Source organism: Podarcis vaucheri, assembly GCF_965113315.1.
Source record: "Podarcis vaucheri genome assembly, chromosome: 6".
Classification (NCBI taxonomy): Eukaryota; Metazoa; Chordata; class Lepidosauria; order Squamata; family Lacertidae; genus Podarcis; species Podarcis vaucheri.
Genome location: NC_138764.1, coordinates 24600228 through 24859840, shown reverse-complemented (window position 1 = coordinate 24859840; position 259613 = coordinate 24600228). Strand labels below are relative to the sequence as shown.

The 259613-nt window shown below is 43.8% G+C and overlaps 3 protein-coding genes and 2 long non-coding RNA genes across 23 annotated transcripts; 2 read left to right on the top strand and 3 right to left on the bottom strand.

Moving 5' to 3' along the window:
- Positions 1-43066: 43066 nt before the first annotated feature.
- Positions 43067-127261, bottom strand: NEK7 (NIMA related kinase 7). Of its 6 annotated transcripts, none has more exons than XM_082225565.1 (11): positions 127113-127253; positions 113585-113652; positions 103279-103364; positions 98247-98387; positions 87050-87112; positions 83894-84004; positions 70096-70204; positions 66928-67035; positions 64007-64101; positions 58374-58487; positions 43067-47399 (listed from the first exon to the last, which is right to left on the bottom strand). In XM_082225565.1, the coding sequence occupies exons 3-11, from the start codon at positions 103333-103335 to the stop codon at positions 47289-47291; spliced, it is 909 nt and encodes a 302-aa protein (XP_082081691.1). In that variant the 5' UTR covers positions 103336-103364; positions 113585-113652; positions 127113-127253; the 3' UTR covers positions 43067-47288. The 6 variants fall into 6 exon arrangements, with proteins under 6 accessions (XP_082081691.1, XP_082081692.1, XP_082081690.1 ...); XM_082225566.1 differs by having other exon boundaries at positions 103279-103366; positions 113588-113652; XM_082225564.1 differs by lacking the exon at positions 113585-113652 and having other exon boundaries at positions 127113-127260.
- Positions 127262-127424: 163 nt separating this feature from the next.
- LOC309533908 lies at positions 127425-182316 on the top strand. 11 transcript variants are annotated; one of them, XR_014220502.1, is made up of 6 exons: positions 137952-139069; positions 142415-142527; positions 158320-160687; positions 162755-162805; positions 166258-166329; positions 181957-182316. It is a non-coding gene; the product is annotated as an uncharacterized lncRNA (long non-coding RNA). The 11 variants fall into 11 exon arrangements; XR_014220507.1 differs by lacking the exons at positions 166258-166329; positions 181957-182316 and adding an exon at positions 127498-127527 and having other exon boundaries at positions 138821-139069; positions 162755-163420; XR_014220505.1 differs by lacking the exon at positions 181957-182316 and having other exon boundaries at positions 166258-166576.
- A 1862-nt stretch (positions 182317-184178) lies between these two features.
- LOC309533911 lies at positions 184179-233206 on the top strand. 2 transcript variants are annotated; one of them, XR_014220522.1, is made up of 4 exons: positions 184179-185338; positions 194789-194867; positions 229778-229883; positions 231906-233206. It is a non-coding gene; the product is annotated as an uncharacterized lncRNA (long non-coding RNA). The 2 variants fall into 2 exon arrangements; XR_014220523.1 differs by lacking the exon at positions 229778-229883 and having other exon boundaries at positions 184502-185338.
- LHX9 (LIM homeobox 9) lies at positions 186655-233380 on the bottom strand. 3 transcript variants are annotated; one of them, XM_082225534.1, is made up of 6 exons: positions 233218-233380; positions 224185-224586; positions 221146-221348; positions 217090-217460; positions 196533-196735; positions 192034-193989 (listed from the first exon to the last, which is right to left on the bottom strand). In XM_082225534.1, exons 2-6 carry the CDS (start codon positions 224356-224358, stop codon positions 193732-193734), a joined length of 1209 nt encoding a protein of 402 aa, XP_082081660.1. In that variant the 5' UTR covers positions 224359-224586; positions 233218-233380; the 3' UTR covers positions 192034-193731. The 3 variants fall into 3 exon arrangements, with proteins under 3 accessions (XP_082081659.1, XP_082081660.1, XP_082081658.1); XM_082225533.1 differs by lacking the exons at positions 192034-193989; positions 233218-233380 and adding an exon at positions 186655-187784 and having other exon boundaries at positions 224185-225086; XM_082225532.1 differs by lacking the exon at positions 233218-233380 and having other exon boundaries at positions 217090-217457; positions 224185-225090.
- An 11775-nt stretch (positions 233381-245155) lies between these two features.
- Positions 245156-250446, bottom strand: LOC309533893 (uncharacterized protein C1orf53). Its single transcript, XM_082225602.1, has 3 exons — positions 249783-250446; positions 248746-248847; positions 245156-245432 (listed from the first exon to the last, which is right to left on the bottom strand). The coding sequence occupies exons 1-3, from the start codon at positions 250023-250025 to the stop codon at positions 245361-245363; spliced, it is 417 nt and encodes a 138-aa protein (XP_082081728.1). The 5' UTR covers positions 250026-250446; the 3' UTR covers positions 245156-245360.
- Between the last annotated feature and the right edge of the window lie 9167 nt (positions 250447-259613).

Sequence of the window (259613 nt, the reverse complement as noted above, 5' to 3'; positions counted from 1 at the left end):
TGACCCAGAAAGTTGTCTGTGGACAAACGCCGGCTCCCTCGGCCTGAAAGCAGAGATGAGCCCCGCATCCCATAACCACCTTTGACTAGACTTAAACATCCAGGGGTTCTTTACCTTTACCATTACCTGTGGTTGTACCATAGATTTGTATTATTTATTCATTTAAATATTAAATCTGGGGGGTTTTGATTAAAAATCTTATCAATTAATTTTTCACACAAAAAAATTACATATTTCAACATAAACCATAAGTTACTTTATTAATTGACTTCCTCCCATTCCATGGTTTCCATATTTACCCTTAAATGCTGCATATTCAATACATCCAAGTTAACCTATTTATCTTAATAATTCACTCTGTTCACATCTTACAAATCCTACTTGCCTTTTCATCTCGCTAGAGCAGTTCTTTCAATACTCAATGACAAGTTTCCAGTCCTCAGTGAATTTTCTGTCGTTTTGGTATCTGACCTTTGCTGTTAATCTTGCCAGTTCCATACTCCATCTTTTTCAAAAGCCAGTCTTCCTTTGTTGAAACTTCACCTTCTTTCTGTCTTTGGGCATACAGTGGGACCTCTGGTTATGAACGTAATCCATTCCGGAGGTCCGTTTGTAACCCAAAACCGCTCATAACATGAGGTGCGCTTTCGCTAATGGCTCCTCCCGCTGCTGTGCTGCCGGCGCACGACTTCTGCTCGTATCCTGGGGCAAAGTTCCCAACAAGGGGCATTTACTTCCGGGTTAGTGGATCTCGTAACCCGCAGCGTTCACAAGGAGGACGGTTCATAACACAAGGTTCCACTGTACAATATTCATGCTGCTGTCGTTGTATAAATATATAAGTTAAGCAGCTCTTTTGGAACATTGTTAGCTAAATTCCTAAAAGAAAAGCTCCAGTTTCTTGGGAATCATCAACTTACCGTATTTTTTGCCCTATAGGACGCACTTTTTCCCCTCCAAAAATGAAGGGGAAATCTGGGTGCGTCCTATGGGGTGAATGCAGGCTTTTGCTGAAGCTTGGAGAGCGAGAGGGGTCGGTGCGCACCGACCCCTCTCGCTCTCCAGGCTTCAGGAACACATCCGCAGCCTAGGCAGCCCTACGGGAGGTCCGGCAGGGATGTCTAGGCTGCGGATAGCAGCCTGCCGCCCGGCGGGCGGGGCGCCCTGAAGCAGAGCGCCCCCCGCGCCAGGCAGACATCCGCAGCATCTTTTTAATCTCATTATATATTGTTTCCCAACAGCCTTTAGCTTTTTTGCAAGCCCACCATATTTTACACTTCCAACACATACTTGACTTAGTTTCATACATTTTGGCTAACCTATTTGGTGTTAAATACCATCTATAAATCATCTTCGTATAGCTTCCTTTCAAAGTACAACAAGCTGTAAATCTTAGATTACTCTTCCACAACTTCTCCCATGAAGACAGTTCTATATTATATCCCACATCTCTTGCCCAGTGGATCATTGTCGCTTTCATTCAATTATATATTAAATTTGTAGGTCTCAGGGTGGTTCACGACACAAGGAATGGCATTAGGGCATAGGAGGAAGTGTAATGTAATTAATAAAAAAATATATATTTTCAGTTCCTTCCTAATGACCTCTAGCATGGAATTCACCTTTTTCACAGCTGATGCATATCACATCAGCAACTTAATTGTGTTCATAGTGCCTATCCCAAGGACAGTATAGAACTGAAGGGTGATATTGGCTCAGTCAATAGAATCGCACTCTTAATCTTAGGGTTGTGGGTTTGAGCCCCGTGCTGGGCAAAAGATTTCTGCAATTCAGGGAGTTGGACTAGATGAGCCTCGTGGTCACTTCCAACTTTACAATTCTATGATTGTATCTTTGCTGCTTCCCATGTAGGTAACTGTATGTGAGAGATCCGTCAACATCAGGCTTGCTGTCTGTTGAGGGAATAGTCAGTCTGTGAGAAGTCAACTACAATATTTTTCGCTCTATAAGACGCACCAGACCACAAGACGCACCTAGTTTTTGGAGGAGGAAAACAAGAAAAAAAATATTCTGAATCTCAGAAGCCAGAACAGCAAGAGGGATCACTGTGCAGTGAAAGCAGCAATCCCTCTTGCTGTTCTGGCTTCTGGGATAGCTGCGCAGCCTGCATTCGCTCCATAAGACGCACACACATTTCCCCTTACTTTTTAGGAGGGGAAAAATGACTCTTATAGAGCAAAAAATACGGTACTGAATCAGTCTTCACTCACAATACTTGAGAATCCCTTCAGTGTGAAAACACGGTGATGCAATTTTTCTGTTGAGTTTTGTTATTTTGTCGGTCAGCCTCTGCTTGGGTCAAGGAAGGCAAACAAGTCGCTTACAGATTGTGCTAGCAATGTCCCAGACATGGCGAATGTTGATCGTAAATGTGAATTTTGTGCATGCTTGAAAACAGATAAATGTTTCCAGACTTTTCATAAATACACTTATGAAACATGGCAGTCCCATTTGGAAGACCGTCAAAATTTAACAGGGCCTCTTTAAAGTTTGGGTATTTTGGTATAGTTTACCTGGGATTGCTATCCTCCTAAATTAGATGTCAACATTCATTTAAATTGCTGATTACCAGGAAAAGTTGGGCCAAGTTTTCATTAAGAAATCTACCCGTCTAGCTGCTTAGACTGGCTCTCTTTCGCATTCAGACAGAGGCCCGGTTTTTAAGGGGATCTCATCTGGATCACAAAGACATTCATGTACTGTGAAATACACAAAATCGTGCTTTGATTCTGTCCTGTCTTGTCCCTGTCTGGGTAAGTTTTCTGAAGCTGACAGAGCCTTTACAATTTAATTGGTGTTGACACCTTTTGAAGCAATGCCTCCAGGCACTAGGAGTCATTGTCTACTTGTTCCTGTTTGTCTCTGGCTACCTTCAGTTGGCTACTTCGCAGCCTGTGATGCTGCGTTGGCCCCTGCACTTTTCATTCATGTACGTACTTGTTCTGGGCCCTCTTACAAGAACCCTTGTTAAATGCCCAGCAGGCAGTATTGAATAGAGATTTTCATTATCTGAGATTTTCAAGGCCTCTAGCAACAACAGAAAATGCACTGGAAAATACAAGAAAATGCGGAGGGGGGGGGTGAGACATCCTAGCTGCAGTCATTGTTGAGGCAGCCTAGGATATACACTAGAGCCCATTGCGTTTGTTACGGCTGCTAAAGTACAATTTGGTTCTTCTAATTTAGGAATGGATGAATCAACCTGTTTCTCCTCTGTGCGGCTTGTGTTCACTCCTAAGTCTGCTGCACCACAGTTTCACGTTAATCTGCAGATACAAAATTAGCATGACAAGGTGAAGTATTAACCTTCCTCTTTGTAGGGATGTGTATAGATGTTAGGAGAGGATATATTTCTTAGATAGTAGCCTTCCTTCCTCATGTTTGTGAGTTCAGCATAGTGCATCCCTTTGCAAGCTTAAAAGGGAAGCTTAGATAACCCAGGCCCTCTAAGTGTCCCTATCTTCCAGGGACGACCCAGTTTCTGATTTGATCCTGGAATGTCCCTCTTTTCCTTGTTTTCATTGGAGAAATATTGGAAGGTATGGAGTTCTCTAAAACATTTTTTAATGTTTTGCTATGTTTTTGTATATGTTGGAAGCTGCTCAGAGTGGCTGGGGCAACCCAGTAAGATGTAATAATAATAATAATAATAATAATAATAATAATAATAATTATTATTATTATTATTATTATTATTTTATTGTTTATATCCTGCCCATTTTCCCCAGCCACTCTGAGTGGCTCACAGCATATATCAGAATGTACTAAAACATCAAACATTAAAAACTTCACAATACAGGGCTGCCTTCAGACGTCTTCTAAAAGTCAGATAGTTGATTGTTTCCTTGATATCTGAAGGGAGGGCATTCCACAGGGAGGGCGCCACTACCGAGAAGGCCCTCTACCTGATTCCCTGTAACCTCACTTCTCGCAGTGAGGGGACCAGCAGTAGACCCTCAGAGCTGGACCTCAGTGTCCAGGCTGAACAATGGGGGTGGAGACGCTCCTTCAGGTATACTGGGCTGAGGTTGTTTAGGGCTTTAAAGGTCAACACCGACACTTTGAACAATCACACAAACAACCTTGTAAAAAGTAAAAAAAAAAAACATTTGCTCACTCAGAACACTTGTTGAGGAGTAGCAGATAACAGCAGCTTTATTCAGGCAGGCTTAAAATGGCAACGCAGCTACAAAGACATGCTTAAGGTTCGCTTAAGGTGGTGTCTGAGCAATGGAGCTCAAGCATGCAGATGTTCTTACATTTCTGGCTTGGTGCTGAGATGAAGAATGAAGAGAGGAAAGAGAAGTGCTGGGCCAGGTGAGGAGATTATATATGGCTATGCCCTCCCCCTGTCGGTGCACAGCGCACAGTTTGGGGAAGCAGGCTGTATGCTGAAGACCCTTCTAAACTGGTAAGTAATCAGCAAATGTTTCAGAATGCATTGACTATCCAGGTATTTACTGAGGAGAATTTGGGGGGGGGCATGGTCAGCTGTCCACCACACATAGAAAGGCGGTCTCTGCTCACACAGGCAACCTGCAATATTGTTTCAGCTCCTTTTGTACTATGGATGGGATTCACTTAATGAGTCCCACCAATGGAGGCTCATGTAAGGATTTCCACTAACGCAGGCTTCCTCAGCCTTGGCCCTCCAGATGTTTTTGGCCTACAACTCCCATGATGCCTAGCTAGCAGGACCAGTGGTCAGGGATGATGGGAATTGTAGTCTCAAAACATCTGGAGGGCCAAGGTTGAGGAAGCCTGCACTAACGCAATGCGGCTTCCCTCCCTCTCCTTCTAACTGCCTCAGGGGTGGGGGTGGTAGAGAACAGGAGAACCCCAAAAAGCATGTGAGGGAAAGGAAGGCACTGCCAAGCAGAAATGCTTGCACTGATGAAATGATGACCATAACACTATGTTGAATTCTGGGGTGTTGGGAAGGTGTAGTAACTCTCGTGGGGGGACATGTTATGCTCCTTCTGGGGTGGTTTGTCCACCTTTGGTCCCCACCCTGCACCCAGTTCTCACATGTGGCTCCTACAAGCTTTCAGCATGTGACAGCGGCCGCACCCCTGGAATGGCTTTGACTGGCCAGCTAAACCAGGTGAGGGTAGTCGATGGGTCTCAACCCCTCAGTGAGTTAGGGACTTTGCCTGCATGTGAAGACAGGCTCTGGTGGGTTGAGCAGACGGGTCTAATGGTGGGATCCAATGGTCAAGAAGGCGGTTTCTGCACAAGCTGTGGAGGAAAGTGAGGAGCAGGTGAGGCTCATCAATCTGGGAAGGCAGCCCTTCTAGGAGAAGGAAAACTCTGGTCCTAAACCTCCACTGCTTTGCAGGACATCTTCAGGAGAAGAAAAGGCTAAGGCTACACAAAACTGGAGTGGAATCCCTAAGACAGTTGGATAGTGGCTTGTACGCCTCCTTCTGGAAACTCCTGCAGTTACGCTGGTGCCAATATATTGCTCTGCCTTCCTTTGAACCACATCAGTGAGGCCATGAACCAGGTCTCAGCTCAGGACCTCCATACACGCTGCCCAGGCTTGCATTGCGGAGAGGTCACTTCATTGCTGCTAACTCAGTGGTTTGACTTCACCCTTCACCCTCAGAGGAGCACTCCATTGTCTCTTGAGACAGACAGATGCCAACAACATTTAATTCTTCCCCTGTGAAAATAAGTACCGTATTTTTCGCTCCATAGGGCGCACCGGACCATAGGGCGCACCTAGTTTTTAGGGGGGGAATCAAGAAAAAAATCTTATCCCCCCCCAGCACCAAAGAGCAGCGTACAGGCTGCGCAACATCTCCCTTCAGGAGGGGCTGCGCGGGGCTATGGCACAAGCCAAGGCAGCGAGCGGGATGGATCCCTCTCACTGTTTTGGCTTCCTCTTTAGCCCTGTGCAGCCTCTCCCTGCCGGAGGGGCTGTGCACGGCTATCCCTGAAGCCTGGAGAGTGAGAGGGGTCGGTGCGCACCGACGCCTCTCGCTTTCCAGGCTTCAGCGAAAGCAACTCGAAGCCTCCGGAGCACGGAAGGGAGCGCTCCCTCTGCGCTTTGGAGGCTTAGCGTTGCTATCGCTGAAGCCAAGGAGCCTGCACTCGCTCCATAGGACGCACACACATTTCCCCTTAATTTTTGGAGGGCAAAAGGTGCGTCCTATAGAGCGAAAAATACAGTATGTAAAAAGGCTTCCAGGCCCATCACTATACTTAAAAAATAAATAAATAGTTAGCTGGCTAGCTAGCTACGGCAGTGAGTAGGCCTGTGGTGGTGTCTGTGAAGTGACTTGTTTCCTTGGATCGATTACCGGCATTGACGCTGCATTGTTTTGAAGCCAGTCTCCTTTGATGAATGGTACCTCAGCAGTGCTAGACAGAGCAAATGGTAGATAGAGCTGAACAGCGCAGAGGTGGCTGCATGCGTGTCTCGCTAGTTGCTTGATAAATCAGCTGGCCCCAGAGAGAGACTCCAGAGTGTGGAAAGCAGGGAGGGGGGAGTTGGAATGTTTTCATCTTTCTCTTTTACGGCGTTCCTTGCTCCATTTATATTTGTCATTTTAGAGACTGAGCTTTATTACAAACTATTAGCCCAAGGCAAAGGACCAGGAAACTGAGACTTCACAGTGTGACTGAAGCGAGAACGCGCGAAACAACAAGCGTCATTGTGGCTTGTTGTCGAAGGAGTTGCAGTTTGGCTTTTGGTTCAGGGGGACGGTGGTCTTGATGTCGCTAAGAGAGACCATCAGCTCCAAATGTGTCTGCAGAGAAGTCACAGAACTGAACGCAACACAGAAATGTTATTTTACTTTTGTGGGATGGAGGGGGCAGGATGGAAAGAAGCCACCACCACCACCTTTACAAGTACTGATTTTTATATTGCAGTGGCTATTTAAACTTGACCCTGGTGGATAGTGCTCAAATAGCATCCTTTCTCCCAATCTGTCCAGCGGAATAGAACCCAGTGGCGTAGCGTGGGTTGTCAGCACCCGGGGCAAGGCAAGTAATTTGCGCCCCCTAACCTGCTGCGGCTGCCAGCTTCTTCTTGCTGCTGCCTGGGCTGGTCTGGTGTGGTTCTCTCCCGCGCTCAGCGCTGCGCTGGGCGGCCGCTGCACTGTCCCTCCCCCAGATAGTCCCTCGCTCTCTCTCCGCACCGCACGCCTGGCACACACACACCCCTCCACAGTGGGCGGCGACCCGGCGGCTCGGATCGGATTCGCACAGCCAGCACTGCAGTGAGAGAGAGTGAGTGAGCCAGGTAGGGGCAGAGAGCTGAGAGTGCGAGCGCCCCCCCCCAGATGTTGCGCCCGGTGCGGCTGGCCCCCCCTGCACCCCCCACGCTACGCCACTGATAGAACCCCCTTGCACCCTTTGCCATCTTGTGCGGCTCCAATCAGCGCCTGCTAACACAGTCATGGCTTTGGTTGCCCACACCGTTGTCCTATCAGTGTTTTTCTTTACAGTGGTACCTCGGGTTACATACGCTTCAGGTTACATACGCTTCAGGTTACAGACTCCGCTAACCCAGAAATAGTACCTCAGGTTAAGAACTTTGCTTCAGGATGAGAACAGAAATCGTGCTCCGGCTGCACGGCGGCAGCAGGAGGCCCCATTACCTAAAGTGGTGCTTCAGGTTAAGAACAAGTTTCAGGTTAAGAACGGACCTCCAGAACGAATTATGTACTTAACCCAAGGTACCACTGTAGATAAATAGGTACTTCTGTGGCGTAAGCCACGGTAAATGGTGTAAGCTGCTCTGGTTCGTCAGAAGTGGCTTAGTCATGCTGACCACATGACCCGGAAGCTGTATGCTGGCTCCCTCGGCTAGTAAAGCGAGATGAGCGCCACAACCCCAGAGTTGTCCGCGACTGGACCTAACAGTCAGGGGTCCCTTTACCTTTTTATACTGCTTGATGCCAAGACAGGCTTCAGTTTGCTACAATGCACTCTAGACAGGGCCACCATGGAAAAGTCTTAAGGAGCTTCAGTTGGACCAGAATGAGACTGCAAAGATGTTAGATCCATGGCTCCATATTACACCAGTGGCTTCTGGGTACAATTTAAATCCCTAAATGACCTGGGTAAAGCATACCTAATGGACCTGCCTACTTGCTCCCTAAGACTAAAGAGGAGGCTCTTCTCCGTTTCTGATCAAAGAGGAAGGCACAGTTCCTGGTGTGGAGAGATGTGGCCTTCATGGTGGTTGTACTAATATTGGGGAATGTTTTGCCTTGCGATGCTTTAGATACCATCCACTGATTAGTGTTGTTGTTGTTTAGTCATTTAGTCGTGTCCAACTCTTCGTGACCCCATGGACCAGAGCATGCAAGGCACTCCTGTCTTCCACTGCCTCCCGCAGTTTGGTCAAACTCATGCTGGTAGCTTCAAGAACACTCTCCAACCATCTCGCCCTCTGTTGTCCTCTTCTCCTTGTGCCCTCCATCTTTCCCAACATCAGGGTCTTTTCCAGGGAGTCTTCTCTTTGTTGGAAAACTTGCCCCCTCTGGAGAGGTTGGCCCCTCTCCCAGGCACCCGGGGCTTGTTTGCCGGTGATCTACTCTGGCTGGCTTCCCCGCAGTCCAGGGAGATCTTGACAGGCAACATCTCCCTGCATGGAAGATGCACACCCCCTTCCCCCTATCATACCAGCAGGAGAAAGAAGAAAGTCAGAAAGTCTACATCTCTAGTTTATTTCTGTCTGTACATCTGTACAAAAACATGTCCGTTCAGTTCAGTCTCCTCCAAGCAACTGACTGAGACTTCCTTCACAAAAGCAACAGGAAGGTCTCAGATTACACAAAGAACAAATCCCTGTGAATCGCCCTGTGAACTCCCTGGAACATCCTGTCCCACGGTCAGGGCCATCATGTGATGTAAACACCGAGCTGCCAGTTTGCAGCTGCGTAGTACTCATATCCCAACACTCTTCTCATGAGGTGGCCAAAGTACTGGAGCCTCAGCTTCAGGATCTGTCCTTCCAGTGAGCACTCAGGCCTGATTTCCTTCAGAAAGGATAGTTTTGATCTTCTTGCAGTCCATGGGACTCTCAAGAGTCTCCTCCAGCACCATAATTCAAAAGCATCAATTCTTCGGCGATCAGCCTTCTTTATGGTCCAGCTCTCAGTGAAGACATTTTTATTTAGCAGGTTGTTTTTCAGCTGGAACTTATTGGAACTCAGTTCCAGTGCCTGGGTGCCATTGCCATTGCCATTCATGGTGGGTTCCAGCACCTCTTTTTCTAGAAAAATAGTACTGGCTCCATATGAAGTGTGATGTAACTCACCCATATTAAAGGATGCTAGGTAGTGAACCATGAGGAGAATACAGGGAGAAGGGAAGGTTCTCCCTTTCTAGAGCTTAGCATTAAAGTCTGAAGGACCTCTCAAGGGATGCTTAACAACCCAACCACTTTGCAGAGATCCCAGTCACTCCTTTCCATTGCCTCTTATGTTCTTCTCCTGCCCTGCTCAGTCTGTAACCAATGGGCATTTTTAATCCTCATTGGGCTGGGGTTTGTTTGTTTGTTTGGTCCACCCATCCACGGTCTTGCCCCCTAAATATTGTGTGCACTTTTGCAAACCTTGGGCTTCGAAGCCTGCTGGTACCTCTTTCTTCAGGGTGGGTGCTTCTGTTTTGGCCACATGAGCATCAACAATGAAAACAGAGGGGGTGACAATATGGAATATTAAGAAGCTTTCTCATGCCATGTAAGCTACAGGAAACCAGGCAGAGGGCCTTCTTGGTAGTGGCGCCTGCCCTGTGGAATGCCCTCCCATCAGATGTCAAAGCGATAAATAACTACCTGACATTCAGAAGACATCTTAAGGCAGCCCTGTTTAGGGAAGTTTTTAATGTGTGATATTTTAGTGTATTTTGGGTTTCTATGGAAGCCGCCCAGAGTGGCTGGGGAAACCCAGCCAGATGGGTGGGGTACAAATAATAAATTATTATTATTATTATTATTATTATTATTATTATTATTATTATTATTGCTTTCCACCCTCTGGGTTACAATTCTAATTTACCATTTCAGACTCTTTTTTTTAGCACTCATGAATTGCCCAGTTTTTAAAGCAATGTCTCGTCATTATCTTTCCCAGTGGCTAAGAGCAGTATTTTTAATTGACATTATTGCCTGGAAAACCTTCGTCAAAACTTCCCCAGTCATGTGGCAAAGAACATTTCCAGCAAACTAGATTTACCAGAGGGATTTCTTTCCATTCTGTGCACAGTCTTGGGAAAGATGGACTAAAATACACACTCGATATATTGGTCACTCACACTACAAATCTATTTCCTGAGCATCTCGGGGAGAGTTCACAAGTTACCCTTATCATATGATAATTTGATTGCCCCAAGGTGTGAAGCTTTTCTTATCACCTCAGAGAAGTGTTGGGAGGCATGCTAGGAAGTGATGTGTTTGCTATAACTTGAGATAATTGTGTGAGATGACTTAATTTAAAGTTGCTAGGCAAGTGGCTAGGCCTCATGTCTGAAAACTTGCAGGCACTTTCTGAAAAGGAAGAATAAGACCTGGGCCACTTCCTTCTCTTCCTTGGCCTCTAACATTGTTCACCTGCATTTTCTTTCAGGGCTATAACTTATCTTTGGTTGGAACAATGCAGTCATTATTAATAGTAATAATTCAAACCCCCCAAGTGTCCCTATTTTCCTAGGGCAGTCACGGATTTACAGAAGCCACCCCAGCTCCTGATTTGATCATGAAATGTTCCACTTTTCCATAGGACATCCCTATTTTCATTGGAGAAATGTGGGAAGGTATGGGATTGATAATTTACTGATACTGCAGACCAACAGCAGAGTTAAGCAGTTTAGCCTTTTCTACAAGGCCATAAGAACTCCCCCTGCTGGATAAAACTACAGTCATACCTCGGGTTGAAGTAGCTTCAGGTTAAGTATTTTCAGGTTGCGCTCCGTGGCGACCTGGAAGTAATGGAGCTCATTACTTCCGGGTTTTGCCGCTCGCGCATGCGCAGACGCTCAAAATGACATCACACGCATGCGCGGAAGCGGCGAATTGCGACCAGCGCACACACAGATGCGCAGTTGCGGGTTACACTCTACTCAGGATGCGAACCAAGCTCCGGAACGGATCCCGTTCGCATCCAGAGGTACCACTGTATAGGATTGCGAGACTGCACCATGTTTGGGAAAAGACTCCTCAACGAGAGTGAGGAAAAATGATAGACTAAAGATATAGACTAAAAATATAAGTAGGGAGTCCCATTAATGATCTACACAATGCTTTTTTCCGGGGGGAGGGGACGTAGGGGTACGCATACCCCTAAACATTTTGTGAATAAGTTTGGCCTCATTGAGGGGCAGTATTTCAATATGAGTAGGAAAATGAGAGTACCTGTAGAATTTTTTTTAAAGAAAAAAAGCACTGGGTCTACATAAATTCTCTGCACTGTGTTACCATATAATTTTACAAATTGCTAAGGAAGACATGGGGGACGCGGGTGGCGCTGTGGGTTAAACGACAGAGCCTAGGACTTGCCAATCAGAAGTTCAGCAGTTCAAATCCCCACGACGGGGCGAGCTCCCGTTGCTCAGTCCCTGCTCCTGCCAACCTAGCAGTTCGAAAGCACGTCAAAGTGCAAGTAGATAAATAGGTACCGCTCTGGTGGGAAGGTAAACAGCGTTTCCGTATGCTGCTCTGGTTCGCCAGAAGCAGCTTAGTCATGCTGGCCACATGACCCGGAAGATGAGCAAGATGAGCACCGCAACCCCAGAGTCGGCCATGACTGGACCTAATGGTCAGGGGTCCCTTTACCTTTACCTTTAAGGAATATATACGTGCCCTTACCAAGCCAAAACAATCAAAAGAGTCTCAGCAGGCTTCAGCAGTCACAATTAAGGGGTGCTAACTTTCTCCAAATATTTTTTTCTGGATCCCACCCCCCTTTTTTTTTAGGTTGGATACAACTGTGCCCCCATGTTATTAAGGGTGAGTCAACTGAAGGGCACCCTGCCATTATAATGGAAAAAAAGTGGGAGGGGAGGTAGGTTTAATGGCTTGTAGTCTGAAAATGATTCAGTGGACTGATTTGAAACTTGGCTGTGTTGGAGAGGTAAGTTTGAGGATGATCCATGCCAAATTTGGGGAAGAAATTACTTATTTCCAAGGAGGTAAATGCATGATGAGTGACTCTCAGAAAATGACAAGTGGTGTGTTTTTCTTCTTCCACAGACTTTGCTGGGCCGATTTGTGGTTTCGTTCTATTCTGTTTGTACTGTGCCTTTGGGGAAATTCCTTTGTGTGTTAGGTCAAGACGAACATTGAGTATGTGCCGTTTACCTGCAAATTGTATAGATTTTATTTTTAAAAAGGCATTTTTGTGGTCAGCGTTAATCAAGGAAAGTTCATAAGGGTGTCCCTCACACATGAATCTGTTGCAAGAGAAAGTTATATTCGTGGGAAAGGGATAAATTGGATATTGAGTGAGCAACAGGCAGAGGGAGCCAGTTGGACTATGACAGAGTGAACAGACGTCTGGAATTTAGCTCCTGTCCTTGCCATCCAGATCCAAGGTAGTGATGAACTTGGAACTAACCATAGGATAGCATCCCATATCAATACTGCCTAAATAACACATCTGCTAAGGGCATGGTCCTTAGAGCTACAATTCCCTGCCATTTTGGAGTTTGAGTAAACATGGCTGAACCCAGAACCAACTAGGTAACCGCCAAAGGTGCAGACCTCTAAGGGGCGCAGTACCGACCTTTGAGGAGCACAGTTTTATACAGATTAGTTTTTCTTATATCTTTTAAGTTTCTGGTGATATTTTACTTGCATTTTATATTTCAAATGTAATTTCTCAAAGCTCAAACTTATAAAAACTCGCTTAAAAGTGTTGCCAAAGAGTCTAGTTGGCTTGGCAATACTATCAGATGAACACGCCCAAGTATCCTCTGACCTGGAGGAATTTGGGACAAAATTTGCAAAGGGAAAGGCACATAAAACGGGATTTTGATATGCCTGAAATGGTAACTTTTAAGAGATTTGAAAGTTCACGAGATTATTCGAAATTATTTGTGTGCTAAAAAATGTCCTTTTTGTATTTGAGAAAGACAATCAAAGATGGTTGTATTGCCTATTCTTGCCATTTGAAATAAATTTAGCAGTTTCAAGTTTCGTTGCTTACCATTTTTTTGACAAGACATCTGTCTTTGAAAATTGAAATTAGTAGTTTGGGGCTAGGATCAAGTAGTTAGCCTTGCCTCGGGTGCAATATAGCCTGAACACAACATGTTAAACTGAAAGGCTTCTTTAAAAAATTGAGTTCGTCTTTCTAACATGCGTCAATAAAGCAGAAGCTGTGGCAGAATCAGGCCCGTTCTTACCGTTAGGCACAATGAGGAAGCTGCTTCAGTTACAGATGACAAGATGTCGGAGGACTGAACGATCTGTGTCCCTATGGCCTTATGCACTCATGGAGTCTTGACCAAGAACTGACTGACCCAGAACAAGACTTTGGGTCCTAGTGGATCGCGCGATCATGGGTACCTAAACAGAAGAAGTTTTTCGTTTACTTTTCATGGCGTCAAAGAAGCTATCTCCATCATCTTTATATCTATATCTGTCTCGATATAGACATATACAAACACTTCCTTTGAGGGAGGGAAAGGACAATTAATACCCTTCAGCTTCCGACAATTGATTTTTATAAAGCAATTTACAGGCTTCTGGGGTCACAATTATCCAGCCCTCTGGGTGACAAAAAGGAAGCAGGTTTTCAGAAGGAAGAAACACATGCTTATTTGCCCATCAGCATGGTTAGGATTTACAGATTTCTGCCAAGATTATCATCCTCCTCCCTCCCCACCTCACACCCCCCCTTTCCCACCCCTCTCTTTCTCTCTCTGGGATTTTAGCTTTGCTGTCAATTGTCCAGCTTGGAATTAACCCATTAGCTCCCGACTGCAGAGGAGAAGTGCACCTCGCCTGTCAAATCCCTCTTTCTTGCTCGCAGAGACCAAGCTGGATGCTCAGCTGAGAATATACCCCGTGTCAGGAAATCAGCAACGGCTCGTATATCACATTGGTCATTAGCGGGAGATCATTCTGGACCTTTGCCCATAGCACCTTGCTGTGGCAGGAGAAGGGCTATAAAACCCTAGGCCCTGTCAGCCATTGTCATTTAGGTGAGAATTTATCTGGTCTCGCGATGCCCTCTGACTGGATGATTATGAATAATGAATGAGGCTTTATGCCACGCCGACAGATTAATAAGGCTGGGGAAAGTCCCTTATAACAAGGAGATGGCAAATTTCCTCACTAGCAAATTCGCCAGTGAGGGTACAGTGTTCCCCCAGATTCAGCGAGAGAAGTGAGGCCCGCATTCTCTCTTCTTTTAAACTGAATAGGATTTATACTGCTTTTGAACCCCAGCAGAAGCTAGTTGCTACCATATTACTGTATGCAACAGGCAGTGGCGTAGAGTGGGGGGTGCAGGGGGGGCCAGCCGCACCGGGCGCAACATCTGGGGGTTAGGGTTAGGGTGCGCAAATCCACGGGTTAGGGGGCGCAAATTACTTGCCTTGCCCCGGGTGCTGACAACCCACGCTACGCCACTGGCAACAGGGACTAACGTATCTGTTTTGCAGCCATAAACAAAATGATGTCTGACTGTCCGTTCTCTCACACTGTTTTCCTCCGTTTACACAAGCAGCATAACGTTGGTGTTCACCATGGCTCTCCTCCTATACCCTCCAACATTTCTCAGATGAAAACAGGGACATCCTACCATACTCTCCAACATTTTTTTCCAATGAAAATAAAAGGCGTCCTAAGGAAAAGCAGGACATTCCAGGATCAAATCAGAAACTGGGATGGCCTCTGTAAATCTGGGACTTTCCAGGGACACTTGCAGGGTCTGCAGTAGGTGGGACCAAATCCAGTGGTGGGTGAGACTAGAAACAAAATTGATCTCCAGGGAATGTTTACCAGCATTCGCTGGATCACAAGCAGAACCTGTCTAAGGGACAGTGAACCTCCACTACCCAAGCTTGTGCCCCAGGAAGGTCACTTTGGTGCTGCTAACATAGCAGTTTTGACTTCACGCCCTGGAGGCGTGCTCCATTGTCTCTTGAAACAGCCATGGCAACAACAACAACAAACAGCAGTGGATGGATACAATTTTGGGAACTATAGTTATGTACAAACTTACTCAGCAAGTGCAGCAAATAAAGGAATCCCAATATTTAACAAAATATAATAGCACCATAGTGTCCATGTAGTTCCTTTGTGGATACCCAATTTCTGCCCAGATTCTGGTCAAGTACAGATGCTTACATATTTTTTCTGGCCTTGAGGCATATGTCACATTTAGCTTATAGTCAATTTCTATGTATGCTATTCTGCTCTAGTTGATCCATAAGTATGATAAATACTAAGTATTGTAAATGAGGGCAGTTTCTGAGTTTCTTTAGTGGACTTCTCATATTTTATATGTGTTCATTGTAGCTATGGTTGCCCTTGCCAGCACTTTGGATTGGCTGCTTTATAAACATAACTTTCCCGTTTTTATAGATTGAGGTCCCAGCAATGAATGCCTTTTAAGTATTTCTTTCTTTCAGTTTGTTTATTTAATGAATGGGTGTGAGGGGGCAGATCAGCTCGTGGCAAGGGCCACCACGTAGAGAGATTTTAAGAGTTTACAAAAAGTCCAGCCATGAGTAATATGAACTCTAATGCATATGAAGCCAGCCTACATTCTCATAGAATCATAGAAAATTGTAGAGTTGGAAGGGACCCTGAGAATCATCTAAGGCCAGCCCCCTTCAGTGCAGGAATATGCAGCTGTTCCATACGGGGAAAGAACCTGCAACCTTGACATTATCAGACCACACTCTAACCCACTGAGCTATCGTGGCCTTGGCATTGTGACTAGCAGGGAGAGCCTGGCACTGCATTGTTAGAAACCCAAACACATTGTGATTTTTTAAATGGACACTGCAATTCATTAGTTTGGATCCATCTTGCAAAAAATAATAATGAGTGATGTCACACCAAAGTTGTGTTTCATTCCACCTTCAGAAAGGTACCCAGTGTTCAGACACCTCCATCTCGAGAACCCTCATGCTGAGTTTGGCAAGGATATCTCACGAGGGCAAAGTCATGCCAATGTCATGTTTTGATGTCCGCCATCTTGAATCAGAATGGCACCCAGCATCCAAATGTCGACAAAGATTGCCACCCCACCTCGGGAACCCTCATACTGATTTTGGCAATGATGTCTCAAGAGGCATCCGAAAGCATAGAGAGTGAACCGAAAAACCATTTCCCAAAATATAGATATAATAATAATAATAATAATAATAATAATAATAATTTTAAATTTATATCCCGCCCTCCCCAGCCAAAGCCGGGCTCAGGGTGGCTAACAACAATAAAATAATACAACATTCTAAAATCATTTCATTATAAAATTAATTCAAATCAAATTAATGGCAACCATTGGGCTAGAATTCTGTGAAGATTGCCAAAGGAGGGAGTCAGGCTGTGCCCTGGCCAAAGGCCTGGTGGAACAGCTCTGTCTTGCAGGCACTGCGGAAAGATGTCAAGTCCCACAGGGCCCTAGTCTCTTGTGACAGAGCGTTTCACCAGATGGAAGCCACAGCCGAAAAAACCCTGGCTCTAGTTGAGGCCAGCCTAACCTCTCTGTGGCCTGGGACCTCCAAGATGTTTTTGTTTGAAGACTGTAAGTTCCTCTGTGGGACATACCAGGAGAAGCGGTCCCGTAGGTACGAGGGTCCTAGGCCGTATAGGACTTTAAAGGTTAAAACCAGCATCTTAAACCTGATCCTGTACTCCACGGGGAGTCAGTGCAGCTGGTATAGCACTGGGTGAATGTGATCCCGCAGTGAGGACCCCGTAAGGAGTCTCGCCGCAGCATTCTGCACCCGCTGGAGTTTCTGGGTCAGTCTCAAGGGCTGATATATGGTAGGTATATATGATATATGTAACATGATATATGTATCTTTACAATTACACACATATATGCACACAAAAACATACCTATGATAATATTTCACAGGTTGATTTCAGAAACAGGTGGTTGCTGGCTGACATAGACAAAGTTGGTTACCCATTATTGGGTAAATGTACTAGCAGCTAGACAGTTACAGGCAACTTTTCTGACCCCAAATAGGGTGAGCTGCCAAGGGGATTTTTGTCTAGTCTGTTTCTATTCTAATAGCCATTGATGGAAACAATGGAAAATCTGGCTAGTGCACAGATTTATTTTTGATGGTGGATACCTAGGAGGTCTTTGGGGTGGCTCTTTTCTATACCTGTATCATGGGATGAAAACATATGCCTACAATGATTGTAACAAAAATAGCTGCACTGTAGGAGTTTTAGTATAAGGGCTACAATCTATTATTTCTTTTCAAATGCCCTAGTTTTATCCCCTGGGAGTTGGGAGAGCATATTTCCTGGCCAGTCATAAATGGTGTTCAACATCATTATCACTTTCGTCTAGAATCTCTACAGTATTTTTTCATGTGTAATTTTTTTTAAGCAAAATTTGTCTCAAAAGCAAATTGTCAGAAAGTTTTCACTTAGTTTTGACCTTACCCCTTTGTCCCCAAATATCTGAAAGCTCAAAGTTTTTGTTAAAAAAAATGTTTTTTCCCCCAACCATTCAGAACTAACCATTTTTATTTCCAATCATCAAAGCAGGTTTTTTAAGGTGTAGGTAGGTATTTATGAACAGGTTTTCTTCCACTGGAAAATTCCAGCTGCTTCTCTGAGGAACTTGTGTATACCTGTATTTGGATAGAGCTATACCCTGTGGTGGATCCGTGCGCTGCTCTGGTTTCGCCAGAAGCGGCTTAGTCACGCTGGCCACGTGACCGGAAAAACTGTCTGTGGACAAACGTCGGCTCCCTCGGTCAGTAAAGCGAGATGAGCACCGCAACCCCAGAGTCGTTCACAACTGGACTTAACTGGTCAGACGTCCTTTACCTTTATGCCCTATGGGAGACATGGAACTGCCATTAAAAAGGTCATTCCTCTGTTGAGGTTTTCCCCTTCGGAACACCTGGTGTCTTGAGGTTTTGCTCTGCCTTTCTCCTGATTCACGTCGTTGGTTGTCATTGGGTGGTGCAGGAAAATGCAAAAAATCATGGGCAGAATCCAACTACAGTGGTACCTCTGGTTACGTACTTAATTCGTTCCAGAGGTCTGTTCTTAACCTGAAATTGTTCTTAACCTGAAGCACCACTTTAGCGAATGGGGCCTTCCACTGCTGCCTCGCCGCCGCCGCACAATTTCTGTTCTCATCCTGAAGCGAAGTTCTTAACCCGAGGTAATATTTCTGGGTTAGTGGAGTCTGTAACCTGAAGCGTATGTAACCTGAAGCATATGTAACCCGAGGTACCACTGTAATGCTTCCCATCAGTGCAAGGACTTCCACTTACTCAATCGACCTCCCCCTGCTCACTAAATTGTTCTAGGGCTTCCTCCGCAAAATTATGGAGCAGATTGGGGGGGCACATGGAGGGAGGAGAGGACGTTCAGTTGTGCAAGGGGGAATCCTTGCCCTGATGGGACATCTTAGTTAGATACCACTCCCTTGATGGTTTAGTGGTATTACACATTATAGAGGGGGAAGAATGACAGAGGGGTGTCATTTTTGGCTGTATCTCCCATAGCATCTCTTTATACCCTCGCTGTGCAATAGTTAAATTGGCAAAATATTGATCAAACGTTCCTTCGAGATGCCTTTAGGTTGATGAAACTCTTCTAGCGACAAAACCAGGGTTGATTTCTGTCACCATTCTTTGCCTTTATTGTGCTGAAATGTTCCTGAAATGGCAAATGTGTTCTTAAAAAACTGATTAGCTTCAACTGTATTTGTTTGTTACTGCTCCTGGGTATATGTGTGTGCATGTATGTGTTTTAATATGTCCCATGAAAAATGATCACACTTCTAAATTCCATAGTCCCAGCCCTGAGACCCCCGGGGTATAGGGCAGAATAATAATAATAATAATAATAATAATAATAATAATAATAATAATAATGTGTAAAAAGCTTGAGTCACCTTTACTTAAGCTTAACCGAGGCACTTTCTCTGTTGTTCACTTTTGAATTTATGTTTAATTTGGCTGTATAAGATAATCCAACCCTCACCCCCCCCACTTTGGCCTTTGTTAGCTTCTCTGCAAGACGAGAAACCAAAAGGTTTCCCCAAAAATGACAGAAGCATCTGCTCAACAGGGAATTGGAAAAGTACCAAAGTGATGGCAGCCATAGATTTGTTGTGAACCGTAGTTTGCGTCGGTGACCCCGTTCGGTGTGTTCAGACCTCATTTGGTTGGAGTCACTTGATCAAAGAAAAGTTATGCGTGAGAGACCATGCATATCACTATCCCTGTGATTTATAATATATGATCTCTTGCTTGAAGGGCTGTAAATAAATAAATGCAATATGAAGTGGGAGGCAAAAGAGAGGGGGGAAACAGGTTGTCATGGAGCAGTGCATATGTAAGATCAAGTGCAAACAGCATATAACCCCCTCCGACTGAAATCTCCAGTTTCAAAACAAGTGTAAACAGCAAACAACCATCTCCAATTAAAAGCTCTAGTTTCAAAAACATACACAAATGCAAGCCAGTTGATACCTTTTATTTCGCTCATCATACAGGTTAGGGTGGATAAATTTTGGCTCAATGTTATTTCTGGGATGTTTATTCATCTCAGTAGATAACATCCGGCAACTACTGTAATATATATATATATATATGAATTGAAACATTTGTTCCCATCACCTATGATCTGAAACGGTACAGATAACAACAAGAAATACATATCATTTGTTTTCACTCTAACGTTACTGGAGTAGTTTGTTTATTTGCTGCATTTCTAAATCCCTCTTCTGAAGGTGGCCAGGATGAAGCACAGTAAAATAGAAGCACAAGGTACAATTGCAAATAAGATACAATGCTAACCAACATACTTTAAAATATCTAAGGAACTCAGAACCATTTTAAAACACAGGGAAAGTTACACGTGAAAGCAGTTCCTTTATAATGATTTAATGTATTGTCATGGTGAGTTTAGAATATAACATATTCTATTTTATTTTATTCTATTCTATTATGATTTTTCCACCCTGGTCTAGGTCAGGAGCTTGAACTGATTCGAGGGGTAACTTGTCTGGGCTGCAGTTGTACACAGTCCACTCCTGTTTATTCATCTTATTTATAATCTGCTGTTTACCATCTGGTTCTAGGGCAGAGATACATCACCACCTCAAAAATATTATAAAATGCCAACAAATTAAACATAGCATCAATAACCTATTAAGGCAATAAAAACATAACCAAACTTTTTTTTAAAAAAAAAATAACCCTACTGCAAGACCATCAAATCTTGCACAGTCTAGGGGATGTTGGTATAATGTGAACAATGAGTTGAACTACACAGTACTTGGGCTCATGTCTCGAGGAGCACATCCCCCATGCCTGGATACTTGAAAAAAGGGTGCCAGGTGTACTGGGTTACCATAGCAACACCAGTGAGGTCGAGTGTGTGCTTTGTTGAGTCATTGACCCTCCCATTGGTTCAGGAAATATGCCTATGTGTAGAGATGGGTACAATAGTCTCTAGGTCATTGCTTTCATTGTGGTTGTGTCCTAGTCTGTCCTGTCTTGTCTGTTATGTCCTGATGCTGTACTGTTTGTGTGTCAGGGTCTGACTCTGAATGTGTGAGAGTCAGGGGAAGAGGCTGTGGGTTTTGCACAGCAGTGTTTGCTAGCAGGGTGATAGTGTTAGTGGATCTCTCTATACCTATGTATCTTTACTTCGAAGACGAGAAGAACAGCAGATACTACTGTTTAGCTTTGCCTTGTGTTTGGAGACAATAAACACTTTGCTTGTTTTTTAACTCTGTGGAAGAGGAGTTTTCCCCTTTACTGGGGACTCTGAAAGAAGCTATTCTGCTTGGAGCAAGAAATCTCTAAAAACTCTGCTGAGGCTCTACATCTTCTACATCACCCTGGTTGAGGAGTGGTGAACAACCAACTTGCACCAACAGGGGATGTGTACAACGAAATTGTCCCATTAGAATAAGGTCTTCTACTTCTGCAATGGAACTTCCCCTTCTGTTCTGGAGCAGATTTGGTGGAGACACAGGGAAAGGGGAAGGTGTGGAAGTTCTGTTGTACAAGCAGAGGTCCTTGTGTGAATTGGACAATTCTGTTGGATACAACTGTATGTGGCGATTAAGATAATAGGCTACATCCAATTGGTGTCCCTACACTGTCAGAAGACTCAACTGATCTAAAGGAGCCCTCCTTCATTGGAACAGGGAAGGAGATTATCTTTGGTGATTTCCCCTCATCTAACAGCCCCACCATCCATACTCTTCTGGAGGGTCCACAACAATCCAGAATAGATTTCTGGGGCGCATGGGGACTGCAATAAAAGGAGTAATTGCTGAAAATCCCTGTTCTGCTGGCAGAAGGTACTACCAACGGATCAAAGAACCTTCTTCCATCAGAGGAATTGCACTAGTTGGGTGCAACCCAAAATACTTCCCCTTTCCTAGCCCTCATTATGGCTCAAACCAAACGTTCCTCAGAATTCACATGCATTAAAAAGTTTAACATTTCCTAATATGTGGATTTGCGGGTTCCAGTGGGGCTAGACAGAGGACGAGGGAAACAAAGTAGTTTGCATGTTCTAATTCTTTTCTAAGGAATTTTTTTGCCCCCTAAAAAAAAACACCCACCCCAAAACCACCAGGATTTATTTCCAGCTACTTTTGTTTTCCTTGAGGGACTTTTGAAACACTATATTGCTACTTTTCATGTTTTTTATTTGCCCTTTGGAACAATAAAAGCTCAAAGGTTCATAAATATGCATTCTGTAAATGTATTATGCTGACAAAGTGTTGCTCAGATAGCTGCTTTTGCCTTCGGGGGACGAATAAGTTTACAGCATGCTTAAACAACGGAGGGAAGGGGAAGAGAGCTGCGTCAGCGCATGGGCTGGAGGTGGAACAAAAAGATCTCTCGCATGCACACAAGGAGGACCAAAAATAAAGTTTGGATGTTGATGTGTCAAGGTGCAGTAATGAGAAAGGGTGGGGAGTGTGATGCGCTAATGGTCTGGTGTTGGTGGGGTTGTTATTTTTGTTGAGCTACAAATTGGTCTCCTTCAAAGGCCTAGCTCAGTTGAGCTATGACCACACACACACACAAAATCCCTAACTTAAAATCTCTAATTTTCTCAGCAAGATTTCAGGAGAACAGTTTTTATTCCAGCGCAGGAGAAGCTTTCTGGCAGGGTCCAGCCCTCATTAGTTTCAAATCCCCACAGACCATGATCTAGTTCTGCTCAGCTCCCTTTCGTCTCTTTGGGTAGCTGATGATCAATGTTGGAGTTGTTTGAATGGGTTGGAGGGAAATACTTCCTCTCCCGTCCTCTCCTCCCAACCCAGGAATGGAAAAGACAATAGACACACACACCCCTGAAAAACCCGTAGTGCGCCTTGGTTAAGAAATGCTGGAGGGGTGATATATTTAAACAGCCGGATTCCTAACAGCCAGGCTTTTATAATGTATCACCACGCTGGAATTTATTACAACAGCATGACTTAGCAAGAGCATGATGCAGGCAGACCAGAACGTCATTCCTCAGAAAAGCTGTAAGAGTGAGAAATAAACATTCGATTATGATCAGCATTCATCTGGTGTGCATCGGCGAAAAAAAGCAGAAATGCATCGCCGACGAAAAGATGGTAAAAAGAGGGAGGCTTGTGTGAAATTTGCATATGCTGATTTCAGACAGGGAAGTAGATTTAAAAATAGGTAAGGGGAAAAGGTAAAGGTAAAGGGGACCCCTGACCATTAGGTCCAGTCGTGACCGACTCTGGGGTTGCGGCGCTCATCTCGCTTTATTGGTCAAGGGAGCCGGCGTTTGTCCACAGACAGCTTCCGGGTCATGTGGCCAGCATGACTAAGCCGCTTCTGGCGAACCAGAGCAGCACACGGAAACGCCGTTTACCTTCCCGTTGAAATGGTACCTATTTATCCACTTGCACTTTGTGCTTTCGAACTGCTAGGTTGGCAGGAGCAGGGACCGAGCAATGGGAGCTCAACCCGTCGTGGGGATTCAAACCGCCGACCTTCTGATCGGCAAGCCCTAGGCTCTGTGGTTTAACCCACAGTGCCACCCGCGTCCCTAAATTTAAAAATAATTATCATTAAATAGAAACCCAGTTCATCTCACCTTAGTGGGGAAGGCTGCGTGGCCTCGTGTTCTGTGTACCTGCTCTCTCACTACCAACCTCACATCTGCACCAACCTTGATGCCATCGTTGATGCAGATCTTGGGCAGTGTCAGGGACTGGCTGGATGAGGAGCTGCCCACCCAAGAGCTCCCAGGGAAGGCAAAGAAGATGGCGACTTAGATCCCGGATCCTGCCTTGGTCAGACCACACTTGGAATGCTGTGTCCAGTTCTGGGCAACACAATTTAAGGTGGATATTGGCAAGCTGGAACGTGGCAGAGGAAGGCAACCAAGATGATCATGGGTCTGGAAGCCAAGCCTTATGGGGAACGGTTGAGGGAATTGGATATGTTTAGCCTGGTTAAAGAGGAGACGGAGAGGATATATGAGAGCCACCTTTAAATATCTAAAGGGCCTCCTGCTCTGGAGGACAGACCTGAACCAATGAATTCAACTTACAAGACAGGGGATTCTGACTAACCCGCAGGAAGAACTTTCTGATGGGAAGAGCTGCTTGACAGTGGAACGATCTCCCTCAGGAGGTGGTGGACTCTTGGAGGTTTTTAAGCACAGGTTGGATGGCCACCTGTTATGTATAATGTAGTTGAGATTCCTGTATTGCAGGGAGTTGGACTAGGTGACTCTACAATTTTATGGGTCTATGAACATGCAGAGCAAGGTTTCTGGGGCTGCAGTGTACACATTTGGCTGAGACTAGTTCCATTGAATCAACTGGGCTGACTTCTGAGTAGGTATGCATGGGGTTGTGTTAACGGTTGCTGACATGTTGGTGATTTCAGATTTGTATTCTCGACCATAGTTCAGCTGCTAAGATAGCAAGGGAATATTTTCAGTCTTTCGGTTTATTTATTTTTAAGGCATTTCCTTCAGTCAAGCTGCAACTTTTTATAAAGCGGAATGGAGAAATGAAAGGATTTGTTCCTCATTCCCAGGCTCTGCTTGTCACTGGATTGCAGGCTGAATGTGCAAACTTGCATACTTTAAAACATGGTGCTTGAGTTGATATGAGGGCTCTCCCTGAGGTGATGGCCCATTCATAAGTATCAGTCCATCCTGGCTTTTGCTGCAGTTGCCAAGCAGTGAAACTGCATATTTCAACCTGCCTGGAATGACTCCCAGCTGTGTAATAAACCATCCTTAAGAATATTAGCAATCACTGAGACTTAAGAAGAAAACAAAGTAGGACATCCATTTGTCTCGGTTTGCCAGCTGCTCAGTGATAGAGCACCTTCTTCCTGTGCAGAGGGTCTCAGATTCAATCCCTGGCATTTCCATCTGAAAGCCTAGAGAGCAGCTGCCATTCAGTGTAGGTGATACTGAGGTAGATGGACTTGATATAAGGAAGGTTTCTGTGTTCCTAAAGTTGTGGTTGGCATCTGTCTTTCTCAAGAGACAATAGAGTGTCCCTCCAGGGGTGAAGTCAAACTGCCATTTTAGCAGCACCGAAGTAACCTCACCGGGGTACAAGCCCGGGCAGTGTGTATATAGGTCCTGGACTGCCCAGAGGACAAGACTCCCCTCTTGGTCTCGCTGATGTGGTCCTAAGGAAAGCAGAGCAATACATTTGGCACCAACAAATGGGATGTGGGTGGCAATGGGACGCGGGTGGTGCTGCAGCCAATCAGAAGCCGCGGAGGCTGCACTGGATGTTCGGCTTCCGAAAATCGTTCAAAAACCTAAACACTCACTTCTGGGTTTCGATCGTTCAGGAGCTGATTTGTTCGAGATCCAAGGTACAACTGTACATTTCTGTTACTACTTTTGCTTCTACCACGTTACACTAAAAGCCTCTTTCAGATTCCCATTCACATTTTGAATACACAACCCCGTACAGTGGCCAAGCAAATCCCATTTCTGACCTGTTTGCAATTTAAGAGAAGTGAACTTTGCTGCACATTTACAAGCACCCTGCAGATTTGGAAAAGCACAGGGTGCTGTTCCCATGAAACCTCCAGCTACAGTAACTGTAAACTGTCACTTGGAGCTTATTAACAACAAATTTAATTTGCAAAAAAACAAAAACAGCACACACATCCAGGAAACACATAGAGCAAGAATAGAGGCACAGGTCTTTGGCAGAAATCTTTGCCTTGAATTGAATTCAAAAACATTGATCAAAACTCAGAGTGAGAGGAGTCAATAAACACCAATGAATAGGCAACTGAACCAAAATTAAATCCATCAAAAAATATGGAGTTTTGCCTGTCTTCATTGCAAGGTGACTACAGAGAGATGTGCAAAGAGAAGCCAAAAGTTACTGGTGGCAATAGTTACATTTTACATTAAATTGTTAATTATGTACTTATTTTACATACATTTAAGGAATCCAAGCATGTACTGGAGCACAACTAAAGGGCTCTGTTACCCTAGTGCAACAAGTCCACTTTTCAACAAGACACTGACTTTCTGCAGCTTGGAAAGTGATGGAGAAATGCAACAAAAAGTGTGTTCTCAACCTTTGGTGTGGAGTTAGGGGAAAAGCACAATCACCCTCCAAAAAACAGCAGCATGTGACTGGTGGTGTGGATAGTGCTGCATTTTTGCTTCAAAAAAGTATTGGGGGGAAAACCCCAGCACCTACAACACTATGAGCAGTACTACTGGAAGGGTTCCAACTGCCTTTGCAAAACACAAGGAAAAAGTAAGGGACAAATCACACCTTGCTTTAATCATGTGATTTGCCCTAAGCTTGTGGACCTTAACTCCCAACAAACAGCAAGACTTTGAACTCAGCTTATACAGCTGCAAATAAAACGTTTGTGTGTCTTTAAAGTGCATTATACAAATGTGACAGTAGATGGCGATGGTGAGCTGTGGCAAATTCAATATATTTTTCAAAACGTTTTTGAAAAAAGCATTTTCACAACATTTTTTTATATGTGTCTAGATTCCACCAGCGTTCCTCAAGCAGATCAGGATCCTATGTGAGGATTGCAGGGGTTACCCTTTGCCCCTTGCTGTAGTCTTGATCTTGGCTCCTGCATCTGCTGTTTTAATAGTTTTTTTGGGGGGAGGGGCGCTCAAAAATGTTTCCATTCATGATCAACTGCCCTGGATGAGATATAGATATAGATATATAATTTCTGACAGGCAGAAATAAAGTACCCTGTTCCTTTACGTCGATCTTGTCTTGCAAAGCACAATTGACAATCATTTTCTGCTCTTTTTATCCATTGTTAGGAGTTTTTTCAACTGCATAAGTGTTTCTTAATCAAAAGAATGGGTTCCACACTGTCCTTGACATCAAAAGAGAGCTTCTTTCTCTTTTTTCTTTTTTCCCCCTTTAAAAAAGCGATTACAGTATCAAAGACTTGTTCTGTGCGGAATCTGAGGTGAATCTCCGGAACAGTCCTTCTGGGATACAGATGAAAAATGCGGCCTACGTGTTGGGAAGAAGAATCCAAGGCAATCAATTGGGGAGGAGCGGGGTGTGTGTGTGTGTGTGTGTGGAGAAATAAAAACCGCTAGCCCAGGAGCTCCCAACTCCCATTCTCTGCTTTTAGTCTTCTGTCGGACCTACTGGACTACCCAGCCCCTCAAATAGCATCCTTTGCCAAAAGCGCCAGAGCTGATTAGCAAGGCATGGGAGGAAACAGGCTCCTGTGTGCCAGGAATTCCGATCCTAGGAGCCGAGCCGAAACCATGTAAGAGCTCGAAAGGAGTGTCAACGTAAAATAACAGTGGTGTAGGAGCAGCGACCAGGATGAGGTTGCCTGATAAGGGCACTCAGAAAGGTTTGCTATTAGCAGAAGCTCAATATGTCAAAGCCAGTTATTGGAGACTTTTCTCCTGACTCCTCGGGACGTGTTTGTCATCACTAAGTATGGGTAAGAACGGATCTCCGTCTCCCCGACCCCCTGACGTCTGTAAGCCATTGGGGCCCTTTCTTAATTAGCCAGAATCAGTGAGATTTGCAGATTCCCATCCCAGAAGCCTGTTCTATCCCCTGCTTTGAAGGAGTGCAGAGGACAGGGGTTTGTTTTGTTTTGTTTTGCATTCAATTGGGAGGTGAATGAATTTGAATGGAGACATGCAGGAGGGAGGAGGCAGTGACTCAAAACAGCCATCTATCCTGGTCTGGAGGTTGTTAACATGCTGCTGGAGCTGGGCAGCGGCTATTTTGCATGTGTGATTTTTGGTTTGTTTGCCAAGTTAGGAACAAAGGAAACTGCCTTATATCGAGTCAGACCATTGCTTGATCTAGCTCAGTATCGACTAAACCAGACCCTCCAAGTGTCCTTATTTTCCAGAGACAGTCGCCGATTTACAGTAGCCATCCTGGTTTCTGATTTGATCCTGGAATGTCCCGCTTCTCCTTAAGATGTCCCTATTTACATCAGGGGACGCGGGTGGCGCTGTGGGTTAAACCACAGAGCCTAGGACTTGCCGATCAGAAGGTCGGCGGTTCGAATCCCCGCAACGGGGTGAGCTCCCGTTGCTCAGTCCCTGCTTCTGCCCACCTAGCAGTTTGAAAGCACATCAAAGTGCAAGTATATAAATAGGTACCGCTCCGGCAGGAGGGTAAACAGCGTTTCCGTGCACTGCTCTGGTTCACCAGAAGGGGCTTAGCCATGCTGGCCACATGACCTGGAAGCTGTATGCCGGCTCCCTCGGCCTATAGAGAGAGATGAGCGCCGCAACTCCAGAGTCGGTCACGACTGGACCTAATGGTCAGGGGTCCCTTTACCTTTACCTATTTACATCAGAGAAATGTTGGAGGGTATAGAGTTATCCGACTCCTGAGCCATCTGAAGGCAGCCCTGTATAGGGAAGTGTTTTTTTAATGTTTAATGTTTTAATATGTTTTTATATATGTTGGAAGCCTCCCAGAGTGGCTGGGGCAACCAGTCAGATGGGTGGGGTATAATTGGGTGGTGATGATGGAAGAATACGCCCCTATTTTCATCAGAGAAATGTTGGAAGGTATGGCCGAAACTCACTGACAGCGACTTTCTTGGGTTTCAGGCAGGATTCTACCTCCTGGCCTTAGCTGGGATTTTTTTTATATGGTGGTACCTTGGGTTACGTACGCTTCAGGTTACATATGCTTCTGGTTACAGACCCTGGTAACCCAGAAATATTGCTTCAGGTTAAGAACTTTGCTTCAGGATGAGAACAGAAATTGTGCTCCGGCAGCACGGCAGCAGCAGGAGGCCCCATTAGCTAAAGTGGTGCTTCAGGTTAAGAACAGTTTCAGGTTAAGTACAGACCTCTGGAATGAATTAAGTACTTAACCCGAGGTACCACTGTACTATAAATTGCCCTATGATCTTTGGATGAAGGCCAGTATATGAATTTAATAAATAAACAGTCAACAAAGATTGAAGCTGGAACCTGGCAGAGAATCTGTGTGCAAAATAGATACACCACTGAGCTAAAGTCCTTTTAAAAGGCTAGATTGCTCACTGGTGCAAGACAGTTTGAGCATATTACACCGATCCTGGTCCGACTGCACTTGGCTACCAATTAGTTTCCGGGCTCAATTCAAAGTGTTGGTTCTGACCTATAAAGCCTTAAATGGCTCAGGACCACAATACCTCAAGGACCACCTCTTTCCCTATGAACCTACCCATACCGTGATATCATCTTCTGAGGACCTCCTTCATGTGCCCCTCCTCCTTGAGAGGGCTGGAGGGTGGCAACACGAGAACGGGCCTTCTCTGCAGTGGCTCCCTGTCTGTGGAATGCTCTCCCAGGGAAGTTCGCCTGGCACCTTCATTATACGCCGTTAGGTGCCAGGCAAAAATGTTCCTTTTTAAAATAAGAAGCCGCAATAAGGTGGAGGGAAGTCACTTGTGAAGAAGTATTGATTTATTTTGGTTTATATTTATGTATAAGTTAATTTATTTTGAAGAAAGAATGGCAAATGTATATAATTAATCAATGCAAACTCAATAAAGATTTTTTTTTTTTAAAAAAAGTTCCTTTATAGCCAGGCCTTTGGTTGATCTGTTTGACATCCTATGCACTTTTAAAATGTGGCTCTTTCCTTGGTGTCTGTGTGAGTGTTATTGTGTTGTTGTTTTTATTCTGATTACCGTATTTTTCGCTCCATAAGATTACCTCCTAAAAAGTAAGGGGAAATGTCTGTGCGTCTTATGGAGCGAATGAGTGGTCCTTGGAGCCGAATTGCCCAGGGGCAAAAAGCAGATCATGCTCTTTTTTTTTGAAAGAGGGAAGTGGGTGTTGAAACAAAGCCACTGATTGGCAAGCAATCGGGACGGAGATAGGGGACGCGATAAAGGAGGCTGCCTGGGAGGGGGGAGGTAAAGACAGCGAACTTGCAAGGAGAGGAGAGGAGACAGGAATACTAAAGCAATGAGGAGAGAAATTAGAAGAAAAGAAGGAGCAAAAAACTACTCCAGCTAAGGAAAAGACTCTAAGGCAAACAAGAGGGAAGGGGGTGTTGAAAGGAAGCAGCTGATCGGCAAGTGATCGGGAGGGAGATAAGGGACAAAATAAAGGAGGCTGCCTGGGAGGGGGGAGCTAAAAGCCCATGGATCCTCGGGAATTTTGCATTGGGTCACCCCAAATTCACCATCAGATCACATAGCATGTCCATGGCTACACCCTGCACCCAAAAAACCACACACCCACTGTTGCGTGGGGCCACAATGGTGCAAAAATATGGTTACAAAGCACGGATCCACATGGATCCTCAGGATTTTTTCATTGGGCTACCCCAAACTCACCGCCAAATCATGTCTGTGGCCACAGCATGAACCACAAAAACCATACATCCACTGTTTCGTTCAGAATATTTGTTTTCTTGTTTTCCTTCTCTAAAAACTAGGTGCGTCTTATGGTCAGGTGCGTCCTATGGAGCGAAAAATGCGGTATATAGGTTATCTTTTCCGTGAACCGCCCTGAGATCTCTGGGTATAGGGTGGTATAGAAACAACAACAAATTGCTGTGGTTAACAGAGGGAATTGAGACTTCCATCTGTACAAAAGGCCCATAGAAGCAGTCTTTAAGGATACTAGAAGGCTGTGTTCAGTAGAGCAACCTTGTCTGTCTTTGCTCCACCCTCTTCATACCTCTCCCGGTTCTGGGAGACCAGGTGGGAAGGGAGCTGGCCACCGCAGGAGGGGGAGACTCCCTGGATTCTTCTGTAACCTGCCTCATCTCCATCTCCTGACCCTGTTCCTCTCCTGCCTCTGAGTCTGGACTACTCTCTGCCACAGCTTCTTCCTGCTCACTAAGCCCTGTTACCTCTTCAGCCTCTGACACCTTCTCCAAGTCTGCTCCTTCTTCTCCTTCTGACCACTCGTTGCCGTCCCACCACCAGTCTCCTGGCTCTGAGCCTTCTTCCGCTGGGGATTCCCTCCCACCATTTCTCTGCATCCAGCCAATCAGTGACAGTATGTGATTTCAATTTCCTGAGTATATTTTGGGTGGGTGTGTTTTTATGGGGTTCAACTCACAGTTCTGCAGCTTCTTTAGGAAAGGGAGCCATTTCTACAGTTTCCAGACATGTATTCTAATCAGCCAGTCACATGTCGCTGGGGAAACGAACAGCCTCCATCTGCAGAACATTCAACAATGGAGGCCTGGGCAAGGGGGCGGGGCCAGAAAGGGAGCCAGTGATCAACCACACATTCACTCCATAAGACGCACAGACATTTTCCCTTACTTTTTAGGAGGAAAAAAGTGCTTCTTATAGAGCGAAAAATACGGTACGTTGCACAAGATGAAGTCATTCCGCTCGCACAAAGACTTCACTGCATTGGACCCAATGAAAATGATAACAAAACAGAGAGTATTTCTGGCTCAGCTCTAGCTTATATGAACCCAGAAGCTGAGCAAATTCTTTGAGCACATAAGGTTCCAATTACAATCCTTGGCATCTCCAGGTAAAGGGCTTCCACACAAGACCTTAGAGAAGCACTGTCGTGCCGGAAGGTCTTGGCTGAGTGAAATAATAGTCCAATTCACTGTTGGGCAGTTTTGTAAGTTAAGGGGACCTGCTTCTTTCCTGATCCCTTACCCACCCACCCCCGCAAAAAAAAACCAATGTCAGCAGCCTTAATTTAGGCTATTGTCCTAAGTCCACATACTGGGAATTGAGCTCCCTGACCTTTGTAGGAATAGGCATGGGCTCTGGATGGCTCTAGGGAGCAAGGAAGCCGATGCTTTTGATCAGTGCAGTAAACTATATATCCTGAGCTTAGGCAACTTCGTAATGTTATATGCTCTAAAGAAGTAGAGTCATTAGATCAAAGTTGGATCTTGCAGATTCATTAAGGACCTACTCGAGTTAATTCTCACCTCTTAAAGCTGTCTGGACTTGGGACTACTGCTGTCTAAATTAGATCTGTAATCCATTTAGTTTTACTGCTGCAGCCATTAAAAAGAAAAAGAAAAAAAAACCCATACAAACACAAAACAAAGACCTTCCTAAATAGAAACAAGACTGGGGAAATCAAAAGTTCACTTCAGTCTGGCAAGGCAACTCAAACCTGGGAGTCGGCTGCCACAGGAAATAAGTGTGTGCTAAGGGAGTCTTTACTAGACCTGGCCATGTAGGGGATTCCTTAATCCTGTATACTTAAAGTTATAATTAGGAAAAGGACAATCTGAACAGATGGTGTTGTTTAATATACTCATTAATGATGTGGAAACAGAGGGTGAACAATTTGCAAGTGACATAATTATTTAGGATAGATATAATTAGAGGAAAATGGGCCTTAAAAGCCAAATGAGTGGTTCGATAGCATAATGGCCAATTGGGCGGTGTGTGTCTGACGGGGGGCGGGGGGAATCCATATTGATCCATTCAAAGTGGTGTACATAAAAATAATAATTTGAACCACTTGCATCCTGTGCCGAGGCTCAATTTGCTTGTACCCAAATCAAAGCAGAGATGCTGACATGATCGTGCCACTTAACTTGGCAAGCTGGAGAGCTGGTTTAAATGTGAATAAAGACCTAGGCAAGGGTTCCAATGCTTTGGCTGGTTTATGCTGCATTCATAGGTGCCAGTAAGGGTATTCACACAGGGAGATGCATGGGTTTGTTTTGTTAATAACAACAACAATAAAAAACACCTAGTGAACACATTTAAACCAGAACTTAGGCTCTGTGCATTGTGGAGTAAATGGATGCAGAATCTGTGGTCCTTCAGATGTCATACTACAACTCCCATCATTCCTTGTCACTGGCTGTGCTGGCTGGGGCTGATGGTAAATGGAGTCCAATGGCTGCTGGAGGAGCCGCTGGATGTTTAAGCCACAAGCTTAAATGGGTGTAAGTCGATTCCTCACCTCGGTGAAGATTTCGAAGCAGCTGTTTGGGAATCAGATGTTCCACAACCTCACTGGATCACCGTTCCTGTGATTCTTGGAGCTGGGTGACAGTGAAAATTGGTCTGAGAACAATATAAATCTGTTGTGAGTGGATGTATTCTAGAGATGGATCTGCACATCTGGTGATCTACGAAGATATCACAATTCAGGGATGTTGAACCCCCTCTTTGGGGGCCTGATCCAGCCCTCTAGCACAATGTTCTCTGGCCCTTGCAATACACCATTAATTTGGGTGGTAGCAGCAGAAGCAGGGATAAAGTCAACACAGGACTGGGGTGGGCAGTGCCCAATGTCTTTATGTGAATGCAAATCACCACCACCCTGGTCATCAGACTCATGAGTGGAAAGCACAGAGGTGCCCACACCTGCTGCCAGCATGCAGGCCCCCAGAGGACTGGCCAAAGCTGAATGCGACTGTTGAGCCAAGAAAGCTTAGCCACCCATTCTATAAATGAAATTCCACCGACCTGGGGAAAGTAACACACACCCCTTTGCAGCCACTCAGAAGATAATATGGGAAAGTGCTGCTCAACTTCTGTGTTCACCAAAAAAACAAAAAAACAAACCTCATGTAAGGCCCCATATACCAGTGGGGGACTTTGGTAATGTGGCACCCTCACTGAGGACAAAATTTGCCACCACCACCCCAAAATATTTATTTTCACAATAATCATTTTTGGGTACATATCGTGTTCTCCCTAAAAGGGGGCACGTGTTGCGGTGAGACCTAGAGACTGATCTCTTGGTTGTGGGTGGGTCCATTGGATAGTCACAACATCCGATTGGTAGGTCCCTCGATGCTGGGTTTCAATCTGGCCAATGGGGCTGCAATCTTAACAGATTGAGGGACCTATATAAACCCATGCACATGACCAAAAGCTTCCTCTTTCAGCTCGTGCATCGGAACACCCGCCCACCTCTCCCTAATTTTAGGGCCTTTTGCAATTGACCTTGCTATGCTGTCATTGGGACAGGGGCACGGCAGGAATTTTCCCACTTGGCTGATTGGCTGTTGCCATTTGGGTTTCGCCTGCCACGTAGCAATTTGTCACAACTTGTAAGGTTGCGGATAGGCACTGGTTCAGGTGATAGGGATGGGAGAACGGTCTCGCCATCCATATGTGAAGGGTATTCCGTTAAAGGAATCCAGGGATTCAACTTGGTTTGGCCAGACCCGAAAAGGGGTTGTGCCCGTGCCTGAGTCCAGGGAAGCAACTGGGGGAGTGAATAGAGTCTGTTCCCAGTCTTTTCATCTTCCTCAGGTGTTCACCCTTGGCTGACCTATGATAGAGCTCTGAGTCAGTGCTACCTGCAAGGGTGCAGGGAGCTAATCGAAGCAGAGCCTGTGCAACCACTCACTTTTCTGTAATCAACAAAGTTGTGGCCTAAATTCTGCCAAAAACCAGAACTAAAATTTGAGTCAAATGTGTTTTACAGTGGTGCCTAGCAAGACGAAAAGAATCCGTTCCGCGATTCTCGTCGTCTAGCGATTTTTTCGTCTTGCGAAGCAAGCCCATTGATTAGCGCTACAGCGGTCTAGCAGCTTTCCGTGATCAGCTGTTAAGCGGGTTTTTCAGCGGAACAGCTGATAGGCGGCTTAGGAAAAGGGGGGGAGCGAAAAAAACCCGCGGGGACGCGCAAGATTTTTTCGTCTTGCGAAGCAACCCCATAGGGCAATTCGTTTTGCGAAGCGCCTCCAAAACGGAAAACCCTTTCGTCTAGCGGGTTTTCCGTCTTGCGAGGCGTTCGTCTTGCGGGGCACCACTGTATTTAGGAGGGAGGTCTCTGGGTCTGAACATGCAATTGCTTTTTTTATTTTCTAGATCTTCTCAGTAGGTTATTGGTATCCATCTGCTTCGGGAGACAATGGAAGAGTGGAAATTCAGAGGTAAAGTTACAGTGCCTGCTGTGGTTGAAGAAACCAATATAGGAGAGACATGTTTTATTCTCAGTAGGTACCCGTATAAATATAGGTTTTAGCACTATCGTTATTATTTTGCACCCTCTTGGTTTGGCGCCGTGTGTGGGAGAATCACTCGCACTGCCCTAAATCCAGCACTGCGTATATATAAAGGTGGTATCACACCACTTTAAATAGTTATAAAGAGACATGGCTTTCCCCCAAAGAATTCTGGGAACTGTAGTTCGTTAAGGGTTCTGAGAGTGGTTTAACAATCAGTCTTTCTTCCCAGGGGATTCTGGCAATTGTAGCTCTGTGAAGGTAAAGGGCGTCCCCCATTGATCCTCAGCACCCATAATAATCTACGGTTCCCACAACTTGTTTCAAATGTTCAGTACAAATGGGGCATACACGGAGTTAGTAACAATCTTTCTGGAAAGGCTTTCATGCCCTTCCTTTACAAAGAAGGTGAAGCGTCATCTGGTATGGATTCTGGAGGCTATTTTGTTCCTTATGATGGAGAATAAAGAAGCCTTTTTTCCAAAAACCCGAAAAACAAAAACAAAGGGGAGTTGGCTGCTTATGAAAATGATCAGATTTCCTTCAGCAGCTCAAAAATATCCTGAGGGCAAAGAAGGAGGGCAGAGTTGTTGCTGTAAAATGTTTTTTTAAAAAAAATTGGCAGGAGGTGTGAGAATACTTGGCATTTAGCAGCTTTATTTATTAATTAAAATGTTTATATCCCACCTTTCAGCCCCAAAGGATCCCCTAAGGCGGCTCACAAAATGTTAGTCAAGAACCGCAATGAAAAAGGAACACGAACAAACCTAGTTGTTGTTGTTTAGTCGTTTAGTCGTGTCCGACTCTTCGTGACCCCATGGACCAGGGCACGCCAGGCACTTCTGTCTTCCACTGCCTCCCGCAGTTTGGTCAAATTCATGCTGGTAGCTTCGAGAACACTGTCCAACCATCTCGTCCTCTGTCGTCCCCTTCTCCTTGTGAACAAACCTAGACAAACCTCCAAACTAACAGCACAGGCCTGTGCATATTTACTCAGAAGTAAATTGCTATGGCTTACACCCTTGTGAGTGTATTTGGGCTTGCTGCAAGGGAAATCGGGATTACTCCCATGCTGCAGATGGGAAGACTGAGACTTTCTGGGAGAAGCCCTCTAGTATCCTTAAAACAGTTGAGATTCTTTGGGGGAAGCCATAGAATGCATAGAGCAGACAGGGCCAAACTCTCTTCTTTCTCTCCCTGCCATTCTTCTAAGGACTTAAGGGCACTTTAAAAGAAGACACAGTTGTGTATTTCCTCTTTATGTCCTGTAGCAGAGCAAAAGGAGAAAGTCCCCACTATTCTTTCTACAAGGGACAGCCATCCTGGCATTCACATAAATTACTTTAAAGGAATAATAGATCTCCAAGGACTCTCTCATGGATTAAGTGCCGGGAATGAAATATTGTATTGTGGCTTCGGTAGGACATTAAATAACAGTGAATATAAAAGACAATAATCACGACCTCTGGAAAATGGAATTAATTTATTGCCCTCTTCAACAGCCTAAGCATTTTAAACTGATTACATTTCTATGGTGTGGGGCATTAAGGATTTAAGCACATACCACTGGAATTATTTTAAATCAGTGGTCGAATTGCACTTTAAGGGTATCAAGGAGGCAGTTAAATTAGGCCAGAGATGGGGAACATGTGGCGCTCCAGATATTTGTGGATCACAACTCCAATCATCTCTGACCTCAAGCCCTCCTGACTGGAGACGATGCAAGCTAGAGGGATTCCAGACAGGCCTTAATTGTGGGAAGGACCCCACCCCACCCCAGTCCTTGCACATGCAATGTCCACCCAACATTCCTGGCATCAAAATGCTAGCCCATGCCCCATACCTCACTTTAGGTAAAGGGTAAAGGGACCCCTGATCATTAGGTCCAGTCATGACCGACTCTGGGGTTGCGGTGCTCATCTCGCTTTATTGGCTAAGGGAGCCAGCGTACAGCTTCCGGGTCATGTGGCCAGCATGACTAAGCTGCTTCTGGCGAACCAGAGCAGTGCACGGAAACGACGTTTACCTTCCCGCTGGAGTGGTACCTATTTATCTACTTGCACTTTTTTTGTGCTTTCGAACTGCTAGGTTGGCAGGAGCAGGGACTGAGCAACGGGAGCTCACCCCATCGCAGGGATTCAAACCACCGACCTTCTGATCGGCAAGCCCTAGGCTCAGTGGTTTAACCCTCAGCGCCACCCACGCTTTATTCCTTTATTTATTTCATCCATCTCTCACCTTTCCTCAAAGCAGCTTAAGGTGGAGTAAGTACAGTACACAGATCTGCCTACCTGCCCCTCTCATTCTGCAGGCCGAGAGACTGCAGCTGGCCCAAGGTTACCCCGTGAACTTCTTTGCTGCACGGGGATTCGAATTCTGGTCTCCCAATTCCTAGTCTTACACTTTGACCACTATACTACATTACATTCATTCATTCATTTGGAATTTCCATTTTTGGGGGGCGGGGAATCTGATGATGATGATGGTAATAATAACAACCACAACTCGGTTGCCCGTTTGTGATATCTGAGCAACCTACTTTCAAATTAAGCCATCTTCTAGAAACACGCTTAGGGTTCAGCAACACCTGGTGGGTCACAGTTTCCCCCCACCCTGCATTAAATAGACCATATATTGATCAGAGCAAAGAAGCATGATTGGGGAAGAGATGTAGAAATCTGCCAACCTGAGTGCAGGAAAGAACTCAAAGAGCATGCATTTTTATGTATGCATGTATCAGATTTTTGTTCCTAGCCCATAGGATTAATGAAAATATGTTTTAATGTAGGCAATGTCTGGTGAAACATCCCAAAACCAGTATTTTGAGGGACAGAGCTTCAGTCCCCTACGTAGTTCTCAACTCCTCCATGTGTACCAAAGCCAGAATAAATTCTGTAAATATGTTGGGAGGGGGTGGGGATATAAAGTAAATTTGTGTGAGCCATGCAGGTTACAGAACTGATGCAGAAACTGAATTCTCTGGGTACAGAGAATGGCTTCTAGCAGGAAATGATGATCAAAAAATATCAGGCTCTCGGCAAGCCTGACTCTGCAAGGAAGCTCCCCTTCTGTCTATATTTCCCATCCCATGGGAAGGGTAAATTGACGGCAGGGGGATGAGCAGAGAGGCTGGGGCAAGGCAACTCGAGTGCCTGTGGTTTGAAATGGGGAATGGATTTCTCCATTCCAAATCTGAATTTGCACCATTTCTATTTCTTACATTCAGTACCTACCAGAGAGGAAGGACATTCTGCATGGAACAGCATCTGAACCAGCCTTACATAGCTTTCAGAAAAGGGCTTGGGGAAAACTAAAAAAAAAAGGGGGGATCTATCAATAGCTATTGATACCTAAACAGAACCCCTATTTGCATTCTGAGGACAAACAGGGAATGTCAAACACCTGGACATAAGCTTGTGAGCTTTGTAGGCCATTGGCTGGCTGGAGATGGAAAATGGATGCTGCAGAATATACCCATTTACTGAGTAGTAAACCCCTATCAGGCTCAATGGGGCTTACTTCTGAGTAGGTTTGTATCAGACTGTGCTGTAAAGAAGACTTTAGTATTGTCCATCAAGGCAGATGTGTAAAAATAATAGATGCTTTTCTTTAAAAAAAAATAACCACTTTTCTTTAAAATCAAAGTGCATGCATTTCTAAATTTCGATTAGTAATGTTTATTTTTTAGATTTAAAAAGCCACCTTAATTTTTAAAGGAAAAAGCCCCTATCCAATTTATCCCTTCATTCTGGGGGTAGAATTGGACCCTTTCTTATTCCTATGGCGAGGAGGTGGCACCAGATAGGACATTAACAGGCACACAGAGGCCTGAAAGACGAATCCCATTAATTAGATCCGTCTTAGGATTTAGGCATATGTAACAAAGAGCTGAAAACGCCGCAACCCTCCCATGCTCGGGACTTGATTTACAGGGTTAGCGGTCAGACTGACAATTGAAATCAAACTGCACGTCGGTTTCTCGACACTCCAGGCAAGTGGGTCAATTCTTCCGATTGGTTATCCCAAGAGAGGAGTAAAGGGTGGGCGGGAGGAGAACATATTGTGGCGTAGTACACCTGTGCTAGCTGTCGGATCAATAGCCTCTATCAGCAGGGCTCTATTTAATGAAGCCTGAACTGGTGTCATAGGCCTGCTAACAGCTGCAACTTAACACCGATACCAATAGAAACAGCCTGCAAGCCCAAATAATTGCTTCATTCTCCCCCCCGCCCCCCACCAAAGAGATTTATGAACATATTGTATTGTGTGCCTAAGACGGCCGGCTGTCAAGCCCTTGAAAGTTTAGGGAGAAATTCTCAGGTCATAAGGAGGACAATGAAATACAGCACCAAGATAGGAGGCTGTGCAGAGAGCAGTGGCTTGCTTCCTTTCTCTCTCCATACAGATACAAGCTAATGTTGGTTTTATTTATGTAGCTCTTCTAGAACACAGCTCCATGGCCCACATATGAAAGGGGCAATCCGTATAGTTAAAGCTATGGTTTTCCCAGCAGTGATGTATGGAAGTGAGAGCTGGACCATAAAGAAGGCTGACTGCCGAATAATTGATGCTTTTGAATTATGGTGCTGGAGGAGATTCTTGCGAGTCCCATGGACTGCAAGAAGATCAAACCTGCCCATTCTTAAGGAAATCAGCCCTGAGTGCTCACTGGAAGGACAGATCGTAAAGCTGAGGCTCCAATATTTGGCCCCCTCATGAGAAGAGAAGACTCCCTGGAAAAGACCCTGATGTTGGGAAATATGGAGGGCACAAGGAGAAGGGGACAACAGAGGACAAGATGGTTGGACAGTGTTCTCGAAGCTACCAGCATGAGTTTGACCAAACTGCGGGAGGCAGTGGAAGACAGGAGTGCCTGGCGTGCTCTGGTCCATTGGGTCACGAAGAGTCGGACACAACTAAACGACTAAACAACAACAACAAATCCTTTGGGTGAAGAGCTCAGTGCTGGATCATCGGTTTTGCTTGCAGAAGTGGTCCTGGATGAATCCTCAGCTTCTCTGTTGAGCTAGACTGTATGAGGTAGCTTCCTATGTATGAAAGGAAATTCTCAGAGATCTCTGATGGTTACACAGGGCTGTGCCCTCTGCATGAAGGGAAAAGGATACAGGGCTGGTGAGTTCTCGTTGTTGGCATCCATCTCTCTCGAGACAGTGGAGTGTGCTTCCGGGGGTGAAGTCTAACTGCCGCATGAGCAGCACGAAAGTGGTCTCTCTGGGACGCAAGCCTGGGCGGAGTGCTTGGAGGTCCTGGGCTGTCCTGACGACAAGACTCCCCTCTTGGCCTCACTGATGTGGTCCAAATGAAAGCTGAGTAATACGTTTGGCACAAGCTTGGCTGCAGGAGTTGCCAGAAGGAGGCGTACAAGTCGCCACCCAACTATCTTAAGTGCATGGTCTCCCATCTTTCAGTCTATGATGCTGGGCAGATCAGGATGGTTCTTAAAAGATCAACCAGTTATCCTCTTCGTCTTAAAGGTACCGAAAATGTCATGCTGCATGCATTCTTGGAATATATATAGAAATAAAGAAAATGAAAGGAAAAGAGGCAAGAGGAAGGAAACTACTAAAAGTAATATCAACATGATGCTGGAATGGAAGGGTGGTGGAGATAAACAAAACAAAGAAACGAAAAACTTGTTTTTCTCTAGAAGAGCAAAGAATGAAAGACCATGCCAGGACTACAGTTCCTCAAAGGAAGAAAAAGATAGCATGTTGTCAAAGGGTGACAAGACTGCGAATGGGAAGAGGATGGATCGGTTGTGTTCACCAAGACAGTCATCCAAGGGAAACTGGCAGCTGTGCTGAAAGATGGGAAATAGTGGGATGCCAGGGAAAAAAGTGCACACGGAGCTGTGAACACAAAAACAAAAAAATAGCTGAGAAAGAAAAAATGCACTTTCCTTGGAAAACAAAAAAAGATATGGTCTTTTTGGGGTTGTGTTTTTTTTTTTTTTTTTTTTTTTTGCAGCTGTCAAGGTAGCACCCTTGTGGAGCCATTGTGTCAACTATAATAGGGCCACAGTTAACACATTTTCAAATAGACACTCAGCTTCAGCACCACTTTCATGGGCGGATATTTCTATTTTGCTCTGCTCATGACCTTCCCTGACATATCTGGTTGGTCATTGCTGGAGGCAGAGTACTGAGATAGGTGGATCTCCAATCTAATTTGTCAGAGGGTAGTGCTACGTTCTCGTTCTGATCCCATCACGTACTACAAAATATCATGGCAAGGAAACTGGTGGTCTGAATCACTCCCATCCTCACCTTTTGGGCTTTGAGTAGGTAGATGACCATGACAGCACAGTAGCATCTCACGGAGTGGAGTTTTATTAGCCGAATTCAATACAGTGCCTTTTCTGAAGGAGACAATGAATTGCGGTCGTGGATGTGTTTGTGTATCTATTTGGAACAGTGTAATTTATAAAAAAGGACGTGGGTGGCGCTGTGGGTTAAACCACAGAGCCTAGGACTTGCCAATCAGAAGGTCGACAGTTTGAATCCCCGTAACGGGGTGAGCTCCCGTTGCTCGGTCCCTGCTCCTGCCAACCTATCAGTTCAAAAGCACGTCCAAGTGCAAGTAGATAAATAGGTACCACTCTGGTGGGAAGGTAAACGGTGTTTCCGTGCGCTGCTCTGGTTCGCCAGAAGCGGCTTAGTTATGCTGGCCACATGACCCGGAAGCTGAATGCCGGCTCCCTCGGCCAATAAAGCAAGATGAGCGCCGCAACCCCAGAGTCAGCCACGACTGGACCTAATGGTCAGGGGTCCCTTTACCTTTAATTCATAAAAGACATGTCTCCTTGTAACTTGAGACCTGGCTATTTACAAATGGAACGTTGATGCAAAACACAGGATCACTTTTGGCCCAGTTTTTTCAGATGTAACTTAAAAAACACAACTATGAAGGATTACCTCAGACTACACTCCCACCTTAGGCCAAGAGGACACAAGTGCACACAAGTCCTCTTCTACAATGCAATTAGCTTGCAGGGTGAATGGAGCAGGAGGCAATCAGCCTCACTGGCATCTCATCAGTATGTGATGAGAAAGGTATACCCAAAGCACTACATTGTAACATAGAACAAGCTACACACACAAAAATACGAAGAGCATTTGCAGCTAACTGTCCCAGGCCAGCAACTAATCAGTGGCAGCAAACACAATTTGTACATGAAAACACTTGGTCCAGTTACACACTCTATTCAAGACAGAGAATAGATTCAGAGTTATACCTCTCTACTCAAGATAGGGTACAGAAGGAGAAAAATGGGATTTCTAGAGGGCCAAGACATCAGTGGACATTACAGGTATATATTCCTCTCCATGCAGGATAATTTATACAAAGGAAGCTGATCTGTTTGCCTATTATGTTTATCCACCAGGTGCTCAAGGTGACACTGAGTAAAACAACCATAAAACCAAGCTTGCAATTAAAAGCCCTAACAATCAATTTAAAATGATATTAAAAAAGAAGCAGCAATTAAAAATAATCACTAATGGACAACCCAATCAAAATCTAAGTGGGAAACAAGAAGGTTCTCACTCACTAGTGGGGAATCTGCACAATTTATAGATTGAATAACTCAGCATTCTTGGCACAGATTTTTTTTTTTAACAAACAAACAAATGGAATATAAAGATCAAGCTGTACATAGCTCTGGCCTTGGTTTAGGGTGCTGGGAAGGACATGGTTCAATATTCCCAGAGTTTAATTATGCAGGTGGTGGTGAGGAACTTGTCCAGAAGCCACGTTGCAAATGGCAGAGGAGTTACTGTGGCCTCTATAGATGCTGTTATGCAATCCCTGCACCCACAGTGGTACCTCGGGTTACATACGTTCCAGGTTACAGACTCCGCTAACCCAGAAATAGTGCTTCAGGTTAAGAACTTTGCTTCAGGATGAGAACAGAAATCGTGCTCTGGCAGCGCGGCAGCATCAGGAGGCCCCATTAGCTAAAGTGGTGCTTCAGGTTAAGAACAATTTCAGGTTAAGAACGGACCTCTGGAACGAATTAAGTACTTAACCCGAGGTACCACTGTAGTTTTTTTTCAAACACATGTTCAGTATTCACAGGCTTCAGTGGAAGGCTGTACCCCTGCTGTACGTATGTTTTGCTGCACATCTGCAATGTGCAAAGACATTGTTCCATTGGGAAACTTGCAAAGATGTCTGACAGACTGCACTGGAGGGAAAGCTGGGTGGGACGGACCTATGAACATCCTACTTGGCAAGCATCCTTTGAGCCCACGGAGCACTTACCTGTCTGCAAATGTTTGAAAAGAACTGTTGTTTTTGGAATTAGCGGTCATTTTAAGGGGGTTACAGAAGATGGTTCCGAGTACTCAAATATTTATGTTGCTTGGATCTGCCATCTTAAGTCAAATTCAGTTCCCAATAACATTTTCAGTAAACACATCACCTTGCACATTCTTGTAAATAAACCTTGAAGGGCAAAAAAAAGGACATCAAAGTTGTTTCACTTTCCAATTTATTTAATTTGTGTAGCCTTTTTATATTAAGATATTGTACAACATAGATTTCCAAACAAAGAGTACAATTCCTTGTGCAGAGAGTGGGTGCAGAAAGCACAACAAATATTATTTGGAATATTACAGTACAACTGAGTATAAGGCAGCAGAAAATTATACATGTTTTGGTTACTGATTAATACATTCATTTCAAAAGAGTCATCTACAGAAATGTCTATTTTCCATGAGTGCTGAAGATAAAGTTAAGGCATTTATTAACTCGTTATATATAAGTATACACTGTCAGAAAGATTAGCCCTAGGTGAAACTGAGTAAGTTCTATTTTACTCTTATCAGGAAGCGTAGACTGGCCTTTGATTAGAATTGAGCTTGGATAGAATGAAGTTCCAGTGAAAATAATTCCACCTCTGCTGCACCTGAACCAATACTGTCTGCGGCTAGCTTTCTTTCTACTCTTTTCCTCAACCCTTCCACTTTCTGATACCTGGCAAGGAACCAGGCAAACAGGGTAAGATGATTCGGCAGACTGCCAAGCCATCCATCCACCCTGCCACTATCTTCTACACACATTATCAAGCACCAGGTTTTGTAGAAGCGAAGTCACGTAACTTTATCTCCTTTCCACTATCAACTATGAAGGGAGCTAATGAGAGCGAGATGAGATATTGCACAGATGGAGGGAAAACCAAAGTGTGAACTGTAGCTTGTTCATCAGTTTTGACTGCTCCAGTAGCATTGAAAGGAAGACATGCCTCTGCTTGTGGCTGGCGATACCAACATGGGAAGTTTCCACCTTGCCAACCTGAAACATATAATGTCATCCTCCCAGTGTTACCAGAACAGTGCAAGAGAAGGCATGCCGCTTCTAGGGACTTAGGAATAGGCCTTTTTCTTCCCTAGCTTTTACTGCAACTTGTTAAGCGGGATTCTCATATTTACCCTTTGGTTGCTTCCAAGTCCTAGAAGCCCTGGCAAGCAGAGGAGATTATGAACAGGCTGCTCAAGTGATCTATTGGCAGAGCTATCTTCATTACATTGAATTTGTGCGGCGTAGCAAATCGTTTTGCCATTGTAGAGTGCCTGAATGGCATCGGTGCCCGGCCTGACCTTCTTAATATGACGTAAGCTTACCAAGCATCTCATCAGAAACGTTCTTTTTGCTGGCTTCTGAAATCAACTTAATTGGTCCTTCGACAGAATGCATCTTACATTATCAACACTGGAAGTATTTCTTTTATTGTTATTATTTTTTAAACACCTTTATTCTGTAGGCATATTAGCTTAGCAAGCTTCATAATTATCGCCAACACTATTTTCTTCTAGAAAATCAGGTTTTGGCTTCCCAAAAGCATGCATTTTGTAATAAAGGTACACATGTGAAATTTACAAAGCTGCAATTTGTGCCACTTACTTGGGAGTAAGACCTACAGAATTCAGTGCGACATCCGACTAAACATGCAAAACACCTGATGAAAATCATATTACTATGTTAAACGTAGCAGTCCTTCTCCATTGGACCTGTAAAATGACCTAAAAGTAGGTGGAGGGAGATGGGGTGAAACAGACTTAATGAAAGGCTGGAATACTTTTGCATAGTAGCACTTGGCAACGAGGATCGAGAGATTACTATCTTGTCCTATGCTCTTTTTAGCAAAACTATTTTTAGCCTCATTCAGGGTGAAAAAAGAAAAGTATTACGGATCATCCTAACGGAAGTGTTCATATTGCATTCACCTTCTGAATTTTGTAGGTTAAGGCAGCAGGACATCATTTCAACTAGCTTAATCATGGCTCCATGCAAACCCGTGTTGTGCTAGGACCCCAATCTAGGAGACTGGGTGCACAGTGGATCCCACTATTGCTGTGGACATTCAACTGAACATGAACAATTAAAAAAACTCTGAATTAGGCCTGCCTAAATGGTGTCCACCAAGCCAAATGCACCCCACCAACTGTGCACAGGAACCCATGAAGGGACTTAGTAAAGCTTTCCGTTTTGCTTCGTGGTCAGGAGTAGGGAGATCTGGCCATGCCGTGGCGTAGCTGCTTGCTGCTGTTGCCACTTACTCACTGCACCCATGTCTCCCCACAGACGCATCTTGCCCAGTGGTGGAAGGCAGCAGTTTTGATTACCGAAGCCAAACCTGCCTTTGGCTCTGCTCCATGGCAGGCGACTGCCACGTATCGGATTCTCCAAAATGCCATGCCTGGCTTCACTGTTAGGCATTGCCTCCTGAAGAGTGCAGGTTGCACTTACATTTTTCTTTGTTATACATGGTTTTCTGCTGATGAGCCTAACTGCACATGGCTGCATGGTGAATTAGTAAAATTTGTTGGTTTAATGTGCAGAAAAAAATACTGTACGGCTTCTTGTTTGTTCTCAGAGATAAATGTGTCACAGTGGGATTAAAATTCTACCTGTCAGCTCCTGTAACTGTTAAGCAACCCACTTTGACACGTCATAGATTTGCAGGCTGTCCGGTCAGGATTTTAAAGGACTATGTAAAACAACACTTGTAGCTACAACATAATGCTTCCGCACTCCACAACAAATACCCCGTTCAGGGCCATGAATGTTTATTCCATTAATTATGAATTTCGCTTTGGAATATAAGCTAATGCAAAAAGAAAGAAAGAAAGAAAGAAAGAAAGAAAGAAAGAAAGAAAGAAAGAAAGAAAGAAAAGAAGAAAACTCTCTTTTTAAAAATCTCAAGTGAACGTTTTCGGGGAACAAAATACCCTTCTAAGACACATAAATTATTTAGGAAGCAGATGTCTGCATTGTAACGGACAATTCATATCAATGACTGGCTGCCACATAGATTGCCTATTCCTTTGAAGCTTTGACTCTAGGCAGCCAAAACCCATTCCTGTTGCTGGTTTGCCGTGGTGTAAAAAGGAAAAGAAAAAGAGTCCTCTGATTTACCCTGGGAGAATCAGCACAAGGAGAAGATGCCATACTTAGGACATTCCAAGCATTTGGCCATTTTCTATAATGTGTACCTTATACTGAATGCTGCTGGGTGTAAACTAACCCAGCCCTCCCCTGCATATTTTGGACTACACCTTTCATCTGTCTCAGCCTGGATTACCTTGTTGGCTGATGGGACTTGTCCTCCAAAACATTAGGCGGGCACCAGCCTGGGGAAGGCTGAACTAGCCTTTAAAACTAAGTCAATATATAGCATGAAAGATTATCTGGATAAATTCAGCCCAGATTAGGCACTTTGTCATTGATATGACGTGCTTAGCAATCCACCACTGAATGAAAAGGAGTTTGCAAATGCTTAATTTTGTGGAGCGCCATCTTGAGACCTACAGATTGTGGCAGTGATGCTTTCAGAATCCTAGGCCCTGTACAAATTACACCACTCTTTTCTGTTCGCCCAGAGGCTTGGAGCAGCAAGGCGCAGCATAATACAAATACATGATATCAAGTTTTAGGAGCTGGGGTTAAGGTACTGTACAAGGATTTTAAAAACAACAACAGCTGACCAGATTTATTCTTTTTTCAGTGTTGGACAATCTCTGAGGAAAAATAAAATAAAACCAATTCTTTTTCACATTCAGCGGCTGCATCAAAGCTCAACAGCAAATAAAATGGTTTCTATCGACATTTATCTTGATGAGGAAAACCGTAAACTGCAAAATTCCTTTTTTAAAAAATAAAATAAAATCCTATTCATTAATTAATTGCCTCTAGGGAAAAGGAACAATATATTCACTAATGAACAATAAATTCACCAATTTGTGCTGATTCATCACTTCCACACATTACTGAAAACAACTGAGGAGCAGTTTCAACAGTATTCCTTTAAGGAGTCCACTGTTGTGTTCATATGCAAAACCGCAACTCTGATATGTAGAACAAAATATTATTTCCATGTAAAATCATTGCTCTTTATGTAGAAATATGTGTGAAATTGCAGCTTTCAGAAGTCAGAAAGGATTGCCGATTTTCTTATTCTGTCATGTTTAGAACTGTTCCATGTTTTCCATTAAAACATTTTTTTTTAAAAAAAATACTTCGTTTTAGGTTATTAACTCTGTGACAAAACTGCTAAACATTCTCATTGCATGTAACTAAACTTTAGGTGATGCAGACAAATGGGAGAAAAGGTGGAAGAGGTTTTGCACAACAATACTTGAATGATTCCGGTGGGTTTGTTGTTTTTTCCTTTCTCTTCATAAGCTGCCAAGTCTCTTAGCTGGTGGCGGTATGTGCATGCATACGTTTTGCTACATCATAAACATAGGTGATGTCTGGTCGCTTCTCTGGATCTGGGTTGATGCACATATTAACTAATTGTCGCAGCTAGGGGGAAAGAAAAGAAAAAAAGCACTGTGTGACAAAGTTATTAGGGCCATCCTTCTCTCCCTCCTCCAAACTTCAATTAGGAGTACTGGAAAACTACAATAGTGTGGCACTAATGCATACGCAGGGGTGTAGGGGAAGGGTAGTACCACTGGCCATGCTCCTTCTGGGGTAGTTTGTCCACCTTTGCACTCAGTTCTAACATGTGGCTCCTATAAGCTGTCAGCATGTGACAAGTAGCCACACCCTGGGAAACAGCTTTGATTGGCCAGGTAAACCAGGTGAGGGTAGCTGTTGCGTCTCAAACCCTCAGAGTTAGGGACTTTCCCCTACATGTGAATACAAGCTCTGGTGGTGAGCAGATGAGACCAATAGTGAGTCCAATGGTCAAGGCAGCGGTTTCTACACGTGCTACAGAGGGAAGTGAGAGGTAGAGGTGGGGCTCATTAACCTGAGAAGGTGGCCCATCTAGGAAAAGGAAAAACTCTGATCCTAAACCTCTGCCACCCTGTGGGACATCTTTGGGAGAAGAACAGGCTAAGGAGTAAAGCCTAACAAATCTGGAAGGGAGTCCCTAAGACGGCTGCATGGTGCCTTGTGCACTTCTTTCCAGCCAAGCTGGTGCCAAATGCATTTTTCTTTTGGACCACATTGGCAAGGCTGAGAGGGGTGTCTTGTTGTCTGGGCAGCCCAATGTTGAATGGTCTCTTTAAATTTGAAGGTTCATTATTGTTCCACAAGATGTGTATGTCTTAAAGGGCCAGAGCAAATAATGTGACCCAGTTTTACAGCTGTGAAACAGTATAGCAGGTGCTGCTAAGTTGTGTTGTTTAAGCTGTGTCAACAATTGGGTATAGTATATAAAGAGCAGCACCTAGCTCTCTCAGTACCCTGGGGGAATGGGTTGGTGGTTGGGTCATGCTTGTTGATATGTTTAGTGTAAAATGAGTTTTTGTTTTTTGTTATTAAAACCTTGTTAAAGTTATTTTTGAATTCCTTGTAATGCGTGGTCTCCCCAGCAAGCTTTCTGCAGCGCAACTAAACTGCAAATAGCCAACACCCAGAACCTCCAAGCACACTGCCCAAGCTTCAGTGTTGCTAACACAATGGTTTGACTTCACTCCTATACTCCATTGTCTCTTGAGACAGACAGATGCCAACAAAATGCATACAACAGGGGTGGCTACCCTGTGACCCTCCAGATATTGATGGACAACAACTCCCAGCAGTCCCAGCCCACATAGCCAATGACTAGAAACCATGGAAGCTGTAGTCTAATTACACTGAAGGGCCACAGGTTAGCCTCCCTGGCAACCCAGTTTAAAGTATACATTACTATAATCATTGGTATTCATTGAGTTATAGGTGTCAGAGCCACTCATTTACTCTAACTTGTTGCCTTAGAATAAACAAGTTGGAAAAGACCCTTCAAAGGCCTTGAAGCTTTGTGGCCCTTTGTGGTTATGAGCTGAATATCCCCTTCAGTTCATCTGGCAAGATTCATTTGTAACCTGGTCATGTCATGTGAAGGACTCAGCGAGGGATTCCTTTATGAGCAACATATACTGAACAACCAATACAGTCCCACACAGATAAATCTGATTCCACTACCTGCATGGGGATGAACTGCGCCCATGGTTTTTAATATACTATACATGGTTACTGGCTTACTCCCAGGTAAGTTGGTACAGAGTTGCCGACTAAGACGTACTAAACACAAGGCACTGCTGCAAGGTCAATGTGTGTAGGATACTTCAAATTCACTTCTACATTAATCTCACCATGGAAGTCATTGAAAAGGAAGCTGCAATCCTACGCACACTTACCTTCAAGTAAGTCTCACTGAACTCAATGCATGAATAGGATTGCATTCTTAGTCTCTTTTTTTTTTTTTTTACCTTGTGCCTAGCATGGGGGAAACTTTAATTTCAGATATATTAAAATGGGACTCCAGACTTCTATGAAATCAATCCCCCCCCCCACTGCCCCACTTTCCATTTTCGATGTAGAGTTGCAAAATAAAGGAATAGTCCTATGGGGATGCATGTTCTTTGTTATTAAGAGTGCGCGTTCAGTTTAAGTGAGGCTTAACTTCAAAGTTCACAAATCCAGAAGGAGATGACCCAAGATGCAATAGGAAAGCTACATGATCTGCCACAGGAAGATGCAAGGGGTTGATGATATATTGCAGCCGACAAGAGCAGTGTATTAGTACGCTTAGCCAAGAGGCAGTCAATGGCTGAACGCTTTGCAGACTGCTTATATGGCAGGCAGGCAAGAGATTTCTGAGAAACGAAGGTTTCAGCTCCGCAAAGAGAACCCTTTTGGGCAGATCCTGAAAGAACTTTGTAGTATTTCACGCCTGCCACAGGTATTTTATCTACTGATGGGCTGCTGCTTGTAGGCTGCTATGCAGAAGAGGAAATATATATGTGTAAAATTAATGTTGTAGGACAAATTGAAAAGTGTCAGGAGTTCCTTTTTTTAAAAAAAGGTAAAGTGTAAAATTATTTATTCATAATTATTAAATATTAATGCATATCAGGAAGGAATGTTTCCTATAATCTAGATATCCTAAGTCTGCAAGGGGAAGCTGTATGTATGTATGTATGTATGTATGTATGTATGTATGTATGTATATGAATGTATTTATTTCCTGCTGATCAAGATGGCTATTTTATGCTGAAGAAGCATGGAAAGGGAAAAAAATAAGCCGCTGCTTACTCCTATTTTGAATATCTTAAACACGGACTTGGGCTGGGGATGAAGCTCCAAACCTGGCATCTAAACTGCAGAAGAAACTGAGACTTTGGGTAGATGCCATGAGCTCTACAGGAGAGAAAGTGATTGAGGCAGACTCCCCTTAAATCTTTCTAAGTATGAACTCTGAAGTATTTGTCAAAGCTGAAAAAAACGGCTCCCATCCTATTGCCCGAATGCACATTACTTCCATGAAACATCTTCCCTAAAAGCACAAAACACAGAATGTTCTTTTCTAAGGTGTGTGGAAAGACAATGACTTCTTGCTGAATACGGGATTGCAATGCCTTTGCCTATTGTCAGGAATATCCATTTCCATAAAGTCGGGAAGGTTCCCTATTTAATATGGAGCTAGTAGCATCCATTGCATTCAGCTGACCTGGGGGATGCTAATGTGAATTAGGCTGAGCCGAGATGTCAGGACAGCAATATATTCTAGTCTGGTATGGGATGAGCAGCATGCTCTACAAAAGGCAGACTGGGACATTACCTAAGACTGGGAAGGCTCCTGTTGCATCTCTGAGCAGCAGTCTCCTTCGGCTCGGCTTATTCTCCTTAACCTCCTCTGTGAACTTAGCACAATGACAGTATTTTGCCTGGAGCTTAGCCTGGTAGTGGGGAGCAGCGGGACACATTTCTTTTTACTTTAACAGGTTTGTCAGACTCCAAGGGTGGGGGGGGGACTCAGTGTCCCTCAAGTCATAAAAAGGGACCAAAAAAAAAAAAAAAAGGCTGACACAGGCAAGCCAGTGTTTGGAAACGCCTGCGATGGCGGAGAACTTGGATTTAAAGCAGAAAGAAACATTGCTTATTCCTAAGCAGAAGGTATTCACCTAACGTATTACTCCTTAAAAAGATGCTACTAAGGGTCTGTTTTCACCTTCCCCCTGTCAGGCAGCAGAGGAACCAACCCCCACAGTGGGTTGCCAGAAACGGATAAGAAAAGTCCTTACCACCTGCTTTTTATTCAATATTTACAGAGAGAGGCATGGGAATGCAACCTTTTGGAATAATGGTGTTGTCCCGAGTAAATCTCCATGTCCCTTCTCTCCCACTTCCTCTTTCGTCAACAGCACCACCCCCTTGATGGTTGCCACTTAGGGCCATCTGTCTTCAAGCTCTTTGCTCTCCTACTTTTAAGGCTCGCCAGGTTCTGGGAGATGGCGGGTCTGGAATGCTTTCTAGTGGTAACATGGCAGCCAGCTGCTCTGGCTCTGTCTCCTCCTCCTCTCCCATTATTTCCCAACATTTCCCCTCATCTTCCTCTGAGCTGTGACCTCCCTCAAACCCCTGTTGTAATGTCTTCTTCTCAGGAAGGGTCAGATTGGGGAGGCGGTCTCCATAGTTCCTCCTCTGCCCAGTCCCCGACACCCCCGCACACAACTTTTAAGCATACTAATATATGAAGCTGCCTCATGTCAGGTTAGACAATTGGCCATCTAGCCCCAAACTTTCTATTCCAAGTGACAGTGGCCCTCTCGGGTCTAAGACTGAAGACACTGCCATTCATGACAGAATGGAACCTACAGGGCATTCTGCATGTAACACATGTTTTCTATCACTAAGATGTGCTACACACACACACAAACACACACACACACACAGAGAGAGAGAGAGAGAGAGAAAACATCCAGGGGGGAAACATCATGCATCTTCATTAGAAGCCCATTGAACTTTGAACCAATACAAAAACAGAATATTGCTGGGCATAAGAAGAAAGTTTGCCTACTGATATTCTCACCAGTACAAGTGTAAGATAAACGTCTTGATCTGAAGCTAACAGGTGTTTGGCTACATACTTCATAAGGGAAAAAATGTTTTGAATTGAAGACTGAGCCAATAGTCACGTACTTATAAGGGTCAACGTCAAAAATGCAAATTCAATGCCAGAAGTAATTGAGAAAGCACATGGGAAACTACCAGTAGTGCAATAGCCCAATGCAAATCTGTGGAACGGCCATACTTCTGCTGCACAATAGTGTGCACAGTTCTGGTTGCCACATCTCTAAAAGTGACACTGTAGAGCTGGAAAAGGTCTAGAGATGCTTAACCAATAACATCAGTGGGCTGAAGCATCTTCCCTTCAAGGAAATGGTACAATGTCTGGGCCTTTTTAGGTTAGGGAAAAAAGGAAAGTAATGGGCAAGGCATGACAGAAGTGTCTAAATTTATGCATGGTTTAGGAAACATACATAGAGATAAAAGTTTTTTTCTCCCTTTCTCTTATAATATTAAAACTCTGTGCCATCTAATGAAATTGAATGGCGGGAAGTTCAGAAGCGGTGAAAGGAAGTGCTTCCTTAAAGAGCAAATGATTTATGGAACGCATTACCACAAAATGTGCTGATAGCCAGTATGGTACCAGTTCTTGGTCTGCAATATCTGGAAAGAGATGTTGCTTGTGGACTTCCATCTTAATGTTGCTTCCATCTTAATGTTGGTATTTGGTTGGGGGGGGGGAGTGATGTTGGGGATATCTCTCTCTCTTACGAGCTCCATTATGCCCTCAAGACCTTTTATGGATGATTTCTGCTGGTTTTATGCTGATGTGTTTTATTGTGTTTGAGGAGCTGATATATTACATTAACTGTATTTATTGTAGCTTTAAAGGTTTTCTGCAAGTCTCTCCTTGAAAGGATTTGTATCCACCATAAATAAGCTGGTTGGCCACTATGGAAAACAGGAATCTGGACTAGATAAACCTTTAGTCTGATTTAACAGGGTTTTGTGTGCTCAAGCAAGATCACCTCCCGCCCCTTGCAGTTTCTCCAATATGCAGCTAAACCTCACCTGATTAGAGTGGGATGCCCAATCACACAAATGCCTGCTCTGGATGTTCCTTCTCCTTTATGGAAGGGGAGGGGAGGCTGAACATACTGAGTACTTTTGTTAAGCACACAGGTGTCTCTTGGCTTTTGAGAACTAGCAATGCTTGTTCCACACAGTGGTGAAGGAAAATGTAGGTCTGTTTCATTTTGGGACCCCGCTCTAGGGACACACATGTATAATGTTTTCCATCTCCTAAAGAGCATCATTAGCAATTGACTGGTTGGCAGGTAAATTACTAGATTTGCCATCTGTCATTTGATTGCGCAACACTTAGCTGAACATGTGAAAGGTCTCCAATGAAACGTATAAACGAATGAAACAAAAGACCACTGCGAGGCAGTTAATCTGCGATTGCTCATTCACACGTACAGGTCATCACTTGTCATCAATGCATGTATGAGAGAACCAGCTTTTATCTTCTGTGCATTAACAACCAAGTGCTCTGTTTTGAACAACTCCAACGATGTCCTAAGGCAATGCTTCCCAATTAGGGGTCTGGCAACCCCTGGGCGTCCGCAGATGCACTCAGGGGGTCCGCAGCCCCATCCTTTCCCTCCCTCCAAGCTAATCTTTTGTCATTTTTGCATGGTAATATCAAAGGTTTTATGGTCTGTTTTAGCACTGTGTGGTTTTTCAATATATTGGCCAAAATTGGTTTTGAAATCCAATCAGAAGGTTGGCGGTTTGAATCCCCACGACGGGGTGAGCTCCCGTTGCTCGGTCCCAGCTCCTGCCAACCTAGCAGTTCAAAAGCACAACAGTGCAAGTAGATAAATAGGTACTGCTCCAGCAGAAAGGTAAACGGTGTTTCCGTGCATTGCTCTGGTTCGCCAGAAGCAACTTGGTCATGCTGGCCACATGACCTGGAAGCTGTCTGTGGACAAAACACCGGCTCCCTCGGCCAGTAAAGCGAGAAGAGTGCCGCAATCCCCAAGTCATCCGCGACTGGACCTAACAGTCAGGGGTCCCTTTACCTTTCTCAATCAATATATTGCTCCTCACGCGAGGGAGAGCAATTTCAAGGCACTGCCGATATCAAATGATGGTCTAAGCTGCCTTCCTTCATGCTGAGGGAAAACAGGGCAGCTGATTGTCCTCATTTCAAGACACCGGGCACTACCTTCTCCTGGCACTGAGGCAGAGCAGATTTTCTCAGTCAGCAAGAAAGCCGCAACAGCCACAATGGACTTGCATCTTCACTGGCTACCCTGCTGACGGCGGCTTGATGCACCCCCTCCCACTCAAACCATGGGGTGGAGATGACTCCCCTTCCTCTCTTCCCCCCCAAACACCTGATCTCCGTGACTGCTCCTTCCCTCATCCCCAGTCTCCAATTTCAGACACTGTGATATATCGGAATATCATGATGTTCAGCTGCCCATATATCACAATGTTGAAAACCAGATATCGCTCAACCCAAGTCTGTTTTTTAGAATACCTAAAATCTTTTGCTACTAGGGGCTACCCCACATTTTGTTCCAAAAATTGCTTTGCAGAGGTATTATTATTTTATTATGAATTAATCAAATTTATATACCATCTCAGGGCGGTTCACAGAATAAACTACTGTAACTAACATAGTTATCAATTTTTTTTCAAAAGTAGGGGGTTCATGGCTTGGCTTTTGAAAAATAGGGGTTCTCAGTAATTAGCTAATAGGGAACCACTGTCTGAAGGAACTTCAATGCACCTGCCAAGCCACTGCGAAAGCCACGTGGTCAATGTAAAGGATAAAATAAGAACAGCACAACATAAAAGAGAACTGTAAACTTTGGGTAAAACAATCTCACTGCCATCAAATTCTTCCACATCATCATTGATAGAGAAAATAAAAAGGAAAGGGTCCCAAAGGCAACCCTGGCAGACTCTTCTGCAAGTGGAATTCTCATTAGTATCTAGGGTAGGGTTTTTTCATTGTATCTATATATTTATTTGTTGCAGTCAAAGCTAGCTTTGGAATATGTCTTACTAGGATTGTAGAAAAGGGATGTTTCAAATTAGTACTCAGAACACATTGATTTGTAAGAAAAGACTGCCCCCCCCTAATATGTCCCCCCCAATAAATTCAATGAAAGCAAAGAACGAACAAAATCAAAAAGCAATTTGCAGATTTTGAAACCTTTGTGGCGATTAGATAAGCTTCAATATCCTGAAATGAGACCTCTCCATCCTTTTGATTCAGCAGCTGTGGTGTTATGGAAGGCCTAGGAACATTCCAACTACTCAAAAATAAAATAAAATAAAAAGTAGTTGTCAGCATGATGGGTTTAAGGAACCAGCCGAACTTTTGGCAGGAAGGAGTTCAGAGAAGGAAGGAGGAAGCATTGCCACAACTGAGTATGCAAACAGTGTGCACTGTCATGGCATGTGAAGAAGGGTGCTAGTAGACCAAATGGGTTTGTATTAACACAAGCACACACATCAGATTCAAAACCCAGAAAAAACAAAAGCAGCTGATGATTTCACTGCCAAAAAGAAAGAAAAAAGTATATCTGTTTTAGAAACTGATCTTAAGAGTACTGTTTTGTGGTTAAAAGGTTTATTTCTTTTTTAAATGTTCTTCTGTGAAAGCAGACAGAAGCTGATGCAAAGTAATTTTATTCCTTCATAAAATTTATTCGCATAAAAAATTCAAGCAGATTTCGTTGTTCAGTGATCCCTGAACTCAGCAGCTCAACCAAGTGCACTTTTCAACCTGGATAACGGGTTTGAAGTCTAAATTTTAGAGAAGTCTTTAGGATGCTGCTGCAGTCTGGCAGACACACTTTAGCCTATTTCCTCCTCTGCAGTTCTATACAAGACTTTCACAATTAAAACTATATTACTAGAAGCAGAGAGAAAAATCTTAAAATGTATTTCATAAAAAAATGTTTTATACCACATGTGATTTTTAAGGGACAACGGGTTCAAAGCAACACCTTCTGCTCTGACGGCCACTTCTTTCCTTAAGAAATTATTTATTAATGGAACAGTACAATTTGCTCTCTTTAGTGCTGTCGGGTGGACAAATGATTTTTTTTTTAAAGGGTGTTAATGTAAATCTCCCTGTTTGTGCATGGGGAAAATATACAACATGGTTGTTGTTGTTGTTGTTGTTGTTGTGTGTGTGTGTGTGTGTGTGTGTGTGTGTGTGTGATTCCACCCACCCCTTCCTAAGCTGGAACTATGCAAACTAAGTTAATAAAAAAGAAGGTGGAATCTTATTTCTCTTTCCCAGTACCAAGACCTTCTATCAGAGCCGGACTTTGATATTTGCCCCTTGGCTGAGAATCCATATATCCAACTTCACACTTAGCTGCAGTGAAGTAGCCCTCCAGGCAGGCCGACTTCAACGAACCACTAGTGGCATCATCATTAAAATCCTGCTGAAGGTCACCATGGCAACCGCCTGCTGAGGCTTCACTGCTGCACTCGGCATCTCCTAATCAGCTACCATGTGAAATGCAAATTCAGACAGTCTGAAAATTAGTCAAGAAGAATAGAGGATGAGGATGCAGATACGTGAAATATTCATGCGCTTCGTGGAAAAAGGAAGACAGCATGAATGACACAACAAAGAACGGCCCCTGACATTCTTGCTATCATTTTGCATTATTGTTCACACCCTACTGTATTTCTAGGCCTCCGGTTCTGAAGTTGCCTATATGAAGTGCCATATTTATATTCCACAAAAACGTAATAATTAAAAATGGCCACTGGAAAAAAAGAGTTAATTGGGAAGGCTACATTAAGGAAAGGTTTCGCAAATTAATGGGTGGTAAATCTCCACCTCAAAAAGTAATTCTAATCATCTTTCTAAAAACACAACAAAAAACCCGCACTGTGTTCCAATTGTCACTATAATAAAAATACAAATTGTCATACTATATATGACAAAGAATGTTTAAAAGACCAAAAATTCCTGGACTGCAATCTTTTATTAATAATCAAAATCTTGAAAGCAAGAGGATTCAAGGTTTTGAATTACAAGTTACTCCCCATTCTGTAAGCAGCGCAAAGCTTTAATACTTACAAAACATATTTCAGAGAGGACATTTATGTGCATTTCAACATAATCTTTAATTCATGTACATTGAACTAGAATAAGTTACTGTAGCCTCTTTGTTGGCTTGCAGCTTACCTAGTTCAAACTTTGAGAATATTTCATTACAAGATAAAAGAATTACGCACACACAAGCATACACAGACTTTTTCATATACTGAAGAAACGTATGTTCTTCCTGTGTCTTCTTGCATTAGTTAGCCAGAATGTGTTTTACATATGCTTTTGCTGCTAATCAGTATTTTGCAACCCTCACCATCTAAATCTAAATGAATTATCAGTAGCACAAGTTCACCACTATGGGAACAGCAATACGGCCTTAATCCTTGACTCTCAGTGCATGGTCCTCTCCTGCGAATGCAGAGAAGCCTCTGTACCACAGACTGGAACCCTGTGTTTTCTACAGGTATACAAAGATGTGTACACATAGAGAATGGAAGGAATTTACAGGGTTCCCATTCCATGCCCAGCACCTTCTCTTGGTAAAGGGACCTGAGTCTGAGCTTAAGCTCCTTGACTTTCCTTGACAGGAAAGTTTTGGTCAGGAATGGGAAACTCACATTATGCCTTATGGTAATCTAGATGGCTTTAGGGTGATCCATGCATGGGGACTAAGCCTGTGCAGGTATTATTCCTACAATAATGAATACATGCATCCTTTATGGGGTTCAGGGGAAACATGGCTATGACATGAGAATGCCTAATTACCTTTGGACCACATCTATGTTGGCAGGTGAACTGGTGAGGAACCTCATTCCTCCATGAAGTTATCAGAAGGGCGGTTAGTTCTCATGAGAACACCAAAGGAAGATGAATTCAGAAGGCACTTGCTAGCACAAGATAATACCAATACAGGTGAATAAAAGAAAATCCTGCTGTTCATTTGTAGCCAACCGAAGCAGATGGTATTAAGGGTTTGGGTTTTCTGCATCCACTGTGAGTGGTTTCTCCTACACAGCATCATTCAAATTTTAATCTCTTGTATTAGAAGGAGGAGACAGGACTGCTCTAAAGTATTATGTATTGCCTTACAGCCATCTCCTTCGACTCTTCTGCATGTGAAAAGTTCAGCTTCAAACCTGCCACAGTGTTGAAAGCACACCATTCTCTTGAGGAAGCATATTCAGGGATCAAGGAAAAAACCTGGCACACTGTTGAGCCCACAATACAAACAAGAAGGTCATGAAGACGTTCTCATGCATAAGCTATGCTTGTGCAAGAACATACCCAGATCCCAGTACAAACTGGAAACTTTTTTTTTTTAAAAAAAAGGCACTATTCAATATTCATCAAGTACTCATACCTCTACCTTCAAATATACTACAGAGAGTGGTGCTACTTACCTCTTCTGAGTAGTGATCCGATGGAAGAGGTGGATAGTCACATTGTTCAATCTTTTTACATAAGGAATACAGGTTCATTTTGTCACCATAGAATGGACTCTGCAGTGCAGCCATCTGTGTGGAATTAAAACAAAATAAAATGTATCTTGGATTTTTTTGTGTGATTTTTAATTTTTAATTTGTGTGTGTGGTTAGGAGGAATAAGTATATTTTCAAGGAACTACTTTTTGTTTCGAAAGGCCCAGTTTAATTTTTAAATGGAAAACATGCTACGTCAACTTCTTGTGATCTTCACTGTCCTTAACTTCATTATATTTGTTTCTCAATCGTTTTTTTGAAGGGTGTGTGCCTAATGCAAGTGAAGCTGGTTTCTGTAATGTTACAGTCTGTTTATATATTTCACTGACATGTCTTTCTGTAACCAGATTATTATTCACCAATACTGACTTTGTGGGACTCACCATACAAATAAAGATCTAATTTTAAAATGAGAATTCTGATCAGAATCTAAAAGAACGGTACAACAAGTTCTGCTCTAGGCTTGCGTTTTTCAAATAGCACACTGCCCTCCCTACCCACCCACCACCACCACCACCATGGAAAATGGAAAACTAATTCAGAAACAGATAGGGTTCTCAAAACCAATTTGTGATATGGCATGATGGCTGAAAAATGTTTAGAATCCCACTGGGGGAATCCCACTGTAACCCCCATGAGTACAGCTAAATTGTTCTTTGGATCCTGACCATATTCCTCCTAGATGATCCCCTATGCTTTAAAGAATGAAATATTGCTGCGTAGTCTGCAAAGCCATAAAGTACTTTTGTAAACTATTTATTTCCGTTTGGAGCCCACCTTCTTTTTGGGAACTTTGTGCAAGTTCCAGTTTACAGAGGACACCACCATGGGTGAGTAAGACCACACTGAAATAAGTTGAGTCATCCATGTTTTGCTTGAACTCCCAATTGCTTTTGTAGACCCTGGACAACTCATCAATCTGGGAAGGATGCTGCCTTATACTACATCAGGCTGCTGGTCTATCTAACTGAATGTTGTCTGCACTGACAGGTAGCAGCCCTTCAGAAAACAGACTTTCCCATCCCTACCTGGTTATTCTAAGGGCTTAATCTGAGACCATTTGAATGCAAAGTAGATGCCTTACTACTGAACTATGGCCATTACCCAAAGGATACAGTCTCTGGCGATTGTGAGGATAATGCTAAAATCTATCCTGAGTCTTTTGGCTGGTTTCATAAACTTTAACCCTTTTGCTTTTTATGCATATACTACTCTCTTTGTTACCATTTCATAGAATCATAGAATTGGAAGAGACCACAAGGGCCATCGAGTCCAACCCCCTGCCAAGCAGGAAACATTTGGCTTTTTTGAGTTAGCCATTTCACTATCTGCTTAGTTCTTTAAAATGTAATTTCTAAATTTAAGGTAAGAAAGCAATTTTTATTCAAAACTGGTGTCAGCAGAATGAAATTTGGTGCAGAACTGCAGCTTCTGTCTTCTGTGCATACCAAACCCCAAACACATATGCTGGAAGCAGAAATGCAAGTTGATACATGCATCAACACTTGATTTAATATAAATACAAATCCTCACAAGCATGCTATGTTACAGGCATAATTCTGGTTTCATGTACACTTAAGAAATTTACCATTATCTTTTGGCAAGGAACCTTTAAAGTAAGAACTTTAAAATATCATTAGTGCACCTAATGTTTATTTGAAGATAGCCCGACTTTACAAAGGCAAACAAACACTGTGGTGCTAACTTTACAGGGATTTTTTTTTATTAAATAAAAATGTTCGTACTGCCTTCCAAACGCTTTAAATCTCTGAACCGCAGCGGTGTGAGCACTGCTTGGAGTGCGATGCTGCCCCAAAGTCAGTCACCCTTTTCTACATGTGCTAATAAGTTTGATTTTGGAAGGACAATGTGTACATTCCCCAGACAGGCAGAGTGTGTGTGAAACACGCTAGTCCATGCTGTGCTACTCAGTGAGCTTCAGCAGGGACAGGACAAGCTGAAAATGGCTCTCATCTGTCTTGTGGTCTTCCAGATAGAACATTTAACTCCTTCGCAACCAAAAGAAAGCTGCAAAATATTAGCCGCGGCATTATTGATAAAGGAGACTTTGGGAAGGAATCTTCCAAAATGGACATGAAGGCAAGGATTTTACAGCAAGGATCTCAAAATCCATTACAGCTGTGCGGGCACTAATTGGATACCATAAATATTGCATTCTCTTTTTAAAACCCCAAAGAGCAAAGGGATTAAGGCTCTCAAGAAAAGCGGTTTGCAAACTGTACCGGCCCCATAATATTAAATCTTGAAACAAGGTAATTCATGCAGCGTTTTTTGCCCCCTTTATGTGCAACAAAAAAAAAACAACACAAAGCCAGGAATTCCAGCAACAGAACCTGCACGAAATGCAGGAAATTCAAAATAAATGCAGAGATCCTGTGTGTTGGTACGCTAGGTGTTCATTAAAAAGTACTCTTGTTTGAATGCTGGAGAGTGTTAAAAAAGGGGGGGGGAAGAAAGAAAGAAAAGCTGAATGTCCCCTAAGGAGTTAAAACAGGAATACTATATTTTCATGCATCTCCTGCTTTGACAGATGAAAAATGTCAACTGTCCTGTTTTTATTTTCAAGCTTTTGCACTATTCATCTGGTTCATTAGTGCATCTCGCTGCTGCCCCTGACAGCTGCTCGCCCTCTCCTCCCAGCAGCTGAATTTTTCAGGCTAATTTGATCCTCCACACTGAGACGATCGCTAGAATGATTGACTTGCTCCCTGACCTCCAGGGTCTGACTTTCCTGATTAGTATTCTGGGGGTGTCTGAGGGACGAAAGCCCACTGTCTGTCTTCAGGGCTGGTGGCAACGTGAGCTCTCTCTCTCTCTCCCACTCTTTTTTTTGGGGGGAGCTGTAAGCCACCAACCTACGACCCTGTAAGGATGCAATTGCTGCACTGAACAATAAAGGAAATGTGTAAAACCTACTTTTCCATGTAAAGGTCCATGTAGCAAAAGCATGGCATCTTGATTTTAATTAGTAAAGTCTACTTTGTTGCATATCAATTAAAACCGCAGTGATTAGAGTGTGTTTTGGGGTGGTTATTTAATTATTATTATTTTTTATATCTCAGGCATATTTCAAAGTATAATTTTCCTGTTGTAAAATGAACCTTGGAAGAAAAAATCTTCATAATAAGGAAAGTCAGTAATTGTTATTAAACTGTAAGTGATCTGCCATACAGCGGCCAGAAACAGAAAATAAACCAAACATTAGGTTTAGCTGAAAATCCAATCAACTGCCACAAATTAAGTAGTGAAACACAGTCACTTGGACCTTTATGGAGATTTCATGAACAGTTTCCCTATCTTTAATCTGAAGATAAACATGAACAAATGCACCAAACATGGAAGTAATTAAAACATTTTAAAGGGCATTTTATGTTAGACAGGTAAAAAAAAAAATCAATTTCAGAGAATTGTTGAACTGAAATACTCATACTTTATCAGTCCCACTGATGGTAATAGACGTAAACTGGCTAAAATTAAACTGCTCTCAATTAACTGTTTTGTGGGTTAGCCATTCTTATTACAAATAATTATTACAAATAGGATCCTTATTACAAATAATTGGAAGCACTGGATTATTCCATTCAACGAGATCAACAGCTGAATGAATTTCAAGTGAGTAAAATCTGTTGATAGCCAAATAAAATTGGACTGTGGATTAATTTTTAAGAGAAGAAGGAACAGATCTTATAATCATGGATCTTAACATTTGCACCTGTTTGTATACCAGCACAACATTTGTATTTACTCTCCTACGTAGCAAGGATCCTCTTGCTAAATCAGTAAATCTGAGGAGTGATTTCACTAAAACCTGAAGCTTATTATCAACCTATTGTCATCCTTCATAACATGACCTCACCAATTATATCCTAACTATCTGCAGTAATACAAAACAAAACAATCAACACACTGCAATGATAAATGAAAAAAGCAATGAAAGTACTGTCAATACAAAATGCAGCTGTTAATTTCATTAAAGGTCACAATTTTATAACAGGAAGCATAAGAGAAAACAGGGGTTCACAAAATCCCTATCCTGATCCACATAAATGTCTAAAGGAATTCTTCCATGAGGCTTTTATTTGTTTAGAATACATTATTCTGATAAATATTTTAAAATCTACATTAAATTCCAGTCTACACAGCCAAAAAAGACTTTTGAATTCCAAACCAAATCATACAGCTTTCCATTTCAAAAATTGAGGCACATTCTGGATCAGAAATTAAAATAAAAAATATGTGAGTGCACAATATGTTTTCTTAACATTTTTTTCTACTAAAAGAATCACACCAGAGTAAGCTGCCAGTAAGTCGCACAGAGGATGCCATTTCTTTGAGCACCCACTAGGTTCTCTATGGGTGCTGCTGAATCAGTATTCAGTGGTTCCCCATGAAGAGCAGGGGCCTAATACTGTCTGTTTGTTTTTTAATGTGAAAACACCCAAGCCCCAGTATGAAAAATTCAAATCTCAAAAGGTACTTGAGGTAGCCATTGTTTATATGGTTAGAAGGGGCACTGAGTTGGTTACAAAGAAAACAATAATGTTTGCCATGGATATAAAGAGACAATTCACAAAATCCCAATTCTGCATTAGCAGGTGTTTATCCTGATGGATAGCTTTAGTGAGTTCTGCTGAATCATGGAAGCAGGTGGTTTGTTCCTTCACCTGGATGCTTTGGAGCTGGGAGGGCCTCTCTGGAGAGCATTTGGGTAGAAGTTGTAAAGCACAGTGGGAGAACCTTAGGAGCAGCTGTGCATGTCCTGAAGGATTTGGTTCAACTTGGTTATCTTGTTGATTCCTGTATAATTAGTATTAAGCCACAGGACAGGTTGGCACCGTAATTATCATGTGCATGAGTGAGTGAATGACTGAATGAATACCTGCTCATAGTGCTATTTTCCTGCTTATCTTTTAGAAGGTAAGATTACCAGATATATCAATTAATCTGACAGTAATTTTGTGCCTTTAATAACTGCAAACATTTTGACAGCTCCTTATGCAACTCTTAAACAGTACAGGAACCCCTGTTCCACACTGCACCCACCAATCTTAACTAGAAATGATCAGCAACTTTTGAGAATGCAGTATTTTAATGGTTCAGTTTTTAGAAGAGTTTTTTACACTGATTTAAAAAGGTAGGCTGGCATAAGCAGTGTTAGTTCTACTACAACCTTAGTGTGTTCACTGGGTGTGGTGGACACGTTTCTGTTCACAGCTAGCTATGCTATGGAATGTGTGCAAGTCTAAGGATGCAGTGCCAAGAACAGATCATTTCTAATTCAGGGGGTGATCCATTCTTAGCTGAAATTTATGGCAAAATTCTGCAACAGATTCATTCAGGATTGAGGAATGTATGTAAATTTGATCATGCTCAGCAGTAAAAGGTTAAGTTTCTACACGTTCGCTTAATACTACTTTATCACCAAGTGGTTAATAGATGTAAAAATGAATAACGGGATCTTAAGACAGATACAGAAAGACTTTTGAAAACATCACTCACCAATAAGTAACGTGTACAAGTTTTAAAAGTATTACCTCATACAAGAGACATCCTAGAGACCAAATGTCTGATTTGAAGTTGTACCCATTTTCATGGATTCTCTCTGGAGACATGTAATAAGGTGTTCCCACTGCAACCAATATGGAAATATAATTTTAAAAAATGAACACTTAAAACTTCATCACAATGCTTTCAAGCAATATACATTCCAATATTTTGGTTAAAAAATAATAATAATTGCACAATTATTAACAAATATGCAAAGAGACAATACAGAGGGATATTGTAAATGAACTTAATCTCATTTCAGGCAACCTTAGCCCTATTTTATAGAGTCGACTTCTATGATAAGCTGTTTTTAAAAATGAAGATAAAACTTGCAGAATTATCAGGAAGTGATTTAGCAATTCAGACCTTTATATAAATCAGTATTAATGTTATGAATTTCCAATCTCTTGTAATATTTTTCAGTATCCTATCCCTGCTGGAACAACAGAAGTATTTTTCAATTCATCTGCTTTCTATCATTCAAGTATGGGGCATTTTAATAATAATAATAATAATAGGGGCTGCAATCAAACACATTTACAAGGGAGTATGCCCCACTGAACACAGTGGATCCTACTTCTGAGTAGACACACATAGGATTGCACTATAAGAGTAACTGAAGTATTGACAGGAATGGTAAGGGAAAGGAGTGACAACTGGATTTTCCAAGGGAAAGTGGCAAGACATGTGCCTAGAAAGAACAGGACAGTCAGAAAACCACTTTCTAGGCATGGGACAAGCAGAAGTGTGGATGAGCCTTAAGACAAGAGTAGAACAGCACAGCTCAAAAGTGGGTTAGAAATTCAAAGGTTTCATAGGTTATGGATAAATGTTCTAAAACGCTAAGAATAACTAACTAATGAAGTCATGGTTCTTGGCCCCTTAAAAGTTTGTTTACATACTTCCTAAAAATGTATGAACAGTACCATTCTATGCATGCCCTCTCAAAAGTAAGTCACATTAAGTTCAATGGGGTTTACTCCCCAGTAAGCATATATAGGACTGTATCCTAAAACAATATTGGCACGTAGGGCTAGTTTACATTTCAGGGCATGGGTGTAGATCTCCTTTTAAGCCACCCTGAATTTCCACATGGCAAGCTGCTCATATGCGGAAACTCCTCACTTGTGTTCCAGGGCTGCTTGTCCCAAAACGCTAAAAGAATTTAGCAGGATGATCTGGTGTGATGAAAAAAAAAACAGCTTTATCTGTTTGCTGATCCAAACACTTCACAAAGTGGCAAGAGCTGCCACGCGCAGCAGTGTAAAAAGACTGTAATGTGTAGACAGGCCCCTGGGCCATTTTATGGGCTTTCATATTCCAGGAGGTTCTGATGCTGTGTCAAAAAGAAACTGAGAAATTTAAATGACACTGCAATTTAGCATGATAAAACTGCAGCATTCTTAAAATTAACTTTCTTGATAGTGATTTGAGCTGGAAAAGACTACCCAACACTGATCTGCTGATAAAGTCACAGTTGTTGCTGTGTTTATGGTACAACCTCCAATGACACGATTTGCTTCACAATAACAATACTAATAGCAGATCTGGCTTGTAACAGGCTACATATCTGCTGCTTACAGGGTGAGGAATTGGTGGAGAAAGAATTTGCAGACTCTACAGGGGGCAGCTGCAAGCACTAAGGCTTGGAGGTTTGTAGTTTACCAAAAGCAAAAGTTCCTTTAACCAGTAGTTCTCAGAAACCTGCTGTTACATTAGGGGGTTGAGATGAGTGTGAAAGATTGATGACAGGGGGAAAGAAGAACAAATGCTTGAATTCTGCAGAGTTTAGCCTATTCTAACACTTTAACTATAATACAAACTGAAGCATTTAAATAAGAACCTTCTGACTTCACACAATAAATGGGGTGGGAGCGGGGAAGAGCTGATACGTCCTACTGAGGCACGTTTAACAAAAAAGACAACTTAGGTTTTTTCAAATGTGCTTTCTGTCACTCTTCTTTGAATACCAGAGGGTGTGGGAAGGCCATATACCAAACCCGGGTGATGCCATGGTAAAAGTAAAAGCAAACCTTTCTCCATCCACTGCATAATTAACCATGGAGTTCATTGCCACAAGAATGGATCTTGTGAAGGCTACTAGCATAAACTCCCTTTAAAAGGGTACCCTTTAAAGGCAAGTTATGTTAGCTCTTCAAAACATCCAATGGGGAAAGGTCTATCAATAGTTGTTAACTAGAAATATTTGCCTCTGGAGGAGAATATGCTTCTGATTACCAGGTATGGGCAATTAAGTAGTGGGGAGAGTTTTCATTATTTAGCTCTGCTTGTGAGCTTTTTCAAGAGCATTTGCTGTTCTAGTCGGATCTTGAACATAGCTCTGAATGCCCATTCTTATTATCTTTTTCTGCTGGACTTTTGCAATGCGCCAATGCCAATTAGAGGTAAATTGTGAAATGTATCCGACATAAACTCTCTGCTCTATGATCAAGAGGAATCCACCGCAGGTCTGTCACCCCCAGAAGTCCACCACTCTAAAGGGAAGGAAAAGAGGGAACGCTGTACAAAATGAAGGTTCTTACTTGCATTTTCAAATTTAGATTGCTACTATGCAACCTAAAATAAAATAAGAGAGTCCCTCTTGGGGTCCACCCGAGTCCTCAATGCAAAAGTTGTAGGGTGCTATGAGCCACCTCTTCCATATGGGAACTGTTCACACAGTGGCTGCAAGAAACCTCAAAAACCACCACATCATCATCAACTACTATGATTCCATGGGAATGCCTCACTTGACTGACAAGGTCCAGGATTTCAGTCCCTGAAATGAGTGTCATCCTTTGCAGGGCCACTTCCTCTTGCTGACCCTTCCAGTAATTAATGTGGGGCGGGGAGGGCCATTTACTGGTGTGAACATACATCATTTTACAATCAAGGAAATCTCTCTGACCTAAAGAATGAGCAGCCGTGGTTTTAGAGCTGAAAAACCTTCCCAATCCAAGATCACCAAGTTTTACTACTCCCGTAGCTGTAATGAATACATTTGCTGGCTTGATATCTGTAGAAAGAAAAATATTTCAACAGGTGACAGTAGAATATCCATGACTTGCATGTGAGTACTCATCTAATTTTGCTTAAAGTTAAACATATATGTATTGCTTTAAAATATTTAAAAATACCAATTATGCATACTCAACCCCCATAGGCTAAATTTTATTTTTTATTGTTAACTATTTTTTATTATTTCATAATAATTTATTAAATTTCTATACCATCATTTATCCAAGGCTCACAGGCAGCTTACAACATAAAAACACAAAAAATACATAATGTCGTAACATTACCCCACCTCCACAGTTTAAAAGCCATAGATGGTTTAATCATCCATTTAAAAGAGCAGCATCAACCTCAACATACTTGAGATCAAAATGTAAATGTTTTAATAATAATAATAATTAATAATAATAATAATAATAATAATAATAATAATAATAATAATTTATTATTTATACCCTGCCCATCTGGCTGAGTTTCCCCAGCCACTCTGGGCGGCTCCCAATCAAGTGTTAAAAACAGTACAGCGTTACATATTAAAAACTTCCCTGAACAGGGCTGCCTTAAGAAAACTTACTTAAACGTAAGTTTTAAACAGGAGCTTTAAATTTAAGCCTCACTGATTTCAAGAGGAAGTAACATAGAAAAACCTGCTCTTAGGACTCAGGAACTGTCATGCAAAATTTGGTTACATTATCTTAAGAGGTATCAAAATGTACAGGAAACAATTTCTCACAACTAACGATGATCCTCTGATTTCCTTGAATGCATGAGATTTCAATAAGCACTAATAATCATAGTGCTATACGTCAGTCTCTCAAATGCTCTCCCATGTCTCTGAAGGTTGATACAGACAAGGAGAAAAGTAGTTTCCCAGTTGTTTTTTGGCAGGAAAATAGTCATACCTCCCCCTTGGAGTTTTGTGGTAGGCCAGTCTCCTATACCAGTGTTTCCCAACCGGTGTTCCGCGGCACACTAGTGTGCCGCGAGACGTTGCCTGGTGTGCCGTGGGAGGGAGGCGGGCGAGTCGGGAGGCGAGAGGCGGGGCGGCGGCGGCGAGGAGAGGCCGCCCAGTGCGGGGCTCTCGCCGTCTGCCTGCCTGCATGACGCTGACGTCACGGGGCTGTAACGTGCCCCACATAGGCACACGCGGGGCGGCGAGCGAGCTCCCTCCCACATCCCATCGCCGCTCGCTTCGGCCGGCCTACTGGGCTGTCGCAGGCGGAAGGCCTGCGCATGCGCAAGGTTTTCGCGCCTTCGGGATTCCCTTCACGCCTTCCTCCTCCCGGGTCCTTGAGAGCGCGGGAAGCGGTAGCGCGAGGCCGGCGTTGAGCCTGGTAGGTATTGCGCTTGCCAAGGCAGTCATTTGGGAAATGAAAACTTGCAAAGCAAGCAACCAGTTCAATCTGAAGTACGTGTATGCTTAATATCCTGTATCTGAAACCTGTTCTGCCCCCTCCCCCACACTTGGTGCCATTTTCATCTACACATGCAGCAGAGTAAGTTGACCCAGAATAGTACCAATTCAGATGGCAGATGGGAGAATGACAGTGCTGAATGCTTTCCCATGTAGAACAGTCCCTGCAAATAAAAACCTAGCATATTTGGAAGAGGGATGCTAGCCTAACCATTACCTTCTATGCTGTTACTATTTTTTTATTTTTTTTTACATAAGTAAAAAGTGACCTTTCCCCATCTGGCATGGTGGTGTGCCTCGAGATTTTTTTCATGAAACAAGTGTGCCTTTGCCCAAAAAAGGTTGGGAAACACTGTCCTATACTTAAAGGAAAGTTGTGTGTGTGTTTTTAGCTCCCCCAAGTTAACCACATCTTTTAAGCACATCTTATTAAAAGTACATGGGTGCTAGGCCATGTTATTCATACTCAGCGTAGAACCACTGAAATCAACAGGAGCTGCATTTACTGATTTCAGTTGTGTATATTCTGGATATACCGCATTTTTTGCACCATAACACTCACTTTTTTCCTCCTAGAAAGTAAGGGGAAATGTCTGTGCGTGTTATGGAGCGAATGCCTGCGGGTGGCGGGGGGGGGATCTGCTGCAGTCGTGAGCAGAGGATCCATGGTTCCCCTTCCTTCCCTCCTCCGTGGTTACAAAGCATGGATCCACATGGATCCTCAGGATTTTTGCATTGGGCTACTCCAAATTCACTGTCAGATCACATGTCTGTGGCCACAGCATGAACCACAAAAATCATATATCCACTATTTCGTTTAGAATGTTTTTTTCCCCTTGTTTTCCTCTAAAAACTACGTGCGTGTTATGGTCTGGTGCGTGTTATAGAGAGAAAAATACGGTAACTAGTTATGGACATCGTCCTGTGTATCTAAGAAGTTTGACAAACCTAGAGACTGTTGTCCTGGAACCAGAGAGCAGAAGGAAAGCACACTCTGTTTTTGCCACCTCCCAGGGCACTAAGTAGCCCTGACCAGTTGCACTTCCTGCCTCCCAGTCTGCGGCAGTCTGCTCCCATCCATCAGCCAGACAAGGAAGCAGCTGCAGAGAGCATACTACCCCTTCCCTGCCAGGAAAACACTCTGCTCCCTACTGCCAATTACCCTCCAACCGCAGAGCCAAAGGGAAGCGCACACTGACCCTATCCATCAGCCAGAGGGATAAGGGCTGCTAGTGCGTGTGTGTGTGTTTGGTTTTTATTATTATTGCCTGAATTATTTTGAGAGGCGCATAATCCAAAGATGCAGAATAAGTCTTCAAAAATAAATGATTTTTAAGAATCTACAGCATATACATAGCGTGCATATGAATTGTAAGTTGTTCATTTTAACCCATAATATAGTCATCACTCCAATGTACCAGCACAAATATGTTTTAATGTGTTCTCGCTAAAGGCGGGACCCAAGATTATTACTCTCTGCACTGAGCAATATTTATCAAGTTACCTATCCTGAAGAGGAAAAGCAATTTGTAAAAAGGCATTGCAGTAATATGCACACTCACACAAAATCACATACACTGGAAATATATTTTTCTTTCAACCTCTACACTGAAATGACATTAGCTTGATTAAATGCAATTAAGTTACCTCGATGCATGACGCGCCGTGAATGCATGTGCTCCAAGGCACTGCAGAGCTGAACAAAGTACTTCCAAACTGTCCTTTCAGGAATCAGTCTCTTCTGCTTCTTGAAATGCTTAAAAAAATAAGAACAATAAAATTAACTACTGCCAAAGCGGATTTGTGAGTAGCCCAACGTCGCAAAGCAATAATTTGGTTAAAAATTATTAAAAGGATAGGATTTTGAACAAAATATTGCTACCCACCAAAGGGTCGTGTTTAACCGATGAAACAAAAATCCCCACTGGACACACCCCCACACACTTCACATAAGTAGATACGAATAATCCCAGCTTGCACCCTAAGGAAAGTTTGGCAGGTCAGGGTCTGATTGAGACCCCCCCCCCTCGAATTTGAATTTAACCTACAGCTTCAGGGCTGGAAGGTAGAGTTTTTGATGATAATGGTTGCCCCCTATCCCTTTTAGAATATGATTTTGCATTAGACCAGTTTTGGCAGCACAGTAAACCATGGTTTATCACGAGCGGAATAAGCTGTAGAGAGCCACTGTACGCTCCACCTCCAGCATGGCATTGAAGGAGACCCTGAGGCATACTGCAGTTCATTCCTATCATGGTGCCTGAACCAGCTCATTGGAACACATTTCAGACTACAATGCTATACCACAGAAATACTGCTTCCCAATGAATTTATTGCAGTATTTTCTATTGTTTGTTTAAAACTTTCTCTTACCTCCAAGGAGCATGCAGGGTTTCTAGGTCTGTCTAGAAACAGTTATTTGACCAAATAAAATGGCAGGTGTGTGTGTGTGATTTATTTCGGTAACTGTAATGCCAGGACTGCAAAACAACTGCATGTTTTTCTTCTTTTATTGTTGGCTAAGGATACTATTACACTGCCAACTCTATAAAGACCTGCAAGCGTGGCAGGTGTAAGGCGGCTGTCAGAGCTATGTTCAAGCTGAGAAGAAAACTGCCACCCATAAGTCTGCCACTGATCTATCCTATTTATATGATATCTTCCTCTTCCTTGACAGGACAAGGTTAAGTGGGATAAACAAAATGGCTTTAAAAGAAAATTAACAGCTGTGTGCTAACTGAGTCAACCAATATTTGAAACAAATGTAATTCAAACCACAATGGCAACATATGTCCTTTAGGTAACGAAACCTTGTTGCCAAGGTATTGAAGCTGCACCCCCCTCCATTGCCCCCAAATCAGTTAAACATGCACTCACTGAATCTGCAGTGTGTGGCACTCTGAGCCTAAACACATTTACCTGACTGTGGTATTGATTTATTTGGAACCGTGAACAAGTTGAAACATTTAAAAAAAAAAAAAACAGCACAAGGTACTGATATTTTAGCATTAAGTGCAAGGTTATATTTTCAAATGTTTCCCTGTGTAAAAAAAAAAAAATGTTGCAAAACACAAGATGTGTAGTATTAGGATAGCACTGATGCTCTAGCCTTTTACCTGCAGTCTTAACATTTTATCACCACATTCATTCTGAAGCGCTAAAGTTCACGGGGGGGGGGGAGAGAGAGAGACCATATAATTTCCCTTAATATTTTAATCAGCTCTCAATTCCAGATAATGTTTCACGCAAAGGTGAAGAAGCCATATAGTCGTCATTTATTTAAAATCCAGAAATCACAAATTCATTCAGAAATATGCTGCTGTTTAGAGGCTACTAGTGCAGTTCATTCAATTCGCTGGCCCCATTTTATTATTTATTACGTTACATACCACTTTTATGCCAAAATGGCTTCTAAGGAAGTTTAGAGCTATACAATCAATAACATCAATCCATAATTAAAACATATCACAGCATTAAAACATCCGTAATTAACACATACAATTAAACAAACAATTAAAGACATGGCAATTAAAACAGTTTCCCCCCCCTTAAAGTTAAAATAATAAAATCAGAAGTTCAGTTCAGGGGAGGGCTTGCCTAAACAGGTGTGCCTTCAGGAGCTAGCAGAATGCCAACCCTGAGACAGTCTCTCATATTTCACCAGCACAGTGAGGAAAGCTGCTTCCGTGTTATCACAAGCCAATACACATCAGGCCATGCTGAAACTGATTAGCTGATTATAGTCCCCTTCCTGGACAAGTGAAGGAAGAGGTATTTCAGGTAACCTGATCCAGGGTTATTTAGGGCTTTGTATGTAAGTAACGGGACGCGGGTGGCGCTGTGGGTTAAACCACAGAGCCTAGGACTTGCCAATCAGAAGGTCAGTGGTTCGAATCCCCGCGACAGGTGAGCTCCCGTTGCTCGGTCCCTGCTCCTGCCCACTGAGCAGTTCGAAAGCATGTCAAAGTGCAAGTAGATAAATAGGTACCGCTCCGGCGGGAAGGTAAACGGCGTTTCTGTGCGCTGCTCTGGTTCGCCAGAAGCGGCTTAGTCATGCTGGCCACATGACCTGGAAGCTGTACGCCGGCTCCCTCGGCCAATAAAGCGAGATGAGCGCCGCAACCCCAGAGTCGGTCACAACTGGACCTAATGGTCAGGGTTCCCTTTACCTTTAAACCTTGTTGGAAACAGTGGGGCTGACTTTTGAGAATTCATTGTTAGTTAAAGCAGTGACATCCTGAACCTAAAAAGGACCCAAAACCTGGGTCACAAAGGCTGCAGCCCTAACTGCACTTACCTGAGAGTAAGTGCTGCTGAATCTAATAGGGCCTTACTTCTGAGTAGACAGTAGGACTGCAGCAAGAAACACAGTTGGGAATTAGGGCTTTCTGTTTCAAGTCTCAACCAGAGAAAAATGTAATACTGGTGATTAGGGAGAAAGGAATATGAATAGATTGGGGGGAGGGGGCTGACAAGAGACCAAAAACCACAGGTAGCAAGACAAGGCACGCACATAGTTGCTTGGGGTGAGGACTGCAGAGGGACCGTAGTTGGGTTGTGCGTGTGTGTTTTTCTGAAAAACATAGAATTGGAAGGGACCCTGTGGGTCATCTAGCCCAACCCCCTGCAATGCTTTTTAACTTGCATTGATCTCAAAAACCTTCAGTGCCTTTTGGTTGTTGTTGGATAAGAAATTAACAGGCTTGTTTCACAAATAAGGAAGAAGGAGGTTTGCTGGCCTGGTTTGGTTTGCCTTTGTTCTAGTTTTTAGCATGTGCTTAGCACTGTAGTTTCAGGCTGTGAGCCGCCCTGATATGGGTGGAGGGCAGTCCTACTACTACTACTACTACTAATAATAATAATAATAATAATAATGGTGATGATATTTTTTGCAGGGCTTGAAGTGGATGACGGACAGCTGCTGGAATGAATGGGGTGGGTGCTAAATGGTCTGGCTTGCTTTACAACTCCATGGGACCTTGTTGGTGGGGGGGGGCAGAGAAGGAGCCCACCCCAGAAGAAGAAGAGGAGGAGGAGGAGGAGGAGTGAAGGAAGGAGGCTTTCCTTCCCCAGGATAGAGTTGCCCGTAACATTAAACACAGGGCACGATTCCAGGGGGAGAGAGAAACCAAGGCAACAGTTTCTGAGCATGCGCGAGCGCTGAAACCCAGAAGTAACCCATTCCGGTACATCCAGGTTCGGCGCGGTACGCAACCTGAAGCCTCTCTAACCCGAGGTATGACTGTATGCTGAGACACACACACACTTTTAATTTCCTCAAAATATTTTCAAAAACTGAAATGATGCAATGTTTGAATGCAAGCTCTTTAAATGCTGCTTTCCTCAGACCTGGACTGAATCCAAAACAAACTCTGTATCTACTCTCCCCATAGCTGGGATTTGCATATCAGAGGACTGTTTGATGTCAACAAGATAGATAGATAGATACCGGGTTTCTTTTCATTTAGAAACAAATACACAACTTCAAGTATATGCATAGAAAGCACATTTTATTGTTTTTAAAATGAACCCTGAAAAGACTTTTAGCAATGTATTTTTAGGCAAACTTCTAACAAAAACTCATTGTACAACGCCAGCTGTTCCTATATATTCTACACCTTACTTGTCCCAAAACGTTCTCAAAAGTGTTATGTGCACTAATGAAATCAATTTTTTTTTTGAGATTTGGTGTGGTATGCTAACACTGGGATTTACCGTAATTTTTTTGCCCCAATGCAGAACCAAGTAGAGAAATGTATCTGCTTCAGAGCTTACCTGGAAGCTTGGTCCTTCCAAAGACCGGATGTCTGAAGGTACATGGTGAAGATACTTGACTGGAAGAAGGTAGGTGTTCAGAGTTTCAAGGACTTTCTCAGTCCTACCAAAGGAATGTCAGGGCCTCGATCCAGGACCTTTTGAATGCATAGCTCTAGTGCTGAGCAGCCCTTCTGCTATGGCATGGAACTATATGGTATACAGTCGTACCTCGGAAGTCAAACGGAATCTGTTCTGGAAGCCCGTTCGACTTCTAAAACGTTCGGAAACCAAGGCGCAGCTTCTGATTGGCTCCAGAGAGCTCCTGCAGCCAACCGGAAGCCGCGGAAGTCGCAACGGGCATTCGGGTTCCAAAGAACGTTCGCAAACCAGAACAATCACTTCCAGGTTTGTGGCGTTCGGGAGCCAAAACGTTAGTCTCGCAAGGCGTTCGAGTTCCAAGGTACGAGTATATAATGAAATGTTTAGTCCTCTATTACACTACAACCTACGGTTTTCTTTGTAGCATTCCTTGGAATTCTTTATCTAAGGGTGTCTGCCTGCTTGTCTTTTTACAAAGGCACAGAAGCACAAAAACATAGGATGATGCCTTATACAGGATCAGATCACTGGCACATCTAACATACAGTTCTCTACACTGACTGGTAGCATCTCTCAAGTGTTTTTTTTTCTTTCCCAAAATAGAAACACACATTATTTCATGGAGCTTAGTTAGCTAGTTGTGTAAATGGTTTTCTGTTCTTTCGCTGTGTGATTTTGTAGTTTTTTGTTTATATTGGCTTAACTGATTAATTTGTTTTGTTTTAAAGTGCTTTCATTGATTGCAAGCCACTTTCAATATTGGGGGGTTAAAACATCAAAGCTACTCCTTTCCAGAATAAATTCAAAATAAATCTGGGGGAGCCTGCTTTAACAAGTTCCAAATCTGCTTGGAATAGCCCAGTTTGTCTTGAGATTTGCAAAAGCTAATGGGTCATAAAAAGTACTACACAAAACTTTGTGCAAACTGAATAACTTATCTTGATTTGGGGGTTACTTTTCTTATGGAAGCAGGCCTTCTTTGGTAGAAGATGCTTTCTGCTAGCAGGGCATTTTTGGATCAAATTTGTAACAAGAACTTGTCTTAATTATAGTGAGATTTTTAACAACAACAATAATTTATTCCCCAGCCACTCTGGGTGGCTTCCAACAAAATATTAAAAATACAATAAAACATCAGACATTAAAAACTTCCCTAAACGGGGAATTAACTAGCTAACTAGTTAGCTATCTATCTTGATGTATCCCTAGCATTGCTGCAAAATACAATATACCACGAGTAGATCAACCATGTATTTGGAATTCACTTGCCTCTCATGAAACCTACATGGGCATATAAGGAAAGTTATAGGGAGGGATTAAAGAGTCTTGAGAGTCTAATAAAGGCTAAAACAACAAGGCAAGCTTACCTTCCCCAGAAAAAAATATGTAAGTAAGGTTATGATGATTTCCAAAACATTTAAATAAGTTTTTATGGAAAAAGAAAACAACAGAGAGTTTTGGGGTATCCTAAAGGCAGCAGTTTAGTATGAGCTTTTGTAGGCTAGAACCTTCATCAGATTAGAAAAGAGGGGTTCAAAGGCTAGCAAACAAATGGAACAGTTACATTTAAGTCTTGTAGCAGAACTAAAAGATAAAAATGCAAGAGACTGCAGTTTGTGTCCCAACCACATTTGAGAGGGCAGAGTAATGCAGAGCATGGATGCATTCATGATCCAGATCAGATTTAGATGTGTTCCACTTTTGCCAGAGGACACAGACTGTATCCCATTTATCAAGAAACAGAGCAGTTCAGGGTAGGCATTAGCAAAGACTGAACTTTCCAAGCATCCCTAGGTGGGGACAAAGGTATTACATTATCTGGCAACCAGCAACACTGCTACAGCAAGTGAAAACAACTGAAGCAGTTTTCCGGACAGGAGTGCTTGCAGGGTTGCAGTTCCTGTCCAACTGCTGTCATGACAGCTCCAACCTGCTACTGCAGCAGTGCCGCTGGTTCTTAGAAACTGGAAAAAAATAATGAGTTACAAAAAGCACATGCCCCTAATATATATATAAAAAATGCTCATAGATATTAGTAGGGCTTGTCAGCACTTGGTGTCAGAGAGTTTGCATCAAGAATGATAGAATATATCTATATATATATTCTACGTATGTATATAAGAATGAAAGGGGGGAACCACCTGAAATTACAAAGAGTAAAAAAATGACACAAAATAGGTACCACAGGTAGCTTCAAAACTTTTAACAGCAAACATAGGTATAGTCAGTTCAAAGCACTGCTTTATATTTCCTTTAGGAAGATGCTTAATAAAAAATATATTAACTCGAGACTTTGTTCTATAATTAATCTAGCTAGTGTTGCCTGGTGTACTGTTGAAAAATACTGGGTTTTTTGTGTGTGTGTTTTTAAAAAAACAGCCTTTAAAAACTAATAAGAAAAGCTCAGAGGAGAAAGGTGACATAATGGCATCTGTAATGTACCATCTCAATGTTTGGATAATCAGTATATGGTACATATCAAAAGCATTTTTCAGTTCACAGTAGTAGCAAATGTCTTTACTCTAGCATATGCGGAAGTCTCAAAGAAAAATTAAAATTTTAAAGAAAGTTTTTAAAAATAAACTTTAGTGTTTAACAATAAAAAAATGTTGAAAGTGTAGATTTGGCTGGCTGCTCTCATACCGTCGTACCTTTGTTGCCGAACTTAATCCTTTCCGGGAGCCCGTTTGACTCCTGAAACGGTTCAGAAACCAAGGCGCAGCTTCCAATTGGCTGCAGGAGCTTCCTGCACTCAACTGGAAGCCGCAGAAGCCGCGTTGGAACGTTCGGCTTCTGAAAAACGTTCACAAACCAGAACACACACTTCTGGGTTTGCGCCATTTGGGAGCCAAAACGTCCAAGTACCAAAGCATTCGACAACCAAGGTACAACTGTATTTAAGAAGAGGCAAGGGAAAGAGAGCCATTTCTTTCCTTTTGTTTCACTAATGCATTAACTAACCTTCAGGGAACCTAAGAAAAGGTATGTGAATGTGGAAACAGACTGCCCTCTAGTCTAATCCAATTCTCAGTGTTCACCACACACTTCCCCAGCAAACATCTGAATGGAACCAGATTGGGAAGGCTGCCTTAAAGACCACAATTGAGGCTGTCTAGTTGTCCTGGTGTCCCCACCAGCTGAGGAAAGGTGGTTGGTGTCTAGAGAGAGTCTTCTCAGCTATGACACACTCTTATGGAATTACTTCCTCATTGAAGTTAAGCTTGTGCTAATCCTAGTACCTTTTTTGCACCAGGAATTGTTAAATTTTCCATTATTTTCTTTGTATTACTATTTAAACCATCAATTATATTTTGCTTTTGTATTTATCTTGTTTTTGCAGATCACCCTGAAAGTATTGCTGGAGGACGGTATATAAATCATTTAAATAAACAGAACAGAATAAAACGGACTCTCACCTTGACAATGTAGCCATAATACAATGTAGCAGGATTACTTTTCAAGTTATTAGTCAAGACTCTCACCCCAGTACAGTGCCATTCACACAGTACCATGAATTTATATGAACAAGTTAGGGTATAAATCACATCCCTGTTCTTCTTAGTTTTCACACCAGGCTCAAACATTATCATGCCTTCTGTAGCTTCAATCCTGCCTAGTCCTCACTCTAGAGAGAAAAGAGTTATTTTTCTTTACATGCTATAATTATGGTCTCAAAGTTTTGAAGTGGTTTGCAAATGTCCACAGTGGGCACTTGAGCATTCTCCAATATAACCTAGAGATCCATCTAAAGGACTCCTTTAGCCACTCAAAATTGCTCCTCCAGCCAGTATTGTGCGGATACGGTGATGCTAGGAAAGCATTCCTTCTTAGCTGCTGTTACCGCCACAATATAAACTATAAAGTGAGCTCTAAACTGTGTTTGGTCACACTTGATTCAGCTTTCCCTCCACATACATCTGGCGATCATCCCAGCCAATTCATCATCTCCAAGTACTTGATGTACAAAAGAGCCAAGACAGTTCTATACAGTGGTACAGAGTGCTTAAAAATCATCGTGTCTACATAACAGGTAATTTCTGAATTCTAGAATGTGATTGAACAGGAATGAGAAGCATGCTAACAGAAAGGACTCTCAGGAATCTAGTAGCAATCATCCTTTCTGGTCGAGAAATTATACAACCTGCTGCACTTGTTGAGTTAGGAGCATTTTGGAATGACTGCAGCAAAAATCCTGGCCCATAAAAGATATGGCAGTCTAAGCATGTGTGTTGAAGTCTCCCCAAACCACTGTTCTGTGGCTCCTCAAAACCAAAAAACAAGACCGATCCCAGCAAGGAGACTGTTAGGAAGCAGGATGATATATGCAATAATGGAATTTCAAACTAAGTGCCTAATATCAAGTGCAAACACTCGAAACTGAATTTGATCAGACAGGAAGCTGAAGAGGGAGATGGGACAACACAGTGACCACCTCCTTCCTAACCATCAAGTCTGGGTCAGCATTGCAACAAGAACCCAAGCAGACAAGCTTGGAAAATCCAAGTCATTCACCCATCATTCACCCAGAAGAGCAACGTCCAGCCACTTTTGATTGATGGGGTCTGTGTGGAGAGGGTAACAACGTTCAGATTTTTGGGCATTGAATTACAAGAGGATCTGTCCTGGAGTGTCAACACAAGGGGGCTTGTGAAGAAGGCGCAGCAGAGACTGTACTTTTTGAGAATACTAAGGAAAAACCATCTTCCGCAGAAACTGCTGCTTGCCTTCTATTACTGTGCCATTGAGAGCGTGCTCACTTCTGGCTTATGTGTGTGGTACGGAAGCTGTACTACCCAGGACAGGATGGGGTTGTGCAGGGTTGTTAAGGCAGCAGAGAGCACTGTTGGCTGCCCACTCTCCACCTTAGAGCAGATTTATGCCACAAGGTGCCATAGGAAGGCGCTGGACATAGTAAAAGATCCATCGCATCCTGGTCACTGTCTCTTCAAGCTCTTGCCGTCGGGACGGAGATACAGGACGATGAAGACAAGAACGAGCCGTCTTAAGAACAGCTTCTTCTCCAGAGCGATCTCAGCCCTGAATGGGAAGCCCGGACTTTGAAAGTCATCTAATCTCCCTTGCTGTATTATACTGTATTGTTTAATTAGTGTTTTTATGAAGCAGTCCATGACAATATGGGGGCAATGACAAGAAAGATATTATTATTATTATTATTATTATTATTATTATTATTATTATTATTATTATCTCATTGATGCAGGTCAACAGCACAATTTGGGATTAAATCCTGGATGACAGCAGGAGCATCTCATCCAGTAGAATGGAGCTGCAGCCATGGCTTTCCAGCTGCAGCACCGCTGCTGCTTACCAGAACAGTGAGGGGAGAAGCATGGTGTCAGCAAAGTCAGGACTGTGCAGTCTGTCAGTTGCGCTCTAGAACACTTCTTGTTTTATTTGGGGTGATGGTCATTTATACTCAACAGGCCTGGTGGACGGTCCTAGTGAACTGAATGTGCATTCTCAAACGTAGAAGCTTATATCCACTGCAATGCCTAGGTAGTTCGTTCACACACAAATGTATAGGAAGATGGAATATAAAATGAGATACTAAATACATTTTAAATGATGTGGAAAGGGGTCTCTGAGAGTAGGAAGTTGGGAAACCACCAACCTGCATGAATGACCTTATTCATAGGACTGTCAATATGGTGGCACCATCATAATGAGTTACCCATTTAAACTTTTAGACATCAGATTCTTTTTTGCTCATTAGGGTAAAGCACTCAATAGCACAACACTGTGCTGAAGATTCATCTGTATTGTCTAATGAAAAGAGAGTCAGTAGCCACTATTATCCTTATTGGATTCCAAGATCTTGCGCCTGACTCCTAATTACTGTGTTTCTCACTGCTCGTATAAAAAACAGCACGCACACACATACACAGTGAGAGAAATGTTCTTATTTTTCTATTGTGTTCTCATTTAAAAAAGAGAGAGGCTGGGGATGCATTCATTGTACTTCCCTCCTTCCCTCAATCTTTATATACCTAAAATAAACTCATGCTGATCCCACTACAAGAACTATGAAAATATGAGTATAGTGTGACACCTTATACATATTTAATCATAGCCTGATAGGCTGTCATTAACTTCAAACAGCAATCCGAGTTCACTACATTAAACATGATGCCTACGTTAAGAGGACATCATAAACTACTCTCAAGAAAAAGATAGGTAAGAAATAGCCACACAGCCAAATTGCATTGCAGGCAATTTTGGACATCTCTAAGGTAAAATCAGAAGAAAATGCATAAAATGGATTCACAAGTAGATTAAATTATAACTTCAATAATCACAGATTTAAAATTGTGGTTTCTTTAATAACAAAAAACGAATTATAAACCAGAACTGGTCTCTCTGAGTAAATACTGGGTTAATGCCACGGTTGTAAGCTATGCCTGGCCTTCCATGAATCTGTGTGTGTATAAAATGGTTTTCAGTGCTAAAAAGGATATATTTGTATTTCTGTTAAAGGGAAAATGCTGCCTTGACTAAATATCCGCCAAATGTATCACCGAATTTCAGATGCTAGAATGAAAGGAGTTAAATGGACAGGTTTGACAGTCCTAGGTAAAATAAAGGCATCAATAGGCCATAATGAAGTCTGTCACAGAAAGGGAAAAGAAAGAGAGGGCTCATATTAAATGTTATGTCAAATTGGAATATACAGAAGAGAAAACAAAACCATCATATTGTAGCAAGTGTAAACCTACAGAATTATTAATTCATAAGCAAAATATATACAATTTGGTTATAAATATTAACAGGACATTGTCAATCTTTGTAGCACCACATTTTTCACCCTCTTGGCTTAAAAATGTCATCTTGGCAAGGAATATTCTTCAAAGCACAAAGATGCAGTTTCAACTCTATGCTGTAAAGCAAAGTTAATATTCCTTCTAAGAGTCACAAAAATAGTATTTTGAAGGCAGAGGGTGAGGACTAATTAAAAAGCACACTTTTTGTATCCAATAAACCTGAGACACTTACAATGCAGTGAAAAACAACAATAATCTAGTCTGGAGAACAAAGGACTTGTATTGGGGAGGGAACTGATTATTTGACAAGAAATGAATATATAAAAATAGAATGGAATGATCTACCCAAGCTTAAGTATCTTAAATGCAGCTCTTAGAGTAATTCATTTAGCTGAGTGCAAGTTAAGAAACAAGCAAAAAACCTTCAACTATGATGAAGTTGTTTTGGCTTTTTAGCTTTGTTGTTTTAAATGCTGCCTATATAAATTAATAATAAATAAAGACATAAGATTAGCTAGCTTCACACTTTCCCCCATACATAATATAATACAATTAACCCAACTGTGAACTTGCATACATTTGATCTAAGAACTAATCTCAAAATTTTGAACAGCTGGCTGTTGAAATCTTTCCAGTGTGTTACTCCAATTGGCAAACTTACTAGTTTTTAGTGTGCTAAAATTATAATTGGGCTTGTTGGAAAGTCTATTAACAGTAATGGAAAATGGCAATCAATTGGTCTTCCTAACTTCCTTCCCAGCCTAAAATGCTCATGGTCTTGTTCAAAGTTCAGTGCACAGAACAGTCATGTTCACTCCAGCACAGCCAAATAGTTCCCATTCCTTTCCCTAAACATTACAGGAAGAAGAAGGGTGGCAAAACTGGGTTGGGGTTTGTTTTGCTACAAAGCCAAATAGGTGGTAGCAAGCAGACCTCTGGTACCACCTGAGACCTTTATTTCTCTTCCACTGGAATAGGTTAAACATGATTTTGTGCCTCATTAGGATATCAGAATATGACTCAGCGTTCCAAAAATCTCTCAGAAAACCCTTATTGCTTTATGGTGAACGAAGAAATGAATAAAAAAAAATCCTTCCAGTAGCACCTTAAAGTCCAACTAAGCTAGTTCTTGGTATGAGCTTTCGTGTGCATGCACACTTCTGTGTATCTGAAGAAGTGTGCATGCACACGAAAGCTCATACCAAGAACTAACTTAGTTGGTCTTTAAGGTGCTACTGGAAGTAGAAGAAAGGAATGTAGCTTGTGGAAACAGCCTGGAATTCCATAGAAATATGCCAAGAGTGTTCACTGTTTCTACATTCGTAAAAAGCACTTTGACAAAGGGTCACACATGGGCCTGTGCAGGCTTTCCTTCGGAGTCCCTTCCCACTGTCTGAAAGAAGCATTCTGTTGTGGCCAATAGAATAGGTTGTAGTGCGAGCTTGGTTCTGGGTGGGTGTGTGTACATATACACAGTTTCGCTGATTTGCAAATATGTTCAACAAGTCCCAACAGGTTGACTGTTCCTGTATTTTATTAATCTGTGCAAATATACAATAATTAGGTCCATTTAAAAAATGACTCATAACTTTTCCCCAGGGATTTCCTAGGGTCAGGTTAGGGAACAAAGCCCTGGAAACTAACATGGGTGCAGAGTCCTCATCCCCTAAACAGGAGAAGTGGAACAAGCCGAAGCCCTCCTGGCTGTGCCATGGTTATTTAGTTTAGTGTGTACAAATGGTGATTTGTAGTTTAGTTTCTATTTGGTTTATTTTCTATTCATTTAGCTTCTACAAAAACTAAGGCTTTTAGTACAGGGGCACCAATATTTTGGAACACTGCTCCCACTGAAATCACACAGGCACTCACAATTCTATCATTTCACTGCCTGTTGAAAACATTTCTGTTTAGCCAAGCATTTCAGTGTTGTTTTTTATGATTTTGTAATTTTATGGGGTTTTTTAAAAAAAAATGGAGGCCATATTTTTTTAATAAGTTGGTGGTTTAGAAATACTCGGATAAATGAATGGCTGGATGAATGAATGGACAGAACATCTCAAATGGTGCATTGTGGAGGGACTGCTGCAAATATCTTCACAAGCTTTTTATTTCTATCATAGCACTTTCAGTTTGGTGCCAAATCACCCAGCCAGCATTGCAACTAAGAGCATAGCAGCCTACTGTCTGATTTTTGAGAGGTCACTGGTGTGAGCTCTTTCCATATTATCACTGCAATGACTTGTGGGTTCATTCCTGCTGGCAAAAATCAAGTGTTATGGAAGCAGCCTTCATAGGCTCCAAGGGCTTTTGATTGTTTTGCTTTGTTTTCACAACTTCAGAAAGAAACATGTTCCTCCATGTTTGGATGGTCAGTACCAACATTTTAAACATACAATCTGGTTTTACAGCTGAATTATTATGGTAAAAATCTCAAAGGGGAGAATTTATAAACAGAAATGCCAACATTAAATATTATGGCTGGCACAATGCCAGATTTGGAGTATAATGATGATCTCCTCCTCATCTATGTTTCCCTGCACTCATGCATAGCATTTTAAGATTAGCAGCAAACTTTGATAGTGAGATATAAATATGGACACTTTGATAGCTTGGAAAGGATTTACAGAATTGAAACCTGGAGTAGGATTTGCGGCAAACACCTATAATTTAGGGTACCTGAGAATCCAGAAATAAAACCAGAGTGATGAGAATCAAAACAAAATATGAAAAATAACATATGATTTCTATTTATTTCAAACAATGAATATATTTAAAAAGAAAGAAAACTCTCTGTTAGGAAAAACACCTACCTTGATCATTCTAGATAGGTCTCCAGCATCTGCTAATTCCAGTACAATATTTAGTTCATTGTCTTCAATAAATGATGCATAGTATTTGATTACATTTGGATGATTCAATTGCTAGAAAAAGAAACAGATACTTCAGTCTACAGTACGTATAGCCTCAACTATTGGTTTCCGCCATTTAATCCTATATACACAGGGGCAGGGGAGAACACCCATTTCTGTACTAAAAGAAAACAACATTCATTTGTTCATTATTTGCATGCATTATTTTTAGATAACAAAAAACCGTGAACCAAGTCTAAAAATCAAACTTAACGAAGAGGATACCAGTCCCTTGAACTAAGTCAGGAAATAATACAGTAGCTACTACAGCATGTCTGGTTTTTTGGGGGGGGGAGAAAGCCCCTTAATTAGTTAGGAATGGGGCACACAAAGCTATCGGATGACTTATGCAAGAAAGCCAAAGAACACGCCATTTAAAAAAGAAGAAAAAACACCTCTTCAACTTTCAATTGTCCGTGATAAAACAAAAAAAAACTTCATTAGCTTCTCAACCAATGACCATTGTAAAACAAAACTAAAGTAGAATTTGGAACCAGAAGAGGTTTTGCATTCTACACTCCACTCACAGGATTAATAAAGGTACCACTAATTTCCAAATGCATCCATTGGATTATTCTAAAATGGATATACAGTATTTGCAATATTTTGCTCTTTCTCAGAAAATTATTGAGGTTTTTAAAGCTGAATGCCTCCAGACAGACAAGAAAAACTCAGCAAAGCAAACTTTTGGCAGGCTTATGGCCAGGTCAAGAACAGTGTTGACGAAAAGTTATAATAACAATCCACATAGAGTACACGTTGAGGAATGTAAAAAACTTATCACACTGTCTTAAATTTTGCCTCAAAAGTTTAAAAAAATCTATTTTGTATTCAAAGCATATAGCTACATATCTCTTGATATGCATAACAATCATGAAACTGAACTGAAAAGCTATTTCAAGGCATGATTATCAATAGGTGAAGAAATGAATGCAATGCAGCTATGAGCTTTTTCTAGTCCCTACTCTCTTACAGCAAAGCTTCCTATTATGTTTTTTGTTCCTGCCGGGCAGAATCACATGGGGCTCAGTCTGCCCACACAGGTGGCCTAGGCTACTACTTCCTAGGTGCACATCTGACCAAGGGTGGTTTCTGTAATCAAATCCATCATCTGCTCAACCACAGAGCAGACATCACAGAGACCCTCTCCAATACCATATCTTCCATAGACATAGCAAGGTCCTCCACAAAGTTGTCAGTAAGGTGCATGGAATTTTCTATATGTGCAATGAGGCATCTCCTACCAAAAATACCCATGTTCTATCTAACAAGGCAATCCTAAAAATATAAAGGAACAGTTGCTAGTACAGCACAAAGAGCTACGGCTGGGGCAGAGGCAGGGTGGGAAGTTAGGTGCAGACACCTAAATAACCTTTAAAATCACAGGTAAGGTTTGTTGTATTTTTAAAGCAGAGAGTAAGCACAATAACAGTCGTCAAGAAACAACATGTGTCACCTTCTGCAATCACAAAGACCAGAAACTTTCTTTTTAAAGCCCCAAAAACCTAAAACCTGGGAATTTTGTCAGAGCATCTTTCTGGTTGGCAACAACAAACAGGAAAAGAAGAGCCACATTCACTCGAAAGGAAAGCCCCCTCCTGTAAACTGTAACTCACCTTATTTTTATGTCTCTTTGCATCATTCATAATCAGTATTCAGTAAGGCACTTTAGAGGGACAAAAAAGTTTGTGTGTGCACAGACAAGGCTTTTGTCCTTGTTTTACAAAGTGCATCTTCTCTGGATCACACTGCAGTCTGCTTTCGAGAACTAAGGATTCCTGTATGGCAAGTCTTCACCCCCACCTACATAACAAACCTCATTCAAAAACAGCTGTTTCTGATATAACTTGGTAAGGTGACGGAAGGTGGGGAGTGGAGGCCAGCAGTTCAAAGGGAAAATCCTACAAGGATAAGCTCTCGGTAACAACTAGGGCAGCTCTTGGTTCCCACTTTAAACTTTAAAAAGGCAGCTTACAATGCAATGCGATGTGGATGGGAGACTGACATGCATAAAAGGAATACAAAAGCACTGTATCTTTGTGTGCATGTGTGTGCACATTATGTGTTCTATACATATATTGTAGGGGAGGGGTAGTAGCTCAGTGGCTGAGAAAAAACTTTACATATAGCAGGTCCAACCTAAAAGGATTGCCAGGGGGAAGTCTTAGAAAAGCCCTCTTTCTGCCCAAGGCCATGGAGTGACAGTCAGAATGAACAGTACTGAGCTAGATGGTCAAATAGTCTGGGCAGCATCCTAAATTCTTATGCAAAAGGCATAAATACAGTATATGCTGGAGAGCCTTTTTTTCCAAGTAAACAATCGCGAAGATCAGCGGACAAATTCTGCTCCCAAGTTCCATCTTTGACTGAAGTGAGGGCAGCTGGGATGAACTGAAGGATATATTTTCGGTAATGGGATGCTCATTACGGAACTCCTGAGAAATTCATTAGGCCAGTTCTATTTTTAACTTGTTCCTTAGGTCCTTTTCTACTTTCAGAAGATATTTGAGATTATGGTGCAATTTATTTTTAAAAAAAACAGCAGTTGACCTGCCACCTGTTTCATGAAACAGTAATCTTATATATTTTGTAGCAGGGTTTTTTTTTTGTTTTTTTTTTGAGGGGGGGCGGGAATTAATGAGGCTAAAGCTAGAATAGGTTCCTATCATTTTAGCTTTCATTTGTTATTTATTATGAACCTTGCTGCTGTTGTTGCTGTTGTCTGTAAGCTGCCCTGAAGGGCAGTGAGATACAAATCACAATGACACACACAGAGAAGTAAATAAACATATCAAGTAAGTTCTGCTCTGGTTATTAGCTATTTAGAGTCGAAATGCAACTCTATTGCCTCAAAAACCAGCTGAGGATATGCAAGTTTTGTTGCAGCTGCATTTAAAATACATGCATGGCCCTGTATCATCCTAAATCCATAGTGAAGACATTTTAGGTACGCCTTCTCCCAAATCTTTAGACTTGGGAATAATAAAAATCTGAACAAATATATGCTAAAGTTCACCTTCATTCAAGTAAAAAAAGAAAGTCATTGTACATATTTACCTTAAGAAGATCTATTTCTTTGATGCAATCAGCACGGGCTTTGGCATCCATTAAATCAAATATCTGGTTTAAAAAAAGGGAAAAAGGAAAAAACAGGATATATGTCATCAATGTTTGCTTTAATTTCGTGCCCTAAAAGTAATGTTGCATAAGTGAGAAATCCCCAAACTATGTGACATGAAATATGCATTAAATTAAATAATTAATACCTGCTGTGAGTCGTACCCATTCACAAGAGTACAGTGGTACCTCGGGTTAAGAACTTAGTCCATTCTGGAGGTCCGTTCTTAACCTGAAACTGTTCTCTCTCTCTCTCTCTCTCTATATATATATATATACATATATGTTGAAATTGTTAATAAAAAAAATTATTAAAAAAAGAGAAACTGTTCTTAACCTGAGGTACCACTTTAGCTAATCTGTTCTCATCCTGAAGCAAAGTTCTTAACCGAGGTACTATATCTGGGTTAGCAGAGTCTGTAACCTGAAGCGTCTGTAACCTGAAGCACCACTGTACATAAACACGGAAGAGGCCCCCTGCTGCATCTCTGAATGCTACGCTGCTCTAGCTTTGCCTCTTCTAAGCCGCCTACACTGGGGGAGTGGATCTCCATGGTGGGTGTGTGATTGCATCATTCAACCACTGTTCATGTAGAGAAGCAGCAGCAGAATGACACATTCTCAGAGGAGGCTTTCTGTTGTGCTTCTGCACAAGCCAATTGCTCTAAACTCGTCTCCTTCCAATCACATGGCACGCCCAGATCAGCGACTCAAACAGAAACTAGGCTGCACCATGGGTGGATACTTTTTTAATATAATTTACACACGCTAAATGTAAACCTTTGGGAATACAAGAAGTGTGCCTTGAATTTTAATTCAGAGAAAAAGCGTGTTTCAGCTATCTGACATTTCAGAAACATTGGCATAAAATGAACTGTGACATTCATTTTTTAAGCGCATCTGGCGTGATGATGATAATCAAGATAGTTATACAAGTCTAGATCTGGAGCTGCATTTCTGTACATGCTATCTTATTTAAGAGGACCCCTAATCTCTATGTGACGACAGCTGCTTTCCAGGGAGTCAGGACCTAGAGAGAAACCCCTAAAGGTCAGCACCACAAGAGAGTTGCATATGCCCCCTGGAATTCTGCTCTTAGGCAACATCTTCATGTTCAGTGGGTCTTCCTGGCAAACAAAGCAGTGTTTATTCTGCCTGGTTTTCCAGTGTTGCTGATGGGTGTCGTCAGATACATGGTGATATGTGGATGTCTGATGGGACTGAAAATTGCAGGTGTGCTTTTTTGCTGTAACTTGAAGTGTGCACATATTGTGAAAGCAAATAAACAAGAGCACCAATAAGCTTTGCAACTCCCAACCAGCAATGCACTTTTTCATCATCACTTAGAAGCCCTCACTAGAATTAAGGTAGCAAGGACAGTGGTCCTGTCAATCATTTTCCCATTATGACTTTCTTCCAAAATCTGTGCTTGTTTGGGGAAGTTCTCCTACAGAAGCAAGGTAATTTTAGTTGTCCCCATTTTTGTCGTCCAAAAAAAAATGCCCTAACTATGTTGAATACACACGGCACACGGCCAGGGAAAGCAAAAACAAACAGCTTTGGCAACAGATGTTAACCAAGGAATCAGGATGCTGCATAAATCTCACAGGACAAATATATTTTAACCAGCCAAATTGCTAAGAGAAGCGGAAAGACGAACTTTAGCAGGAACACACCCCAGGATTCTCACACCTCTGTGCATTGCAAATGCTGAGATGATAGAAAGCAAACTCTCTGTGCTGCAAGTTATGATTCAGGAAGGAGACTGAGTGGCAAAGCAGAACGATAGCAAGATAAGTCACATGAATGGAATGTTATGACGAAAAAAAAATAGCATCTGACTAATAGAGTGGGGAAGGAAGGTCTAGCACTGTATAGTCAGTTTTGACTAAATATTGAAAAGCAAGCTGGTGTTGATGGAAAACACAGAAGCAAAAGTTTACGACTTGGGGTTTAGAACATGCCTGGCAAAAGAGAAATGTTGCAGCCCTCAGCTGCTATAAGTCTCAGAGCCAGAATGAAAAACACACTCTCTTGCTTAGATCACCTTGGCATTAAAATCCCAAGACTTGGCGCGTGTGATTAGCTTCCAAGAATCTGATTGCCTTTGGGAAAACACAGCAGGCATGTTCATGTTTTTTTTTAAACTTACCAGACAAAAACCTCAACCCACCAGGTACTTCAGTTTCCTATTTGCCCTGTCCCCACCACTCATCGTGGTGAGACACCAACATCTGATCCCTGCTGTATCACACTGAAGGGGACAAGTTACGTTCTTGTAGACCCTTCCCTTCCTGGACACTGTGGTCAGTTTGAGTGGTAAGCAATAACGTCTAAATGTCCCCAATGTTAAACTCAGAAACAGAAGCATCTATCTGCGGAAAACAGCACCCATGAGGGATTTTTATTTTTTTGCAGGAAAATGGCATGGGTTACCTCAACCCTGCACCATGATCCCAAATGGCACCTCCAATTGCTTTTTGTTAAAAAGAGACATGCCAGATCTCAATTATTCTAATAAAAAAAACCCTGAAGTGAAATGTATAGTTTGATCCCAAACCCAGAAATAAATTAGGAAGAAAGGTCCTATATAAGGGAGAAAAGCAATGTCTAGGAGTACAGCCTAAAAAATTAAGCAAGTTGACTAAGTAAAACCGGACAGCTATGGAAATTTACCTTAAAATGTGCAGCGTTAATATACAATATTTTACAATATTTCAGAAATACTGACTCACCGATTGTCATCTTACAGTTCTTTGTTTTAACACCTAGATCTTATGTTGCGCATATTGCATCCTAGATTTTATGAAAGACTGACAGCAAAGTATTCTTTGTATCAACATTTGTAACTTAAGTCTCCCACCTCAAAAGCTATGGCAATGGCTTCTGATGTTCATAAGAGCCTTGTTGGAGAAACAACAGAAATTATTTGGACGACACATATAATGATTTGTCCAGCTGCAAGTATTTAAGCAGCCGAGCGCTTGTTTTACTAGGTTATTGGCTAATTCACAAGATTACTGAGGAGGTCATTATTGGGTTAGAAGCTTGCATTGCACTAATGGATACTGCACTCTTGTGATAAAATAGCTCTGCACACAACTGCTGGTTGGTAACAGAGAGCCGCACTTTGCACAAGCATGCTACCATATTATGAAATAGTTTTATGCATTACTCTAGTTGCCTAGGGTGATGGAAAGGAGGTGTGCTGAAGGCATTTCTGTCAACCCAATGCAGTTGTTCCTCGAACTACAAGGGTTTTATGCTCTGAGATCTTCACATGAAGGGTGGTATACAAATTTAATTAACAACCACTACCACCACATCAACAATTATTGTCAGGAGCTGCTGGATCTGTGTGACACGCATCTATGTGGTAAACCACTAAATTACACACGGTAGAATGACTCCAGCCTCCGAGGTAGGCCATTGGATCTTTCTGGGCAGGAACGAACAAACAGGATTTCCTGTTCCTGCTGAGCCTTGATTGAGCAACATGGTCTTCCTTAGCTCTGGCATGTTCCTGTATGCTTGCTCTTCATTTGTGCTCTTCTAGACTTGCTCTTCAGTCCTGACTTTTAACTTGTCCAACAGCTTCTGGGTTCTGTCTCAGACTGCTACTCATGGCTAGCACTCGCAGGGTCCTCTCCTCTCTCCTCTCAAGTTACATAATATACCAGTAGTTCATTTTAAGTTCGCCAGAAGCAGCTTAGTCATGCTGGCCACATGACCCGGAAAAACTGTCTGTGGACAAACATCGGCTCCCTCAGCCAGTAAAGCGAGATGAGCGCCGCAACCCCAGAGTCATTCACGACTGGACTTAATGGTCAGGGGTCCCTATAAGTTCATAGGGGATTCAAAAGAAGTTTTCAATACAGAGGAGTGGAGTTGCTGTTTCAGGGGGGAAAGTGAAAATCCCCCCCCTCTCTGTGTGTAGACAAGCTGTACTACACAAATAAAAGCTTCACTGAACTGTAACTACACTATGCCAAATTTAATGTTTTGAACAACACACCATTAGCAAAGTGAGCAACTATGTTCCCACAGGGTACATAAAACAATTTGATATCTAAAATGGGGGGGGGGGGTTGCTACTATAAAGCAGAAAACTGAAAATTATCCCAAAACAGAGTCATCAAGGGATGCTGTTTACCACAGCTTACATACATTTTTTCAAGAGAATCTGAAATTATGTCCCTGTGGCCTATGTGCGACTGATCCATATCAAAGTCAAGTCCATGCTTCTCTTGAGATCATTTTTTCTTGTTACATTTAAGTTTTGTGGTGGACATGATCTTTGCCAAATCTTTCCCCAGTAAGAAATGGTTATATAGTCTTAAGTGCAGGAGAAGGAACAGTACTAAAATGATCACATAGTGGGAGGGGGGGTGGAATAAGAAGTTATTTTATAAAGGACATTCTTTCAAGTTTGTCCAAGCAACACACAGCACCTGGTACTGATTAAATTGATTGCCTTAGGGAGAATTCCAGAAGCCCAGAGTACTATTTAAGAGTTGGTCTTTGTTTGTGTTTTACTATGGAAGAGCCCATTAACACAGTATTAATAAGGTCGGGTTCCCCATTTCCCCTGAACAATCCCCAACTATCGCAGCCTAGCAAATTTATGACGAATACATCCATTCTGGTTGGCTAATCAACAACTAGAAGCAAAGAAACTTCCATGCTAATGGAAGATATTCGTTGTTTATTTATACAGAACAATTTATTTTTTCCCTCAAAGGAAGACAATAATATTGGTGGGGTGGTGACATTAAATAGCCTTAAACTGGGTGTTGTACTATTCAATACCTGATTTTTTCTTCCACAAGAGGTTTTGTAATCATTAGTACCCTTAAAACAAACTTGTACAGTGGTACCTCGGTTTAAGAACTTAATTCGTTCTTGAGGTCTGTTCTTAACCTGAAACTGTTCTTAACCTGAAGCACCACTTTAGCTAATAGGGGCCTCTCGCTGCCGCTGCACCACCGCTGCACAACTTCTGTTCTCATCCTGAAGCAAAGTTCTTAGCCCGAGGTAATATTTCTGGGTTAGCGGAGTCTGTAACCTGAAGTGCCTGTAACCTGAAGCGTATGTATTCCGAGGTACCACTGTATATTCCACTTAGCATGCACACTTAATGTTTCCCCAAAGCTGCAGACATACATATCATGACTTAATAAGATAACATATGAACAAACCTCTTTGCAGTCCACCTGCAGCCACATCACTCCTTCTTTCACATGAATAAAACAAGGCAGGAAATATTCGGTTACAGTGGTGCCTCGCAAGATGAAAAGAATCCGTTCTGTGATTCTCTTCGTCTAGCGGTTTTTTCGTCTTGCGAAGCAAGCCCATTGACGAATTAGCGGATTAGCGCTATTAGCGGCTTTTAGCGGCTTATCTGCTGATCGGATCAGCTGATAAGCGGCTTAGCGGCTTAGAAAAAGGGGGGGGAGGAAAAAAAACCAGCAGGAACTCGCAAGACATTGTCGTCTTGCGAAGCAAGCCCATAGGAAATTTGTTTTGCGAAGCACCTCCAAAACGGAAAACTCTTTCGTCTAGCGAGTTTTCTGTCTTGCGAGGCATTCGTCTTGCGGGGCACCACTGTACCTACAATTTCCCATTGCATCCAAATTGGGAAACCATGGTTAATGGCTTTGGAACAATCCCAGGATATCGGCCAGATTCAAACCATGGTTTCATATCCTGACATGTTCCAAATTCATTTTCTATTATAGACAATTTGGGAAAGTAAGGTTAACAATAGTTAACGGAATATTTCCTGGCTTGTTTGCTTACTCACCCAAAGGAAGAAGCCAAAAGGCTATGTGCAGGGTACAAGGCTTGTTCATATCTCAGTTGATTAAGCTGATATATAGTCATCCAGACATGACCAAATAGCCATGTACTAACAACAAGGATGTTTTACATTTTACATTTCTCAAGACGTGTTACCAATCTATGAACGCTGATGAATTACAAGTTTAACATTTCTTTTGGTACCTGTACATTGCAGGGGGAAAACTGCAAATATAATAGCTTCTGCATCCAACAAAACTCTAAGACTAAATCATTTCAAGGGCATTTGTAATGACTAAGCTAATACCCAATCTTTGTCATTTTAATAGCTGAAAACAACTGTTAAATGATTTGAAAGCACCTAACAAAAAATCAAGGCAATCTTACTGTTCTGTTCAGAAGTCCATGTACTTGCATATACTACACAATGCTTAAAGCTTACCGACAAATACTTCTAAAAGAACCTTGAAATCAATTTCCCACTCTAACTACAAAGTGTTAGAATCCCAAAAGGTTCATTTAAAAAAAACTTGGAGTGAAAGGGTTTCAGAAATCTTCCACAGCTACATGGGACTTTTTAAAAAGTGTGTTTCATTTATTTTCATTTTTTAAAAAAATATGATTTAGGGAGGGAAATCTAGTATTTTTCCTGGATAGAAAAACAGACAAAGACTTTCCTCACAAAAGAGGAAGGCTTATAACCAGGCTCCCTCAACCTTGACTCTCCAGATATTTTGAGACTACAATTCCCATCATCCCTGACCACTGGTCCTGCTAGCTAGGAACCATGGGAGTTGTAGGCCAAAAACATCTGGAGGGCTGAGGTTGAGGAAGCCTAGCTTATACAGAGGAATGAATTAATTTGCACAAAAGAAGTATTTTCAGTGTGAGACCAGGGTAAAGCCTGAGGAACGGGGACATGTTGTTAGACTGGAAAAGGGTTGGTATCCATTTAGGTAAGAGGCATGGAGGAGATTACGTATTAGTTTGCAGAATGTAGGGAATCTGAATTACAAGTGCTGTTTTCTGGATTGGAATATTTAAATCTTTTGTAGACTGCAAAGCTAAACATGGTCTAAACTTTGTAAAATGTTTAAAAAGCTAAAAATCCTGCTCTTCATTCAGCACCAAAATGACATCAACACTGGCACCAAACAAGCCTCTTGGGAGCTACAGCCCAATGCGAAGAAGGCTTTCAGAGCTTCCCAAATCCTCCCCACATACCCCGCTGCTACACATAGAACTTATAAAAAGAGAAACAAAAGATCTTTCTTAAACCAGGAACATGTTTGCCAGTCATTACTGGTCATGTTCTCTGGGGCTGAAGGGAGCTGTAATCCAGAAACATCTGGAGGGCCACAGGTTTCCCAGCCATGCTCTAGTCTAGCACATCCAAGGAACCCAGACACATCTTCAAATTTTGGGACTTGCTCATTACACAGCCAGCCATCAAGTCAGACCTAATCCATTGAATTCATGTGCATCTATCTACTGCACCAGCAGTTCATTGGCAAACGCAGCACAGCTTTCTATCTGGAAAATGTGAAGAAATTGTGGCAATAGGCTAAAGATAGAAGAGATATATTAAAGGAGGTCAGGTGGCGGTTTACATGTTGCAGGTGGGGCGATGATCCTTAGAGGTGGTGCTAAAGCTGGGAGCAGTAATGGGATTAAGATGAAGAACCAAGCAGAAAGATGGACTAGCCCTCTTAAAAAAGTCTCCCCACATTAAATTCTCATTTCTGAATTTATTCGGCATTTATTTCTCTCAGTCCAACAACTAGACTTTTGAAGTCTATAAAATAAGTCAGTTAATTCAAAAGGATGCTTCTTTTGAAACACTCCAGCTACAAGCTTTTTTCCCTGCAAAATGTAATACTGCTCTTAAGACCATTGGTGTTTGATCTCAGAGAGCAAATAGACTTTTTTATTCAGAATGTATGAACAGCACTCCGATCTTTGAAAAAGTAGTCTCTTTTGAATCATAGAACTAAATGTTTTCAATATAGCGTATTTAAGAAACTACAACCTGCAGAACCATAAAGAGCTTTGGCAAAACAAACAAATAGAATTCCCTACAAATGCAAAAGCAATAAAATGATTACCAACCAGGAAAGTAAAACGGCCATAGTTTTTTTATAGCATAAAATAGAACTTTCTTCCTTAAGATTAATTAGTTCTAATTTAATCCTGAAGAAGCAATTCGCTGACAACGCACAATGAATAATTAATCCATGTGCCAGATAAAAAGAATCCTTTTATGATCTTCTAACACAAGGTATTAAGAGTTGAAATGAAAGGGGAAATTCATGGAACTACTTAGGGCACAAAATGCAATGGAGCTTCTGGAAAGAATTCTAGCAAAACATTTCACCCTAACTCCCATGTAGACCAGGCTAGCCAGAAGTTCCATAATTGCATGCATTCTTAAAATAACAACAACAACAAAATAGTTACTGTTGCTGGGCAATTCAAAAACCTATTAAATTCTCAAGTTTAAAAATAGTACAGTAACAAACACACACACAAACTACAGTCTTCATTTAGATACACTTCTTTTGACATTTATGCTGCAATTTAACACTATCCTGCTTCCTTCTCTGCTGACCCTCGCACCCTCTGGCATTTCCATATAATAAAAGAGCTTATATTCTGCTAGGTAACTTTTTTAAAGATGGACGCTTTGAAACATTAACATGGCCAAAAAAAGTTTAGGAATCCGAATTACTTTAATGCCCCACAGACTTCCAGGCAGAAAGCATGCTAGCAAGTAATATAATGTAAATTTTGAAATGTCGTTGTTAAATAAAAGACAGCATTTAATCCTAATCATAATTGGCCCTGTAAAGTATTTAGGATGGGGTGCAAGAGCCACTCCACCCAAATTTCATTAAGATACACGACAGTGTGGGAGCGAGCATCACAAGCTAGCCCTGGGTGCCTTATAACAGGGTGGATTTGCACAGGACAGCAGAAGGGCTAGGAAATGACTCACTAATAGATACGAGTCGGGACTTTCCACTGTTGTGAAGGCACTTTTCAAAAGTTACTCATTGTAACACAGTGCATAGGACTTGGAGAGAGAAATAACCCGCAGAAAAAATGAAGCAATACTTGCAACACTTTAACATCAAGAAAAACAATCCAATCTAACAAGGAAAACCTTGCAAGGAGACCTTGCAGCAACAACACAGACAAGAGAGAACCCCTTCATTGCTGCACTCACAGGAAGTCTGGAGAGTGCAGGAAGGGGCTTGCTAGACCTTCTTATGCTCACATAAGGTCAATGTCTTCCATTCAAGTGAAGAAACTAGTGTCTTATTGCCCTAGAACAGCCTTGCCCTAAACTTCAGGTGTCCTGCATTACAACTTACAACTTACATCAACCACAGCTAGCATGGCCAACAGTGGGGATTGCAGTTCTAACCATCTGGGGGGAATCAGACCGGCGAAATCTGTTCAAGAGGGTCCCATACTGTAGACTGTGCATAGATAATACTCTGCAAAGAAGAGCCTGTTATTTTATAATGGCCTTGGAACATTTGGCACAGTAGGGTTTCTGACTAGAGTCAATGGACTGGCTTTACTTTTAAAAAAATGTTGAACATCTCTTTTGAATGCATCTCTTTAACATTTGTACTTCTTTTTAATGCATTTCGCTAATACAAGCTAGCAGTTCAAAATCTTCTGCTCTGGAATGAAGCTCATTCTTTTAAAAACGGCACACAGAGATTGCAGTTAGAGGCAGTGAACACATGCACAGCCCTTAAAACCTGGCACCTTAAACTTACGGCTTCACAATGCTACATGAAGAAGACAGAGGTGGTGCTATTGTATTCAGGGTTAGAAAAGCATTCAGAAATCCTTAGGTGGCAGTGGCAGAAGCAGTACAGCCAGCCTTGTCATCCTATTTTTTTAAGGCTCAAATCTGAAACATTTTTTGATGTCTAAAGTTCGTTGCACAATAATCAGAGAGCCAAAATATTTTGAATCCTATGTCTATTGCAAAAATGTTAGATCTTTCTTCCATTTACCCATTGCATAGCATCATAGCCTCCTACACTGCAGGTTTCGAAGGATATCTTTGAAGGATATCTGGTGAAGACAGCAGCCGCAGTGCAGCAATCCATGCTAGGCGGCCTAGAGTCACCATTTATATTTCCCACAATGCCCTGGAGTGACCCCGGGGCCATTGTGGATAATTTAAATAGTGCCTCAGCAGCCTCAGGAAAGGTGTCAGTGCAGCTATAAGCCCTGAAAGAATCCTGATACCACAAGTGCCTGCAGGTGCCACATGCTGATGCTAGGCTTCTTCAAGGCAAAAACTGCCACAAAAGTTGTGGCTGATGAATGGGAGGTACAGGTACCATCAGCCAAAGGCAGCACTTGGGAGCAAGCGAAGGCTGCTAGGCCCTGGTTCAGGAGGGACAGGTTGATGCTGTTGGGGTAAAAAATACATGTGACTCCTGATTTGCTGACATCATAAATGCTGTGGCTTTGATTGTCCAAGAAGAGCACATGAGAAAACGGAAGCCCACTCTGCTGAGACAACCTCTGGAATTGAGAGACTTTGCTGCCTGGGTAGATCTCTAAAAGTCCTGTGTGAACTGGTCCCTGCTCTCAGTTTGGACCACCTTCACCTGGCCTGAGAGCACAGGATGCAGAATGACTCCAGCTATGAAAGTTGCTGCTACCTAGAGAGCATCCGAGTGGGGGTTGTTGTTGCTGTTGCTGGGGGTCAAAATTTAGTTTTGCAGGTGCGTAAGTTATGTTCTTGTATTTTTATTGCTAGATCTTATTAAGAGTTGTTATCAGTGGATTGTACAATTTTATTGTACTTTTATTAATATGAGAGTAGCCAATTTCTTATGTGATTATTTATATTTTGTTATGACTTGTGAATTATGTAATCGTTTTGATGTTGTGATCTGCTTTGACCATAGTTTACTATGGAAAAGTAGTATATAAATAAACAATTGTGATTATTTGTTTCATAAAACGGTATTTCAGCAATTTAGAATTTATCAAAGGTTCTAAAACAATGCTAACTCCAATTGTTTTAGAATCAGCAGTGGACTTAGTGATAAGAGGCAGAATGAAAATGAAAACATAAGGATTCACAAAAGGGGGGCAGAGAAGTCAAAGGGGATATGATGTCTGTATTTTGTTTTTTGTTGTTGTTACGGTTTGTGAAATGGAAAATGCAAAAATAAAGTAACCCCCCCCCCACAAAGGTTCTAAAATAATGGTCACCTATTGACATATATAAAACAACATTAAGCAGCCTTACCAAAAGCAGTAGCTAAGTTTCTCATTGCATTGCTCAAGACATCCTTACCTGCACTTTTTTTAAAGCTACTGGCACACCGTCCAACAAACATGTGGCTCTGTAAACTTCACTAAACTGTCCACGGCCAATCTTCTTTTCTATTCGGAAGTTTGCTAAAGTATTGTAGCCCATGTCAGGTCGTAAGGCTTTCTGCAGTCAAAGATACAAGAAAACATAAGGTATACTTTACATACTGGAGGAGTATGTGCAATCATACTTTCCCCCCTCCCAACAGCCAGTTGCTTATACCATTAGCTTTAAGAACATGAATGTGAGATTGGCTGCACCAAGTATAGAGGCTTTAAAAAGGCAAGTATGTGTGCACTGGCAGAAATAAGCAGTACTCAGCCACAGTGTTCGAAAAACTATATGGGTGTATTTGTTCTGAGTTTCCTAATGTTTGCTTTGGAACTGCCTAGGTTCCTAACCCTGGAAAGTCAGTATGCATCCAGTCTGGAATGGATTCTAAGTTACTGGTTTTAAAAAACGAGAACTAACCCTTTCCTAGCTACACCACATCACCAAGTGTCTGTGTGTCAATACTGCACTGTAACTGGTTGGCAGTTTTCTTCTAGACTCAACCCAAGGTCCTGACTTTGAACTTCAAACCCTTGAATGGTTTTAGGTTCCAATCCTCCCAAAATGTTCCTAACCAATACCTTCAAGATTAGGTAGGTGCACCAGATAGGTACTCAGAAGAAGGCTTTTTCAGCTCTGGTACCTAGAATTTGTTATAGTCTGTCAAGAGAGATTGATACTGTTCCCACACAGTCTGTTTTCAGGTGAGGACTGAGGACAGTTTTATTTGTGGGGCTTTTAAAATCACGGTTTTATCTGCCTTCATATTAAACTGTTGTTTCTATTGTTTACTTTCTGGGTCACGTTCTAATTAGGTTTTATGTAAAGGTACCTTGTGTACTTTTTGTAAAAAGGAATATAAATGAATATTAATATTTACACACAAATGCAATTGACAAAAATAAATGAAAATTACATCCAACCTTATACATGCTTACTTAGATATACATCCCAGTGAGTTCAGTGGGGCCTATCTCCAGGTAAGTGGGCATAGGATTGCAGACAAGAGTTCCTGTCAGTGGCACTTACACCTACAGTCCTCCCCCTACTGTAGACATGTCCTCTGACAAGTCAGACTAGGGTGATCAGTTGTGATCAATAACACTGTTTCTTCCCATTTCACCTGATATCGTAAGTATTCCTTTTAAGGATTCAGGTCTGGTCCTCATATTGTTAAAATATACATGTATAGTTGTGGATTTTCAAGAGAAACATGATCATGTATTGGCTTCTGAGTGTCAGCCAATTTAACATTGTCTACATAGTTCCTAGGCGTAAGTGGATATTCTATCCAAGAGGTATGAGAAAACTTCCTAGATCCAGTACAGATAAGGAGATAATAATAATAATAATAATAATAATAATAATAATAATAATAATAATATAATTTATTATTTGCACCCCGCCCATCTGGCTAGGCCTCCCCAGCCACTCTGGGCGGCTTCCATAGAAACCAAAAATACAGTAAAATATCACAGATTAAAAACTTCCCTGAACAGGGCTGCCTTAAGATGTCTTCTAAATGTCAGGTAGTTGTTTATCTCTTTGACATCTGATAGGAGGGCATTCCACAGGGCGGGCGCCACTACCGAGAAGGCCCTCTGCCTGGTTCCCTGTAGCTTTGCTTCTCGCAATGAGGGAACCGCCAGAAGGCCCTCGGCGCTGGACCTCAGCGTCCGGGCAGAACGATGGGGGTGGAGACGCTCCTTCAGGTATACTGGGCCGAGGCCGAAAAGGATGGGAAACCCAGGCCAAATTACTTCTGAAAATTGTCGCTGAAGAAGATGGATTAGTACTGGCCTGGAATCAGAGCAAGTTCTGTCTGCATTGAAGGCATGCACAAATGCATCCTGCAATGTTATCTGTGACCAACGCTTTATCTACTACTGAGAGATGGAAACTGAGCAACCGTTAATAGATTGCTTTAGAGATCTGGAAATTGATGCAGAAATGCAGAGTTCTAAGATCCACAGTTCTTGATTATATTTAACTGTTTGTATTCTGAAGCTGGATATGCTCCATTTGATGTAGAATATATACTTGTAACTGGCTTCTCCTGTTTTTGGAGGAGACAGCAAAGATTATAAGAGAGAAAACTGAGAGTCAGTGATACTCCAGGTTGTTCTCTGTTCTGTATCCCGAGCATTTTATATTTCAAAGTTTTGCATACCCTTATGACATGCAGCATCCAAACAAAAACAGTAACAAAATGAAGGACGGCGACAATTTTGTCATTTTGTGCCCTTGCATTTCAATTTAAAAGCAAAAACAGCAGCAATTCTAAATGCTGTAAGTACTCAATTAGTCTTCTTTGAACTGCAGCGGGTGTTAGAAATGATTCTAGGGCTTTTGCCTCCCTGGTGCTCAGTTACACAATCAAAAATAAATTATTGTTCCTTAGAAGCACCTACATCCAAATACGTTGTTGCTTCGATAGTGATGGTATTGCAGCAATTCAGCTATGTATATTCAAAGTGAAGCCTATGCAGATTTAATGAGGTTATCTGCAGCATTTAGAGTAAAAACAGAGAAACTTGGTGGAGTTCTCTCTTATTATTCAAATGTTCACGTTGCAGAGAACCAGGAAGTGGCTTCATTAAGCTACGGGGTTTTGTGGTTGTTTAACCAGCTTATATTTCAAAATTTGAATTGGGAATTGCATCCTCTGTCTGCACAGTAACTTGACAAACATTAGCGTGAACTACTAAGGCAGTGTGACAACCGCATGCTGAGAGCAAAGTCTCACTAATGTGTTTTGGCATGCAGGTTTGTAATCACACATTTACATATGCAATGACCTACATTTGCATGTCAGATCACACACTGTCTGGCTTTATTAAGACTGGGCACCTCCCTGTGTTTGGCGGCCAGAGTGGCGAGAGCGGGCCAGAGGGCGGTGTTTTTTTGGCAGTTGAGGGATGAACTGCCACCGAGGATTAGACTGATATGGCCTGAGCATTAGACACTTCATTAGAGGTAATCTGTTTAACAGTGGGCAGTGTATGTAAACTTCACAGCCCATTTGCAGCACCTCCCCCCCTGCCTCCCCAGCCCCAATGGCCTTTCTTCAAAGGGCAGTGTGGCTGACTGACAGCTTGTCTCATCTGCTCCCTTGTCTTGTCATACAATTTAGACGTGGAGACCTGACATGAGAAGGAACATAGCTGCACATCTCCCAACTATCACCCGGGCCTCCCTCCCAGCCACTATGCAATTTGGGAAAGCAATAAACTCATGCATAATGGGAGCATCAGTTGGTCAGAGAACATATTACATACATTTTGGTAAAGATCACACTGCATCTTAGACCAGCACATTAAAAAGAAAAGGAGTGGCAACAACTTCTATATCTCAGCTGGGGTGTTGCTTTTGGCATAACATAATCCATCTATTGAGCTAGATTATCAAGGCCCTAACCATTCTCTCCCATGTTCTGGGCAGACCCAGTGCTGGCTCTCTGCAAACCATAGTTTGCAGATCAGAAGGCAGTCACAGGAACATGCTTTGGATTATTTATTTTATTTTGTTGTTTATAAAACATATATCCCTCACCTTCCATCAAAGGAGCCCAGGGCAGCAACATGTCAATGCAAAAATAATGCAATTAAAACTTCTAAAACAGTTCAAAACTAAAATCACCTACTCACAAAGCTATTAATTTCAGTGTTCAAATTATTTCAGGATTGGACACCTACACCAATGTGAATTATGGTTAATGCTAGCCTGGGTGGGTTCCCTTGTAACCAGACCAAGAAACAAGGGTGTTTAGAAATCCTGGTTAAGACAGTACCTTCAACTGGTATTTTGGTATCCTCAAAGTGAAGATGTGCACATACAAACACAGTGTGTGGACGTACATCAGACAGTCATGACTGGCCAAAAATAAGGGCACATCATCTTTGAACACATACATCTCCCCATCACACTTTTTAGTGTATGGGCGACAAACCACTGGTATATAGCAGCTGAACATGACTACCACCTGAGGTGTAAATAGGCTCAAATTCCAAAGCAACAGCTGTGCTGAAATCTGTGAATGTTAACAACTTCCCCACTCCCCGTTTGTAACTTAAAACTTGTTATGTATCAGAAAAACATTTCATTCTTTTAATTAGACTGTTTTTGCTGCTGTCCCGACACTCCGCTGAAAAACAGGGTTACACAAACTCATTCTTGGTATGCTTTTCGAAATCCAAGAAGAAACTTTGTTCTGCTACTGTTTCTTCGTTTACTTCTGAATACATAATTTGCACTGACACAATTATGATTTAGCAAACTGCATTCTCTCTCAGGTCACTATTTGATATTAGCATTCCCATGGAGATACACAAAAAGATTATATGATACAGAAATTTGAGTTGTACTGGCACATCTGCGCTTCAAATTTTAAGGGACGTTCTTACAGAGCTGTCCACCAACTAACTCCTAAAGCTCCTACTGGTGGCCTCTCTACCAATCTCAGTCACCGCCAAAGGGTTACCCAAGAACCATATTGCCCTGAGGGGACAAGATAGAGCATCACAGAGAGGAGTTCTAGCTTCATGACTTCTGTCTGAGATAAATTGGTCCTCCCTCAACAACTGCCACCACAGGGTTTTTCAAAATCCAGCTTACCTTCAGGGTAAAGAAGAGAAATGTAGTTCTGAAAAAGGTTTTTTGTATTGTTGTTGAAGCTAGCCAATGCTTATTGCGTTACTGTTTCTATAAGAACTGATTCGTGATTCACCTAAAACGTAGTATACAGTTACAAACAAAAAACAAACAAACTGGAGTCCAAGTTGCAACAGTAAAAAAAAATGGAAAGGAAAAAAATCCATAGCACCATTCTAGGGCTACAGTATGTAATGGAAATGAATAGAATAACATTGGCAAAATGTAAGTCAGAGTAAGTTCTCTGGGCTTTTAAATTCTGCATTAATGTACCCCTTCCTACCTAGTCTGAGCAACTAATGCAATGTCCTACCTGTGGCTGAAATTGAGGAACAGGAGGGCCTGGCATGCCTTGAGATTGCTCATCCATTGTTTCAAATCACAACACTTTCAAGTGACCTGTACAAAAATATGAATGACCTTTATAAAAATACGATACAATTAAATATTTTTGAATATAACCTTCCTCTTTGGTTTTATTTCTATAGCATCATTAGCTTACACAGGATTTTACAAAGCAGGACAAAGGACTTTACCATCTATTTATTTGGCTGGTATGTTTTGTTGTTGTTTTTCCACTGATGTTATGTTTTTTGAAATATTAACGTATTATATGAATCCTCCCCCTTTCTCCTCTGTTATTATATATTGTATATTTTTCTTTGCTGTAAGTTGCTTGGAAATCTTTGGGTGACAAGCGACTAAAAAGTTGTTGTTGTTACAGTGTCAGACCACAGAAATGTGTAAGCAGGGGGAAAATGTGTGACCCTGAAGTTACATTTGCATGGTTCATGTAGGAAAAGATGAGGATTAAGGGGTTAAACTAAGGGGTGGCCTATTATGTCCTCATACATTCAAGTCCATTATGTGACATGAAAATACTCTTTAAGTCAGAGCTTTACAAACTTTTCATGTTGGTGACACACTTTTTAGACATGCACACTGTAATTCAGTTTTGAATCATTTCGCAACACAGTAATTCAGGTTTACTAGCAAACCAGAGGTTAAAACTAACCCCTTTCTAGCCCCAGGAGGAGCGTGGGGAGCGTTTGTGCGATACACACCGACACATTGCAGCCGACACTCTAACATGTCGCGACACACAGTTTGGAAAGCTCTGCTTTAAGTGGTCAACCCTCTGAGGGCAAGTTCACACATGAATGCTCATGAATCAATGAAATCAACACTTGCCTGACAAGTGATTTTCAATCTTTTCAGACCCACAACCCACCTTTAGCCCTAACATTGATTTGGGGGCCCATTTCTTTCCTTTCTTTCTTTTTTAAAACCATATAACTGTATATAACATACAACTGTATAGTGACCCACTTAGGTGGGGCTGCACCCCAACTCACCAGCTGTAAACCAATGGAAAAGACAGTCACAGATAAAATAATTCCCCCCCTCTCTATATTACTCATTTGCTATCTTTTAAAAAAATAAAAATAAAAAACCAAAATTCCCTTTAAAAAACCTTTTCGTCAAATGCACATTTCCCAGGAGCAGAATGTAAGAGAAGATTAGGACTCATTTAAAAGAAAGAAAATTGACTACATTTTGTAGCCTCTCATTTTCTCTCAACATCGCTGCTTCTATTCATATAGGTCTGAGATCAGAATCAAATGTGAAAGCATTCTGATCGATATAAAAAACCAGCTAGGTACAAAGAACAAAAAAGCTTCTCTACAGATCCTTATTAAAACAAAACCAAAAATGCAAATATCTTTAACCTAGAAACGCTGAAGGAGTCTATCCAATTGGGAAACAGCATCAAAAGGAAAACACTTTTTAACAGACAAGTTACTTAAAAAAAAAATTTAAAATTGTTTCCTAACCCAAAGTTTTGGACATAGTGTAAATCATCTTACTTCTTTAAATGTCAGTTTTATGCTTTTTCTCTTTCCAGGAGTTTTTAAGCTGTGGAAATCGTTCAGAATAAGGGAAACATCAATATTTTGCCCTTTTAACTCTTAAACCAGAAGCAAAGCTTTTCTACAGAACTGTTCTTATTGGTCTTTGCCCTTTGTTGAATAGTGGCAATAAAACTGCTCCATAGCAAATGCTTTTCCCATCTACTTTGCATCTCAAAAACAAATGTTGCTAGCATTTTTACAATGAATTGAATAGCACACATCTTTAAGATAATAGCTGGTACAGAAGCTGAATTTACCATCCATACAATCCAGCTTCGTTATGCATTATTTTTGTCTTGGCTGTCATGTAACAGTTTTTAATTCAACTAACAAAAGCTCCTCTTTAAATATTTCCCTCCTCTTAAAAAAATAATAATCAACTTGCAGACTAGTTTTCAAACTGCGTGCTGAGAAACCCCACAGGTTCTCTGGAAACTTATCAGACGATCATTCAATTAGAACATCGTGACAGAGTAACTTTTTTAAAAGTCACTGCGCATGCAAAGCACTATCAGATAGGTTTTTGAACACATGGTTTACCCTGTCAGTCATGTAGGTCAATGGTGAGTCCAACAAGCCTGGCTAAAATCCCACATTTACCGGGAGACCACACCTTAGAAGTGACCCTAGAACTTCCTGCAATCTAAACAGGTTCTGTTACAGATACAGAGGGCATTCAAGGAGTGGGAGGCAAGGAATCAAAATGGAAAGTGTTCTTGAAGGTCAAGCTATAGTTTCCAATGCTCTTATTTCAGACTTTTTGGAAATTAGTGCATCACATTCATACATAGTGCTTCACTTCCTCAGTGTCTGCTAAATAAGAAGGAATAGGTAAGGGCGGCAAACATTGGCTTTAGACTTGGCACAACCAACACTTTTAAAAATAATTCTGCCCACTTATTCAAAAGTCTAGAAGTCACAATCTTTCAAAGGACATCCTGTGTATACTCTCTGATTACTTTATAAATGGGGAGGGTTTTACCAAGAATCTCTTAAACATTATTGTACCCTTTAATTCCTAACTGACAGGAACACCAAAGATTTAGTAGAACACCTAAAACACAGAAAAAACTGAAAGTGGCGATAAGACCAAAATATTGCTGGCAGCGACATTTTTTCCCACAACGCTTGGCAAACACACTGTTATTTAGGATGCATGATGAGGTCAATGTTGGCAGCTCCTTGCAAGATCCCAACAAGTTTTTGAACGTAAGGCTCAAAAATACAAAGAAGTCTTAGTGCAGTAATACTACATTGGAAAAATTAGATCTCTGTCTAGGCAAGCCTGGAAAAAAACCAGAATTTAAATGCCCAAGCAGTCTGCAGAGGAATTTAAGGCCACAAGTGTCTTAAACTAGGATGTGGATATCACTAATTGGATCTGATATCTTATTATGTAAGCTTGCAATAATAATCTCACATTTCTCTTTTAAAAAATCTTAATCAGGAAAGAATGACACCAGTGTAGCATAGCAGAACAAGTGCTGGACATTGGGGGCACCTGGGTTCAAATCTTTGCTTAGCGATGATGATACCTGGGAGTCCTCCAGCAAATTTCTCTTGGCCTGACCTACCACACAATATTACTGCTAGCATGAAATAAGATAACCCCATGTGAACTCCAACATGAATCTTGCAATAGTATATGCCTGCCACTAATAACATAGCTGAAGACTATAGTGAGTTTGGACAATTCATCTCAATTTAAGCTGAAACATGTATGCACTTGTTGCTTGCATGTACACCAAGTGTTGAAGTTTGCTTACTAGCTCAGCTTATTCCAAAGCTGTTAACCATACTTTCCCAGATGAAACTGGAAGATATGAAAGACTTCCTGGTTGGTTGGTTGGTTTGCTTCCTTGCTTGTTCATGTGAAAGGAGGAGCAAAAGTCCATGCTCAGCAAGAAGGCCCATTAATATCTCAGCTAATTACACGGTTACAGATACAGTTCTTTTAAATTTCTGGTTTAGATACAATATAAAATAGAAAGAAAGAACTTGTATAGGCACAGAAGGCAACAAAATCAGTTCTCACCATTTAGCTGTATTCTTAGCATTTAATAGATGGAGTTGATTTCAATTTTCAGTTATAAAGAGGTAGACCGATATTTGAACTAAACAACTATCTGTTAACTCCTCTACTTTCCCATTATCATACATATTAAAGTAACACCTGTGCAAAGCAGCTATGCTTTGTAGTATGGCAGACTTACATTTTAGCAAAATAAATACAACAAATAAGGCGTGCGTGTTGTTAATTCCTTCATTGTTTTTGCAGGTGTGAGGACGATGCTTTGCATTTACAACTTGCCACTAGCAAATCACAGCACACATTTTATTACTTCTGTTTTACATTTGTTTTAGGTAACCTGTTGGTTTTCAGGCTTTCTTCAGCCAGAAAACCCTTTTAATTTTTGACTCATTAAGATGGAGCAACTTGTTACACCGTACCGCCAGCCACTGACACAAGGATCACACTTGACGTGACACTGGAAACATACAAATGCATATCTCGATCTTTCTCTTTTTCCTCCCCCCCCCCCAAAAAAAAACCACCACCTTACAGGTAGCAACCACTAGACGACGCAGCAGATCCAGATCAAGACCCCATATTGGGGAGAGAGAAGTTCAGGATTCTGGTGAAAACTGCACCCCTAGAGGCCGTTTGCCCAGATACTACAGACTTACAGGCACAAAGGCTATTATGCCATGTGTTGCACCCAATCTTAGTTCTGCTCAGTGTACATTACCAACTTAGGTCCATCAATTTCTTTGTAGAACTCAGATATAACCCTATGTATTTTCAATTGTAATAACTAGTATTGCAACACAGAACACATCTAACACCCTTCTGTAGCTGCACACTGCAGGAAAAGATCAGTGGTGAGAGAACCAGTATCTTTCAGGGCGTCTTGCAAGTTTTACTGATCTTACCACTGAGGAACCCATGTCCAGGTTTCACTTGGGGAAGTTGGGGGATTCCCAGAATGCAATGCCACCTATCTAATCCACATATTCTCAACCTGCGGGTTGCAGGTCAAAGCTAGAGCATCAGAACAAGGGAACAAACCATATGCAACCAAGGCTAGCCCCCGAAAGGCCCCCAACTACTGATTTTAATCCATTTGTTAGGTTATAAATTCTTTGGAGTGGGGTGTCATTTCCTTTAAAGCTGCACAGTGCAAACCATGCAGAGAACTTGAAGAGTCTGGAGGCATTAGCCCAACCTAAAACATTAAGCAGGACTCTTAAAAAGAGACTTCAGGGTTTTTTTAAACATATTTGCATGCAACCAAAATTAAGGCTGCACAATTACTGTGCTTACACTGGAGAATGGGTTCTCAAAATGAACCCTCAAAGTGACTTGAATGTCTCAGCATAATTTGGGACAAGCAGAATTGTATTTGTTTCCAAACCTCATTCTTACCCCAGGAAAATTATAGGAAATTTAAAAAGCACTGGGGATAAATGTGTTACAGACTGCCTACTATTTAGTATCAGTTCAATGCTTGTGTTCTCCTCCTTTGGGCCCACGGAGCCAGCAAACACTTATTTATCATATAATACACATACTAATAGTGATCTCAATGTTCAGAGAGTCATTCTTTATGCAGTGAAAACAACACCATCTATGCATAAGAGGGAGGCGTTACCAGGCTTGGGGGAGCTCATATATTTGTGTAAGTACAAAGCAACTTTGGGAAAGAACCCAAAGGGGGACACACACCCCAACCCCCCAAAAAGCTTAATGGGCATTGAATATGCCTCATTGTTATAAAAGACTGGATCACTGTTGTGGATGGTGGGGGACTCGGAAAACTTGGTGGAAAGGAAAACAGAAAATCCTGAACCTAAGCGGGCCACGCTGCAACATTTTGTTGCAGGTACCACTCATTTCTTTTGTAGCATATCTTTGTTAAATGATGTAATTCAAATCAGCACGCATGAAGCACTCGGGTGGTCTCCTATCCAGGGAGTGACCAGACCCAGACCTTCTTAGGTATCACTTTTAATAAATCCCATTAGAAAAAACACCTAGCAGCTTTCTGCCCATCTTCTGCTATAAATGTATCTATGTACCATTCTCAATAGCAATAGTAAGACAAAACTGGGTGCTGCAAGAGGGAAGGCCTCAAAGAAACAGAGGTGCTTCCTCTTCCTTGAATTTAGAGCTACCGTGTGAAACAGTGAGCAGTTCTGATTCAGAGGCCCAATCAGCTACATCTGGAAGCATTTTGAGAAGCTCAGATGTCAAACAAGGAAAGAAACCCGCCTATCTACACAGCCTGCTTGGGGGCAGGGGTGGATTCAACACTGACATAACAAGACTACTCATTCAAATACATGTCTGGAATTTTATTCCAGATATGTACAAGGTAAGTGGCTTTTTTTTAAAAAAAAAGTCTCTATTATTCAAAAAAGCACTACAAAGTTAAACACAGGTGGCAATTTAGCAGTGTCACAACAAAGAGGTCATCTCTTGATGTATACTACAAATTGTTATTAAATAGCTTCTGTAAGACTAAAGAGATTATAACTCCCTCTTCTAAAAAATTTTCAAAATCATGCTAAGTATATTTATTTTACATTATTTATTGAATTTATATACTGTACTGCCCTATACACACAGGTCTCAGGGTGGTTCACAGGATAAAATCAGAATATAAATCACAAAATACATAATAAAAAACCGCAATAACCCCTAATACCATTATCCTGATGAATAAGTTTAGTGTCACTGATGAAAGTATCTTACGTTACAACAAAAAAGTCACACTGGGCACAATCCAGCAAACAATGGTGCATAAATGGGGGGTGGATTGACATGAAGAGGGATTCGGTCCACCTGAGCTCTTTGGTTTGAGCAATGTAGACTTTTAAGGTTCTACAAATGTCCAGGGAATGCCAACTCTTTTCTCCTCTCTCAAGTTCTTGCTTCAAGTGGAAGATAGAAGCGACTTTAGGAAGGAAGGCTGGGTCAGTACAGATGCCAACCCCCTCTTTGTGAAAGGTTCAAGAGTGCTCTCGGAGTGCAATTCTGAAAATCTGCAAGCTGAAGTAATGGCCGCTAATGAGGCAAGCTTGAAGAATGGCAGTTTGAGGGAGACCTTCCTCAGTGGTTTGAAGGGAAGCTTCTCTAAAACACCTTGTGGAGGTCCTAGAATGGGAATATGTGGCTGGTCAGGGGACACTTTAGAGTTGCCCCTCTAAGGAATCGTTTTCAAGAGCAAATGGGAAGAGAGACAGGCAGCGGATGGTCATGACAGGATGGAGGAAAGGATGGTGGAAACTTCTGGTTTCTTTTTGAAGTGGCTTGTGGACACACACAAGAGTCAAAAAGGTATATAGGTGGATTGATATAAGCAGGGGGTGGAAGGCCTCCTGGAGTGTAGAAGCGTATCAACGACATCTGCAAGTAAGTCTAGCTTGGTTAGGCATTGCTGTTCAAACTCTAAACAGTCACTTGAGAGCTGGATGAAGAATCAGGCTCTGAAAGAGGAGCTCTGTTCTGTAAAGTGTCACGGAGGGGAGAACGCCAGGTGGAGTATTTTTAGGGAACCAAGGGTGCTGAAGCCAGAATGAGTGCAAAGAAGTGTAATGAGGAGAACTCTTGCTTTCTCTTCTCTGATTTTCTGGAGGACCCTGAGAATGATGGAGAGAGAAGAAGACCTGGTTGCCATGTGGAGAGCAGGGCAATCCATGCCTCCACTGATGACTGGAGCTGATGATTCCAGTCTGAGGCAAAGAGGTCCACTTGGCATTGGCCAAACTTTGACAGCAGCTGTTGAAAAACGGATGTATGCACTTGGTCCAATTTCCTGTAGCTCAGCCAGTCTGCTTGCATGTTCAGGAGACCAAAGATGTGCTCAGCTGTGATTGACTGGATGTTGTGTTTTGCCCAGCTAAGGAGGAGGGATGCTTCTGCTTGAAGCTCCCAAGATTGGGTGTTTCCTTGTCTGTTGATGTTGGATTTCACTGTGGTTGATTCCATGCAGATTAGGACATTCCTGAGTTGGAGAAGAGGAGCAAAGTGTTGTAGGGCTAGGTGAGCTGCTCTCAAAGCTCTAGCCAATCGATGCTCATTGACACTTCCACAGCAGACCATAGGTCTTCAATGTTTAGATCTTCACAGTGAGCTCCCCACCCTGTGAGGTTGGTAGCAAGAAGAGCAGTGGCAGAGATCTGTCCTGTCCTTCCTACTGTCCATTGCCATGGTGATGACCACTTGTTCAGAACCAAGTTAATAACTCCACTGAAAGGTTGTTTAGTCAGAAAAATACCATCAGTGCATTTTGAAGAAGGATATGATTATTTGGACCAAATCGTTAGCTGCAGTGATAATTTTTATATTTTCTTTCATGTACTTAAAAAATTGAAAGGTGCCCCTACTGTGCATCTGTTTCTTCCTGTACCACTGCAGGCTACAAGACACAAGCTTAGCTTCTCAATTGACCTTTTGTACAAATATAAGTGTCACCCTGGTCAGCAGCCCAAGACACCAAAAATGCTTGGACAGGATATGACGGTCCCCCAGATCTGATGTCAGAGCAAGTATCCAACCCAGCCACTGTAACCTGGGGAAAATGTTGTTCTGATCTCAAAATACAGTAATAAGTTGCGTACATGAAATAAAGTCCACATATCCAATCTTCCTAATATTTTCTTAGCCCTTGAGTCGCACAAATTAAAACATCCTGTTTCTACTTGTGGTAGACAGCCAGTGGGAAACAAATATTTATTGAAGGAAATTACAGCAAATCGAGACTAGCCGAGCCCCTGAGCAGTTTTCAAACCACGTCCCAGGCAGCTGCATTTTCAAGCATTAGGCCTACAACGACTTCATCATTTTTCTCATCTATCCATGGCGTTGTTGTGGGGTGGGGGGAGGGGACTCAGAAAAACAGCCCCCATCACCACAGCCAGTGGAGAGAAACAGATGATGAGAGTAAACAATAGCAGAAAATCAGTGGCAACAATGTCTGCCTTTTTGTAAAAAGAAAAACAAAGTTTCATTTCGTTCACATAAGCATAATACTTGTCAGGCCTGATAGGCACCTCACGGAATACAGAAGCATTGGAGCTATGGCACTATTATCCCCACCCCCAAAATTGCTGGACCAGATATGACTGGGTCATCTTAAGCCTACTGAAGTCTCTCTCACCTTGATCTACCCCACAGGGCTGTTGTGAGGATAAGAAGGACAGGGGAAGAACAATACATGCTGTCTTGAGCTGCTTGGAAGAAAGGAAGGTTATAAATGCAAGTAATAATAATACCAAGTGGTGTAGCACCATTCACTTCAATGGAAGTAATTGGTATTAAGGGAGAGTATATTTTCAGTTCTCAAAACTTTTATTTTAAGGGGAGTGTTTTTTGATTTAATCTCAAGATTCAACCATTTCTCCTACATGCATTTCATGTTCTGCCCTTTCCTGTCAGGTACATTTCAAGAAATAAACATTGTTCGGTTCACAAGCCAAAAGCAAGCAAACAAAACAATGATTTTATGTCATTCAGAGGTGTCAAAGCTATGAAATGCACACTTCTGGAAGTATGGTCTCCTTTCTAAACGGATAGAGCCTGTAGGGGGGTTTTTTGTCTGGGCGGGGAAGATGCAAAATACCAAGTAGCCAACTATCATTATACCAGTGATATTAAAATATTATGCCACACATATATGCAAGCTATTTAACATACGTTAAAGCACATTTTTGGTCACATAGAGATTTAAATCAAATACACAGTGAAGAATTATTCACAGTGCTAGGGCTTCATTATTATTTTTTCTGCAATAGTGTTCCACTGCTGAAGAGAAAAGTATGGTTTAAAGACTGGCTTCTCTCTTCAGGGGTTGGACTAGATGACTCTTGTGGTTCCTTCCAACTCTACAATTCTATGATTCTGCAGTGGAAGCAACTGAAGTAGTTAATGATGCTCTACAAGTGGTTCTCATTGATATATGCCTACAACCTTTCCCCCTCAGGTAGAATGATTTGTCTCAGTGTTGAACAGCACATGCACGGTTGCACACTGACACAAGTTTCATTTTACATTAGATTCCAGGTGTAGGCCATGATCTAAAGCTGTGTGCATGTAAAATATCTGCTACACGTATCTAGATTTCACTGAGGTTTTCCCTCTCCACATTTTTTTTTAAATTAAAAATGGAATTTTTCTATGAGCTATTTCCACACCAACTCTTCCACCATTCCCAAACTTTTTAAGCACATTAGACACTCAGTACAATTCAGTATATTCTACTCATAGACTAGAGCAGAGATCATAGAATCATAGAGTTGGAAGGGACCCAAGGATCGTCTAGTCCTGCAATGCAGGGATCTCAGCTAAGGTATTGAGCTCAATGAGGTACAGTAAGTGTAGATAGGATTTCTGCCTAAGTACAAAACATACGTGTCTCTAGTCTGTATCCAAAACCTAAAAAATAATAATAATAAAATTCAATCTAGAGCCTTTAAAACTAATCGAAGTCAAATCCCCGCATTCAGTAGCATAAAACTTGTAACCAACATAAATGTGCATTAGCTTAAATCCCACTTAAAACCAAAGAAAGTGCAATGGTATGCAACCGAGTGCTGAGTCTAGGCTGAGTTTTCTAGCCCTCATGAACGCAGGAATAATTTTTAAAAAACAGAATTACAAATAGTGTTGGAGGCAAGTAACATAAGGGGATAAGATTTTTTTACCTTTTTTCAACTCAGCTGATTTTCCAAACCATATAACAAGGTAATCTCAAGGACTGGCTCAAGGACATCTACGTGTAGAAAAATAAAATGTATGTTGTCTACTAATTGTAGTTTGGCACGCACATGAAATCAGTTATGCAAATCACATTAATTATCTGCAAATAAGATATGCAAATTAGCTGCAGCCGCCTTTTGATTCATGATATATTTACGATGTGGCCCTCAGCACAGAGGTATTTGGCTGCCTTTTCTGATACGGTGATACAAAGGGATGTTTTTCCACTCCTTCCAAGTTCCCCACTGTGGAGTTGGGCAACTCCTCTTGTACCCAAGGGCTGCAATCAAACATCACTATAAAACCAGATCCCTACAGCTAATATGTACATGTAATTAAGTCCAGATACCCACAACTAGTACGTACTTAAAAGTAGCATAAGATGCAAGATTACGATCCTTGCTTTAATTTGGAGAATGCCAGGCTGCAAATCGTGAATGCAGTCTGCTTATTCCATAATAATATTCGCTTGGAATTTGAGAAGGGGGGAAATCTCAAGTCAACTTCTCAAAGAGATTCTCTATATTTATCCTACATCTGAGCTTACACTGTGAACATGTTTTTCAAGTTGAGCTCTGCTACAAAATATTGCTTAAACATTCTGATTTTCTAATATGGAGCTAGGAACAGGGGCTTATCCTCCTGAATGTTTTATTTCTGAGCTCGGGTTCCTTCCTTGCTGCTCCATTTCACTTAATCAAAATAGCCAGGGGGGCTGGCTTGCTGCACATGTAGCTTGGGGATTTTCCTAGGGAGGCTGTTACCTCTTCCTTCCCTAAAGCAGAAGTCGTTCCTCCTTTCCTCAAAAGCTCCTCACTTTAGTGCCTCAGGCCAGTGACCACTGCCTTCCCCTCCACACCTCATAAGCAATCCCAACATTGCATTTAATTGCTAATGGCAACATCAAGTAGAAACACTTTTCGGTATTAATGGCTCCTCCCTCAAAACATATGACTTTTCTGCTTCTGATTAACGTCCATTCTCCCTCTCTCACATGCAAGGAGAAATTCATGGAGTTATTCACAGAGCTATCAATGGCTATATAGTATTGGAGCAATATGCCTCTGGATACAAGTTGTTGGGGACCATGAGTAACAATACTATTGCACTCAGTGTCCTGGCTAGTCACTGTGAGATTGAAATGTTGTAGTGAACCAAAAGGGCATCTCGTAGGGTTCTTCCAAGCTTCCTATTACTTTGAAGAGAAGCAGAGAAAGCCAACTCCATGTTATATGTGTGGGTTTTAACTTTAATTTTTTAAAAAAACTAAAAATGGAGAAAAGTAGGATATATATGTGTGTGTGTTTAAATTTGTATTAATGAAACACTGTTACATGTAACTGTATTTTTGTAACATTTTGTTTAAATTGTCTGCTGTTACTTCAGATTTCTATACACAGCTTATATTTTTAATAATTATTATTATTATTTTATTATTTATACCCCGCTCAACTAGCTAGGTTTTAATATGTTAAGCGGTATAGAAATTAAATAATCAATTCATAAAGGTCATTTGGCTATGGAACAGATCTGCTCATCTGTAGTTATCGTATTTTTCCGTGTATTGGATGCCAATTTTTGGGGACTCCAAATTAAGAAATGGGGGGAGATTGACCTGAATTGTTGACGCGCCGGACCAACACTGACAGCCACGCGCCTCAAACAAGCCGCCTATCAGCTGTTCCCTTGCAGGCAGAGCCAGACAATTTTTGAGCTTTTTTGGGGGGGAGCCCCAGAGTTGTTGAGTTTTTTGGGGGGAGTTGCCATTACTCAGGAGGGGTGAAAGGCGCAAGGTTTCTATGACGGGAAAGGCGCAGAGGGGTGATATTACTTTGATCACCACAGCCAACTGGAGCGGCAGCGCCGATCGCGTGGACTCCGCGCAGCACAAATGGACCGCCTTCAGCCTCCCTCCCAGCTGGAGGGCGGGCTGAGTGGGAGGAGGCAAGCAGACTACGGAGACCCCACAGCTCGCCACTGTGAGGAGCTGCAACTGTCAGAGCATGTATAGTGGCAAGTACCATATGTATTTATATATTTAATTGCTATATTCCATGTATAAGACAACCCACGTTTTCAAACTTTAAAAATTGGGGGGCGCACGCCTCATCTTATACATGGAAGAGTATAGTATTTAGTGCCACTCTACACTACAGTGGTACCTCAGGTTACATATGCTTCAGGTTACAGACTCCGCTAACCCAGAAATAGTGCTTCGGGTTAAGAACTTTGCTTCAGGATGAGAACAGAAATCGTGCTCCGGTGGCACAGCAGCAGCAGGAGGCCCCATTAGCTAAAGTGGTGCTTCAGGCTAAGAACAGTTTCAGGTTAAGAACGGACCTCCGGAACGAATTAAGTACGAAACCCGAGGTACCACTGTAGTTTCATTTACCAATTTTAATGTATGTCCTCAGTTTTCAAAATCAACAAGAAAATCTGTAGCACATGTTCCAACTGCATTGGCTAATAGTTTTCAGGCCCAATTCAAAGCATTGCTTTATACCTATAAAGCCTTAGGTGGCTCAGGACCCCAATACCTCAAGGGCTGCCGCTCACCACATGAATTGACCCAGACCCTGCAATTGTCATCTGAGGCACTTCTCAATGCACCTCCTCTACAGGAGATCTGGAAAGTAGCAACCCAAGAACAGTTTTTTCAGTGGTGGCTCTTCACTTGTGGGATGGTCATCCCAGGGAGGCTTACCTGGCACCATCACTACATATTGTTCCTTTTTTGCAGGCCTTTGGCTTTTAATTACCTGTGGTCTCATTCAGTGCATGAGCTGTCTGAATTTTGTCTTTTACAAATAGGGTTGCCTTTTGGATTTTTCTTTGTATTGTTTTATGCTTATTTTAATGTGTGTGTGTATTTATTTACTATAAGTCACTTTAATTTACTTTTATAAAAACAATTAACAGGTTACAATAAATAATAATAAAAGGTTTGAAATGTTCTGCATTATGTGCCTTGACTCACTTGTGCCTTTTAGAACTATGTGATCCTATTCTTCCAGCACCCAAGTGATTAATTCCTTCTCTCTGTTCCCTACTGACAGGAGATTAGACTGAACATCTTACTGGCCATCAGTTTCCTCCTCCAATATTGCGCTAACATAAAATTCTATAAGTCAGTTCACACAACACAGTAAGCCAAACTATGGTTTAGTGAGACCACACAAATGTGCAGGCTCCCAGAGAAGAGTTTGTAGCCACTTTTCTACTCCTCAATCCTATTTACTGCCATGCCATGCTAAATTAAGCCAAGGTTTGGCTTAGCATGTTGTTCAGTCTAAACCAGGACCCCTGGTTAACCTCTCTCAGTACTAACTACAAGCCATAACCAAGAAGGAACTATGGCTTAGTGCAATGCAGTAAAAAGACCAGAGAAGAACTAAAAGCCCACACAATCTCACTGACTAAGCTGTAGTTTAGCTTACTGTATAGTGTGAACAAGATCTATGATTGCTTTGCATCAGCTTTATTAATTAATTTTAGTACAAAGCTGCAGGAGTGTAGGGTAGTAAACGAATTTAAACACTCAGTTATAGTGGGAACCTAGCGTTTTCAGCACCAGTATTCATGTCCCAGAACTTATGAACTAATAAGTTTTTAAAAAGAATACCTTTGAACATGTGGTTTATAGGATTTAATTGGGTCAGTTTTCACTGCCAGACCCAAACCTCAGAACATGTGATGTGATAGAAGAAATAAGAATATTGCGAGCATGTTAAACAGCGTTTCCCCCACATCCATTTAAGTATCTTGAAGAATATGTCCTTGTGAACATAGAATGCATGGGCACAAGCAAAGTTATCTTGGCTTTTTTTAAAAAAAACACACACACTAAAGTCTTTAGCTTATAATTTAGATAACTGTGATTTGAACACCTACATTATTCTGTTAGACAGCCTTGAACAACTTCAATGTCGCCAGTCTTTCAGATTTTGTACAATTCAATATATGGCTTCAGACAAAAGAAATTAATGGCTAACCAGGAATTTAGGATATTAGTAATATGTGAAGCTGACATATAGCAGGATCTGCTCTTTCATGCAACCACAATGTGATACTTCTTTTAATTAGATTATTGTAACACTCTAAAAAAAAATTGATGTCAACGTAATTTATTTTAAAAAACACCTTTGGCTAAGCTAAATTTAAGGCTCCAAAAGTGAGGTGGTTTATTGCAGATTTCGATTTAGTTTCTAAGCCATAACTCAAAACAATCATTTATTTACTCTTACATCATTGTGGGTCAAGACTTCCTTGTGCAGAACACAGTTGCATTTTACATTAGTGGCAAGACTGGAAAAAATGAATTAATGTAAACACCATCTCAACAATTTTTTAAAACTTTTCCAAGCACTTTCACTGTTACAGAGTGAACTTAGGGGACTCAACCTACGTTTTTTACTCACTGTTAGTGCCAATGGAAGTTTCCCTCTTAAGGCAAACAATAATTGCAGGAGGGAGTTCATCAAGATGATTTTTACCAGCTTCCTTGCACATAGTCTCAATCCTGAATCACAACCATCCCTCCCCAGCAGCAGCTACTTACTCCTCCTTGTTTAATTATCTAGATTGCTAAGTGCTGGTGTACAGTAGTAGCTAAGAGACTATGCTATGAATCAAGAAAACCCCACTTTGAATCTTATCTCTGCCATGAGTTTCCACGGTAGCTTTAGACAAGCTACACACACATGCAGCCTCAATCTCTCATTTTCAATATGGGAATATCAATACTGTCTTAACTTACAAAGCTGTTGGAAGAATTACAACAAGAAATTGTAAATGTAGTGCTTTGAACAGTCTTATCACATTATATAAATGCTAAATATTATGACTAAAGGCACCCCCAGGTTAAAAAGAGCCATGGACCTTTTGGAGAAAGGTAATGATGAGCACTGATACTTCAAAAGACTGTCTGAAGCAAAACATACCGTAATTTATTTATTGGGGGGGGGGAATCTTACAAGCCCAAATCAGTGGGTGTTTACTCAGAGGAAAACCCCACTGTATTCAGGGGGGCCTGTTCTCAAGCTCAGCTTGATTTTGGAAACCTGGAAGGTTTTCAAATCTACATCTCAGGATATTAAAGCAGCTAGCATATGAAACAGGAGGTCCATTAACAAAAATTATAGATAAATAAATTATGTGCAAGGGGAGATGCTGATGACTTACAAATAACAAATCTACAATCCTATACAGTATTTAAGGAAGGGAACAAGAGAGCAATACATGGCTCAGCAGATCTGTTAGTTTGACCTGAGCCCTAGGACAAATGTTAAAATAAATATTCAATTGAAGACTTGCAAGAATACGAAGGCTTGCCTCTCTCCCTATGCTCCTATTCATATATTATGACCCATTTATTAACTGGATGGTCTTCTGCAAGTGCCACCACCATCCGAGATGAGGCCGATGGCTACCAGAGTCACAATTGTGGAACACCCTCTCCAAAGATGTTCATCTGATACCTACAGTTTTGCCAAGCTTTTTGGATACAGTTTTATTCCTGCAGTTATAATCTACTTCTAGGATTTTGCAGCATTTGGCTTATTGTTATTTTTGTATTTATACCAAGCAGAACTTAGTTGGGTACAGTAGATGCACTGAAATTTATAGACTTAAGTTAGCCATGCCCATTGAATTCAGTGAGTCTTCTTTAAGGATAACTAACGTTGGACCCAACCCATTTTACTTGTTTTACTTTTGTTAAACCACACTGTTAATATAGCTTAAAGAAGTATATGAGGTGAAGAGCTGCCCCACTGCCTGTCTACCCCTAGTCTTGTGATATATGCTGTTCTCTATAATCCAAATGAAAGCACACTGTAGAGGGTCCATCTTAGTTCTTAAACTGTCAGACTTAAATGTTTAATTTAAGGGCATGTGCCTTTTTATACATTAGCAACACAGCATTGAATTCAACTTCTTAGTTGGCCCCAATCTACAGAGAAAGAGGTCTGGGACGGGGGGGGGGGACAAATGGAAAGTTTCGGTGTATAAAAGCCAAGTTGTCAACAAACACAAGACTGTAGAATGTCTTTACTGATTATGAAACATAGAAGTTAAGACAGGCAGCTTAACACAATTTCCATGCCTTTTGTTGCACAAGTGAATTTGGAAGCCCCTTATCTCCTGGCTTAAGCTAAAGGGGTTTTAATCAATAGTATATATGCCTATAGAAACAGAAATTACACAACTAGTTCATAGTCATACCTTCAAGTTTCAGTCTCTGAGAAACTTGTCTCTGTCAAGTAACCTTCCTATGGTGAAAGTGTGCTTGTAAATTCAGCATTACAGGAATACTTAGCAAAAAATTAGTCTCTACCCTAAAACATATTGGCTTCAAGTAAAAAAGTAATCCAAAAGGACTGCTGCAAGGTACTGAACTCTTATTTCCCAGTTGCTAAAAAAAAAAAGGAAGACAGCAGAGGTGGGTGGGATAATATCTGTACAGTGGTACGTCGCAAGACGAATGCCTTGCAAGACAAAAAAACTCGCTAGACGAAAGGGTTTTTTGTTTTTTGAGCTGCTTCACAAGACGATTTTCCCTATGGGCTTGCTTTGCAAGGCAGAAACGTCTTGCAAGTTTGTTTCCTTTTTCTTAACACCGTCAATACAGTTGCGACTTGACTTCGAGGAGCAACTCATAGAACGCGGTGTGGTAGCCTTTTTTGAGGTTTTTAAAGACTTTGGTGATTTTTGAAGCTTTTCCAAAACTTTCCCGACACCGTGCTTCGCAAGACGAAAAAAATCGCAAGACGACAAAACTCGCGGAACGAATTAATTTCGTCTTACAAGGCACCACTGTAGTTAAAACAGGGACAGAAATGCCAAAACTGCATTACATTAGTGAAGTCTATTTATTCCACCTCTAGAACTGTTGCATTTTATGGTTAGGACTATGTCAGATACCTTCCAGTCTTCTAAAATCTAACTTACTGTTGATTTAGCAGTCAACCGTTTCAAATGAGTACACAGCAGTATTTTATATTTGAGTGTATTTCAAACTCTGCAGCCCTAGAGACTTTTTCATTCAGGCACAAACAATGTGGCAACAAAGCTAAATGCTACCCACCTGCCATATGTGGTGCCCCACCGGGGGCTTGATAAACCCATTTTTGCTGTCTGTCTGAGACTACAAAATAGGGGGCTGGCAGGCATCTGGCAGTCCGCAATGCACGAGTAGTGTGCCGTGTTCAGGTCTGAGGGCAGGGTCACAAGTTGCCCAGCCTATTTAAATCTATTTGTTCCCCAACATCTTATGTGCTAATACAAACAGTAAACATTAGGGTCCTTCAGCTATTGTTTATTTTCTAACTTCTACAGGAAATAAAACTTTCAGTCTGCTTTAGTTACTGAGGGTTATAATGTAATAGAAAGTTTAATGCAAAGAAAACCTATTCATTTCCTCACCAACAGTACAGATATTATGGGGAATAAATGACCTTGGGGTGGAAAAGAAACAACACAAGTAGCAGTAGGTAGGAAACTCATTAGCTGAACTAAAAGAACACTGAACAGTACTCCTGCCATGCATCAAAACTTTCTGGAGCATCCAACTGGAACATACAAGAAACCTGGGGGTGGGAGGGAGCCTTGGAAGACTGGGGAAAATAATTTAAATCTTCAGCATCTAAATGGCAATCAATCTAAAGTGTCTTGGAGCACTGGTAAGATACTATTAATATAGGCACTGTGATAATGTTACGACTATAAACAAAAGGCTACCAATTCTAAGAGTTCCAAAATTTCAAAGACCTTAAGGCATCCTGAAAATTATCAAATACACTTGTTCACTGGAAACCTAATTCCCATTAGTACCAAATAAATGAAGTAAGTGTCGCATTCATAGTCGATGTTCCACTATTCACACTAAGACAACTAGAGACTCAACATAGTATTATCATCATAGTGAGGAAAATACTTTTCATTTCTGAAAAGGCAATAAATGATGGGTTGATTAAAGATGATTAATGGACTTGGGCTTCAATATTTTCCTTTGTTTCTTTGAAAGAGAGACACAATGAAATATATTTATCATGTCAAAAAAAGTCTGTGGTATAAGAATTTTATAATTGGATGAAAAACAGCACTATTGTCACACAAAGAAAGCTGGCAACACATAAATCATTATAAGGAATTTAACATTTTAAGGATATTGGAGAAACCCTTAGGACTACACGGCAATTTTTAGTGTTCCATTATTCTGTTACTTTGAAAGGTTTTCCCCTTTTTGGTTGTAAATTCAAATAAACCAAGCTATAATTGAAGATAACATCTATAAGAATGCACACATGATTGCATCCAATATGGCACAATCTGTATCCCTGGTACAATTAAGGCTGTAACCCAATGCAGAATTAGGTGTGCCAAAACCTCTTGATTTAAAAGAGTGACAATCCTAATCATGTCTACTGAGAACTAAGCTCCACTGTATTCAATGAGACTTGCCCCTAGGTAAGTATGCACAGGATTGCAGCCTTAGGCATGGCTAACTCTGCATGTTTTGTTATAACATCTCTGCTGGAACACAGGCCTCTAATATTGTTGTACAATGATCCTAAATATCTTTGGGTGGTAGCCAGCCAAGTTATACTCAGAATAGACCCACTGAAATTAATGAACATGCATAAGTTTGATCTATTAATTTCAATGGGTCCACCTTAAATAAAACATAAAGTAAAGGGTAAAAGGACCTCATGACCGACTCTGGGGTTGCGGGGCTCATCTCACTTTACTGGCCAAGGGAGCCGGCGTACAGCTTCCGGGTCATGTGGCCAGCATGATTAAGCCACTTCTGGCGAACCAGAGTAGCGCACAGAAACGTCGTTTACCTTCCCGCTGAAGCGGTACCTATTTATCTACTTGCACTTTGACGTGCTTTTGAACTGCTAGGCTGGCAGGAGCAGGGGTCGAGCAACGGGAGCTCACCCCGTCGTGGGGATTCAAACTGCCAACCTTCTGATCAGCAAGTCCTAGGCTCTGTGGTTTAACCACCCGCACCACCCACGTCCTGGTAAATAAAACATAGTTGAACACAATTTGTAGTAAATTAAATAAACTATTAATTACTTTTCAGTATTTACCTAGTGAACAATTCAACTCTGTGTATGCTTACATAAAAACCCCACTGAGTGCAAGATTACAATCCTATGCAATTTACTCAAGCCTCGCTGAGCTTAGTAGTAGCATAGCTTCAAGCTGTAAGTTTTTTCAGTACCAGTTATAAATCCTTAGTTTTTGTTTTTTTTATTCCTGAGTTCCCACACTTACATCATAACACATTGTTGATATTTCTGGTTTTCCTCTCTGCCTTCTTCAGCTAAATGGGAACTTCTGGAAGGCTCATCTCTCACCAGAAAATGAGAGATGTGCTGTCACTGGAACATCTATTCACCAGGAACAGAATCCAAAAAAATGAAGAAAGTAAGAGCCAATTGTTTTTAAATACACTACCTTTAAAAGTGGTAGTAAGGGAATGGAAAGAAAGGGAATGGTGAGGAAAGAGGTGTAAGAAATCTCACCTTGTACCTCAACTGTTAGTGAAGTTAACAGACAACCATCTTTCTTAAAATGCTGCGGAGTCCAGGCCCTTTAGTATCCTGCACAGTCAAGAGTGTTCAGCCACCAAAGATGATCTTGCTTAAAGAAGCAAAGATGCTTGCTTAAAATGAATTTAAGGGTCTGCCTACACAACCACTTATAGTGTCGCAATTTCCTGTCTTCAACTTTCCATTAATTTACATCATGTTTGTTATGCGCTAAAATTGACTGCAGCCAATTCGCTGTCTGTAACCACCAGCAGTTCAACAAGCCACCTGAGACTGAAAACGTGATTGATGGACTGTTTACAGCTTTGGTGAGTTACAATGTACATGATGAAAAAGCTACTCTAAATAAACTAGAGTAAACACAATTAACAAGTCATTTCCATGAGATCTTGAACCGAGGTACCAAGGTCATGAAAGAACTTCATCGTGTGTACTTGACTTCCATGGAAGCATCTCTGAGATGACTCACCCTTCCGTACTAAGCAACAGGCAATCTACTTTATAAGCACGCATCTCAGAGGGCTTTTGCCTTATACTGGCAGAAAGCTACCGCCACAAAAGACTGTAGAAAACACTTGGAATTACTTCTTTGTTTGCTTTGGTATTGGGGAAATAGACACATCTGTATTTAAATACCACAGGTCTGTATAATTTTCAACATCTTATGCAGCTCTGGCTCCTCGACATTTCAGAACGTCAATACCTTGTTTATAAATGGCAAAGTTATTCAACTGATGCCAAAACAAGAAAACTGGTGTTTTGTGCAACGAGATATAGAGTTGGAAGCTATGCATCCAGTAATAGGGCAAATTCAGTTCTTTATCAGTAACTGAAACATAGCAATAACTTGCAAACAGGAAGATGAGAAGTATGATTTTCCTCCAGATAAGTAATTCACTGCTTTATACGTGCACAAACAACACAGGATGGGTATATTTAAGGCTGTACTTTACAACATAGTCTAAGCTTACTGAATGTTGTAATCCTAACCTCACTTAACTGGAATTATAACCCCACTGAATTCAACTGGGCTTACTTCAGAACAGGCAGTTAGGGCTAAACTGTAAGATCAGTAAAGTCTCTTGCTACAGTGTAACTGCTAACCAGCGTAACATTGCTGGAGGTTTACATTAGCAAAGGCACAATGCCAGCACCAATACTTATACAGAGCAGTACATGTGAAAAGGATCTAGGAGTCTTGGTTGACCACAAACTTGACATGAGCCAACAGTGTGATGCGGCAGCTAAAAAAGCCAATGCAATTCTGAGCTGCATCAATAGGAGTATAGCATCTAGATCAAGGGAAGTAATAGTGCCACTGTATTCTGCTCTGGTCAGACCTCACCTGGAGTACTGTGTCCAGTTCTGGGCACCACAATTCAAGAAGGACACTGACAAACTGGAACGTGTCCAGAGGAGGGCAACCAAAATGGTCAAAGGCCTGGAAACGATGCCTTATGAGGAACGGCTAAGGGAGCTGGGCATGTTTAGCCTGGAGAAGAGGAGGTTAAGGGGTGATATGATAGCCATGTTCAAATATATAAAAGGATGTCACATAGAGGAGGGAGAAAGGTTGTTTTCTGCTGCTCCAGAGAAGCGGACACAGAGCAATGGATCCAAACTACAAGAAAGAAGACTCCACCTAAACATTAGGAAGAACTTCCTGACAGTAAGAGCTGTTCGACAGTGGAATTTGCTGCCAAGGAGTGTGGTGGAGTCTCCTACTTTGGAGGTCTTTAAGCAGAGGCTTGACAACCATATGTCAGGAGTGCTCTGATGGTGTTTCCTGCTGGCAGGGGGTTGGACTCGATGGCCCTTGTGGTCTATTCCAACTCTCTGATTCTATGATTAAAAGGGTTTTAAATACTACCACAGACATTTAGCAATGGCACAATGCCAGCACCAATACTTATACCCTCAAGCCCAGCTGGGAAACTGAAGGGAAGGGTGGAGATATTATAATCAAAGAACTGTAGAATTGGAAGGGACCACAAGGGTCATCTAGTCCAACCCCCCTCAACGCAAGAATGCTTTGCACGTGGGGCTCGAACCCACAATCCTGAGATTAAGAATCCCATGCTCTACCAGCTGAGCTATCCCAGTGTACATCCAGTGTATAATGAAGTACAAGCCCGTACGTCAGCGCACCCCAATTTGGATTACAGGGCTACCTGGGAGGCAGAGGGGAGAAATTGCTTCCTTATGCATCTTAAAAAGCAGAGCCATCGCCTTGCCAACAAAGGTCCGTATAGTTAAAGCCGTGGTTTTCCCAGTAGTGATGTATGGAAGTGAGAGCAGGACCATAAAAAGGCTGATCGCCGAAGAATTGATGCTTTTGAATTATGGTGCTGGAGGAGACTCTTGAGAGTCCCATGGACTACATCAAACCTCTCCATTCTTAATGAAATCAGCCCTGAGTGCTCACTGGAAGGACAGATCCTGAAGCTGGGGCTCCAATACTTTGGCCACCTCATGAGAAGAGAAGGGTCCCGGGAAAAGATCCTGATGTTGGGAAAGATGGAGGGCACAAGGAGAAGGGGACGACAGAGGACGAGATGGTTGGACAGTGATCTCGAAGCTACCAGCATGAGTTTGACCAAACTACGGGAGGCAGTGGAAGACAGAAGTGCCTGGCATTCTCTGGTCCATGGGGTCACAAAGAGTCGGACACGACTAAACGACTAAACAACATGCCGATGCACTTTTGAGTCACGCAAAAAATAAATAAATATGAATTCTCACAAAAGAAAAAGATATGACAGCATGGAAAGGACTGCTGTTGTCTTTTGCGAACCACGCTACGGGGCCCTCACCCCAACCCTGCCTTCTGGACTACAAGCATCACCACCAGCATCAGAAGTCCTTAGGTTGCCTGAGGAAGAAAGCATGGGTCTTGAACCTCGCTCGGTGCTTCATTGTGGGGGCGCCTCCACATGCCACACTTGGAAGTGTGCTGTTGTCCCACCCAGTGGCGTAGCGTGGGTTGTCAGCACCCGGAGCAAGGCAAGTAATTTGCGCCCCCTAACCCATGGATTTGCACCCCCTAACCCTAACCCCCAGATGTTGCGCCCGGTGCGGCCGGCCCCCCCTGCACCCCCCACGCTACGCCACTGGTCCCACCAATCCCTTGGCGCTGCTAGCAACCCCCAGCCTGCCACTATAGTGCAAACAGACGGAACCCCCCACCGGCAAAAATAGTTTTGGCGCGAGTTCTTATGCAACTTCAGTGCAGATGGCCTTCTACCAAGGTTTCAATACGCGCCTATTTACTTATGCAAGGGCCAAAGACGTAGCGGGGTGGGGGGAGGTGCGGAGGTGACTATGGTTGACAACTGACAACTCCCCCCCCCTAAAAAAAAGGAGGGGAGCCCCTATGAAGGAAGGGCATTGGGACAGAAGCCAGCTCAGAAGAAGACCGCCTTCTCTTTTCCAGAGAACTCTTTTCTCCAAAGCGCGCAGGCGCAGTCGCTTCCTCCTCCCCCCCCCACATCTCTACACCAACGCACCCTCGTCTTACTTACAACCAGCGCGTGAAGCGGTGGGGGGGGGGAGGGAGGGAAGGAAACGGCACTGACGGCGACCAATGAGAGGCGGGGACGCCGTGCGAAGCAGCCAATGGAGACGGCCCGGTGGGAGGGCCGCGCTCACGAGCAGGTCCCGGGCGAAGTATCTCTGTGGCGGGGCGAGCGCGCGGGCGCCGAGGCCAAAAAAAGAAAAAGAAAAGAGGGTTGACGGGGTTCTTTTTGAGAGAGGGGGGGCCGTTTACCGAGCGGGGCCTGCCAACTTCTCCTCAGCCGTTTCCTCGCGCGGCGTCATTTCTCCCTCAGCAGTAGCAGCAGGCTCCTCCACCCACCAAGCGCGCGCGCGCGCGCCCCTCCGTCACCCCCCCCCTCAACTCGGTACTTTCGGTTACCTCAGAAGGCTGGGCAGGCGTCGGTTTCAGTTATTTTTTAAATCTCCCTCAGGCGGGGACGCGGCAATACGTGGGAGGGGAGGGTTTTGTGTGGAGAAGGAGCGCAGCCCTCAGCCTCCCTCTTTTTTTTTTTCCCCTCCTCCTCCTCCTCCTCGCTCGCTCGCTCGCTCTCTCGCTCTTCCGTCTCCTGGTGCCGCCGCTGTCAAGGCTGTAAACATCCCGGCATCCCCGAGGACAAGAAGGCGGGGCCGGGCGCACCGCCTACCGGCCCTGCCTCCTTCCCAGCCGCCGGCCGGCCCGTCGCCCGGCAGGCTGGCTGACTAGCTGGCCGTCGCCGGCTCCCCGCGCGCGCGGTTATTACTACACACGCGCGGAGAGCCCGTCCTGGCCGCCGCCAGAAAAAGGAGGCAAAAAGGTAACCGCGACTTCGCCTTACAAAAAAGTTGGGGGCGCGAGGAAGGAAGGGAAATAGCGCGGGAAAACGGCTCCACGACGTTTCTTTTCTCTGTCGCAGGCACACGCATACACACGTTATGGGCTTCACGCGTCATCCTGCCTCAGTAAGGACTCCCGACTCCTGATAGACTGGTTCGGTTCATGACCTAGGAACCGACTCTTAGGGGCCGAGGGGGAGGGTCTAGAGCCACCCCAATAGCGTATTCCCCCAAAAAAAGTTGCCATTCCAGTGGTGTGCATGAACCACGTCATATGATCGATTATGCTGGGAAGGGCTCCCCCCCCCCATTATTTTATTCAAGTTGGCATCCCTGGATCATGACATTGAGAGCAGGCAGCTTGCTTCTCCTTAACCAACACCCCTACCCCAGTCAATACACACGTGATTGTCCCTCTTTGAATGTGTGCACTTTGCAAAGGATGCTTCCCCCCCCCCGCTAGAAATACAGTGGTACCTCTGCTTACATATGCTTCAGGTTACATACGCTTCAGGTTACAGACTCCACTAACCCAGAAATAGTACCTCGGGTTAAGAACTTTGCTTCAGGGTGAGAACAGAAATCGTGCTCCAGCAGTGTGGCAGCAGCAGAAACCCCATTAGCTAAAGTGGTGCTTCAGGTTAAGAACAGTTTCAGGTTAAGAACGGACCTCCGGAACGAATTAAGTACTTAACCCGAGGTACCACTGTATCCCCAAATGCCCCATCTCCGCAGCAGTGGGTTCTGTCTCCCCAGTTTCCTGGCTTCAGAGGCAGATTGCACCTTACAGCAAGGTTTCCCAAACTTGGGTCTCCAGCTGTTTTTGGACTACAATTCCCACCATCCCTAGCTAAGCAGGATGAGCAATTGGGGATCATGGGAGTTGTAGTGCAAAAACAGCTGGAGACCCAAGTTTGGGAAACCTTGCCCCACAGTGTTTCTCAAACTTGGGTCCTCATCTGTTGTTCCCACAGGTCCTGATAGCTAGGGACGATGGGAGTTGTAGTCCAACAACAGCTGGGGACCCAAGTTTTGGGCAGTTGGAGGATTGAAAAAGTTCAGCCAACTCTTATTTCAGATCTGGGGTGTATTCAGTTTTACAGTTTCCCTTCATTGGACTAGTTCTGCACATCCTTCCCAGCAGTTTAAACTGCAGATACATTTGCTTTGGCTGTGCCGCTGGTGATTCCTGTAGCAGCACAGCTGGGTTTTTAAAAGTGCAGTCAGCAGAGAGCCAGCTGAATGCAGCACAGTATACAGTGGTACCCCGCAAGACGAACGCCTCGCGAGACGAAAAACTCGCAAAACGAAAGGTTTTTTCGTTTTCGAGTTGCCTCGCAAGACGAATTTCCCTATGGGCTTGCTTCGCTAAACGAAGCTTGCCCCGGGGACAGCGGGTCTTCTCTTTTGCAGCAAGGGGCTGCGGGGAGATCGCTATCTCCCTGCAGCCCCTTGCTGCAAAAGACGTCCGGGGGCAGCGGGGAAGAAGCGCTTCGCTTCCCGCTGCCCCCGGACCTCTTTTGAAGCAAGGGGCTGCGGGGAGATCGCTTCTCCCGGTGCTCCGAAGCCGGGCAGGGGGCAGGGGACACCTCCCGCCGCCGCGGGGACACCTTTTGAAGGCAGGCGGGGGGGAGCAAAGACTTTCGCCCCCCGCCCGCCTTCAGAAGAGGTCCAGGACCTCTTCTGAAGGCGGGCGGGGGGCAAAAGTTTTTGTCCCCCCTGCCTGCCTTCCCAGGGGCTTTTAAATCGCCCCGGACAGCGGAGAAGTCCTCCGCTGTCTGGGGCGATTTTAAAATGCCGCCCGCCAGCATTTTAAGATCGCCCGGACAGCGGAGAAGTCCTCCACTGTCCTGGGGTTTTTTAAAATGCTGGGGGTGGGAAGAAAAGCCCTTGTCGTCCCCCCCCAGCCTTCAGAAGAGGTCCGGGGACAGACTGTCCCCAGACCTGGTCTGAAGGCGGTTTCCCTAGGAACACATTAATTGATTTTCAATGCATTCCTATGGGAAACCGTGCATTGCAAGACGAAAAAACCGCAAGACGAAGAGACTTGCGGAACGAATTAATTTCGTCTTGCGAGGCACCACTGTACAAATATTTAGACAAGCAGGTCTGTCTCTCACATACTGCAAGAAAGACCGGTCTTACGTTATTGTGCCCTCAATAATAAAGTGGAGCTGCCTTCACATAGTTTTATAAGTCCATATATAAGTTTGTGTCTAAACCTATTGAAATCACTAGGCTTAAATTAGTCTAATTATACATAGGATTGAAGTCATAATAGATTGAGAGTGTGCAACTACACAACTATAATATATGAAGTGAATATATGCCTGTTAAGGTTTTTGTATGTGGCAGTGAGTCAAAGTCTCAATCACATGTATAAAATGGAACAGACAAATACAGTTCCTTCAACTCTGTTGCACCATTTTTTTCAGCCTTCGGTTCTTAAATGTTGTTGAACAACAACTATCAGGCTCAGTCATTTGGTCAATGGCCAGAGATGATAGGAATTGTAGTCCCAACAACGTCTGGGGACCTATGCTTTCAATGTATATACCATACCTATACCATATGGTGTGAAATGACCTTGTGACATAATGAACACAAAATAAATATGCTGAAATGCAGCTTCCAAGTTAACACAAAAGCAAGAATGTACAAATGTATACAGTGGATAAGCATACCCACCTGTAAAACATGTCTACCTGGTGGTAACATTATTTATTTATTTGTTTGTTTGTTTGTTATATTTTTATCCCCGCTTTCCTCCAGAGAGCTCAAGACGGCATACATGGTTCATTCCCTTCCCATTTTGTCCATATAACAACACTCAGGTTAAGCTGAGCAGCCATGACTGGCCCAAGGTCACCCAGTGAACTAGATAGCTGAGTGGGAATTTGAACCCTGTTCTCCCAGGTCCTAGTCCACATTCAAACCACTACAGTTTATTGTACCTCTGCATATCTACGAAGCAGTTAACTTACCAGTCGAAGGCATGTGATTGAAGGCCATATCTGGAGAAAACTTGTCACAGCTTGCTTATGGAAGAATGGGCCTCAGAAGCAAATTGTCCAACAACCAACTTTTAATTCATAATGAAACATTAATTCCATTGACAAGTAATGCACATTTCTCTTTCTTAAATCCGACTACAGGAGCTAATGAATAAAAGGAAGTAGTACTATGAAAATGAGAACTGTTTCTACTGCATTTTCTATTTAGCAAGCAAAAATAATAATATTTCAGTTCAGTAAGAGAAATATATTCCCCACAACAAAGCATCTTACAGATCTGGGAAGCATCAGTGCAATTTTATTTAAGCAAGTTTGTAGAGAGATGAATGAATACCTTTCAGTATTTAAATGAGGTTTATTTCTTCACTTTCTCTCATGAAAATATCCCTTCTTGCCCCCTCGGCAACCTCTTTCATTTTTAGATCAGCTATTTATGCAGTATAAGCAATGATATTTCTAACAAAGGCCCTGAGGAAATTAGTAAGTCAGTTGGTCTCTCTTCTCTAGAGTTACCAGAATCATCAATAATTCAGCAAACATTCTGTTTAATATAGCATTTAGGTAATTGGGTACAGTTGGCCAAAAGAAATGGACTTGAACATGTTGAAAAGCACTATGGTTCTGGCTTTAGAATGAGGTTCCACAGCAATATTTTAGAGAGCTTCTTCCTCAACTAAATCACAAAATTAAAGTGTACTTTAAAATCTGAATGCCACTGGTACAAAGAATGATAGACCCACATGTAGAGTCTCATCATGCTTCCACTACAGTTTATAAAGATCCCACAACAGCTGATCAGCTACCAAGAATCATGAAAAATGGGCCACCATTGGTTCATCAATGTGGACAGCAATCTTAAAAACACTGAAAAAGGAGTAAGCTCTATTGAACACAGTAGGATTTACTTCGAAGTAAATATGCTAAGGTTTGTGCGGTTAGTTTCATTTGGAAATAACCAAAGAAGGGAGATAAAAAGTTTGAAGAATATTCTTTGGGTTTTTCCTTCATATATTTGAGTAGCAAGGGGAATGGGTGGCACTGTGGTCTAAACCACCTAGCCTCTTTGGGCTTGCGAATCAGAAGGTCAGCAGTTCCAAGACCTAGCAGTTTACCAGCGCGAGTAGATAAATAGGTACAGCTGCAGTATTTAAAAGATATTGTTTTGGAAATACAATAATTATATAGGTCTTGTGGAGGGCAGTTAAGTAAACCATCAATAAATGTAGAAGTAGCTATACAAACTACAGGCAGTAATTACTGGAAGACGACCAGAATATCGGTTCGCCAGCTAGTGCTCCTAAACCTCTAAGCTAATTGATTTCAATAGGACTTAGGTGCATCTAATGTTTCTCTGGACTGGGAACAGAAAATATTGGAACTAGTAAGTAAGTCAGCGTGATATTAAATTGATTTCAAAGGGTTTGTTCCAAGTAGGACTTAGTTCGATATCACCCTCAACCTGCAGTGGGTCAAATCGTTTAAACGAAGCAGCATTGACAAGACATGCATTTGTCATAATTTTGTAGTGATGAGGTCTTGAACAAGGCATTCTTCTCAGATAATGGCAGTTACTTAGAACTCTGTGCCCATTGTAGTGGACAGTGATGGAATAATGACAGTAGTGGAAATTTATGAAACCTAAGGGAAAGGAATTTCCTCATAAATTTGTTTTGGTTTCTCAATGCCTGCGCTTGCTAGAACTTATTATGACATTACATTCAAAGTCTTGGATGCAAAGAGTTTAATCCCTAAGGACTCAATACCAGTTTTGCTCTGCTGAATAGATGGCAGGCATGCTGGAGGAGCAGTGCAGTCAGTGCATATTCCCTCCACATGGCTAACCATGTAACTTCCATGATGTGACTAGCAATGTGAAACCTTGACCCTGTTCTTAAATGTGAATCTTTCTGTTTTGGAGGGGCAACGCATTAGGATAATAACAAATAGCACCTTACGTTTCAATATGATATGCCATCACCATTAGGAAGTGGGCTAGGAAATAATTTAGAGGCATATATGGTGGAATTCTACTACTACTGCTGTGTTAAGTATGTCCTGCAAGATGCCTAGATAAGAGACCATTCAAGTCTTTGAGTATAAAAAATAAGAGCAAGGTATACATTTATGGCAGCATAAGCTGTGTACTGGAATGCAGAGGATTTCTGCTTAGCAGAGGATGAGATTATCTAAAATGCAGGGAAGGAGTGGCAGATTGAATCTACTTATCCATAATTAATTTTCTGCAATGGGACTGCATGGCTAGAATTAAACCCTATTGGGAGAATAATGGCTAAAGAGAATCAGTTTCAGGGGGAAAAACATTGAAAGGGTTCTGCACCCCATACCACTAGTCCATGCTGCATTGTATAGGAATTTGACGTGGGTTAAACCACTGTGCTGCTTGGGCTTGCCGATTGAAAGGTCAGCGGTTCGAATCCCCGCGACGGGGTGCGCTCTCGTTGTTCAGTCCCAGCTTCTGCCAACCTAGCATTTCAAAAGCACGCAGTGCAAGTAGATAAATAGGTACTGCTCCAGCGGGAAGGTAAACGGCATTTCTGTGCACTGCTCTGATTTCGCCAGAAGTGGCTTAGTCATGCTGGCCACATGACCCAGAAAAACTGTCTGTGGAAGCGGACAAATGCCGGCTCCCACGGCCTGTAAAGCAAGATGAGTGCTGCAACCCCGGAGTCGTTCGTGACTGGACTTAATTGTCGGGTCCCTTTACCGTTACCTATATTCTCAGTACTAGATCCTGATTTTGGGTGTCCTTCAGTGAGATGCACTAGCTGCCCCCTGGTAGCCCATCCCCTGCCACCAGGTCAGCTCACTGCCTTCAAATTCCTCTGTCAGTAACACCTCAGAGCTGCATGGCTCAGACCAAGCAGTATCTCTGCTGCCAGGCACCTGAGTTTGAGCCCACTGCTGACTTTTGCCTCTGCTTGATGTGGAAATCAATGTGGGTGTCTTACCTTACAATTTCCACGCTTTTGTGTATGCCAGTTTTTGAGTGCCTTATTTTTTCGTTTAAATTGAAAGGGTGGTGGTTGGGTTTTTTATGTTATCGTCGCTTTCATATAAATTATAATTAACCAGTAGACATAGATATGGAATCTTACTTTTTCCTACCTTTCATATGCAGATCCAGATACACAGAAAATACATTTTAAAAAGACACTTTAGTAAAGATTTGCATACGCCCTTGATCTTGAAATTATAAAATTTGACATAAGGTTCACACTTCTAAGTACAATATTTAATGAGATGCAGAATTTTGAAAATGGCAGTGTTCACTAAAACTTCTATGTATTGTGGGATTTGTAAGGATGTCTACTCACTGAGGACAATTTATCTGTCAAAGATCATCAATCAGCAGGAATTTTCACATTAAATCATTATATTTGGTTGGTTATAAGTGATCATCACCTTGAGATAAGACAATCAGTTCAGCACAATCTTACATGATAGAAAAACCTCCAGGGTAACCCAGTGGTCTAAGATAGCCTTGGAGTGTGGTTGCCAAAAGACTAGGTAGAGATAGCTCCTGTGCTTTTAACAGCTGCATGACAGATAGAAATATAGATGAACCTCTTCCCATTACATTTATTATAGCAGCTATGATTCCAATTGCCTAACATTACGGAATCTTTTTAAGATTCTTATGGTGAATCTTTTGCCATTTAATAATAATAATAAATATCCAAAACTTAAGATGAGTTTATATATTGGTTAAATTGACCCGTTTCCCCAGACTTTGACTGCATTTCTCAATTATTATTTAAAATCACAAACACAAAAAGTGAACTTTAATAGCAGACTTTATTCACCCTTTTAAAAATATGCCTCTTTTGCATCTTTCTGAAAGCGAGATAATCGTGTCATGTTCTGAACTGCACAATGATTGATAGTCTCAGTCCTTGGCTTGCAAACAATTACCTGCTTGAAAGGAAACGGAACAAAACCAGTGTACATTGACATTTAACTTATCTCTATGGTTACAATTTAGTTTTTTAAAATAAATGCACCAGTTTCTGTATCTGACAGTGCCCATTTAAACATACAATCCCATCTTAGAAAATCAGGAACTGTAAGATGTTTCCATATCAAAGGGGCTTTTAACAAAGGTAGAACTGAGGTTTTAAATGTCACAACTTAACTATCCAAGGCCTGGCATGTTTCTCTGACTAAGGTATTTGCATTTTATGAGGAAACACAGCAGTAGAAAGCTTATCCAAATCCACAACAACATGTACGGTACTTGCCTATGACATTAAACAAAACTATATACTTTATTCACTTAACAAGGCTGCTTCTGAAGTAAATGTTGCTTTATTTACAGTTGGGCTGGTAAGTCACATGAGAAACCATTTAACAATGCCATATTTATGTATAATATGCCTCCATTAATCCTTTTCTCCAGTGGGTTAAATCCAAATTATATTTCCATACAGAAACCTAATTTATAGAATATAGTATAGCAAAACAGCCCAATAATGGAACTGATGAGCCCCACCTTGTGTCATAGAACCACAGAAGTGTAGAGTTGGAAGGGATCATGAGTCATCATTTTCCTGCTTGGCAGGGGGTTGGACTCGATGGCCCTTGTGGTCTATTCCAACTCTATGATTCTATGATCTAGTCCAACCCCCTGCAATGCAAGAATCTTTTGCCCAACATGGGACTCCAGCTCATCATCTTGAGATTAAGAGTCACATGCTCTACCAATTCACTATCCCTCTTCAGAACATTCAGCTCATTATTAACTGCTATATAGCATGAAAAGCTCAGCTTTTTACCAAGGACAAATTAGACATTAAATGCAGATACACATAAAATTACAACAACATCCAGGGCTGTGGTGCCTGTGGCCCTCCAGATGTTGGACTCCAAAGCAGCCCCAGCCAACATCATCAGTTATCAGACTGTAGTTTGTTAAGGCTACCGGGAATTCTAGTTCCGTGAAGCATCTCAACAACTCTCAGCACCCTTAACAAATGAATTCTCCAAGAATTCTCCAATCAGAAGGTCTGTGGTTCAAATCCCCACGATGGAGTGAGCTCCCATTGCTCGGTCCCTGCTCCTGCCAACCTAGCAGTTCGAAAGCACATCAAAATGCGAGTAGATAAATAGGTACCACTCTGGTGGGAAGGTAAACAGCATTTCTGTGTGCTGCTCTGGTTTGCCATAAGCGGCTTAGTCATGCTGGCCACATGACCTGGAAGCTGTACGCCGGCTCCCTCGGCCAGTAAAGTTAGATGAGTGCCGCAATCCCAGAGTCATCCATGACTGGACCTAACGGTCAGGGGTCCCTTTACCTTTACCTTTTAAGAGCACTTTAAATATATGGTGTGGATATGTTCTGCAGCCTTCACAAAAATGTTATTTTTATCGAGTGGTAAGCCACTCTGGGAGCTTTTACAGCTGAAGATATAAATGCTTTGAAAAAGTTACAAATAAAATCACCAAACTGTAGAGTTGGAAGGGACCCTGAGGGTTGTCTAGTTCAGCCCCCTGCAGTGCAGGAATCTCAACTAAAGCATCTATGACAGATGGCCATTAAACCTCTGCTTAAACATCTCCAGTGAAGGAGAGTCCACTGCCTTCCAAGGGAGTCTGTCCGACTGTGAAACAGCTCTTACCATCAGAATGTTCCTGATGTTTAGTGGGAATCTCCTTTCCTGTAACTTGAATCCATTGGTTCAGATACTAACCTCCTCCAAAGCAAGAGAAAACAAGCTTGCTCCATCTTCCATGTAACAACCCCTAGATATCAAAAGATACCTTCTCCTCTTTTCCAGGCTAAACATACCAAACTCACCTAGATCTTTTTCACATGTACTACTGGCAAGCCAGGTTTTCCCCATCTTATATTTGTGCAGCTGGCTCTTTCTGCCTATGTGTAGATCCTTCCATTTGTTCCTACTGAAATTCATTTTGTTAGTTTGGGCCCACTTTTCCAATCTGCTAAGATCACATTGAATCATGAGTCTGTCTTCTGCGGCATTAACTACCCCTCCCACTTTGGTGTCATCTGCAAATTTGATGAGCATCCCCTAAATTCCTGCATCCAAGTCGTTTATAAACAATGGGCCAAGGACAGAACCCCACTTCCCACTTTTTTCCAGGATGACAAGGAACCATTAGTGAGCACTCTTTGGCTTTGGTCAGTCATCCAACTACAACCCACCTAACAGTTACTTCATCCAGCTCACAGCTTTTCTGCAAGAATTTAATGGGGGAATTTGTCAAAAGCCTTGCTGAAATCAAGATACACTTTGTCTACAGCATTCCCCTGACCCACCAAGCTTGTAACATGAAAAAAAAGAAAAAGAAATGAGATTTGACCGGCATGTCTTATTTTTGAGAAACCCATGTCGGGTCTTAGAGCATCATTTTCTAAGTGCTCGTAGTTTAATTATTGTGTGAAAGCTACCATATTTTGCATAGTGTAGCAAGAGGTTGGGGAACACACCAGGAGACAGGCTGAAAACAGTGCCTTCTGTACAATCTAGAAGTTTTATTTGAGTGAACCTCAAAGTTCCTCCAAAGTTCATGATCTCAATTTGTTTTTGTATACACTTATTGTTACACAACAAACATGAAATAAAAAAACCAGTACAAACAGTAACCAGAGTAAATGGAGAGTGGAGTCTTTCAGCTCAGCTGATGTACACGGTGGTTGCTTTGACCACATGGCTTCACAACTACTTTTAAGACCTTTCAAGCCCTCATACATGGCAGAAGGGAGAATTCTCTACTATAAGGACAACACTCCTTTCTCTATCTGCAAGGTTTCCAAAATCTCCAGTGATATATTCATGATCTCAGTTACAGATAGGTAGCCGTGTTGGTCTGCCATAGTCAAAAAAAAAAAAAAATCCTTACAGTAGCACCTTAAAGACCAACTAAGTTAGTTCTTGGTATGAGCTTTCGTGTGCATGCACACTTCTTTAGATACACTGAAGAAGTATCTGAAGAAGTGTGCATGCACACAAAAGCTCATACCAAGAACTAACTTAGTTGGTCTTTAAGGTGCAACTGTAAGGAATATTCATGATCTGTGCACCTTTTAAGTAAAGGATAGAATTTGGATGTTCAGTGCTGGATTAAGCACACAACTATTATATGGAATGCCAGTTTGTATAAATGCCTTCAACCCAGCTACTGAAAGACTCAAGCTTTCCTTTGGCGGGGGCGGGGGGGGGGAATGGTGTACCAAATTGTGTCGCCTATGCTGCCCTATATCTAGAAAGAAACCAAAGACTTTTCGTAACAAAAGCATGGCTGCAAACATTTAAGTTTTGGTTGTAGCTTCATTATAGATCAGAACCTAATAGTCTTGCTGTGGCCATGTTAGCTGAATACAGTGGTACCTCTGGCTGCAAACAGGATCCTTTCCCGAGCCCCGTTTGCAACATGAAAGGAATGCAACCTGCGTCTGCGCATGCATGGGTCGCGATTTGCTGCTTCTGCGCATGATGTCATTTTGCACGTCTGTGCATGCACGAGCAGCGAAACCCAGAAGTAACCCTTTCCGGTACTTCTAGGTCGCCACGGGACGCAACCTGAAAATGCACAACCTGAAGCAAACGTAACATGAGGTATGGCTGTATCAATAATCAGGATGGCTAAGAAGGATTGAGAACAAAATTAAACAGATAGGTATCTCACTAAACTCCTTGTACTGCTTATCAGGAAAACCTGCATTTGAGATAATTAAATGCAGATTGTTAGACAATGAATTTCAATAACTTCGTAGCCAAATCAAAAATAGCTAGGGTTCCCCCCGATGCCATTTTTACACCTGAAAACCAGGACCTGTCAGGACCTGACATATGGTGAGTCTAGAAATAGCATCTGTGCAAGTCTGGGGATGGTGCAATGTGGACAGCCAATGGCAACTTATCTTTCCCATTTGACCAACCCAAATCAGCACAGGTTGTACATGCTCGCAAGGCTGAATGTGCTACCTTCGGCAATGCTACAGGGGAGATTCCAGAAAATACCACTTGCAGAGAGACTATGCACCTGTAGACAGAGTCATATAGAATCAGTCATGCATGTTCTTTTGCACTGCCCCTTGTATCAGACGATTTGATCTAACTTCATTAATCAGTTGGTTGTTAACAGGAAGTGGCATTCAGATGAATGTAAGGTAGCCTTCCTTATTCTTACTCAGGATGGGGATAAGATGGAGATAGTAACCAGGTTTCTGCAACAAAATGAGGATTAATGAATGTTATACCATTATTTTAATCACTAGATGCAGATTTTGCCGAGTGATTTTATTGTACTGAACTTTACTGGAATATTGTCTAGATGAAAATAAAGGTTTGAGAACTGGGATAGAATTGAAAGCACTGCAGCCACAAGACTTACATCCCCTGCAATAGCACTGTGGGTTTTCTATTTGTATCAAGAAGGAGAAATACAGAAGTGTCAGAGCTGACGACTGCTGCATTTACCGGTATCTAGGATCGGATGCCATTTTACCAGGACTGATACAATCCAGGTGATTTATGCCATAATAGCTGGAGTAATCCCATAGGACATGGCTACCAAGGCTTTTCTTGGTGATTCCTCTTTCTTTGTGATTCTGCTTCCCTTTAAACACAGGTTCAGTTCTCTGCAAGTTCTCTGTTCTCTCAGTGAGCAGATCACAATTTCCAGGGATCAGGTAAATATTTTTTCCCAACCAAAATTGTCACCCATACATTATTTCAGTCAGCAGAGTACTCACAAATGTTTCCCTGTTCATATTGCTTTGAGCATTTGAGACATGCCACTTGTTTTGTTCATAATTCCTTTCTTTAAAATTCCTGTGGCTGAGTCGCTAATGAGTTGAGTTCTTGACATTGCCGTTCTTTGAACGTGTAAATCACTATGAAAATATCATTAGAGTCTGTAAAAGGAGTGGAAAGAGAGAAAGCAAAAGCCAGGTATGACTTATTAATTAAGTCAATGTTAAGGATAAAATTGATAACATTGCCAAAAGTTTAGCAGCACTGGAGAAGAAAGAAACAAGTGGTGTAGTTGGAACATGCATCCCTGTCCTTCTAAAATCCTGCCTGTCAGAGAAATAATTATTATATGAAAGAAGATGTTCACCTACTGAACTGATTGAACCATTGGTTTTTAGGACCTTTAGCAGTTTGAAAGCACGTCAAAGTGCAAGTAGATAAATAGGTACCGCTCCAGCGGGAAGGTAAACGGCATTTTCCGTGTGCTGCTCTGGTTCACCAGAAGCGGCTTAGTCATGCTGGCCACATGACCCGGAAGCTGTATGCCGGCTCCCTCGGCCAATAAAGCGAGATGAGTGCCACAACCCTAGAGTCATCCGCGACTGGACCTAACGGTCAGGGGTCCCTTTACCTTTACCTTTAGGACCTTGGAGCTTGGAAAGCCCCTTCTATGGTGGCTCACCTCAGAATATGGTGGCTGTTTTACCCCTTCACATGGCAGATAAAAAGCTATACAGACTCCCTCCTTGTTGTCTTCAATGCAGTTCTTACCACATTTACTTAGAGGTAGATCTTGCCAATTTCAGTTGGATGTCAACCTTCATGCTACAGCACCGGGGTGAACCATCTGGTTAGTCCTCTCCTCTCGTTACTTTCCTACTTCTTGGCCTGCCTTTTATTCGCTACTATTCCCCCCCCCCTCCTTCATGCCTGCTTTTCGTGAATGGTAGAAGCAGATGCATAAAGGTGTGTGGAGGAACAAATCTGCCAATTTCAGCTCTCTCCATTCCCCGTTTGAACTTGGGACCTGTTGCATTCAAAGCACACACTCTCCCAATCATACACAACCCTTCCCAATGTTGAAATTAGAAATACAGATGTGAAGATCATGTTTTGCCCATGAGATTAGAGATGGTATAGTGTCATGACAAAAAAAATGGCTTTCCACATTTGATCTGTTATACCCCCATAACAGTAATAATTTTGAATTCTCACAGCAGTTGTACCCTCAATTCACTTCTATGACCAAAATTGATAAGACTTCTGAGTCCAGCACTGGGTATGCAAAGCCACATCCAAATTATTAGATGTCATAGTTTGTAGGTGGACATGAGTATAAACTATTCCCACATTAGCATTTTCACCTACCTTGCTTTGCAGGTAGATTGCCCTGGAGAGGAATCGTGGGGAATGCCCTGCCCTCCTAGCCGCCATGGATAGGCTGAATTTGAATTCTGGGTTTGGCGGGAACCCAGAAGCCATTGCAATGGCCAAGAGGCCAAGAAGGAAGGGGCATGGCTGCGGTAGGATGGGGAGCCCCATGCCGGGCCACAAACATTGCCCACCATTGGATTGGTGAGCGGCCATTGAGGGAAATACTAGCACTCTTATTTCCTAATTAAACACAAAAGTGTGAATGTAACCAGATATGTTCACAGTATTTCCTGGGATCTCGTGAGGTTAATCAAAGAAAAGGGTTATACAAATTAATTTTTTAATACATTATTTTATTGTCCCGTGTGCACAATAACTCTCTGGATTTTCCATTGACCCCCTTTTAAAAATCTTCAAGGAGAATATTTAACTCTGGGGTTGTTTCTTTACCTCCACTGAAGCTTTTTTTAAGAGACTGCTGAAGGTTTGTAATGATGAAGCAAGATTATAAAGAAAAACAGTCATTACTCTTGCAGCCCTTTTTTCTTCAATTAGTATTTCTAATCACATTAGACATGTTTCCAGTATCCAGAGAGGATGCCTGATCCCTACAGCTATCGTGAACCATTAACTTTAATTAAAATTTACAAGTCTAATGTTGTTACATCTGCTAAAAGCATTAACTGCCATGTTAATTACCAAAATGTTAATGTTGCGTTAAAATATGAATGTTCCCTTTTGACAGATCCTCTCTGGTCCCACACTCCACACCCCCACCTTGCTGGAACGTGTCCTAAAAACTGCAAAATCTTAAGGAAAAGCATGAGCAGGAACTGAAATAATAAACAATACCAGTAAAATCTTTATCTGAAGATAAAGCTTCCTGGCCAAAAATCTGGCAAAGATCAGTGTCTAAAATAAATACGTAATGATTATTTCATGTCTGACATACTATGTTAGAATTGCAAAACTTTACTTAAAAATTACTCCATAAGGTTGGGATAAATTGCTCCATAGAGGAACTAGATACGTATACTGCATATTCACACAATGTGGATTTTTTTGTTTTATTTTGCAGGTTAATGTAATACATAAGACTTAATTCTCAACTCCTTACAACTTTTAGGGTATTTAAGTTCAGGAGGGAGAAAGAGGAAATAAACCCTCCTTTCATTTATATTACTTTGGGAGTGGGTCTCAGAATTCATATTTGCATGAATTAAATTATATCCCTTGTCTGGGATATAAAGAAAAGTGTATATTTACGGAATGCATATTCAGATATTGGCCCTCAAGTGCAGGTCTGTTCACACAAAGTTGCAATTTCACAAACAGATTTCCTATAGAAAAGTTACAAAGGAGACTAACCTGGATCATTAGCAAGAGATGCAGACATATCACCAGTTGGCACAGTTCCCACAAAGTGTTTGCACAGAAACGAACCTGTAACATATCACATATAAAAATAAATAATCATTATTGTATAAGCATGAAGTATATGCAATGTGCAAGAAAATTCCCTTTCGGTGTGGTGGATCAATTTTCATGCCAGATAAAGTAATGTGGGTAGCAGCCCATACTTTTCACCTACATTCATGTCTGAAGCTATATGAAAACCTAGGATCTGAGCTCTAAGATTGAATTCTTTTCTTTGCCATTTTGGTCTACTGCAGAGCAAAGATATACACATGGAAGCTCAGGAAACCAAAACCCTGATATTCTAATTCCTTCTGATTTTACAGGGTCATATGCATCACTTGATATCTAGTTACTCCACAATTGATGGATTGCCACTGAATTGTTCACAGTCCATTGAAAGGCATTATGTTGAAGTAAGCAGAGGAGATAAAGTGAGGTAAGGTGATACAGCTGTTAGTGTCTGTTCTGCAATGGCTTCCACCAAAATGGAGAAGACCTTACAGGTGCATAGGAACCAAGCATAGGAAACACGGGCCTCGGTTTATTCCTGTACACTTTGAAGCTATCCTCTAACAATGGTTTCCTTCTATGTCTTGACTTGTTCCTACATACTAGTTTCACTTGATGCCAAACCATTAAATTATAAACAATAAATATGCATATATAAAACAGTCCTTAGATCAGGGATATGACGAATTGGATCCTCTTGTGTTGTTGGACCAGCTCCCATCATCACTGATCATTGACCATGCTGGCTAGGGCTGATGGAAGCTGGATTCTAAGAACATCTGGACAGGCAAAGGTTCCCCATCCCTGCCTTCCCTTATACACTTTGGTGTAACTGCAGTCTTAGATGTCACTTCTCTAAATGCATTCCTATCTTTCAAAAAGTAACACACAAAGTGATTGCGAGAGAAAAGTGCATTCTGGCTGAGGCCCAATGTGGACTTTAAGAAGTAGTAAGGGCAAAAGAAGCAAATTTTTCAGAAGGAAAAAGAAAACCATTTCTCAGTCTAATACAGGCGTTGCCAGAGATGGTGTGAGATGTTGGGAAAGTACTGCTGGTGTTGTTGGGTCTATGGTGGCTCCTTCACACATTCAACCCATCACCTAATGCTGTGGTCACCATGTGATAAACATTCAGGTTTATCACCAGTTGTTAAATAAATGGTTGGAAATAAAAGTTGATATCCTCCTTAAAAATCAGCAAAAAAAGTCCATCAATTTCAATGTGATTATGTTGTATGTTTTCAGAAGGATTTCTTTAAAAAAAGAGAAAAGATTATCTGTGGTGCATAATAAGCCAACTCAAATCATGAGCCAAATGTGTGATTATTTTATTCCCTGTAAAGAACAATGAGACTGTCATAATGTAGCTGTTAAAATTAAGCAATCAAGAGAACAGGACGCTGAAGTGTACACTTCTGACAAGCAGCATAGAAGATCTACAGGCAAAATTAAGATTCACACCCGTAAATTTAAAATATAGGATATGGCATGGAGTTTAACAGCACTTATTTGCAATCATACTGAGAAATTAGGTGGCATACTGTTAACTTCAGTCATTAAAATAATTATTCAACTTAGAAGAGATGTAACACAATTATATGCTAATTATGAAATTTGCCACTATCTTTAGAAGTTCAAAGATTGAACACCTTCAAAAACTATAATACATAGACTCTAACAAATCTGTATACTAGGCCAAATGTTGTATTAGTTGCAAAATGTAACTTCTTTCTAATAATTATTTCTGGGTTCCATATTTCTTGCATATTCAAAATACAGGAAATAAATGGCTTGGGATGGATGGGAATCTCCTATAACTTCTGGTTTTGAGGAAGCAAAATCAAGTTATGTTCTGAGGAGGAAATATTTTTTGAGGCTATTTTCTCAAAGCTGTCCTAGCATGGTATGATTGGGTTTTAGCACAGTTCAGTGGAGGCTGGTCCATTAGGGCAAAGTGCTCTGCTAACTTCATTCTGTCCTCAGCGATCCTCCACCTCCTTACCTCCTTACTTACAAGCCCAGGAGGTTACCCTGGCTGTCAGCTTCTTCCTTAGTGCCTCAATGTTGCCCTTGTAGAGCTCTGCAGGGAGATGGATGGGGGCAGAGCTAAAATTACTTGACTCCGCCTCTCATTGGCTCTGGCTTCACTTACTGTTACTCTCACTGCCTTCTCCCTATCAGCAACAATGGGCACTAGCCACCACTGGCACAGATGCTGTGTTGGGGAAAGGACTTGTGCAAACCACTCAACCTAAAAACTGGTACCTGGAACAGGGATGAGCTAACTTCTGTCCTGTTTGGCCTCCTTTCTTCCCTGCACTCCCTCTACTCAACTGCTGTATGTTGTATTTACAACAGAATACATAACCAGGATGTTTAAACAGTTAAGGCATAATTAATCTGTGTTGAGTGATTCTAAATAGGCATGCAAGAAGTGGTGCCTTCTAGATGAATTAGGTTATTATCCACCATTCCAGGGTTCTTTGCAAGAATTCAGCTAGCAGCAAATCAGCTTGGCCCTCGTCATTTGTCTTTCACCTATGAAAACCAGATTTCTCGTTCTGTGCTGAAATCCTAATTGCCTAGCAGCAAACAATTATATGCCCACAACCCATGGAACAAAATGACCTACAACTTTGACTGTTTCTCAAGTCTTGTCTGCAGACTCTTTATCCCTCTGGGAAAAAAATGGCTTGCCAAATTCTCATTTTCAAATGGCTAGCAAATACCAGTGGTGACATGCTGGCAGAAGTTCCTCTTGCCCTGAAGAAGTGCAAGTAGAACATAAAGTGCCTTCTCCAATATTAAATCATCTGCTGCCTTCTGCCCTTTACGATCAGTGATACAGATCTTGTTCCATGTTCCATCTGGGCTAGGGAGTTCCATCTTAGCGCCCTTTCTGTACTGGCACCTCAAGTCGTACTGGAAATCAAGTCGAGTTCTGATTTCCACTGCCAATCATATAAAAGACACATCTAAAACACTGTTTACAGGCATGGATTGGTGGATACATTTTTAATGGATGCAGCTTGATTTGTGTTGAGCTGTTTCTAAGAAATACGGCATTGTGTTAATATTCTGTTTTGCCATGATAGAAATAGAAATCCATAATTTGATGGATATATTGTCCAAGGTTGCTGCCAGATGACCTGCCTGTTGAGGGTCCATTCTGATTTGTTTGGACAAATTTCATAGGCAGTTTATATGACATTGGCTGTTCATTGAGCATCCGTCCTGATTTGTTGGTGAGGAGGTTATGCAATGTCATGTCAAGCAGTTGTCATCCCATACTTTATTGTACGCTTCCCTATCACTTTTCTTAACTGCAAAACATCCAATTTTTTTTGGATGTTTGATACACAGGTGTTTGATACAGCAGGTTTGATACACAGGTGTTCCATATCCACTTCAGTTGTGCAACCTGAATTAGCATTGAAACCCACCTGCAAAACAGCAACAGTCTGGAAGCACCCCAAGACACACAAGGGAGAAAACGATGGCCTGAGGGAGTTCCATTCCCTCTTCACACACTTCAGTCCTGGGATTCATAGAGAAGCGATTTAAAGCACCAACAAACAAACTTTCATTTAATCCTGGCATAGGCAAACTCGGACCTTCAGATGTTTTGGGACTACAGCTCCCATCATCTCTGACCACTGGTCCTGTTAGCTAGGAATGATGGGAGTTGTAGTCCCAAAACACCTGGAGGGCCAAGTTTCCCTATGCCTGATTCAATCCCAAAATGCCACAGGCACATTCAACTTCCCCCCTCGTCTACTGTAACAACCCGCCTGGCTGGGGAAGAAAAGACTTGCAGGACAAAAAAAGAAGAAGGCGGCTGCTTGAGCAAGGCAAGCTGTATTTACTAGTTTTTTAGGGTTTTTTTTAAGAGGCCTTCACAGAGAGGGGATCAAGAGAGCTCAAACTTGCCCTACTACGAGATGCAGTCACCCCTTTGCAGCTTCAGCTTCTGCTACTTCTAAGCATAAATCAGTTCCCTGAAAGCACCTTTTATTTATTCTGCTCGACTGGAATAATTCAATGGATGATTCACTTCAGCGAAGTTACTTTGCATGTAGCCAGCCCAAACCCAAAGGCAATCTTCTCATGGGCTTCGCGCAACACATTTCCCACTGAAAATGGTAACAACAATAGTGATTACCCTTTTTTTCCTTTTTAAAAAATGAAATGGGTGTCTGAAAATGTTTCCTAATTTCATGCCAGAAGGCAACTCACTTCTGTGGGCTTTGATTAGCTTGTGTGCTGTTCACAGCCTGGAGCAATTTCTGTAAAATTAAGTTGGGGTTGGGCAGAGGAAAGTGGCCTCTCTCAAGACAAGTGCCAAGAGATGGCTTTTTGCTAGACCTCACCTCTAAACTTCATTTTGTAACTTGGGTACCAAAGATTTAGAAAAATAGTGGGCTAAAGCAGAAAGAGCACATTTGCTACAAAATAAGCTCCATTCTGTTCCGTGAAGTTACTTTGTTCTCAGTGGGAATTTATTTTTAATTCCATTTAAGTCCCATTTTCCTCCAAGGAGCTCCAGTTGGCATACATATGGTTGTCCGCCTCCTCATTTAATTCTCACAACAACCATTTGAGATAGGTTATGCTGAGAGGCAGTGACTGGCCCAAGTCACCCAATGAACTTCATGGCAAAAATAGGATTTGAGCCCTGGTCTCCCATGTCCTAGTCTGACAGTCTAACCAGTAGAGGCAAACCCCCTCCTCCCACTTATGTGAGGGTTACGTTCCACGTCATCATATGAGTACACCTGTCCCGTTCTGTCCTCTTCCAGTGCCAGTTATGGCATTTGTGTATGCAGTCACACATGCATTGAATGTAAACAAAATGGGAGTTGCCTGTATTCCACATTGGCTGGAATCAGTTGGAATCATTCCTTTGAAATGGGTGGCATGAGTGCAGTTTAAAATAGACTTTTTGGATACAAGCACTACCAAAATCTATGTAACTTACTTTTAAGTAGGTGTGCTTAGTTAGGGCTGCAATCCTGTATCCGGTTACCTGGGAGCAAGCCACATTGAGTTAAATGTATAGGATTGCACTGTAAGATCAGGGCATTTTTAAAAAAAATTATTGTCTTGGCTTTCAATTGCCTCACAACTGTTAAGCACTGCTGAAGGTTTTATTCTTCCCATGTTGTGCTGTATGAATTTCATGTGCAATAAAGTGTCCTCCAGCAAATGTCTTTTCATATAGATCAGTATTAGACAACCTGAGGTCCTCAGATGTTGTTGAACTATGACCCACATATCCCCAAGTCAGCATGACCAATGGTCAAGGATAATGAGAGCTGTAGTCTAACAAAAACTCAGGATGAAAAGTTGGAGGAGGTTGGTTTGGGTTTATTAAATGTCTTGCTTCCCACTGCAAAATGTCCCGAAGTGATTCACAAACAGAGCACAAAAACAATAATTAAAAAATTACACATTGGCTTGTTAAAAACATACAAACATCCAATTATTGGTGAAGCTCAAATGCCTCTCATCAAAACAACTACAGAGTTGGTGCCCATCAATGGATGCACATGAAAGCTAAGTCACAATGCAGAGTGCAAGTTGCTGTTTCTAGAGACCCTGGGAAATGACACCTCAGGCGACGCACATTAACAAATGTTTAACAAGCCATTCTCAAAGCACAAAGTAAGGACTGTGATTAGCCAGGGGTAGGCGCTAGAAAATAACTATCCTGATAAACAGGGGCAGTGTGAGCATATGCTGTCAGGACAATGGACCCTTTGCTGATCTTGAAGCCTAACGTTGCTGATCTTGAAGCCTAACTTTACCACCTTCTGAAGCCATTTCTGGAGGTGGAAGCAAAGGACTGCCTGGTATTCACTGTAAAGGTAAAGATAAAGGGACCCCTGACCATTAGGTCCAGTCGTGGCTGACTCTGGGGTTGTGGCGCTCATCTCGCTTTATTGGCCGAGGGAGCCAGCGTACAGCTTCCGGGTCATGTGGCCAGCATGACTAAGCCGCTTCTGGCAAACCAGAGCAGTGCACGGAAACGCCGTTTACCTTCCCACTGGAGCGGTACCTATTCATCTACTTGTACAGTACTTTGACGTGCTTTCGAACTGCTAGGTGGGCAGGAGCTGGGACCGAGCAAAGGGAGCTCACCCCGTTGCAGGGATTTGAACCACCGACCTTCTGATCAGCAAGTCCCAGGCTCTGTGGTTTAATCCACAGCGCCACCCACATCCCATGGTATTCACTATACTTGCTGCTTATATTGTCTCCCTCCCTCCCTCTCTCCCCCCACCCTATTCCAGTGCAGTCCTGCTTCAACAAGCAACAGCTGGAAATTACCACTGACGCTCCGAATTGCAGTGAGGGATCCCCAGCCGCTAGCAACTGAGCTGATGCTCTCCAAAAAGCAGGCAACTTAGGACATGTTTCCATGCTTTCCTCATTATAAGGCTGTGTGTTGGTGAAAAGGCAACTTCCTTTTTACAGGAACAAATTAAGCCTTACAAGCCTCATAATTTCTAATTGCAAACATTTGTCTCGCTTTGTTTCCTTTGGGCACCCATCTCTTCCCCCGCTCCCCCAGTCTTCATTTTGGCACACAGACTGACTTTGAAAAGCAAACTAGAAGCACCTTTTGCTTTCAGCAGTTGGTGGGATGGGGCAGGAGAGAGACTGGTTGTCAGAATGCCGTCTAGTAGTATAATGCACTGGAGAGGCATGTTACTGCCTTGTAAAACAGTGAAGCCTTCCTATTACTGGTTAATTAAAAGGCCAAAGTAAGGACACACTTTTATTACCTCTTTTAAAGATATGTTCACAATGCATGTTATCAGGGAAAACTTCAAAGGTGCATAGTGCTTCACCCCCACCCCCCCGCCACCTCCCACAGTATAAGCTTTTACTTGAAAACATGCTCAGAATCAATGGCAGGCTGTTGGCACCGAGCCTTCCTGAACTTGGGAATTAACCAAACTATTTTAATAAACATATGAAAAGTCGTGTTGCTTCTAAATAAAACCGAGCCTTTAAAATGCTACTAGGGTACTTAGAAATGTCCCAGTGAGTTCACTGAGACTTACTTCCAGTTAACTTGGTATAGTAGGGTGTGTGGAAGCTCCGGTCTGTGGGCCAAATATGGTCCTCCAGGCCCCTCTTCTTGGACCGCATAACTCTCCCCAGTCCACACTGTTAGAGTTGTTGCAAATCTGGACCATGTGCAGAATAGAAATGAATTTGCTCTCCACCACAGGAATGAGTTACAAAACATTGCAGAACAGTCTTAAAATAGTTACAAATGAACATTGCAAGATACAAGGTAGCAAATTGCTCTTAACCAAGCAAGCAATGTTGTCCCATCTTTTTTAAGTCCTTAAAACAGTTCAATAACTTCCCTCTCTCTGATCCCAGAGAGCTCCTATACAAGTATCTGGCTTGATCATCAACAAGCTTAGCTTCTTCTACTACTGCTACTGCTGGCTTTATCACTGAGAAAACAATTTGTTCTCAGGTTTCACGTTCCTGAAGAGAAATTGCGGCTTGGGTATCCAGCTATGAATCATCAATTAGCCTGAAGACTGAAATGGAAAATCTTCAACCTTTTCTGCTGCATTTGCCAGAGTGAAACCTCCTGCTTAATACAAACTTCTCTGCTTTACAAATGCAAACCTTTACATAAGTTAGTCAACTTCAGTGTCTATAAACATTACATTTTATGCATATTAAATATTATATATTTAATACACAAACCCTCACTGGCCCCACTATGCTTCCTGAGTATTTTTTCTTAGAGTCTGATAATACTTGTTTGTTTGTTTCCTTGGATGGGTAGGGGATAGAGAGTGTGTGGAAACTAGTCTGTGATACAGATGCAATATTTACATCCCTTGTTCCAACCCTTTTTGCCTCTGGCTCCACTACCCTCTCCCGAAAGGGCTGCTTTTTGTTCTGATCAGAAAGCTTCCCTACTTTGTAATATTTTCAAGCACAAAGAGAGGGTCATTTTATGTTTTGTATAGGGAGGTGTGTAAATGCTTTGGATTCCTTAAAAGTTACACTGTTTTAATCTAGTGACTTTGGTTGGTTTGCAAACACTATTTCTGCAAAACTATGAGTGCCATAGCAGGCACGGGATGTTTATTTATTTATTGTTTTCATGGGTGGATCACTGCAACATTCCCATATAACCCTCGGTGGCCAGTGGACCTGATTGCTTTGTGTGACTTAAAACATGGATGGGGAACCTTTTGTAAGCCAAGTGTCATATTTCCATCTAGGGAAACTGGGGGGGGGGGGCTATGCCAGCAGCAAAAGTGGGTGGAGCAATGAATGTAACTTTTTACACAGTAGGCTAATTTCGCCACACACACATCCCTCTCTATCCTCCATCCAGACAAGCAAGAAGCATTATTAGAGCACAAGGATTCATTCTAACTAGGCAAAACCACTCATGGAGGATGCAGTGCAGAGCCAGTAAGTGCTGTGGCTGTCATGGGCGTAGCCAGGATTTTTGTGGGGGGGGCAGGCTTTTGTTACCGGAGCAGAACCTCCGATTTGTATTGATTTTTACTGATTTAGGGTCTGATGGGCAGGCCTGGAGAAACATATCTGGCTCCCAGGCCTTAAGTTCCTCACCTTTGCCAGAGAGAGAGAGAGACCCTGCAACACACACCCTTTTTGTCTTCCTTTGAGGAATCTGATCATCCCTGATACAAGAGACTTAACTTCTTCCAGAACCTCCTGCCTTGTATATGGGAAGCCTTGTATTATTAACAGAGTGAATTGAGACAGGTCTGGCTCGAACTTCCCAAATACAGTTGTTTGCTCCCGGTGACATCATTTCTATATAAGGCCAAGAGCTTAACCCTTTCACCTACAAGCCTCAGCACCACACACGTCTTGTGCAATTTCAGTTGCCTGTCCTGCATCTGTTTCCAGAAGAATGCGATCCAAACAAGAACTGGAGAAAGATCATTCAGAACCAAACATTTGTACGTGTCTGCCTAAACAAAAATTAACATTCCCTCAAAGCTTGTTCTTCTTCTGACAGCTAATACTGATTATTAATGAGGCTGACATTTGCATTTCACAATGAAATTCTCTGCTGCAGAATTGACTGGATAATTAGTGTGATTTGGAGCTGCTCCAATGCTATGGAGGTCCTGCATGGGAGGAACATGAAAACCGCGTACAGAGAGAGACATGCAGGGCCAGTCCCAGAGCTTTTGCTGCCTGAGGTCAAGTACGAGATGTTGTCCCTCTCCCACATTCCATGTTCAGAGGCCAACCAGACCAGAAGCTGAATCAACACTGTGGATGGGATAGCATCCTCTGCTGCACATGAAGTCAGCATGCTAGTTTAGAGGATGCGCCTTGGCTGGGGGTGAATTAGGAATGGCTAGAGGACCTCAGTTGGTGTGAAGCTGGTTAGAGATACAATGCATGAAACAGTAGTATCGTATAACAACGTACAGGATACATATGCATTTTGGATAACATTGTGTGAACAAAGATTAAAAACTCAGCACTATAAACCCAGTGAGTTTACCATAAGTCGGAGTGTGAACATAGCCGTGTAGTCCAATGCTACATTGTTGTCCAGAGTGCAAAACATTGCAGTGCTAAATCTTACTAACTACTTTGCAATACAACTGATTGATTTTCAGATTTCATCAGGGTTGGCAGCCACTCATTGATTGTGAATTGGATGCAGGAAAGAAAAGAGAAAAAATAAGAATGCACTGTCAGGGCTTTTACTGTGCAACGTCTGGATGTTTTTAATGATTTTTTAATGTTCTGTTGACAGGCATACGAAAAGCAGTGCAAAATGCAGAGATGATAAGACATCCCTGCAGGATTTACATAAGGGGGGGAGAGAGATCATTTTCTATAGCACAGAACACAATGTAAGCACAACAGCAAAATTCAGCAGAATTATTTTTGCAAAACACAGGCGTGTTTCTTGTGTTTGGTTTCTAAGATGTTGTCGTAAATCAAAGTTCAGGAGAAGCTTTTCTTTTTAATTCAGGCACAAATGTGAAGGAAGGTGTTGCCTTCGCAAGCGTGTGGGTTTCCAAAAGAACTGGATTCCTGTTTGCCTAGCCCAGGAATCCCACAGTTTGTCTGTGTGCAGCTGGTTCAGCACTCCTTGTGGCTTGAACAAATAGAGCACTGCTGCTGTGAAGGAACACAGAGCACATTCAGACACAGGACTTCCCTGAGGAAAAGACTACAGCTTAGTGGTAGAGGAACTGCTTTGCATGCAAAAGGTCCCAGGTTCAATCCTCAAGCAGGGCTAGGAGCTGCCCCATCCTAGAAACTCCTGCTAGTAAGTGTAGACAATACTAAACTAGACTGAGCAATGGTCTTGTGGGCAGCAGTGGCCCAGGAGCAGAATTCTGAGGGGGCGCAACCTGGTGCCTCCGCAACAGGCTCCCTTGCCGAGGCTGTGTGGCTGCCACCTTTTGGAGCTGTGTGGAGGTGATCTGCACCCAGACGAGGCTTTTGGGACTGCAGTGGCACCTCCTTCTCACAGCTGGTGAAAGGACGCCTGTCCCTGCACAAAACTCCTGCCAACCAGAGCGTGGACTTTTCCGGTCCTTTCCCAGCACCTCCCTACCAGCATGTGTCCATGTTGTGGCTCTGGCACTGCTGGGATGCTGTCAAGCCTGCCAATGTGCGCCACCTGCCGCTCCCACTGGGAGCTCACTGAGCTGAGAGGGTGAACACGGCAACCAGCAGGCAAACTCTAGTGGCTGCCACACAGGCACAGCAAAGTCCGCCTGTTGCCTCCCATGTGATGCCCACATGGAGGTTAGGGAGCAAAATCCTTTCCTTGACCTGGGCACTGCCGACACTGCTACGCCACTGGTGGGCAAGGGTGGCAAGGGGAGGTGAAAGTGTATGAATGCAACTTCACTTCTCCAACAGCAGGTGACAGCACCTTGTCAGAAGTTGTGACCATAAACCTTTGACCAGCATTTGCTATTGCAGCCAGAATACTGAATACCTTGTGTCCTATTGCAAGTAAAATTCCCCATTCAAAGCATCTTCTGGATTTTGCAGGGACAGCAGCCAATTGCCATTTTTCATTTGCTGCTCAAGCTACCCTGGTGTGCAGCATACATGCAATATATTGGGGGATATCTTTGAAGAAAGGCCATAGCTTAGTGGCCCTTCCAGCTTTGATTTCCCAGCATCTCCTGGTAGGGAGAAAGCCTCCTGTCTGAAACCCCAGAGAACTGCTGCCAGAGTGTGGGCTCTCCATTTCCATGGGTGATGTGCATCAGCATGGGACATTCTAAAACTCATTGTGATTATAGCAAACTGTTCACCGGTCTCAATTGCGCCAGTCTGGGTTGAAACGTCAAGGTGGTCCTAGTACTTTCTTGTACACCTCAGTTTTCTGCTTTGGCTGTCTTCCTTATCTGTTTACCTCCTCCCTCCTCTTCATTCAACCTGCTGCCCTTGATTCCTGAAGGGGCATTGCTAATTATACAGTAACATTCAATTAGAAATATGATTGCCATGTTCAATTAGGCATGCTGGTTTACCAGCTATTGCTTGCATTTTTTTAAAAAGCACATGAAGGAACATTGCCTTGGTTTAACAGTGTCACAGAGTGAATTTATTAATTGACGGCCACTTGAAATGCCATCTTGATTGTTGGTTAGACCGCTACTCGGTTTTCCTCCAATAACTCCAGCCTCTCGCGGTCTTTGGACTATTAAACCATGTGGCCATTGCTATCACAACACAACATGGCAATAGGGGGTGGAAGGGAAACCAATTGTGGGAGAAACTTTCTGTAGATGGCAGCAGCACTTAAGAACAACACTTTCTACGCTCCTTCAGCCATATTAGATTGGCTCCAATGCCACATCATCAAAGACAATAATTATCATTGCAGTCACAGCCTGCTAGAGCCTAATGTTAAAGAAGGCTACAGTGAAGCATTTTTATTCTCATGTACTATATTCTATTTTATTTTATTTTGAGCTGTCTAGGGAACTTCCAGTTGAAAAGGCAATATAGAAAACTGTCTATCCTCACCAGGGGCCGCTGATTTCAATGGATCTACTTGGAATATGGTTTATACCACCGCTGTTGCTATTCTTAAAGGGGGAAATGGTCCCGTACATTTAATGCATAGCATACTTTCTCCCTGAGAAGTTAAGCGTAAGGATTTGTGGCAACCGCGGTCTTTGAGGATTCTAACACAGACAGCCCATTTGAAATAATTTATGCAGAAGCTAGTTTTATTGATTTCAAGCCTCCATGTATAGACACTTAGAAATGTAGCCAGGATGGAAACATTCTTTCAAATGTCTGTCACATCAGAACCTCTTTAACGCTTGCTCTTTCCACACTGTAATGTTGTTAAAGAAATTGCCTGGAAAAACTGGATCATTAAAACCAAATCCAACAAACGATGCTGTATATAAAAACGCAACAAGGAGTTTTTTAAACTTTTCGAGTGGCAGAAGTAACTGTTGGATCTCACTCTGGAGCACTGACGTGATGCAAGTTTTAAATCCTCCAGTTGAAAGATGGTCAGGATTAAAAACCACTAAGTTTATTTGCAGCATCCATCTCTGCTTCTGTAATGTTAACTTTAGTCTTTTCAAGCATTCAGGTTGTGAGGAATAACTGGAACAATGTGTGTGTTGGTGAGGGTGAAGTATGAAAATTTATTTTGCCCCCTTCACTCTTAATCATGTTCAGAGGTGAGTGAGCGTTGTTGCTTATATAGGTGAAACAGCAAATCTCACACATGGGAGGGAAGTATCAACAGGGTTGTGGAAACCCCAAAGTTTGGAAAAGTTTGGGTTTTTTAATATTTGAAAGAGGGAGGAATCCCCAAACAGCCCAATGGGGACTGAGCAGTCAAGGAATTCTAGCTGACTGTTGCAGAACAGGGTCAGAATATGCAAGAAAGGCATGGCTGAAGAAGAGCACTCCAGACTGGAACATTTTCCTATAGGTTCTACTTGTAGAATTAGCTTATTAGCAGGAAAATGAAATCCTAGTTGCTCAGCTAGCAAGTTGAGGTTGTGTTCAGGTACTTACTATGAACTAATATTAGACAGGTGCCATATCTTTTGCCTTCTCGGCACTTACTGAAACCTTCTCTTCCAGTAGAGCTGTCTCCCAGGCTGCATCTGTACTGGAACTTTCCCTTAATTATTTTATCCAGTGCTTTCCTTCTAGGGAAAAATGGTGCTGGCGCTCACCATGAGGTTGTTACGGTAAGTGCCACACTTTTAACCAGTGCTTTTCTTCTAGAACCGCCTCTCCCCATCATGTTAAACTGTCCCTTCATCATCTGAAGCCCTTCTTCGTGTGCCTCTTCCACGTGAGGTCCAGAGGGTGGCAACATGAGACAGGGCCTTTTCTGTAATGGCTCCCTGTTTGTAGGATGCTTTCCTCATGGAGGTTCACCTGACACCTTCATTACATATTTTCAGGTGCCGAGTGAAAACAGTCTTCTTCAACCAGGCCTTTGGCTGATTAATATCCTACAGCCTTTTAAATGTATCAGTGGGAAGGCGGGTTATTGTTTTGGTTTAATTATTTTCTTGTTCTTTATCTTGGATTTTATTCTGTGAACTGCCCTTAGATCTTGGGATGAAGGGTGGTACATAAATTTAATAAATAAAATAAATAAAATTGGGGGGGGAAAGGTGCCAGTACTGCATACCCTTGAGAACCCCCCCCCAAAAAAAAACCACTGTTTTAATCTGTCATTTGTGGAAAGGTGGGGTATAAATTTTAACAACAGCAACATTAACTAGATGACATAGTATTGCTATATTACCCACATTTTATTTATGTTCCACCTTTCTGTTATAGCTTAGGGCAGCATACATGGTTATCTCCCCCATTACCTTCATTTTATACTCACAACAAGTCTGTGAGGTAGGTTAGACTGGGAGATAGCAGTAGCATAACTGGAGAGGGCAGCAATAAAAATACAATGAAAACCAGCAATACAATTAATAATAATAATAATAATAATAATAATAATAATAATAATAATTTATTTGTACCCCGCCCATCTGGCTGGGTTTCCCCAGCCACTCTGGGCGGCTTCCATAGAAACCAAAAATACACTAAAATATCACAGATTAAAAACTTCCCTGAACAGGGCTGCGTTAAGATGTCTTCTGAATGTCAGGTAGTTATTTATTGCTTTGACATCTGATGGGAGGACGGGATACAATCAAAAATACAATCAAAAATCACACTGTGTCTAGCAGAGCAGATTTACACTGGTTACAATGGGCAGAAAAATAATTACATGGTCCCTCAAGACCCTCAGCAGTGTTCATGTGGTTCATGGGTGGGGGAAATGTTGGGACCCACTGGGCTATAGTGACCGGCAGTGACTCTCCAGGGCATGGGTAGCCAAACTAAGGCCCGGGAGCCAGATCTGGCCCAATCGCCTTCTCAATCCGGCCCACGGACGGTCCAGGAATCAGCGTGTTTTTACATGAGTAGAATGTGTATTTTTATTTACAATGCATCTCTGGGTTATTTGTGGGGCATAGGAATTTGTTCATTCCCCCCCCAAAAAAAAAATATAGTCTGGCCCCCCTCAAGGTCTGAGGGAAAGTGGACCGTCCCCCTGCTGAAAAAGTTTGTTGACCCCTGCTCCAGGGTTTCAGACAGGGAATCTTCCCCAGCCCTGCCTGGAGATGCCAGGGACAGAACTTGAGAGCTTTTGCGTGGAAAGCAGATGCGCTGCCACTGAGCCATGGGCTCTCTCCCTTCTTTAATTTGCAAAACACCTAGTTGTAGGTGCTATATAAATAGAAAGAGCAGAGCAGCAGATGTGGCTAAGAGAGAACGCACTCATTTTGCAACTGACAAAATGCCTTGCCACCTCATAGACAGCAGAGATAAGTTACTTTCTCCATCGACTTAGCCAAGACCTGACGAAGAAAATGACCGCGGTTTGACACTGCCAGTTTTTGTAAGTGGCTCCTTAGGAATTGTGTCTTCTACGAGCTTCTCTTAGCTTTCGTTTCTTGAAATGAGTCAGGAAACATTAAGCTTGGAGATACATCTCTCCAACTTAAAAAATAAACGTATAATCTCTTTTCAAACTCCATTGTGGCCACTTTCAAACGGGGGGGGGGGGGAATATCATTAAACCACTATCCTTTCATCCCTGTTGCCGCAATTAACTGTGAGCTGTCAGTAGGCAAAGCACTTTTCCTGTGGCTAAGAGAGGATTCAAATTTCATATTTAAAAATCTCCTCTAATGAAGGAAGCAGAACAGTAAGAGGATTATCTCTTTCAGATCTAATACAGAAAGGCTGGAGGGCACTTGATTTGTTTTTCCAAAGGCCGTCAACCTCCAATGCCTCGATGCATTATTTTGACCTATTATTTATGGCGGCACTTTTAGCCCAAGACTGGATTCTGTACACATTTAATGAACTGGGGTCAGAGAGGGAGGGACACTTTCCTCATAACCCCTACTCTCTACCCTTCAAGAGCAGATCTTCTGGAATATTTTGATTCTAAGAACTAATTTGCTGCACATTCCAAAGAAGAATGTTAGGAATTCTGAGTGGGAGAATGCTTTTACACTCAGGCCATACTTTTGGGTTTCCCACAGGCACCTAGTCAGTCACTGTGGGTACAGGATGCTGAACTAGATGAGTCATTGACCGGATCCAGCAGGGCTCTTCATTTCTTCTTAAGAGTTAAGAGAAGAGGCATGGCTAACTTTATATGTCCATCTCTTCCCACAGTTCCAAAGACAAGTGATGTAAATGCAGGGAGCAGTGCTGTCCTGAGACATTTTGTTGCCTTAAGCAAAGAACAAGATGGTACACACACACACACACACAATCATACACAGAAGCTCAACAGAATCTTCCACTGTACCTGTAGGCAACAGACTAGCTTATGGGGCACAGGGCAGGCCACAGTGACCTCCAATATCTAGTCAACACTCTTCCGCTCAGCATGATCTGCCGCCTAAGGCCTCTCTCTATGTTTCAAGGTAGGGTTGGCACCTGCAAGGAGATATGTGCAGTTTGTATCTGCCATGCAGGAGCCACCCATCTCGCCCTTGGGATGAGATCTGGATTGAAGAACAGAGAGCCCTATATGGTTGTCCTCTTGAGTCATGGTGTTCTTCAGTGAAGCTAGCCCAAGCAGATGAGAGAAAACACCCTTCCTTAACCACTCACTCAACAATCTTTGTTTCCTTTCCAGATCTTGATGCACTTCAACATCAGGAATGCTGCATGAGCACTGAAGGACTTGGCCAAGGTGTGCCTTGGGGTGGAGGAGTTATAGCTAGACTTCTCACTGTGGACAGTCATGAGGGAAACAGGTGGCCAAGGATGGGCAGTCCAAGATTAGTTCAGCCTATGCCAGGCTAACAGGTTGTTCACCCTGAAGAGCCACACCGGAGTCAGCGGCATTACAGAACCAGGGCATGGAGGCTGTGAGCTGCCCAGATGACAAGACCCCACACCCAGCCTCACAGACATGGTCTAAAGGAAAGCAGAGTGATACGTTTGACACCATCTTGGCTGCCAGAGTTGCCAAAAGGATGCAAATAAGGTGCATCCAACCATCTTAGGGACTCTCACTCTGTAGGACTACTTAAATACAAAGCTTCTGGAGTTTTCTATTGGCGGGGTCTTTAACCCTTTGTAAACACAATGTTATCTTTATAGGAGCAGCATGGACATGATACTGCAAGAAATGAAGTTGGCTGTCGTTTCCTTGACAAACGATGCAAGAAAATGAATAAACAACACTGATGCATCTTGGTTCAATCCAGTGTTGACAGCCGACATGCATAACCAGTTGCAATGACATGCACAGTGTCAAGTTATTGTTGCTGAGTTTCTAGGGCAGTTCACAGTTCCAAGAGGACATCCTGCCCTTCTTTATTTGGTTGCTGAACAAGACGAAGGATGACAATTCTGGAAACTCAAAGCGAAGATTTTCGCAGGGAACTGCTGTTTCCTTAATGGTCTGGGTAATTATTATTCAACCTTCTCTCTCAAGGTATCTGGAGAGATCAGAGCTGCTGATGCCAGAGGCAGCTAAGGATAATACTTCTCAGCGCTGGCCCTTCCGCAAGGATATGTCTATGGAAATAATCCACCTTCCCTTCAGTGGGATTGTTTGCCATTAAATATACATGCAAGGCCTTGCCTCCTCCTTGATTAGACAAGGCAATTTAACATTATGTTTTTCATTGCAGAGACGCAAGCATCAGCATCTCATCTGGCCCCGCAGTGCGATCAAACAACTGATGTAAAAATAAAAAATAAAAATCAAGGACCTTGTCCAGGTATTTGAGCCGTACCTCTCTTCTGTAGAGTTTTCATTTGCTCTTTGAAAAGAGCACCCTGACATCTCTCTCGTTTGAAAAGCCACATGAAATATTCCCTCTTTCTCCCCCACCCCCTCCCCACACATTCTGCTTACATTGGATCAGCAAGAGTTGCAAGCACAGAGTGCCACACCAGCATTTGCAAGGATTTGCTGCAGGCTTCTCATCCGTTTCCAGTGACTTAAGCATTTCTTCACTTCTAGGGTGGTGAGCCCATCGTTTTTAAAATGGCAGATCTCAGGAAGTTAGCCGGAAACCAGAACAATGCTGATTGCTAGAATCATCGCTAAATGAACATAGAGGAAAGCAGGATGAAACCCACAAGGTCAGCGAGGTTTAGGGGTACAGTGGTATCTTGGGTTAAGAACTTAATTCATTCTGGAGGTCTGTTCTTAACCTGAAACTGTTCTTAACCTGAAACACCACTTTAGCTAATGGGGCCTCTTGCTGCTGCTGCTGCGCCGCCGCTCCACAATTTCTGTTCTCATCCTGATGCAAAGTTATTAACCCGAGGTACTATTTCTGGGTTAGCGGAGTCTGTAACCTGAAGCATCTGTAACCTGAAGCATATGTAACCCGAGGTACCACTGTATATGCCAAAAGCAAAGTATAGGCCGAAGACAGTGAAATTTTCAAACTGCAAAGGACAACTGAGCAAGATGCCCTTTGGCATCACCACCCCCAATTCTTGGCATCACTGTCACCCTTCCAGCGTTGCTCCACTGGAGCAGCCGTACATATGAAAGGGATCTAGGGGGTCTTTGTAGACCACCAGCTTAACACGGGTCAACAGTGTGCTGCAGTAGCAAAAAAAGAAGAAGAAGCTAGTGCTATTCTTGGCTGCATCAACAGAAGTATAGTGTCCCTACCAAGGGAAGTAATAGTACCATTCTATTCTGTCTTGGTCAGACCATACCTAGAATACTGTGTCCAGTTTGGGGCACCACAATTTAAGAAGGATATTGACAAGTTGGAACATGTGAAGAGGAGGGCAACCAAGATGATCAAGCGAACCAAGCCTTAAAAGGAATGGTTGAGGGAGATGTATGCTTAGCCTGGAAAAGAGGAGATGAGGAGGAGATATAATAGCCAGCAGGACCTGTTGAATTGCTTTTGGCTTTCATCTCCATGACATACTGGCTTCTGAAATTTATCTGCTGTCACCTTTTTTAAGTTTTAAAGTTTTAATCATATAAAAAAAGGTGTTATGAGCATTATTTTAATGGAAAGGTAAGTTATAAATATTTTTTATCATCTAACATTTGATAACTGGATTTTGAAAGTTTCATTTTATGAGCAGCAGCACAACTGCCTTGGAATCAGAAAGTTTCAGTTTTACCATAGCTATGTTCAGGGTCTCCAACAATGAGCTGCAAAATCTGAATTAAAAAAACAGTGAGAGAGAGAGAGAGAGAGAGAGAGAGAGAGAGAGAGAGAGAGAGAGAGAGAACATGTTGTAGCTGGTGTTAGCTAATGGGGAACTAGACCCTTGATATGCAGTGATAAATGCCATTGTGGTTCTGAAAACTATCTGTCAGACTTGAGCTCCTTCCCTTAAGAAAAGCATTTATGCTCCTTAGGTTTCAGCAAGTGCCCTCTGCTGTTTTAGATTGGTGCTATCAGCATGTTACTCTTTATTCGGCAGTAGTGCATCTGTGGCAAGGGTGTCATAGCAGAGGATACCCTTCAAAGTGATCTCATCCTAAGCTCCAAAGGTGCTTGGTGCAAATTTCTGCCTCAATGAATGCAAGGGATCCAAGCCACATTCTGCAAAGTGGAGAGACATGCTGCTCTTCGCATGCAAATTGGATTGGATTGGATGGGAACTTCTGGGCTGGCAGAAGAATTTTTTTTTTAAGGCCAGCATTGCCAAGAAGTGCATTTGTAGGGGAGCAGCTGGGTAAGCATTGTGGTAGTACACAGTGAAGGGGGGGAATGTTGCTTCAGTGATAGAGGTTATGCTTTACATACAGGTTCAAACTACAGCATGTCTGGCTTAAAAGATCAGGTAGCATATGATGGGAAAGGTATCTTTCTGAGACCCCTGGAGAAATGCTACCAACGATCCTATGCTAATCTGCTAATCTGGCATGAGGCTGCTTCCTGTAATCCTATGACAGGAGTGGGGAACCTTTGTCACTGAACTACAACTTCCAAGGACGATGGGTGCTGTGGTTCAGCAATCTCTGGAGACCAAAGGTCCTATGGAGTACCTGGCCCCTGAAGACACTGGTGGTGGGAGAGGACAAATTAATTTAAACTTGCTAGTGTTGGGTGCAGAAAGTTGGGTGTTTCATCACTCGTCGTGATGAAAAGGCTGCTAGCCAGCCGTGGCCCGTCTCAGCCACAAAGTTGACATAGTACAACCAACAAGAAAAGAATCTCAGCTATAAAAAGTTGTGGAAAGCATTTGGGGAAATGCAATATATTCCTCCACCAGTATTGCTCCCCTGTGAAAAGACACCTAGATCCTGCATGATTAGCCACTGCATCTATTGATTGATTTCTGTACACTGAGCATGTGGAAATACACATTTTGCCAACTGCGGCCTCGCTTACAGGAGTCATGTGGCCCTAGCAAGGGTGGGCGGAGATCCGTGGGGGCATTGCCCAATGGGAAACCACCACCCAAAGCGGCAGTCCTATTCAGGCATTTATACATAAGAGTAAAAGCAACATGGAACCAAGGAAAGGAGCCATGCTGAGTAGTCCATTCACTGAGTAGATCCCTGCCCCCCGTGTCTGCATGTATAGCAGAAATGTCTGCATGAAGGACACATATATTGAAATGCCCTCTTCCTACAGACACTTGCCCTGTACGCATAGAGAGCAGAAGGCATTCCTCGTTTGGGAGGCGGGGCTACTTGGCAGAGCCCGTAACGTGTTGTTTCACTCATAAACCCAATACCTGAATAGGACTAGTGCAATATTAGACATATGTACTCAGAAGCAAGCCCTTCTGACTTCAGCAGGCCTTACTCCCAAGCATGCTTATGCAGGATTTCAGCCTAAGAGTGGCTTCATATGGCCTTAGGATGGTTAAGAAAAGTGGGTATTTTGCATCCTGAACGCGATCAAAACCATATTATAAACGAGACAGGGATATGTATAGGCTACGGTAAATTATACAGGGGTAAATTATACAGGGGCATGGGGAAATGTTAATTTTTTAAAAAACAACAGCACACATGTAAAATGAGCTTGTCATTTCCTGCAGGGAACGAGGGTGGAGGGGACCAGACAAAAATAAGTGAAGTTTGATCTGTTTTGCTGTACTGTTTCATCTGAAAAACACAGACTGAAATCTTGCTGACAGATTCAGGGCACACCTTCCAGCAGTTAAAAGTGGTGAGTACTCCACAATGATGCTTCCCATTTTCTTCCATGCAGTTAACGACTTGCATGACCTCTCTGTCTACACCTCCTGAAAAAGGATTCCAGGACACCTTGCAAACCAAACCAACGTGCCCTTTTCCCAGTCCCACCTCTGCTGAGCGGCACGGCAACTCAAACTTTCCTCAATCTCTTTTTTATTGCCTCTTAATTTGTTTCCCAGCCTCTAATCCTGCTTTACCTGTTTTCCCTCTGTTAAAAAAATAAAATAATGCTACCCTGCCTGCGACACAGCAACAACTATTTGCTTTGCCTTTTTCACTCTTTCAATCCTGCAAATAAGTGAGACGGAAACCTTCATTAAAATGCAAGTGTACACCTGATAATGACTCCAGTCGCCAGCTAATTTAACCCTGTAACCTTAGAAGAGCAGGTGGAAGCAATCTGGACAATGACAAAGATGGTGGCTTATAGGTTATACCCAGTGCTATTTTTCTGGAAGAAAAGGTGCCGGAACTCGCCATGCAAGCCTCTCTTGTTCTCTTGTAATGGCAATGGTGCCCACCTGAGAGATGCTGGAACTGAGTTCCGACTGGAAAAAGAATCCCTGGTTATACCTCCCTATCCTACAGTAGTACATGTGAAAAGGATCTAGGAGTCTTGGTTGACCACAAACTTGACATGAGCCAACAGTGTGACGCGGCAGCTAAAAAAGCCAATGCAACTCTGGGCTGCATTAATAGGAGTATAGCATCTAGATCAAGGGAAGTAATAGTGCCACTGTATTCTGCTCTGGTCAGACCACACCTGGAGTACTGTGTCCAGTTCTGGGCACCACAGTTCAAGAAGGACACTGACAAACTGGAACGTGTCCAGAGGAGGGCAACCAAAATGGTCAAAGGCCTGGAAATGATGCCTTATGAGGAACGGCTAAGGGAGCTGGGCATGTTTAGCCTGGAGAAGAGGAGGTTAAGGGGTGGTATGATAGCCATGTTCAAATATATAAAAGGATGTCACATAGAGGAGGGAGAAAGGTTGTTTTCTGCTGCTCCAGAGAAGCGGACACGGAGCAATGGATCCAAACTACAAGAAAGAAGATTCCACCTAAACATTAGGAAGAACTTCCTGACAGTAAGAGCTGTTCGACAGTGGAATTTGCTGCCAAGGAGTGTGGTGGAGTCTCCTACTTTGGAGGTCTTTAAGCAGAGGCTTGACAACCATATGTCAGGAGTGCTCTGATGGTGTTTCCTGCTTGGCAGGGGGTTGGACTCGACGGCCCTTGTGGTCTCTTCCAACTGTTCATGTGCTTCGAGAAATGTGTTCGCTAAATCATTGCCTATCAAAGCAAGTGTGGTGCAGTGGTTAGCAGAGGAAGCAAATGGGGCCCTGGCCCACCAACCTCAGCCTGTGCTCATCAAGCCCCCACCTGCCTGCCTTCTTCCTTACAAACACTTGGAGATGTGTGTGGCTGCCCTTACTGCTGGTCTTCCTGCCTTCCGCCAGTCCTAATGGGCATCAGCCACCACTGGAGCTTAGAACAAGAATGAAGAATCTCCAGGCTTCTCCATCCAGCCCTTGGTATTCTCCCTGGGCAATATCCACTCTTCCTTGGCCCTGGTCTGAACCCTCCTCAAGTGCTGGAATTGTCCTTTTGCTCTTTTTACTGCCTGGATAGTTCAGGTGGTTAGAGCATGGTGCTGATAGCACCAAGGTTGCAGGTTCGATCCCCTCATGGAACAGCTGTATATCTCTGCATCACAGGCGGTTGGACTAGATGATCAACTCTTTGCGTAACAACAAAAATCCTTGCCTATAATGCTAGTGGTTGGAAATATGACAGGGAATCTTGCTGTCGGCCAGCTAAATCTGTGGAAAGAGCCCAACACTTTCCACTCTCATTCCCTTTACAAAGACCTAAACTTGGGGGGGTTGATATTCTACAAAGCAGATGAGGAGTCAAATCATATGAGGAAATCTTGAGGCACTGGGTATGTCTGTCCTATGGAACAGATGATTAAAGGGGGATATATGTTGACCATTTTCAGAGACTTAATAAGGTAACAGTAGAGGAGGGGAAATAATTGTTCTCTCTGTACAGCAATAATTTTTTTAAAAGCGTTTTAACTGACTGAAAAGTTAACACAGGGATCCACTTCTGTGTTCTGGGAGTGTTGGAAATAACAGGCTTTATGCTTAAAGAGGCCCACCCAGACTGGAAAGTTTAATGTCTTGGACACATTGCATTCATCCAGCCAAACTGTTCAGTACTTCATGGAATGGATCTGCCAGAGGGCTGATTTAGACACTTACCCAGTCCAATAATATTCTCAACATTGTGGACGGATACAGTTGTGGCATCAGCACTTGAGATCCTTGGGCAGAATCAGATCCACTACCCTGACAGGGCCCACAGCCAATGCCTTCCCTAGCTTTTTTAGTGCCAGGCAGCTGGCTCCAGCCACCATTTTGATTTCCACAACCAGCACTGAACCACTGATATATTGTTATTGTTTAGTCGTTTAGTCGTGCCCGACTCTTTGTGACCCCATGGACCAGAGCATGCCAGGCACTCCTGTCCTCCACTGCCTCCCGCAGTTTGGTCAAACTCATGCTGGTAGCTTCGAGAACACTGTCCAACCATCTCGTCCTCCTTTGTTCTCTCATAAGGGCAATGGTGCCCACCTGAGAGGTGCCGGCACTGGGTTCCAGTGAGTTCTGGCTGGGGGAAAGTCCTGACAGCACTCCCCAGGAGGCAGCACTTGATTTGCTGCTAATGGCAGCCATCTTCTGCTGCCACTATAGCACTTTTTAGCAATGTTTGGGTACCTCATATTTCACCAAGAAAAGCCACTGTGCATAACATAGCATAACATAACATAACATAACATAACACAACACAACATGCTGGGACAGCTCAATCAGTAGAGCACGAGACTCTTAATCTCAAGGTTGTATTGGACTAAATGACCCTTGTGGTCCCTTCCCATTCTACAGTTTTATTATTCTATAACATATGGCACAGGCCCGGTTGACATGATGCTTTCCCCTCAGACAGTTGTTCAGACAGTACTGATACTATCTGAAAGAATATCCATCTATACATAGCATCTGAAAGACTATCCATCTATACATTGTGACCAATACTCCAAACAATGTCTCTCTTACAAACAAGAGGCCACTTTTATGCAACCTCCATGTGGAGCAGAGGCAGGATGCACCTTCACTATACAATGAGAATCATTGGGCTGGGTGAGTAGGTAAACAAGCCCATGGATACTATAAAATGGGGGAAGGAGGTCAAACGTTGTTCAGTGTAAGGGCCACATCCCCTTCTGGCCAACCTTCCAGGAGTGATCTCCTAGTGATGGGCAGGGCCACAGGCAAAACTGGCCAGAGCCATGTATGTAAATTTTACCTTTATACCATAGGCTAGTTCCTTCGCACACCCCTCTTTATCTTTCATCCAGGCAAGCAAGAGGCATTTTCAGAGGACATTCCAGCCAGGCGAAACCAACACATCAAGATGCAAAGCAGAGCTGGTAAGCTGCGGCATGGCCTGGGAAGAGCAGGGTGTGACTGGGGAGGGGATTTGGCCTGGGGAAGAGTCTCAAGGGCCAGAGAGAAAGACCTGGGGGGCCTGTGTCTCAAGTAGGGATGGGAGACTGGCAATTTCGGTATCTCTCTTGACTGGAGACATTGCATTCAGAGAAGAGCAGATTTTGAAGGAAAGCCGTGTTTCATTTCTTAGCATGAAATTTGGAAATTGCAATTGGGTAAAAGGTAAAGGGCCCCAACCATTAGGTCCAGTCACAACTCTGGGGTTGCGGCGTTCATCTTGCTTCATTGGCCGAGGGAGCCGGTGTACAGCTTCCGGGTCATGTGGCCAGCATGACTAAGCCGCTTCTGGCGAACCAGAGCAGCGCACGGAAACGCTGTTTACCTTCCTACCGGAGCGGTACCTATTTATCTACTTGCACTTTGACGTGCTTTTGAACTGCTAGGTTGGCAGGAGCAGGGACCGAGCAATGGGAGCTCACCCCATCACGGGGATTTGAACCGCCGACCTTCTGATCTGCAAGTCCTAGGCTCTGCGGTTTAACCTACAGCACCCTTGCAATTGGGTAGATTTGCCTTTAAATGCAAGCTGAGCTGAATTTATCCCCCATGCCTAGTCCCATCTCCCTTAAGTACCTAGCAATGCCCCTGCGTTTGGGTTATATTAAATGGCCATCTGCAGCTAGGTTTTTGCATATAGCCTGTCACCTAATGGGCTGTTAAGTCTGAATTACTGTTTTTGATTGCACAAGGCTACTCCAAGCTACTGGAATATGTGCCTAGGTAGAAGCAGAGGATGTTGTTTTTGCAGTATGACACTGGGAGAGAGTAATGAAAATAACCTTTGAGTTGAGAGTTGACTGGGAAGGTCACTAGGAGGTTTCTGGCTGGCAAGAATTGGCCTTTGTGTGTGCAAGTGCTTTTCAGGGACTGGTGCTGACTTGTACTAGAACTACCTATGCACATTTGCTTCTTATCCACTCATGAGGCACGTTTGTAAAATCTATAGACATTTTTAAAGCCCCACAAATCTCTGTTCACATGGGAACTGACCTTTTAAAAGGCGACTCCGGAAATAAAATAAATAATGAGATGGCAAAACTTCTATGTAAGATAACAATATCTTTTGCTTCAGAGTGAATGACAATGAGTTTGGGCTAACTAACCCAGCAGCATATCAAATCCTCAGGACAGAGACTGTGTCTTCTTGTATTGAGTCTTCTGCGCCAAATGAAAATAGAATGTATCATTTGTTAGATAAGCTCTAACGGTGCCTAATAACAGAAAACAATGAGATCAGATTTGCAAATCTGACTTAGGCTGTGTATCACTTTTAACCACTAATCACTCACAGGATGAAATATTATTATAATTATTATAATTATAATTATAATTATAATTATTATTATTATTATTATTATTATTATTATTATTATTATTATTATTTGTAAAGGTAAAGAACCCCTAGATGGTTAAGTCCAGTCAAAAGCTCATCTCACTTCAGGCCGAGGGAGCTGGTGTTTGTTCACAGACAGCTTTCCGGGTCATGTGGCCAGTGGGACTAAACCGCTTCTGGCACAACGGGACACCAGGACAGAAGCCAGACTTAACTGTCTGGGGGTCCTTTTACTGTTACTGTGACTGGCAGCCGAGGTTTCAGGAAGAGGTCCTTCCTACTTACTGGGCAACCCCACATTCTAGTATTATGGCATTTCAGGCTTCGTCCTAAAACCAGGGAGGGACGGAGCTCCTACAATGAAACACTCCCATATCTTACCTGCATTGTCCAAGGTAAGCAGAACAGCTCAGGTGGCTGCAAGCTGAAACCGCTGCTGTGGGAAGAGAATTCACCAGCTCTGCCTGCACCAGGTTCCTCTCCCTCCCTGAAACTTTCCTTACCAAACGCATTGAACTTACATACCCAAGGGGACCCACAGCAGCGTAGCTAGCTGCTTGGGTGCCCGGGGCGGCATGTGTGCCCTACTCCTGGGGGTAAGCCGGGGCAAGAGCTGCTTGGTTTTAAGCAATGAACACCATCAGAGCTGACCTTTCTTCAGCCTTAGAAAAAAAGCCCACAAAGGTTACTTGCCTGCAGAGCAAACAAACAAAATTACTAGCTGCTAAGAGGGGAGTATCAATCAAATCTTTATAACGGTTCAGCATAAATAGGGTGAGGTACAATCATTTAAAATCTATAAAACATTTTGGAAATCTAATGTTATTAAAACAGAAGGTATATGTAAAAGACTATAAGAAACTAAAAGAAGCTAAAATAATCTAAAAGAAGGGTTAGGAGCATTAAACGAATAAGGAAGAGCATAAAAGGTTAGTATATAAAAGGTTATGACTATCAATTTACAAAGAAATTTACAAAGCACTCTGATATGAGTATTCATTAAATCTAGTTTGTGGTGCAGGTCATCAACCGATGAATTTTGAAGGCTGCTATGCAGAACCTGTCAACATTGTATGTTGTAGCATGTTTGATATGACTGTACCTCCCTGCTACTTTTATATACCTCAGGTTACAGACGCTTCAAGTTGTGCAATTTCAAGTTGCGCACCGCACTGAACCCAGAAGTACCGGAACAGAAGCGCCAAATCACGACCCACGCATGCACAGACGTGATGCTGCGGGGTTGCAGACACTGCAGGTTGAGAACAAGCTTCCCGCATGGATCACATTCACAACCCGAGCGTCCACTGTATAGAATTGTCCTGTGCGTCCTGGGTACTTATGGAGTAGTGGGGAGATGAGGCTAATACGGATGTCTCTATAATATAGGCGCTGGAGAAGCACATGCTCTGTATTTTCTATTTGAAGAGGGGAGTAACTTCTGTTTTCCAGGGAAGCCCATAGAGATGAGGAAACCTGCTACTTTACAGGCAGGATACAAATGCAGGCTAGTAGACCCTGAGAAGGCTAGTTAAAAAAAACACACCACAGCCTTTGACCAAACAGTTGGGTATAGTTACTGAGTTAGGATGCCTCCTGAGTTTTCCCAGCACTAATGGACTACCTCTCCCCATATGAACTGACCCAGACCCTGTGATCATCCTCTAAGGCCACTCTTCATGTGCCCACTGCACAGGAGGCCCAGAGGGTGGCAACACGAGAATGGGCCTTTTCTGCAGTGGCTCCCCCTTTGTGGAATGTTCTTCCTAGGGAGGCTTGGCAGAAGTCCTTGTTACATATCTTTAGGCAACAGACAAAAAACTTCTTTAGCCAGGCCTTTGGCTGACTGGACATTCTATGGCTTTTGTGGGTGATGAGTTATTGGTGTGTTTTGTACTTGTTTTATTATATATTTTGTGTTCTCATGTGGTGTCTTTATGTTGCGAATTGCTCTGTGATCATCAGGTGAAGTATACAGTTTCAATAAATACAAATTTGTATACAATTTTTTAAAATAACAATGAATAAATAAAATAATAATAATTCTGAAGATTTGCCTAGCTGAGCCCTTAATTATAGGAAGATTGTATAGTTACTTATCTCCTTGGCTCGGGGGTCACATAACTCCATACTGCCTGTTATGTACTAAGCTTGGATCCTAGAACAATAGGCAGGTAGGATCCTAGAATGCAACAACTGATTGGCTTGCAGGAGAAGACCAATCAGGCTCCAGGAGGGAAGCAGAATCAGCCAATCAGACGGGACTCATTGTGTAAATAATGTAAAGGAAACCTGAGGTTTGGGGAAAAATTTAATCACTGTTTTACAAGCTGCAATAAAGAGCATGAAATCACTGCAGGACTCCGAGTATATTTCACTCCCCAACAATTCTCTGATTAAATTAGGGACATCCTAAAAAAAAGTGGGACGTTCCAGGATCAAATCAGAAACTGGGACAGCTTCTGTACATAAATCTGGGACTGTCCCTGGAAAATAGGGACACTTGGGGAGTCTGCTTCTTTGCTGGCCATTTGTACAATAACAAAAAAACAAAAAAAAACCCAACTATTCTGCAGTTAAAGCTACGTGTAGTATGGTCCTGGGAGACCTGCCCCCACCAAAGCAAAGGGGCACAAAAGCAAACTTACCAGCTTTCTGCTCATCTTCCTTTTCAAGATGTTGCTTGAGATCGACTCAGCTTTCCAGCACAGCACGTACCTTTCATAATCAAAACACCCAGAAAGCTCTCCTTTGGATAGAAAAAGAACAAAGGAGGAACCTGCCCACCAGCGGAGGCATTTGGGGTGTGTGTCTTTCTTAACCTTTTTTATGGACTCCTGCACTGCTCAGGAGCCAGCTTTACCCGGGCTGACATCTCTCTCCATAGAAACATGAGTGGGAATGGCAGCTAGCAGGAGACCAGTTAGATCTCTTGCTTACTTCAGATGTGGCTGTCAGGAGAAAGATGAAAGTGCCATTTATGGCCCCAAACACCACCCCTGGATAATGAGCAAGCAGAAGCTACAACACAAAAGTTTCTCCATTTTTTGTCTAAGGAGGAGGAGGAGGAGGAATGGACGCTTTAAGGAGAGGCTAAGCATCATTTGTATTCCCGTTCTAAAAGATAACTGAATGGTGGCGACGTCACGGGAAAGAACATCTCCAATTCAGCATCCGCCCAACACAACATGCGACAGAATGGCCAACCTTCAGAATAAATTATTTGTTTTTAAGGCTGTGCATGTCACTTGGCACTAACATCTAACCGGCAGCTAAGAAGTGTCTTAAGAAATAAGAAGGGACAGCAGAGGAAACAGAAGCTCAAAGACAGGCAAAGAGGGGAAGAGAGACAGGCAAGGCATGTCGACAGCAAAGTTTTGATTCTATCAAATTTATTAGATGACAGGATAGAAGCTTGCCTACATGAGACTAGTCATCAAAAGCATACCTTGGCCCTATACGACATTACTGCTAATTATATTTGAAAGGATTCTTTAAAAGGCAATGTTTTTAATTGTTAGTATAGAATCCTTATATTAATCCCCACAACAGCCCTATGAACTAAATAATGAATATCCACATTTGGCTGTTAAGATTTTGGTGTAAAAATGAAGTAACATTGTCAGTTTTCAGAAGCTTCTTCTTAAGAACCAGCAGTGAATTTTTTTAAAAGGGTAATTGGAGATTTGACCTGTTATTTTGACAAGCAACATATTTCCTACATCTAATTATTATTAGCAATAATTGTTGTTTCAGTTTAGTTTAGTCTTTTAAAAAAATAAATCCAGAGAGGCAGTTAATGTCTTGACTGATCCCTCTTCTTGGTTATTTTTGCTCAGTGCAAAGAGTCACTTGTTATTTCAGTAGGAGATAATATGAAAATTGAGAGCAGCGTACCCTCACAGAAATGGTTCAGAAATCACCCTTATGCTTAGGATGAAGCTGTAACAATGTGAAATGTAGTTATTTATAGAAGGCTTCTTATACAAAGTCAGACCGTTGGTCCATCTAAAGCAGTTTTGTCTGGACCACTGGATGTGGTCCTCAAGGGATGTGGTCCTCAAGCAAACCTTCCAGGAGAGGGTAAGGGGTGAACCTGGGACCTCCTGCATGGGCTCAAACCCTGAGCTTTGGTGCTTCATAAATACATCAGACCCCTTAGGAATACAGTAAAGTCTCAAGGTAAGAGAGATTTAAATGGAGAATGCAATATAAAAAAAATTAAAATGCTAATAATAGTTTGATGTACCATTACCACCCCACCCCAACCTCCCCCTCTTCCCCCCTCTTTTATTCCCAACCTAATACTGTATGCAACACTAATGTCTTACAACAAATGAAACTGATCTGTAGAAAACACAACTTGGAAAAAGAGACAGTGCACCTATTTTTGTAAACTAAGAAATCTTTAATATTTTTAACAACAACAACAATAGTTTGGTGTGGGAAGTACGGTATGTTGCTTGTTAAAAAACAGGTCAAATGTCCAATTATTTTTATTTTAAATTTCCCTGCTTTTTCTCCAGAAGAAAAGACTTCAGGAAACTGACAGCATTACTTCATTTTTACACCAAAATGTTAGCAGTCAAGTCTGAATATTTGTGATTTACTTCATGGCGCTGTTATGATTAACACAAGGATTTTATTTTTTAAAAAATACAGATCTTATCAACCTGAATTCCCAGACCCTTTGTATTAAAGCTACATTTTCAAAGATCCCTTATACTGAACAATTTTTATTGATTATTTCTGCACACACCACAATCTCCAAGCAGAAAGATTTCAGGGGTGCCAGTGCGTGCCTCAGGTTTGGCTTCCTTGGAATGGAGGTTGCTGGAGACAGTGTGGTCTTTGATATAAGACATAGAGAGAGGCAAAGCATAACATGGAAAGACTCATAGCATCAGCACTCCCCCATTAGGTGTTTGGATTCGGCACAGAGAGTAAACCAAGCCTTTCTCAGTCCTAGCTCAAAATATGAGACTGCCCCAGGTATTTTGTTACCTTGCACAATTGGTTCTGGTTTTCGTAGCAAGGAAGGGGAGAAAGAGCTATACATTTTACTGAGGCCACATGGATAACCTCTTGACATACACGCCACCAGCTTTTGAGATTTCAGCTGGGGATCTTTCAAGCCTATTTTTTCCAGCCAATAAGGGATAGAGGCTTGCTGTTATTCAAATGAGACTTTCTGAAGGCTGGATTCTGGAGTCCATTCTGCACTCCTTGTAGAAAGGCTTTGTATTTTCCATAGCACAATGCAATACACTTTGTGTGCTCCAAGAACGTGACACTCCCGGAAGCGACATATCTTGTAGGTAGATCATGGATCCCAGCCGTGCAGTTTTCTGGGCATGGGAGCTGGGAGGCACAATCCCACAGAAAAGCCTTTGCAGACAAGGAAAGATGCTTTGGGTCAGGAGGGGTCAGGAGGTGGGGCTTGTGTTGTGATCATGTGGGGAGACGTGACAAAATGTTAATGGGATCCGAAAAGATAAGGTATCTGTGAACAAGACTATTATTGGCCTTACAGGGTTTGGTTTTGTCTTTAACTGCTCCCCCAGGAACCACTTTCCTATTAGTCAGAGACAGAACAGTAGCTGTTCCTCTGACATATGTCAGCTCTGAGGTTGAACAGGAGAGCAACGATGCGGCTACTGGCATGTGTACCAACAGAGGCATTATTCTAACCACATTTTATATCCAGAATGAGCTGACAATCACCACACAGCAGATATTTTACACCCTAGTCTAGGTGCTATCCTACAGAGGGGGCGTGTAAGAAACAGGGATAGTTTGTCCTTCGAAATGTTATTGTCATTCATTCCCATGAATAGATGGTACCTACCACATTGCTCCCCTCAAGAAATGCTACTGGTCTCTTCTTGTCTGTAGACACAGGGGCAGATGGGCCTAGGCTTAAATATTTAACTTCACCAGCTTTTCCCATTCATGGCTCAGTGGGAATGGTGAGCTTCTGACAGACGGGCTTACCAGTTAGCCATTCTGGTCTGGTCAGTCTGGTCACTCGGGCCAGTTACCAGTATGGGAGCATAGGAGTCAATTCCCAGGGGCCAAGGAGTCTTTGCCCCTCTCAATAAAACATTTAACTGTGTTATGTGATTCATTATGCTGGGAGGGCCTTACCTGCCCCCCCCCCATATTTTATTCAAGTTGGCACCCCTGTAAGTAAACCTCAGAACTCACTTGACAAAGAGGGTTTTTTGTTGTTGTTGTTCATCCCAGCCTGAGATCCGAGGAGGAGGAGGAGGAGGAGGAAGAGGAAGAAGAAGAAGAAGAGGAGGAGGAGGAGGAGGAGGAGGAGGAGGAGGCAGCAGCAGCAGCAGCTTGGCCAAGGTGGGATTTCTGTTCCACAGAGTACTCCACCAAATTATGCCAACTGCAGAAATCATGACCTAGGAAATATTTATACCCTTGTGAACTCATGAGCCAGGGATGGTGGAAACTACTTCAGAAACATATGGAGGGCACCACACTCACTACCATTGGTGTAAACCATTCCTCTTGAAGGCTCAAATCATAGAATGATCTCTTGCTCTTTGACTCTTGGCATTTCCCTTCTGGTCATGTTACCTATACATTTCTTAGCAATAGCTGTTGCAGTGTTGTCATCGACCTTGTGGTGACGGACACGTGTTAGGCAGCACCTGTTAAGATGCATATAACATTCCTGCTTACTTTACAAATTTGATGTATGAAAAAAATTACTGGTACAACGTCTGAAGAACAGAACAAACCATCACGTTTTACTGTCTCCAGAGCAGATATTCTGGCGTAATTTCTTATTCATACCACAACTATAAAGCTGACTCAGCTATATAGCTCCTGGCTACGCATATTGTGATATCGCTCATTTGTGTCATTTCCAGGGATGCTCCCTTTCTCCTTTTAACCACCATGACAGTCCCATTTCTTTTTAAAAGCTTCTAACATATTCTTGCACACCACCACAATTTCAGAGTGGTGCAAGATTCCAGGGGTTCCAGGCACTTAACCAGGGTTTGGTTTCCTCGGAATGAAACTGTGGTGTCTTTGTGATGTATGTTATACTTACACATATCTACAACCTGAGCCTATGATGGAGGGGCTCACAGCATAAGGACTTGCTTCTCCCATGCAGTGGCGTAGCGTGGGTTGTCAGCACCCGGGGCAAGGCAAGTAATTTGCGCCCCCTAACCCGTGGATTTTAGCACTCGAGTCTCTTCCACTAGATTAGCGCGCACCCCCCTCAGATGTTGCGGCCGGGCCCCCCTGCACCCCCCACGCTACGCCACTGCTCCCATGGCCTCAGCCTTGGATTCAAGCAGAAATCAAGCATGTCTCTCCCTCTCAGGCTTCTCCCTGCAGCTTGCTTCTAACCCAGCTCCTTCTAAGTACCAGTCAGTTGAGGGAGGGAGGCCCACGCATTGCCCCCTAGCGCAGAGCCATTTCCTTTGTCATGCTAACAACCCATACTTAGGGGGCCATTACCAAGAAGCTGGCCTGGCTATTCCAACAAATGAATCCTTGCTAGATACAGGAATTAGAAGGGACTCAGGCGTACAGCTTAACACACACACACCCCAGCAACTCAGTACAATATTGTGAGGCTCAGCTATCTTATGGGCTGGCTTGACATTTAGAAAACAACATGTCATTTGTCTTTGAGAGAAAACATGCTTTGAGCAGGCAACAAAGAAAATGTTAGCATAGCAAAGAATGCTATAAGCAACAAACACATCAAAGGCTTTCCTGAATGGGTGTGTGGGGAGGGAGGGAGAGATTATTCTGGGAGGAGTGGAGCACCCAGGTAACTTTTATGATAGAATTAAAGCTGGTTTACTTTGGAGAAAGAACCATAGCTTTGCATTCAGAAGTAGCAGGTTCAATCCCCAGTATCACCAGATGGGACTGGGAATGCCTCCTCCCTGAAAACTTGGAGAGTCACCACCAGTCAGTGGTGAGAGCCAGTGTGGTGTAGTGGTTAAGAGCGGTAGTCTCATAATCTGGGGAACCAGGTTTGCGTCTCCGCTCCTCCACATGCAGCTGCTGGGTGACCTTGGGCCAGTCACACTTCTGTGAAGTCTCTCAGCCCCACTCACCTCACAGAGTGTTTGTTGTGGGGGAGGAAGGGAAAGGAGAATGTTAGCCGCTTTGAGACTCCTTAAAGGGAGTGAAAGGTGGGATATCAAATCCAAACTCTTCTTCTTCTTCTTCAGTCAGTGTGGACAACTCTGAGCTATACTAGTTTGACTAAGTATAAAGCAGCTTCCTATACGAGCCCACCTGTCAAAGAGCGATCCAGCAGTAAATCACACGTTCAGAGCTGGAGTTAGCTATTAGCAAAAGCACATATTCGCAGAACTTGGCTGAGTGTCAGGCCTAATGAGCACAGTGGCTCATCTCCAATAGGTCCCCATGAAACACCCTCCTCCTGACAGCTGTCGATAAGTTTCCTTCTCACCAGGGCTTTCCCCAAGCAATCAGATACTGCGTCTGCATGCAGCCTATCTGTGCTGGTCCCAAAGGTTAACCATGCGGCGAGGTCCGAGTCCAGTCCAAGGTCGAGGGTGCGGTATAGAGGCTGTCCGTCAAAGCTGAAGCTGAGTCTAAGGCGGGGAGTCGGGTGAGGTCAGGAGTTCTGGCAGAAGAGCAGGACAGGGTGCAGGCAGGAACAGGCTACCCACAATGTTGCTCCCACAACCTGGGACTGGGGCTGGCTGGCTTTTATCTGCCCTGAGGCATAGGGCGGCCCCGGTCCACAGGTGACTCGCCTCTCCTGGCCTGGAGGTGAGCACTCCTTCTGCGGGAACTTAGTTCCCTCCGCCTCTCTGCCCTGAGCCTCTGCATCTCAGGAGAGGCTGGAGGGTTACTGGACCCAGAGGCAACCTCAGCTTCCTCTGACGGGCTGAGAGTGGAGCACCTGCAGGCAATGGGTCCTCCATCACCTCAGGGGCCAAAGCAGACTCAGCTGGTGCCTGCACCTGAGGATCCAGCACAGGTGAGGACCCTTCAGGCTCAGGCCCCAGCCCCGGCTCAGCTGGTTCTGGAGGCGGGGACTCCTGTGCAGGCTGGGATTCCTCAGGTTCAGCCTCCGAGTCCAAATCCCAGGCCATCACACTATCACTGCTCCGCCCTTTTCATGCCTCTTCTGGTTCTGGGAGACAAGGGGGAGAGGGGAGTTTGTCGCAGCAGCAGGGGGAGACACCAATGACTCTTCACCAGCCTGGCTCATCTCTGCCTCTTGGCCTCCCTCCCTGTTTACTCAGGAATCAAAAGTTTTGTGTCTCTTTTGTCAGAATTATATGCTTTTTGTGCATTCTGCAGAACTGGCTTGTGCCTCTGATTCTGGACTTCTCTCTGCCACAGACTCTCCCAGCTCACTAAACCCTGTTAGCTCTTCGGTTTTTGACACATCTTCCCAGTCTTCTCTCTCTTCTCCCTCTGATCATCATCCTACCACCACTCCCTGGGCTCTGAGCCTTCTTCCCTTGGTGATCCCCCCCACAATTCCTCTGCATCCACCACGTAAAGAATTCAACCTAACCAGGTAATAGTAAAAAAATATCCACACCAACCACACTTTGGGTATGCTGGCTCCACCACACACTTCCAGACTTCAGGGTCATGAGAGGAGGGCTGCTAAACACAGGAATGTTGTCAGAAGTCCTCAGGTGCAAACCCTTGGCCTCCTGCACACCTATGCATGGTCAGGCGACGCACCCAAAGAGGACTGCTCTGTTTCTCTTTAAGCTTGATTGTGTGAAAGTTTCATTCAAAGCTGTTATGCTGAAGGAGAGGACCCTTAAACTGCCGAGTTTGATATAGTGATCACAAAGTTCCTGATCTAAAGATGGTGTCTGGTCGTGCTTGTTTTTCCTTCTTGAACCCAGCACTTTGGCACTGGAAGATGCACCATCCTCCTCCTACAGACTTTGCCAACTCAAGGGCCATATTCCCTTTCTCGGCAACCTTCTGAGGGCCACACGCCTGTGGTGGGCAGAAGCAAAAGTGGGCGAATTTCTACACAGACTCTCTCACACACCCCTCTCTATCCTCTGTGCAGGCGTTATCAGAGTTCAAGGCAAAAATAATCAAAGAGGGTGTGGCCCAGGGTGTGTGGGGGTGTGGCCTGGAGAGAGGGGGAGTGGCCTGGGAGGACTTTCAAGAGCCAGAGAGAGGGCTGCAAGGACACATATAGCCTCCCAGGCCCGAGTTTCCCCAGGAATATATATTCAATGTCTAGGAACCCTGAGCTCCTGTGCTTGAATTAAAAGAGGACAAGGGGTGTGAACTGCCCCATTTTTTTGTGATGACTCCCTGAGGTGCAGTGTTTAGAAGGCTATGAGAGAGCCATGGTCTGGCTAAAACGGCTTGGGAAGCAGGCGTAGATGCATGTTGTTTTCTTACCTGAGGTGAAGCAGCAAATAGTGCCCTCCCATCCTGGAGCACAGTACCCAAGCCTCAGCTTCTGGAGACTGCATTGAGCTAGCTGTGTCTGCAGATACGTAAGGAAATATTGGAGGTGATCGTGTTCTGTCTATATCTTTTAGAAACTTGACTGTTAATGAGAAAGACACTTGAGGGTTTTCCTTCCTAAAATTGTCCAGCTGAAACAAACAAGAAAAAAATAGGGGAGGGGGTGCTTAGTTGGCACCACCAAACAACCAGAGGAGAACGGGCATGTGATTGTTGTGGATGGCAGGAAGGTCTCCCCTACCCTTTGTCCTGTAACTTCAGCACTGCTTTGCTCTGTTCCTTCCTGTCACTACAGCAACTGGACTTACCTGGTGGCTTCCTGGAAGTCACATTGGGTTCGATGTTGAATTTTACCCAAATCTGACACCCAAGAAGGAGTAATCCCCAAATCTGATAGCAGCCCTGTGCTCGTTTCATCTTTCTCTGTGACTTGTTCATCTGGGATACATCATAGGCACATCTTTTGGTGCCATGCTCTGGTACAAGTCAGCTGGTCTCGTATAAGTCACTGCAAGCACCAGCTTGGGATCCAATCAGAAGCCAGGATTGCTTCTGTAAGTCTGGGATGTCCTGGGAAAATCAGGACACTTGAGGAGTATGCTGAAGGATGCAGTCACATGTGCCAGTGCAGCCCAGCGTGAACTCACTAAAGAAGGATAGCTATGTTTTGGTTCCTGTATTGATTTGGGAAGGGTGGATTACATATGTTTGCATTAAAACACAAAGCAAATAAAGTCCCCCTTCCCTGCCCATAACTCAAAGTCCAACTTCGCCTTCCAGCATGTTTGCCAGTACGCAGGAAGGCACAAGAATGGCTGGCAAATAAGCAAAGCAGCACTGCCAAAAAATGGGCATATGGAGTAATTCGGGAAAGACTGTCCTCCTGAATGCACCTTAACTCTGCTTTTTCAAGAGTTGAGTGGTCATTTTAACCAGTGCTGACAATTGCTCCCTTGCCAACATAAGAATGAGTTCAAGGGCCCGCGATAGGTGTGGTGCATCAGACATGAAATAAAGAAAAAGCAGCAGACAAATATTTCCGGCATGCATACTTTCTATTCTGTTGTAAAAAAGAAAAAAAGAAAAAATGTAACCCTATACAAATGCAAGTGTTCTTGTTCAAAACATCTAAGCTTTTTAGCACTGCTTTCCTGTAAAGCAAAAAGGAAATGTCTAACGTTAAAATTACAACTTCTATTACACTGTGTATGGAGGTTTTATTTCCGTTTGAATGACTTCAATTAGAATGAGTGTGTTCTGAGTATCTGATGGCAAGCCTGGGAAATATGTATATAAGGTTATGTGTTTGGAGAAGGCTGCGTCAAGCGAAAAGCCTATAATTGCTCATCAATGCTCTATAGCTGAGTAAGTTATCTGGCACGGGAGCTGTACCAGGAAATAGCAATCATATGATTCCTGCTCTGTATGTGGAGCTGGAAGATTTCCGAAGTCAGTTTTAACGTTCGTGAACGATGCGAGCTCAGCGGTTCGGAGGGAGGACATCTTACTCACAATTTTGCCATTTTGGATGTGCCAGCATGTCCCGCTTGTCAAAATCAGGCTGAGGCTGTGGGTGTCTGTACTGGAAGTCAATGATTTGGTAGGCTATGGGAGCAAAAATGCTGATGGGTACAGGGAGAGTTAAGGGCTGGATGCTTGCTGAAGTGCAGCATGCGGAACCAGGCAAGGACACAAGGCTAGACTCCTGTGTATCATGTCTGACCAAGCTAGAGGCTTCAACATTGCTAACCAATCATATTGGCCAATTTTGGACTGTGCTATTCCATTTTCTGCCTGTAGGCTGGGTGGCCTAAGCTAAGTTCATAATACTAGTTCAGGGGTCTCCAAGCTTTCCTTGCCTTGGGCTGGTGTCTCCAGCGACGATTGTGCGGCGGACAGGGGACCGCGCCCCTGTACGCGCACACATATGCTATTTCTGGTGCACATCCGGGTAGGAGGAGGCCTGTGCGCATGCACACAAGCTATTTCCGGTGCTCCTCCAACCTGGAAGTGGGTCCCCGTGCCACGCCGGTAAGAGCAGGTGGCGGGGGTCGCCATGGGTCCAATAAACAAGTCCCCTGGGCTATAGGTTGGTGACCCATGTACTAGTTCATCCCTTGACTCCAGGGAATCCTTAGACTTCCTGTATGGAAACAATGGCTTGTTTGGGAACAGTGGCAAAGATTTCTCAGCACAAATTCTTTGGTGGGGAAACAACGCATTTAAACTGCTGTAAATCCACTATATGTTCATAATGTAAATAAGTTATTCACTGAGTTCTTAGGAAATCATGTTGATAATTATAATTGTTGTTTTCAGATTATCATTATTTACTGACTGTGGTCCAGAAAAAAACTTATTTATTGCAAATTAATAAACCCTCCCCCCTTTTTTTACCTGTCTTGCTCCACGTGTATGAATAGAAAGTGAAGGTTTTTGATTTTTTAAAAAATCCACCTCTTTTTTGAAACATAAATTACATATGTAGAAGATGTTACCCAGTCAATTCTAATGAAATAACAATGAATTTTAATATATATATGTGCATATATATCTGGGCATGTTGTTTGGGGATGGGGGGGAAACCCACATTTACGACCGAGTTGATATGGTAGCTTTAAACAAGAAAAGTTGTGAGTTTGTACAATCTAGGGTTGCCATATTTCTAGAAGTAAAATTCAGAACACAAGAAATTCCGGACGTATTGCAACCCTAGTACAATCACGATCCTAAATCCCACAGGGAGCCTATTTATGAGAGCTGGCTCCCTCCTGGCCAGACCTTTCTCCTAGGTCTTCCACCCAAGCCAGAGGGCGCTCATGGCCAATGAGCATCCAACTGAGGGGCAGGGCTAGTGAACGTGTCCTCACTTTTCTTCCTCAGACAATTGTAGCGGCATGAGGGGAGAATGCCTAGAAAGTACCTGTATGTGTTTCCTGGTTTTGTGCTACAGTGCAAAACACTGAGCGTCCTCACAAAGGGTTGCACTCCTCTCCTGCTTGCAGGTCACTGTGAGAACAGAATTCTGGATCTTTAGCCAGATCCAGCAAGGCTCTTTGTAAGCTCTTATTTTGGGGCCCATGTATCTCCACCTGCTGCGGATGTTAACTTCAGCCCAGTCTCAATGCAGAGAACCAATACAGAGAACCATGAACACAGGGCAAACTTGCTTATTTGCACTTCATTTTCTTCGGATTATTGAAGGTGCAAAGCTAAAACCTACCTGCCTACCATATTCCACAGACCCTCCAGTGTCCCTATTTTCCAGGGACAGTCCTGGATTTACAGAAGCCATCCTGGTTTCTGGTTTGATCCAGGAATGTCCCACTTTTCCTTAGGACGTCTCTATTTTCATCAGAGAAATCTTGGAGGGTATGGAGTCATGCGACCTCCGAGCCAAGGAGATACGGTAAGTAACTATACAACCTTTAGAAGACATCTGAAGGCAGCTCTGTTTAGGGAAGTTTTTTAATGTTTTATTATGTTTTTATGTATATTGGAAGCTGCCCAGAGTGGCTGGGGCTGTTGTTGTTGTTGTTATGGAACAGGACTTCCCTATTTTCATCAGAGAAATGGTGGAGGGTATGTATTCCACTGTCTAACTTCTTCTTACAGTTAGGATGCATCCCATCATAGCGAACATAACATCTGTCATCGTATAATTTTCACATATTACTTCAACCTCCTGAGCCCTATTGATTTCTTCCTCTCTCTTTTTTGGAAACTGTATATCCAGGCATGTTCCTGGATCCAACTCTTTCACTGGAGATGCAGAATTCTGTGAGAACAGACAACTACCACCATTCCTGGCTTGGGATTGTTTGATCCCGGTTGCCCATGGATTAGAAACCTCACAAGTTGTGTTCCTGCAATGTGCTCTGTGTGCAAATACTCTGTTTTCAGGATTTGCACTGGCTGCAAATCTGCTACCGGGCTAAGTTCAGGGTGTCGATACTAACATATAAGGCTCTCTATACAGCTCTGGACTAGGTTAAGTGAGAGACTACCTTATCTCTTACACATCCAGTAGATAGCTGCAGTCTGTGGGAGAGTATCGCCTGCAGGTTTCAAAGATCTCAGAAACCCACCTTGCAGTAACTCAAGAGCAGGGCCTTTACTGTGGCTGCCCGGATCTATGGAATAGCATTCCTGTCAGCAGGTGCCCACTAGCTGCATTTTACGAAAACAACTGAAGGCATTTTTTCCTGACAGGTTTTCCAAGCTGGATAAATGGGTATTTTCCTCGAGGGCCTGTTTTGTATGGTTTTGCCTTGGCTGTTTTTGTGTTTTAACTGTTTTCAATTATCTTTAGTGTACATTGAAACAGGTGTTTAGAAGGCTGTTAATAAATCGACAATGATGATGATGAAAGATTATTCCTTTTCAGCCTTTCATAATATGTCTTATTTCAGAAAATCCCTCCATTGTCTTTGCTTCTTCAAATCTTACCTTTTCCATAAACGCGAGTGTGCTGCAAATCCTCCAAAATTTCATTTAGCAGGAATACTCCACTGTTCCTTATCTTGAGTTTTCAGCATTCCACTGATAGCTGCCTGAGCAATCCTCCTCCGCTCTCTGTCGTGAAGACCACCTCTTCTCTGCCGGTATTAACTTACTGAGCAAAAGCCTGCCCTTCGCAGACTCCCAAAGCAGATGTGCAAGTAAAAAGACCAGCCAGCTTACACTCACAATTCATCTGGTGGTAAGAGAACAGCTTCATTTCAAACACATTCAGCAACCTTCAGTACCTGGGACAGGCATCTGGGGCTGGGTGAAAGGTAATCCATAAACTGGCATTTCTGCGTGTATGCGTGTGTATTTGATTGTGAGATCCTTATCTAATGCATGCACACTAGAATGGGGTGGAAAGACGCCTGTAGAACTGTAGTGCATCTCAATATTTTTGAAACTCACCCTCAACTTCTTAGAAAACAAAGGAGGGTCAATACTGGAGCACAGATTCCAGATACCAGAAAGCACAGATTCCTCATGCGAATTAGGGACAGTGCTAGCATATGATAGGACACACACCATGTATTTAAAACACATGACTTCCCCTCCCAAAAGAATTCTGGGCACTGTCGTTTACCTCTTTCAGAGCTACAATTCCCAGCACCTTTAAGAAACTACTGTTCCCAGGAAATCATGTGATTTAACTGTATCATGAGCACACTGCAGAAAACAGATTCTGTAAAACTCTGTGTGTGAGAGAAAGCAGGAGGCCTCAGGAGTTAGGTTTTTGGTTCAGGAAGCACCTTTCTAAAATAGGCAGCAGTGGTAGTTTTAATTTCTGCTTACAAATGGGGAATGAGTGCTACCTAGTGAATTTATGTTTGGACTGAGATTTTCATAGCTACTGTACTGCATGATCTCTGCAAGCCTGCTTTCAGGCATAACATTTAGGCAGGCCTTAATGCAACAGGGTAGATTTCAAATTCTTCCAAATTAGCATATAGAATTCCCAATTAGTTCTAACTCAATAGAGGTTTACACACCAGGAATCAGCATGAGTAAAAGGAGAACAAAAAGCAAAGGTAGGTATTCTGGCCAGTAAGAAACATTCTAAAAGGTAGAGCAATACCTTTCTCAGGCCAACAATAATGAGAGAATGAGTGGGAAAATGGCAAATCCAATGTAAACCAGTATAAAGTGACACTTGTTGGAGCAAAAAAAAAAGGTTTAATATCACATACATACTCATAAGATGTCAACCCAGCTTATGCCGGGCCATGAAAAAGGCAAATTCCATGCTAGGGATTATTAGAGAAGGACCTGAAAATTAAAGTGCCACTATTATATTTATAATACATATACATACATATATATATATATATATATATATATATATATATATATATATATATTCCGGCTGGTATTTGTCTCCATCCTGAGATGAAAGACAGATTCCTTGACAGGTGGAAAACAGAAATGAGAGGGGAACTAGTTGGATGTTGTTGTTGTTGTTGTTAAAATTTCCATGCCGCCCTCCATCATTTTAGGTGATACACTAAGTAATAATACAAATGGTATGGCGTGTTCAGTGACCCAGGTGGTCATTTTGAATTGATGTAATCGTCACTTAGCTCCAGACTTGCCACTTGGCAAATGGAAGGGCTCCTTCTTTTTCTAGAGGAATCTAGCCGAAGCTCCCCACTGGAAGAAGAGAGGAGCCCATTTTTTTCAGATTTCCCCTGCAGGTCACAGAACCACTGCCCCCCACTGTGCCAGAGAGGGTCCCCCAGCCCTTTGAAGCAGCTGTAGTGAGGCCACAGGGAGGTGGAGGAACAGACCAAAAAAAAGAAAAAGAAATGAAATAAACCCCCAAAGCTGCTCCCTTCCTCCAGCACAAGCAGAACTCTGCTCATTGCAAGTCTAGAGCCAGCAACCGAGCTAACTTTCCTTTAAAAAACAGCTTCTATTTCAGAGATATCACATTTTCTCAGCCCTCAAACTGCTGTTTGAGCCTCCTGCTACTGTGGCGTTTTGTGACAAGCGACGCTATCAGCGTCAAATGTGCAGAAAGGTCAGGGAGGGAGATTGCGATGCGTTCTGTTTCCATCCACATTTCGTGAGTTCGCTTCCATCCTTTAGGGCGGGCATTTTCAGGTGTCTCGTTTCCAAAGGAACTTTTGCCACGACCGCCCATGTGCTGAGCTACAGCAGATTCCTCGTGTGTTGCAAAGGATTCTGGGACGTATCCTGGCAGCTTTGGGCAGCCGTCAGGGCCCACTGCTGAGTGGGCCCCCCTGGAGCCCCATTTTTAAAATAATAATAATAATCCAACCCAGCATTCAGAGCAGCATTGGCTTGCTGGGCCAAGCTGCCAAGTCTTGTTTCCCACAATGCAGCTGGCATAGCTTTGCTCTGGGGCATTGTGGGAAATTCAGCTCTTGACAATACTCAGAGACCTTGGGATGCTACCAGATAAGTGAAGGACATCACAGACCAAGGAAGAGGCCGACCAGGATTCAGTCCCCCTCAGACCTGGAATTGACCCCAAACCAACCTAGTAGCCCTCACCCCACATTGCCTATCCGTGAATTGAGACTATACCCTTCAACTCAGACTGCGTGTTGTGGGGAAGGCGGACAGTGACGGATTATGTTTTTAAAAGCCAGGTAGGTTTAAACACCATTGATTTTCTCAACAAGAAATCCCCTCACAAGCTCCAGTACTCTTAGGAACACGGCTTGAAAACCACTGCTTTGAGGAAACCATGGGAGTATTTGTGTAGCTTTTAAAAAAGGGAGGGTGCGGAGTCAAGATGGACAGAAATTTAAAGTTCCTCATTCCCTTTGTGGCATTCCCCCTGCATTTTGCTTTAAAGGTCTTTAAAGGGTGGTGCTCCCTTCCTGCCTCTGAATTTCACATCTCGCTCGGTTCTTTTGAATATGTAGGAAACACGAGTGCGGTCAGGCTTCCTTCTCCATTATGTGGGGTGTGTGAAAGCGCACAATTGGTGCAGGATTGCTCATATAATCGTACACATTAATATAAGGAAGGTCCCTGCCCCAAAGGAGCTTACAATCTGTATTCACTCAAGATAACATCCAGAATTTCTTTTTTAAAGGGCAGCCCCATGTACGCCTTCTCAAAAATTCAGTGGATCACTCACTCCTGGGAAATGTGAGTATAGGATTGCAGCCTAAAATAATCCAAACATTGTGTGATATACCTATGTTTTTCACCCTACTAATCTTGATTGAGATCACAGAACAGTAGTCACATTTTCAACAGAAAGAATTTTTTAAAAGTTGGTCCACAGTATTCACTGAGAACTGTTATTATAAAAGCCACAACCTTATTTCTGGTGTTCAGAACATTACCGAAGTAATTTCTTTGTAAATTTGGTACTATGTTGTTCGGAATGGCGTAGTTTTCGTTCTTAATTTCCCCCCAGCTTTCAGAAAACCAAAGCAGCTTAGGAAAACATTCAAAATGCTGAGCATACACACATAAGCGAAATATTTTAATGTCAGTTCATATTCATAAAAGTTACATTGTTTACATAGGGTTCATTTGTATATAATAAAATTTCATTTGAATGAAAAGGGATTATTTTTTCCTTCTTCTTTTTTGGCAAGCCTGTTAAACAAATTAACATATGCTTTGGATGTACAGCTTAAGAGGAATATAGTTATCCAAAAATCTTTTGCAAGAGAGGTTGCCTTTGAACAATTTCAAGGCCTTCGTTTCTGAAGTAGTAATAGCATTTTAACCTTCATAGCTGAAATTCAGCTATGGGTTGGATGGCGCACAGATCAAGTCTTCTATTATTATTATTTTAAAAATTGTCAAGTGAATTTCCTCATTGCATAGTGAACATGTAAACTTATTAGGGATCGTTAGGTTAACACCTTTAATGGTGTTATATACTGTATTATGTTAGCCTTCCTAAAATGATGGATAAAATAATGTAGCAGGAGGGTAAAAAATCCATTAGCCATTGCCACCTTAAATACTGGCAAGGAACAAGGGTGTATTCCTCATCCACAACTCTCTCTGGCTGCTAGAAAATCTTGCTGGTTCCAAATTTTGGGAGGAAGAATTACACCACTATATCAATTTTTTTTTTTTAAAGCCATTGGAGAACAATCCAGCCAAATTAATCATTCTACAGTCCCATAGATTTGAATGGCAGAAATGCAAGCTGAAAGTTGGCTGGATCATGCCCATAATTTATGATGGATATTCAATATCTATGTCAGTTGTGAAGAAGAAAATGGGAGAAGAAAATGAAAAGCAGGAAAAAATTACAAGGAAGTCATTTTACATTGTGCAACGTCCTTCGTTTGCTATCTAAAATGGTTCCCACACCCTTTGCTTTGGTGGGAAGGAAATGTACTGTTGCACCATTTTTGTTAAATTAAATTAATTCCAACAGTTATGTCTGTGTTAACTAGGTTTGCATCAAGTAAAATATTTATTAATGAAACTACCGTACAAGAAACATCAAAGCGAAATGCATCATACAGAAAAAGTACACTCTAGGTGACAGATGAAAAAGTGCATGCAGATTGCTTTAATTTTATTTATTTTTAAGTCAGAAAACAGAATACTAATCTTGATCCCTATTGTCTTGAATTGGTGAGAATTTTCTTCTCTGAATTTACAAAATGTCATTGAACATATATGACTAATACACATTGGCAAGCAAGATGAATGAATTTCAATTTTTGGATTTTATTTTACAGGTATTTTTGCTTGACAATTGTGAGTTCTTTTAAATATTGTGTTTGTTTGTTTTTAAAAAGGAAGAATCTTCTCATATTGGACTGGGTGGTACTGCCAGGTTGCTCTGATGCCATACACAGCCTTCAGGTTTTTAGTTAGACACCGTCAAATAACATATGTTGTGTTAACATTCAGGAAATGACATTGAGTCTATTTTTAAAAAAATTATTTTTGGCTCAATAAATTTTAAATGTATGGTTTATCATAACCTAATATTGTCTTTGTCTTCACTGCAGTGGATATCCGATCAAACTTTCCCCTTCTTTTAATACTTTAGGGAATTTTCAAACGTCGGGATGTTTGGCTGTAATGCCCCAAGATTTGTTCTCCCTGAAAGAAATCATAGTGACAATTTATTAAACTACAGAGCAACCTGGCTTTTAGGGGTCTGTACTTTTAGATTGTGCTCAATATACCTAGCAACTAAATTGTGATGCATTTCATCATCATTATTTGTTATATTTTTCATGCAATTACTTCCGCTTCTAAAGTGCCTGGGGTTGGGGGTTTGGTTTATATATATATTTTACTTTTAAAAGAACATGGTCAACCTGACCCTAAACACAAAAGGCCACAATCCAGTACGAGTTGCTTGTGATTTACAACATAATCCTATACACATTAACTCAAAAGTAAGCCCCATTGAGTTTAGTGGGGCTTACTGCCAGGTAAGTGGGTATAGGAACGCAGCCTAAGTCCCACTAAATGCAATGGCATCCATTGATTTCAATACTGCTTCGTTTTCACTAACATTTCGGATTGTACCCCACAGTAGCTTAGAAGTAGGTCCCACTGATTTTCAATGAAACATAAACTTCCAAGCAACTGACCAAATCCACTTAAAGTTAGTTGCATTTGCTTTCAATGGGACTTGACATAGGCTAGTCGCAACTACTTTATCCAAGTCATTTCACTTGGATTTAAGCACAACTAATGTTCATTGCATCAAAGCCACTGTGTTTAGCATTGCAGCCTAAGACAGGGTTATAATAATCAAATCAGTGGGGCATTACTTTTCTTTTTTAAATAAAAAATAAAAACCTCTGAAATTTCATCATGGATATGTACTAGGAAGCAAAAACTTAAAAATAAATCCTGTTTTAATATAGCACTAAGATTACTGTGTCCACCATCACACACTCACACATACAGTAAAAGCAACACAACACAACACAACACACTGTCATGGGTAAGACTCCATTAAAAAAAAAATTGAAGACAAAAATTGATGGTAAATAAAACTCCTTCAATTCAAAATGGTTTATTCACACAAATTTAATAGGATATATCACAATTGTTTGGTCCATAAATATTTAGGGGAAATAGTTTCTATACAATGCATTTCTCAATAAAACAAAGAAACATGGACAAGTTTGCTAGACCACTTAACTGTACTAGAAACACGAAGCTCAATATATAAGATTATTGAATTTATCAACTATATCCGAAAGAGTGCACAACTGCTTTCTATGACATGTTTGTCCCCTCTACCAGGATATACACCATAAAAAGAGTTTCAGAAATAAGAGGTAAAACAGTACAAAACTAGTGAGGTGTCAAAAGGGCTTAAAACAGTTAATTTAACAAACAACACATATATATCCTGATTTTTTCCCCCACAAGCTTACTCCCAAGTTATCGCATAAGGCACATTGTAGAACTGAGTTATAATTAGTCTACTTAATAAAGTAGATCTATAGTACCATATAGTTGTTCTGTCAAAGAACAAAATTTATAAGTATCAATATTTTTTTTTGTACCTGTAAAAGTGTATTAATAAAGATCTCAGCCTCCCCAAGGTTGTTTGGTCTGGTTAGTGGTAAATGCCCATAAGGTAAGAGAAACAGGAAACGTCCAAGGTTGGCACCTCAATCCTAAATGTATCAACTTGGAAGTAAATTCCACTCAAGTCATTTGAACTTACTTCCATCTAAACACGCTTCAGGTCAGCAAGCCTTAAGCGTTCTAGAAGATGATGACCACACTTGCTAAATATATAACGACAAAGACACATTTTCCTCTGTTACAGTGTTAACATCTCTTCCATTGTTTTTTTTTTAAAAAATAAGCTACTTTTCTGTGCTAATTTTCTAAAAACCCTGAGCAAAAGTTACAATAATGCACTTTAATGTGGGCAGTGAAGTGTCAGTATGTATCCACGCATTAGTAGAAAACAACAAAAAGAATTCCTTTTTTTTAATACCAAAAAATAAAATTTAAAATGAAAAAGGAGATTCTACTGAAGGGAGGTTTGGAGGAGGAGGAAGGGGTAAAATCCAAAGTACTTGTGCAAAAGTTAATCTTAACAATCCACCCAAAGCAATATCTTCTTGGCGGATTTTGGTTTGGTTCTGGAGTGTCTCCCATGTCTAATTAGGGGGTTACTGGAATAAAGGATACAAATGAACATTCACCACTGCCCAGACCATTCAGACTTTTAGCTTAAATTAATAAAATAAAATAAAAACAAACACTTGCAAATGTAAACTAGGAAAGGTATTTCCAATTAGCAATGCATCCACAAGGCTTCTGAGTTTGGCAGCTTCAATGATTGCCAGCTTTAAATCCCTAGGGGTTCCCCACCCCCACCCCAATGCATTTTCTCTTCCTCTACATTATTTTTTAAGGGGAAAAGCTAGATTTAGCACAGAGCCCTTTAATTTAAATGGGTTCAACATGCTTGGATATGTAGCCAGTGTGTCTATCAATGTACATGGTAGTGTGTTTATTATATAAATACAAGTATACACACGCATAGATAGAGATATGAACTGACGATTTGTAGAGGGCACCGTTTAGCAAACGTTTGCCATGATTCTCGCTCCTTTAGAAGCCACGGAACAGAACTTGGTAACAGCTAGCTGAAGTTCTGTTGATTTTAATGGGCCTTGTTTAACCAGGTCTGGTGCATGTTTACTTGGAAGTAAGTTCCACTAAGTTCAAGTGGGCTGACTTCTAGGCAAGTATACAGCTGCAGTCTTACATTTGCTGCTTTGTGCCTTTTGAAGTTAATACATTAACGTGGCAGACAGACACCATCTCATGGGAAAAAAATCAGAAGGATGCTCAAAACAGCAATGAATACAAGATACTGGAATCAGCTTTTAAACGTCTTAAGAAATTATATTTTGCTTATTTCCATCTGTTACCTTAATCGTGGGTAGGAACACTCGAGCCAGAATTGTGTTTGTGATTTTGTAAAAGAAAAACCAGCAGCACCTCCTCCCTGATCTCAGGTATGTTCCAGCCAGTCCCATTAGAACTTAAAGTCTTTCATGCATGCTGGATTTCAGGAGCAGGAGAAAAACCCAGCTCAGAAACGTTTCAATATTCAATTGTTTAGCCGCCATCCCCAAGCCTCGTAACCCAGAGCCAGCTAATTCATTTCAATGGAACTAGCCCAAAGCAAGCATATAGAGGACTATAGCCCTTTTTATAATACCCAGGCTTGCTATGAAGAAATATTGTCCTCAAACTACCCAGATGATTCAAGCTCTATTCACTGGCACTCCAATTTTAAACACTTTAGGAGTGATCCAGCCAAAGCTAAACCCAATGAAGACTCCTAGTAGTTCTGTGGGAGACAGATTTAACTCTCTTGCTGAAATCAATGGGACCCAAAGTGTTTAGTTTTGTGTGGAGCGCGCCAATTACTTGTTCCATTCTAAATCAATGAAATATTGATCGGATATTTGTTTGCTCCAAACAGGGGTGCCAACTTGAATAAAATATTGGGGGGGAGGGAGGTTAGCCCCGCCCAGAATAATTGATCACATGCCACAGTGCACACACACCATTTGAATGGCGATGCCCATCAATTGGGGGGCGTGGCCCCCTCAAATATTTTATGGGGGGCAAAGACACACACACACACATTGCCCCCTAGGAGTTTGCTCTTGTGGCTCCAAAGTAAATCCCACTCATCTGAATTAGGAATATTCCCAAGTGTGCATAGAATCAGGGGGAGTTGCATCTAAAATGGGTATGTTAGAAGAAAGTCAAGTTGGTGCTGTCTAAGCAGTAGGGACTTCACAGCTATGAAGTGCATAAACTCAGCTGGGGTTTTAAACATACCAAAGAGTTGTATAATTGAACTGTGGAGTCTTTCTCACACAGACACAACTTCTGAAAACAAATTGTCACTTCCTTCTAGGGAAACTCTGGGGGAACTTTCTACAAATTCTTGATGAAAATGTGGTAGTGGGAAGTTGGATCTGGTCTTCAAGTCACTAGCTAGTGACCTAAGCTGGACCCAACCATCCATCTAAGAAAGTCTGTAGGACTTCCCACCAGTGACCGCTAATATGTGAAGACTTGATTTCGTAGTTTCTTGGATTTATACTCCACCCTACCCAGGACACACTTTCCCCATCTGATTTCCTAACTCACCTACATTAGGCCTGATAATAACTGTGCAAACTTCAATTAAACAAACAAACAAAAAACCCTACTGTTATGCATTAACAAAAATCTTACAAGGGTTTTGTCTGCATAGAAAATAAAAAGGAACAAAATTTAAATGTCCTGATCATAAAATAACCAGCATTGGTGACCTATATATGTTTTTGAACCCCAATCTCTGGAGGGCATCACTTAAGTTGCCCCTGCTACAAAATGAGGATTAAGAACCTAAAATTTAAAGTTGTTCCCATACAATCTTTCAGTGGTGATATACTGGTGTTGATTGAAAATGGCCACAGTGTTTTATACTAAAAAAAACCTGACTGGCCACAGAAGACTAGGCCAGAGTGAGGACATACTGACCTCAGGATATTAAAAGCACAGACCATCTGCAAGTCAAGGTGCAGATGGTGGTATTTGAAGGGTTGAGACCCATGTTTACTTGCAAATCAGCCCTACCTCCAGGATTCTTGATATTATCCCCATGTTTGAGGGGGAAGGCAGACCCAGATCTCTTACCATAGCCCTATACCTGAGGCAGGGTGGAAGGAATCATTATTCCAAGTAATATGGAGATGACCTCAGGGTGAAAGAACTCTCTGTGAGTATTGACTCTCTAGTACCTAGTCATCTGTCTGCACCCCAGTTCACATCCTATGCAGTAGCTACTTTCCCCTTCCGCCTTTGGTAGCTCTCATTGGACAGCACCATCAGTCAGCTGCCTGGCAAGTCAGCACACACCACCACTCTGGTACATCTGGCAAATGAGTTGGAAAAGTGAGCCACCATGGACCAAAGAGGAAAGAGGACAATATCTGACATAAGCTCAGCCGTCACACATGTCATTGTGACTTGCAAACTGTTAAGAGGTACAGTATATACTCCTGACATCTATTTTAATTGCAGGAGCTACCTGTCTGCACTTTTGTAAATGAGTCAGAGTTGTTGAACTCCAACTCCTATCAGACCTAGCTGCAGTCCAAACAACATCTGGAGGGCCCTTTCTCCAATTCAGAGGCAGCTTTTAAGGCTGCAAGTTGGACCACGTGCACACCATACACTGAAAGCACATTTATACCACTGTAACAGTCACGCTTCCCCACCACCGCAAGAAACCTGGGAACTGCAATTTACCTCTCACAGAGCTACAGTTCCCAGCACCTTTAATGAATTACAGTCTCCAGGATTCTCTGGGGGAAAGGCATGTGCTTTAAATGGAGGGTGTGACCTATCCCCATTTACATGGAATTATGTTCAGCTGATGTCAATGGGAGGCCTAGCCCTGTTATGTGGCAGAAGGGAACAACTGCCTCAGGTGGCAGATTTGGGGGTGCTGAATTTGCTGACCTTTACTGCCAGACTTTCTTTCTCAGGCATCAAAACACCTCAGCCTTATTTGACCAACAGGAATTTCCGACATGTTTATATGTTCTTTAAGAATAAGCTTGAGGATAACAATCCATGCCTTTTTTAAAAAATAACACAATTTTCTGACTTCCATGGTAACCATTCACCCACCCCCATAAAAAAAAAAATCTGGAAATAAGGAACATACAATTTTAAGAGGCACTTAATAGAATGATTCAATAGTTTCCCTTTAATTAGGCAGTGGTTTTAAAAAAATTCCAAAGACAATTTAGAGACAAAGAATACGTAGTTGTAGAACAGAAGTCTGTTACTGCAAACTCATTTACCAAGTGGCTGCAGATGCTACTGACCAAGCTGGTTTTCCCCAAACATTTTGTGGGTTTGTTTTTCTTTCAAAAAATAAAAAGTCTTGCAAATAATATTATTAATAATATAATTATAATAATAATGGAGAAAGAAGAAGAAGAAGAAGAAAGTAAGAATATTTCTCTTTTTTAAAAGTCAAATGTTAGAAAAGGTTTGTTAAGGTAGTTTGTGAGGGGCTTCCGGAATCGTGGCTGTCCAAGTTAGAGGTCACTGATGACACTACAGTGATAGTGGGATTGGTCAGGTCTGTTAAAGTGGTCGCAGTGCCGGGTGGAGTGAGAGCGCCGCTGTCTGCTGAGGGCGGGGCCGGAAGCGACGTGCCATCAGCTTTATCAACACCCCCATTCTCCTGCCGCAAAAGGTTCCTTCTGAATTTGGCTCGTGCGTTTTGGAACCAAACCTGCAAACCAATCCCAGTTGATTTCTTTACCAATGTTTGCCTTTTGATTTTGATGGTTTTCATAGAAATCATAGAATTGTAGGGTTGGAAGGGACCCCAAGGGTCATCTAAGTCCAACCCCCTGCATTGCAGGAATCTCTTCGTTTCTCTCTCTTTTGTAGCAGCTTAATGCATTTTAAGGGGTGTTTCGGTGGCCCTTTTATAATTATTATCAGCAAATCCTCTCTTCCAGGCTTTCCACCCATCAGTTAACTCTTTTGATACCAGCTTGTCTTATGGGAAATGCCTTCAGGCCCCTGTGTGTTGTGGGTGATCCTAGGGCATGATCCCTTCAGGCACAGCACTACCGAGGCGGCTGTGGTGCCTTCATTGCTTCGTCTGAACTGAGAGGGCAGTGCTCAGATTACATGGGGGGAGGGCCTTGATGAAATCTATAATCTGCACCCACTCATCCACCCACTTTTAAGCTTAGCTAAAAGCTCAGGCTCCCTGTATCATTTTTACATCGTAAAAATGCCCCTCAAAACACACCAACACACAATACTTTCCTGCAACTGTGCATTGCAGAGAGAGTTTGATAGAGGCAGGCAAGCCACCTTTCAGAAAAGCTTGCTTGCCATTACTGACCTTCTCCCTAAGGAACCTCTGATGTGTTCCTACGAAGTCCCAGCTTCCCTGTGACACAGCTGGAAAACCACCGATCCACATCATAATTGGAGTCATTATTTTTTGGCTTAGATTTGTTCTGTTTAGAATGCTAAGCTGAAATCTATAGCTACTAATCCATGTCTTTCTCCAGGATACGGTGAAGCACTGCTGGAAACTGACCTGAGAAGTTCTGCTCAACTATTCATGCTAGAAGATCTTTGCTTTGATGGGTATGTAATTTAGCTCTTTTCTCATCTCTGCTACAATATCTGGGTTTACTACCCCAAACACACTTCTTAGGGTGGAATTCAGTGTCACATTATGGTGATTCTCCTGTCATCCCAAGAATTTCTGCTTGCCAGATGGAACTCCCCTCTCCTCCCACCCCAAACCCCCCAACAAACTGTTCTGGGGGTTCTCCAGAACTCATTGCGCGGGTTCACATTCATGCAACTATTTAGTTGAATCCAGCCCTCAGTGTTTTATCCACCAAAGTGGTCCCATCAGTGCAAGGACTTCCACCTGCACAATGGTGCTTTCCCTTGTCTCCTACCCCCCCAACTCTCCCAAATTACTTCTGGAGGGTCTGAAGAACCCTCAGAACAGAGGAGTGGGGGGGCTAACTGGTTAACTTTTTTGGACACAACCCTAAAAGTTGTGTTTGGGGTGGTTAACTTACACAGGCATTTTAAAACATGAAGAAGAAATGCAAAGGGAAAGAAACTATCTCCCAATAATGAACTATTTTCTTACACTCTTTGCATTCTGTTTCACTATCAGGTGAGTTGTTGTTTTTGCTCAGACACTACTTTCCCTTTGCATATACTTTGCTTAATTTTATTTAAATATCTTCCATTCATTGGTGGTGGTGGTGGTTGATGGTTTCTACGAAGCTGGCTTACAAGATACGATAAACTATGGGCAATTTAAAGGTATGATTAATTTATTTTTTACAAATGGGGGAAAGCCGCCATGAGTCTAATTATCATTCTTGCATGGTGATCATTTATTTTCACTGAGTAACTCAGTAGACAGACCTCAGATCCATCACATTCCCAAGAATAACCCAAAGTTGATCAATGGGAAACATTCCTAAGAAATGCTCAGTTTGTGGGAAAAGTCAGGTTAAAGGTGGATTTTCCCCCCTACACAATCAGCAAACCTGTGAGATTTATCTCTTACTATGGGCTTCAGGAGTAGCAGGGTCAAATGTTTGAATGCGCCCTAAGCAGAGTGAAAATTAGCATGTAAAGGAGAAGACCAAGCTAGCACCTCCTCCCTGACATCCTAGCTCTATATGTGGAGACAAATTATTTTTTTCTGGAAGGACAATGAGGAAATCTATCCCCTGCCCACATTCTAAAATGGTACAATCCAGCAACAGATGTGTCACATGGGGCTGCTGATCATGCATAGCAGCCTTCCATTCTGTTTAATAGGGAGGCCCCTTAACGGACCAAAAAAAAAATGGGGAACTTCCATAATGAAAAATTACTATGGGGGAAACAAAAGTTTGCACTCAATGGCTTGACTGGATGCCCAAGAATTGTAACTTTCATTTGCCTACAACAAAGCCTACTAGTTCCTGTTTTGGTTAAGAAGGATACTACAAGAAGGTCCTACCCTGATGAGAGCAGAAGATCTGCTCTTCTGAGGGCTGGGTGCTCCTTCAGCGCTGGGAGGTGTTGGCCCTGGAGGGTAGCATCATGCTTCCCTTGAGCATTCCCTGGGTGCATTTAGATCTGAAGGTATACATGTTTAGCCCTGAACCCTCTGTATCTATGGAGGGACACAACTCAATGAAGCCTAGCACAAGGGCGATGGAAGGCATTGGAAGTAAGGGATGTGCTATTTTGAAGTGGAGGGGGGGAAGTTTTGTAATGGAAGGCTCTTACCTGCAGAACTCTCTTAGTTAGGCCCGTCTTCTGGGCAAGCTGCTTGAGGTCCTTGGCATCTGGGTTGTGGTTAATAGCAAAGTAGGACTTCATGGTGCGGAGCTGGTGGTGCTTGAAAGAAGTGCGCATGCGCTTGGTCTTCTGAGATGGGGGATAAGGCTGCTGGTCTCTGTCCAGGTGGTCTGCCTCATTCTCATTGCAACCTGTTTGGAGAAGCCACAGAAAACGCCCGAAGAGTTGGGTGGAGATCCTACATGAACATCTCAAGCAAGCAGGTGCCATGGAGGGGAAGGGCCATAGCTCAGTGGCAGAGCATCTGTTTTGCACGCAGAAGGTCCCAGGTTCAAGCTCTGGCACTTGCAGGTAGGGCTGGGGAAAGACCCTTGCCTGAAATTATGGGCAGCTGCTGTCAGTCAGTGTAGACAATAATGAAGTATATGGGCCAATTGTCAGACTCAATATAAGGCAGCTTCCTATGTTCCTAAACCTTTTTTAAAAAATAAGGGAGAAGAGAAGGCAAATCTATTTCCCCTAAGTATGGGATTACATGTTTACCAGGCCCACATAATACTCTGGTGTGTTACATTGCCTGAATGCAGTATTATTACTACCCTCTGCAAAGAGCACATCTACATGTCACGCCAAATAAGGTGGTACAATATTGGACTACCACACTTCAGACAACAAGTAAGGGGAAGTGCATTTTTGAATGCTCTTGCAGGATTAAAATAGGAATAAAGGTGGTGCCTGAAGGTAATATACTAATGTATCTGAGAGAAAGATTTAACATAGCACACCCTGCAACATTTCTCCGATGAAAATAGGGACATCCTATTTATTATTATTATTATTATCATTATTATTATTATTTATACCCCACCCATCTGACTGTGTTGCCTCAGTCACTCTGGGCGGCTTCCAACATATATAAAAACATAATGAAACGTTAAACATAAAAAAACTTCCCTATACAGGGCTGCTTTCAGATGTCTTCTAAAGGTTGTATAGTCATTCATCTCCTTGGCTCAGGGGTCGCCTACATCCATACCCTCCAACATTTCTCCAATGAAAATAGGGGCATCCTACCATAGCCTCCAAGATTTCTCTGATGAAAATAGGGACTTCCTAAGGAAAAGTGGGGCACTCCAGCATCAAATCAGAAACCAGGACAGTTTCTGTAAATCTGTGACTGTCTCTAGAAAATAGGGACATGCGGATGGTCTGACGTAGACCTCTCCCTGATGCATTAGCTTACAATATGCAGGGAAGCATTTTGTTTTATTCTTAACATGGGGAAGCATTAAGAAATATGACACGGAGGCCATTTTCATTCCATGGACATAGCTAGGGGAGTGCAGGGGGGCAGCTGCCTCTCCCAAATCAAGTAAACATATAAAAATACTTAACAAACTGCATCACAGATAACTCAGTTCTGCCCCCCCCCCCAACATAAAGCCTGTCCCCCTAAAATAAATTCTGGCCACCCCCATGTTTCATACTGTGCATTTAAATCACCATGATACCACTTTAAACAGTCATGGCTTCCCCCGAAGAATTCTGGGAGCTATAGACCCCTATTCCCCACACAGAACTGCAGTTCACAGAGTGATTTATCAGACAGTCTCCGTTCTCAGGGAATTCTGGGAATTGCAACTCTGAGAAAACGGGTCTCCTAACAACTCTCAGCACCCTTAACAAACTACATCTCCCAGAATTCCTTGAGCGAAGCCAAAGCTGTTTAAAGTGGTATCATGGTGCTTTAAATGTGTGGTGTGATAGTGGCCAGGGGGAGAGAGAGGCTCCACCAGCAAAAGGCTGAGACAGAAGTGGTACAGTCCATAATTCTCCTATTTCATTTCACATTAAACCCCAGAATAGTAAGCGAAATCACTTGTGGGTGCAGGGGGAGAGGTGCTGTTTAGGCGGAAGTGCCAAAGGGTCCACCTTGGCCTTTTCCAGTTTTAAACATTTATTATGTTCACCGCTTCCACATCTGTTAAGGGAGCCGGTGTTTTGAGAACAAGCCTGCCAGGTTTCACTCCTTTTGCATTATTATTTAAGGGAAGCCTCTTCCCCGGGGGCAAGGAAGAGCTTTGCAGCATGTTCCCAAGGAATTGTTTAAAATCTCGCTCAACATTTTGAGCAGCAAAAGGGAGGAAAAATTCACTCACAGAAATCGGCCAACTGTGGCAACAACTGAACGTTGCACAGCACTCTCATGTGCTGCTGACATCCTGAGACCCACTTCTCTACCTGGCACAGGAGGGGGCAATGTGCACCAGAGAAGGAGGAGGCCAAAAGTGACAGGAGCAGTTAACCTCCCCACAACCACCACCGCTCCCCCGAAGTTTGCCCAACATTTCTCTGATTAAAATAGGGATGTCCTATTCAAATAATAATAATAATAAATACATCATCATCATCATCATCATAGGGTTACTCCAGCACCAGCACAGAGGCTTAAACATGACCTCTGCCCTGTCTCTCCCTTTAGTTCTCTTAAATTCTCCTCCCCTTGGCCTCGGAAATGTAGGAGGTGTGAACAAGCACCGGGTTTCTCCTCTTCCATGCATGAGACTCTTAATCTTATGGCTGTGAGTTTGAGCCCCACATTGGGCAAAAGACTCCCACATTGCAGGGGTTTAGACTAGATGACCCTCGTGGTCCCTTCCAACTATGATTCTATGATTCCTTGCCTCCCAGAACTAGAGCAAAAGCCCGGACTGGATCTTCCTCCCACCTGCACCTGCTGTACGTAGGGATACAAGCATTGCAATCCAACAAGCGTTCCCTGGATGGATGCTTACACAAGAGCTTCTGCTCTGCAACTCTGATCATGCATCTTGCTTGTCTGAGTGGAGGACGGAGGAGCTGTACATGAGGGGAGCACGCACAGAAACCTGTGATTTGCGTGCGGCTGGAATGTAGCCCTACCAGTGTTGCACCCATTGCTCGGCCCACGTTTGCCTTTGGCTGCACCCCCGCTGGCATGTGCCTCCCCTCAAAAGTGGCAGATGAGGGAATGTGACTCTCAGGAAGGATTCCCCATCCCTCTCACACACAAACATTACCAGCAAGTTTGAGCAGCAGCATCAAGAAACTGGCATGTAGACTCCCACATCCTGGGATAGTCAGTTGGTACAGCATGAGACTCTTAATCTCAACATTGTGGGTTCAAGCCCCATGTTGGGCAAAAGATTCCTGCATTGCATGGGCTAGATGACCCTTGTGGCCAACTCTACAATTCTATGTCTTTAGGGTTAAAAACGTGCTTGGTCGGTTTCGTGTACACGCGAAGAGCTATGACTCCCGGCATGTGTGCATTCTAAGTAAAACAGCCTGCATCTCAGATTACTATGCAAGTTGCATCCTAAACCTATACTGATATGGTGGCAATAGGAATTCTGCAATGTGTAATGATGCTGTATACCAGGCCTGTGCAAATTACAAATCAAGTGCAGACTGGCTGCCGTTAAGGGCAGCCTATTAGGAGCTGGGCACATCTTTTTGTTTCACTGCCTTCCAGAGATTTTATTTGGGGGGGGGGGAGAGACCAGTAATCTTACTCAGTTTGACAGATCCCAGTTCTGTAAGCCTGGCCTACATGCATACTAAACCAGGTCAGATTATGAAGTGATGAAGAGTTGTTTTGTACAGTATAGGTTTCTAGGGTGGAATTAACCCTGTAAGCAATTCACACACAGCTGTGACATTGAAAGTCCTGTGGGGGGGGGGTAAGAAACAGACGTGAGTTGTTGGCTCACACCTGCCACCACGACACTTAGGAAACTAGATCACACCAAGTCAGATCATTAGCACAGTATTACCTACACCAATGGAGGAAAGGTTATTCGGGGTTTCAGGCATAAGAGTCTTTCCCAAGGCTGGTTCATACGCAGCCACAGTATGTAGCACCTGCACAGAAGTAACCTTCTGATTGGTGGCTCCACCCTGCCACATATGGAACACAAATGTGTGCCACAAGGTCCAAATAAACCCACAAGCCTCATTCACCCTTGCCCGTCCTTTTCCCGACAGCAATTAGCCTGATGGGTCAATCCTACACACACATGCATGGATTCTCTCTCACTGTATGCTCTCATGCACCCGTCCCTGATAGTCTAGTGCAGATCTTTCCAAACTGAGTATCGCAACACGTTAGCGTGTCGGCTGCAGTGTGTAGGTGTGTCGCGCGAACGCTCCCCATGCTCCTCCCGGGGCTAGAAAGGGGTTAGTTTAACCTCCAGTTTGCTAGCAAAACTGAATTCCCGTGTCGCGAAACGATGCATGTCTAAAAAGTGTGTCACCAACATGAAAAGTTTGTGCAGCTCTGGTCTGTTTGCCTAGGATTAGTCACTTTCGCAGCTATGACTCACTCTTTGAGGAAGGGGTGGGACTCCATGGCAGCATACGTGATTTGCATAAGAAACATCTCCAGGGCTGGAGATGCATCCACATGGGTGTTTATTCTGGGGAATGGGTGCTCCTCATGCATGCACCTTTCTTTCCTTTTTTGCAAGGTCCACGCAAAATTATTGTCATTAAAAATTACCAGCCTGTTTTTTCTTCTTCTCATTTTAATCCAGATTTGCACTTCCCAAGGGAAACTTGCAATATCTCAGCAATCCATTTACAGTATTAAGTCCCCATCTCGAAGCACCTACAGTTTGGATTCACAAATGAATAGGTGGTAGTACTAGAGAAAAAGTCCAGTGTGGAAGCTCTTGCTTCAGTTTCCAGCACTGATAAAACAGGAAGAAGAATAACCAGTGTCACAGGAAGCTCCTCCACACTTCCTCTTGTTCTGCTGCTTTCCCCGGGAAGCCCACTCCTTACTGATGAATTGGAGCAAACGCCAATAGGGTTCCCCACAGGTTGACGTTGGCTCTGATTCAGCGGCAAAGAGCAGGCTTCCCCAGGAATAGCAGCAGGGGGAACAGAAAACCGTTCAGCTTTCTAGGCATGGGACAAGCAAAGTGGACAAACCCAGGGTGTCTGAGAAATTTGGTTGTGCACTAACAGCACAAATCTGTGCATGCGTACCCAGACGTAGGCTCGACTGAGTTCAGTGAGACTTAACTCCTAGGTAAGTGTGCATGAACTGCAGCCCCAAACTGATACATAGATGAATTAGAAACCATGGAAAAACTGACTGCAAAGAGATAGCATTGTCAACTTTAAAGTAACATAACGGTTCTTAAACTTGTACTGGGGATCACTATATTCCAGCTTGCCTTCTCTCTGTGAACCACCTTCTGTGCGAAGGTGCAACAAAGGTCACCTTTCCTCAGTTGCTTACAACTACAAAATCTGATTCTCCCCACTTGGTTCCTTTTCTTAAACATCCTTCAGATAGATAGATAGATAGATAGATAGATAGATAGATAGATAGATATACTTTCCCACTGTACTGCTGAAGAAGCAAACAGTTTCAAGTTTAGATTTTTACAATTAAAAAAATGCCTTGCCTCTTCATGTAGTGAAAGCTTCTTTAAAAGCTCTGGCTCTTCTGTATTTTCTTTTAAGCAATTTTTTCATGGTCTCAGAGATTATTTGAATTCATTGGGCACTTGAGCCAGCCTTTCACAGTGGCGCTGAGAAAAGCAGCTTTAAAATGCTGCAGGTTATTTTTTCTTCCTTTTGGAAGGAGAGGGTAAATGCAGATGTGAGATGCTTTTGCCTCTTTTTAATATATAAACTGTAAAATCTAAGTCTCCATGGACTGATGTAATGTGCAGAGTATAATGTATGCTTTTCCAGCTTTTTCTCAGGGGTTGGGGGTTGGCTTAAGCTTTGTGAATAAATCCAGCCAACTGTTGGGAAGCAGTCCAAGGTGTCTCTCTGTGTGCAAATCAGATGATACACACACACTCACACATGCTTTAAATATGGACTAATTAAATTCCTTTAGAGCCAATCATTTCAATTAAACTTAATTCGCATTGTTTGCTCTGTGACATAAGCAGGACCATTGAAGTCTCTCTAGCTGTTCCCACATTGAACAGATCCTGAAAAGTGATCTAATTTTTCATGCTAAATAGTTAAAACAAATCTGCTTCCCCCACTCCTTCCTAAATGCATTGCATGATATCAAGTCCTGTTGATCTCTACAGGGAATCTTTCCACATAATAGGATCAGGGTGTTAGAAGACGGCTAATTTTGTAGGTTACCAGCTCGTTTTATTCATTTTTTAGCGGTGCAAGATAAGCTACAATGTCTGTAGCAACTAAAGACCCATGAAACAATGGACTGCGATAGTTCCCAAAGAACTAACCCTTTTGAGAATATTGTTTTAGGTTTCATGATGCAGTGGCTGGTTTTGTACAGAATGAAAATCGACTATCCGTTCTAAACCAGTTCCTCTCATTTCTCCAGATGGTTATGTGACTTATTCTTAGCATGTTTGGGGCTTTCCATAGACAAAATAGTTGAGGTCAGAGCTAATGTGACACTATCGCCCCACTTAATTTGTTTGTAGAGTTCCAGTCATGCTCAGTCAGTAGAGCATGAGACTCTTAATCTCAGGATTGTGTGACCAAGCCCCACATTGCGCAGAAGAATCCTGTGTTCCAGGGGGTTGGCCTAGACGACCCCTGTGGTCCCTTCTAACTCTACAATTCTATGATTCTATGAAAAGGAGTATAATCTCAACCCATTTCCACTACCTGTCTGTCCCTTCCTCTATGTTGCACATCCTAGAGATGAAACTAGAGCATTTCTCTCTACAGATTCACCAAGGGATGAGGAATCCATTTTAAAAAAACACTATTTTCAGTTCAGATGTTTCAAGTGTAGGTTGCTGAAAATATTTCATTTTAATTTGATGAGCTGTAAGACACCTTGGGAATCATATGGTCAAATGGCAGCGTAAAAATATTGCAAATACTATGGACTAATCTCCTGCCAACCTAACAGTTCGAAAGCACGTCAAAATGCAAGTAGATAAATAGGTACCGAGTTGGCGGGAAGGTAAACGGTGTTTCCGTGCACTGCTCTGGTTCGCCAGAAGTGGCTTAGTCATGCTGGCCACATGACCCGGAAGCTGTATGCCAGCTCCCTCGGCCTACAGAGCGAGATGAGCGCCGCAACCCCAGAGTCGTTCGCGACTGGACCTAACATTCAGGGGTCCCTTTACCTTTACTATGGACTAATAGCAAACTCATTGGATAGCCAGAAGGGCATCCTCGATTGTCAAGACAAGAAGGTGGTTATCAGCAGACTCAAGAAAAAAACCCAGGTTTCAGAAGTACAACATTGTTTTTAAAAAGACACTTGGGGGAATAAGTGGGGGGAGCAGCCCAGTGCAGACTCAGCATGCTCATTGCCCATGGATTGCTGCTTGAATGCTGGAAGGGAGAATAGAAAACCAGGAGTATTGGCAGGGATGGGAAAAATCTGTCCATTTCAGCTCTCCATTTCTTATACTTCCACTCAGTTTTCTGCATTTCCATGTTGGTTTCCAGGGGCGGGGGGCAGGCAAGAATTGTTTAAGTCCTCACAAAAAATAAAAAAGAATTTAGCTGGCTACAAGGGCTCTTATCCTGCTTGGTTCTCTTGCCCTCTGTGTTTCCAAAACAGGACTGTGGCTGATGCCAGGTTAGAGCTCCCTCTTGCACAGGCACACCCTGAGGTGGCTGCTTGATGGATGCCTTTCATTCGAAAGTATCTCTGATTGGCACTGAATGGGCCAGATTAAGCATCCGTAGTGGCACTGTCTGGAACGGAGAAGCCTTTTGTATTATTTGGGAGCTAGGTCCCTTCCGGGAATCCTTTTCCCAGATTGTTCCTATCCAAATCCCACCACTTAGAAGATGGCATCTGTTCTCTTCTCAAGGTAGGCAGAGGCAGTGGTCTCCCCTACCTATGCCTTTCTTTGGAGGCAACACTACTTTAAATAGAGATGCCCTGGCCAGGAGGAGAAATGGAATACCTTCTGTACCAGAGAAGGTCTTCAGGACTTGCAGGGGGTTGGATTCAACGACCCTTTGGGTCCCTTCGAACTCTAGAGTTCCACTATTCTAACCCAGGGGCTTTCTCCTCTCCAGAGAAGCAGCAATAGCGGAACTGTGATAAGAAGGCACAGCACCAGGTTGCATGTTCTGCAATTAGACTAGGGATGCCTGCGGCCTTCTGTTGTTGGACTCAAACTCACATTTTCATCATCGTCATCAGCATCTCTCACTGGGCCTAAAGAAAGTTGGAGTCCCAAACATCTGGACGGCACCAGGTTGAGGAAAGTTGGACTTCACCCTGTCGGTTCCCTCCCAAAACTATTTTAAGAACAACACCTTGTCCTCCGTATATTTCCTTTTCAGCCTAGAAGAGCAGAGCATTTGGTAAAGGGATCACGGGTTCAAATTCAGAGCTGGAGACATTCACATATCTTTCGAAATCCCAATGTGGCAGGCAAGGAGGCAGGGGCAGATCCCTCCCAGCTCTGACATGCACCCCCCCCTCCTGCTTGCTGTGTGGCACACCTGGAAGTCTGTGAAGGGGGAAGAAAACAAGGCTGGGTAGGGAATGGGCAAGAAAAGAAGCTGTGGCCAGCCACACAGAAGGGCTGATCAATAGGAACATTGGGAAGCTGCCTTCTACCATGTCAAAGCACTGATCCATCCAGCTCAGTATTGTCTGTGCTGACTGGCGACAGCTGTCCTGGGTTCCCAATTGGTTACATTCCCAGTCCTGGAATTGCTATTGGGGGTTGAACCTGGAACCTTCTGGCTGCAAAGCAAAGGCCACTGAGCTATGGATGTTCTCTAGATTTAAATCTGGCACTTCAAGTTCAAGCACCAATCCATCAATATCCAGCCATGTGTGGCAGTCCCCTGCAGGCTCAAGCAATCGGCTCTTTTTCCTCCTGCGCAGGACTGCAAGGATGGAGGAGATGTTGAGCCACATGATGCAGCAGGTGTGCTGCATTTGATTGAGGAGGGCCACATATTGAGCCAGCCTCCCCTAGAGGATGAGAAAACAAGGTGCCGTTCCCCCTCTTCCCCATCTACAAAACATTCTGTAATTCTACAAACAGAAATGTCATGCAAATAGACCCTTTGCTTTCTTGAAGCCCTGTAGGCAGAGATGAGGGACCTGTTTCAGATCCTTCTAGACTCCATCTCCCACCAGCCAGAGCCAGGAAGTCTGCCAGTCATGGATGATGAGATCTGAAGTCCAACAACATCTGGAGGACCACAGGTTCTCTGGCCTGTAACATTTGTAACAAACAGCCTGTTGATCATGCGTTAGGGAGGTCTCTCTGCCACACCACATTTTCCACTGCCATCTTTTGCTACTTTGCATTAGGATTAGACGCTTGATACCAGCTCAGACTGTTTGTATATCTAGACCACTAATGTCTACTCTTACGGACATTGGCTCCATAGTCTCAGGCAGATCCCTGCAACTTTTGTTCTGCCTAATGAAGATGTAGTGGTTCCACCTGAGACCTTCTGCAGGTCACTTAACTATAGTCTCTCTCTCAAGTTCTTCTGCAGCTTTTGGTGCCATATATTGTTTTGGCAGAGGGACGCGGGTGGCGCTGTGGGTTAAACCACAGAGCCTAGGACTTGCTGATCAGAAGGTCGGCAGTTCGAATCCCCGCGACGGGGTGAGCTCCCGTTGCTCAGTCCCTGCTCCTGCCAACCTAGCAGTTCGAAAGCACGTCAAAGTGCAAGTAGATAAATAGGTACCGCTCCAGCGGGAAGGTAAACGGCGTTTCTGTGCACTGCTCCAGTTCACCGGAAGCGGCTTAGTCATGCTGGCCACATGACCTGGAAGCTGTACACCGGCTCCCTCGGCCAATAAAACGAGATGAGCGCCGCAACCCCAGAGTCGGCCACGACTGGACCTAATGGTCAGGGGTCCCTTTACCTTTGGTTGTGGTTTTTCTTTTTGGTGGGGTTTTTTTTTTTTTTTTGCATTTGCACAATCTTCTCAGGTTTCAGCTACGAAGTTACTGCACTCTCAATTAAAAGGAGACTTCTAAAGCAATGCCTTTGTAACACCTTGTCAGGAAAAGGAAATTGCCTGGACTTTGGAGAAATTCTGATAGGCACTTGCCTTTGTGATATTTGTCAGCTCTGGATAATATATTGTCACAAATAGTCTCCAAGTAAAAACACTACATATAATACACATCACATAATATGGCAGAGGCCTTACATTTATGCTTAAGTTTCCCACAACATGCCCCCCACTTGCTATATCACAGAAATAACTAACATTGACTGCACAAGTGTACAATAAAATATTACTATAGTGCAAGATCAAAATCCATTGCAGAGTTAAGCCTAGCTGAATGCATTGATTTTTGCAGGCAGAGTATGACAAAGAAGGCAGAGTGACTTTCTCCTTGCCCCTGAAGACGTTCACTATTCAATTTAAGTTTCCTACTGACCACGCACACTAGAGGAGTGGGGGGTTGGCCAGACCTGCTCTTGTGCCTTTAACAGCTGTTATAAGCTGCAAAAATCAGCAGCTGGAGCCTTTTTGTAGAACGGAGATCAGCATCATCATTTGCTATGTTTGCCGTTGAAGCTACGGTTGATGTCAAAACCAAAGGGGCTGGCAGAAAAGTTGGCAATCCTTCCTTGCTATAGAATTTGAACTCTGCCTTGCACAACAGAGACTGGCACCGCAGGGAGCAATTTAAAGTCACCTCCGTGTGATATGTTTTTCATTCATCCCAACCCTTCCTTGGAAGCTCAAGGTGGACATAATCTGAGGCTGCCGTCCTGAGCAGACCCATTCTCTGAGCAAAGCATTTAGGATCAAACTTCATGAAGCTATATAGGACTTACCCACACTTCCTCTTGTCCTGCTGTTTCCCCCCACCCCCACCCTGGGGAAACCACTCTTCAGCACTTAATCAGAGCCCCTCAATCGTGTCCCCTCCCATTGCCATTTGTTCTGACCTATCCCTAAGCAGCAGATTTTCCCTTCGGAAAGGAGCTGGTCAAGAGGAAAACCACTCTGACCCATGCTTTCCAGGCATGGCACAAGAGGAAGTACGGACGAGCCCATAGTCCTGCCTTCACACGTGTGCATGCACACACTTCCCTCCCCATCATAATTATAATATTTTGCTCCTCGGATCAACGTGTTGCATTCCTTTTTTAAAAAGAAAAGGTTGGGATGACAGCAGTATGAGTTTATTAAATCCAGGTATCATGATGAGTAGAATCTTTTCCAGTTTTGTTGATTGGCTTTCAACTCCCCCCTCCCTATATTAAATCTATTTTAAACCACTTGGTATCCCTTTTTAAAACAAACCAGCTCACTTGGACTGCGGTCCTAAAAAAATATATTCAGGAGTCTACAACCCTATACACATTTCCGTACATTCATGCAAGCATGCCTGCAAACTGGACTTCAGGTCCTCTTTTCACATACCTTTTTAAAAAGGTCCTCTTTTTTAAAAAAACATAGAACTAAAGCAGAAAATGGAGAAAACCCTAATTTAAAAATAACTCCATCTACAATGTTTGCCACCTGATTGCGTGTGTGTTTACTCAGAATTAAGGCCCACAGGTGAGACCTGCAACAAATTGTTGCAGTGCAGAGTGTTGCTTCCAATCTGGCTTTATTTCTGGACACTCCATTTCATTCCCTCTCCCCCCCCCCGCACTAAGTCAGCATTGCTGAGCATTATCATAATGTGCTGGTCTATGCTTGCACACTTAGGGTTCCCCCCACCAAAAAACCTTTGTTCTACTTTTACAAACATTAGGATTCCCTCAAGCATGCTGATAACTTCCTTCTCATGTGTGGCTGGGGCTGTTTTTGACTACATAATAGCCTGCACTTAGAGAATGAGCTCAGTGTTAACATGGAGGGTTGAGCCCAGTGAATATGACCTCCAAAGCTGCTCAGATCAGGAAAATAAAATGGGGTGGGCTAGAGCTTGCTCTGTTATTCTCTGTCCCCCCCCCCAGATGTGAAAGCCATTAGTGAACAAAGGCCAGGTGAGACTGAGGAGAGGCTCCTGCACCTGTGATTGTCCTGCAGAGGTGACATCAGCAGGTGTGGCTTTTGCATGACAAGCTACCCCACTGGAATCCCCTCTTCCATACAACTATTAAAGGTTCGGGAAGCCTGGCCTCTTTGGCATCACGCCACCTTACTTAAAGCCTTTTCAGCCTCCTGCAATTCCCTACCTAGGAAAAATCAACCAAGCTGCTACTTCCTTACTTGATTCCTCCCAAAACCAGGTGAAAACATTCATAAACAATCAGCTTTGCTGTTCGGTTTTTAGCTGGCATGTTAATTGTTTTAACTTACATATTATATGGTGTACACACACCAATATATATAGTTAACTAAGATGACTAGATTAAATAGAAACCTTTTTTTCTATCTTTGTAGCAGAAGGAATTTCAGTAGGTGCAGCCTGTCAATCAAGATGCACCAATGGGAATTACTTCTGCCCCACAACCAACAAAGGGGTAGGAGCCCAGTTTCCTTTTTCATCTAGCCACCCTACTTTGAAAACTTATTTTCATGAGAAAAGAGATCAGCTACGCAAACCTAAACCATACCTACCCAGAAATTACCGTAAATCATATTGACTTCAATGGGGCTTACTCCCAGGTAAGCAGACCTGCAGGCTAATAGTTTTGTTAACATGATAAATAAGTGATCACAGGGCTGCAGCTATGCAGCCCGAATGTTAGATGAGAGCTTGTCTGAGTTCAATGGGATTTACTCCCAGCCAAGTAGGCCTGCTTACACAGGACTGTAGTACTCCAACCATGTTTTCACATGTGATGCTTTCATACAAGGAAGCACCCTAGAGCTATTCTTCTGCTTGTTTTTCATAGTTTGCATACGAAGGCTGTTTGTGTGGAATTAAAAGCAGAAAAAGGACCCTTTTTAAAACCCCAGTGGATATTTTAGCTGTAGGTTAGGCTTTATCCCTATGACTTCATATTTATGTACAGATTATAGTCGCATCGTGTAGGATTGGCAGCCCTTTACAACAAAAATTTGATATGTGGCAAGTAAAAATATTTTTCTCCACACCTTGAGCAGTTTCACATCAATCCGCAGTTTAAAAGACACATGAACAGACCACGGCACTTGACCAACCTCACGTCATGGGTGAAAATGCTCTTGGAACCTGAACCATCCTGCAAGTTGATGCTGTATAAAAACAGCACTCCAGCTCACAGGCTGTAGGCCAGGGAGATCTCTTATTCACAAAGCAGCCAGGTGGTGAATCATGACATCTAGATGGGGAACTAACAAAACATGGCAGAAGTGTTGTCGGGGAATTATAGGCACTATTCCCAAAGATTGTAGGAAAGTGTACCATCTCAAATGGGACAGAGCCTTTTGCTAGCTCTTCCCTCTGCCTCCTCAACTCACACTTCTCTTCTTTAAAAATAAATAGTTCAAATATTCACATCCTAAAGGAGTGCCTCAGGAAGGACATTTGTTGTTGTCCTTCTTGTTATATCATTAAAATGTTCTTTTTAAAACAAAAAAACAAAAATAATCACATCCTAGAACCAGAGGTAACACAGCTGCCACTGAGAATTGGATAAAATGAATTAGTGGGCCAGAGTCATTGGTCTGATCTGGAGAGAACCTTTACGAATGTACATTTTAAAACTGGATCTGAATCAAGCCACATTTCCTAGGAAAGGAACAGTTGGCATTCAGCTCATTAAGGGAAACAGAACTTTCTCTGATTACAATTGACCTGGGTCGGTCACTTTGCCTCACCACTATAGTTGGGAGTGGAGGGTGGGCAGCATAACTGGCAAAAATCCTTCTTCTACACAACACACGAAAAGCACGCAAACCCCTCAAAGTCTGAACACACACAACAGCCTCAAATCCAGTCAGCTTCTGAACGTTGCTCTGAATATAAGGCAGCTTAGCAAACAAGAGAAAGTTGGCCTATTAAAATATGTCATCTTTTCTTCACTGTCTCTCACATTTAAGGCCAATGCAGCAGCAACAGACAGCTCCTACACACACACACCCACACACACACACCCAAAAAACCCCTACGTTTTTTAAAATAAATATTCTGCCTCCTCTCTCTGAGAAAGGCTTCTCCCTGCAGAAGCCACCAGAGGTCACTGCTACATTCTTTTGACAAATCCCAGTATGTTGGGAGTTAGAATTTCGGAGGAGACAGCAATCTTTTTATTGGTGGAAAATGTTACTACTTCTGTTTTAGCTACAACACCCGAAAGGGGTGGGGGAGTCGAGGTCAACGGCCACATAAATTCTGCTCAGCAAGGCCTTTTAAAAATAATAATAATAATAATAAAGAAATAAGCCAATCCTAGCCTTCCTTTCAGTTATCTCCTTTCTGTTCTGTTCTGTTAAACCCCTTAATCCATCATGCAGGGAGCCATTGATCACAGGAAGAAGAGGGTTTAGGCTGTTATTGCCATGTGAAAGGGTTTGGTGCCCTAGATCTGAATATTTCTGAACCTATCCTGCACAAGTTTCACTCAAAAGGAACGTGTTCAGTGAGGGCTGACCCACAAGCGTCCGTTGGGACGTAGCCTTAAAAGCGCTGGTTCAATTATACAATATCATAACAATACAGCAGTACCTCGGGTTAAGTACTTAATTCATTCCGGAGGTCTGTTCTTAACCTGCAACTGTTCTTAACCTGAAGCACCACTTTAGCTAATGGGGCCTCCTGCTGCCGCTGCGCCACTGCTGCACGATTTCTGTTCTCATCCTGAAGCAAAGTTCTTAACCCGAGGTAATATTTCTGGGTTAGCGGAGTCTGTAACCTGAAGCGCATGCAACCGAAAGCGTATGTAACCCGAGGTACCGCTGTAATTGTCATGCCATTTTCACACGCTGCATATATATCAACCCAAAATGCAAAGGTGAATTGGGGAAGAGAGGAATCTGAAAACAAGCATGACAAGAGCCCAGCTGGACCATGTGAAGGAATCAGCTCCTTGACCTGAAGCGCCAAAGGGCACATTCAAAAGTAATGGAAAGGCTGGACACAAACCTAGAACTACGTCTAACTCAAGATCCACAGCATCAGGCTGTGGCCTGATATGTGCTTCTTCAATTGCGAAGACGTCCTGTTGAAACTCAGTAGGCTTTTCCAAGTAAACAGGTCAAAGATTAGGCTGCAAGAATGTCTCTTGGCTTACATTGTGCCACTTGTCAACATTATTAATTCAAGAGGAGAGAAAGCAGAACAGAAAGCCATTTGGAAAATCAAATGTACATCATAGCCAATGGCCAATGTTGTGGTTTTGCTTGAAAACTGCAAAGGCAGCACAGGTGATTAATAAAATGTGCCGTATGTTTTGAAAGTGGTCCAGGATAACAAAGCACCCTAACATTGCTGCCTGACAGGTGGGCTTTGCCCATGAACAGGAGATCTTCCCACTGCAGGGGGGAACCTTCAAACTAGGAGAGGCCCCTCACCCCAGTAATTAGCCAAATGATACCATAATATGGGAAACTGGACCACATGTGCATTGCAGTCAGCTTGTAGTTCTAAGTAACAATGCAAACCTATGCGCATTTTCCAAAAGGCATGTCCTGTTTTATTCAATGGGACTTCAGCTGCAGTCCTAGACAAACAACTGGGAACAAGTTTTATAGAGCTCGGTGGAACTTCCTTCTAGGGTTTCACCATTACACCCAAAGATGCATACACAGAATTCCATCTGGAACCTGCAATTTTACCCGGGAGTTTGCATTGCTAGGAATTAGAAATCAGGGATGCATTTGGCATGGGTGGAAATCTAAAGTGGCCCATTACAGGCAAGTAGATGGTCTCTCTCTCTCTCTCTCTCTCTCTCTCTCTCTCTCTCTCTCTCACACACACACACACACACACACACACACTCCCCTAACAGCACATTGGAACCTCATTCCCCCTATTTGTGTATCCTTTAGAATCTTGTTAATGGGGAACAGAAAGCAGAAGGTAGCTGTTTCTAAACATGGTACCTACTTTGGTCAATTTTACCTTTGCATTATAGGTGTGGGGAAAGTGAGAGGTGGCATTGTGCAAAGATGACCTAGGTGCCAATCCTGTACCCATTTACCTGGGAGTAGGCTCTACCAAACTCAATGAGACTTACTTCTAGGTAGGCATACATAGGATTGTGTTGCTAACTGGCTTATTTGACTTGAGATTTCATAGGCAGTACCCTCACATCTAATGAAGTAGGCTGTTGCCAGGTTCTTTCCTCCAGCTAAATCAGGTATGGGGAACCTTTTGTTTATGTGTAATCTTTGGTATAGTTTTTTTTTGGTTCTTTGAACCTATGTTTGTTGTAAAATTTTAATAAATATTTTATTAAAAAAAGGTATGGGGAACCTTTAGCTCTCCAAATATTACTGGACTGCACCTCCGATCATTCCTGGCCATTAGGCATGCTTGCTAGGGCTGATGGGAACTGTAGTTCATTAACATGGGGGGTTCAAAAGTTCTCTACACCTGTGCTAAATAAACCAGTTCCTCTATTATTACAGGCCAAGTGAAGACAACAACAAAACTAAGGGAGAAGGATGACAGCCTAGACTCTCTGAATGCACTCTTGCCTTGCGATTCTTACTTCCTAGTAACTCTGATCAGAAACAGAGTAGAAAGTTGAGATTTAGCTTATCATTTCTGCGTGACTGGAGCACTTGCTTATTTCTACATCCTGAAATAAGGAAGTGCTCTGTATTCATTTTGCACGTGATCTAACCAACGTTAAGCACTAAAAAAAAATCAAAATCATAGATTTGGGCAAAGATGTAAGCAGGTGCTTCATTCTCCTGTTGAAAACCATGGGACCTTCAGACCACAATCCTGTCTGTAATTAATGTAAACGGCCCTTGTTTCTGCAGATATCATGTGTGTTCACGATTAAGGTTTAATTCTCTGAAATTAACTCAGTAACATTCTAGGCTAGTCCCTTCTGCCTCCCTTTGGAGACACGGATCTGCTCTGCAATAAATAGCACAAAGAGGCAGGTTGTCTAATTTGAGGACAACCCACTCCGGTGGTTTGGGGTTTTGCCTTTCACTTTTCCAGCCAAATTAGAGTAAGCATCAAAAGATGAACAACGCCAACTTGACTCCTCTTTCCCCCCACCCCCTCCCTATCCAGTTTATTATATTTAACCGGTTATGGACATGATCCACAGGGAAATTCTCCTACACACGACATCCAAACGAATGAGGGCCGATTTTCATTTGGGGAGAAGTTGGAAGCCCTTAAACTAGCGCACGCCGTCTTGGTATAGTCTTTTCCATCTGTCTGCTCTGTCTCTCGCTCTCTATCTCCAAATTAACATGACTTTCCAGAAAACACTGAACACTTTTTCTTTTGTCTCCTTCTGGAAAAAAAAGTGCTCTGTTTTAAGAGCGATTTTCTAGGGAGGGTTGCTTTGTTCCTTGAAAAAGGAGGGAGAGCGAGAGAGAGAGACGCTCTGAAGCGAAAAGGAATGATCGCAACGAATCCGATGCTCCCAAGCCTTTAACGAAAGTTGCCCAAGGCAGGAACTTAAGCCTTCACTGAAATCAACTATTTTCAAACAACAGGGGGTCGTGATTCTGGTGTGGGAGGAAAATGGTACAATCCAACCCGGTCGAATCACTTTGATGGCTTCTGAAGTCCTACGTACTTTTTTACCTGAGAGGAATGTCTGATTCTTTTTTCTGAATAGACGCGCATGGGATTGCGCTGTTCGGCAGCGGATTTACTCGGAAGGGAAATGTCACTGTGTTCTACTGGAAAGTAGACCCAGGCACAAGATTGCAACGGAAAGCTCCTCCGTACTGGGGCTTTAAAAAAATGTTTCCATTTCTGCTGGATCGTGACCCACTCCTGTTCAAAAGATAGCTAGGATTCTCTGTCTGGCAAATATGATTTGGGGTCGTTCTGAGCTGGGCAGTTGCAGGATTATTTTTTTCCCGAGCGGGCAAAGTAAAACCTTGAAATTGAGGAGCAGTCTACGTTTTCAGTGGGAAGACCCGTACCGTTTGCCTCCTGTCTCCGGTTCTACAAATACGAGAAACTTAATAATTTTTCAGAGTAAAAGCTAGAAAATGGGGGGTTGAGGGGTATGGTTTAAGGTGAGGGGCAACAGGATTGCAGCCCATCCCCACGATTTCTGCCCGTTCCAAGATTGTGTGCATGCATTGTTTGAAATCTATATTCCATATATTGGCTGGAGTTCTGTTAATTTGGGGTGGGATGAATACGCATAACGCTCTGAAAGCAATCCCAGTGCCTTGCCCAGCCCCCCAGCCCTTCCTTCAGTCTCTCTCCCCCCACTCCTTCTGCCCAGCCCCCTTGGAGAGGAGAGGCGCCTCAGCGCGCGCTCTCGCTTCGCCTTCCTACATCTCGCCTAGCCTAGAAGCGGCTCCGCTGCCAGAGATTCCAGTGTCATCTCCAATTAACAGCCAACAATTAAAACTCGGCTTCCTCCTCTTCTAGCTCCCCCCCCTCCCTCCGCATCAGAGGACACGAAATTGCCTCGCTCTTCCTTGCCAAAGGTGGGGGGGGGGCGAGGAAAGAAGGAGAGGCTTCGTGCCTCCAGCTAGCGCGGGAGAGTGAAATCCGGAGCAAGGCGCTTTCCAGTAGACAAGCAAGCAAAACTCGCTTAGCGCGGATTGGAGCAGGAGCGCACTGGCACAGCATCTGTCTGCTTTGCAGGCAGGAGGTCCCGGGTTCAGGCCTCGGCATCTCCAGGCAGGGCTGGGAATGCCCTCCATCTGAAGCCCCGGGGGAGCAGCTGCCAGTCTTGGTGGACAATAGATGGCAGAATGAGGCAGATTCCCATGTTCGTTAGGAGAGCGGAGCGCATCATTTCAGGTTAATCCGTATTGCAAAACAGAAACCCCGGGCCCTGACTTTCTTTTCCCTGAGAATGGTTCAGATTCAACAGGGTCAACTCTCCCCCTACCCACCCAATTTCATTTTTCTTCTTCTTCCTATGAGCTCAGATTCTCTCAAACATACACCCAGCTCCGTGTTTAGCTTTAGTTGCGCGCATTCACCACCCACCCATCCAGCCAGGGACAAAGCAACGCGGAGCGCCTCTATTCGAGCAAACCACAAATTTCATGCTCAGGGACCTCCTCCGAGGGGGCGATTTCACGGCTAAATTGGAGGTCGCGGCACAGTCTGCGGGGGCCCCGCCGAGGCTTGCGCTCCCCTTTACGCATCCGACGGGCAGTCGTCTCGGTTTCGAATTGAGGCCAATATATCCTGAAACCTGGAAGGACTCTAGGCTCTTAGAAACGAGACTAGACCCGGCAGAAAATGGGGTTGGGCTGCGCGTCCTGATGATGGTCACACTATCACCAGAAAATAATTCTCCCTTGCGTTTCAGGCGGATTGCGAGGGTTGTTTCCCTCCCAACAACACCCAGTAATATGGTATTGCTGATATTTCAGCAAGTATAATTGATCGGACCGCCTAATTCTCAGCCAGCCATGAGAAGTGCAATGGCTGAGAAATGAACTTTTCGTTGCTGTAGCTTAGTGCGTAAATTTACGCGCGTCTTCTCCTAGGTCGGTCCGATTGAGTTCAGCGAGGCGCGCTATGCGCATTTAGCTGGGAGTAAAGCCCGTTTAACACTGGGGAACCTGCTTCTGAACAGAGATTCAGAGGATCCCGTCGTCAGAAACATATCCGATTCCCCAGCCCCGATCTCTCCTCTGCCACACAAACTTTAAGGGGCTTCAAGGAAGGAAATCCCCCTCTCCTTCGCTTTTATCTGTCACCTGGGGATCATAATAGTGGACTACCTCACAGGGCTGGTTCAAGGATTACAACGAAGTACTGTAATAGGTGGAGGGCTTTGGACATTCGGAAGCACTAAAAATTAGCCCCCCCAGCCGCAGCCGCAGCCACCACCTCTATGGAAAGCAAGCTGCTTCTGTTCTGATTCAAACTAAACTCTCGTGTCCCAGTGAAGTCGAGTTAAATTAAATCAAAAGGTATTTGTGTCCTATCTTTAAAGTCAAAGTAGGTCGTAATTCGGTCCTCTAAGAGCCAAAAAAGAGCGTTCTAGAGAAAAGAAGAAATATCCCGGTAGTTTCCCCTCCTTAGGTCAGTGAGCTGCTTGGGATATTATTTTTTTCTCTGTGCGGAATCCTTAACCTAAATCTGAAAATAAATGCCAAGGGCGGGAGGGAATTCAGTGGAGCACACGTTGCGTCAGAAGAACTAAGTCCCATTGAGTTGAATGGGGCGTGCCCTCTTTACATCGAATATTTTACCTACACGGCATCTGATTCTCTCTAGCCCACAAAAAGCTCATGCGAGCCAGCTTGCTAACCTTTAAGATGCCACCCCTTCCCCGCCTTTCTTCTCTGGAAGTAAGCACTTCCCAGGGGGGGGGGGTTCAGAGAGGCAGAAACCCGTGGGAAATCGAGCGAGTTTGCCACCCTCCCCGTGTCGGCGGCGTGTCACGTGTGAATCGGCCTTTATAGGCGTGTAGGGCGAGCTTGAGGCCCACGCCCAACCCAGCGAGGCGACTGGTTCCTCGAGGAAGGCTGACCCCTCCCTTCCCCCCGCGGTAGCCCCGGAGGGCTAGTTGCGGGGTCGCCACCCACCTGAATTGTAACTGACGAGGTCCACGCCCAAGGCCGGGCTCTTCCTCTTCCTGGGCCGGCCTTTCTGGACCGTGCCGGTGCCGTTGAAGTAAGGCAGCGCCAGGCCTCCTCCCTTGGCCGCCAGCTCGGTGTAGCTCAGCTGCGGAGGCGGGTAGGAGGCAGGATCGGTGCCCTGCAGCAGGCTCTCGAAGTGCGCCCGGCAGTAGACCACGTTGTCCTTCATGCCGAAGTGGTCGCCCGTCGTCAGCGTCTTGTTGCACGTGGTGCAGGTGAAACAGCTCAGGTGGTACACCGAGTCCCGGGCGCGCATCACCATCTCCGAGGCCGAGATGCCCAGGTGGCAGCGGGCACAGCGCTGCACGGAGAACCTTCTGAAGGGAAGAGCGCACAGCGTTAGAGCCAGCGGGCGGCAGGAGGGGCCAGCGGGCACGCCGAGCCCATCCAGACGACCACGCTTGCGGACCTGGTGCCGCGTCAAGCGGCCTGCCAACCCTCAGGAGGCCGAGAGGAGAAGATGCGCGTAGTTTTCACGAGAAACCAACCGACGTGGTCGTCTGCATGGGCTACACGCGTCAAGGGCTTACAAAGTTGTGGCGAAGGAGAAACGGGGGTCTTGGTTGGGCAACGGATGGCTAGGGTTTCATTTTTCGTTTATTTTATTTTTATTTTAAAGCTTTTGCAAGAGTGGCCTGGCGCTCTTCTAAATCCGGAGTAGCAAGGACTTTTTTAAAAAAAATCGGACACAGAAATGAGACTTCAGGTGCCCCATTTCAAATATGGGAGGAGAGAGAGACGATAAATCAGTGTTTTTTGTTTTTGAAGACAGAAGGAAAGTGAAAGTGAAAAAACACACACAGGAGAGTGGATATGATCTAGCTCAAGGGGAGGGGGATTTTTCCGGTTCTCCTGCTACTCCCGGGGCGCCCCGTTACCTGCGATTACGCCCCATTGGACCCAACAGGCTTTCCTTCTTCGTCCACAGGTAGAGGAGTGAGAGGGGTGCAGAATAAGGCCACAGTTCAGTTCCACTGGGGCCTGGAGAGGTTAAATCTCTCCTTTGGAATTAACCGGACTTCTAAGCCATTCCTTTGGGCCGGATCCTGCCCCCAAACCGTCACAGCAAGCTCTCTTAACATGCTCCGGGATCCCCACCTGTCTCCCCCCGTTATCTCATGTGCCTGCCTGAGTTCCCCATTCCTCCCAGCGATTGTAGCGAGACTATCCAGATGGCAAAAATGGCGGGATCCTCCCCCGCCCCCGCATTTTTAAGGAGCAAATATGCTTTATGCCCTTGGCACACGTGCTGGTTCCTACGGTTGTCACCCGATTAAAAGGACCGTCCCTCGATTGGTCACACTTTCCAATCGGTATGCTTTGGAAAGGAATAAACTGAAGGGGAGGGAACGAAGTGTACCAGTGTGGTTGCTGCAGGCCTCACCCGAGAATGAAAAATATGTAATACACTGTACTATATATGAATATTTTTGTTATTGGAAACCCTAGCACCAATGTATATAGGCATGCATCTTTCAAGCGTTTCAACGATTCGTCTAACCAGTTGATCGACTAAACTTTTGAGGCTTGCTTAGCACGTCAGCCCACATCTCCATTTTTGTAATGAAAGAGGGAGACAGCCCACAGAACCAAATATTATGACGCCCCCCATCAGGCAAGGAGTCAACTCATCCACGTTGCCGGGAGGGGGTCGAGGAGTCTCTGGGATTCAACTGAGCACCGAAACCTCAGATTTGATAGTTCCACGGTTGCCTTTTTAGTGGCAACTGCACTTTGCACGCATTCAGACGTGCTCTTTACGACGGTTTAAGCTGACAGGCTCAACTAAGTCTTCTAAGTGGGAAACCTAAAAAAGCTCTGAATCTAGATATCCTGGAAGTTCCTCCTGACAAATCTCCATAGCTCTCGAAATCCAAATCTGATGCTCCAGGACATTTCGCTATCCACACACCCCCAATCAATTTCGTCCTTTTTCGACTGGAAGAGGGAGGTAGAGAGCAGGGAGCAGGCTCTGAGTTGACAACCGCAGGACCTCCAAACTAAGGCATTCAGGAACACGCTTCCTTGTGCCCTGCTCCGAAATAGGCTAACTTTGCTCATTCCATCCCGAGAGAGGAAGAGTTTCACACATTGCACCGGTATACACTGATCATGCTCTCCGGGGAGGAGTTCTGTGGAGCCGGGAAGCTGGTGTGATTCTAGGCACGCATATTTATTTTGGCTCTATCAGGATCATCTGAGCCTTTTAGCAGATTCGTTTTGCGGAAAGGCTGCGAAATAAAGCTGAGAATACAGCGGGACATCGTCTTTAAGTTTAGGTTTCCTAGGTTTCTCAAAAGCTGTCCAAAGGAAAGGAAAGGGGGGAGGGGGCAAGTAAACAATACCCTTTCCCATAATTTTTGGGAGATTTCATTAACTGCAACCCTATGCCCCATCCCTTCGAAGTCGGTCAGTGGCACTGACTCCGGATTGCACCTCTGCTTCCAGGCGCACGTCTCTTGGAGTCCGTTTCTCTTGGTTGGAAATCAATGGGCAATTGTTCTAGCTTCGGGCCGGGGTGTAAACAGGAGTGTTATAATTCACTCGGAAAGGCTGGGAGGGACCTGGCTAAATCCGGATGCGTCTCTTTAAGCAAGGGGGGGGGGGTCCCGCACAAACAAGGCTTGTCTGAGGTCAGCTCAGCGCGAACAAGAGCGCGCGGCCAGGCTGCCCAGCGGGAGGGCCGGATCCGGTTCAACAGCGAGGGACTGGCGGAGCTGCAGGATGGAGAGCCAAGCCTGGCCAGGCCAAGCTGTCGCCCGCCTGCTGCGGGCTCAGGAGAGCGTCTCCTCCGGACCAGCAGTGTGGCCCGCGCCGCTGGTTTCAAGGCCCGCGGTATATGACACAGCCGGCTTAATGAGGGCAGCAGCCTTGCTGCTCAACAGGGACTGTTGCGATCCTAACAATTGAATCGTGCGATGGGGCTTCCTTCCAAGCTCACAGGGTTAGGGTTTGCAGCCCAGCAAATCTCACTGAAATTCAACGCAAGGAGACTTGGCTTCTTGAGCTGCAAAACGGCGACCCGATTCAGGTTTGGAAGCAAACTCGGATGAACACACAGCTTAGTGTGCGTGTTGGAGGGGGGTTTTTTTGGCAGGAATGTTTTGGGAAGGATATAGCCCGCCCATGCCCAGGACCGTTTTTCAAGCCTCCCTCCCGCTGCTTTGAATTGTATCCCGATGCTCTGGAAAAGGAGGCACTTTCCCTGCCAGCGTCCCATGCGGAAGTGAGAGAGCTAAGGCTGCCCTTCCTCTACTAGCAAGGAGTTATTGGGGCGGGGGGTGATAGCCGAATTTGCATTCTCCCAGCCCTCTTCTAGGCTGTCCTTTGCACTTAAGCCGAGGCCTTGGAGGGCGTATTTACACGTGCGCAACTCAAAGGGCGATTATATTGCATGTGTGAATGGTCCCCTCGCAGACCAAGCGCTGCCATCCGCGCTTTCTCTCACACCCACCCAAGTGATGCACGCATTCCTTCTGAAATCTAGAACAGGACTTTTATATGACCCAATGTTTGTTCGTTTCCGCGCCGCAACATTTCACACACACACACGCTCAGTGCTACACGCGGACATCACGTGCGCCACTTTGATTTCGCCACCCCAGCATCTAAGCGCCTGAAGCGACGCCCTCGAAGACCATAACAATCGGAGAGGACATGAAAGCTCTTGCTGAGCTTCCCACATTGGGGGGGGGTGGTTTCCACCATTCACACGTGAAAGTCATTTTCAGCGGGGCAGTTGAACCCCAGTGTGTAAGCAGTTGAGCCAGCGCAGACTGATAAAACCGTATCTGTGCGAACGCGACCCAAGTGGAAATCATGCACGTGTGAAGTGCTCCTCGGCTTCTGGTTAATTTCTCCCAGGAAAATCCAATTGAGCCAGGATTGTGGAGCCACCTTTTCTGGTCGGGAGGAGGGGGGGCGGTCTTTTGCTGTCCCAGAGGGCCACGTGGCGCTCCCCAACCGGGGTCCCTTCTTCCCCCCCTCCCTGGGGTGCTTTACCTGTAATAATCCTCCTTGCAGTAAATGCTGCCGTCCTTGGCGAAGCAGGTGAGCTCGGACTCCAGCGCCAGTTTACATTCACAGCACTTAAGACACCGCAGGTGCCACTGCTTGTCCACCGCCAGCAGGTAGTATCTGTCGGAGATCTTCCCTCCGCAGCCGGCGCACAAGGCAGGCTTCTCCGGGCTCAGCGGGGGCATATTCTGCGGAAGGAGAGCCACACTCAACAACAACTCCGGGAGGAATGGGAACAAAGCAGGGCTGCAGGATCAGACCCACCCAGGATCCCCACGAACCCTCATTAAGGCCATACGCAGTGGGTCTCAAGGAAGGGCAACCCCTAAATAACTTTTGCCAGGAGAATCCACAGGGGTTTCGCCGTTTCCAGCACCCAAAGGCTATTGCTTAGCCATGGCCTCATTTCCCACTACAAGGCGGTTTGGGTGGGTTTTGCGTCGCGTTTTTCCAGACTCTGCGCTTTCCAAGGACCCAGACTTGGGACTTTCAGCCGGACTGCCTTAGAAATGCGAAGAAATCGCTCTTTTACCGCGGAAGATCTGGACTTACGGAGCGGATTGCAAAGCAAGGTTTTACTTCTACGTTTTTCTGTGCTCCAAAGATACCGAGTTTAACTCTCTCCACCCCCCCTGTTTTCGTGCCCACGGCCAGGATTTTTTTATTTCCATCATTTTTATTTTTATTTTATTTTTAATTTTTGCCTCCTACAAAGGAGAAGCTTCTTCCCAAGCAAGACCCGAAGGCGGCAAACCGAAAGCAGCTCCGTTCTCTTGCAAATAGTCAGAGGCGAAGCCCTAAAAAATACTCGGTCAATAAGACTTCATTACCAAAAAAGGGGGGAGGGAGCTGAGGGGCGACTTCCCCGAGGAAGTCTGGCTCCAGTTTAAAAGTAGGATTTTAAAAGCTCCATCCAAACCATGTTTACTGAAAGAAAATCCCTTTTATCACATCGGGCCTAACATCTCTGAGTTGGACCGGATTGCAGAAGTTTGGAAAGAAAGATCAAATTCTTCAGAGTGGTGGAAATGCCAAATAAAGACTAAACGTCGTTTCCCACCCATCTCCCACTTCTATAATATATATATATATAATCGCCTGGATTTTTGCATCCAAAATGCGATCAGTCAGGAAGGCGGGAGAAGCTCTCCCAAGCCGACGACATCTTATGAAAATCTGAATGGATGCAGGGGGTTTGTGTGTTGCTTTTGTTTTCTCCAAAAGTTTATCTTTTGAAAGAAAGAAAGAAAATCAGAGGAGTGCAGAGAAAGGATTCTTTTGGGAGACGCCACTAAGCCTCCGGCTGATTAAAAATACGAATACCGTTGAATCCCAAAAAGAGAAGAAGGGGAAATCATCTGCCTACCCCACCCCCCAAAAAAGCCCTGGGAGGAGGGAAGCGCTTGAAATGCCAAGCAGAGCCTTTCCCCCCCCCTCCAGCCTGCTCCAATTCCTTAATGAACTTGGTGGGGGATGGGGAGAGGACCCAGAGGCCGGTTCAAAGAGGCGAGGCTGAGTTTTCTGCAGGCCATTCCTTCGGTTCATTGTGGGTGCTCAACGGAAGCTCTGAGATTTAGGAGCAAAAGGAAACTTCCTTCATCTTTCACACACAGAGAGAGTTCTCGGGGAATTAAACCATCTGAAAGGAAGCGGCTTAGCCTGCGTGCAGCTCTGGATTTACTTCATGCTCCTCAATGCAATTCCGGTGAAAATTATGAGACATTTTTATTACCATTTCCGGAAGCTGGGGGGGGGGGGCGGCGGCGGCGGAGAGAACCAGCCCTTTCTCTAAACTTAATATCACTACCGATTTCTGTTCTGTTTTGGTGCTGTACTCCCCCGTCCCCCCCCCCGCCCAAGCTGCGCCATTAGGATTGAAAAGCGAAGGTAATCTATATATTAGCCGAAAAGAATTCCTTCCCAGCATTCGAGGAGTTTAGAAAGAGAATATTTCGTTTTAAGTCGGGTCTCTTCACCCTCTCCACAAACACTGTGTGTTGATAGTTATGTTGGACTTTAAATGGGCCTTTGCAGTTTGTTCGGGAAGAAATCTTGTCCGAATTTTTTTGGGGGGGAAAGTCAAAGGAAATGCTTTTATATAAATGGCGATGTTGGGTATGCGGATGGGAGTGAAACTCCGCCAAGGTGTAGAAATTACGGCAGCGCGCAAATTACTGCCTCCGCTTCTTGCTAGACACAGAGATATTAAACATTACTTCCAGCCCTGTTGCAATCAGATTTAATCCATAACATAACAAAAGGCAAATGCTCCCGGACTTGCTTCCGAATAAATGCGTTTTATTAGGACCCGGCTGCTAAGCTTATACTGGACTGTATATATAAGTGCATGCATGCGTGGGGTAAATATATGGTTTTAACCGCAACCTGCAATGATCCAGAACAAACTTGAGATTCTTTACTCGGAAGTAAGTCCCACTCAACTCAAGGGGAGCGTCTTCTCTAGTAAATTTATATGTTTTTACTTAATTCAGACGGGCTGGACTTTTTGATTGGACCCCGCTTTCGTTTTTATTTGCATCACATTTTTTTAAAAAAACACGAAACAAAAACAAACAAACAAAACCACCCCGAACAGGACTGAACTCTTCCTTGACCTTACTTGGAATGAAAACTCAAGCTGATTTCACAATATTCGTAGGCTCTTGCTGCAATATATAGATAGTGAAATGTGGCTATTCAAAACGGCCGAATAAAAATCCTCCCGGAATTCCAAGTGGAGAAAGGCTCTTTTTAAAACTGCAACTTTCGCAGAGTTCAGGGAAGCCCGCGATCTGGGCAAGCTCGGCTTGGATGTAAGCAAGCAAAAAGCTGACTTTGCGAGGAGAAACTGTCGGGAATGGGAACAAGAGGCTCCAATGCCCCTGCAATATTTGGGTTGGTTGATTCTCTTCTAGCTACACTTTTATTTTTCCTCCCGCTCTGCCTCTTCCCTTGCCTTCCCGTCCCTTAGGTTGGCGACCCGCGTCTTCCCCCGACACCCCCTATGCCCCTATGGCTCCTTACCGCTTCCCGGCCGTTCATCTGGGCGCCTTTGGCCAGGCGCGACTCGGTCTTGGACCTCCTCTCCATCTCCTCCATGATGCCTTGGATGTGGCCTCCGGAGATGCCGTGGAAAAGCATGGCTGGGGAGCGGAAGGGGCAAGCGGTTCCTTCGGCTCGACACCCCACTATTTCCATATACAGGCCCCAGAGTCTTGGGCTAGAGCATCCGAAGCGCCGGGAGGCGGAGGAGGCGGCGGCGGCAGAAGAGGCGAGACAGCCCGCGGGGAAGCAGCGTCGCGGCTCCGGGCCCGGAAGGCAGACGAGGCGGGACGGACGGACGGACGGACGGCGAGGAGGAGGAGGAGGAGGAGGGTCTCTTGCGGGGTTGCCCCCCGCCTCGTGGCGCAAGGAGAAGGCGCCTTCCTGGGCGGGCAAGGAGGGAAACGACGCCGGACCCCAAAAAAGGGAGGAAGGAGAGAAAAAAGTGTGAAGAAGAAGAAATAAAAAGGGGAAAGGAGGGATTGGGCAGAGCAGAGACGAAGCAAAAACCCACGAAGCGGAGACTTGTCTTGCAGCTTCCTGAACTAGAAAAACGGGAGTTTGTTTGTTTTTTGTAGGAGTGGGAGGTGAGCAAAAGCTATTATGGCCCCCAAAAGGGGAGATTAATATACTTATAAAAATAAAAGAAATACACAAATTAAAAGCAAAGAAGGTTTGTAAGGGGGGGTGCAGGGGAAGGGGGGGTCGGTTATTTCTCCAAGCAGCGATCCCTGGTTGCTTGAAAAGTTCCCACTTGCCTCTAGGTCGGATTTGGGACTGCTGCTCTCTGCGGCTCCGTCCAATTTGTTGGAGGCGAAAGCCAACCCATTTTGGATAATTCAGGAGGAGGAGTTCTCGCCCGCGAGCTGCCACCAGCTTTCCCCCCCCCCAACTCTCCCTCCCTCCCCGCAAACTCCCTTCTTATACAGACAACAAAGAGCTGTCAAACTCCTCTCAGCCCCCACAGAGATGGGCAAGAGCGGTGACAAATATTCCTAGGGAGGGGGAGAGCCAGACCCCCCCCCTGCAACCACGAGGAGGGAGGGGGCCTTTTTTTTTAGGGGGCTGGCTTGTGTGGGCCCAGATTGTATTCCTGCTCCTCCCACCCTCACCCGCACCCCCTCCTCCTCCTCCAGTCCATCTCCCTTCCTCAAATCCCCATCCGGCGTTCAGTACTCAAGTTCAAAACGCATTTTAACAATGGGAAAGTGTGTGTGTAAGAGAGAGAGAAATAAGGCGGATTTCTTTGAATGAATCTGGGCTTTGGAGGGACTTTGCTGGAAAGAAAGAAAGAGACACAATCTTCTCCACCTTAAGCAAATCCCCAAGTCCCACCTTGAGCTGAGCAAGCCGGGAAAGCACGTGGCTGCCATCCTGCGCGCGCCTTCTTGGGAGGGAGGGAGGATTTTAAGATCAATCCACTGACCGACTTCCCGGCCAAGGTGCACAGGATCGCACTGCGCACATTTTTACGCGGTTAGCAATCTCACAGATGCTTCCGTTGAGCGGGATCGCGCCCTCAAGAGTGGCAAGCCGGTTACTCCGGAGGGAACCCCTGATCGCTTCCATGGTCCCCAATTCCACGAGAAAGAACCAAGGGAGCAGATTTAAGAAATCTCGCAGGTTGGGGATCGGGAAGCGGGACTTTGCGCGTGTTGGGGGACGCCTTTTCTGGAGAAGCCCTTTTCATCTCTCGTAGGCGGACCCGAAAGAAGAAACTTCTCTTTCTTACCGTTTTAGTGTTTAAAAGTATGGGTTTGATCTAATTCCAGACCTCCTAAGACAAAAAAGGCAGGGGACGCGTGGTATAATGTTAGAGTAAGGGAAGAACTGAACCGAGAAAGACATTAACCTCAATTTGAGAACATATTTGAAGTAAGGAATAGCAGGTTTAGGGAACTCCCTAATGGGGTGGGGTTTAGTAGTTGAGGATTCAAGTCTTTAATGGCTTTCAGCCATTATCATGTGATCGAGAAAACCCCTTTCGTTGGATCAGCGGAGTTGCTCAGCTGTGGGACGCAAGCTTCCAGTCCCACAGCGCTCTTCTCCAGGCAGAAAGGAAAGCGCACCTGGGAAGCCAGCTGTTTCCGCCCTCCGGACACAGCTTGGTCCATGGCATTTGCCGGACCCTTCCACCTTGGGAAAATCGTATAGGTTTAGGGCCAACACAGGAATCCTCATCTCTTTCTCCCCCCTCTCTTTGGTACATTTATTTCCCCTTTTCGCCTCCCTGTTGCCTTTTCACACTGCTGCCCCGACCGGCTGTTTCCTGACCTCCCCTGAAGCAAGTCTCCCTTCAGAAATACCCGCCGCAGAGTCTAGTGTGACTCCTGAAATGGCATCACTAGCCTCCACTGCCTTCCCCCCAAACACTTTCCTTCCAAGCCACGGACCTTACAGGGCTGGAAGAGATAACCTTCCTCCCCCCACTGTTTGTTAGTGGTTCTTTAGTCGTGGGGCGCGAGGGTGGGATGGAAAAGGGCGCCCTTTGCGTCTGGATAGGTCTCTCCCTCTGCATCAGCCGGTCGAAAGGCAGAAAGCAACTCAGAAAACACATTCGAACCGAGAAGAGAAAGCCAATCAAGTGAAATAAGCTTGGATTATAATTTTTTGAAACACACACACACACAGAGAGAATTCCTCTCTTTCTGTTGGCACGCCACAGCCCAGAACAGCAGGGCTGTCTATTTACTGTAAGTAATGCAATTAGGAGAGAAATCTCCCATTGAAAGGGGAATCTAAGACGCAGAAACCGGTGGAGGAACAGAGAGAGAGAGAGAGAGAGAGAGAGGGAGAGAAAGAAAGGACAGACCTAGGACTTTTCACGGATCAAGCTTGTTTGTGGCAGGACCTACACACACACACACACACACACACACACAGAGAGAGAGAGAGAGAGAGAGAGAGAGAGAGAGAGAGAGAGAGATTGGATGGCCGGAAAAGGTTACAATGGAAAGACTTTCCTTGGGCGCAATGCCGCCCCTCTGGAATCCTAGAGGAGAATTGCGATGGCTTTGAATGGAGCAGAACCTGCAGCACTATGAGCTCGTTCCGGTGAATCCCTCGGAAGTCCCACTGTGGGTCAAGCCTCTCCGGATCCACATATAAGTGTGGCTGCGGCCTCCGCTCTCAGTGGTAGTCAGACACGTCTCTTGAGAAACATGTCCACTTGAACGTCATGAACAGGCTCTTCCGTGGGCGTAGGATTGCAGCCTAAGCGCGCAACCACTGCATTAGATGCGCCCCACTGCGTTAGATGCGGCTGGCTCCCGGGGAAACGCGTACAGGATTGCAGCCTACGACTGGAGCTGTGTTCTGAGCAGACACGGATAGGGTTAAGCTGATCTACAGGAATGTGAGGCTAGGAGTGAAAAAGAGGGGCAGTTTAAGATTTGCTCGTTGACGGGACGGATCAGATTTTGTTGGCAGGAAAAGTGCGGGTCGCTCTGTCGTTTGGATGTTATCTGAACCGCCAGGTCTAAAACCGTTTAGTAGGTGATAAAAACCACACTTGTTCTCGTTGTTTTAAACACCTTTACAGATCCGGGTCAAAAGAGGGTATGTGGATATTTAAGAGGTCGGAGCTGTGGAGTCAAAAGGAGCTTCGTTCTAAAGCTCCATAAGGTTTTACTGTCAAGCGCCTTTGGCACTCCAGCTGAAAGGCGATATGCACTAAAAACAACAGCAACCGTGAAATTCATTTCCATTTGATGTAATGGAAGGGCGGGTTAATACTGGTAACTGACAAGCAAGAAGGCAAGTTTGACTCTTACTAGGAAAGCCACTTTCACAGTCAGGACAGGATCCCGAATGCTTCAGTCACATGATGCCCATTGGTGGGATAAATGGTTTTTACATATACTGTATATATTATCTTCACCGTCATTTATTTATTTGTTTGTTTGCTGTTATTTGCTAAAATTAAAGCCAGCTAGGGGCAACAGCAAAATGGTACAGGCCGCCGTCTCCCTCGCGCTTCTTGAGCGCGAAGAGACACTTGGCCGAGCGCAGTTGGGAGACAGAATGCTGGGCTCCAATAATGGGAAGGGACCTAAAACTATTCTTATGTTCCTCACTGGGGCGCTGGGCTAGGCCTCGTCCTCGCCGCCCTCTCCAGCCACTCTCCTCTTGTGACACGAACCATACTTTGCATTCTCTCCACAGAGAGAGAGAGACTCCTAGGCTGCTTCTGCGCATAAGGGTCGGCGACTCGAAGTCCTGCTGCGCTCGAAGCCAGGGCGCCGAGGGCTCAACCAGGTCCAGCTTCCGGGCTTCCCAGAGGCATCTAGATTACCATTGTGAAAACAGGCTGCTGGCTTTGGGTGGTCGCTGGCCCGATGTCCAGTAGGACTCTTCTTAGGTCTCCAAGCACACTTACAGGATTGCTTTTAAGTGAACATGTTTAGTGTGCAACACTAAGGTTGCAGACCGGGTACCTGCAGTTTAAACCATAAACGCGCAATTGATCTCCTGGTTCCCAAATGATGACGGTCTAACTATACTGTCTGTCTGCCTATCTTTGCTTTCGCCTTTTCATCTTTCTGTCTTGGAACTGGAGGTTCCGATGGAAAAAGTGATCTCTAGAAAGGTGATTTCTCCAGGTGAGCGCTCTGGAAAGGATTTGAAGGCTCCCTCTCCTCTCCTGGAAGCGGGTCAGAAGAACCCCAGAAAAACCATTTCCGGGCTGAAGCTCTTTTCCTTCCTGGGTCTGGAATCAAAAGCGAGAGCACTTGGGAAGTTGCTTGCTTCCCTTCCCTTCCCCCTCCAGACTCCTTTGCTTGTTCTTGAAGGTAAAGCCGGAACGGCGGCAGGAGCAGAACAAAAAACGCTGGGTCCTTCCCAGCCGCTGCAGCCGCTAGGTGCTTCCAATCTTAAGGCGCAAAACTGAAAACTGAAAAGCCCAGGGAGAGTTCTCCCCTTGAAACCAATGAGGATCTTGACAGAGCTTCCCTTTGGCTGGATCGTGTCCTAAATTTAGACGGGAGGGGAAGCGAAATAATAACGTAACCAAAACCCCGCCTCCTTTTCTCTAGAGTTGGGAACGCACGCTTCATTCATGAAAAGCAACCCTAAAGTTGTTCTGGGTCAAGTTTTGATAGTTTTGAGACGACTCCCTTCGGTGCCTGATCCTTCACACAAAAACTACCTCGCGGTGTTGTTGCAAGGGGATTGGGGGAATTAATAACTACAGAAATGACGACGACGTGTTTCCTTTTCTGCAAGAACTCAGCCAAGGAGACCCGAGTGTCCCCACCTTATCTAAACACACTCATCCAAAACCCACCGTCCTCGGAAGCACCCCCAAACACTGCTGCTGCTCTTGCGCAAGGGCGCAATCCGATCCTATGCTTCTCTGCCCAAAAACGAACCCCACACCGACTTTAATGGGGGTTTCCTCACAGGTCAAGGGCGAAAAGGATTCTCGCCATAAGGCGTGTTGTGTTGGACAGCAGCACCTCCCGGGTCTTCCCCCCGGAGAAAGGATGTTGAGGAGTTTCCTGCGAAGAGCCGGCGAGTTTCCGAAGGCCTTTCTTTCAGCAGTCAAGGTGAATCTCCTTCAATTTCTTTTTACCAGGTCTCCCTTTTTTTCCTCGAGAAGCTGGAAAGGGCTGCCGCTTGCAGGAAGGCTGGAGGGGGCGAAGGAGGCGTCTCGGAGGAAGAGCTGGCAAAATACCCCCCGGGTATGTGAGCAATTGGGGGCAGGAGGAGACAAGTTGCTGGTGGGAGAGGCGGAGAGATGCAGCCGCGCTCGGGAAATCCTAGAGGACGCGCAAGGTGAAAGCCAGCGGTTAAAGGAGGGTTGCCTGTTTGTTGGCATATACTTTGGGTTTGGAAGAGAAGGCCCTTCCCTGTTTGGGCCTGCAGGGAAACAGAGCTTGTAGACGCCCCAAATTAGGAAAAACATTTTTTGGGGGGTGTCAAGCATTGTGGAGCCAATGGGCGCAGAAGCTCCCGGACGCTCTGTATAAACGGGGATTTATTTACTGTATTATCATAATTATTGCCACCATCATAATTAATAACAAATAGAGTGGATTGCTATCGTTGTTGCGTTTGTTATCATAATCATCGTTTCGTATAGATGAAGCGCCAAAGGGGAGGGAACCAAGCCTGTTCTTACAACAGAATCTGAATATAACAGATAATCGGCGCTCCTTGTCGGAGCGTTAAATGGTAGATAGTGACAAGCGTCGTTTCCACACGGCCATCAGGCTTGTCCATTGTCGTAGAAGGAGAAGGGTTTTTTTTGGGGGGGAGCGGAATACGGGGGGTGTAGTGAAACACAAAGCTCCAGATTTTGCACTCCGCGCTTCAAGGCGCGTGGAGGATGGATGGGGGCGATTTGTTCGGCTCGGGCTAATCCCCCGGTAAAAGGCTCCCCCAGCCTCTGCAACAAAACCGTTGGCGGCGAGCCTGCGAAGCAGCCGGGCTTTGGCACAGGCGAGGAACATGCTCCGGCGAGAGGGTTTAAAGAAATAAAATAGAAATCCAAGCGATTATCAAGAGAAGAGAGGAGATGGGGAGGGGAACCACTGGAACCCTCCGTCCGGCCCCTGTTCCGCCACAGGCGAGGGTCTAAAGCCTATTACAGCGTGAAGGGGGCTTGTCTTTGGCTCCAGGACAAAGTATCCACGTGCGGATTAATAACTGACCAACAAATAATTAGACAGAGGAAGGATAAGGAAACCCGAAAGCGGAGGCGGCTAATCATTTTGCTCTATGCACTGGCTCCCTCTGAACAGAAAGTGGCCTGGCTTCATTTTAATAGAGCAGTGGGGACCTGAAAGTGTGTGTGTGTGTGTGTGTGTGTGTGTGTGTGTGTGTGTGTGTGTGAGAGAGAGAGAGAGAGAGAGAGAGAGAGAGAGAGAGAGAGACTCAGAAGGGTGACTGATTCTATCCACATCACTGCGTAAAGGGACAAGGCGAGTCACTCTTCATCGTGTGAGTGACTGTGGACCAAAAGTCACCAACAGATTCCTCCTTTCAGGGGAATCTTGGATCTCAAACGTCCCCCAGCCTTTCAAAAGACACCGCTTCCTGATCTTCTCCTCTGCCAGAGGGAGCTAACGATAGATCTAGCTATGTTTGGAACGTTATAATCCCTGTTCGGGGCCTCCAGAGCTGGCTGGCGATGAAACATAACTGTCTCCAGGTTGGCTCCAGAGTGTGATGATGGCATTGAGAAAGCAAAAGGTCCCAGGGTGTCTTCAGTGGGGCTTACTCTCATCTGAGTTGGCAAAGGATTGCACTCTTAATCATAGATGTATAGGCTGAAGGGACCCTTAATATTACGGTTAAGGGTGCAAGCCTACTCACACTTCCATGGGAGTAAGCTCCACTGAAGATGCATCTTACAGGCACCTAGTGAGCACAAAAGTTCAGGGCTTCCTTGGATTCAACGAAGCACGTGCTCAGATCCTTTCCTTGACATCAGTGAGACTTGCTTAAGTGAGCCTGGTTCAAGCCCATTGTATTGAAGAGCGCAGCACACCTATATTTTAGAAAAAACAAAGGAAGCGCCCAGAAGGAGCAGAATTGTTTTGGTAACCGCCTCCTGAATCTCACACGCACATCAAGCGCCGGAACGGAATCAAAATGCCAAACAAGGGAAACGAGGCAAAAGTCCCTCCAAGATAAGTCTCCCTTTCTTATTAGTCTTAATTGGGGACTCCGTTTCAGGGATGTTGTTTTTTCAATTTCAGGTTCCAGAGGTACCAAGCTTCGGCTCGCCTTCCTTCCCCTGTCTGTTTCATCCGGCTGTCTCAAGAACCACTTTTTTTTGCTGTTTACTGAGGTTCCCTCATTATTATTATTTTTTAAACTATTACTCATTTGTGCCGGGACCAACGGGCAAGAAGCAAAAGAAACCTTCCAAGGATGCCCATATTCAGATGAGAAAGAGAAATAAAAGTTTTCTCCTACCCGATTAAACTGAAAGAAAAAAAAAGGGATGATTTGGAGCAAAGCAACGAGGGGCTTTTAAGAAGCGGACAGAAAAGCCCCTGGCGCCGGATTGCAGGTCTCCAGCCCCCAGCCAGAGAAAGAGAAGCGTAAAAGGGGGGGGGGAGGCGGCCGCCGGGTCTCTAACGCGAAGGGGGTTTCAAGAGAAGGGCTTCTGGAGCTAATAATGGAAGCTCTCCTTGTATACCTTGCCCGCCTGCGACTTAAGCCAGTTTGCCGGCGAGGCGAGGCCAACCGAGGTAGGGAAAAGGCGCACGGGGAGCGCGTAAAAATTCACATTGCAAAAGGAGGGCTGGTTTTATTTCTGGCGAGCCCAGATGCAAAACCCCCGCGGCTCAAAGAAACCCCTTCTTCCCTTGAAGCAGCCCCCAAACCTGCCAGCTCCACAACCGACCGGATCCTGTCCAGATAAGGCACCCAAACACCTCTTCAAAACACGTCTCCATGCCTTAAATGGGAACACACCTGAGGAAATGCAGGTTGCTGTTATAAAAGTTATTGTTCTTATTTTTATCGCCATCATCATCATTATTAGCAGCAACAACCCTGAGATCCGTAGCAAACGTTCGAGGCAGCGTCTTACCTGAAGAGCTCTAGAAAGGGGTGTTTATTTGGGGGCCCCCAAAGTGGTTCCTCCTTAAGGGGTAGGAAAGGGGGATGGGTTTGGGGATGGAGGGACGGAAGGGAGAGACGCGGTGATGTAACCAAGAGGAGGAGGTTGGTCCTTCTCGCAAAGGATTCCTGCGTTAATTAAAATAAACAAGCTAATTGGAGGTGGGGGTGGGGAATGAGAGTTCCGCTCTTTCTCTTCCCTTTCTCTCTCTTCCCGTCCGCCGCTCCGCAATCGCAATCTCCACCGCACCTCTATGGAGAACTGGCGCAAATGTCTAACCTCTGGCATCTTACCACAGCGCCTTGCTTTTGAGGGCATCTATAATCCCATGTAGAAATGCGGCTAGTAGTAATACTAATAGAAATTCCCCTTCCCAGCAAATGAAAAGCAATAATAATAAATTAATAAATAACAATAATAATAATGAAATCGGACCCTACCTGCCAGTATTCGCAAAGCTGCGAGGTCTGCCTGCTTAGCACTCCATCAGTGATCAGGTGAGGGAGACCTTGCCGTAAAGAAAAACGAAGGAGCCAAGAGCGTGATTGGAAACGAGGGATGAAGGGAGCTGCCAAACGTCTCCTCCCCACCCCACCCCCACCCCCCGCTCCCCAATAGACGCATCAAGGGGGGGGGGAGACGCTGTTTGGCGCACAATGCAACCTTCCTTCGCTTTGCCAGGATTGAGGTCTAGGTGGATTGATTTACAAGAGCGCCTCAGCCTCGATTCCTGCGCGCTCCTCTTGTCTGAAAGTGTGCGCTCTGTGTGTTTGTGTATATTGAAACACACACACACACACACATATAGGGGGAAGACCACTGTTGCTAGCCTACGGGATGTCTGATGCCTTCCCATTAAAGATAACTCCTCTCTCTCTCAATCGTCAACTTGATGTGATCTGATCTGATCCGCGGATGCGGAGGGAAGACCTGGCATGGCCAGCTAAAAAGGAACTTGAAACGCACAGGATTATTCTAAGGAAAGCAGGGAGGATTGCAGAAGCACGGGCCCCATCTTAACTCAATTAAATAAAGAATCAGGTGCTTGTAGGAACGGGATTCACTCTTGCTGCTCTTTCCTTCCTTCCTTCCTTAGGATGACAGCAATGCCTCTGAAAGAGCGATCCACCGAGGCCAAAGAAACAGGGGAGACAAGGCGAGGGTTGGAAATCACCTTGTAAAGACTTGGGAAGAATCACCGCACAGACTTTATCCCCAGGGTTGAAAAGGGCAAGGACGCAATCGACGCGGGGGAAAGTCTCCTGCGCAAGCCCCCGCCCCTTCGCCCAGAAATGAAGGAGGTTAGTGGTTTCGCTCGGCTGATGGCGCCCATTTCAACCGAGCTGCCTCCGCAGGTGAAGTTCCCAGTCGATTGTCCCGCTAAGCCCATCTTCCTCTTGCACAGGAATGTCAACTTGAATAAAATATTTGAATGACAATGCCCATCAACTTGGGGGGATCAAATATTTTATGGGGGGGCGAAGGGATCTCGACCCTTAGGAATGGGCTCCTTTGCTCCTTTGCTCCTGGTTATTTGCAGCCCGACCCTAAGAACGCCTTACTTGGAATTTCGATGCCATTCAGTTAAAAACAGAAACTTGGAGTGGAATAAAAATTAATTCCCAAAGTTACATGTTTACGACCAACCACAAAAAATAAATAAATCGCGGTTTCTATCCACAACAGGAGGGAGGGGGGAACTGATCGCTGATCAATAATGAGAAACCGCGGTCGCTCTCCTCTCGTCTGCTTTTATCTGTTGTGCAACCTTTCTCAGTTCAGTTCCACCTCATAATTCTCTGTGATCAGCTCCTTCATCGACTGATGATGGATGGGATGATCAACTTTGTTCATATCTGGGAGGAATGGCTTTTAAACAACAACAACACAGAACGTGAATATATTTAATCAGAGTTGAGTGGGAAAGAAATCTGTCTCACGCGAGTGGGCGAGACAGCGCATAAACTTCTTCACGGCACGTAAACTTCTTGTTTATTTTTCTCTTTTTCCAAAAAACAACAACAAAAAGTCCTGTATTTTAGACACTAAATAAATCGTGCCACCGAGCCACCGTCACTTTCCAGTTGTCAAAAATACTGTACTGGGCAAGATATTCTAAAACTCGACGATTTCAGTGAATGGAGTGTATATGTGTTTGCGAGAGAGGGGAAAGTCTTTGTGCCGAGGCACAGAAGAGAGTGGCATATGGCCACCTTTCCAAAGGGATGGGGGGGTGGGATGTGGCGAGACAAGCGTGGTCCCACTTTAGTTGGAGGAACTAAGTTGGTTTGGCTTTAAGAGCACCTCACAAAGTGTTTTCCCTACTGCTGGAATAAGAGCTTCGAGTAGCCCCCGAGGTCTCCATTTACGCTCCAAAGACAAGTAGCAAACCTCCGAGCAGAGGTCTCCTCCGCCCTACTAAGCGCCGTCCTATACGCCTCAGAGCAGCTAAAGAGTAGGGTACCCCCCTCGGCTCCATCTCTTTACGCACGATAAATTCGACGCATTAGGCAGAACGAGGTGCTTGGATTGTGGACTGTACCACTTCAGGTGTGTGCATCGGGCGCGGTATTGTGGACATAGCCTCCGATGTTTACACAACCCCCCTAAAAAAACAACTTCCTTAACCTCTTCTCCATTGTGTACTAATGTGCTCCGCGCAGAGTCCTTTGTGTGTGGGGGGGGTGGATTTCTTCTCAAATCCGATTCCGCCCCCCTCACCAGCAATCTGAAGTGGTCCTTCCCCAGAAGGAACCACCTTAAGTCTGCCACTTCATCTTGCCTAATGGCGTGGTGGATGCAGTGCGTTACTCACGTGGTCTTTTAAACAATAATAATAATAATAATCTTCTGAGGTTTTTTTAGTAGTGGGGAGAAGCCTTGCAGTGGACCCAGTGGCGTAGCGTGGGTTGTCAGCACCCGGGGCAAGGCAAGTAATTTGCGCCCCCTAACCCCCAGATGTTGCGCCCGGTGCAACCCGCCCCCCTGCACCCCCCACGCTACGCCACTGAGTGGACCTGCCGGAGGTTATAGCGCTTGGAGTCTCTCTCTCTCTCTCTCTCTCTCTCTCTCTCTCCCCCCACCCCACCCTGCCTTCTGTTTGTGGGATAACCAGATGCTCCGGGTTTTCTTCTGGCGTCAGAGGTTCCTTAAAGTTAAAGCGGGGCGCGGAGGTAGAGAATAAGAAGAACCGGGAGAGAAAGAGGGCAGAACCTTATGGGCCGAATCCTCATTGCTCTGTTTTGTTTTCGAAGAGAGCAGGGAGGCTTTTCAGCATGCAGAAAAATACAAAAGGCATCTACATCTACATCCTTCTCCAAAGCGCCTGACGTTAAAACAAATCCTACACAATCTAAAGGTTAACAAGATAAGACCAGTTCTCGGATTACTCGTTCTTACTTCTTGTAGTGCCCCCTTTCACCCCACCCCACCCTTCGCTACTGTTTGGGGAAAGGCAATGATTTGGCTAAAATTGAAGACAGCCACGGAGGAGCGGGGCTTGTGGATTTCATTAGGGGCTCCTCGACCTTTCCCACTCGCCCTTCCCGCTACGCGCCCCCAATAACTGAAGCATTGGGAAGAACAGTAAAACAAGCTATTTAGAAAGGGGGGGGGGCGGGACAGCGGCACCACCACGAGATGTCCTGTCTCAGTGAAAAGCGGGACAGTCTCTACAAGCTGCGGAATAGCCAACATTCAAATCTTGCTTTCAAAGAGGCTTCAACAGCCGACTAAAAAAGGAAACGTGCGGAGTCTCTGCAGGAAGGGCGTTCCAAAGATTGAGCGGCCGCGGCGCCACCACCAAAGAGGCCCAGTTTTGTGTTGGGGCCTCTTTTTCTCAGTCCTACTTAGCATAGGAGCCAATTTCAAGGAGCTGTGGGTGCTTGGGCAGCCACAATAATATAATTGTGGGGGCCAGGCACCCACAAAGTCAATGACAAAAGCCAGCAGGGAGAGAAGCAGTTCAGCTCTGTCCTTCGCAGCCAGCGAGGGAGGCATTTTTTTCTGGGTGGTGGGGCTGGGGAGGGGAAGCAGAGTCTCTGTGCCTCCAAGTCCGAGTCCCTCACCGCATAGAAGGGTGCCTCGCTGGCTGTTGGCTGCATGACATCACACGCACTAGGTGCAGATGTGTCCGTGTGATGTTGCACATCCATGTGCGGCAGCGGGCACCCACAATCCTGAGGGCAAGATGGCGCCCCTGCTACTTGGAGATGCCGGGAATTGATCGTGGGACCCTCTTAATGCAAAGCAGACGCTCTGCCACTGAGTTAGAGCCCTTCCCCGTTTGCATTCTCCAGGCAATGTGAGGGTTAGGGAGGGAGGGAGAAGGACTTCCGTACGCCGGCTCTCTCACTGTTCCAAACCCTTGCAAATTGTTTCGTTCATTTCACTCGCCCGGGGACGCAGTCTATGCAAAGCTACGACAGAGGCCGCAGCTGCCCACCTGCAAGGCAAGGAGGCGAGCAGGTGACCAGGGCAGCAGACGCTGATCGAAGCGCTGCGCCTAGCTTCAAGCAGCTCTTTGAGGAAAGGCTGGCAGATGGTTTTGCGCAAGGAGAATATGATGGGAAACGAAGAGAGTTGCTCTCCCGGCTGTGGACGGCGTCAGAAATTGGGTGCCACGGGCTGCAAACCTGACGCCAAGCTAAATCTGCTGATGTTTAGGGTGTCTCGAGACTCAGTGCTGCGGCAGGTTGGAGGGGCTCCGTGTCTGGAAACGCCATGCACACGATTCCGAGGATCGAGTCCCACACGGGCATCGGTGGGGCTTGCTTGCGCGGGATTGGGCAACCTTGCGTTCCCTCCCTTAAAGTTCCCTTTGAACTCATTTTGACACGAAGGGAAACGTGTGTGTAGCAGCCACCCAGCTACAAGACAGCTCCTTCTGTGCTCGCTTTACTGGGGAAGTGGGTCTTACTTCTGAGTAAACAGCAACAGGACCACGCTGCGACTTGCAGGTCCATGCGACCGTCTGCCTCCTGCGCGGCTTACAGAAAAGGAACCTCGGAGCCAGAGAGAACACGGCCCTTCAATGCACTAGATGTGGCCCTCAACCTGCTTCCCAGGCTAAGCGCCCTTCTTATGTCACGCACCCTCACGGACCTGCTCTTGATCCTCCTGGGGCGCTTCTGCCTGGCTCTAAAGTCTCCTTGAACTGTCATCATGCATTTTGCAGGTGATGGAGAAACGTTTTTCCGTGTGGACGGAGCTAACTCCGACTTCTGGCCGCTTGCAATGGGGAATGACCCCTTCCTCGCCCCGCCCACTTGTTGCTTCTGGCCCCACCCACCATTGATTGGCATGTGGCCTCCCGAAAGCAATGCGGCCCCCTGGGCTAAGAAAAGCCGGGGCCCCCTGCATTCTAAGCAAACCATCTAAACCACATAGCCAAATTGAAGCGGGGTTTGCTCCCAAGTCAGTCTCACGGTGTCAGTTCCTATGTGAAGATTGCAGTCCTGGTCTGGCAGGAAACGGAACCCTTTGCGGCGATCTGGAGGAGCTGAACTTGCTGGAACCTTCGCTTGCGCAAAGCAATTCTGAACCCTCCCTCCCCACAGAAACGTCTTTCCTTTGACCTAAAGGTGGATAGAACTATCATCAAACTTACCGCAGTGCCCACACAACCATGTGGCAAGATCAGGAAAGGTGCATTCACACATGCACGGGATGCTTGCAGCACCAGTCCGGAAAACTACAGAAAAGCTTCCTGATTATTACGCACAATCTAAAATGCGCCCTTTCCCACAGAGAGCGTTTACACGCTTGTTTAGCGAACAGTCACCAAACGTTGAGACCTGTACGTGTGGATTGGGGCTCTTTAACGTCCTGCCAGACAGTAGGAAGAATGGCTAAAGCCATTAGGTATGGCGAAATGCTCGTTTTTTATCGAACCACCCATTAACACAGTCAGGTCACTTTAACACTTCGGAGTTGCTTCTTGCAATGCACCCGCGCTGCATTTCCTTCTTTCAAAATGACACCGATTTCCAAGGCAGCCTTGGGCAAGCCACTTTTTTCTTGGATTTTCCGTTTCCTAGATGTCAGACGCCGCTCATAGCGCCCTGGGATTGCGGAGAGGCCGAGCAAGATAAGTTGCTCTCCGTGGGAACAGATGCAGCGAGCAAGGCTCATCTTTCCCCTTCATCTGAAGGCAACCCAGTTCAGGGAAGTTGTGAGTGCGTGGTGTTGTATTGTGCTTTTACTGTTTTTTGTTGGGTTGGGAGCCGCCCAGAATGGCTGGGGCAACCCAGTCAGATGGACGGCATCATCATCAAGGTCGGAAGAATTCAGCACAGGCTGGGATTTCCTATTAAAGGCAACTGAAGCCTGCTGCAATCCTATATAGTATACACACTCCCCTTACTTCTGAGTAGACACGCGTAAAAGGCTTTCGCTATGTATTTCTTCTTCTTTTCCTCGGCTTAATTAATTGCCCAGAAGGGAGAAAGGAAACGCGGCCTGCCGCCAAAGCCACCTGCTGCGGCCGGCCTCAATAATGGACTGCTCCTCCTTGTTTGTCCCTGGAAGCTGAGGAAGTGACCTCAGTAAGACTCGCGCAGGGGATCCATCCTTCAGCTGTGAAGGTAACCAAGGGCGGGAGATTTCCTGGGCTGGAATCCGGGAGGGAGAGACGTTGCTGCTGTTATACTAAGCTGGATCATGAGTAAGCAGTGCATTCTAAGTATCTATTAACCCGTCGAAAATCTTCACTGAATGCAGTGACTTGCTTCTGGTGGTGTTGCTTAAAGAGAGCCAGTGTTGGCCAGTGGTTAGAGCGCTGGACTAGAGCGCGGAGTTCAAATCCGCAAGTGGCCGTGAAGTTCAGGGGATGATCCTGAGCCAGCCACCAGCTCTTAGCCTGACCTACCTAACCGAGTGATGGCGAGGGTCATGCGGAAGAGGAGCGGGAGCTATCTAACCACCTTGAGCTCCCTGGAGGAAAGGGGCGGGTAGGGATGCAATAAGAACGAAAGTTTGGAGAGAAAAGTGCTGAGGATGACGCCGCCTTACCGAGAGGTAACTCCCGCAGGCTGCAATGGCGCTCTTCTCGGATGCACCTCCAACCTGTTGTTGTTGTTTAGTCGTTTAGTCGTGTCCGACTCTTCGTGACCCCATGGACCAGAACACGCCAGGCACTCCTGTCTTCCACTGCCTCCCGCAGTTTGGCCAAACTCATGCTGGTAGCTTCGAGAACACTGTCCAACCATCTCGTCCTCTGTCGTCCCCTTCTCCTTGTGCCCTCCATCTTTCCCAACATCAGGGTCTTTTCCAGGGAGTCTTCTCTTCTCATGAGGTGGCCAAAGTATTGGAGCCTCAGCTTCAGGATCTGTCCTTCCAGTGAGCACTCAGGGCTGATTTCCTTCAGAATGGAGAGGTTTGATCTTCTTGCAGTCCATGGGACTCTCAGGAGTCTCCTCCAGCACCATCATTCAAAAGCATCAATTCTTCGGCGATCAGCCTTCTTTATGGTCCAGCTCTCATAAAGAAGGCTGATCGCCAAAGAATTGACTAAACGCGGCTAAATTTTTTTTTTTTTTAAAACCTCAGAAGCGCCCCCCCTGGCGTTCAGGTCCATGGGCAACCGGGCAAGATGTGTTACATGCCCCATGTAGTCCACCATCTCGTTTTCACAGTGGCCAGCCAAATGTCGGTGGGAAACATGCAAGCAGGACCCGAGCCCAACAGCACTCTTCCCCCACGCCACCTGTGATTCCCAGTGACTGGTATTCATAGAATCATAGAGCTGGAAGGGACCAGTCCACTGCAATGCAGGAATCTTTTGCTCAACATGGGGCTTGAACCCACAACCCAGAGATTAAGAGTCCCATGCTCTACCAACGGAGATTCTAAACCAGAGGTGGAGAATCTGTGGCCTGCCAATTGTTCCCATCATCCCTGACAATCTCTGACCATTGGCCAAGCTGGCAGGGGCAGCTGGGAGTTGTAGTTCATCAGAGACCCAGTGTGCTTCTGTGGGAAGAGTGCTGGACTAGGACCTGGGAAACCAGGGATCACATCCTCTCTAACCAGCGAAGCTCACTGGGTGGCCTTGGGCCTCCAAAGAGGCGGATTTATTTCCCCCAAAGCTTCCCTTTGCATTTTCAACGGGATACACATGCAGAGAGATGGTAGAATTCAGAGATGGCAGAATAGACTTACCGTATTTTTTGCACCATAACACTCACTTTTTTCCTCCTAAAAAGTAAGGGGAAATGTCTGTGCGTGTTATGGAGGGAATGCCTATGGGTGGCATGCCTACGGATTTTCCTCCTCTAAAAACTACGTGCATGTTATGGTCGGGTGCGTGTTATAGAGCGAAAAATACGGTAATACAGTGGATGCTCGGGTTGCGAACATGATCCGTGTGGGATGCACATTCACAGCCCGCAGTGTCCGCAACCCGCAGTGGCGTGTCTGCGCACACGCAGGTTGCGCTTCTGCGCATGCGCGACCGCCGAAACCCGGAAGTAACCCGTTCCGGTACTTCCAGGTTTCGGCGGTCTGTAACCCGAAAAAACGCAATCTGAAGTGTCTGTAACCCGAGGTATGACTGTAATGGGAAGTCACATTTTTGAATGTTGCAGCAAGTTAACTATTTCCTGCTTGCAGGAAGGGAAGTATATATACTCTGTAATTGGGAAGGACATGTAAGCTGTAGGGAGGTTGTTGTGTAAGTGGTGGAGCATGCAAGAGGGACCCCGCTGCCCACCCTGTCCTGAAGTGGCACAGTCCATTCTACCACTGCAGGATTTCACCTGATTCTGCTGTGTGTGTTGATCAAACAAATAAGCACAACAAAAGCTGAAATGCATCAAAGGTCACACATCTCCCCCCTCCCAGCCTCTTCCCTCTTGAGCTGTGGAGGCAAGAAGTCTGATATTGCAAAATGTGCCCTGCTTTGTATGGCACATGTGAGTTTGATTGCAGCCATAATCAATTCAAAAATAATTCAGGAAGATAAGACATTTTACAGGAAGGTGGAAGCAGTAACCACCCCTTCCATTTTGGGTGCAACAGCAGCTCACAATGAACTATTGTCTCACTTTTCCTTGTATAAGGAGGGAAGGTGTGTACAACTGTGGAGTTTATTTTTATTTTTATGTGTGTTAGAAATTATAGATCTCAACTTTTTTAAAAAATTAACGAATCCTGGTTTGTATATTCATCAACCACTGTCTTTTCCAAGGTCTATAAGAGATACTGGCAATTGGATCCATAATTTATTGAAGCCACATTTCACAGTGGCAGCACTGGGGGGGCGTGGAATCTGGGGGTACACAGAAAGGGCAAAAAGTGTATTTTTAGATTTGTGTTGTATTCTGCCCAGAGTGGCTGGGGCAACTCAGACGGGTGGGATATAATAATCATGATGATGATGTTCAGCTCTCTGAAACAAAAAAAAGTATTTGTTAATGACCAAAGTCTAGCAATCTAATAATAATAATAGGTGGGTGGGAATGAACTCCTAGTTTGTGGGGGAGGCACTTGCACCCTGCTGCTGCTCTGACACCAACCATGTTGCAATATACATCCTGCTCGTGAGAAGAGTGGTTTGGAAGCCAGCCTTACTGACTTCCACAAAGCGTCCAAAGCCACACAAGTGTGTGTTGAATATTTCCAGCCAGGCATCCTGAGGCGGCTGAGCTGATTGACTGAAGCATTAAGACAGGTCTCAACAGTGGAATGGCTTGGGCTTAAATCCAAGAACGTCAGCTGAAGACTGGCTTGTGTGTGTGTTCATCATCACTGCAGCATCAAAAGCGTGGGGATGGGGAGTCTGTGGCCTAAATCTGGCCAGCCATGTCTCTCACACTGCCCCCCCACCCCCACCCCCTACACAGGCCACACACTTTCTTCCTCTGCATCAGTTCCACTTGCCCTCACCAACTGTTACATGGCTTTTGTGGTAATTGTGGCAGTCGCCGCCACTTGCAGGTGAGAGGAAGGGCCGCTGCTGAGAGGGCAGGACCAAGCTGGCTATGCAGGCAAAGGTCCCTCTCTTCCTGCAGTACCAGTTCACCTGGCATCCTCCCTGTGCACTGAGAAAGGGGAACCCTTTTCTCAACATGCAGAGAGGAAACCTGCGGAGTCTTCCTGTTTTGCAAGCTTGCTGTGGTTCCTCTTAACATAGCTGAGGAAGCGGGGGGTCTTTTTCTTAGCAAAGCTTGCAAGTGGAGGTAAATGCCAAACACACACCTTTACAGTCTTCCTGTCCGTTTTGCACATTAAACCTTCTGTCTTTCCCTTGGTGCACAAATTCGTTGACCCTAACATGTGTGAGTTAAGGGACACGGGTGGCGCTGTGGGTTAAACCACAGAGCCTAGGACTTGCTGATCAGAAAGTTGGCGGTTCGAATCCCCGCGACGGGGTGAGCTCCCGTTGCTCGGTCCCTGCTCCTGCCAACCTAGCAGTTCGAAAGCACGTCAAAGTGCAAGTAGATAAATAGGTACCGCTCTGGCAGGAAGGTAAACGGTGTTTCCGTGCGCTGCTCTGGTTCGCCAGAAGTGACTTAGTCATGCTGGCCACATGACCCAGAAGCTGTACGCCGGCTCCCTCGGCCAATAAAGCAAGATGAGTGCCGCAACCCCAGAGTCGGCCACAACTGGACCTAATGGTCAACGGTCCCTTTACCTTTAACATGTGTGAATGTCATGTCCAGTGTGTGTCAGTATGTTTAGCCTCTGCCTGCAGGTGGTAGGTGGCCCCAGGACCCAGGGAATTTGCCCCTCAAGGAGCAAAATAGTTCCCTGCCCATGCATGTGCAAATGAGCAGGCAGTGATCCAACAGGCAGAACTTTTCTATCACTTCAGACAATATGCTTTTTAGTAGAGTTCATACATTCAGTGGCCAGCTAGGAGTGGGTGGGTCACCTAGACATGCTCTCTCTTTCTCTCTTGGAAGACGCAAGATCTGCTGATGTCTTTCATATGGGAGTAGGCACCACCTCTTTCTCACCTTGATGCCAATTTTTACCAACTGCGACACATCCAGCTGCCGTTCATCAAGTGTAGAATAATCTGGTGTAACAAAATCAGGTTATACATACATGCAGGGGAGCTGGTCTATTAGTGCAAGCGCAGTGTCTCACCAAGCTCTCCCTCCACCTGCTTACTACTTTACTTACAACCAGTCTATGGGGTGACACTGACTGTCAGCTCCTCCTCCTTAGTCTCAGTCCCCTCCTCTTAACACAGCAGGGAGAAGAATGAGAACAAAACCAGAATGACTCTGCCTATCATTGGCTCTGGCGCCCCCTGCTGTTGGCCTCCCCCCTGCTTCTGCCCTACGAGTCCTAATGGGCACCAGCTTCCACCGCTTACACATCCGAACAAGCCTGCAGTTCCTTTTTTAAAAAATATATATTTTATTCAGGATTTTCTTGTTTTACAGAAGTGTAGTGCCTCGTATTTTTTTTTTTCATGTAACATTTTTACAAATCCGTTTCATTTGTTGAGGCATTAGGGGGAGAAGAAAAGAAAAAAGAAAGGGGGTGTGGAGAGGGGGAAGATGGATAGGGGTGGGGGTCGGGCGGCGGTGTTTCTATTATGTTTAATGTATGTAGAGTTTGGTGTCAGTGTTGCTTGTGTTGTTCACTTGTGTTCCTTTGGTGGTGAGAGAGGTTGGGGTTGGCCTAGGGTGTGATTGTTTGCTTGTGATTGGCTGTGGTGATCTTTGTTTTCGTGTGTGGGTGAGCTGGGTGGGTGTTTTGGATCAGGTTTAGCCATATTGATTTGTATGCTGTTGGTGTATTGTTGTCACTGTCCTGTTGGGCTGTGTATGTGATAAAGGGGAGCCATACCGGGGTGAAGGCGTCTTCTTCTGTTTGTCCCCGTGTCAGTTTCAGTTTATTAGTTAATTTTTCTAGTAGGGCTGTTTCCCATACTATTTGGTACCATTGGTCCATGCTTACTCCTGACAAGTCTCTCCAGTGTCTGGTTATGGTGTTTCTGGCTGCTGAGAGCAGGTGGGTTATGAGTTCTTTGTGGTGTAAATGGGCATTGTTGTCTTGGAAGATGTTTAGTAGGGCCAATTCTGGGGTGATGTCTATAAGCCTGCGGTTGCTTAAGAATATCTTGTTGAGCTTGCAGCCAAACAAACACACAACTGCAGAGCAAATATAGTTAGATCATTCAGGACAAAGATGCTAATCCAATGATTGTGTTATGGATCAGTTTGGAGACTTTCTTTCAGCCTTGTGCTAGAAGTCTTATAAAGTCGCCTTTAAATGTTTCTCAAAGAGTAGCTCAGCACCACCAAGTGAAACAAAGCTAGCCTGAGCGTGGCTGGTTTCTCCTCTCCAGCCTGATAACTCTGGAAGGCAAAGCAACCATCTCTTCCCAGCCAGCCACTTATAACACCAGAGAAAGGGAAAGCCTTGTCAATGGCTCAGCGCCACTGGAGCACACATGGGGTTTTTATTTTATTGCAATTGGAAAATATTCAGGATGCAGAACAGCAGAGGTCAAAGGAACAGCATTATGCAAAATATGGAAGCTGTAGGGGGCAGAAAAGAAGGAAGAAATGGGAGTGAGGGCTGACTCCCCCTCCCCTTCATGGTATGATGCAAAAGGCTTCGATCGTCAAGCGTAGAAAAAGGAATTGAACCGCTTCTTTTTGGAAGGATCTTTAACATTCATCTGACCATATGGACACTGGAGAAAGAGAGAGAGAGATGGAATAAGTCATTCTTGATGAGGCCTCAACATTGCCCGTGCTTAAAGACAAAATTAATGATGTCCTATAAATCATTTGTGGCCTCGGGACTTGAAAAGAGAGCGAGCAAGAGGAGGAGGAGGAGGAGGAATTGAGCCATGCACCCCCCTTTTCCTTGCCCTCTCCCCAAACAAATGGTCCTAATTATTGTCCAAGAAACCTCCTTGCTAGATATGTCCCTACTCATTATACGGTATCTGAGTCAACCGCTCCTCTCCCCACTCTGCATGCAATCCTGTATACTCACCAAAGTGGAAGAAAAGAGATCTCATTGAAGTCAAGAGATCTCACTTCCTGAAACCTCACGTAAGATGGGGAGACGGGAATAGTCACAAAACACAAAGTGAAAGCCAGAATCTTTTGTAGCCAGATCCGACTTGAAATTTGGCAATACGTCCAACTGTGTTCAATGAGGCTTACTCCCAGGGAAGCGTGCACAGGGACTGCAGCATTGAAACTCACAATTCAAGAGTGTTTTGGAGAGCAACGTGAAGAGGGTGACACAAGTCCTATATACTATAGATGCAGCGAGGTATTTAATCACTTTCAGATGACTAAATAAGACTGGAAGAAGGCTGCTTGTGAAGAGTCAGGGAGGCTGAAGGTGTTTACTTTCTTCTGAACAGTTAATAATAATAATAATAATAATAATAATAATAATAATATTGTTATACCTCACCCTTCTTCTTATGAGAGTCCAGGGTTGCTAACAATAAAATTACAGCACTAAAACAAAATTAAAACCGCAAGACAAAATAGCATATAAACAATCAATGTTAAATTATGGTAGATGCACTGAACTGGTTTTTTTGTCCATGAACTGTGCACTATAATTGCTCAGGCCAATCTTGGTTGCTTTGCAGTACTGATCTGTGGTTGGACAGGATGCCAGTTGCTTTTTATTTCTCTGCAACCCGCCAGGTGTAGAGTTGCAATGCTTAGAGGGTTCATCAGTCACATTAATTCATTGCAACCCTTTTCAGGGATTAAAAAGATGCTTCTGGTGAATTATGCAAGAGGCTAAATGGTGAAATTTAAAATACCGTATTTTTCGCTCTATAATACACACCAGACCATAACACGCACGTAGTTTTTAGAGGAGGAAAACAAGAAAAAAAATATTCTAAACGAAATAGTGGCTATATGATTTTTGTGGTTCATGCTGTGGCCACAGACATGTGATCTGACAGTGAGTTTGGAGTAGCCCAATGCAAAAATCCTGAGGATCCATGTGGATCCATGCTTTGTAACCACGGAGGAGGGAAGGAAGGGGAACCATGGATCCTCTGCTCACAACTGCAGCAGATCCCCCCCCCCGGCCACCCGCAGGCATTCCCTCCATAACACGCACAGACATTTCCCCTTACTTTCTAGGAGGAAAAAAGTGAGTGTTATGGTGCAAAAAATACGGTATTTTGTAGACAAGTTCTTAAACCTGGGGTGGGAAACCTGTGACTCTGCAGATGTTGGACCCCAACTTCTATCTAGCCAATCGTCAGGATTCACGTTGGCCACCCCTGACTTAAACAAACCTCAGATGGTCTGCATCATTTTATAACATAGATTTCTCCTTTCCGCACACAGAAGAGAATGCCTCTTCCACAATGGGGCCTATCACAACTCTTCCATGTATACTCTGCTAGAAGGCAGGCCTTTTTCTGCAGAAATATTGATTTATTAATATGTAAGCTTAACTGATTAATTATTAGCAGTAACCTATAGAACAGCCCATCTGCCACCTCTCAAATTATGGAAGGGGAAAATTTGGAATAAGATGGTGATGAATAAAATGGGAGGGAAGAAGTAACTCAGAAGACACATTTCAAAGGAATTGGACACTATTTATCCAATATTGGAACAGATATAGAACTGAGAAGCGAGCGTCAATGGACATTTTGACAATGTGCTAAAATTGATTAGTTGACATTGAAGCTGTAAGATGCGATTCCCCCCTCCTTTTCACTCAATATGGTCTTTTTCAATATGATTTTTTTAATATGAAGAAAATAAATGTATATCAAATCATTTATTTTAAAATAAATAACTCATATGGAGGTAATTAAGATTTCCTTAACGAGATGACAGCCCAGTGTGGATAAATGAACGGATTTAAATGTTTTAATATTTTTAATGATGTATTTTATTGTTTGAACTCTGTTCAAGAGGACTTGTGTTGACTGCGCAGGCAACAAAAAAATAATTTATGAAAAACCGGTGGGCTGGGGATTGTGAAATTTGGGTGCAGGGAGAGTGGAGCCATTGACTTATGACATCCCATAAGCTACTCTGTTGTTACCCCTCCTTACCAGAACAACATTTCTGGGTAAGAGTCTGGAAGCAGCTCTTGACATTTGCTATAATGAAATTCACATGGAAAAGTTAAAGCAGTAATAAACAGTTTGGGAAGGACCGTTGGGATGATAAATGCACCCCTGAAAATGTTTTACATATCCCAGTGCTGAATGTTTTGCTTGGGGTGGGGCCTATTGATTTTAGTGTGCATTACACCCAAGTGGTGAGTTCAAGGTCATGGGGAGGGATTCAAACCAAATTATTATGATCTGTTACTGTCAAATGTGGAAGCAATAAACTTGCTAGTGTGTTAAGGAATTTTTTTAAAAGAACGGCTGAAATTGACGGCACTTAGTAAGGTATTCAAGGCAGTTGCTGGCACTTAAACTGATTAGATCTCCTATTTTATTTGTCTTCTGTAAAAAAAACATTTTTTAACAGCAACTCAAAAACCAAGGTCATAAAGATCAGAGGCTATACAAAGAGCACGGCTACATCTTAAATCTACAGTATGCCCGATCGGTTCGCCATAGCTATTTCTGTTCACCCAAGCACATCTCTCCAGAAGCATCTGTAGGAATTTGGAGGTCGTCTTCAAGGTTAGCTCTGTTTGCAAATCTAATCACTGGCTGCCTAGAACGTGTTCAGGTTTGTTTCTTGACACCAGCAGAAACCGATAAAACACACTTCTTAGCCACACTGGAAGTTAATTCCACCAAATTAACTGAGTGAACATGTGCAGGATCATATATACAAACAATGTGTACATTTTTTGAGGGGACAAAAACGACTGCAACTTCTTTCTGTCTCTGGAAATTCAACTGCCTTCCCCAGAGAGGCTTTCATGTGTATCCTTTTAAGGGAACAGGTGTGTCATTTACCACTTAAATTCATTTTAAAACTGACTGATTTGTTGATGGAGAGCCTTCCTCATGCGAGGCAACAAGGCTTAATACTCACATGTCTGCAGGAAGTACCACAGCAGTGTCCTCTCTGCAAATGGGCCACTTTGGTGAACACTAGGTAGCCAGTGACTGGATCTATGTAGTTATGCTTCCCAGCCTATTAAAAACACACAGAGAGAACAGCAGACCTTACTTCTTGTTCCCGTGATTAAAGGCAAAGGATAAAGGGACCCATGACCATTAGGTCCAGTCGTGGCCGACTCTCCATGATCACTGCAGATGGTGACAGCAGCCACGAAATTAAAAGACGCCTGCTCCTTGGGAGAAAGGCGATGGCAAACCTAGACAGCATCTTAAAAAGCAGAGACATCACCTTGCCAACAAAGGTCCATAAAGTTAAAGCTATGGTTTTCCCAGTAGTGATGTATGGAAGTGAGAGCTGGACCATAAAGAAGGCTGATCGCCGAAGAATTGGTGCTTTTGAATTATGGTGCTGGAGGAGACTCTTGAGAGTCCCATGGACTGCAAGAAGATCAAACCTATCCATTCTGAAGGAAATCAGCCCTGAGTGCTCACTGGAAGGACAGATCCAGAAGCTGAGACTCCAATACTTTGGCCACCTCATGAGAAGACTCCCTGGAAAAGACCCTGATGTTGGGAAAGATGGAGGGCACAAGGAGGAGGGGACGACAGAGGACGAGATGGTTGGATAGTGTTCTCAAAGCTACCAGCATGAGTTTGACTAAACTGCGGGAGGCAGTGGAAGACCTGGCATGCTCTGGTCCATGGGGTCATGAAGAGTCGGGCACGACTAAACAACAAAAGTGCTTACAATTACAGTACTGGCCAAACAATAGCTAAAGTCACAAAACACGCAGCAAGAGCAAAGCGTGGCAATCTGGGCTTGCTAAACGGAAGCCCTTGCCAGTTCCGAAGCGTCCCTGGCGCAGAAAAAGACCACACCTTTGCTAATAGAAAAAATACGACTCTCAAGTCCGACACTTGCCCCGGTTTGCAGAGCAGCAGCCGCAGCACAAACCCGGAGCGCCAAGGCGGCTGCGCCAAGGCGAGGCAAAAGCGAAGCGGACTCACCGCGCATGCCTCCTCGTGGAGAGCCACCACCCTCTTCTCCGCTTCGGTTAACCCTTCCCTGCCCTCGCAGGTGCCCGCTTCCCCGGAGCGCTGGGCCGCGGAGGAGCCGCTGCCGTTGGAGACACCTCCTTCCCCGTCCTCCTGGCCGTGGCTCAGCGGCCTCCTGCCCCGTTGCTTCGGGGGCTTGCAGGGGATCGCCCTGCTGCTGCTAGTGCAGCAGCGCGCAAGCGACGTGGCCGCCATGAGCGGGACGGATCCAGCCCCGGTTCCCCCCCTTGGGCAGGAGCCGCGGCCACTTCCTTGCCCAAGAAGCCGCGTCGGGCTCCACCCACCACCTCTCTCTCTCTCTCTCTCTCTCTCTCTCTCTCTCGCTTTAGGAAACGCTCCGGGAGCCCCCCAGGATCGGGGCCCTTTCTTTTAACGCAGTGGTGCGGCAGGAGAGGGTGGCAAGTGTGGCGGGAAGATTCAAGGACAATCAAAGGAGCATTTAAACATTCCGGTGTAGTGTAGTATAGCATGAAAATGTTTTTTTTTATTTATTTGCAGAATGTGACTAGGTGTCTTTTCAATAAGAGAGCAAGGGCACTAAGTGATTGGGTTTGCACACATACTTACGGTACATACGTATGTAAGAGGCTCATTTGTAATTATATTTTGGGGGAGATTTTTAGGAAAGCTGCTTTGTTTTACACCTTCTGGATGTCCCGTGAGCATATTATAAAGTAGTTGTGTTCTACGTTATAAATCCAGCCCTGCTAGTCGTTTATTTTTTGTTTCCAATGTACTTCTCATTAATAAATTGGTATGGGGCGAGCAAATTTTTATTCTAAAAGTGAGGCCCAGCAAAAAAATGTGTGAGAACCACTGCCTTTATGCTCATAGATTTGTAGGGTTGAAAGGGATTCCAAGGGTCATTTAGCCTAACCCTGAGATTCCTGTATTGTAGGTGGTTGGAGTAGATGGCCCTTGTGGTTAGGGCAGCCGTACGTCTGGGATTTCCAGGATTCATCTGCTGGAAATAGTGTCCGGGCGGAATTTCTGAAGATCGGTATAAGTGTCCTGGAGAACCTGGGCGTATGGCAACCCATGTCGGAAGTGGGTGGTGGGTTTTTTGAGGGGCGGTTTGAATTTCCTTAAAAATAGCCGAACCACTTTGGCCCCCCAAAAACAATATGGGAACCCTACTTGTGGTATCTTCCATCTCTATGATTCTGTGTTGTTTTAAAATTTATACATTTGTAAGCTTTTACAAGTAGTATCCATACAAAATAATACCATCCATTATCAAATAATAAAAGTGCACCTAGCTGGATTACATGTCTTGATAGGCTTGCAAAAAGAAGCAGTAGCTTTTTAACGAGCATATGAAACAGTACAATGAGGGTGCTTGCCTAATATGAATCAGCAGGGAGTAAATTCCCACCGTGACACACACATGCAGCATGAACAGAGCTGGAGGCACACCTTAAACACTCCCAACTGAAAAGCCAAAGTTCTCTGCTCCCACTTCGGATCTCTAGTGACATAAGATCTCCACAGAGCCCACAGCTTTGCTCCCTGCACCTGTCTATAGTCTGCCTCAAGCTGCAAGCTTTGCACGCAGGAACATTGTCCCTCCCTCTGGCCCAGAGGGAAGGACTGGGAGATCTGGATGAGTCATCTCCAGCCATCACCTAGCCTTCTTGTTCCCATGGCAACACATCACAGGGCTATTAACACTCTTTTGTCAAGTCCAGGTATTGCCACATGGAGAACTATACTCAGAAAGCTAATAGGAAACCTCCCCACCCATATATATATATGTATATAGTTCACATACACACACATACAAACACATATATCATACATCCATACATACCTGCAATAAGCTGTGGAAACAGCGGAATGCCCTCTCCACAGTTGTAGCTTTCCTCAGATGCCAAAGACACACCTCTTTGCCCAGCCACTCTCTTAATGGCAATTCCTTTCAAGCCGATTTTAATATGGTATTTTTCCATTGTTGTAACATGCCCTGGGACCACATGGTGAAGGACAGGTAACAAATCTTAACAACAACGAGCACCACCACATAAATACATACACACACATTTGGAACCTACCTTTAAAACACATTCTTTCCCCTCAAAGAATTCTGGGCAGTATAGTTTTTATGCCTCACAGAGTTACACTTCCATTAATGAACTACAGTGCCCAGAATTCTTTGTGGGGGCTTCAGAAGATACAGTGGTACCTTGGTTCTTGAACTTAATACGTTCTGGGAGTCCGTTCGACTTCCAAAACCGTTCGAAAAGCGGAAACCGCATCAGACAATCAGCTTCTGAAAAACATTCGCAAACCGGAACACTTCCTTCTGGGTTTGCAGCATTCGGGAGCTGATTTGTTTGGGAGCCAAGCCGTTTGAGTACCAAGGTACCATTGTATAGTGGGGACACAGCCTAAAGTCATCCACCCAGAGCGGTCGTGTTTATTGGCAACAGGTCTCCGTAGTCTCAGGATCTTTCCCAGCAGCTTCTACCCCCTGATACTTAACTGAAGTTGCCCCCGGGGGGGAACTTGCATGCAACATATATTTTTCCAAAGAAAATAGGGACATCCTATTCCTTAATAAGCTTGCTACTTATACCTTGCCCATCTGACTGGGCTGCCACAGCAGCTCTAACCATACATAAAAACATAATAAACATTAAACATTTTAAAACTCCCCTACACAGATGTCTTCTAAAGGTTGTATAGTTTCGCTCTATAAGACGCACCAGACCATAAGACGCACCTAGTTTTTGGAGGAGGAAAACAAGAAAAAATATATTCTGAATCTCAGAAACCAGAACAGCAAGAGGGATCGCTGCGCAGTGAAAAAGCAGCAATCCCTCTTGCTGTTCTGGCTTCTGGGATAGCTGCGCAGCCTGCATTCGCTCCATAAGATGCACACACATTTCCCCTTACTTTTTAGGAGGGAAAAAGTGAGTCTTATAGAGCAAAAAAACCGGTATTTCCTTGGCCCTGGGGGTCAGATAGCTCCAGCCCCTCCAACATTTCTCCAATAAAATAGGGAAAAGGCATTCCAGGATCGAATCAGAAACTGAGATGACTTCTGTAAATCTGGGACTTTCCCTGGAAAATAGGGACACTTGGAGGGTTTGATATAGTCATGTCTTCCACCATTAAATTGTAGCCCATTCCTCTTAATATGGGACATGGGGGCGCTGTGGTCTAAACCACAGAGCCTAGGGGTTGCACGACAGGGTGAGCTCCTGTTGCTCTGTCCCAGCTCCTGCCAACCTAGCAGTTCAAAAGCATGTCAAAGTGCATGTAGTTAAATAGGTACTGCTCTGGTAGGAAGGTAAATGGCGTTTCCGTGCACTGCTCTGGTTTCGCCAGAAGCGGCTTAGTCATGCTGGCCACATGACATGTTTTTGTTTGCTTGTTAAAAGCTGCTGCCTAGCTGTTTTTTCTGTAAAATGAAAATTGACAATGGGTGCGTAATGCCTGGGCTAGCCAGATAAGAGTTGCAATCATTTAGGGAAGTTTTTAATGTATAATGTTTTATCGTGTTTTTAATATTCTGTTGGGAGCTGCCCAGAGTGGCTGGGGAAACCCAGCCAGATGGGCAGGGTATAAATTATTATTATTATTATTATTATTATTATTATTATTATTATTATTAGCTGGGGTTCCACTGTGTGCCTAGCAAAACCAGAATAAATTATGCAAAATAGTAATAATATAGAATAAATCAAGCAACGTAAGATAACATTAGCAAACTTCCCCGTTTTGTATTTGGGCTGCGTGTGCACATTTAAATCACTTCCTCCCCCCAAAAAAGAATCCTGGGAATTGTAGTTTACTCTTCACAGAGCTACTGTTCTCAGCACCCTTATCAAACTACAGTTCCCAATATTCTTTTGGAGGGGAACACTCTTTAAATACACTGTAAACATATGGTGTATATATGTGGCCAAGGTAGGCTGATCACCAAAGTCAGCTTTTATTCCTGCAGAACTGAAGGAAGTGTCCGCACCTCCTTGGAAAGACAACCCACTCACATTCTGGCTTTAAAGCGTTCTTCATCATTGCTAATCTTGAAAATTCTGTCAGCTAAAAATAGGCAAGGGGAAGAAAATACCGTATATAATACCAAAGAGGTGAAGAAATGCATTAGACACTCCTGAAAGCAACCCCATAAAGAGGCTATTTTACTACAATAGTCACAGATTGAGAAGATGGGAAGCAGAGGTAAATACTATTGAAGTACAACTAGATTTGCACACAGGATGCATGCAGCTATGGGCAGAGCACAGTGTCAGAAAAAGGGAAACGTACATTCAGGACTAGTTCTCCAAAAGGCAAAACGATCACATCAGAACAGATGGATTCCTGCTGGTGTTGTAACATGATCAACTGTAGTCAAGGAAAAAGAGATGTTATAATACAAGCACAGAGCCATTCTATCGCACCAGTATCCAATATAAAAACACATCTGTTCAGCTGTAAATTCTTAGTGAAAGAGGCTGGAGGGCTGGAAGAACGGATAATTCAAAGTTTAACTTCCTGAGAATGTGTAAATCAACCCTTGATTTGTTTGGGGAAGCCATCATAGGGACTTCAGTTCCTCTTAAGGAACTAGGGTCATGGTGAAGAATCTCAGTTGTTTCTCTGCAGATCTAGGTCTTCGTTGCATGACTTGTGAACGTGCAGAAACTCCAGGGACGTGGTGGTTGCTCTGAATGGAGCTTCTCAGCTTGTGACGAGCTGATGGGAGAGTTAAGAAGTTTCTCCAAAACTTAGACCCGTTCTGAAGATGCGTGGCTTCATTCTGACAAGGCCCAAGAGCATCACTGGGCTTGCCCATTCCTCTCCCTATGATTTAGTTTGTTCTCTGTGAGCAGTTGTGCAGGACTTGCTCTAGAAATGGTGTTTTACATAGCAGTAAGGTTGGGTTTAATGGGACGCGGGTGGCACTGTGGTCTAAACCACTGAGCTTAGGGGTCACCGATCAGAAGGTTGGTGCTTTGAATCCCCACAACGGGGTGAGCTCCCATTGCTTGGTCCCAGCTCCTAGCAGTTCGAAAGCACTTCAAAGTGCAAGTAGATAAATAGCGAGAAGGTAAACGGCGTTTCTGTGCACTGCTCTGGTTTCACCAGAAGTGGCTTAGCCATGCTGGCCACTTGACCCAGAAAAACTGCGGACAAACGTTTTCCTTGCCCAGTAAAGCAAGAGGAGCGCCGCAACCCCAGAGTCGTCCGCAACTGGACTTAATGGTCAGGGGTCCCGCTACTTTTTTAAGGTTGGGTTTGACCAATACATGTTGGCACCTGAGGTGTACCACAAAATGGGGTGCCTCCTGCCAGGGAAAAGGGGGTGAGTGAAGATCTACAATGTGAACAAAGCAGAGAGTCAAATCAAGCTTCCCCAGTGGTTGAACTGGGAACCAGAGGCCACCGTGGAGGTGGAAGGGGCTTGCTCTGAATCACGCGTACAACCCAAGAGACCACCGAGAGCAGCCCCAGCCATTTCCTCCCTAGGGGTGGAAAGAGACCACCAGCACCTCCTATTTGTCAAGAGGCTGCTTCAGGGGAGGAACTGGGTGGCTGCTGAAGAGGTGTCAGTTCTGGCCTCCAATGAGACCACAGCAGCAGCAGCGGGCAATGCAATGGATGTCAGATTCCCCCATTCATCCTGCTCCCCAAGGCAGTCGCCTAACCTTGTCTCATGGGTGGGCTGGCCATGATTTGTGTATTCCCCACCACCACTCTGTCTAAAATTTGCTGGACAGATCCCTTGGAGGAAGAGGAGAATGCCCGAAACTTGCATACCACTGGGATGGAAAACATAGATGTTACAGGCAGCAGGAATGCTGCTGGATCTCCTACTGAAAGCAACAGGAAGTGAAAATGATTGCAAAGAAGGAAAACAAATGAATAATGAAACAAATGTGGATTTTAACAAATTACTAAGGCAGGGGTCAGCAACCTAAGGCCCATGGGCCACAAGCAGCCCATGGGGGTCGTTTAACCGGACCATGGGCCACAAGCGGCCCATGGGGGTCGTTTAACCGGCCCATGAGCCGCCCATGAACCAAGCCGTCCACTCTGCAAGTCCCGGTGTGCTGCAATAAACCGGCGCAGCGTGGCACAGCGACTTGCTTCAGCGGTGCCAGAAATCGCATCTGCAAATGCGCAGATGCTGGAAATTTTGTCTGTGCAGACACAGAAACCAGAAATCACATCTGTGCAGACGCAGACGCCAGAAACCGCGGGTACGCACACTCACACGTGCGCACAATCCAGCCTATGGAGGGATCTCTGCTGGAGTGAACCAGCCCAGGCCAGGTAAACTTTGCTGACCCCTGTACTAAGGCAATGAATGAGGTTTTTAGTAATGAAAACTAATGGAATGATGGACCATTTTATAATAATAATAATAATAATAATAATAATAATAATAATTTTTTATTTATACCCCGCCCTCCCCAGCCAAGGCCGGGCTCAGAGCGGCTTACAAGCAATAATAAAAACAAGATGAATGATTACAACTTAAAAACAAAAATAAAATACAACATTAAAATAATGGAACATTAAAATATTAAAATGTAGCCTCATTGCAGGAGAAGGAAAAGAAAAAAGAAAATGGGGGGAGGGAATCAAATTGGCTCCAAGCCAAAGGCCAGGCGGAACAACTCTGTCTTACAGGCCCTGCGGAAAGAAATCAAAAGAAATTAAAAAATGCATAGCACCCCTAGTTGGTACAAAGTGGCAGTTGTACAAGAGAACCTGTGTCCAGTGTGTGCCACCCCCAGCCTGAGTTTATGCAAGCAGGTCAATTCTGCATGTGGCAAACCCTTCCTGTGACTAGCTCACTGTGAGCTGGGAAGTCCTGCCTGTCTGGGCAGTGAACATGTATGCAAACTGGTCATGAGAAATCTTTAGAGATTATGTCCCTAAGAGATGCAAGTAAGGTTGACAGTTGCCAAGGTGACTAGTTGTGTTGCTTCAGGCAAGTTGCCAGAATAGCAAGAGGCTCGGCCATTTTTAAAGCCAAATATCATTGGCTTGGCGGGATGAGCGTTGTGCTGTGGTCTAAACAACTGAGCCTAGGGCTTGCCGATCGGAAGGTCGGCGGCAGTGGCGGAGCTTCATGCTCTGGCACCGGGGGGGGGGGCGAGAGGAGGTGGGGGCGGGGCTGGCACATGTCCCGGAGATGGGGCATGGCGTGCGTTCTGGGGACGGGGGGCGCTGCCTGCGGGGGCAGGATGCCCAGTGCAGGTGGGGGGCAGCCGCGATGGTACCCCACCGGGATCGCACTGCCAGGGGCGGTGTGCTCCCCCCGCACTCCTCTTCCTCCGCCAGTGGTCAGCAGTTCGAATCCCCACAATGGGGTGAGCTCCCGTTGCTCGGTCCCTGCTCCTGCCAACCTAGCAGTTCAAAAGCACGTCAAAGTGCAAGCAGATAAATAGATACCGCTCCGGTAGGAAGGGAAACGGTGTTTCCATGCGCTGCTCTGGTTTCGCCAGAAGCAGCTTATTCATGCTGGCCACATGACCCGGAAAAACTGTCTGCAGACAAAAGTTGGCTCCCTCGGCCAGTAAAGCGAGATGAGCACCGCAACCCCAGAGTTGTTTGCGACTGGACCTAACTGTCAGGGGTCCTTTACCTTTACCTTTTTATCATTGGCTTGATCTTCAGAGCCTCCAAAAACTACTGGGCTTGTTCTTCAACCAGGTGCTCAGTTGATCATCACATGATACAATCAGACCACCTAGAAGAACGTCATATGCATACAGTAGAGTTTGGGCATGGTGAGGGGGCACGGAAGGATAAGGGATATAAAAAGGGGGAGGCTCTTGTGAGCTAGGGAATCCTTTGACATCCAGCTGCTGGGATTGACGCTTCCTGAGGGAAAGCCTCCACAGAAACATGAGCTCACAGTTGCATAGGATGGTAGGGAAGACATTTTGGGCAAAGCGATCTCCAAAGTGTACGTGTCAGTGCTTGCAAAAGGAATAGTGACTGAAATATGCTGCTTGCTTTCATTAGGGATAGCATAGAAAGGACAGATTTAGATTCCTTGGGGTGGTGACCATGTACCGTATTTCTTGCTCTATAAGACTCACTTTTTCCCTCCTATAAAGTAAGGGGAAATGTGTGTGCGTCTTATGGAGCGAATGCAGGCTGCGCAGCTATCCCAGAAGCCAGAACAGCAAGAGGGATTGCTGCTTTCACTGCGCAGCGATCCCTCTTGCTGCTCTGGCTTCTGAGATTCAGAATATATTTTTTCTTGTTTTCCTCCTCCAAAAACTAGGTGCGTCTTGTGGTCTGGTGCGTCTTACAGAGCGAAAAATACGGTATACTCCTTGGACAAAGGGCAGGATGAATTGTGTAATGGCTTTAAAAAATAATAGTTTGAACCTGCTTTTGAAGTTTGCATGGAGTGAAACTGGAAATGCAATAAGGATGTAATTAGAAAACTGTGCAAGCATACATGTCACTCCTGGTAATGAAGCAGGGAAATGACCTACTGGGAGATCAGCAGCTGCTCTCTAAAATATACCCTGGTGAAGGAAAAGGTTCTTTCTTCATTGGATAGATACCTATTACTATAGCCACCCTGATTGCCCTGCTTTGCAAGTTCTCCATTATGAATTCATCCTTCTTGAATATGATCCTGAGCCTTGAATATGAACCTTGAACGTGAACCTACCTAGACCCTGAGGTCATCTTCTGAGGCTCTCCTTCATGTGCCTCCTCCTCGAGAGGTCTAGAGGGTGGCAACATGAGAAGGGGCCTTTTCTGCACTGGCTCCCCGTTTGTGGAATGCTCCCCCCAGGGAAGTTCGCCTGACACCTTCATTATACACCTTTAGGCGTCAGGCGAAAATGTTCCTCTTCAACCAGACCTTGGGCTGATTGATATCTGATGCCCTTTTAAAGGTGTTGTGGGGGTATTGGTTTGTTTTGTTTTTATTATGTATTTTGTGTGTGTTTTTATCTCGTATTTCTGTATTGTGAAATGGAGGCGGGTATGCAAATCTAAATGATGATAATAATAAAGGAAGATTATTTGTTTAATTATGGGACGCGGGTGGCGCTGTGGGTTAAACCACTGAGCCTAGGACTTCCCGATCAGAAGGTTGGCGGTTCGAATCCCTGCAACGGGGTGAACTCCCGTTGCTCGGTCCCTGCTCCTGCCAACCTAGCAGTTTGAAAGCACGTCAAAGTGCAAGTAGATAAATAGGTACCGCTCCGGCGGGAAGGTAAACAGCATTTCTGTGCGTTGCTCTGGTTCGCCAGAAGCAGCTTAGTCATGCTGGCCACATGACCTGGAAGCTGTACGCCGGCTCCCTTGGCCAATAAAGCGAGATGAGCGCCGCAACCCCAGTCGGCCACGGCTGGACCTGATGGTCAGGGGTCCCTTTACCTTTACCTATTTGTTTAATTACGAGTAATATGTAGCTCTCCCTTCCTCCTGAAGGAGCCCAGGGCAGCAAACACACAATTAAAACATCTAAAAACAATTCCAGTACAAATGCAGACTGGGAAAGATCTCTACACTAATACGTGGCAGGGAATTCCAAGGGGTAAACAAGACTAAAGACCCAAATCCTACATTGTGTGGAACGGACCTCTAGATGAGATCGTATCTGCAGGAGGCCCTGTAGACACATAGTTCTAGACATGATCTGACCAGTCTGTTGTGTAAAAGGTACCATTAATTTATTATCTGGCATTGCAGAGGGGTTGACCCTTGTGGTCCTTTCCAACTTTACAATTCTATGATTCTATGATTCCAAGTCACTGTGTGCTTAAGAAACAATTAAAAATATACCCCATGGTA

Excerpts from the sequence above, each read along its gene's own strand:
- NEK7 (XM_082225564.1), bottom strand. The coding sequence starts at position 103,335 with ATGGATGAGCAATCTCAAGGCATGCCAGGCCCTCCTGTTCCTCAATTT. Across the intron at positions 87,113-98,246 it reads TAGCTTTAAAAAAAGTGCAG|ATATTTGATTTAATGGATGC; the intron begins GTAAGGATGTCT and ends TTTTTAAACCAG. Across the intron at positions 47,400-58,373 it reads CGGATCACTACTCAGAAGAG|CTGCGACAATTAGTTAATAT; the intron begins GTAAGTAGCACC and ends CTTTCCCCCTAG.
- LHX9 (XM_082225534.1), bottom strand. The coding sequence starts at position 224,358 with ATGGAAATAGTGGGGTGTCGAGCCGAAGGAACCGCTTGCCCCTTCCGC. Across the intron at positions 217,461-221,145 it reads TGCAAGGAGGATTATTACAG|AAGGTTCTCCGTGCAGCGCT; the intron begins GTAAAGCACCCC and ends TCTTCCCTTCAG. Across the intron at positions 193,990-196,532 it reads TAACTAAGAGAGTTCTGCAG|GTTTGGTTCCAAAACGCACG; the intron begins GTAAGAGCCTTC and ends ATTGGTTTGCAG.
- LOC309533893 (XM_082225602.1), bottom strand. The coding sequence starts at position 250,025 with ATGGCGGCCACGTCGCTTGCGCGCTGCTGCACTAGCAGCAGCAGGGCG. Across the intron at positions 248,848-249,782 it reads TCCACGAGGAGGCATGCGCG|GCTGGGAAGCATAACTACAT; the intron begins GTGAGTCCGCTT and ends TGTTTTTAATAG. Across the intron at positions 245,433-248,745 it reads GTGGTACTTCCTGCAGACAT|TGTCCATATGGTCAGATGAA; the intron begins GTGAGTATTAAG and ends CTCTTTCTCCAG.